General features: G+C 44.0%; 5 protein-coding genes and 1 long non-coding RNA gene across 11 annotated transcripts in view; 2 read left to right on the top strand and 4 right to left on the bottom strand.

Moving 5' to 3' along the window:
- Positions 1 to 52,353: 52,353 nt before the first annotated feature.
- Positions 52,354 to 79,581, bottom strand: LOC119164179 (uncharacterized). The gene is made up of 8 exons (XM_075871169.1): positions 79,438 to 79,581; positions 73,008 to 73,023; positions 61,763 to 62,080; positions 59,830 to 60,171; positions 56,538 to 56,563; positions 54,719 to 54,908; positions 52,909 to 53,032; positions 52,354 to 52,539 (listed from the first exon to the last, which is right to left on the bottom strand). The coding sequence occupies exons 1-8, from the start codon at positions 79,498 to 79,500 to the stop codon at positions 52,506 to 52,508; spliced, it is 1,113 nt and encodes a 370-aa protein (XP_075727284.1). The 5' UTR covers positions 79,501 to 79,581; the 3' UTR covers positions 52,354 to 52,505.
- Positions 79,582 to 85,098: 5,517 nt separating this feature from the next.
- On the bottom strand, positions 85,099 to 94,573 carry LOC119164178 (uncharacterized). The gene is made up of 5 exons (XM_075872502.1): positions 94,490 to 94,573; positions 94,386 to 94,393; positions 90,458 to 90,825; positions 89,567 to 89,851; positions 85,099 to 85,357 (listed from the first exon to the last, which is right to left on the bottom strand). Exons 1-5 carry the CDS (start codon positions 94,571 to 94,573, stop codon positions 85,272 to 85,274), a joined length of 831 nt encoding a protein of 276 aa, XP_075728617.1. The 3' UTR covers positions 85,099 to 85,271.
- An 11,458-nt stretch (positions 94,574 to 106,031) lies between these two features.
- On the bottom strand, positions 106,032 to 205,982 carry LOC119165217 (uncharacterized). Its single transcript, XM_075872501.1, has 29 exons — positions 204,101 to 205,982; positions 199,986 to 200,061; positions 199,610 to 199,888; positions 197,156 to 197,434; positions 195,711 to 195,989; positions 194,443 to 194,736; positions 192,532 to 192,778; positions 158,204 to 158,333; positions 158,047 to 158,098; positions 157,229 to 157,516; positions 155,834 to 156,115; positions 153,583 to 153,867; positions 151,701 to 152,000; positions 150,086 to 150,361; positions 146,923 to 147,225; positions 145,034 to 145,297; positions 143,890 to 144,174; positions 140,707 to 140,815; positions 138,568 to 138,692; positions 123,039 to 123,362; positions 121,367 to 121,651; positions 119,536 to 119,832; positions 116,805 to 117,089; positions 115,410 to 115,712; positions 114,341 to 114,628; positions 113,750 to 114,034; positions 110,086 to 110,224; positions 108,123 to 108,215; positions 106,032 to 106,136 (listed from the first exon to the last, which is right to left on the bottom strand). Exons 1-28 carry the CDS (start codon positions 204,218 to 204,220, stop codon positions 108,134 to 108,136), a joined length of 6,561 nt encoding a protein of 2,186 aa, XP_075728616.1. The 5' UTR covers positions 204,221 to 205,982; the 3' UTR covers positions 106,032 to 106,136; positions 108,123 to 108,133.
- Positions 162,216 to 169,568, top strand: LOC142768830 (uncharacterized). The gene is made up of 2 exons (XR_012885490.1): positions 162,216 to 162,545; positions 169,153 to 169,568. It is a non-coding gene; the product is annotated as an uncharacterized LOC142768830 (long non-coding RNA).
- Positions 205,983 to 206,191: 209 nt separating the features above from the next.
- Positions 206,192 to 241,951, bottom strand: LOC119164177 (fibronectin). Its single transcript, XM_037416301.2, has 13 exons — positions 241,791 to 241,951; positions 234,211 to 234,277; positions 231,011 to 231,280; positions 229,946 to 230,221; positions 223,917 to 224,204; positions 219,898 to 220,173; positions 217,745 to 218,044; positions 215,497 to 215,790; positions 213,908 to 214,210; positions 212,390 to 212,653; positions 210,276 to 210,560; positions 208,848 to 208,956; positions 206,192 to 206,352 (listed from the first exon to the last, which is right to left on the bottom strand). The coding sequence occupies exons 1-13, from the start codon at positions 241,878 to 241,880 to the stop codon at positions 206,316 to 206,318; spliced, it is 2,859 nt and encodes a 952-aa protein (XP_037272198.2). The 5' UTR covers positions 241,881 to 241,951; the 3' UTR covers positions 206,192 to 206,315.
- A 29,340-nt stretch (positions 241,952 to 271,291) lies between these two features.
- LOC119164175 (uncharacterized) overlaps positions 271,292 to 272,814 on the top strand; it is a 39,915-nt gene continuing 38,392 nt past the window's right edge. Inside the window, exon 1 of one of the 6 annotated variants that reach the window (XM_075871167.1) lies at positions 271,292 to 271,615. The gene's annotated coding sequence lies outside the window, so the exon portion shown is untranslated. The remainder of the gene's footprint in view (positions 271,616 to 272,814) is intronic. The other 5 variants (XM_075871168.1, XM_075871164.1, XM_075871166.1 and 2 more) reach the window with 5 other exon arrangements.

The raw sequence follows: 272,814 nt of genomic DNA, 5'->3' as shown, positions 1-272,814 counted from the left end.
TTCGTTGGGAGTTTTAGTGTTCGGTATTGGATACTTTTAGAATTGATTTAACGCGTATAAACACTTTTTACGCATGTTCGCGTAACTGTCTTCTACTTCTTCTTCTTCTTCTTCTTCTTCTTCTTCTTCTTCTTATTAATATTATTATTATTATTATTATTATTATTATTATTATTATTAATCTTGAGGTTTACCATCCCGGAATCACGATTGAATTATTTATGACATACGCCATAAGGAAGGACTCCGGACATTTCGACCACCTGGGGTTTTTCGATGGGCACCTCGATATATGTACACGGGCCACAGGCATTTTCACCTACATCGACAATGCGGCCATCGCGGGGGGTATTTAATTCCGCGACTCGCGGGTCTGCAGTCGAGTGCCGTAATCACTCCACCACCATGCCGGGTGCTGTCAACCTCAGTGTTTCTAGGTTGCAACGTTATGTCAACATGTAAGGCATCACAATGAATTCAGCTCCCCTACTTCTGCTCGTAGTAGGAAAAAAACAAACGCTTCAGGACAACAATTATTCTTGGCTGCGAGTCCAGGCAGACTCCTCAGAAAAGCAAAAAGCATGAAGTTTTGTGTAAGGCTTATGCGAAAAGGCCTATGTAAGTATGAATATATGGGTGGAACTGCCATACCAGCCACTGATCCACAATAAAGGAAGATTGTACAATTTTATTCTTTATTCATGAAATACCCCGCAGCACCCGGGGCGTTTTAGCGGGAGGAGGAGGGTTACATTTATGAATGACGTGCATCATCGTACGCATGCAAAATACATCAATAACTGAAATACCAGTTTGTTCACACACATAATACAGTTATTTTCACACATAAATACATCTCCGTTTATCTTACAGCACAGGATTACAGCATTGACTAAAATACATCCTCATTCGCACTGTACTTGCTTTTCAACTACTTTGCCAATGAAGAAAAGGGCCTTGAGGGCAATATTATTTTGAGCCGGAATGAGTTTTCTACTTTCATGAGTAAACACGACAAGTGAGCGGTCTCTCTGGAATCGGAGCACTTATTCAACACCTAACTCACTCTGGGGTGCGCAGGTGTTCAGCACTTGCCCCCTCTCGCAAGGGTCGTTCAAAATGTTTTCATGGTGGCGAACAAACAAGAAATGAACACTGAAAATGCGCACACGGTACAAACGTTGATCTTAATTTTTTATGGTTATGAATGAAAAGCGATCACATGTAAACATAGGAAAAAGTTTGAACCAAAGCCATCTAAACCGAAAGTGTGGTTCAGTATGGTTCGAACAATATCAGTAAAAAAAGAGATTAAGAAGTATCTCCCTATAAGTTCTTTTTAGGCATTATTAATAACAAATGTTACGTTGACTTCGCACGGTAATGAACACTGCATTTAGCGCTAATAACTGCGAGCTGCTTCATGAAACTACAAGCTGCTGAGCCGCAATATTTTGTACTTTTATTTCAGCTTAAAATTATCACTATGCGCCTAGTGTTTGTATAAAATCTAATTACTATACTATAAAACCCTATTTAGTGTTTCACAGCATGGACCTGGGAACTGAAATTCGAGACCTTCTTATCCCCTATTAACGTCAGTCATCAGGACTCAAGAAGAGTCGCTAAGCCAAGCATCAGTATGTCGTGCATCTACCTACGCCTGTGTTTATTAAACTGTCAAAGGAACGACAATGCTTTGAAACGAAGCGTTTCTAAACTTATTTCATTCAATACATATTCTTAGTGCTGCTACTGTGTTTGACTCGCATGAATGCTAAACTATGTATGTATATTGAAAAAAAAAAAGGCAGGTGGAACCAGTTTGCGTTCTGCTGTCTCAAGACTTAAAGCGCGAAAGGAAACAGGTTGACAGCACGTGGGGTGAGAACGGCCGCGTGCCTATTCGTTTCACATTTTCGCACGTCTAGGTCGTCGGAGGTTTCCTTGTTTCAGCTTGAAAGTACGGGAGTTGTTCACTGTCATCTCAGCCAAGAAAACTCCCAACGAAAGGGCTAAGCCTAATGCCAGTGCCAAGAACGCCCCCTGCATGTCTTCGAGACAATAGGCAGCGGCTTCCTGGGGCTCTTCAGCGTAGCATCTGGATGAGTTGAACAGGTATGGCTGTATCGGTCTTTCGCTGATGCCCATCTCAAGCGCTCTTCTAAGGCTGAAAATGAATATTTAGTCAGTTACACACAGTTGAAGCCGTTGAATAGCAAAGTTGTACACGCGAGTGTGTGTTATTGGCTAGCGAGACCTAGTGGTATCGTATAGACACTGTCAGATAAGAAACACGCGCGCTCACACTTGAATGTGGAAGGCTCATCATTCTACCCTTGAATCTCGAAGCCAAGATCCCGTCGCTGGTGGGCTTGAGCAATCGTGTTTAAGCGAACACGTCGTGTCATGTGGTTCACAGACAGATAATGTTGCCTGTGCGCTCAGGGAATGACGTTTAAGCCAATATCTAGCGTCACGGGATTTCACACCGACGCATCCGTAAAGCTAAAAAGTCTGTGCTCCTTGTTATAAAAACGATTTTATTACGCACCCAGCTAGGTGCCTTGACAAGGTTTATTATTGGGACTGTCTCTTATTACTGTACAAAATAACAGTGTGAATCACTTTCCAGGTATTTGTGTAACAATACTCCTCATTGTCCACATCATCATATCGAGCATGATCGTCATCATTGCAGTTGATCTGTTTCTTTATTCGATTTCCCATGTGGCCAATCGGATGGCATAATGTCTGCTACTACGACTATCACAGCCACTACTACCACTACTGCTACTATGACAAAGACGACGGCACCAGGCAGACTACACATAAAGGAGCTCCGTTATGAAAGAAAATGAGAATGAAATGCGTGATTTACCTCTATTCCATTCAAATTATTTTGCATTACAAATGGTTCAGCGCCAGAAAACTGCGCGAAGTTTCTTGGGCCTAATCAGTCGAATGTAACTGGCCCACTATGTTTACTGGCAGAATTTCAACGCTATCCAGCTAGGTATTCTCTTTCATGGTGCCAGTGCTCTAGATGCTGGCCTTGCCTGTGAGGCTACTCGATAAAGTAATGAATGCGTAATTCGACATACTCGCCTACGAGCGCACAATCACACAGGCAAGCGATTGAACCAGTCAGGGCTATGCGTACGTGTTAATTGAAGTCCTGAAGGCAAATACACTATTCTGTAAACAAGTTAGCTTGCACAAGAGCTTGCAAACCAGTGTATGAGTCAAACATGCCTACGTAACTATAGGACTGCGAACCTCCTCGGCACTAACGCGTGGAGAAATTTTAATACTTGCTCTGCTCTCTTCCTACCTTTTCTTTGTGAGGAGAGAGTGAGCAAGGCATACATGCAGACGATGCTAAGGAAGGCGTGTGCTGTCGCCAAATGAAAGAAGCTCTATGAAAGATGCAATAGTTGTTTGGAGACTGATTCATATGCATCTAAAATCATGGCGCCTTCAATATTCTTCGCGGTGGTTACTTACTTCGCGTGTATGGCGTGCTTAATTTCCGGCTTCTGGCTCTTTCTCATCAGCATGACCACGGGCTGGAGGAACAGAGATTCTCGGGCTCGCCTGAATCGGCAATGGCCACGCTTGGCGTAGCGGGCTGCCAGCACAGCGTCCTGGAAGAGGCGCTCGTGCAACACGAGGTGGCCTCCAGCTTCTACGCGGTCGAATACCTCATCCTGCACCGCACCCGGAGAGTAGGATCCCAGGACGTATACCACGTGACGTTGCACCTTTTTGTACAGAAGCGTCTTAGGTCTCTGCGTTGTAAGAGCAAGTACGGACAAGGACATCAGTATCGGCTTAGAACACGTTCAACGAAACGGCACAGTGATGGATCGGGTAGCGACAAACTTGCTATATGCACAAAGGGAGCCTAACAGCTAACTTCTCGAACATCGGATCTGGCATGACACAAAGTAGCATTCGCGTAAGCAAACATGGCCGCCACACTGAGTGACACGAGCTTTCTGCCATTTATTACTTCGACGCAAACCGAGCAGCATTGCACCGAACATGCCAAGGTATGAGCCATGTGCCGATCCATGTCACTATACGATCCATGTGATAGCGCTGGGTTGCGGGAAGTAGGCATTTTCTGCCGTGACTACGCAGCCAACTGTCAAGGATTACCCTGTGGGCCTTCCGACCGAAAAAAGATGGTCGCTACGTTATCTCTTTACGTAAAACGTAATCCTCGACCACTCCAGAACGCTGTCATTTGCACAAATAACATATTTCTGACAGAGTCAATATGGGTAATCTCTAGCTGGAGCGCAGAGTAACGATGCGAGGCAATGGAACACATAAGAACATAATGCTATCGACCAGTTCTGCTTCATGGCACACAATATCGTCATTTACACCATTCAAGAACAGTGTGCAAGAATAGTTTCCAAGGTACTGGTGCACCTAGGATTGCTTAACAGCTTCTCCAGTGATTGCGGCTTTTACGGAAACAATCTTTTTGCCAAAGGTATATAGTGTTCTAGGACGGCGACTACTTACAATTTCTTTCCTTCGTATAGAAAAATGGTGTAGTACAAGCTGTTACCAGTTGAAGTATGCTACCAGCTGTCAATATTGCTTTGACCTGATGTCTTCTGCCTTTCTACGTTATTACACAGCGTTGAAAGTCCAGCAATACTAGCGTATCTGATATCAAATAGTCGACCAAAATTTGGAGGAGAGGAGAAAAGGTAATATAAAGAATGGCTGAGGTTTAATTAAATTTTCTCACAATCATATGGTTGTCTTCGGACGTTAAATCTCGCATATCAATGTATCAAAACTGAGGTTTAAACCGTCTGAGCCAGTTTATTACAAGGGACAGATATGTCTGCTTGTTAAAAGCGAAGCATTTCTTTACATGCTGAAAGCACTTTTGGCATCTATCTATCTATCTATCTATCTATCTATCTATCTATCTATCTATCTATCTATCTATCTATCTATCTATCTATCTATCTATCTATCTATCTATCTATCTATCTATCTATCTATCTATCTATCTGCTTAGGTCTTGGTGCTCTCATGGTCAATTTTTTAAATTGGCGTAAATCAAAATTAGTATGAGAAGGTAAGATGGTTTGACGAGTATGACGCACTGGTAAAGACATGACTAATGTCACAATCTCGTCGCGTACGTGGTCAAAAATTTCCCGCCAGACAGTGGCGCATATCCGCGGGTGGGTATGTGCCACTGGCGTGCGGACATGTGCCACAGGTGATCCACCCTTAGTATCGACCAAGGAACGACGACAGTGCACTTGCTAAAGTTTAAAGTGTGAGCGTTAAGAAAAACATGACATTGGCAGCTTTACCCGATAAATCCATACGATGAATGCAGGGTCCCAGCAGGAACCAAACCCCAAAATTTTGCGTGGCAATCAACCATTCTACCACAGAGCCATGCCAAATAGACCCCAGTGTTCAAATAGACCCCAGTGTTCGTGAAACGTCAGTTGCGGTTGCAATTCTGGCTATCCAATTTTATAAACGTCACATTTGTACTCCTATGTACTCCTACAATACAGCAGTCACGTCGGGTTATCTTCAACTGTAGTTAGGTGCCATGCGCACACATTGATTTATGAAGCATTGTGCAGGGCTAGTGACCTCGCGAGCAGCAGCGCTATCTGACGTCAAATTGGCGTCATGGGCACTTCACTCTGACGTCATGATCACTTTATAATCATGATATCATCCCTTTGTTATAATTGTGAGCATGAGGTGGAGAACGCTTGCAGTGGGGGTCAGTTCAATCTACTAAGAAGGCAAAGAAACAAAAGAAGGCTTCCGCCTTCTGCTGATGTTAGGAGGACGCATGAGGACCCTTGAGTTTTCAAAAAACGGTGCATTCAAACAAACCAGTGGCAAAATCACCGTTAATGTCTGTATTCGCGTGCACCAGCATTCGCGCACATTCCCGGGTGGCGGGTTTTCCACGAACTATGTCGCCAAAAGCCGCTCAATACTGTGGAACGTACGAAACCTTCTGTTGAAAGAGAGTGGCGAATATTACAATTTAAAGCGCAGTCTACTCTTTTTTATTGATTGCGTTAATTTACAAAAGAGCATAATGGACAAATGATGATTCTGTTGTATTTCTGCTCACCATAATGACTTGCTCAAAACCTGAGCCCTTTTCCACGATGATCTTTAGCTTCGGGAACCTGAGTACGTCGGCGAGAGTGTCCACGTGATCTTCGATGTCCTGCACAAGCATGGTGCTCACGAGGCAACTGCTCAGCGCCGTCACAATGATGAATAAAAACAGGCTCCATGATCCCAGAAGAATCCTAGTCGACAGCTTTGTCACCTTCTCGTGCTTCGCTGCACAGTTCAGTGTTACCATTCAACCTTCAGAATTTGTGCAAATACACATATAAACGCACCAAAACACGCATATATTACGAATTTAAATACGCATTCAAACTGGAGATGAGCCACGGGGTAAACGAAGCATGCAGGTATGAGTCCACTAAAAATAAATCTGAGGATGGTCGAAGCCTGTGGTGTTTTGAGAGAGATCTTTTTTTGGGAGGCCCTAGTGGTGCCAAGATTGAAACCTGGCATAAAGTAAAGAATCTTTATTAGCCACAAACGTCGTCAAAAAAGCGCTTCGGAATGGAGAAAATCCTAACGTGTTTTTTATCACTCACCCAATAACTGTGGCACATTCCCACAGTGGAAGATTGGCCAAGAATTTGAGTGATCTTATGTTATATTATGAAATTTTATAATTGTAGAGGTTTTAAAATATAAGGATTACAAGCTATCTAGGAAGTTAGGGTGCTTGATCTAATGCATATATCTATTAAAAAACTCCCCTTTACTCTTTCTCTACAACTTCTTCCTTCCATAGGCGGTTTCAGTTCCCTACTGCAAGTAAAGGAGGGGGAGGGCGTTTCAACTCCACCGACATCGTCGGCTTCTCCGGGTAACTGTTGCTGTCATGGTTTTTAGCGAACGGGTAACGGGTAGTGGCATTTAACCATTGTGGCGGCTACCCATAGTGGGATTTGCCCACTGTGGCACGGGAGAGGCGGGGTCATAATTTTCTAGGCCACACTTCCGTAGGAGTATATGGGATAGAGACCTGAAAACTTTCCACCTTCGCTGTATCTGCTTTTATGATGTACCGTTACTACACGACAGAACATGACGACAGGAAGCGCCTATGAGCCTACCCCCCAAGGAGCTCCGCACCTAGAAGCTGTCGAAACAGCAAAGCCCTCTTGCTCGTACTCTTACTAGTGGCTTGCTCCTGTGGCTTATGGATAGTCTTGCCCACATATTTGAAAATGGCGCTGCGCACGTTAATACCCGGCACCACGTACATACATAGCAAGTCCCTTCGTCTACGCTGCTCTTCACTTACTTGCAGGTCCTCTCATTAGGTGCCGCCTTAGGTGCCGCATTAGGAAATCTATGGGCATGTTTGGCAACCGGAGCCTGGCTACCCTGGCCAAATATCTGTTATTCAGTCAATGCCGTGAATACCTTTGCTGTTAATGAAATAAATATTAGGACAACACTGAGTTACACATGAAATATAAACTTAAGGAAGAAAAGTCTTTACTGGCAAATTCGTATTGGAGAGTGCTTAGGGTCACCTTCAGTATATTTCCAGTTGCTGGAATTTTACCTGCAGTAAAGAAGTAGGTACAAGAAAGCCAGATACTGCTTCCCAGCTTTCCAGTCATGTTATTTGTGTTCTTCTCTCGAACGCACAGGTCCACGGAGAACATCGTAGAAATGACAACCATAGAAACTAGAAGGCCGAACCACACCTGGAACGAGATAGCACATTTTCTGATTATCATCAGCTCCACAGCCGATGTGCACCGACATTATCTCCGTAAATATAGCGCTTAGCTTTGCTCAGTCTCCTTGGGCAATAAACTGGTGTGTGTGTGTGTGTGTGTGTGTGTGTGTGTGTGTGTGTGTGTGTGTGTGTGTGTGTGTGTGTGTGTGTGTGTGTGTTTAGGGGAATGTGTGTCTGCATGAGTGAGTAAAGTGTTTGGTTGTGCTTCGTAGTTATTTCCGTGCAGGACATCTATCGTCATTAAATTTTCCAAGTAGAAGTACTTTCCCTCTTGGAATAATACACAATGTTGAGTAGCTAAAACGTTGGCTACTTACCTCCAGGGGAAAAGAGGAAACAAATCCAAAAGGATCGACGTATTTTCCAGGTTTAGGGGTCATGAGGTGGATTTCGGTGAACAGGTGAGGTGGTGTGTGATCTCCGATTTCCATTCGCTCCGCGGTCGGCATCATAGGCCCCACAAATATGTCCGTTTCCTGAGGAGAGTTTTGAATTTAGCTTATACCTCTTGATATATAATAGCAGTAATAATTATCACAATACTTCTTATTCTTTCACGTCCCGAAAGGACACGAATTTGACCGCCAAAGTTTCTTTAACACACATCTATATATATATGCACAAGTGTCTTCAGTACATCGCCTTTATAGAAATTCAGCCGTCCCGTCTGGCATTCGATACCGCTACGGGTCCACAGTCAAGTGCAACAACCATTAGAACACTGTGGCGAGTGTATATCTTGATATGTTTAAGACCCTCCTACAAGTGCGCATGGTTACTTCCAGTGTGATTGTCTCATGTAATACTATATGGCCTATTGTCACTGTTCTGAGGTAGAATTTTAAGGGGAGAGAGAACATGGGCGGCTGCTATTGTCGCCGGCTCCAGCGACACCTCTTGTTCTCGAACGTTTTGCCAGTTCTCTGTGCATGCTATGGCCCCGCCACGGTGGTCTAGTGGCTAAGGTAGTCGGCTGCTGACCCGCAGGTTGCGGGATCAAATCCCGGCTGTGGCGGCTGCATTTCCGATGGAGGCGGAAACGTTGTAGGCTCGTGTACTTAGATTTGGGTGTACGTTAAAGAACTCCAGTTGGTCGAAATTCCCGAAGCCCTTCACTATAGTGTCTCGCATAATCATATGGTGGTTTTGGGACGTAAAACCCCAAAAAACAAACAATCAAATCAATCATTTTGTGCATGCAACGAAAATTCAATAAGACAATACAAGTAATGTTGCAACACGCGTCCACAAACGCCAAATTCAGTTTCACCCTCTCGTCACTCCCACTGTCCGACGCCTTAACATTCATAATTACCAGCTGAATTTTTTCCACGCAAGTCGTACGGTGCTGCTATAAACCTTGAATAAATAAACCTTCAGCATATTGATTAAAATAATGATCATGATCAAATTGATGATCATAATCATGATGATGATCAAAATGATCTTGATCATGATCACTTGATCATGATCATGATCAAATTGATCATTGATCAAATAATGATCAATGTAATGCACTGTACGTCCGATCATTGCCATTGTATTGCTCTCGCGATCATTGGCTTGTAAACGATAAGCCATTTATATTAAAGCGTTCTGATGTTTTATGCCGTTTACTTGTTATTTCACGCAACGCCATCTTACCGTCGGCTGAGCATGAACACGTCACTTTGGTTGTTGCCTGTAGAAACAGAAGCGTTGGGCTTATGAGCACATGCATGAAATTCCATTTAAAGAATGGGAAGCAGAAAGAAGATTGTAGAGAGCATTGCGAAATGCGACAGAAAGAAATTTACTGAAATTCTACACCAACGCTTCACTCTCCCCTATTTCTTGTGTAGGGAAAGGGCTTTTCAAATCTGTCTCTTGCCTGAGTTGCCTGTACGAAACAGATTGCTTAAATTTAGGCGGCTGCTTGTAGGCGTGGCCAAGGCCGAAACGTCCATGTGTACAGGATTTTCAATGCGTTATTGTATTCATAGAAGCGCCTACTTACGCCTCGGGCAACGAGACCGAAGAAGCCGGTGTAACTTCCGTTGACCTTACCACCCCAGTGGCTTTCATTTTTGTTGACGATTAAGAGCCTGAAAATCGAAAGAAAGCTGAAAGATTGGACCAACGTTCTTTTGACATTCTTGTAAGACACTGTGGGAAATGTTCTGCTCGGGCTGCGCTTGACGTCGGTGGTAGTAAGGGTCTGTAAAACTTCAACTATTACTCTTGTGCAATGTTACGCCACTGCTACAGTGTAGAACTTCCAGTATCCTCACGCGTAAGATAAAATGTGTGAAAGAAGCATGTCAATTTCATTCCACATGTGCTGACTATGCAAAATGTAGACTCCGCTAAGTGAAAAACTAAGACTAATACACTAAGATAAAACAATTTTTTTTTCTAACTGGTGTGATATAAAGTTAGAAGCGTGAGTAATAGATACCAGAAACTGGGACCATTGTGTATCGCCATGAAAAAATTTAGTTCGTTCCCCTTATTAAAACCACTAAAAATAACAGGTGTCTATTTGTAGGCCGCGAAGAAGATTATACTGTGTGTTTTATTCAGCGGAACCTCTAAGTTATTATAGTGAGAGGCACATAACTATAAGAAATGCTGAGTGTTTCAAATCTGTCTTGAACAATATCGAAAAAACTTTAATATGAACGGTTTGTATTACAGGATTCGCGAAGATGCCACACTAACTTTTGAATGGAAAATAATGCCGACACACTAAACAAAAGCAATAGAAATTGGCGCTGGCTAACAACATTACTGTTTATTCCGTATGTGCACAAATGCATACCCTTTTGAGAAACAAAAAATAACAAAAAGTGTGTGCGTGTGGGGGAAGGGGGTGGAGCTTAATGCATGCGTCACATCTAGTCCGTGGCGATGGAATGATCACGTGTTTGTTGACTTCCTTGTCAGTTTATATGACCAAGGGTACGTTGACACACGATGGTCCAATATACTGAATTACAAATGCTTCAAAAATTTTGCGGGCGCGACTGTCACGATATCTGCACAACATGCGTGTCTGATAAAAAAAATTATGACTGTAGCCCCACTCGGCACTATATATTGTCATATTGCTTCTACTTTTGACCTTTAGGTTGTTCCTGCGCTCTCGCAGCTGGTCATTGATGCAGCGACCTGTCTGGCGAACATGAAGGCCCTCCGCGGGACGTTACTAAGGAACCTCGTAGATCACATAAGTCTTGCAGTGCACAAACGGCTGCGAGATGTACAATGATGAATCATCAAGGGAAGGCAAAAGCAGCAGTAGCAGCGAGAAGACTTTGAAACGACAGAAGCCCTACGTGAACGATGACGTGTCTATAGATCTACGGGAAGAGTGAACGCCCGCTTTTACGGCAAGTTTCTGCCTCTGAAGCTCTGGCGTCCGTGCTGTGTCCGGGAACATCTGTGGTTTATTTCGAACATGACGGCGTTGACAGGCGCAACGGCATAGTATAACGCAGCTAAGGGCTATCAACAATTTTCATCAACACAACTAAACTTCATAATTGTGTGAATCCATAGTTTCAAGCCTTGCATGAGTTAATGGAGGCTTCGCCATTTTCAAGAAGGCTTTGCTTTTTGAGAAATCTTTATAGACATGTGCGTTCAGCCTGAAAACGGCGGCTGGTCAAGAAATCCTTTCCAGTACTTCATCACTGACGTAAGCATCCTTTATTCAGGCTTCGTATTGTGTGTAAGGATTACTCGGTAGCGAGAAGAATATGGTGTGATCTCTACAGATACATATATGTACCCACTTACTTGGTTTTAGTCGCTCTTGAAATTATCTCCATCATGTTCGGAATAGGTCCGTCAAGCAGATACCCACCAGGAACAGGTATGCGTAAAGTGTAAGGCATTATCTGCAATGAAGTGGTTTGGCAATGACTATATTTCACCTTTTCAAGCCGTATAGTTCCTCTGCTGTGAAAATACGAATTTCCGCTTGTCATCAAAAACTTTTGCAGCCTGTTCTACCATGTGAGAGCTGTACAAACTGTGGCGCATTGATTAACTGTGTTTCCCTTGCGTTCGTCTTCTGCTTATCTGGTCTTCTCTGTTCTTTTCTTGTGACCATGAGGTATTTTCTATCATTTCTGTTTTTTCTTGTGACTATTTGATCCGTTTTTTAGTTTGTTCATTTTTCATTCATTGGTAATCTTTTTGCTTTCCACCGAAGCGTCGAACTTCAGGCCCTGACGTTTCGCCTCCACTCTTAGCTTGCGTAGATGGCCTACTGAATCCCGACGCTGGTGTTTTTTTTTTCACACTTGGCAGGCTAGGACAGATGAATTAGCCCTTCGGTGACGCTGGAATTCACGAGCAAGCAAGCGCTCGTGTTCCGAACGTGTGGCCTTCTCGGCTTATGTGCGTCAAACGTCGGAACTGCATGACACCAACGTGAAACATCGGACACCGACAGGGTGGTTCGGTAAAGCGCTACGAAGCTAATGAAATTAACTCACAAATTACCCATTGCCACTGGGAAACAATCTACAAACTTTGACAATGTTTTAGTTGCCTCCAGATACGATCACTTTTCCTGATGACAATCCAGAATGAATTGTTCATGACATAGGTCTGTGATCGAGGCGAGGTGAGGCGATTGTGATATATACCGTCTCTGGACGTTCTAACGAGGACCGTCGCAGAAGACGTTCTGAAAAGTATGCTCTCTAAAACAGTCGGCACAAACAGCGTTGCCTGTCATGTCGATATTAGAACAGAAAAAACGAACATTACAGATAAACTTAAGAAGCACGCACTGCTGGGCGAGTTCGTAATTCATCTTAACTGAGCGTCCAGGTGTCTTCATTTTGTACTTCAATTTTAGCGCACTCAGTTAAGATGAATTACTGATAAGTGTTTCATCTTTCTTTTTTATCCTAAGTAGACCAATCCTAACCTTTTATTTAAAAGATGTTTTACGAAGACTATCCAGTCTTTTGTCAAACCCCAGCGTGGGTGCACGCCACATATTCAAGAAACTTTACTTGTTTAAGCAAGGGTTTATGGGCGCAATGGTTGGTTCTACAGTCCCTGGCACCATGTCGTCCCCCCTCCCTTCTCATTTCTTTCTCATTTCGTATCTGAAGGGTGATATGGCAGTTTAACCTAAAGTGGAACTTGCACTTGTTACCAATGTTTGATTGACTCACCGTCAGATTCGTGCTGAAAGCAAACATGATTTCTAATCCAGTTTCGAAAACTACTGCCCACTTGGAGCAGCTCCTTCCCTCCTCTCCAACCGGCCATCCAGCCCCCAGATGTTTCTGATTCTTTCAACTTGTCCCTCCATCCAAACACTTGCCTGACGCCTCCTCTATAGTATTAGCGAGATTGTAGCGAAATTTTCAGTTATGCCTATGTGTGCCGAAATAACCTAAAACGTATTTCTCTCTGCATAGATGTAGTAAATGGCGCTATTGGTGAATCAGATCGAAGATGCGTGCTAGATGACTGCGTGCAAAAGCAGCAGCAGATAAAGTGGTTAGTCAAAATTTTATCGTTACCTGAAAATGTCAAATAAACACAAAGTCTGCCTAAGCATACAAAAAAAGTGATTCTTTTGTTCAACGAGTATTCTTTTCATTACTGGGAAATGTTTTGAACACGTAGTACATAACGAAAATTCACTTTTCTGCATACCGTGAGCTTTCAGGGTAAGCAGGCTGCTCTTAATGTTGAGATTTCTTTCGCTTCAGGACATTGTTATTCGAGTAGCACTCGTATGTGGATGCTCCGCGTCGTCAGGCGCTTCTGCCAAGCTACAGCATCAGTCCATAATACGTGTAACTGCACAAGAGATAAACGGAAACAAGAATAGGAGAGAAAAGCCCTCCTTTCTTGTTTCCGTCCGTTTTTTGCGCAGTTACATACATCATGGACCATCGCCAACTCGTCCACCTTACCATTCTTCTACAGCATTCGTTCCACTACTCAAAGCACCCAAAAAAAAGAGACTTTGCTTTCAGTAGTTAGGTGTTGCTTGCTTAATTCACGAAAATATTACTGCGATCGTATACACCATATATTATGTGCACTATATCAGCTTTCCCCTGCCGCGGTGGTCTAGTGGCTAAGGTACTTCGTTGATGACCCCCAGGTCGCGGGATCAAATCCCGGCTGCGGCGGCTGCATTTCCGATGGAGGCGGAAATGTTGTAGGCCCGTGTGCTCAGATTTGTGTGCACGTTAAAGAACCCCAGGTGGTTGAAATTTCCGGAGCCCTTCACTACGGCGTCTCTCCAATTCATAAGGTGGTTTTGGGACGTTAAACCCCACATATCAATCAATCAACTATATGTGCTTTGTGGCTTGCGGTGTCTCCCCAGAGTACATGCCATTTGTCACGCATGCCTGGGTCATCTTCTTTTATAGGTGCATTTGTACTATCGTGCAGCGAGGGCGCGTCTGCATTGGATAGCATTCAAGACGTCAAAATCGCAAGTGTAGTGTGAGACCATATTGTCACGGGGACGCGACATCAATAAAGGGAGCAGACAGTAGGTCGAAGATTAAACTGGTTACTCTGGCGAACTTATGGTCACGTAAAAAGAAAATCAGATTACAGCAAGGCACTGGCACTGATAGCCGCCAACTGAGCGTCAGCCATCGATCAAGGGACAAGCGGTGAAACGCGTCGATATTTATACACGTGCTATCGAATATTCTTGCGTTATCACCTGCGGCTGCGTGGGTTCCAGAATAATCTGTAATGTTCGCAAAGTGGGCGTAATCTTAACAAAATAATCTACTGTTCCCAAGCTTCTCGAATACCACAGGCACAGTTTGCGTTGAGAATTAGTACAATTTAACGCGGAGATAATAAAATTTGAAGAAAGAACCTGGCAATATTACATAAATGACGTCTTAAAATTTTTACTGAGAAAAAAGCTAAGCATCAAAACTGTGTGAAAAAAAAACTTGTGATCAAAATTTTCTATCGTGTTATGTTATACTAACATTATATCTTGCTTCTGATGTGAAAGCAGCGAACGATGTACTAAAGCTCAAGCAAATGATAATAACATCTTAGTTTCCGGTGTTTCTCATACCAAAACTACGACTTTATTACGAGGCATGCCATGGTGAATTTCGGAGATCTCGCGTTTCTTAACGCGCAATGAAAACACGCAGTACATGGTTCTCTCCCAATTCGCCTCCACGAAAACATGCTGCATTTCCGATGGAGGCGGAAATGTTGTAGGCCCGTGTGCTTAGATTTGGGTGCACGTGAAAGAACCCCAGATGGTCTAAATTTCCGGAGCCCTCCACTACGGCATCTCTCATAATCGTATAGCGGTTTTGGGACGTTAAACCCCACATATCAATCAGTCAATCAATCAATCCATGAAAACGTGACCGCCTCTGCCGAAATTGAGGCCGTGGCCGATGGCTGAGCAGCTGAGCTCCCCATATCCACTCTTACCCTGCTGCTGAAACTGAGGAAAACGATGATTCTCCACACGTCTGCCAATAGTCGTGTTGAAGCAACATACGAGTTAAACTACGCATCGGAAGTTTGGTGTGACGTTGTACGACCTACAAACCTACCTTTGGAACAGAGACTCTCAATGTGTCGTCGCTCGCATTCACAGATCCCAGTGCTCTAGGTATGAACATGGTTTCTGCAACGCAGATTAAACGAGACTTACACTATAGCTAGATTGTTACTGCCATCCCGGGCTGCGAAATCTCGACTAGCTTATATAGAGTCTGTTCCTTACTATCCCATGGCCACAAGGTTATAGGTAGCCGATGAAATTGACATAGGCATCAGAGAATGAGTGAAAGATAAACAGATAAACTGGAAGCTTGCATGCAGTTTTGCTATCTCTGAAGATTCTGCAACGAGTGAGAGCCTAATGACTTTGGCATCGGAACGACTAGAGGTGCATTTGCAAAAACAAAATGGTGGTGTTCAAAGCCCTTCTCGACTATTTTTCCTGCTCCCGTTCCCCCTCATTTGCTCTAGACTTCTCCCTCATGCACATCGTTAGAATGGCTTACGAGTACTAATTGGTGTAAAGGCTCTCAGAAAAACCTCGGGCTTTCAGTAGATGTTCTGCCTGTTGACGTCGAAAGTACCAAATGGTATTTTTATGCCTACTACTTAGTGCTTAAGTCATTGGTACGGTGCATATAGGTTCGACAAAGAGCCGTCCAAGATGCTTCGATAACCTACAAATGCCCGTGATACAAGTGTTTGTTATCTTTTTTCTGCTTGAATCGGGTGCATTCATAACCAATATTTGTCCAGTAAGATGACAAGCCAAAACAGTGTTTACGATGTGGACGAGAGCTGCCCGTCATAGATAGCGTCAGCACACACATAGCTGGTTATGTAAATCTACAACTTTCAGAGCCCTAATATGTTTACGGAATTTACCAACATGTTGGTCATTCAGATTTCGAATGCCATCTAGTACTGCATTGATTGAAATATGCTTTTCATCGTTTTGTCAGGTTATAAAACATGCTGACGCCAAGGCAAAAGCGATAATATTCTGTTTGTTCAAGACAAAGAAAACGTTAGAGAAATCAGGTTCAGTACGTAGCGTCATTAGAGTAACAGTATAAATTTTTGTTTTTTGTAACAGTCGAGGAAGAGACCCCATTCTTACAGTGAGGCTCACTTTTTTCTAATAAATATACCCCCAGTAAACTGAATCTCATCTTTTCAATTATCGATTGCCCTTGCACCCTTTCATTTTTTGAAGATCATTGTGCATACATGAGAATTTTTATTTTCAGAAATGCAATATATTATGAGCAAAGAACCTGTATGTGAGTCTACCTCGTTTCTTTGAGTGTTACGTGTAATGAACTAATATCCTGGATGGGCAAACATGTATTTCGTTTCTGATAAAGTGGACTATCATGTTGGGAGGTAAGTTCACAGACATTTAAAAAACAACGATACTGGAACCAGGTCGATAGAATGAACTTCGATAAATGCAAGAGTAAGCAGCTTGATTATAATAAAATACCGTTTGCCGTTAGCCCGATGTCGAGTCAACTAATGTCATTATGCTATGCTGCATGCGGAGTATTATTGAAGAATAAGACAACACGAGATTTCAGTCCACCGACGTTTGACAAACCTTGAAATCTTGAAAATCGAAAGGGTACGCACGATAGAATGACGACCAAATAACGTAAATGGGACAGGGATGACGTCCCAATTGCACCCATACGCCGTGAGCGGCGCTGCGCTTTCAAAGCAAAGGTCAGTCATCCTTCCCACACCACAGAAGTGAGCTTGCTGTTGTGTGCATCGATTTGAAGCGTAAAGACCGTTCCTGAAATGTCTGCGTAGGTAAGAGTATTGTCAAGACAAAAGGGTTTAAATGCCTTATCAAACAGGAAAAGTGGTTGTCAGCATTCGACACTAATGGTTGAAGCAAAATTCGGCAGAGTCCATGCCTTGTGTAAATCAGTTGGACGCGAATCAGTCGGCAAGTAGTTGTGCATGCGGCACATTTGGGTTTGACGCATTCTTTTACGATGTGAGCCGACGTGTTTTTTGGAAGTTTTGTAGTTGTGTGCTCATCGTGGGCTTACCAAGCGCCTCAACTGCACTAGTGTTTAAAGGGTAGTTTATGGTTCAAGTAACGTCATCACTTATGTTAGAGCACTTACGTCAGAATTATCGCAACGAAGTGCACTGTACGGCGCAGTGATGAGAATATCCAACGCAACCTTCATTAGCGTATCCTTCCGAGGTCGAGCAGGAATCGCATATATCTTGCTGAGTCAGTCAAAGAAATGAAATATAATGTACTATTTATTATAACCCGATAAAAGTAGAACTAACACATGAACCACACTTAACTTAAACCCAACTTGCGGTCTGTATCATAGAAGTATTTTATGTATCCTGCTTTGTTATAATATGAGTTAGCCCCTACTGCAACCACATTCATATTGCACCAAAGTTACGCCTGCATATACGTTTTTTCAAAGCCATTTAAACACTTTATGTGGTTCAGTGGTAGTGTGTCTGATTTTCACGCATAATGCTTGGGTTCAAGTCCTGCTAAAGTTTAAACATTTATTATTTATTAAAGCTGGGAAAAGCCATCCACGAAGCAGCTGCAACAACCTTGGGCGCAGACGCACGCAACGCGTTACAAATAAAGAGAAGCTGTATAAAGAGACATTGTCTCAATGTACCGGCTAATTATTTTCAAAGATTGTTGTAAAGCTGAAAATAAATGTGGTTAACCATAGCTACAGGAACTCCTGTGAGAGCAGAACAACGAAGCAAGCGCAAGTCGCCAATAAAGCACAGCATATCGACGCAGTGAATAATGATTAGTGGGGCGAAGCATCGGTCAGCCCGTACGTGCTTCCACCCGTCCGTTTGTTTTTGCTTCCGTCCGTCCACGCAACCATCAAAGCGTCCGTTCATAAGTCCATCCATGCGTCTGTCTGTTCGTTCGTGCGTCCATCCGTCCGTACGTCCGCGCGTCCATCTATCAGTCCGTTCGTCTGCTAGTCTGTCTGTCCATCCATCCGTCCATGCGTCTATCTAGTGAACACTCCAAGTGCTGCCATCTCCCATCCTTTGTGGCACATACCCACTCTAGAACGGGTATGTGCCACCGGTAGTTACCTACCACTACTGCATCATACATTGGAGGATGTACAGACCCACGCCTTAAGAAGCGTCGCCCCCAAAAAAATTGCCCGCAGCTTCTCTCGGGGGAACACTGAGGAGGATGCGGAGCATATAATTGGTTAACGGGGTGTTAAAGTGCGACTTACTTAGGTCGATGGCTAAATTGGTTAACGTGGTTGTGAAATGGGGTGTTAAATTGCGACTTACTTGGGTCGATGGCTAAATTGGTTAACGTGGTTGTAGGAGGGGGTGTTAAATGAGTGAACACGTACACACGTATGCGAAAGGGCGGCGCTGGTCGAAGGGACGTCGATCATTGTGTTTGTGAATTCGTTGGAATTCATTTCACCGCGACCTTGGACGTCGGCGCGCCGTACAAACCAACCGACGAGCGGCAACTGAGCGAGCGAGCGCCGACCTTGAGTATATATACAGCGCGACGGCGCATGCACTGTCAGCTGTTGAATGTTCTCGAAGCGCGACGGCGCATGCGCGTCCACTGGAGAAGCAGGAGAATTGTAGAATGTTCTCGAAGGGGAGAAGCGCGCGTGGCACAGATGGTGGGTGACGGTGCATGCGCGCGTCAGCTGTCGAATGTTCGAGAAGGGGGAGAAGCGCAACGGCGCATGCGCGCGCGTCAGCTGCCGATGTTCTCGAAGCGCGACGGCGCATGCGCGCGCGTCAGCTGCCGATGTTCTCGAAGCTCCCGGCTGTGCTCCCGGCTGTGCCCGTCACTCGGTGACCGTCCACTTCCCCACGGCGCATGCGCCAAATTTTTCCTTTCTCTTCACGTGAGTGCTAGAAGGCGGGGGAGGGGGGAGCAGGTGACAGAACGCTACATTCACTTCTTTTCCCCTCTCCTGTTTTCCTCTCCACCGCAGCGGTGCGCTTGTATATAATGCGCGCGCTCACTCCAGTGCACTCTTCTAGCAGTGCGGGGTGTTCACTTCGCAGCACACATACGGTAATGCACACAAATGAGAGGAGGGTAACATACACATGGCGCCACACACAAATGAAACATACACGGAAGTTTACCGATAGAAACAGAAATGGACACAAGTGCGGCTTCGCAGTCCCGCATGGTTCCATTCAGTGGGAGATGTTAAGTACTTGTGTCATTGGAGGCTGGCGCAAGGACTTATCAGGTTATCAATGTCTGTTATCAATCTCGGGGTGCGGGAGGGGGGGGGGCACGCCAGGTGTGCTATCCCGTGACGAGAAGGTATCTCGTCAATTTTTACTCTATACGAAACATGACGGTGACGACGATGCCAATGGCAAAAGCCAGTTTAAAGTTTCCTCATCAGTTCTAGTTAAACAGAAATTGATATTGATGCCAATAAACGAATAAAAAATGAAAGTTACAGTGAGACCATAAATTTGATTCTGGGACCACTCTTTCCATAGCACGATGCGTTCAGTCGCTCGGCCATCACGCATACATCCTTCACACTACTATTGGTGAGCTATTTAAAAACGCTAATGACTGTTGTTAGTGGGCAAACTTGGGAAGTGCTTCAGCGTTACAGAGGCTTGACTACAGCCCGCCAGAAGGCTAAAAAGATCCGCTGGCACACTAGGCACATGCAGTCATACTACGTGCATAAATATGAAAGCCGCAGCAGGCCCTATTTCTATTTCTTACATGTCTTTTTTTCTTATTCCTTATTTTGTGAATCTTACATCAGGCGCAGCGCGGGAGTGATTGCCCCACGTTCGTAGCACTTGCCTCCGCTCCTTCTCTCCCCTCGTTCAGCAATATTATAAGTTGGTTCACGCTCCGTTATCTCACTAGGTTGCCTTGTCAACTACAGGAAAGATAAAGACAAGTCGTGGTGGGCAGAGAACGAAAGCCGCAGTCAGATACGCCGAACAAGTCAACCATGCATTCGTCAAAGATGGCTTCATCGTGCAGCACATGTTTTCCGCGGCTCTGCGGTGTACTAACCCGAGAATTTCTAGTTCTGCGATGGTTTTTCAGCGGTTCCTAAAGGAAATGGGTGAGCAAAACAATTTGGGCCCGTTGTTTGAGCAGGTATTAATTTTGCATGAGTACGTATGAGTGAACCTAGTTCTCTGCAAGCCTGACTGGACTGACAAAAGTGCAGTGTCGCTTGAGTAATTGGGGAAGACGGCAGCCAAGCTCCTGTCGGTAAAATGCGTTTATTGAAAGGCTTGGATTCGAGTTGGCTCAGCTACATAGCTTTAGTTCTTTTACTTTTTTTGGCTTCTAATTCAAATGATGTAAAGGAATTAGAGGCTGCTTCCTACTCCTAAAAATCTTGTAGCCGCAGTTTGATAATTTTTGACTCTTTACTTCTAATAGTGTCACTCAAGTACATGTGATAGACTAAATGCTACTGAAAATTATTACAGAGAATTTTCCAGAGACGAACGTTTTGACAAGTGGACTTTTCTTCGTCAAGGCAAACCTGTTGCCCTGACGAAGACAAGTCAACTTGCCGAAACACTGTTTCCAGCGACGTTTTTTCTCGAGAAAATTCTGATCACTTCAAGCCTCTCCGTGCCTGTGAAGATTAGTTTCGTTTGATGCGCATGTTCTGTAAGAAAAAAACTATGTGCATCGTCATAACAAACGTTATTGAGTCAAAAACATGACGTGTCCTACTCGCAATTGTTGATAGTTTTTGCATTGGTTGGAATACTCTGGGTTCAACATTCACTGATTATGCCCGTATGTCAGTTGTTATTGAAAGATGCTTTTATAGATTGACACTTTCGCGCTGGATGTATGCCGGTTTTTTTTTAATACAAAACGTACAATTATAATATTCATTTAATTTGTGTTGGTGGAGTTTGGTCTTACTGAGAAATATTTCGCATCTCCAGAAAACACAAACAAAATTAAAAAGGTTAATCGAATTCTACGAACGGCCGCATCGCCCAAGTCGCCAGCGGATCTGAAAAACGACACGAGCGCATAGCGCTTGCATGCGAAATGCGAAAGGAGCGCTTCCGTGGAAAACCTCTTCCTCTTGATGTTTCGTCTTTTACCTCTATTTCAGGATGTCAACGGTTACGTTATAAAACATTTTTTTTCTGTTCGCGATTTATTTTTAGTAAGGTGCCCGGCAATCGCCAGGGGAAAATGCGGCGCTGTCACTGCGAGAGCAAATACGTGGGAGGCATAGAGAGTTTCCGCTTCCTGGCCCGAGGCCGTCAATACTTTGGATTTTTTTTTTCAGCATAAGTTGTGTGTCCGCCTTGACGCGAAGATAGGCTTGCGATTGCGAAGACGATAACAACACGCTCAGACAAGCCATCGCCTTCTACTAATAACAGCTAAGCTCCGGCGTCCTCCTCGTTTTTACCAGCACAATAGCGACATTCCTTACTTTTTAAATGATTAGTTAAAGTTCCTATCACACCTATAAATATATACTGTATTATTCACTGTTGTAATCTTTTATTACTTCCAAGTTTTCTAGTATTACTCTTATGTATATGCTATACCCAATATGCCACCTCGAAAAGTGTTGCTTCATATGTCTCACGGAAATTTTTTTATCGATCCAAAATGTGTCACGGGGCTATTCAGCTCTCTTAAAAACCTATCAAAGCTGTCTTAAAAACCGCATTTTCTCATAGGCCTTATTTATGTATGGTTGTAGAACCAAAAACAGCCACTTGGTTATTGGTTACCATCTATAAAAAAGCAATTCGCTATATAAACCCTTTTCATGGTAACGATGCACGAGAAATACGCAAATACAGAAGTCTGGTAGGCAGGTGAAATGCATTCAACGCTTTATTGGAATCGTAATATTGCTACCCATGCCAGCGTCGTAAACTCCCCACGTCTGCACCTGCTGGACCCCTACAGCCACTTCCGTGCCCTTCAATGCCTTTCGGGGTTGTAGGTGTTGACCTTTACGGGCCTCTCCCAGTCACATCTGCTGGTAAACGACGAATAGTGACCGCCGTTGACCACCTGACACGCTACGCTGAGACTTCCTCTGTTATTACAGGCTCAGCTGTGGAAGTTGCAGACTTTATTCTTCACGCCATAATCCTGCGTCATGGGGCTCCTCGTGTACTGCTTAGTGATCGCGGCAAAGTGTTCCTGTCACAAACGGTAAATGAAGTACTGCGCGCTTCTGGAACTACTCACAAGACAACTTCAAGCTACCACCCTCAGACAAATGGTCTCACAGAAAGATTTCATAGAACCCTTGAAGACATGATAGCCGTTTACGTCCAACCCAGCACCTCCACCACGTATGAAGTCTTGGTAGTCTTGGTTGCGACAGCGTTTAATTGAGGAAAGACCTCGCAAAACGAACGGGCAGAGCCAGTGCACAGACGATGACGATGATGATGACCCAGAGTGGCAATGAGGACAAAGAGACAAGCGGATGATGGTGATTGTGATTATGCAGGGATGAGGATGATGTAAGTAACAAATGCCCACAATATTTTTAATAGCTGAAAAAACAAAGGGTGACAGGCAACAGTACAAAAATATCTTATGACCCAATACTATGCATCTCATAACAAAACTTCGATAACAACGAAGAAGCCGTGTTTCCCCTTGCTCATTTGTATTGTCGTTTATATAAAGTGAACCACGCACAACTTTAAGCGTGCTTTGATTCGTCCATGGCGATAACAGCTGCGTCATATTTTATGTGCCCAGACGTTAGTTTTCGGCTTTATTCTGATGCAATCTATACTACATATTCGTACATAGATCTTACTGTTTCTTCAGTGCAGGTGCTAGAAGAAGTAATGAATCAGTCATTGGGTTTGCATTGTTTTGTAATGCCATCGACTATATTCCAAAAGTTTGAATAATATGAAAATAGGGCCACTTGTAAGGTATTGCTATTATCGATAACTTGCTGCTGTTACATTAATAGTGTCGAATCTCACTACCGGTGTGTTAAGCATGAACCCAGTGGTCTGTTAAAAACCAGAGAATGTGTAGCGTCTAAGGGAACTATGACATCTCGACAGGCAAGGGATACATTGCGCACTGACAGTCAGTGACATATACCAGGGATCGACTGGGGATCTGAGATATAACACATCTTTGTCAATTGAGTAGGCAGATTTTTTTTCAAGGGGGTGGGGAGGGCGGGGTCTGTCACACTGTATGTATGATAATGCATGCGTTTATATGTGTAGTGTATAAGGAAAAGTGCAGAACGATCAGCAAACATTCATTCACCCACCTCCCTGGCTTCTTTGAGCTAGTTACACCTAATTCATTTTCGTAAATGAGACTTGCTCGAACACTAACACAACATTTACTTGCTGGCTTCTACCTTGTCTTTGACGGACGAAACTTCACAAATGTGCAACAGACCATGAACGGGCAACATAAATGGGCAACAAACAACTTGGTAGCGAGAACCATTATAAAGGTGCAGCCCACCACATGCAGACATACTTTCGGGGAAAGTGGCTTTTGAACTACGCCTGCAAGTTTGTTTTCATGTGCGGGTGTATGTATACACATTCAAAATTACAGAATAAACTTGAGAGGTTGAGTGTTTAAAACCTCTTCTCCCCCAGATAAGACATGATTGGGCTAGTTGGTGATTGGGAATGAACATATTTGCACAGCGCAAAACTACGAGTAGTTACGACATAACTACTCGTAGTCTTGCGCTGTGCAAATATGGTGATTCCCCCCCAGGCTAGGTAAGTGTCTAGGGGACTTCGTTTAGTTAACGCCCACTGTCCGGTACCAGGCGGCGTCTAAGCTTTGGGCGTGGACTGTGGTTCACTGCGAACTCTATCGAAAAAATCGTCGAAGCCAGGGCAAACCCTAGGACCAGAGAAAAGAATGCTCCCTGCAAGTCTTCCAGTCGGTAGGCGGCAGCTTCCTCGCGCTCTTCAGCGTAGCATCTGGACGCGTTGAATATGAATGGTTCAATTGGCCTGTTCTGGAGACCCAATTCGAATGCTCTCCTAAGGCTGAAAGAAACAAAACACAAAAATAAAAATCCTATACTGATCTTAAGAGTGGCATGCAGGGCGAGTTTGTTTAGCGTCATCACAGATATTATCCCGAAAAAGAGACACAAACGAAGGACCATATTGTGGACCATAGATTGCACTCTTTGGTGTGGTTCCTTTTTTGTATCTTTTTGCACTGATTTCCACGATGACGTTACACATTTCATCTTTCACGCTTTTATGCGCAGCACGAAGCGAAAGTCATAGTATTTAGTGATATGATTCCAAATGGAAATGCTCCGTCATGAACAATCCAGACAGAAATCCTGTGAAAGCTTCAGTGCGATTCCTTCTTTATTCATTTCTAGGCCAGTAAAAACACGCGTTCTTCAACAAGATCCGTCGGTCTGTCTCAGTTCAGGGAGTCGTAGTGATGCGACACATGATGGGTTGGGCTGCTTGTGTCGCATGTGCGTCTGAGTGTTTTACCATGGTTATGCAATAGACGTGTTTCTTTCTCTAATATCATCCACCTGTCGGATACACTCCTTCATGTTCCTTCTTTGTTGCTCGAAGCAATGCCGGTGCCACCTCACAACGCTCGTGATGCAACAGCACCGCTATGACGCCTCCCTATAGGTTGCCCGCATAGCGTCATGAATGAAGATGGGATATCTCAAAACACCGTGTCTCTTACAGAAGTAGCGTGACCGCCAACATTGTGAACACGAGGTATGCAAGACGCTACCCCACGGATGTGTACACAACTGAACAAAACCCACTTGATATCTTTTCCTTCGTGAGGCACGAAATGATGGATTCTCTTCCCCATGTCCGTAAACACACGCGAGGGCTAAGCAATGGAGGAGAGCCGGTAAGGGCTAGAGAAGAACGTGGTGAACGACTGGATCAGCTGCATCTAGCTGCATTCTATTCTAATTTTATTTTATTTATTTTATTTTCACCAAAACAAATACAATGGCGAAAAATAGGAAGACGGCAAAAAAGCTGCAGTTGTGGCAGCTTGACTAAGCACCATCCACCCTACGTCAGCAATGGCAGGGTAAAAACGAAATACAATAAAATGAAAAAAAAAACAAATATTATAAAGCAAGTAACAATACAACCAGAAGGCAAAGTAAATGACAGGCCAATATACAAACAAAAAGGAATATTTCATAAACACATGAGCACAGTAATTCACAGAGTATGTATCATCGCTAAGAGGAGACAAATATAGAGGAGACAAAATAGATGAGGCGGTGGCCTGTCGATTACCCTGACAAGTGGGACATTTTGCTCATATACTTTTCCTCCGAAAAGCCATGGACTATCGACAGACCATGCGGAGGAGTACATCGTAACTTCATTTTTAGTTTTTCCTCCGCTGCGAAACTGATTTCATTTTGAAATTATCCAGTGAAGGCAGCCGGGGGGCTGTGATGAGACTTCACCCCCAACCAATCCCTGATAAGGAACCGTGCACATAATCCATGCTTTGTAGCCGTAACTCATGCTATTCCAGCCAAGACGGCAAGGATGCTTAAGTACATGGTTTTCCCCAAGCTGTGTTGTGTTTTACTGCGGCCTGCAACAGCTTTGTCGCAAGTCGAAGTTCTTCGAGCATTGAGCGATTTCATTTCACCAGCTTGACACCTTTAGGCTGACCAATTCAAGTCAGTACATGAGGTCCCAAACGAGTCGGTTTTATATGTGAAAGAAAGGCCAAAGCACGACGATAATCACATGCACAACTGCGTTCGAAGCCCCAAGCACAAAGACCAGACAAATCCTTGGGCTACCCTCACCGGGGAAAAGGGGCTTACATTGCACGAGGTTTTTGTGAACTGTTTGCATATCGCTGCGCGAGCATTTTACCAGCCCCGTTGAGTATTTCTTTTACCTGGATGACATCAGCACTGTTTAATATTGTGTTCTAGTGCCTAACACTTCTGGTTGTTGCTGTTTGGCATTTGCTAGTTCGCCAGTGTACTAACTCACGTTTTGCCGTTACTGATAGTTAATGCCTGTTTTTGTTGAACATGTCTGACTACGGCTTAGTTTTGTTGTTCGAGGTTTGCTAGATTAGCTTAAGGAGGAAATTGAAAATAATTTGATGCCATTAACGTAAATAATTTTATACCACTCCTAATTTCTTACGCTGCTGCACAGCAGCGATAAAAATCCGCATTTATGAACTTTTTTCAATTTTTTTTCTTTCACTCAGTTTATCTCTCTTGCTGCCTCTTTTTCTGTATAACACACACTCTAAACGCCTAAAATTGCAGAGTATATTCTTTGTCGTTAGAGAAATGCATCACTGATTACATTAATAAACATAATACAAAAACAAAGCTCAAGGTTGCTCCATCAAGTTTTATGCAGCAGCACTTCGTCGTCATTCAGTGAATCAGTTAATTATTGTTGAGGCATCACTTATTCGATCTGAAACCCCACTGAGAGTCACAGTACCGTGGCCCATATTGCGAATTGTGACCACCTTGTAACTCCCCAATCCACATTGTGACGGTGACACTTTTGCTGTGTGGACTCATACAGGCTTGCATATAGTAGTTTTTGTCACCTTCATGCAACCAACCTCAGGCTTGGGCTACCACCCAACCTTGATCGCACGCTTGACGCACAGCTCCATCCCTAATTGTTCGACTTCATTCGTAAAGCAAATTTCTATGTGGATTTTTTAAATTTTTTATTACACATTACTTTCATCACCGTATATGCGTTACGTACGAGGCACCAAAACCATCACTTGTGTATTGTGACGCCACCTAGTATAATACTACGCACAAGGGCAGGGTTTCTATAACAAACTTTTGAGGAAGTGAAACGAAAAATTAGGGAACCCTTAAGGTTCGCCTTTAAGATTTCAACACAATGGCGATATCCTGTCTCCAGTGCGTACTTCAAACATTTCTTGTATGAAATGTTTTCGAACTTTTTATGCACCCACTCCGTGAACTTAAGGGTACAGTAACGTGTGTACCTTTTGTAGACAGTGAGTGGCTTTAAACTGAAAAGTAATTATGATAATCTCGTGTTTTGACGCCTGATGGCAATGTACGCTTGCACCATGCATTATCAAGGGAATATTTCATGTTTTATTGTGAAGCGTGTACACAGGACGCATGTGTGTGGTAAGGCATGAAAGTTACTTTCACCACATTGTCAATCCGAGGAAGTCATTTTCCCTCTAGTCACAAGCAGATGCGTTGCTCTGTGTGAGAACATCCGCTTACTATGCAAATTACCGGGATCGGATCCCCACTAAGAGCCAGGATTTTGTATCACCTATTTTATTTGCACCATTCACGATTTTTTTGTCACGTACAGAATGACAATTTTTCGCTCACAACCAATGACGCTGACGCCGAGGCCAACGTAGGCATTTCTGCAAAATGAGCTCTTTAATGCTATCACGTTAATATAGTTTCGTGTTATATTTAATGTCCCTTGAACAAGAAGAAGGTTGGCATTTGCTAAATCGCTGCTTTTTCTTTGCTAGTCATTACGATGCTATAGCTGTAAGCGTTAAACTGAGCTGCGCTGCATGCTTTACCGAGTTGAGACAGAACAAGGGTGTGGTTGCGCTCTGATGGGTGTGACCGTGAACAGAGATTGAATATTCAACAAAAAAATAAAAAAGAACAACTGCTCAGAAGATCAATCTTCTACGTACGCACGTGCTTTCAGTTCGGGTAACCAGAAACTTTCCCACAGCAATATGACAACTTTCGAAAGCTCATTCTGTAATTGCGCGTATGTACCAGTCCGAGTCATTGCGCAATCTGCGAAGTTGTTCTAGCTCTTCGTCACGACATGAAACTTATCTGAACAGTGAATATAGAAGAATTGGTGTTCATTCATTGTTCTTGCTGCTGGCTATTAAACATACCAGGCTGTCATTCACTTGCACAAAAAAAATATCGCTGACCATACTTTACGAGCACCAAAACTCCATCTCAATTTTGGCAATGGAACAGCATGGCAAAGCTCGTTTTGCACGTTCCCTACACTTACCTGCAAGTTAACAAATACTGATGGCTAAGACGATGATGCACCATCACGAAAATATTATTGTGGATGAGTTTCCTTTATTATTATTTGTAACGTATCGGAAAATCAATGAGCACTTTTAGATATATGGCAAAGGTAGTGAGTACGAATTTGTCTACCGTAAATTTTCTGAGCAAGCGCCCCCCCTTCGTTCATCAGGAGATTTCAAAAATGGGGCCTGTGTTTCCCTTCTACCATTTTGACGGTTTAATTCACAGTTCTTCTTTGGCCGACGAGCACGAGTGAAAAAGTAAATTCATGCCTACTTAATGGAGTACATTTTGAGAAGCCCGGTTGTTCATTCTTCTATCTCAGCGGCACTTGCACCAACATTTCCAATATCCATTTTTGATAGAGCAAGGGCCCACTGTCCAAATAGGGCCGAATTATTCCTCACTGAAGGGCGGGAGAAGGAAGCCAATCACTCATAATTGTACGTATACAACTAGGTAGTTAATTACTGGTGGCAGTGCTGCACAGAAAAAAATAACTGGGTCCTTTTTTAAATTTTGGGCATATATGGGCCACATTACCCATATATGCCCAAACTTAGGGAAATTAACAAAACTAATTTATTTCCCAAAATGATTTCTTCTACGACCCCAGAAAACAGAATAAGACTTTTAATTAAAAAATCTCTTTCGAACAGTGAATTTGGAGCCGTCTTATGTGTAGGACAACAATGTTTGACACACCGCGAACAGAAAAGCATTATCGCCTATCACTGTAGTACGAAAAGCTACTGCACATGCAATAACTGATGCACAATCAAGCAAAATCTCAAGAGCTATGCGCTTAGCGCGTATTTTGGTTGACGAGAGAGAGAGAGAGAGAGAGAGAGAGAGGTCATTTTCCACCCCGCAAGTGCTTTGAAGACGCCGCTGCTACGTAGCCTCCACAGTCACCCCTGAGGAAGGAACCAAGTCGGTTCCGAAACGTTGTTTTTCTTTAAAACTTTTCGTTGGAGTCTAAATCATCGCCCAGACTCTATAATAATTATATTTTTTTGCGGTAGAGCGCTCAGCCACACGCACTCGGAATAGCCATTTTGTGACTGGATCACGTGACTATTCGTAGCCCAGCGATCACCTAGGCTTAGATGTAACGAGAACAGGGCATCATAAACACATCTTAGTGGGGCTATCCTTTTACAGAAAAAAAACATTCCAGTTACCCTGAAAAGTTTCAGCGTTTTGTAGCTTATTTGTCACCAGTTTCGTGAGCCTCTTCAACCCTTCAAGTGCACCGAGGACGGCGCCAACTAAGCTCAGGTGGCGCTTGGAGAGGTGATGGGGCCCCCTCTTTCACTTCGCGGGTTTGAGCCGCTTTTTTTCGGGAGGGCTTTTAGTGATTTTAGATTAATCATTGTGGTGACTTTTCAGTTATTTGTGTTAATATGCTAAATCAGATCTTCGCTTATGTTAGCCTTTTTTGTAATTGATAACCTTTGTTTCGCCTAGTATTTACTGCCTGATGGGGAACTTCATCACGCCACGCCAAATCACCTAGACCCGTGTGCTCATATTTGGGTGCACGTTAAAGAACCCCAGGCGGTCCGAATTTTGGAAGCCCTCCACTACGGCGTCTCTCATAGTCATATGGTTATTTTGGGACGTTAAACCCCGCATATCAATCAATCATATCTGAGGGTGGTCGAAAGTCTGGGCCCCTAACTTGTTTCGCGCGTAAAAAAAGTGGTGTGCCCAACTATAAGCCTCAATGGAAGAAGATTAGCACATGTGATCGTGGACTAAAGCCGCAAAATCACGATATACTGGGTTTTTCCCGAGCGCGCCGAGAGCGGAATTGTCACAGCACAGTCCATTCTCTGAAGCAGGGGTGGCCGGCGCACACGCGAAAAAGCAGCTAATCCTGCTTGTGGTTTATCTAAGAGCCCAAGTCCTTAAGAAACTTTTGCTCATCGCTTATCGGCAGATGTGGACATTTACACGATAGCCTCTTTTATGTTTTTTAACCCTTTTTTTTCGCTGAAGTTGGGAGCAGCTGTATCTTTATCGCCGTTGCCTAGAACAGCATAGCAAAAGCAGCTCGTTGGAGTGCCTTCATCCTACCACCCCTGCTTTGCAAAGTGAAATGTGCTTGGCGCTCTCGATATTGATGTGCTCGGAAAAAACGCAGCACCTGGTATTGTAATATTGATACTCTGTTAATAATCCGCAGATACAATCCTTTTGCGTTGTGCAGTCGTCAGCAAGCTTAACACGAACGGTCTGTGACCTGTCCTGAACTAATGCGAGGCTTGCGCCGCATAGCTTTCAGTTCTCTTGTCCAGATGCTACCTAACTATGAAGTCGTACTATGCTAGCCTACTGGGATATTATTTCTGAAAAAGCCCCAGTGCTTCGTGGCTGACAACAGTCAAACTAGTCAAGGTTACATGTCAGAGCCTGTTCCAAATCCTGCTTGTTCCTTTGGTTGATTGAATTCTAATGTTTTCTTTACTCTGTTAGCAATTACCTTTGTAAATAGCTTGTATACTACAGAGAGCAAGCTGATCGGCCTGTAATTCTTCAAGTCCTTGTCATCTCCTTTCTTATGTATTAAGATGATGTTAGCGTTCTTCCAAGACTCTGGTACTCTTCCCGTCAGGAGATACTTCGTAAACAAAGTGGCTAGTTTTTCTAACACAATCTGTCCTCCATCTTTCAGCAGATCTGATGTTACCTGATCCTCACTAGCAGCTTTGCCTCTTTGCATGCTCTCCAAAGCTTTTCTGACTTCTTCTATCATTACTGGTGGGGTGTCATCTGGGTTACTGCTAGTTCTTATAGTATTAGGGTCGTGGTTGTCTCGGCTACTGTACAGATCTCTGTAAAACTCCTCCGCTATTTTAACTATCCTATCCATATTGGTAGTTATTTTGCCTTCTTTGTCCTTTAGTGCATACATCCGATTTTTGCCTATCCCAAGTTTCCTCTTCACTGCTTTGACACTTCCTCCGTTTTTCAGAGTGTGTTCAATTCTCTCCATGTTATACCTTCTTACATCGGATACCTTACGCCTGTTAATCAACTTCGAAAGCTCTGCCCATTCTATTTTGTCTGTTGTACTTGAGACTTTCATGATTTGACGCTTCTTAATGAGATTCTTCGTTTCCTGGGAAAGCTTGCCAGTGTCCTGTCTAACTACCCTGCCTCCAACTTCCACTGCACACTCCGTAATGATACTCGTCAGATTATCATTCATTGTATCTATGCTAAGGTTGGTTTCCTCACTAAGAGCCGAGTACCTGTTCTGAAGCGAGACTCTGAATTCCTCTACTTTCCCTCTCAGTGATAGCTCATTGATTGGCTTCTTGCGTATCAGTCTCTGTCGTTCCTTCCTCAAATCTAGGCGAATTCGAGACCGTACCATTCTATGGTCACAGCATCGTACCTTGCCAACCACTTCCACATCCTTCACGATTCCTGGGTGTGCAGTCATTATAAAGTCTATTTCGTTCTTATTTTTTTCGCCATTAGGACTCCTCCATGTCCACTTTCGGTTTTCTCGTTTTCGGTAGAAGGTATTCAAAATCCGCAAATTATTGCGTTCTGCGATTTCTACTAGTAGCTCTCCTCTGGCGTTACTAGTGCCGATGCCATAATCTCCTACTGCCTGGTCTCCAGCCTGCTTCTTCCCTACCTTTGCATTAAAGTCGCCCATCACTATAGTATACTGTGTTTTTACCTTAGTCATTGCCGATTCCACGTCTTCATAGAAGCTTTCAACTGAAGCGTCATCATGGCTGGATGTAGGCGCGTAAGCCTGTACTACCTTCATCTTGTATCTTTTATTCAGTTTAATTACAGTACCTACCACCCTTTCATTAATGCTATAGTATTCCTCTATGTTGCCAGCTATGTTTCTGTGAATTAGGAACCCCACTCCCAGTTCTCTTCTGTCTGCCAAGCCCCGATAGCAAAGGACGTGCCCATTCTGTAGCACGGTATAGGCCTCATCTGTCCTCCTAACCTCACTGAGCCCTATTATATCCCATTTAACACCCTCTAGCTCCTCGAATAGTACAGCTAGACTTCCCTCACTAGATAAGGTTCTATTTAAGCAGAATTTCGAACAGGCTACTCAACAATCGACCACATTCATACTATCAATCAGGTAATAGAGAAATGCTCAGAGTATAACCAACCACTATACATAGCCTTCATAGATTACGAGAAGGCGTTTGATTCAGTAGAAATATCAGCCGTCATGCAGACATTGCGGAATCAGGGCGTCGATAAAGCATATATAAACTCCTGGAAGAAATCTACAGGGGATCAACTGCTACCATAGTGCTTCATAAAGAAAGCAACAGAATACCAATCAAGAAGGGTGTAAGGCAGGGGGACACAATCTCCCCAATGCTATTCACTGCGTGCTTACAGTACGTTTTCAGAAGCCTAGAATGGGAACAGTTAGGGATAAGAGTTAATGGAGAGTACCTTAGTAACCTGCGCTTCGCCGATGACATTGCATTGCTGAGTAACTCAGGCAGGGGACGAATTCCAACTCATAATTACGGAGTTAGACAAGGAGAGCAGAAAGGTGGGTCTTAAAGTGAATCTGCAGAAAACGAAAGTAATGTACAACAACCTCGGAAAAGAGCAGCGCTTCGAGATAGGTAATAGTGCACTTCACGTTGTAAAAGACTATGTCTACTTAGGGCAGGTAATAACTGCCGAGCCGAACCACGAGATTGAAGTGACTAGAAGAATAAGAATGGGGTGGAGCACATTTGGCAAGCACACTCAAATATTGACAGGTAGATTGCCACTATCCCTCAAGAGGAAGGTATATAACAGCTGTATCTTGCCGGTACTTAGCTACGAAGCAGAAACCTGGAGACTTACAAAGAAGGTGCAGCTTGAATTGAGGACGACGCAGCGAGCAATGAAAAGAAAAATGGTAGGTGTAACCTTAAGAGACAAGAAGGGAGCAGAGTGGATTAGGGAACAAACGGGGGTTAAGGATATCATAGCTGAAATCAAGAAGAAGAAATGGACATGGGCCGGGCATGTAGCGCGTAGACAGGATAACCGCTGGTCGTTAAGGGTAACTGACTGGATTCCCAGAGAAGGCAAGCGGGTTAGGGGGAGACAGAAGGTTAGGTGGGCAGATGAGATTAAGAAGTTTGCGGGTATAAATTTGCAGCAGCAGGCACAGGACCGGGTTAACTGGCGGAACATGGGAGAGGCCTTTGTCCTGCAGTGGACGTAGTCAGGCTGATGATGATGATGATGATGATGACATGTAAGAGCGTTCGTGTTTGATTAATTGATGATTGATATGTGGGGTTTAACGTCCCAAACCAACATATAGTTATGAGAGACGCCTTAGTGGAGGGCTGCGGAAATATCGACCATCTGGGGTTCTTTACCGTGCACCCGTTCGTGTTGGACGACTACACGTATTGTCCCAAAGGTTTATGCTCCGTTGACGTACTGAATGTTTATGGTGCGCTTCATGTCCTGGTTCAGGCTCTTCCTCAGCAACATGCCCACGGCCTGCAGATGCAGTCCTCGAGGTGCTCGCCTGAATCTGCAGTGGCCGCGCTTCGCGTAGCGCGCCGCCAACGTGGCGTCCTGGAAGTAGCGCTCGTGCAGGAGCAGGTGACCCCCGCCTTCGACACGATCGAATGTGTCGTCCTGAACTGCTCCCGGAAGAGTGGAGCCCTGGATGAGTTCCACCTGGCGTTGCAGTTTCTTGAAGAAAGGCGTTGTTGTTTTCTGCGTTATCAAGAAAAAGAGGTGTAGGAGCTGAAAGTGGAAGAGCAAAAGATCAAGCACACAACATTAGAAGGACTTAACGGGGCATTAAGGACTCACATCTCATAGGTCTTTTTTACACGTACCATGTACTAATTTACTCTCTTGTACATATTTTACAACCTAATACATGTATGATCATCTTATACATACCCGCCGTGGTGGTGCTGTGGTTAAAGTGCTTGACTGTGACCGCGGCCTTTATCAAATTGCAGTAGCCGGGGCGGCCACAATTTTGATGGAGCCGGAAAAGCTTGTGACGCATAATAAACAACACCTTATAGCCAAGTTTCTAAAGTCATCCACTCGGCGTTTTATTAATCAAATATTGGTTTCCGGACGAAAAATTACTCCCCTTTCCCAACAAAAGACCCTTTCCCTAATGCGCATGTGGGCTTCCCTGCGCTGCTTATTCTCCCAACTAATGACAGCCCCTGTCGTGCGTCAAGTGGAGACCAAGTCTTAGCTGCGCATGCTAGGGCTTCTCTGTTAAGCATGTTGGTGTTTAGAGGGTCAAGTCTACATTTTCTTCGTCAAATCGTCATCAAACTGAGTTTGAACGCGCTATTTCGAGTAAGTGGCCCGTTAGGCAAACTGCTTAGCAAGAAAGCTGGCATTACAATTCAAAAAGGGTGTATTGTTTTAATAATGTTCCTATACACATATCACTGCCTTAGAAAAACATACTCGCGAACATGCAAAGCCCACTTACTTAGTAGAGACTACGAAAAAAAAAGAGATTGGCAAATGATTTCGGGGCACCGCTCATTGTTTCCGGGTAGACTTAGTTGGATCAGGTTATTGCGTATCATTTTAAAGTAAATATTTAAAACAAAATTAGTTGCAGCCACTAAAGTATGATTCCAAAATCAATGTTTTTACTTTCCTGTAGTTAAAAAGAACAGTTGATATGTAGTGAAGAAAGCAAATATGAAAGTGTCGTATGAATGAACCAGACATGCCCTATACACACACTGACAAACCACCTTGCCCACTTACCTGTTACGCTTTAATACTTCACTGCCAGAATAATACACATTAATTTGGTTTTACAGTTTCAGAACCACGCTATCATTGTATACTTATCAAGGAGGCCGTAGTGAAGCTTTACTGAAATCGGGACCTTCTGGTGTTTTTAAGGTAATACAAACGACCAAAATAATTTCTCGCGTATTATTGAGCAAAGGACACTTTCACAATGCCAGAAACACCACTTTTACCACGATTGAGCTCTTAGTGAGCACCTATTGCTGGAAAACGCGCAACCAGAAAATGAGGGTTGCCTCACCCAACACCATGATGTTATAAATTTTAAAGACGTCGCCTGGGACGTTTTACGTAGCTTCCAATAACTAAATATGAACTTATTTGCAATGTGCGGGTGCCATGAACCTAGCATATCAAGTGTTCTTGAATTTCATCGAGCCCAAGCTACGGAAAAACCGAAAATACATTTTGAAAATGTCTACGTCATGCACGGAGGTGTTGGCGCGAAATTTTAAAGCGAGACGTGATACTTGATTCTCTCCGCTTATAAATTAGCTCGTGATAACGAGACATATGGCATGAGAGCTCCCAGAGTGCGGTTTGTTATTATAAACTAAGTCAATGTTCCTCTTTAGTGTCCCTTTGACAAGTGCATCAATCTATATGTGGCATCGGTGTCTAGCACTTTGACTCCACCTAAATGCTGCCATCGCGGTCAAAATTCGGCCACGCAACCTACGAACGTGCACTTTAGCCCCATAATCAGCAGAACACCCTGGTAGGTAGTCCACTGCAAACCTTCCCGTACACTGTGTTTATCCACCTATAAGAATCCCCTACCAGAAACAGTGCCCTATTGTTTTTGTGCTCACCATGATAAAGTGCTCAAAGCCGGTCCGTCTCTCCACGAGGATCTTGAGCTTCGGGAACCGGAGGATGTCTTCGAGGCTGTCCACGTGATCTTCGGTACCTTTCACAAGCATGGTGCTCACGAGGCAGCTGCTCAGTGCCGTCACAATGATGAACAAGAAGAGGCTCCAAGATCCGAGCAGAATCCTGGTCGACAATTTCGACCCTCTTTCGGGATTTGCTGCGACGTCATATAGCGTTGAAAGTTGGCCTTAATGAAGATTTTCGCGTACAGTCATGAGCAATATAAAAGGGAACACTTGGCTTGTATATTTAAGGTCACGGCAGCCAAACACCGTCAGCACGTGCTCAAGCATTCATGATACAAAAGGCTGGAGCAGAAAGACAATTTAATAATATCTAGGATTTAACTCCCAAAACCCACATTATGATTAAGCGAGATCCATGGTGGAGGGCTGCTGAAACTTCGATCCTCTAATATTCTTTACAGGGCACTGATACCACTCAGTACACGGGCTTCTACCATTTCGCCTCCATTGACATGTGACCACCCGGGCTGGGATCAAACCCGTGACCTTTGGACCGCTAGCCAAGTACCGTAGTGACTTATCCATGATGCTGAACGTAATGAAGGGTACGATACGTCAGAATATATTACCTTTACTGCACTGATTTTCTGTTACTTGTTATACGAACATTCGCAGGATATGTGAGAGGCTCAGCAACGGTTCGGCACGCGAGCCACTCCGGAAACTACAAGACGCATAGTCAAAATGCTTCGCTCATTCAGGAAGAACTGAAGTAGTTTCATTGATCTTGTACAGAGCTCACGTTGGCGCGCACTCACGAATTGAGCTCGAACGCAGCGAGGAAACCAAGCGGAAACGGGAAACACAAATTCTTGTCATTTTTAAAAATTTTGATGAAGATACATTCGCAACTATGGGATATTTGGTAATGGTCAGTGCTGAAAACTTCGGCGCTTTCTCATTGTGATGTACCCTGGTTAGGTCGCTTAACGAAATGTCCATTCTGTCGGATTGCAATTTCTCAAGACATTGTTGTCATTTCAAGTCATAGCAAACACTATTCCTACATGTTTTCAGTTACGAGAATTAAATATTCATATCTAGTATGTAAGGCAGTTTATGAAGCGAGGTTGGTTCATGTCATTACACTGTGCTCGCTACTGCTGCAATACCTTTAAAAAGAGACGCAGAGTCATTGAAACATCATTTGATATTCACACGGGCCATCGCTATACAATTAAAAAATACTTGGAGTCATGCTTAGATGTCAGAATTCTGGATGAGCATGATATATGACCCAGTTAATCTGTGTAACACACATATTTATTACTCGTCATGTACCATGTGTCAGGTTTCTAGTAAAAAATACCAGGCCTCCGTGGAAGGCGCTGCACAGTCACAGGGAAAGCGAGAAGGGCAGTCTTTCAGAGCCTTTTCTCAACACTCATCAGGTAGCTGCTTCAAGCATACTTTCCCGGTACCCACTACGGCATTAATACTAATAATGTATCGCTAGTAGGCCGGCACTTGCAATGTTATCCTTCGTCATTTTTCTGAGAAGGGTCGTATGCGCTAAATACTTGCAAAAAATTTTGGTCGAATTTCATGTTATCTTTCAAGCACTAGCAAATTTCTGAAAATTCTTTTCACATTGCTTTCAGTACACAACTTTAGAAAAAAATTCGATCTTAAAGGGGCCCTGAAACACTCTTTTTGAGTAATCATGGAAATATTTCACTGGAAAAGCGTATTATTTCACAAACTGAACGCCGCAAAAGTTTTAAGAATCCGTCCAGTACGAGCGGTGTTACAAAGATTTGTCACACGCTGCAATCACATTCTCTCTTCATTCGTCCCGACGAAAGAGCTGAAAGCTGAGCAGGGAGGGATGGGAGGTGCAAACAAAAAACGTCACTCAAGCCTCGTGACCTTGAGAATTTTCTTCTTTTTTTTTTTCTTTGAATACGCGGCTTTTTTAGTGCAATCGCGCGCCCACACGTGGACAAGTAACGGCCTCTCATGGCGACCTCTGTAACAACCGAGCGCGCCATGTTCAAATCAATCAATGGCTAATAGATGGGCTTACTGTGCTTAAATTGGTGATTTGTCGAGAAAGGAGAAAGCTATTTTAGCAGACTTTGATAATTTATTGTGAAGTCAAGGCCACGTGCTGCGCTATAATTTCGGATCGCGTGTTGTCGGGAGCCTCTACTTCTGATCAGCAGCGTTTTATGACCATGCTTAAAAAGTGTTGCAGAGCACCTTTAATAAAATAAGTTAGCATATTGACAGTTCAACATTTAATTGCAATATGGATCAAACAGCATTGTCTGCATTACATACATGTTCAATTTATTAAATAAAATTGGTGAGAAATTTTACTCACGTTGAGTACTGCCTTCTATCAAAAGCTCTTTCTTAAACATCAGTAACTTATATTAAATAGATTGCTTAGTATTTTAATACATAGTACCACGTTGAAGTTTTCCTGTATATTAAGTTAGGATTTATGTTTTGGTATTAGTTAAACAGTAATCGGAACAATCCGCATTGGTCTGGGGAAGGTAATGCTATGGTATATATCTGCTGTAGTTTCAGTGTCATAGGTACAGAATCCCTTCACGCAAAATACTTTCACATATGCTTTGAACACATACAGGACACAATTATGCATACAAGTTATAAAATGACATTAGGACTGCTTGGGCAAATTGGCATCGAACATTTCTCAGTATGACTATCTATAACACTGTAGTTGAAAACCAAATTACCTGTAGTGAAGAAATACGTGCAGCATAGCCAGAAACTGCTTCCAAGTGTTTTAATCCAGGCCTTCGTGTTGTTTTCTCGAGCAAACTTGTCAACCGTGAAAAATGTAGTCATAAGGAGCATGGAAAGGAAGAGGCCAATCCACACCTAGAACAACGTTGCACATTTGTATCAAAGTGATCAGTTTTCAAGCCAGCATTTTCATCAGGAATAGACCATACCAACACAAAATCGCTAAGAGTGGTTTTATGCTGAGACCTACCGTGTCACTAGAAAAATCTTCATGTGGAATCAATTTATAGGTATAAATTCACGTGCGTGCTTCTGGCACAGACATAACTTACGAAAATTCAAAATTTTGAAAAACATTTGTTTTGTACGACTTTAGCTTTTGCTTTGACAATGCTGCATTTGTACCCATGCAATAATTTAATGGGTTGTTGTTAGCTTTACCACATGGCGTAAGGTTGCTGTAAAGAAGCTGGGCGTAGAGTGGCGCACCTGAAATCAAATAATAAATTAACATTTAGGAGTATTCACAGAGGAAGGCAGCATAAGGAGAGGAAGTGGTATAACAACTTGAAAACGTAAAGCACGAACCTTTCCACAGAATAAGTAAAATTTATTCAGCGTCTATTCTTTGCATAAGCAGCACGAGATATTTGAAATTCTGCACACTTACCTAAATTTGAACGCTAAATAAATTCTTGTGGCTCGGAACAGTGAATGTGGCTCGAAATACAAGCATAATAGCAACTAAAGTAACAGTGCGAATGGAACAAAAACGACGAAAAAAGACATCATAGAACAAGCTTAAGGTTCTCTTGTACAAGACACGACCTAAAAACGCATAGCATAAGATTAAGGCTCGTATTCACAGACTCCTTACAGTAAACCTTTTTACTGGAGTATTTCAACCAATCACAGTGCACCATTAACGAAACCAGCTGACCAATGAGAAACCGCACTCACAAAAGAGAATTTCATTAGTATGTAAATAGGTTATTTAGGGTGACCGAGGATGCCATCTGTACTCTGAAAGCATTTTATTTAGTGTACCTCTTTCAAAACATCATCAGTTTCCTCTTACATTAGGGTCACTATAACATGTTAATAACCTCCGACGTACCTTTCAACAGAACAGACCACGCACAAACACGCAAGACTGCTACAAAAACAAAGATTTTTACACATATGTACATTACACCACTATCGTGGGCAGGGGAGAAGAGAGAAAAAAATTGCAGCGTGTGACAAAGCTTGGTAGCTCCACTCGTCCTGGACGGATTTTACGTGTTTTTTGCGGTGGTGTATTCGTGAGGCAATGAGCTCCTTCAGTGAGTTCATTTCATGCTATTTGAAAAAAAGTGTTGAGGGGCCCCTTAACTTTAACGTAATGTGCAAAATACCTCAGTGTTGAAGGAGGATACAAACGCAAAAGGATCGACATATTTTCCAGGCTTCGGTGTCATCAGGTGAATTTCGGTGAAGAGGTAAGGCGGAGTAATGTCGCCCATCTCCATTCGCTCCAAGGTTGGCATCAGCGGCCCCACAAAGATGTCACTCTCCTGCGGACTTTGAAGTGGTAATTAATTTTACCATTTACATGGCTATGAATATGACATGTAAGGAACTATGCATTGCATTAAGGGATGAAATTACTTTGCCTGTTGCACCTATATATGGCCGTCTTGCCACATGTACATAGACGCCAGTTTACTGACACAATGCCAATATTTCTGTATATCTGACGTTTATGTATTACTCCCATCAATTAGACGCGGTTATCCTTTCGGATAATATTAGTCATTATACAAATGAGCCAGGTACACTGACTATGAGGACGAGTATTGTAAATAAGGGATAAAAATTAATGTCGCTTCAAACTGGTAATGTACGCTTCCAGTTTTTTCTTTTAGTTTCACTTCCTTTTTTTCTTGTTTTCTACTTCTTTATTTCTCTTTCTCGTTTGCTTATTATTTTTTTCTAGTTTTGTACGTCGTTTTACCTTGCGTTACGTCAACCGATGACAGCACGCCAGAGCCCGCACCTCCAAAGTTCTGCGCAATTACAGTTTGACGACAAGACTAACAAAGAAGGTGTCGCTGGAAATTGGAAACATTGCGGCAAGTACTCTAGAGCGCGCACCAAAAATTAAAACTGATTGGGTGTTCATTGAAGTTTTCACTTACACCTCGGGCAACCAGACCAGCAAAACCGGTGTAACTTCCGTTGACTTTAACGCCCCAGTGGCTTTCGTTGCGGTTAACTACTAAAAGTCTGAAAAGAAAAGTAGTGTTATAGAACAGGCTCGCCATATTCCCACAGGGAAATAAAGCCTTTCCTCGTTCTAAGCTGTCTGTAATAATAGGAGGATCTCACCTCTTCAATAGTGGAATGTCTTGCCACTGCTACTGCATATCAGTGTTAATGAGATTTCCCTAATTAACTATAATGAACAACGCCAAATACACGTCGTATATGCTAGTTCCAAGTAGGCGTCGTGAGAGAAAGGTACTGTCAATTAGGACACTATATTGTAATAAAACTAAATACTGAGTGAGCTGTATAGAATTAAGGATGCCTTCTGTGACATCATCAGGTACGTTTCACTAATATCAGAAAAGAAAGATAGTGCAACAAACACAATGCACCATAGACAGAGACGATGACACTCTTGCCAACTTGCACCTATTTTATTCACGTCCAGACTATCAGATATGTAGAACACATTAGAGGCCAAAACAAGAAAGCAGGTACACCTTAAGCGTAGGGCGAACTGCGAAATGAAGATAAATATTAGCACATTGCGTGTAAAAGCACACGTCGTTTCCTTTAAATAACATAGCAGATAAATATTGAATGAAAAGTTGAAGGCGTTGCCTATTGGATACCGCTAACATGTGAGATTCATACTTCGGTCAAAGTGTCCGGTGTATAGATGGTCACCCTGCTGACCATAAACGTGCATTACAAAATGGCGCAGGCTCTCTGATACCCCATTACTGCAAGACCTGCAGAGTAATTATAAATAAAGAAATGCGAAGCAGCAGCAAGAGCAAGGCAGCCCGTAAGCTGGTTGAGGGTTTTCATATTGGCAGAAGTGGCAGTTGTTGTATTAGCATTCCCGGGATTGCCGTTTATAATTGTAAATGGGGTTTCCTGGATACATTGTGGTAAAATATGTGCTTTATTTACCCATTCTCTTTTTTTTCGTTTTGCTGTTTGCTTTCAGGGTACCTGCGTTCCAGTTTTTGTGCTCTCAGTGTAATATATATTCCCTCTACTAAAACAACAATGAAATGTCTGCTAGTTTGTGGAGGTGTTGTTTGCTCTGTGAACATTGTGCTGTGTTTGTAGGACAATCTTTCGTTTCTTAAAAAATACTTCAACTTGCCTCTAATATTTCAACCCCACATATTCATCAATCAAAACTCTAATCTTGTTCTACTAGGCGGCTCTTTACATGGCAGAAATTACTCAGATTGTGGCCTAACTTAATTGTCAGAGAAACACGAACATCTTATCGAGATACATTTTATAACACACCAGGCTAGATAAGTGCTTTGAATATACAGCTTTGTGTTATTATACATAGAAGGATGTGTTTGCTGTTATACTTTGGGCAGAATTCGAGAGAAAGAGGGATAAATAAATTAAAAGAAGAGGCTGGGAGGTGAACCTAGGAGAACTGGTTTGCTACCCTGTACAGGGGTGGGTAAATAAGGGTTGGAAAGGGGATAGGGAATAAATGATTTAAAATAAATTATAAAAAAAGTTACATGCGCACACACGCAAGGGGTTCCGATCACAGTCGTTTGGACAGACAGGTTGAACGCAAGAAGCGCAAGAGTGTCATCATAGCCTTCTTACGCGACATAAAGTATTTTAAATGTGCGTGTATAGCTACTTTATTACGATGTGACCTTCTGCAATCAATCTGTACATTACCATCTTAACGTAACGTGCTACAGCGCGCTGCATCTTTTTTTAGAGGGGGGGGGAGAAGGGCGGGGCTGATAATTGTTTATTTTGCGGGCAACTTTTTTTCTTTGTATTCTTTCTTTCTTTGCATATTTTATAAAAAAGAAGTCGCCGAGGGAGTATTAACGTCTCTAAAGCAGGAAGGTTACACCAAAAGAGATGTTTCACTAAGTCGAACTTTCTATTTCCACTCAAACTACAATTCTCTTTCTATTCGTTAGCGAGCCAGCACGCTCCAATTAGCGGTATCTCGAAAAATTCGGAACATTGCGGAATCAATATATATGAACGAGTGGAGCATATTTTGAAGAATGTTTATTACTTTTACAATATATGGTGCCAACTGATGTGAGAGGTGTGTTAACGAAGTACGCGCAACAGTACTAACTCTCATCATGTACAAGGGTGAGCCTCCAGTGCCATTGTGCATTTCTGTTCTTCGCACGCGCAGGCACCGTCAGAGGTCAGTATGCAATACTGAGCGTAAAAAAAAACTTGAGTGTTGAGAGCAGAGAACACTTGTGTGCGACAAAACGTGATGCTGTAAAGCTGTCTTGACATTCGAAAAAAAAAGAGATAGATGTAGTAATCATACTCTAGTAACCAACTCACTACAGCTGAGAAAAGGTTATGCTCAACAGTGTTAGTGCATGAACCAAATGATTCCATGTGTAAAGTGTGTGCAGGTGAGTGAGCATTCTTAAAAAAATACGCCTATCAACAGCGTTCTCAACTTGAATAATTTAGACTTCAATCATTGCATTATATGACCCAATCCTGACCACATCCTCAGTTGCATGTACTAGGTACTTGTAATGGAGAAGTACATGCACTGCATACATATGTGGGTTATCACGTACTTTTTCTTTGTGACTCTTGCAATAATCTCCAGCATGGTTGGTACAGGTCCCTCAAGCAGATACCCACCGGGCGCTGGTGTCCGTAGAGTGTAGGGAATAACCTGTGAATGGAGTGTTTTGGTAAGCGCTTACCAAAAAGCCAGTTACGGCCGTGGCAATAACCGGAGTTTTTGCAAGTGATGCCGGTAGAGTAAATCACAGGTCTACTCACGTAGTCAAATGAACTGACTGTCATTAATTATTGTTCATTGCCGGACAACACAATAAATAGCGTAGACATGGTAGTCTATGCTGTTCAGGTTATTCATCTTCAAAAAACAATGCGAAGTGGTAGATTCATCCAACGAAAATGGTGTATTTATTTTGTTTATGCTTTATTCGAGGTCTGTGACCATAGAGAGCGCGCGCACACACACACACACACAGACATAAAACACAGACACACAAACTAACACACAGCCAGCGCCAGCGCAAAAATGCCTTGTCTGACTGTCACAGGATTGCTGGTAGTTGCCTGCGGCTAGTCCTTTTTACGCCCACCTCATTTCCTTCCTATTTGTATCACATTACTACAATACACTTACGCTAATAAAATTACCGCGCATTTACATTCTTTTATTTTTATTTGATTATCTGCTAGTTTTTATTATACTTGTGCTAAATCAACCTGCCCACCGAAATTTCCTTTCTTCATGTACGACAAAGTATTTTGGGGGCACATTATTTCACGGTCAATTACGCGGCTTGTAATCGCAAAAAGTCTTTAGGATAATCGCGCTAACGAAATACATTCTGCCGGCCAATGCTGAATGTTATATTAGACGTATATAGTACAGGACCACATGTGTAATTAAGAGAATGACGAGGAAATATATAATATTTAATGAAAAATACATCAATGAGTATAGAAAAAGCACGTGGTTTTACGGTATGTGGTTTGGATTGTGTCGGGTCATATGTTGTAAATATTTAGATGTCAAGCAGTCACTTCATTCTCATTGTTATGGCCCATAAATGCGGACGTGCCAGATTCCCTACTTTCCTAATCGAGAATTGGGGTAATCTTTCATTTTTATTATCACTATTATTGTTGCGATAGCAATCTTATCAACAGTATTGATGGGATTTTACCATTGCCGTCACCGTCATGTCCCGTATACAGTCCCAACTTGCAAGGTCCCACGGCCCGTCATAGTTCTACATGGGTAAAAAATAGCACGCAAGCGGGAATAACGAATGCGGCTGAAGCAGAGATCACAGGAGCCGACCCATCTCCGTCGCTCGGAGAGTTCTTGCGATAAGATGCCACAGCTTGTTAGACCATCCGTCAAATGATCATGCACTGAAGACTCGCCCCGCTAGTCTTTAACACGCATGGAAAGAGGCAAGGGGTGGGGGAGGTGGGCAAGTTGGAAGTTATGACTTCTTGAAAACTGTTCAGTGCCTGTTCGTGTCCTCTCCTTCGTGCTCCGTCTCTTTCACGCTGCAAAAGTCTCAAGAATGATTTTACTGGTGTGGTCGCTATCGCTGTCACGCATGCTATCTCGCTATCTCAGGAGCCATCAGCGGGCGACTCGTATACCCTTCTAAATGTTGTGCTCACGCGAAGAGGCTGCGCGAAAAGTGCCCCTGGAGCATCGGTATCTCTTACACTTTACTGTTGTAGAGTTGCATGAGACTGCACTCAAAAGAGTTAGCCTCACTTCATATGACATAAGAATTCGTTGCTGTCGCATTCATTACTTCATCCCTGCGGTGAAACTGAGTTTTAGAGCCCTCTCGGGAATCTGCATATCATTATTATGCTTATTTAGTAGGAAGTGGTGCACTTCCGTTTCATGAGAATTATTGGTTCCCTTCTCATAACCTTGTATTAGGCGCAAAGTACGCAGGCGTGGTACTTTTTGGGGTATGCAGGTGGGGTACTTCGACCGTGAAGTACCAGGCGGGGTGAATGCAAAAGTCAGGATTGTGTGTCTTCTCTTTACCAGCGATGTTGAAGATTGAATTTTTTTGATGGTCCTCATTACCTCAATTGATAAACTCTAATGTAACCAACATCAAAACCATTTCAAAGTGACTTGATCATACGACGAATATAACAATAAACTTTTTGTTCCTCAATTCTATTCTCTACACTAGAGGCTTCAAGCTCACCCCAGCCGGCTTGCCACACTGCATGAAGTCTCGCGAAGGCCAAAGCATTGCGAAAAGGTACGGGGCAAAGAGGGTTGAGGTGCACTTCATCGAGATAAAACGTTACGTCTTCATTGGAAGACATTTTTACCCATATAATATATACATGTAGCTTCTTTCTAAAGGCAATGGGGAGTCGGAATTCTAAAAACATATCGATACCAGCCTGCAGAATGAGTGAACTCAACGCCGATTGTGTAACGTGGAGTTTTCGTTTCACTATTAAGTTTGTACATGGGACGGCCTAATCGATTGCGTCACTACAAGCATGTTTGCGACTGGTTTGTTTCTGTGTAGCTCACGAGCATACTTCATCAACATCATCACCCTGACTACGCCCACTGTAGGACAAACTTCTCTCGCATGTTCCGCCAGTCAACTTAGTCCTGTGCTTGCTACTGCCTGTTTATTCCCGCACGCTTCCTAATTCCATCTGTCCACCTCACATTCTGTCTCCCTTTCACCCACTTGCCTTCCCTTGGAATCCAGTCTGTGATTCTAATGACCAACGGTTATCTTGTATTCATGCTATGCATGCGCCTTGCCCATGACCATTTATTCTTATGATTCGAATATGGTGTCCTTAAAAACCGTTTGTTTCCTGACCCACTCTGCTCTTTTTTGTTCCTTGGGGTTACACCTATAATTTTGTTTTTCCTTGCTCGCTGCGTCATCCTCAACTTATATGTAACCTTCTTTATAATCCTCCAAGTTTGTGCTCCGTAGGAAAGTACTTATAGGCAGCAGCAGCATACTTAATAAGCAACTAACAAAGAAATGTGGAACGAAGACAGCCGTGGGCGGTCCACGGGCCGCAAGCAAAAGGTTCGTGGGCGGCGTGTTTGATACCCCCGTTTTATACAGAGTATCATGCAGGTGCCTTTATGTACGTCGGCAGCATTCTGCGTTTATCATTAAAGAGCTTTTTCTCTCTTTCACTCAACTTAAAATAGTCAATCGGGGAAAGTGTGTTTCCTAATACTCCAGCGGTATTTCACTGTTTGAGCCGTTGATACAGTTCCACAGTGCGCCACACCTCCCTACAGGTGCGTATATTCAAAACTGATTGATAAGAAACTTGCTGCTTGAGCAGACAGCTTTGTTTGCATACGGAATGCTCACTTCAGGGTCATCTTTCTTGAAGCGTTGCCGAGGTGGTTGCCATAGCTGCTACCCGTGTTCATCTTATCCCTACCACACTGTTGCTAAGACATGAAGTAGAAGTTACAAACCAAGTCATTATGTAGTCAATCGGCCTAGTTTAGGGGTGAGAAACTTTAGATTTCTGGCTTTTTTGCATGTCAAGTTACTGTCACGGTTTGTCGTAAAAAGGTATGCGCCAAAAACACTGCATTTATCGCCCTTGAAAACGCTCTATACTATACGTATTAGGATTTCGCTACTCCCTGAAACATTGTACGGCTTAGCAGGGGTGTCAGAATCCTCAACGAAATTTACCAAGGCGCCTGCGTGTTATATCTACACCAAGAGAAATCAACATACATCTCCGCGGTAGTCCTACATTTGATAAACCACTTCTCAACGTGCAATCTTCAATGTGAGCGTGCGTTTGAGAAACGGTGGAGAATGAAGCATTAGATATTGAAGATATATTCGTGGGAAACACCAGCGCTAACTTCATGCTTCGCCCATCCCTAGATTTCGCGCTGGTAGAGCTGAGGCACCCTTCTCCCATCAATGCGTTCTGCTTACTCCGAATGTGTTTTTGTTTATCACATTTTACTTGTGATCGCTGACTCCTTAAACATTTCATGACACGGCCCTATATATACAGGCCCGAAGCCATCTCGAACTACGAACAGTTTGACTAGGTGCTTCGAGACGCAAAAGCAGGGATTTGTATGTACAAGGCCCCAGCCCCTGTCAGCATTACAGTGGACTTGTGTTCTAGACTCAAACTTCTGCTTGTCGCGGTGAGAATTTCGCTGGTACACCCAGAGAACTTCTAAAGAGTCATTTTTTTAACATTCGGCCATGGCGGTGAACTGTGCAAGTATGACTACAGCACTGTCTTACGCACGCAACCTGCCAACTGCCTGGTCGATGTTTACTTGAAGTCCTACGAGCATACTCGGCAATTTCCTTTTACCTAAACTATAGTTTGTCTCAATGTCCATGAATATACAGTCAGCTGGTGATTTCCGATGCTCATATGTTTCCCTTGCTTTCATCTCTTCCTGTTTACCAGCCAGCAGCCCAATCATAAGCTTGCAAAATAATTACTTTGCCTTCTTTCCTGAGAAAATACTCACGCCCTCATTGTGTAGCGGCTTTCAAAACATCACTAAGATTCTCAAAACTAAAAAAGTACCCTTATGAGGCTCCTTAGCCTAATCGCAAGCTTTATTTCACTCATTATTAGCTTTTTTTTTCTCGCCGGCCAAGTCATCTCGTTGTCTTTTACCACGTTCCCAGAGTGCCTTCGAATCTGTCACAGGGCCGCAAGAGGTGCAGCACCATATGCATTGGAGGGACAGGGAAAATTGTATGAACAGGCCTTCGCGATGCAGTGGGTTTAGCCAAAATGGTGGCGAAAATCACGATGATGATAATGATGAGGACGAGGTAACTATCCTGAATATTTTAGCACACGTGTGATGTTGACGTCTGCTTATTCCGCGTTCACCTACCTTTGGCACTGTGACTCTCAATGTATCTTCGCGCGCATTCACAGCTCCGAGTGCTTTGGGCACGAACATGTTTCCAACTGCGCCGAGTAAACTAAGGAACTTCACATGTAACGCCCCTCGTGTTTATGTATGTATCCCCGGGCCCATTTGTATAGGGTTTGTTGTTTTATGTCCCATTGGCACTGGGTTATTGCAGCAGCCGATAAACTTGACGCGGCGAGCGCGCGAAAGATGCACAACATCGATTGATGCTTCTGCAGATTCTGCACCATACAAGAACTTGATGACTCGGTCGTCACTAATGACCCGAGAGTATTTGCAGACCATAACTCAGCCCGGAATCCACAGACCCCCTATTTCCCTTTCTCTTTTTTCTGGTCCTCCTTCTCACGCATGTCGTTAGCAAGACTCGGTCGTGCCAACAGAGAGAGAGAGAGAGTGAGGTCTTTGGGAGTATTATGCGGTGATGCTCAGCATTTTTGTTTTGATTTTGTTCCTGAAGTACAATTTATGTCACTGCATACTTCCCTCCGCTCAATGTCATTAGTTTCCGACCAGAGGTTCATCAGCAGCGAGTCGTGGATGTTTCGATAAAACGAAAAATCTCCGCAACTAAGTCCTTTTTTCATCGCACACTTTCCTCGCCAATGTTTGCACTGCGAAATGAGAACAAACAAGAAGAAATACTCAATAACTCCCAGGAATATTGATGTGTGTCGTTGGGTATCTTACGAGCCTGGTGTCAGCGAACACCCGAACTTCTGGCGTATTTGCTCAGTCATTACTGCTAACATATGATGGACGCCATCATTAAATTGTTTTTATGTGATCCGCTCGATTATTAGTGATATGCTTTTATTGTTTCAAGGGGCTATTGTACTCTGGAGGCTAAAGAACAACGAAACTTTTTGCGAGTCACTTTAGTTCAAAGAATTCTCTGCTAAAGTCTTGGTGTATATTTTTTTTCTCGGTGTAGCCTTGAGAGAAATAATGACGTCCTTGATGGCTCCACAGGTTTCTTATCATCGACAAACAATACAACAGAAGATTATGAATTCAAAAAACTTGTTTCTGCAATTCTAAAACGCTATACGCTTTGTTCTTCATCTTATTCATTTGCTTGGACATCATCATGATGCGACACAACATACTGTGCTGAAATTGTAGTCCTTTTTTTTGAAATATAGTGTATTTATCAGTGAAACTCGTTACACATTAGAGGGCTCAGAATTAACAAATGTTTTTGTAAATAAACAAAAAACGCTTAAGTATTCCATAGAGATGGTTAACCAGCATAGCTGAAACGTGAGGCCGCAGATGGTTTCAGACGTTGCAGCCAAATTGAAAGTGCCAATGATGAACCCCCCATCGAAAGTAGCCATTTGCCCCAGTGAACGTATTCCCGCCAATGGTAAAGTGAGCAAGAGGAGGTTTTCTAGCTCACTTCAGCCGCGTTGACACTGATAGCCACGTTGACTTTGTTTTGCTTTGAACACCGCCTCTTTGGGCTCGCCGTGGTCACTTGCATGTGGCTCGGAAGGCTGTGGATTCTCGATGCGCAGTTGCTGCCTACGTTTCGCCACTGATGTTAGTTCGCTCGCGAACACGACATTCTTTCACGAATCAGCTGCTTGCGCTGTTCTTTGAAAGTTGTCGGCTGTTTGGCTGTTCTCGCGATCCGTGCTTTCCCCTGGTAGCGGTTGAAAGCTCAGGCCAATTTTCTTTATTCCTCCTACGTTGAAACTGCTGCGCGTGGACTCGGTAGCATGGCCGCGAAGGGATGAACGACAGCGCTGCGATTAGCACGTGCGCTTGGGTTCGATGTAGGGAACGATGTAACTGATAGCGCAGCCATCGGAGACCATTATCATTTCTCGTGGCGAATGAATTTTCGTTCCGCCTAGCCATATATACTTGATTTATATGTAAGGTTCAACGTCCCACAACCACCATATGATTATGAGTGACGCCGTAATAAAGGGCTCCGGAACTTTAGATCACCTGCGGTTCTCTAACGTGCACCCAAATCTGAGCACACGGCCCTACAACATTTCCGCCTCCATCAGAAATGCAGCCGCCGCCGCCGGGATTCGATCCCATGACCTGCGGGTCAGCAGCCGAGTACCTTAGCTACTATATCACCGCGGCGGAGCTAGCCGTATATACCTTTCGCTGTAAAAACAGTTCTACTTTGTTCCTCTCGTAAGCGATGGCATGTTTTTTAGACGACTGAACGAACATATTAAGAGTGGCATTTAAAAAACTACCTTAACTACTGCAGGTTGTTTTAAACAGCAGTTGTTTCAAACTGCGACAATCTTAATGTAGTGCAGCACCAAAAGTGGACAAACAAACGAGTGAAGGGACAAGTACACAGCGTGTTCTTCCAAATAAATTTTATTAGAGTGGGACGCACGTATATGTACACAGGCAAATCGAGAAAAGAAAAGATAAAACTAGGAAGTAAAACCAAGAGGTGAAATCTAGAGAAGCTCCGATAAGTCACACATGTGGGACTGTTTTTCCTAACTCCTTTTTGCTATGACTCGCTAAAAACAAAAGCTCTTTGTACGGAAGGTGCAATGAAGGCGTGCTTTCACATACGTCCCCAGACCGTTTGATTTCCTCAGCCTCGATGATTTCCCTCAGCCTTTGGTCCCAGTTGCGTACAAGGACCGCGGTGTTTTCAAAAATAGGGCTACAGTTGCAGTCCCACACATGGATGTCCAGGTGTCCCGATAATGTTGTATAAACGCTGTAATGGTGCTCACGGACTCTATCGTTCAGACAGCGTCCCGTCTGACCCACGTACATTCTACCACACGTAAGAGGGATGACGTGCAAGATGCCTTAAAGCATGGCATGAAATTCGCTTATGGTCTGTGGGTAGCTTCTTTTCCCTCTCACCCAAGAGGTCGAACGACCCATGCAAGAAAGCTTCTGAAGGGCTGAGAAAACCGAACGAATCCCATCGCTTTCTCCAATTTTCTTAAGCCCATGCGAGACGTCATGCATATAGGGCACCACAGCTATCTGCTTCTTGTCTTGCACCCTCCATCTCACTCAGCGCTCTTCCTTTCTCCTGAAATCCCTGACGTCCCTAAATATGTCCTCAGTCACAGACAACACCACGTCCGGCGTGAAAACTGTGACCGCAAGCCGGTTCACCTGCCCCAAAAAGGCATCATTCACCATGTAGTGACACGACTTGCACTAGGCCTTCTGCAAGGCCGAGTGCGCAATTGCCCTTTTCGCTAGCTTCGAGTGCCCCGACGAGAAGGGCAGCAATGGCTTCTGCGCATGAAGCTCATACCGCGAGCAGGTGTTTTGTCTCGAGAAAAAAAGAGCCTCAAGTCCAGAAACTTCATGGTGTCAAATTCAGGGAGCTCATACGAGGCCTCAAGTGGTTGTAACTCGTCCTGGAAGACCTTTAACATTGACATGGCATCCTTCTCGCGACCTGCCAAATCTGCCGAGTAAAATACCGAAACGCCGTCCACATACCGCGAAACATGCAACTTGTAACCCTTCTAACTGGTGGTGATCTAGTATTCTATCAAGTCCATAGTTTTACTGTTCACCGTGGTCTGTGTGGCATCGCAAGGATATCAGAATACCTAACAAAATTTACTACGATGTTCGAGAAACCAAAATCAGACTATAGCGACACCATTGTGGGGGAGTATTATGACGAGGGCAGACATGTGTAGGCACAGGCGGGGCTATAAACGGTTAGATGTCAATATATGCTTTAATAGTTTGTGGTACATCACTTAGCCGATGCGTAGAACACAATTATCAAGCTTTGATGATCTATCCTTTAAGCTCATCCGTGCGGCCTACAGGCGTGGAACACTTCCTGCACCTCGCTTTCGCGAACTGCTTCAAGGGCTGTCACTGGTACTCAGGAGGCCTTCCCTATATATGAAAACAGAACATGAGATTGTACGCTAAATGAGCATGCCATTGAGAAACAATCTTGATGGGTGAAGAAAGAAAAAGAATGTGGCATACTGTTAAGCTCATTGGCTTAAAGTAATAGTTTTAGCAAGAATAAACTTGAAAGAGAGAGGCAGAGAGAAAAGAGAAGGCCGGGAAGTTAACCAGATATTGGCATCTGGTTTGCTACCGAGCACTGAAGTTGGGAAAATAGGGGCAAGAAAGAGGAGGTAGATAGAGAGAGAGAGACAAAAAAACGCACGTGCACTCATGAGAATGGTGCGCGTATGCTTAGTATCGAAGAGGTGAAATAACGTCGCGCTGTAGTTTCCAGTGAAAATTCCTCACCCTCCAGACTGCTTGTACTTTTTGTAGCCGAAGGCGAGGAGACCAGCAATTACAATGATCGCCAGTGGAATGAGTACGGCGCAAAGGATCGTTGAGGTGGAAACGCCTGTTGAAATGGGCTCCGCTATAAATGGAAAAAGAACATGTATATATATATATATATATATATATATATATATATATATATATATATATATATATATATATATATATATATATTAGAAAACTCGAAAAACATTCTTGGACAACTTAATCATTGCCTCCTGATCGAAAAATTTTGAATCTCTAGATAGGTGACGAGAAACCGGAAATTACCATCCGAAGGGGTTCGAGTAATAACTATACGCTTTGCTTCTCACTGGTAAATTCTCAACATATCTCACACCGCACATCATGTCGCGCTACTCGTGAATAAAGATAACATAATAGAAATGATAGATGAAAAGTTAGAAAAAAAAGACATATTACCAGCTTTTACGTGAACGGTAAAAAAATGAGTAGGTGTGAACAAAAAAGAGGTTAACAAAGAAAGACGTTACTAGGCAACGTTGAATATCGTCCGTCACGTCCCGGCTATGTAGAGGTTAGAATATTATTAGGTTGTACTAACTGTAACAGTAATTTGGTCAAAGTCGAGACAGCTTTGAGTGAAGCAATAATAGTACGGCTTCAGTCTCACATGTCTAATTCTCAAGCTGGTATTTCTACTTAAAAACTGCAAACGCCGCCTGAAAGAGCAAATTGTTCAAGGCGACTGCTGTAGCCCAGTTGGGTGGCATATTCTCTCCAATAAAATTAAATCATAGTGGAATTCATCTTCAAGATGGCTACGCTAGTCGAGATAATAATTACAAAGCACAGAACGAGCAATAGCACTTTGTAATTTCGTCGATAAAAGGGTGAATTTCATTTTATGGTATTGATTCTACGATGTAAGCAATCCGCAGACAACAAAATAGTCAGACCTTAGTTCTTTTGCGTATACTGCTTGCTAACACGTTTCATGTTACTACACAGAAATATACTTGCTGCATATTTGTCGCCAAAAGACTCTTAATCACTGCTGTTTTGATTAGTTTCTGACCATTATTGGCTTAATAAACCAACAAATAACGCAGCGTGCGCAGTTTACAACAATGTCCTATAGAATGAAAGTTGAAAGGGCTATAAATTAGTGTAGTTACTGGCCAGTCTTTTCAGTTTGCATCATGATACAGGTTTAATACAGCAAGCAATCGATTGAATTGGTTGATTGCAAGTCTTGCAAATAAGAACTTCTATTATGAAACGTAGCTCTAAAGGCACAGAAAAAGAGAACAATGTTTTATTTTTCTGTGTTTTCGCGCTGTGTTCAATGATGAAATATTACCAACAAACCCAGCAACAGACCCTTTTACAGTACTTCCTTGAGAAATCAGCCAAAAAAGTCTTTGTCTGCATATTATCTCAACATATCATGCAGGTCAAACTTGTAACTATCTTCGATGCATATCATCTTGATAACAATCTTATAAGTAATATGTCATTTCAGCGGCTTTTCTTGTTCAGTGTACTGCACAACTATGTATAGTTAAACTTGTCAAAAACTTTCAGAGACATTCAAAACAGTCGACCGATACAAATCTCCATTTAAATATGCCTCGCAAGAAAAGCGGCTTAGCCTTATTACTTAGCCAAGCTGAAGAACATTAAAGAGTATAACGTTGATAGTTCTTACATAGTATACGTGAACACAAATGTCTTCAGTACCGCATCTTTCATAAACCTTGCATAAAGTCTCATATCCATTCACGAAATGAGTCTATCTTACCGTCATTTGAAATGGTGCTGCTGTAGTGAGGTTCTTTTGTCGCTCCGCTGTGTTCAGTGCTGGAGACCATCGCTGTTGAGATGTGCTCTGTGGTGAGGATCACTTTTGCGGTTCTTTGTTCTGTCGTGGTTGAAGACGGCTGGTCAGTGACGGTCGACTTGTCTTCCGTTACGCTTGAAAGAGTGGTGTTCTGAAGCGACAAGTGCAGCAGCATGAGTGTCACTTCTACGAAAGATATCTAAAGAGGTTCGCTATACTGAAAAACAACATTAAAGATCGCGACCTTTTCTCTTCCAAAGGGTATGCATGCCAGCATGCACTAAGAAGGCCTCGTCACCGACCGTCCGGCTCATGACGTCAGCCCTGACTGCTGACGTCAGCTCTCCAGGCTGACGGGATGAGTCCAATGGTCGGTGACAGCACCTTCGGGTATCATTCACGAGTGGACAAGCGGAATATTTGCTTTCGTTGTAATGGAGATTTTCGGACAACTTAAGTTGTATACTCTAGAATACGTGTGGACCTTGTCTCGGTGTTACGTAGTCTATTCTTTAGGAACACATTGTTGCTTCTACTCTACTCTTTGCATGATTTACCAGCAGCTCGCCTTATTGTTATGTTGTTTGTTATACTCTTACTTACGTTTTTTTTTATTTTGTAGTCAGAATAGCGTAGTAACTAACTGCATGCATTCTCTGACGTGAAGTTATCTTACGAGGCTTTAGGTGTACCCTTGCTAAAGCACTGCCTCCTTATATGCTATTCCTCTCTGCTTTAGAAAAATTAGAACCAATTTCCATGAAGGTAATATATTGTGAAGCAGGGTGTAGGGTCTTTTTTGTAAACAGGTAATAGGAGCGCTTCGCGACCTTTCCAATTGGCAAGACTAAGGAACGACTAATTAAGCAGGACCCTTTACATGAAGCGATTTGGAAAAACAAGTAAGATTGGTTTCAGTTTACGCCCGCGATAGTCTTTCTGTATAAAGTTTGACCGGATATTGTAGACAAGCAACTTACGGTAGCAAAACGAGACTCCGCCCTGAACATATCTTAAATGAGTGCATTGTTACGCTTTTGGTAAAGCACGGCTGGTATCAGGATGTTGTTAACGCGACAAGAAACGTTAATTCTTCTTGATTTACTCCCAATCACAAGTGCAATTAGGTTCAGCGTAGTAATTGAAGATACATGAACGGCCGTGAATAGTGCTGTAATTTATGCTCATAATAAATATATATTCTTACTGATGTAAAAAAGTAAGGTTAGATTAACTATTGGAACAAAAAATATACCTTATACAACTGAGTATTGCTAAGCATCTCTACGGAATACCCTAAGACAGCGGAAGGTCTATAAGATGGGAAATTGACAACAACCCGTTTGAAGCGCAAAGACATATGAGAATCCACATATCCCTCTCAAAAGGAAGAAAACGTTGTTGCTCTTGAAAAATTTCTCCTATTTCTTCTGGTATGAGTAATGAACCACAGAGTCAACCTTCCCGGTGTTTTCGCTGACAATTTGTCCTCGTTCGGCCAATAGCAACATCTTGTGTATCTAATTTAGAAAAGCAACATCCCCGAAATGCATTGTTTCCGTATTCGGTCCTCGAACTGGGACAAATTTTTGGTCAGCTAGGAAGCGACACTACTAAGAAATTGGTGTTTATTTGGTCGTGGCTCTGTGCTTGAAAAACGTGGTTGTGGGCTTTCATAACCAGGTACAGGTCTCCTTACACGCACATATATCTAATTTGAATGTTAAAGTTTTTTCCAAAGAATATGAAATATATCAAGGTTATGATTATGTGAACTTACCGTTTCCTTTGCAGGAACAATGTATGCTGAAAACGAAAGGAGAAACATTATGACCGCAAAATTTCTAACATCAGCACCTGCAATCAATAAGAAATTATAGATACGGACAATGCTCACACTATAGTTACGAGGGTTTTCACATATTCGCATTTCATTTCAGCTGCCAACCATAGTTTGTGGAAATAAAATAAATTAAGGAGTTATCATCACTGCTTGACAACGGCTACCCTTTCTAATTGGTTGTTAAATAATTAAAAAATAGGAAAATAAAGAATTATGCTTTTGCAAGTTCGCATTTGAACAATCGTAGTCCACACTTTCAATATAGTATACAGGTTCAATATTTATCACACACGTTAGTGTCTTCAAAGAAATGTGGCCGCATGTTCATTGATTTGCATTTCATTCTAGATGACCTTGGGTCTAGTGTTAGTGAGAACGTTAACCTCGGCTCTAGCGTGCCGAGTTTATCTTCTAGCCACTCCCCATGTGTGTCGTGTTTAGGATATTCCTTCAACCCATGATACACCTATACATCCTTGTGGCCGCACGAGCATGTTGGAGATAAAGCACGCTGTATTATACGAACTCCTTTGAGTAAGCAGTTCCACGTTTTAGGTGATGCATGAGTGGGCTGATACGTCTTGGTAGTTGAGGATCTAGTTGGCACTCAAAAACAGGATGAACCGCGTACAAAGTGATTCCTGTTTGTTTTTGATGCTTAATGGCCAGACTTACCATCGGGACATTAATTATGCTATCTTAGTTATCATCATCGTTCTAATTATCATAATCGTTTTAACCTATTAACTTGAGCCGAAGCATCTGCTACTTTAGAAAATCCCGCTCTTTTTGTTTGTAGTGCTAAAGGATCTGAAACATCACTTCCGTCATGGTTGTTAATGCGAACACGTGGGCACGCGGCGAATAGTTTTGCACGACACATGTGGCTTCACGCAGTGGCAAAACGTGAAATTAAAAACCAAGAGGGTGGCGTTTGCCTATTTTATGCACTCATTCATTCAGTATTATTTCTTTTATGATATGTTTGTATTACTTCGTAGATGCCGCAGGCTTTTGCCGATAGCAGAAGTCATGCCTGTGAATCTTATCTACGTCATGTTTATTTATGTGAAGTTAGCTTCACGCAAGACAAAGAAGGCTGTTTTTTTTCATCACTAGTGACTGTATCTACGCACGTAATGTCGTGAAGGCAAGTATGATCTGTACGAATATTCCTTATGCTTTCCGCTTTCTCCCGAATGCTTTCGAAACTGCGAAAGCAACAATCCTTCTCAAACGCAATCACTTTTTACGCAAATGTGCTAACAGAAAACAGATACCGATAAACATGCTTAAAAATAAAGGCACATTTCAGACGGGAGTGTAAGCAGTAGAATGAACCAAAGAGTTTCCTATAAGTTCACTGGAGGTAAATGTGACGCTAGAATCGAGAAAACCTGCAACGCACGACACTCCAACTATCATGGGAATAATGTTGGGTACACGAATTTGTCTAAACTTCGATCTTTCGGCTCCATAGAGTTCCGTGTACCCTGCATCCCCCTTCGCAAGACGAAGTTTGGCTAATTGACAGCAGCTCCAATTCATCTCTGAACATTTTATGCTCACCAATTCTAATTGTCTCACGATGTTCGAACATTTCATTCTTTTATCCAAAACGAATGCCAAAGCAGAAGAATAAACAAGGCCAGACGTGCGTTCAAAGCCGTTTGCACGAATATTAGACAAAGCCATGTACTACCAATCATTCTCATGGTGACATAATGAACGCAGCACCAGCGTGCCCTCTAAGTAAATATAGGAAACTGTGCGGAAGGAACGGCACCACTTTCTCTTTTTTTTTATCTTAACTTGGCACGGTGCCCCAACTCGTATGCGGTACGAGGCCTTTTTGCACGCAGTTTTGTGCTCCCTTTTATAAAAAATGAAGGCTATACGTGCAGTAGAGGATAGCATCATACGCGGTGCCCGCTATTCAACCTCGTTTAAATAAAAAAAAATACGTGGCAAGCATAGGTGCGGCCTAAAACTAACAAACGAGCTATCAAGAAGAAGGCTTAATTAGTGTCATGGTGCCCACATGTGCGGTAAAAGACTTACCTACTTATTAGATGTGCGTTTACTAAACGTTCGAACCGACAACACTACCGGGATAGACGTGGAAGAACTGCGGCGTTATATACTCTATACTTCTGTGCTTGCAGTAATTAGTTTGACTACGGTCGTCCTTCGGTGCTGCAACGTCGCCATGGTGAAATGTTATCGGTCATAAAAGTTGAAATGAATAGTTGTCGAATTCATCTACACGCTAACTGTGTTTTACGGATGGGTGGCCGGGGCTATGCGGTTCAGTAGGCGGAGTCGACATTTCGTTTTAGGGGCGAAGCTCCTTTAGCCGCACCCGTTCGTCTCTCGTAGTCGTAGTAGTAGTCGTAGTGTGTAACCAGTCTTACATTTTGACCTCCAAGGTGGTGCTGGTGAGAGATCTTTTCTGTGCGTTGTTGAACAATAAAAAATTCGCAGTGTGCTCGTTAACTAGAAGAATTCTCCTGTCGCTCATTCCCTCTTAGCAGCCATTGGCATGTACATGGAGCATGTACATGTAACGTAGCAACCTTTTCTGACAAGAAAGGGTTGCTACGTTATACTCGCTGGGCATAACCTCCTTGGTTTTAGAAAGGTTTAGCGAGCGTTGCGCCGCAGTGACATGAATACAGCGAACAAGTATATACCATGAACTCGAGGTGGTTAAAGGTGGGAAGTAGACACGAAGCACAAGCCGTAAGAAAGTGTGCGTGTGGCACCTCTCGTTTAGTTCTTGGAATGTCCACTGAATGGAGGTGCATATGTGGAATTTATGATGAAAAGATGAGAGATGGTGGTACTTGGTATGTTGAATAGATGGACGAACGGACACACAGACAGATGCATGGACGGACTCACGGATGGCTGCACCGACGGATGGACGTATGAACGGACGCAGGAGCGGATGCATGGACGAACGCAGGGACAGACGCACAGATGGACGTGCGGACGCACAAACAGACGCACGCACGGACGGGCGAATGGACGCACGGGCGGTCACACAGACGGACGCATGGACGGACGGAAGCAAGAACGAATGGACGGGCGGATGCTTCACTCCACTCTCCATCATTCACTCCTTGGATATGCTGCCATTTTTTTAATCTGCAACTTAGTGTGGAAAATCTGAAATGTACACTACTACAAAGGGGAGGACCCTATGTGAAGTATAAGGCAGACTCACGCCCCGTGTCGGCAGAGGTAGCCACGTAGGCAGCAGGTAAGCTGACTTCACCCGTCTCGTAGTCTAACAATCCCAGGCTCACGCGGGTCCTGGCAGAGACGCCGAAGACCGTGGGGCCGTCGCAGTTGACTGGGACGTGCTTGAGAGCCCTGGAGTCGTTGGCCACGCGCACGAAGCTCACCATGCCATTGCTACTGTAGATGGTCACCGTGTAGCCCGACACAGTGAATTTTCCCAGCCGCGCAGGCTTCCAGCTCAGGTTGACGAAAGCATACCTGCCGCCATTCTCACAACTCGTGCGGTCTTCGACAGCGATCAAGTCACGGGGCAAGAAGTCATGCCCTACGTGTGTTGGAGGGAGACAGAGTCATGTTAGTACTGCTAAACAAGCACTAGACATGCACTCTTGCACATAATCTATGCAAAAATTCAGACATCAAACATTGGCGCGCTTTGCTCAGATTTTGCCGGCTTAGAAAACACGCTCTAGAGCGGTCTCACGTTACGCGGTGCCGAGCACGCTACGCCAGGGAAGTGGGAGGCTGCCCTGCACAGCCCGGATTTTGAGGCAGAACTATGGACAGTCCAACAGGACCATGACGTGTAGAAGAAGCTATGCTTATCTGTCGAGAAATGGCTGTTATTCGCTACTTGCTTATTTACGCCTAGGAAGACCCTAAATAACGTGATTCCAGTCTATTGTGTAATATCCCGAAAATCGCATGCATCGAAAATATTGCGTGCGAAAACCACGATATAGTGAAACCAAGTGACAAGGAAGAACAACCTTCGGATACCACGATGTCGTTGTTAGGCACGCTGTAAGGAACTATTCGAAAACTTTTGACCATCTGAATTTCTTTAACGTGCACTAACATCACGCATTACACGAACCTTCAGCACTTCGCAACGCGATTCTCCTCTTCTGGTTGAATTACACTTTGAATGACTCCACGCAGTCGAAGTTAAGGCGGAGTACCCTATAAACATATTTCACATACATATTGTCGTTTTAGCACGTAAAACCACATTATGTAATAATAGGGGTACCCCCGGCGTTTGTTACTTCAGTTGTTCTGATTGTTGTACTTACATTCATCCTGCGTTTTAATATTTTGACAATGAACATTGATTGATTGATTGATTGATTGATTGATTGATTGATTGATTCATTGGTTGAGTGAATTTTCGAAAGAATATAGGGCTAGGTCGTGGACGGACAAATCATCATCTCTAAGCCCTTTCATCTTGTCATAAACAGCGTTTATAAACGTAGCGATACAAGATGTTGATGTGGAAAAATAGTAAAAATATATACATACATATAATAAGGATAGTTGACCACAGGTACAATTTGCTTTTTAATACATACGGACGAAGAGCTTGCGACGCCATCGCACTTTTTTTTTGGGGGGGGGAGCAGGAGCACCACGTGGCACTTTTATTTCACTTTCAAGCATTTTCGTAGGAACACCTACTTTTGGTTCTAAGAATATTCATAAGAACTCTCAAAATATGTGTATCTATGGTTATGGTTGCAGTACACCGTTGCCCTGGAAGCATATCACACCACAGCATAACGTTACTGAACAGAAGCGCCAAATATCTCTCCTTAAAGTGAATAGAAATCCTTGATTGAGTTAAATGCAAGAATATGAGCAGATAAAATCATCAGGGTGCCTGGTGGTGCGAATTCCCAAAGACAGATGCCACACGCTTCATTTTACGTTGACTCTGACATACATTTCTGCAATGCACGAAACAGAAATTAATTGTTGAATTAGGCAAGGGAAACAGAATGCCGACACGCGTAGTCACTATATACTGAACACCTATGACAAGGCTTAGGGTTCCCTGTGGAATCGTTAGCTAAACGCGCCTCCCTACTACCATCTCTATTGCTTCATAGCGCTGAAGAACGGCGAATTCTTACCTTGGTTTCCCGTCGAGTAGAGCACCGCGCGAGAGAATGCCGACACTCCGTTCTCATACACGGCCTCGACTCGGAGAGTGTACACCGTCCAGCACTCGACGGAGTCCACGACTCGGTGCGTCACGTTGGGAGGGACGCGAATCTGGATGTCGATGCCTTGCGCCGTGACGAAGTGAATGACGTATGCCTTGATCGGGCTGACGAAGGTTCGCGGGGGATCCCAGTTGACGAAGGCCTTGACGGGTGTGTCTGAGATTCCGCTCTGGCACATGGTTTCATTTACGGTAGCCATAACATTGTGAGGAGCGTGTTCTTCAGCTGCGTGAAGGAAGGTATGTTTGCATAGGTGAAAAAGAATAAGTACACGTTATGCTGTGCGCACAACGATTACTTAAATGGGCGGTAACGAAAACAATTAGGGCACATTTAAGCTTCGCCTTTAGACGTTGAACGCAGCAGCCACGTCCTGTCCCTAACTTCAAACACTTAGTGATAGAAATCTTTTCGACCTCGCTTTGCGCCCACTACGTGGCTTCAGGGCATGGGCGCAGTAACGTGTTTGCGTTTTGTAGTGGGCGCCTGGCTTTAAACAATAGATTCATTCTGATAATCGCATGTTCTTTCGCACGATGGGGATGTACGCTTGTACCACAGATTATTGCTGCAATAGTTCACGTCACACTGCGGAGCGTGTGTACAGGACGCGCGTGTTATAAGGCATGAAAGCTACTTTCACTGCATTTCAAAGATAAGGAAGTTATTTGCGCTGTATTGACAAGCTGACGCACGGCTTTGTAGTAGAACAAAGCCGTGCGTCAGCTTGTGCATCGCCGTGCATCGACCCAGGTTCGATGCCAGTCGGACAGGAAATTTTCTATGATTTATTAAGATTTGCATAATTTTCAATTTTAGGTCACGTTCAAGACGACTTCTCACTCACAACCAACGACGCCGTCGCCGATGCCAGAATTTCTGAAAAACGGGCTCTTTTTCAGTATCCCGTTAATATTAGCGCAGCACGTGGCCTGGTATTCACAATTAGTTCTCAATGTGAACTAAGAACTTTCACATAAAAAACAGCGCCAATAACGAAAGACAAGAAAAAGAAGGAGACAGACAGCGGCACAGTCAGTGCCGCTGTCTGTCTCCTTCTTTTTCTTGTCTCTCGTTATTGGCGCTGTTTTTTATGTGAATCATGTCGTACCAACTCGCCCAAGCAACCACGTTAACTAAGAACTTATTCTGTTCTCTCGATAAATGGCGCTACAAGCTCAACAAACTATGCAACATCTCCCCGAAGGTAACCCTGATAGGATGCGAAGCAGCAGCGGTGCACACGGCGTTGACCTTGTTGAAACGGGCGTTGACGTGCGTGCCGGAAGAACAGTTGGAAGCGAAACTCGGTGTAGTGTCGGTGTTACCTGCGCGCCGTGTCTATTGTCGAACGTTCTTGACTGGCACCTCGTCATTGTCATTAGTCTTTTACTGCCAACGCTTGCACTCGGTAGTAGTAGTAGTAGTAGTACAAAACTTTATTATATACATAATCCAGACAGGCTTGAACTCCATTGCCCCGAAGAATATACGGGGTGGAGAGCGAAAGTCTGTCCGGCAGGGTGGTGCCCCTATTCCAGGGCCCCACTGGCGCGAGCCATCCGTTCAGCTCTTTGGATCAGTCGCAGCTGATCCACTAGGGCTGGGCTAGACAGCAGCGCCTCCCATTCCTCCCACGTGCCAGTGGTGTCGTGCTCTTCGTCGTGCTCTGCACACTCCCACGTGATGTGAAAGAGTGTTGGGGTGGCTCCGCACCACGGGCACATATCTCTGTACGCCGTGGGGTAGATCAGGTGAAGAGTGTGCAGATTGATGTAAGTGTTCGTCTGTATTTTTCTTAGCGCTGTTGCCTCCGCAGCGCTGAGCTTGCTGTGAGGACGTGGATACAGCTGCCTATTTTCTCTGTAATACTTTAAGATTGTTGCGAAGCTAGGGTCCAGGGGTGTAGGGTCATCACTTGCATTGGCTTGAGTGGCTCGGTGATTTGTGAAGCCTCGAGCCGCCTCGTCCGCGCGCAGGTTCCCTGTCACGCCCTCGTGCCCCGGTGCCCAAGTCACAGCCTGTACGTATTTCACTGTGGGGTCCCATCCTGTTCCAACCAATATACGGAGCGCTTGTGCTCCAATTTTGCCCTTTAGATAGTTTCTGCAAGCTTTTTGCGAATCTGAAATGATTGTTAATGGAGCGTTTCGCGTCCATCCCTCTTTTATTGCGAGTGCTATGGCAACTTCTTCTGCTTGTGCTGTCGACGCCTGATCTATTGAAGCGCAGGCTGTAATTTTCCCTCTATGGTCGGTGGCTACACACACATATCTCTTTGCATTGGTCTGATAAGGCGCGGCGTCAGTGAATCTGGCCGTGTTCAAAAATCTTGTCTTTTTGTCTATGTAGTCAGCCCTTGCCTTTCTTCTTCCAGCATGCAGAGTAGGATCCATGTTGCTTGGTATTGGCAATACGGTGTACCATTTTCTGAATTCGCTTGGTACTTCTTTAGTTTCTTGGTGTTTTTGTAATAAAGTATCGCGCCCTAGTTTTGTTAGGACTGCTCTGCCCGTTGGGGTCTGGAGAAGGCGATTTTCTTGCGCTAGTAACTGGGCCTCGGATAATTCTTCAATTGTGTTATGAAGACCAAGCGCCAGCAGCTTGTCGTTTGAAGTATTCCGCGGTAATCTCAGGGCTGTCTTATAGGCCATTCTAATTATTTGGTTTGCTTTTTCCTTCTCTTCCCTGTTCATAATTTGATATGGAAGCGAGTATGTAATGCGACTGATGACGAGGCTTTTGACCAATTTTAGGGTATCTTGTTCTCTCATGCCTTTATGGTTGTTTGTTATTCGCGAGATCATGCGTGAGATCTGCTGTACTGATGTTTTGAGTTGATTTAGTGTGTGCAGACATCTCTGATTAGCTTGAAGCCACATTCCTAGTATGCGTACAGTATCTTTCTCCGGAATGACATTTCCGTCGAGCTTGACTTCCAGCTTTAGATTCGGGTCGATCCTCCGTGCTTTTCTCTTCGTGAAGCGAATGAGCTCTGACTTTTCAGCTGAGCACTGAAGACCCCGTATCCTTGCGTACTCTTCTATGGTGTTAGCTGCCTGTTGTAACCTATCTTCTTTCTCTGCTAGGCTGCCTGTGGTTGTCCATACCGTAATATCGTCTGCATATATCGCATGTTGTAGACCGGCAATATCTTTGAGTTTTCCTGCAAGGCCTGTCATGGCGACATTGAAAAGTGTCGGTGAAATGACCGCTCCTTGGGGTGTTCCTTTATTTGGAGGTTTAATGATGTCGGATTCGTAATCTCCCAGCTTGATTGTTGCAGTCCTGTTACTAAGAAAACTTTTGACGTAGTCGAACATTCGTTCTCCACAGTTAGCTTCCTCCAGACCTTCTAGTATTGCTTTGTGACTGATGTTATCAAAGGCTCCCTTCATATCAACTGCAATAACGACGTTTTCCCCAACCTTAGAGATGTCCATTAATACTTGTTCTTTTAAAAGTAGTAGAACATCTTGCGTAGAAAGGTGTGAGCGAAAGCCAAACATAGTTTCGGGCATGAGGTTGTTCTTCTCGAGATGGTTGAGGAGCCTGGTGTTCACCAGTTTTTCAAAGATTTTTCCTAAGCAGGACGTGAGCGAGATAGGTCTCATGTTCTCAATGGCAAGTTTTTTTCCTGGTTTAGGCACCATGACCACAATCGCATGTTTCCATTCTGGTGGGACAGTTCCAGCCAGCCAATGTTTGTTTATGTATTTAGTGAGAGCTTCAATAGCTTCGTCATTTAGGTTCCTGATCATACCATTGGTGATTTTATCTGCACCCGCGGCTGTGTTCTTCTTGTTACTAAATATGGCTGCCCTTATCTCAGAGTCCGTAAAAGGCTTGTCTAAATCAGGTTGCGGTGATCCTTTATACCTTCCTTGATATGAAGGCGTCACTCCGTCTTCCCCAAAGCATTTTTTATGCATGGCTTGAATGAGGTCCTCTTTTGTACCTGGGTATAAGTGCAGCAATCGTTCAACGGCTTTACTGTTTTCATTTTTTGTCTTCGTGGGGTCTATCATGGCTTTCAGTATGTTCCATGTTTTGGCCGTACTCAGCGTTCCATTGAGTGAATCACAGAAATTGGCCCAATTAGTTGCAGCTAGTTGATTGGCGTAATCCTCTGCGCGCTGGGTGATATCTTTGATTTTTTCTTTCAATTCACGGTTACGTTTCTGTCTTTTCCATCTTTTCGTAAGGCTTCTTCTTGCTTCCCAAAGATGTAGTAGGTGTGAGTCGACCTCAGGGGCATTGCTTGATCGCATTATTTCTTTACTGTACCTTTCTTTTTGACGCCTTATTTCGTCACACCAATCACTCAAGTTTGTTATATCTGAGGCAGTCAACCTTTGTTCCAGTGATTTTCTGAACGCATGCCAATTAGTTATTTTGGCAACACCAATCTTTTTACGTATCTGATCTGTGTGTATAGTGGTGCATAATATGTAATGATCACTGCCTAGATTTTCTAGAGTGTTGTGCCATTCCACCTCTTGACAATTTTTGCACATAGTTAGATCCGGTGTCGTGTCTCTGGAGTTACTGTTTCCTAGTCTTGTTGGCATTGCTGGATCCGTCAGGAGTGTCATACCTGTAATTTCAATTTGCTGGGCTATGTTTCTGCCCTTGGCATCCTGAGTGAGGTATCCCCAGCTTGGGTCTTTTGCATTGAAGTCCCCCACCACTATGAGCGTGTTCTGCTTCGCTAGTTTTGCTGAATCTTCAAATAGTTTGTCGAAAGTTGCCTTTCTTTGTCGAGGTGGGCTATAAATGTTCAGGATGAAAATGCTTTTCTTTTTCTTCTCTTTATATAGGATTTCCGTAATGACATGTGGGATTTCGATTCCTTCTATTGGTTTATGCTGCATTGCGGTTATGAATTTGTGCACTAATGTCGCCACTCTCCATTCGTTGTTATTATTCACAGCTTCACCATGAGTGTCATAACTCTGCATGCTTGGCCTTATTCCCACCTCTTGGAGAGCTATCACAGCAGGTGGCCTCGGCTGCATGGCCACCAGATGTGAAAGCTGTTCCTTTTTTCGTCGGAATCCCCGGTAGTTCCACTGCCATATGTCACACTCTTCCGTAGTTTTTCTTAGTCGCTTATGCATTGTCAGTCTCTTCTTGTGTCATATTAAGTAGGCCCGGCCTGTTGTATGCCTTATCTGCCTTTTCCCTTATGTGGCTGCCATTGGTATGCTTTCTCAACGCCTTCGTGACTTCTATCTGTTGCGCTTGAATTTTTCTTTCCAACACGTCGAGTTTTCTGTCTACCTGCCCCATGACTTGTTCAACGATGGAGGGAACTATTTCTTTTACGGTTTCTTTCAGAATAGCTATCGTCACCACAGTGTCGCCGTTCAATATTGATACGCTTTGTTGCTGTTGCTGCCCTGCCAAGGAAGATTGAGTGGGTTTCTCTTGTGGTTGTTGCTGCTGCTGTTTTTGTTGGCTTCTAAGTTGCCTATTTTCTCTTTCTAAATCCCCCATTCTTACACGCATTAACTCTAGCTCTCGCTCGAGTCGCGCGAGCTGTGTGTGTGTTGATTGCGCTTGGTTTGGAGGAGGTTGGGAGGCTGCCGCTGCCCAGCTTACCCTTAAATTCTGGTGGTGGTGGTGGTGCTGCTGTTGTTGTTGTTGTTGTTGCTGCTGCTGCTGCTGCTGCTGCTGCTGCTGCTGCTGCTGCTGCTGCTGTTGTTGTTGTTGTTGTTGTTGCTGCTGCTGCTGCTGCTGCTGTGGCTGCTGCTGTTGGTGGTGGTGCTGCTGCTGTTGCTGCGATGTCTTCTTGAGCTTCTTGTTCTTGTTCGTCTTGTTTTCTTCTTGCCGATTGCCTTTGGGGCTGAAGTGGTCTCGGGAATTTGACCTGGACCTTGATCTCGAGCGGGAACTGGATCGAGATCCGGAGCGTGATCCCGCGTCGGACCCCTCCGTTAAATCCATATCCTGCCTTTCGGTGCTGAACCACCGACGCTTCAGTATTCCTGGAGATCGTTGTCCATTTTCGTGTCTAAGCTGTTGTACCTGTTCTTTTCCCCGTTGGGGGACTTTCTTAAGCCTTTTAGTGCATTCTTTTGCCGCCGTTGGATGATCCCCGCCACATAGTGCACACTTGGGAACGCACTCGTGGTCGTTTGGAGGGTCTTTAAGCCTGCAGCCGCCACACACATTCACAGTGGGTGTTGGACAGACGTCCGTCCTGTGGCCTTGGCTTTTACGCAGTTTACAGTATTGTCTTGTGGGTTGGTATGGTAGACATGGCATCTCACCACCAAAGTAATACACAAAACGCGGCACTATGGGTCCATCAAAGGTTATCATTGCCGTCTCAGATTTTCCCAACATGCGTGCTTGCACGATTGTGACGCCCTGTGTGCGTACTCTAAGGTTGTTGAGAAGTTCTTCTTCCGGTGTTTCACGTTCCAGTCCGTGCACAACTCCCTTGAGAAACCCCTCGGGTGTAGAAATGTAGGTATTCACGAGATGTCTGGTGTTCTTGAGGTCGAGCGCCTTGATTTTCAAAATTTGCTCGGCGACGTGCTCGTGCGGAGTACTTGCAATGATAATGTTGGATCCATTCCGGAGGCGCAGCAGGAATTTGTCACCTCTGCCTATTTCCGCGTCTCCACATGCACGTGCAATCGCTCGTGCCACTTCATATGTTTTTAAGTCTCTCACCACGAGCCCTGGTTTGGGTCGTATAATAATTTTCATGTCATTCTTGGGTAGAGGCGTCGCACGTGAGCGTCGGCGGCCTCTCATGGCACCCGACGCGTCGCGTCTACTCCCGTGCGCCCGCTCAGGCGTTCCGTAACTGCCACCCGCGTTCCTCTCGGTGTCTCTGAAGCTGCTGTCTGCCAGAGACGCTAAGTTATTAGTTGTTCTTTTCGTAAGATTTAGTGAAGTTTGCTGAAAATCACCAACTTGCATGGGATCTTCCATGGCCCGCGCTTGCTTCCTTAGTCTCTTGCGTTCGCGTAATGAAAGAGCAAGCTGCCACTGACCGTCTTTCGCCTCGTCGTCAGCTTCCTTTGATGCTTCATGGTGTTCGCTCGCGTCGCCGCTGGCTGACTCCACTTGTATCGCCTCGTCAGACGATGGGGAGTATTTGACGAAATCTTCTGCAGAGCCCAGTTCTGTGCTCAAATCTTGATCGTCCGTGTCCATGGCTTCCTTTGCCGTTACCTGGTCGTCGTCCGTTGTGTTATTGGCTGCTGCATTGGCACGCCCAGGAGAGTTGCTGGTAGTCGATGCACTGCTCCCCGGTCCGCCGCTAGTCCTAGCCTGGCGGCCGGGCATGCCAGGCCCTTGGTCACTTCAGAAGGGAAGATATCGGTGTCGTTGTCCCGATAACTTGGTGTCAAAATGATCACGTCATACTTCCAGACACACTCTGCGTTTGCTTTAAAGAAGCCACGAAGTTTAACGCAAAAACAGGCAAAATTTTGAGGAGCCGAGACGAACGCGTCCGATCCGCTCGACGCCACCTAGCGTCATCCTTGCACTCGGCTTCACTGGCAAGCGCCTCGTCGTTGTTCCAGGCGCGACATCACCATTCGCGAACGCGATTGGCTTCGCTAATCGCAGCGCCGGCGACGACTGGGAAAGCTACGCGCACACTAGCGGGAACCATGCCCCGGCGGCGTCCCGCCTGTCGGCGTGATAGCGCGGCAAGCAGTAGCGCGCTGTCCAAAATAGAGAAGGCGCTGCGCATGACTATGGCCGAGCTAGAGGGTGTGTTCCAATACTAGACGGCTAAATAGATCGCGGCCATCTGAATTCTCATTCCAATTCTCACGCAGCCGGCAAAATAGACATCTTTAAGAAGACGGCATCGTAGACATATACGATGCTGGCTACTTTGCTCCCCAAACAAGATGACGGCTTAGCGCACTGCTCGGAAAGCTCAATCGTCGCCCAAATTGTGTCTGCGTTAAAGCAGATGCTTCTCCAGACACTCAATGGGAGTAACGTTCAATTTTTCTAGGATTTAACGCAAAATAGGTTAAAGAAATACCAGTTATGTTTGTTTATTCAAGCTTTCTCTTCTCGACCTGAGGTAGCGCCTTATCGCGTAGAAGCCGTCTTAGACGTGTTTAATTTCTCGGACAGCATGGGCTCGGTGCTGTCTTCTTAACTGTGTGTGTAGACTGTTTACGTGCTGTCTTAGAATCGGAACACAGCCAGAGATGGCGTGCGAGCGTGCGCAGCGCGCCTACCCGCGGCATCTTCTCGCCGACAGATGGAGGAGGTGGCGCAGGTGAGGATATGATGCCGACGTGAGGAGTGGGCTCGAGCGTTGCAAGCGGTGGAGAGGGTGAAGCGAGTCAGATGACACGCGGCGCACGGCGACACGCTAGAAAGAGAGTGACGTCAAGCGCGCGCACTGTGAAGGAAGGCGTGACCTAATTGGCACCACACCGGTGCGCAGGGACAACGTTATACAGGCTAGTCTAAGGGCTACTTCGCATCTAAAGTCACTAATCACGGTCATTCTATTCAGCCACTGGCTGATTTGAGCATGGCGTGCGCGTTTGTTCTTGGGGCTGCCGCAAGGTCGCGACTTGTCCACACATGACACGTGATCGCACAAAAAGGCCGAGTAGTTGAAGAAAGAAAAGGAAAAAAAAAAGATTGCCCGCAGCTTCCCTCGGGGGAACACTGAGGAGGATGCGGAGCATATAATTGGTTAATGGGGTGTTAAAGTGCGACTTACTTGGGTCGATGGCTAAATTGGTTAACGTGGTTGTGAAATGGGGTGTTAAATTGCGACTTACTTGGGTCGATGGCTAAATTGGTTAACGTGGTTGTAGGAGGGGGTGTTAAATGAGTGAACACGTACACACGTATGCGAAAGGACGGCGCTGGTCGAAGGGATGTCGATTATTGTGTTTGTGGATTCGTTGGAATTCATTTCACCGCAAACTTGGACGTCGACGCGCCGTACAAACCAACCGACGAGCGGCAACTGAGCGAGCGAGCGCCGACCTTGAGTATATATACAGCGCGACAGCGCATGCACTGTCAGCTGTTGAATGTTCTCGAAGCGCGACGGTGCGTCCACTGCGCGTCCACTGGAGAATCATGCGCGTCCACTGGAGAATCACGCGCGTCCACTGGAGAATCAGGAGAATTGTAGAATGTTCTCGAAGGGGAGAAGCGCGCGCGGCACAGATGGTGGGTGACGGTGCATGCGCGCGTCAGCTGTCGAATGTTCGAGAAGGGGAAGAAGCGCAACGGCGCATGCGCGCACGTCAGCTGCCGATGTTCTCGAAGCGCGACGGCGCATGCGCGCGCGTCAGCTGCCGATGTTCTCGAAGCGTGACGGCGCATGCGCGCTACATTATACAGCTAGCGAATGTTCGTGAAGAGGAGAAGCGCACGCGGTGTGTAGAGGAGGAAGGGTGCACAGATGGTGGAGGAGTGAAGCGCGCGCGGTGTGTAGAGGAGGAAGGGATGCACAGATGGTGGAAGAAGGAGGAGGAAGCTTGCGGACGGCGCCGCACTACAAGCCTCGAGTATTAGATGCTCCGCATCTAAAAAGTGTCTAAGGTCACGAGGTGCGCGTGACGTATCTTCTTTCCCCGTGCCATTTTTCACTGTTTAGCTTCCGGCGCTTTCGCCGGGCGAGAGAAGAGAGAATGCAAATACCGCGTGTGACAAATCTTTCCAACTGCGCTCGTACTGGCGCGACTCTAGAAATATTTGTGATGGCGAATTCGTAAGGCCATAGCTTCAATAATGAACCCATTCTATGGCTACCAGAAACTGTTGCAGCGCCCTTTTATATGTCACACACTCCCCTCAGCGCTCTCGGGTGGCTCAGTGGTTAACGCCTCGCTTTCGCACTCCCTTCGCATTGGATTAAGTAAACTTTTCGACGAAAGCTATCTGTTCTTTTTCCTCTCTTCCACTTTTAGAGTGCGATTTGGTTTGTTGTAATTGAAATAATGGTCATGATTATGGGCAGTGTGGCACGTAAGCTATGCGTTGCATTCATTTGTATATTTCGGGAACGCGTAGATGAACGAACCGTATAGATATGTGACTGGATGATGGCGTTAACTGCCCAACATTAGTTAGAGAAGCCGCGTTGTGGCGTACTAATGCGCCATGCTGTTTAGACTAACGAACCTAGATACAGAAGGACAAACCTACAAATGCAGATTAAAATAATCTAGCCAAGATACTGGGGCATTAATAAGAATAAAGTTATGTTACGTGGTTTGCGTACCTCTCGTAGTGATGCTGTCAGAGTGGTCGTTTGCTGCAGTCCCCCTGTATGCACGTTTATTTATTTATTTATTTATTAGAATACCCTCAGGGCCCGTAGGGCATTACAGAGGGGGTGGGTACAACATTTATAACACACAAGAAAAAAAAGACAAAATAAAGAAACAAGTGTCAGATGCGCAAATCAGGAAGGCAACATAAGTCAACTAAAAATGTATAAGTAAGAATTCAAGCACATACAAGACAAAGATAAATAATGGAAACTGCGTATAGTTACAAGCATTGCTGAGAAATTGCAGTCTTGAATAACAAAGGGTCTGGTATTGTTACAACGGAAGAGGGAAGGTGGTTCCAATCGGCGGCTGTTTTCGGTAAGAAAACAGCCGCCGATTTCGTTCTATTCAGTTGCAGTATGTTCCCTGACGTAAAGGCGGCTTGAATCATATGATACCTTTGTCAAGTTTCAGTTTAGTGTCGGGACACGTACACAGGAAGCACAACTCGTATCTCTTACTGGAATGTCAAAGATACAGCGCAATTGGACAATGTGCTGTTAATACCCTTTATTCTGAAGTGTAAGTCCACGACGATTGCAGGTCCCACCTTCGCTGCTAGGATAACCAATAAATGCGTAAAAGTTCCGCTAATTTATCCAAGAATGATGATACAGGCGTGTGCTCTCCCATCACAGTGATAGTAAAATTGATTGTCGACTTCTCAAAAGAATTCCAGTTCGTTTTTTTTTGTATCTAAATTCATATGTGTATTGTCTATGCTTTATGTACACGCTATTTTTAAGTGCGCACACATATTCTTGCTGGCAGCTTGACCTTATGGGCAGTATACCGGCACATGACATGAGTCACGTTAGTGGCTGATTTTACCACAGAAAGAAAAAATGATGTGATCTTACCACTGCTCGCACCACACTGCAGAGGAGAGTTGTCCGAGAGGAATGATTTCATGAAAAGCAAAGTAGTGAAACAAAGCGCAAATGTGTCAGTAAACAGCCACCTTTTTGCACTTGAAAGAGCAATTATTAAGCAATTAACAGAGAACAAAAGAACAGACTGCATCAATTACAAGAGTTGGCTACAATTCAGCACAAACAATAATCCTGAGCTGACAGCATGACACGATAAACTTGACGTCACGTGGTACCACGTGACTTTTGGTCCTGCCGTCGTCAATGTGACGTCAACCTTAACGCGCGTCGAGGGATATATTGTTTTCACCTTGGTAGCGTATACCGTCGCTTGCAACCGAACGATGCATACATGCTGCACACACAACTATCGCTTTACAGCCTATGGATAGAGAATATGATAAGTGTGTTTCTAACTAACAGCAAATGACGTACAGTACTGGGTATGCCACTACAGAATAGGTCTGAGCCATCCCTACAGTGCTCTAAGCAATCACGTATGCTCGTTTCAGTAACGTCAATAACTTCTCCCGTGTTTCAGATAGCTGGTGTGCCCTGTTAGACACATGTTGAAGTTACCGGTTTCCATTCGAAGACTTGAACGTCCTGCCTTATTTCGTCATAGATTTTGAAATCACTTTTTTGTCCATCAGAATGTGTGGGGTTTTGAATATACAAAACCACTATACAGGGTGTTTGAAGAAATGTGTCCAATGTTCTTTATTATATGACAGAAAGGTGATACCTGCGTGCAACTCGTGGCGTTACCTTTCCTCTGGCAGAGGTCATATCTTCAGATGCGTACAAAAAATAATTACAGCAGTGTTTGTAGAGATTAACACAATTAAATTTTTAACCTGTGGTGATAGCCAGTCAAGCCAAATGGGCGAGTTTAAGCTCTTCCTAAAAAATAGTCCATAACAAGTCCAAAATATTGGAAAAGCGGCCACTGGTAATCACCGCGGAGCGTCGCAATGAACCTACTTTAGCTGTAGAAAGCAAAACCGATGCACCAAACAGCGCATCTACCATTCACTTCGACAACGCCCTCAGTGACGACACGTGAGACAAAGCACTGAAACTTATAATCTAGCTCTAAGGTCGGTGCACTCACGTGTAGTCTACAAAGCTAACAGACACAACACGACGTCAAAAACAAGACGCCTTCGCTCATTTCTCATTGTTGGTGCCTGATTTCTGCAACTATTCGGTTTGATAAGAAAGATAACAAACTCCATATCGAACGTTGAACCGATCGGACGTATTCTATTGTGCACTATCCCTCTCGGCCGGCGCTATTGTCGGTGTTACCCCTTCATTCCAACATCGCCTGTTCTCTTCAGTCCCCAAAACAAGATTAGAAAGAATTCGCACACTTCGCGGCTGATGTTTGTATTTTGGCGCCGTTCGTAGGAAAGAAGTCATCGCACTATATTACAATTTTAAGTAGCATACACGGCAGAGGATATATATATATATATATATATATATATATATATATATATATATATATATATATGCGTACTTTGTTTAGTTATTGCTAATTCTGCCCTCTTCCTAAGTATATAGAAAGAATATTCCATTCGACCATTGTCGAATGGAATATGTTATCAACTGATTTATTTGGCCGCAAGACTGCGGATTCATTGTGTGAGGCACTGTGGCCCCCGCAATATTGCCTAAGATGGCGCTGTGGGTAATGTTTAAAATGAAAAAAAGTAAACAAAATATCTAGACTGCTTAACATGACCGCGGGCATCAGCACACGTTAAAAATAAACAATGAACATGGTTCAACTTCGCCCTATATATACGTAAGTATTACTCATGCTAATACTATACAGTATTGTCAGAATGACGTTAATACTAGTGGCCTCTTGCTTGAGGGAACCAAAACGAGTGCATTATATTAACCACGGTAACTAAGATTCTGCAGCTTAAGATCATTCAGCACGCAACTGAATCCCATCGATAAAGAAGGGTCCACTTCTTTGATATAAGTCCCAATATGAAGCGTGCCAGCTGTTTTGTTGGCTTATTACGGAGCACTGCCACCACAGGCATGAACGTTGAAAGCACTCCTACAACACGGCAGAGTAAAGTAGTCTTTATTCAAGAGCAAATTACGTATAACCATTGAAGAATTTGCAGTTTACGGCGAAAGATATAAGTGGGGAACTTTTTTGTCTACACCTATTCCACAAATGAACTATGAAGTATAATTCAAATAAAATAAGTTCTACAAGTTCTGGCTATAACCGCCACTCACCGGTTCAAGTGCCATTTTGCCATGCATTGCGAGTGTGACGTCAGGTGTCGTATGATGTAGAGACGTCGTCTTTTACCGATGTTTGAAAGCCATGGCGAATCATTCAGTTTCGATTCTGAGCTGATCAAACTTATAGTAGATGACATGCACGCGCGCGCAGCTGAGCACGTGACGAAGTGGTTCCCCGAAGTTATGTCGCCCACACAGCAAGCCGCTTCTTATATCACGACTCGCGAGTACGGCAGCTTTACCCGACTCTCAAGGTGCTCGAATTTTCGTACGAATATTCGATTATAAAGTAGGTGTTGAACCAACTGCGCTAGAATTTCGCCAGATTGTTTGTGAATGCACAACGATTAATCTACATAACAATGATTAGGATTGAAAATTGTGTGGCATGGGAACTTCAAGGGAGAAGAAAGTGGAGAATGTGTTGAGGAAATAAATTGTGTTGAATGTTTAATGAGGCATTGCTATTCACAAGAGCTTGAAAGTGCGAGTGAAAGTGAGAAAGGCCATTCAAGCTTATCAGTTTAAGGGGGCTAAAAAAATGCTTGTTTCTTAACTACAAAAGATTTATTTTAGCAAAATGCTGGAGCGTAACTTAAGCCGTAGAGAATAATTGCACAAATAAAAAAGACTATCATCTTTAAGAATTTCACAGCATAACCATAGAGTAACTGATGATGAGTGAGTCGAAGCATCCATGTGTCCATTCGTGAGTCTGTCCGTGCGTCTGTTCTTCCATCCGTTGATCCGTGCGTCCGTACTTCCATCTGTCTGTCTGTTTGTCTGTCCGTCTGCCAACTGTACAAAATCAACTATACGAAAGCCACTAACGCCCCTTCTAGTGATATAATATCCAAGGATTGGATTGGATTGATATGTCTGTACCCTTTAGATGGGGCGGCGGCTAACGCCACCAAGCTGTAATATATAGTAAACCAAAAACTAGATTTATTTTTCCTTCATATAGTGAGGTTGAGGACTCGTTTTTTGCAGTGAAAGGTTTATTTTCACTCGTGCCTTGACTTTAGCCACCATTCAGACAACCTCCTTCTAGCTTATTCTACTCTCTTAAAGTCTATTTTGCCCTCCCTGTCCCTAAACCCCGGTGCTTTGATAAACTTTGCTCCATCATCCTGAACTATAGGGTGAAGCCCTTTACAGAACATTATCAAGTGTTCGGCAGTTTCTTCCTCCTCTCCACACGCACTGCATACCGTGTCTACCCTTTCGTATTTGGCCCGATATGTCTTGGTTCGTAATACCCCCGTCCTGGCTTCAAACAGTAGAGAACTACCCCGAGTATTATCATAGATCCTTTCCTTGGCAATTTCCTGCTTAAAAGTTCGATAGATCTCTAGTGCGGACTTCTTAATCATGCCGATTTTTCACATATCGGTATCAGCTTTCTTAATCTTCCTCTTAAGCAATAATTCTTTTTGGTGTGGCCCCTTGCTGTTTTCTAAGTATTTATCTGTCAATTTTCTGGTTCGCTTCCTCCGTTTCATATCGACATTCTTTATGTACAAGTAGCTGAATACCTTCCTAGCCCAGCGCTCTTCCCCCATTTCTCTCAATCGCATCTCAAATTCTACCTTGCTGCTAGCTTCCCAGCCCTCAAACGATGTCCATCCCATATCACCTTGTGCTCCTTGATTTGGTGTATTCCCGTGAGATCCTAAAGCAGGTCTACCTATTCCCCGTTGCTTAATTTCTAATCTTGCTTGAACCTCTGATCTCATGCACAAGACCGCATTGCCGAACGTCTGACCAGGAACCATGACCCCTTTCCATATTTCTCTCACAATACCATACCTATTGTAATTCCACAGTGCCCTATTTTTCATCACCGCTGCATTCTTGTCACCAAAGATATGCTCACAACGCCATCTATTGTATGATAGGGAAGGTGCTACTGGGTGCTCCGGAGGAACGATGCATAGTCCTAGTCTATAAGGAGCTTCACCCTTAAAAAGAAAAAAAAGTTATTGCATATCCATGGAGTGCATGATGACGAGTGGGGCGGAGCATTCGTCAGTCCTTCCACGCTTCCGTCCGTCCGTTTGTTCTTGCCTACGTCCATCCATTCATCCGTTTGTGAGACTGTCCGTGCGTCCATTAATCCATACGTCTGTCCCTCTATGCATCTGTCTGTTTCCCCGTTCATGCGTCTGTCCATTCATCCGTCCATCTAGTGAACACTTCAAGTACCACCATCTCGTATCTTTTCATCATATATTCGTTATATTGAAGTACCGCCATCCAGCGGACGATCCAAGGACTAAACGAGAGAGGGCATTATCGGACTAGGAAGTGGCACGCTCGCACTTTCTTACGGCCTGCACTTCGTGTCTCATTCCCACCTTTCACCGTTTCTAATACATGGCACTGCGGCCCGACCCTCGCTAAACCTTGCTGAAGCCAAGGAAGTTAAGCCCGGTGAGTTTAACATGGCAACCTTCTCTGGTCAGAGACTGCTCAAAGTACGTCCTTCTGATACTGTTTTTTTGTGAGCATCAAATTCAAGGCAAATTTTATTAGAGATTAAGTCACCGATACTCGTCTTTGTAAGTTGCTTCATCAGAAACAACTAATTATTTATTTATGATTACTTTGCACGAGTTCCCTCCTTTATTCGAATGAATGCACGAGCGCCACTCCTCGAGTCCGGCCATGGAGGTGGCTACCTACTACTACGACGACGCTCAACTACCACATACATCGTAGACGCGCGACCAACGGCTTAAGGAACTTCGTTCCTAAAACGCTCACAGTGTCTTCTCCGCAAAAGTCAAGTGATTGTTTGCCCACCATTCGTTTTGCAAACTGCGCTTTATTGGTGGTGCTTCTTAAGTGGTCTAGTTGTTTTTCTCCGTTAACGTAAGAGCTAGCTTAGTTTTCAAATAACAGATCCTTGATCCCGACGAAAGCGATTGGTTAAAAAGAACATGGCTGACTTCGCCTCCAGTAAGGTTCGCCGCGAGCTTTCTTGCAGGAACTAACAACATTATGGTACACGTTCAGCGATATCATTACTCAACTTTTTTTTTGAACAATTAGTGTAGTGTAACATCTGGAAGGCTCACTGGTCTCCCATAATACGAAGTACTCGAAATCGTTCAACTTTTTCTAAACACACAGATTTTTCTCCACATGGCTTCACAATCTGAAAGGCCCACGAAATGGCTTTTTGAGCTCTCCCATATATAGTAGAGTGCCAAGTGCCCTAAACTGTTGAACACTTTTTAAACACGCTGCATACTTCTTCATCGGTTCTTCAAACTAAAGCAGCTTATTCCTTTCTTGCAGTAGAGACAAATAAAAACAAATATGGGAGAAGACAGCCTAAGGCATCAGACTTTCACAGGTTTCTTTTTTCACACATCATTCTTATTTGTTTTCCTTGTAGCGCACCCATGTACACACCCTCACACACACCCACACACATCCACGCATAAATAAATATATATATATAGGTAATGTGCGGGAAATAAACTATAGCTGAAAGTCTGGTGCAATTTCGTGTCGTCTCTCCTATTATTTAACTTTCTCAGTTTCGCCACAAGTATGTCGCGTCAAGTTTGCCGTATAATATTCTTAGGGCGTGGGAGGTAATCTACCCCTCCACTCAGTTTTCTTTGCCGAGTGTAATTCGCCCCTACTAAGATGGTGATGCCAGGGCTGCCATATCATAATGTGTGCTGATTTACTCGCGCGGTATAATTTCTGCTCCAGCAATTCTTTATAAACCTTGTAGATTGGGTTCTAAGACATGCATAGTTGGTGCTTAAGCACTGTTAAATGCGAGCGTTACAAGCCAACCACTCTCCATGCTGCACTTTTGAGTACCTCAGCACAAATCACAGTTCTTTCACTCAGTAAACGATAGACTACACAGGTTCATTGGGGAGAATTACAGAAAACAAAGGTACGATGTACTGTGCAGTGCTGGCCCATTGCACTGTGGTCCTCACAGAGTTCTTCCAGTTAACTACGAGCCATGTTAGCAAAGTCGAAGAATTTGTTGTTTTCCTTTAGGACCAGTTGTCAAATAACAGAGCTTTCTTTCAAAAACATTTTATAAAAGCCGTCCGAGAAAATTTTTTTTGGGAAAAAGTTATACTATGGCTACTGGAATACTAACCTGAAAGGTAGCTGAAGAGATAAGGATGGTCAAAAGAACCGATGCCGTGGTGCCGCCTTTCATGGTGATCCTTCTGCGTTTCACTTTTCTATACAAACGACGTTGTGCCAGTACACAAGGCGAACTTTCTAGGGTACTGATAGCAAGCCCACCGAGACCCTTTTATTATGGAGTCGCCATTATTTAGAGGACGCCCACTAATGCCCGATAAGGAGAAGACGCGAGTGATTTGGAGGCGTTACCTGCTTCGATAGACGAGATTTATTTTCTTTTGTGTTTTTCTGAGCAGTCTGCTATCTTTGTAGCTAGGAAAACAATACCTCTCGAAGCTCGCTCTCAGACTCATTGCAAAAGGCTGTAGACGTGGGATATTTTAGATAGGAAGGGCTGAACTTGGTAAACAATGCACTGTTTAGTCACCACTGTAATTTCATTTTGCAGAGAACTTTATGTTGACACTTTTCACGCACGAGAACGACAAATGCATTAAAGTAGCTAAATTGTGCGCTCACAAAGCTACGTACTTCGAAAGCATTGAGGTTAACTTGTTATTTCCACTCAAAATAACCAGTTGCTCAACCATATTACAATTTGAGGACCCTTAGAGTTCAACACGACAGTGATAGTCTGTTCCAAGTGCGTACTTCAGACATTCAGTGTATAAAGTCTACGTGGTTTTGAGGGTGCAGTAGCCCCGCCACGGTGGTGTTGTGGCTAAGGTACTCGGCTGCTGTCCCACAGGTCATGGGATCGAATCCCGATTGTGGCGGCTGCGTTTCTGAGGGAGGCGGAAATGTTGTAGGCCTGTGTAAGATTTGGGTGCACGTTAAAGAACCCCAGAAGGTCGAAATTTCCGGAGTCCTCCACTACGGCGTCTCTCATAATCGTATGGTGGTTTTGGGACGTTAAACCCCACAGATCGTTTAAGGGTGCAGTAGCGTGTGTGATTTTTTTTTGTAGTACCTGAGTGATTTTCAACTATGAAGTCAATATGGTAAACTCATGTTCTGACGCCCGACGGCAATATATGCTAGTACTACACATATATACGGCTATATTTTATGTTGTATTGGAAGCATGTACACAGGACGCGTGTGTGTTTAAAGCATGAAAGTTACTTCCACTGCATTTGTAAGCAGAAAAATTTAATTTCACCGTATTCGCAAGCAGAGGCGTGCCTGCGGGGTACAACACCCACTTGGCACGCAAACGACCTGAGCTGAAGCCCCACTCAGAACTGCAAGCAGAGGCGTGCCTGCGGGGTACAACACCCGCTTGGCACGCAAACGACCTGAGCTGAAGCCCCACTCAGACCTGAATTTTTTTGTTTATCTTTCTCTATTTCTCAACGCAAAGATGATGAGTTTTCGCTCACAACCAACGATGCCGACACCGACACCAGAATTTCTGCGGAGTCGGCTCATTAATGTTATAGCCTCAAAAGGCCTATTGCACTTACAATGTATTTATTTGTACAAGCAAAATTTGTGTGCTTAAAAAAGTTTCCAACAATTTTGCAGTAATAAGTACTCTACCATGGCCGAGCTTGCAGCTGTCCCGAGCCCAGTGCGTTTAGCACAAATAGTGAATGCTTTAAAGCACAATGCACACTCTACTGTTGGAGAGCCATAAGCTGTCTTGATGTACACTCCAGGACGAAATTGACAAACACCAGAATAAGCATTTGTTTAGAAAAAAATTTATAAAAATTTGGAGCTGGTGAGTGCACTGAAATACCGCCTTCGAAGGAGCCCCAGTCATTGGCGTATTCGTTTGCACTGTTTTCAATTATTGATTTTATTTCGAGTGCGCTTGTTGCTAATCAGCAACTTCTTGTATCCGGAGGCCGAATCTTTCATTGAGGTCGCTTGCCATTTCATGCTGCCGCAATTTATTGCTGCCTGGATAATGTCGCGTGGTGGCGGTGGTTGCTTGTAGCAACTAAATTGTACAGCTGTTAAGCCAATGTGCAATCGTCCAATGAAAGTTCAATCCGGGATATTGCATTTGTCCGGGATATTGCATGACTTAGTCCAGCTTCACTGCACTGGACTAAGTCAACTTTTACTTAATTGGATTAAAGCCTACCTAAATGACAGGAAGCAATTCGTGAAAATGGCTAACTCTATGTCTAGCTCACTAGAAGTGTTTTCTGGGGTTCCACAAGGCTCGGTTCTTGGGCCCTTATTGTTTCTAATATATGTCAATGATATCGCACATATCGCAAAACCCCATGTTAAGCTAAAACTGTTTGCTGATGATTGATTAATTTACACGCGAGTGACTGGTAGGAAGGACCAATTGAACATTGCCCAATGTCTAAAGGAATTACACTCATGGTGTGAAGCTTCGGGAATGGAAATCAATTATTCGAAATCTATATACCGTCACTCACGTTTCCAGGAAAAAAACGTTAATTCCATTTGGATACTGTATCGGGAATCACACCTTGTTGACAGTTAATGCGTTTAAGTACCTAGGTCTCACAATAACGGATAACCTAAGGTGGCACACACATATTGATTATGTTTGTTCTAGTGCCTCACAAAAATTGTACATATTAGGAAAAAAACTGCAGGGTGCTAGTATGGACGTAAAACTTCTTGCTTTTAAAATTTTCATACGGCCGATACTGGAATATGCCAGTATTTTCTGGAGTCCCCACCAAAAAGTGTTTGTACATAAACTTGAACGCATACAACGGCTTGCAGCTCGCTTTATTTGCTCGAGATATAAGCAGAACGACTCAGTCACAGAAATGCTACAACTATGTGATCTGGAGACGCTCCACAAGCGCAGACGCAAAAATAGAATAAAGTTTCTTTTTCAATTATTAGACGGTGGGTTTAAAATTAACAGAAATGACTACATAGAACAACCTGGGAAACAAAGCGAGAGGGCAAACCATACACGAGTACTGCACCCTTATTTTGCACGAACGAAGGCATACCGTCATACTTTTTCCCCGATGTCAATGGAGATTGGAATGGGTTACCGAGTAACATAGTCAATGCGGGTGATGTTAATGAATTTATGCATTTACCTAATTTACATTTATGTGATTTATTGTAAATATTATTGCGATTGTTATTTGTTGCATTGCGAATCAGGGTGTGTGTTTTTCGTTTGAAATGAAGAGCTCTTACGGAATTGTATATATGTATACCTGGTTTATCATTGGGAGATGTATAGTTATATCCTCGATTTGTTTGTACAGTGTGTCGTACCTTTCCTGTAATGACCCTCAATAGAGGGTTGACAGTATTTTTAAGTAATAATAATAATATTAAGAAAGGAAAGGAAGTTATAAAAAAGCACGACCTAGTTGAAGATAAACGAACCAAAGACTCAAATAAATAAATGAAGACTGAAATAGAGAAAGAGTGTAAAAAAAGAAAGAAATACAGCTTAACAGAAAGAATGAGAGAAACAACTTTATTGGGTCCACAACAGACGCGTGTAAACTCAACGTCACCTGGCTAGGCCCATTCAGGGGCGGTCAGGTTAGACTTGACCGCCCTCACGAAGGCTAGCAGGACAGCCAGTATTTGATCGAAAAGTCAGTTCCTGGGCCAAAGTAAGCGTCTTCATTTCTTCCTGCTGGAAATAGGGCGTCACAGAGGCGCAGCCTCAAAGGACATGCTTGAAGTCCGCAGAACCACCTCACTGAAGGCACTGCTTACTTGTGAACTGTTTGGGGTGTAATGTGGGTAGTGCCGAAGGAAACAAAGAAACGTGATAGGCTAGGCACACACTCGCCACTTTTCCCTTTCCATCACTGTGCCAGTAAGAGAAAGAATTCTCAATTTTTAACTGTTGAGTGCTTTTGGATCAAACTTTTCCAGTTGGCAGACTCGCATTTTGAATACTTCAACATGCTCGTTTTATTTTGCCGGGTCAAGTATATGTGATGTGATCTCGTCACAGAATGAGCTCATTATATTTCCTCTTTAGTTCACGTGTCAAAAAAATTGTACTCAGGTTGTTCACTGATTTTCTTACTGTATTACTATTAGCCGTTTGTACAGATATGCGACGTGTATGACTTGCTACATACTCTTCTCACTATTTCAACTCTATCTTTGAAGACGTAAAGACGTATTTCATTATGTGTACCATACATTGTATTCATTGATGTGACACCGCATGCAAGATGCTGTATCCGTTTGCGTATAATTTTTATGGATTTTCTTTAACATCCCCGCCTTTAGTCCGCTGCGGTGGAGCAGTGATTAAAGTGCTTGGCTGCTCACCCGCAGGTCGCGGGTTCGATGCAGGCCACCTTAGTCACAGTTCGATGTAGGTCTATTTGCTGTGCGTGTTCAGCGGACAGTAAAGAACACGAGATGGTCGAAATCTCCGGTGCTCTCCAATACGGGGTCTCACAGTCATATCAAGGATTTCTGACGCTGTACTCAATTCATACGCTGTACTCAAGCTCTTAAGCAAGCTGAAAACGGTTCTGCCTATAGGCTGGTTAACTCCCTGCCGTTTTTTTTCTCCTATTTTCCTCATACATGCTCATGAAGTATACCGACTGAGTACAAGCAAGCAAATGTAAATTATTTATTCCTTTAAGCGTTCGTTAGAGGAACTGTGCCATGTAAATGAACGGGTTTTGGAGCTTAATTAGTGTCACATATTTCGTCATTAAGGCTCACTGCTTGTGTACATGCATGTGGGTGGTCGCTTCCGGCGTAACTATTTGTAGCGTAATGATCAGGGTTCCTACATATGCCCCAACAATGGCGCACGTTTTGTGTTATTTCTGTCCAAATTGGTATGGTCATACAATTTTGTATACAACACGGGGTGATACAAGTACATGCCCTATCCGAATTTATGCGGTGATAAACTTGTTTTATGCCCCGCAAAAAGACCGCAGTATTTGTTTCGAAACACAAGACACGAGAATTACATGCCATATAAGGTGCCAAAAATCATAAACCTGAAGGCTCAGGAAGGTTAAATTGAGGATGACGCTGTGAAAGGAAAATGTCAGGTGTGTCTTGTGGGGACAAGAAGAAAGCAGAAGTGTTCGGGACGCAAACGGGTGCTAATGACATTATTAGTCGAAATCGAGAAGATGAAACTGGCTGGGCATGAATCGTGTAGGGAAGATAACTACTAGTCTTTAGGAGTAATGATGAGATGAAACACGGTCACTTACCAAGACTGATGATGATATTACGTTCCGGAAACGCATACGAATTCCTTCTTCACTGAGCTGACTAGAAGTTGTTTTAAATTAACAACAGCTTCTACAGTATGCGGTTCCACTGTATATGGTTCCGAGACGTCACATCGTCATCAGAGTTGGTGAGCGACCGTGTTTTATCTCATTTGATGCCCGACCCGAAAAAACATTCATGGAGCACTTGACTATAAGAATAATAGGCTGGATTTCTAGTGAAGGCGGACGCATGGTGGAGAGGCAGAGAATTAGGTGTGCCGACGGGATGAAAGAGTTTGTGGTGACATGGCCGAAGCAAGGACGGAATCGGGTTGATTGGCAAAACATCAGAGTCATTTCCTCGTGGCAGGCGCAGACAGGTTGACGGTTCATTGTGTGACAATTTTCAGCTGAGTATTAACGATTTAAAGTACTGTATATTATTTTGTTCTTAGTAAAACGTAGTAATTTGAAGGTGCCATTTAAAATATATTTTGTGAAAATTTATTTGGCGGGTAACAAATATTACTACGCAAAATATACAGAAAACTTTATATCTCCACTTATGTCTTCACACCGAGGCTGAAGTGCGCTCTCTCAGGTAAGCTTTCTTAGTGGCGATAACGATGACAAAGCGTCGATGAGAAGCCAGCATTCATCCTCAACATGTCTTCATTAACGGAAGCAGCAGTATCGCCAACGTCAAAAGGGCGCTAATGCCGTTTGAAGAACCCGAGTTGCACCTACCTGTGAACCGAAAAAAAAAGGAATTGAAGGTTTTAATAGAACGGGCACTTCATCATGCAACAACAGTACCACTCTTGCTTACTACCTACTGTCCAAGAGTTCCAATTTGAGGCACATATTTTCTACTTGGAACCTGAACTTGGCAACGTTTAACGCTAGAACCTTATCTAGTGAGGGAAGTCTAGCTGTACTATTCGAGGAGCTAGAGGGTGTTAAATGGGATATAATAGGGCTCAGTGAGGTTAGGAGGACAGATGAGGCCTATACGATGCTACAGAATGGGCACGTCCTTTGCTACAGGGGCTTGGCAGACAGAAAAGAACTGGGAGTGGGGTTCCTAATTCACAGAAACATAGCTGGCAACATAGAGGAATACTATAGCATTAATGAAAGGGTGGTAGGTATCGTAATTAAACTGAATAAAAGATACAAGATGAAGGTAGTACAGGCTTACGCGCCTACATCCAGCCATGATGACGCTTCAGTTGAAAGCTTCTATGAAGACGTGGAATCGGCAATGAGTAAGGTAAAAACACAGTATACTATAGTGATGGGCGACTTTAATGCAAAGGTAGGGAAGAAGCAGGCTGGAGACCAGGCGGTAGGAGATTATGGCATCGGTACTAGAAATGCCAGAGGAGAGCTACTAGTAGAATTCGCAGAACGCAATAATTTACGGATTTTGAATACCTTCTACCGAAAACGAGAAAACCGCAAGTGGACATGGAGGAGCCCTAATGGCAAAAATAAGAACGAAATAGACTTTATAATGAGTGCACACCCTGGAATCGTGCAGGATGTGGAAGTGATTGGCAAGGTACGATGCAGTGACCATAGAATGGTACGGTCTCGAATTCGCCTAGACTTGAAGAAGGAACGACAGAAACTGATACGCAAGAAGCCAATCAATCAGCTAGCACTGAGAGGGAAAGTACAGGAATTCAGAGTGTCGCTGCAGAACAGGTACTCGGCTCTTAGTGAGGAAACGAACTTTAGCGTAGATACAATGAATGATAATCTGACGAGTATAATTACGGAGTGTGCAGTGGAAGTTGGAGGCAGGGTAGTTAGACAGGACACTGGCAAGCTTTCCCAGGAAACGAAGAACCTAATTAAGAAGCGTCAAATCATGAAAGTGTCAAGTGCAACAGACAAAATAGAACTGGCAGAGCTTTCGAAGTTGATCAATAGACGTAAGGTATGCGATGTAAGAAGGTATAACATGGAGAGAATTGAACACGCTCTGAAAAATGGAGGAAGTGTCAAAGCATTGAAGAGGAAACTTGGGATAGGGAAAAGTCGGATGTATGCACTAAGGGACAAAGAAGGCAAAATAACTACCAATATGGATAGGATAGTTAAAATAGCAGAGGAGTTTTACAGAGATCTGTACAGTAGTCGAGACAACCACGACCTTAATACTATAAGAACTTGCAGTAACCCAGATTACACCCCACCAGTAATGATAGAAGAAGTCAGAAAAGCTTTGGAGAGCATGCAAAGGGGCAAAGCTGCTGGTGATGATCAGGTAACATCAGATCTGCTGAAAGATGGAGGACAGATTGTGTTAGAAAAACTAGCCACCCTGTTTACGAGGTGTCTCTTGACGGGAAGAGTACCAGAGTCTTGGAAGAACGCTAACATCATCTTAATACATAAGAAAGGAGATGACAAGGACTTGAAGAATTACAGGCCGATCAGCTTGCTCTCTGTAGTATACAAGCTATTTACAAAGGTAATTGCTAACAGAGTAAAGAAAACATTAGAATTCAATCAACCAAAGGAACAAGCAGGATTTCGAACAGGCTACTCAACAATTGACCACATTCATACTATCAATCAGGTAATAGAGAAATGCTCAGAGTATAACCAACCACTATACATAGCCTTCATAGATTACGAGAAGGCGTTTGATTCAGTAGAAATATCAGCCGTCATGCAAACACTGCGGAATCAGGGCGTAGATGAAGTATATATAAACATTCTGGAAGAAATCTACAGGGGATCAACTGCTACCATAGTGCTTCATAAAGAAAGCAACAGAATACCAATCAAGAAGGGTGTAAGGCAGGGGGACACAATTTCCCCAATGCTATTTACCGCGTGCTTACAGGAGGTTTTCAGAAGCCTAGAATGGGAACAGTTAGGGATAAGAGTCAATGGAGAATACCTTAGTAACCTGCGCTTCGCCGATGACATTGCATTGCTGAGTAACTCGGGGGACGAATTGCAACTCATGATTACGGAGTTAGACAAGGAGAGCAGAAAGGTGGGTCTTAAAATTAATCTGCAGAAAACGAAAGTAATGTACAACAACCTCGGCAAGGAGCAGCGCTTCGAGATAGGTAACAGTGCACTTGAAGTTGTAAAAGACTATGTCTACTTAGGGCAGGTAATAACCGCAGAACCGAACCACGAGATTGAAGTAACTAGAAGAATAAGAATGGGGTGGAGCACATTCGGCAAGCACTCTCAAATTATGACAGGTAGATTGCCACTATCCCTCAAGAGGAAGGTATATAACAGCTGTATCTTGCCGGTACTTAGCTACGGAGCAGAAACCTGGAGACTTACAAAGAGAGTTCAGCTTAAATTGAGGACGACGCAGCGAGCAATGGAAAGAAAAATGGTAGGTGTAACCTTAAGAGACAAGAAGAGAGCAGAGTGGATTAGGGAACAAACGGGGGTTAAGGATATCATAGCTGAAATCAAGAAGAAGAAATGGACATGGGCAGGGCATGTAGCGCGTAGACAGGATAACCGCTGGTCATTAAGGGTAACTGACTGGATTCCCAGAGAAGGGAAGCGGGTTAGGGGGAGACAGAAGGTTAGGTGGGCAGATGAGATTAAGAAGTTTGCGGGTATAAATTGGCAGCACCAAGCACAGGACCGGGTTAACTGGCGGAACATGGGAGAGGCCTTTGTCCTGCAGTGGACGTAGTCAGGCTGATGATGATGATGATGATTTTCTACTTTCGTGACTTCAAATGCATCACACATGTAATTACGAATATGGTCCGCCTCGGCGGTACACTCATTAGCTGTGATACCGACACAAAGATCAAAGGTTCGATCCCGGCACGTTGGTGGAGGTCAAACGCTAGCGGTCCTCGTACTTCGCATAGCCACTTCTTTTTAAAGAAAATGGCAAGGGCCAAATTTCTACATCTTTTTACTACTGAAGGCTTCACAATCATATCGTAGTTTCGGCACGCTGAAATTCCGAAATGAAGTTACAATGAAACATACGACAATAAATTTTGAAGGCGTGTGATTTTCAGGCTTTGCTTGAATTATGATGTCGGTACCACTTGCGTAGCGAGTAGGTGTGACTTCAAGGCGGATCGGACATATTTAGGTTAAATGTTGTTGGGCTATATACGCCCCGCCCCTTCTTTCCCTGTATTTGAGGAGCTTTTTTCAAAATGGGCTAAATTCAGAGCTTTCACTATAGATATAATATAGTTTTATTAGCCATAATGGCTCTCAGCTTTTCTCTAAAACAATAATAATAAATTAATATTGTTATTATTTAGAATTAGTTATTATTCTTAGTGAGGATATATAGGAGTATATATGTGACAAAAAAGCTTAATTTGAACAAGTTTTGGTTTTGTAATTCTCTTATTTCGGAAAAAGAAAAAGGATCCACATATATCTCTCCTCTTACTTGAATGACCATCGCGAATGATGCGGCCTCTTCGCACGCTTTTCTTCTTGTCGCATTTGTAAATTTTTGTAACTAAATGTCCGTGATAATGTACACGAAATAAGTGTGTGGCTACACCCCTCTATAGCGCTTCCATTTTCTGTAACTAATACTATCACATATTATTTAATAAGTACCGTCAAAAAATAATAATTTTGCCAACAGCAAATATAGCAATATATACTACAAAACTGAAGTAATATTTCAGTATTTCTAGGATGAGTGTGGGCTACTTCGCTTTTGTGTGTAGGCAAGTACCCGGAGCGTAATATAGGGTTCACCTGTTTCACATGGAACGAAGATGCATATAGCGTACTTAAGTTTAAAACTAAAGCATGAACTAATAATGACGCCGTTCTTATATTATTATTATTATTATTATTATTATTATTATTATTATTATTATTATTATTATTATTATTATTGATAAAAAGAAGAACAAGAACTTTAATATTATTATTACCAATAGTAATCATAATATAAAATATAGATAATCAAACCTGTGGCAGGTCTTTTCACAGTAACCGAAGACTCTTCGGAGTAGCAAGAAAGGCACTCGAGTGGCGCGCTTAACCTCGCACGCACTTCGTACGCGGCATCGTCATCGGCAACATCGATTTTGCACTTCATCGAGTCACCGTTGGCCGCGTAAAGTGCGCAGTTCTTCTTAGACGCAGAGATCACGCAGACAATGATGTGAATCGTTCCGTGGTGCGCCGTACTCCACGTCACAATAAGCGACGTGTCGCTGATGAAAGTCGCTCGGAGGTCATCAACCGTAGGATCTGTTAAAAATAGAGACCCATACCTAAATCACCAAAAGCACTTCGCATAGAGCTCACGTGTCTATCTTTCGTTATCAGCAGTTTTCATTGCCTTGTTTGATACCATGGGAATTTCACATTATCTTTCAATACTATTGAAAGTTGGGCTAGTTGAAACAGCAGCATTTTTGGGTACAGTGCGAGACCGACAAAGACAGGAGAGTACAGAAGAGAGACAGACGAGCACGGTGTTTTCAGCCCATGTGCCGTTAGGTGATACGCCGTGTAACTTGTTTTATTCAATTTGACCATTTTTTGCGCAGTGTTCATATGATTACTTTTTTGTCGTTTTTATTGCTTTCACGTTATTGTGTTCTTCAAATGAAACTTTTCGCTTGTGAGCCAGCGACCTTCTGTGTCCTTTCTGTACTCCTCTGTTTTCGTTGGTCTCACACTGTAACCAAAAATACATTATTTTTGACCATAGGGTTCATATGAGCGCTGGCCTTCGGATTCTCTTCGCAGAAATTCCAGTCCGAAGCCACCGAGTGGTTTTCAATGTACTCGTCTCAGATTCCTAAACGGCTCACTGTACCAGGTAGTATAGCAATAATTTTCAAGACTTACGAATGTCACAGGTCGTCACATTCACGTCGGCGTATCTTGCGTACGCTGCTTCACCGTTCAATTCGGCCACCCTTATATTGTACTCCTTTCCGGGCACGAGGTTTCTGAGAGTCACCGAGGTGTTATGCGTGAAGATGATCACTGGTGGTGCGTGTGTGGCTAGAGCGGTCACTTTGTATTTTGCTATGCTGTCGGCCGAAGCGGTCCACTTCACTTCTACGGAGGAATTGTCCAGAACTCTCGCAGTCAAACTTTCGATCACTGGAACTGAGCGAAGATGAAAACAGAAATGCAGTAAAACTGTGTTTTTTAAGCAGTATTCGAGAAGTGTCCAAATATTACAATCACTTGTATGTTTGGGCAAGCCGCTTCATCTTGCGAGCAACTTAAACCGCATGAAAAAAAAAACAAATAATGACAATAAAAAGAACACACTCCAGACTATTCCGATGGGTGCGGTATGTCAGAGGGCCGTGCATTCGATTTAGGTGCACTTAAAAAAAGCCTACATGGTCAAAACCCACTATTTTCTGGTGCTTTGGTCGATGCCATTCTTCACAATCATGTTATAGTTTTGCAACGCAAAACCCTCAATAGTTAGCAATTTCGATAACATTGCATGCAACACACTAGTAGTATTTTTTTTTCCAAATCTTGCTCGAGCATCGGCGATAACGCTCAACTGATCCACCATTCTTGTACAAAAACGCGTACGCTTTCCGTTGACAATCCCGCAGCGCTACGTACAACCAAGCATCGCAAAGAATACGTAGAACGCACCAACAGCGTTTTCTATCGCGTTCTGAGTTCATGCATGGGATGCTATGTGTACCAAGCAGGAACTTGTCGGCACGACCACCCTTTGAACACGACAAAAATAGGCGCAATATTAGAGAAGTTCCTTTTTTGGGGGAGGGAGCATTCGTTGCCGTTCTTGCGGATGCACCCCCCTGTTTGAAGAAACTATAATTATCGGCAGACATCAAAACTAGCACACTCGCGAAATTATCGAAGCCACCCATACTGCCCAAGGAGGTTCCTTATACGTCAGCATGGTATATGTGTTCATCATCGGAGGCAGTTTCTTTCTTGGAACAGTGCATGTAAATATTCCTCGAAATAAATCTTGTCGTGGTTTATACTTTCTTCCCATGTTTTTCAATATATGCTTTTCTTTCGTGCTAAACAAACATTCAGTTGCTACCCATCGTTTCTCTGTTTCATCTTTTGTGTCCCTGTGTAGAACATCACACTGTTCGTGCCTAATTACCAAACGAAGGGCTGACTGAGACAATACAATGACTGCGCTTCATCGTCATCCTAAATTTGCCAGACCACTGCTGCTACACCCCGCATTTTACCCAAAGAGAATGCTTGTTAGTTTTTTCAGAGCCCGTATATTCTGAGTTCCTACACATGAACGCAAGGCTATAAAGCAGCTAGGCGACGCCATTCTACCTGACAAAACCACTTTCCTTTATATGAAATGTATACTTTCCTATTAAAAAATTGCTTTGTACATAGTAGTTTGCAATTCGCATTCTAACTGAGGACTTCAAATTACAGTCAATTGAGCCATAACTAATGCAAATACTGTGAACTAGATTCAGGTATTTAAAAAACAGTCGCTTGCTCCCACTTGACTTATTCTACTTGAAATTGGCTCCAATTTACTCGGGATGTCTCTCAGTTACATTCAGTTTATTTTTAATTATTTAAGTTGCTTTAAATATTGTTGGCTGTCTCGTAATATTTTATCGACTTTTTGGGGTCACTCATGTTCTACACGTCGATGAGAGCTTTTTATATTTGCTGAGGCAGTGAAGGCTTCTACTTCGAAGAAAATGACAATAGACTCACCATTTTCCTGAAGGTGTGCCGCAGTAAAGTTTTCCCGATGTAGTAGCAACATGAAAAACAAAAGAGTTGCTGTAGAAACAAGCTTGGTGGTCTTGTACTATTTTTCTGGTTTATGGGTTACGAGCAAATTCAAGGGAAAGCTTGTCGCAGGGCTAGGCAGTCACATTAGCAAGAATAATGTAAACACCGCTGATATTAACAATCCAAAAGTTGAGATTACACTGCCCACTTTTTTTAACTTTGCGGGCGACATAATGGTGAAACACCTCATATATATCAGGTAAAGTTAGGAGTTCAGTGCAAGTTACATATACCGAACTGCCATGTAATGAATCATTCTTCATATCGATCATTTGTACAATACCCTTAATTGTGTTATTTATATCCATATAAAAGGTTTTATATGCCGAAGTACCCTTATATAACTCTTCTTGTAATTCGGTTTCAACTTCGTAAGTATGAGTTGCACGGTGTACTTTCATCAGCCCTAGTTGGGAATGGGTTTATTGGGTGGGCATGGGGGCAGGTAACAATCAAGATGCTGAACTACTGGGCTACTTATTCTGATCCTCTTATTCTGCTGGGTAAAGTTTGTTAGTGAACAATATATATTAAAATGGGCACACTAGAACCCCATATGCCACGTTAAGGGCGAATATACATGAACATCGAGGTAACAAACATAAGACAAAAGCCTGTTTCTTTTTATGGTGATAAGTTTATTACTTTACCGATGTTCTTCTGCAAGGTTTAGAGAATTTGGTTCACCGATAGGATTTTACTTGTGCTACACAAACACCCTTCACGTATACGTGAGAATTCACAGCCTCTTCTGATAGAGTATCTACATTTCAGAATGTTCAGTAACAAATGTTTGCTACAGTAGAGTAATATCAATATTAGCGAAACATACTACAGACGCTTCCGAACGAAGAAATTATATAAACTCTGCCCACACTATCGCACCACACCTGCCCTTCGACTGCGACAGACCATCTGCGACTCTATGCGCAGACGCTCTTAGACCACCATCCCAATCGTTCGTCAGCCCACGAGGGTGCATTTTTTTGAAGGCGATGCTCTTGCGAGAAGCGTGCCACTTGTGTTGCAGTTTTGCACAAGACACTTAGTTCACTACTTCTCGACTTTTCTTTGAACAGTGAAATTAATAAATAAGAATAAATGGGAAGCCTCACTATCGAGTGAAGAATAAATGAAATTTCTTCATCGCCCTCAATTTAGGCTGAATCCTCTTTGTAAGCCTCCAGATTTTTTCTCCGTTGTGAGTACTGGCAAGATGCAGCTGTTGTATACTTTCCTCTTTAGTGTTATTGACTGATTACCGTACATTATTTGAGAATGTTTGCCGAATATGATGCACCCTATCCTGGTTATTCTAGTTACGTCACTCTAGTTATTCGGCTTAGCGTTTACTACCTCTCCTAAGTAGACATAATCTTTTACAGCTTCCAACGTCTTTCCGCCTATCGCAAAGTGCTGTTCATGGTCGAGACGGTTGCACATTACTTTATTTTTTAACTTATTTATTTTTGGACCTACTTTTCAGCTTTAGGTGTCCAATGCTGTTTCGGGGTCATGTCCAGTGAGAAGTAGGGAAGAAGAAAACTAAACACAAAATATAGAAAATAAGAAAAAGGATACAAATAAAGAATTGCATCAAGAAACAGGCAAAAAAAAAGAAATTCAAACCACTCATAGCACGAGAGAAAAACCTTGAAGCAACTATAATATAGTTTTCAAGATCGTCCAGTTTCGCTGTTTTAAGGCATTCTTGCAAGCTTGACTATTTTTTTTTCATCTTTCTTTATCACTCTCTCATTGCTGTCTATTTATTCCCTTTCCCTAATCCCAGTCTGAAATAGCTAACCGGATGCTCTTTTGGTTAACATGCGTGTCTGCTCCTCTTCTGATCTCTTCCTATCACCCAAGGCACTTGTCTTTGCGCACACGCAAAACGAGAACCACGTGCCCTCTACGACACGTAGTGCGCTTTTAGCGAACCGAACCTTTTATAAACTACGGTTAAGGTTTCCCCTGACATACTAACCTGAGAGTCTACATGACACAAAAGGCAGGCCAGCAGAAGGACCACGATGGCGCGAAGCATTGTGCTGGTTCAAGGGGCTGCAACACGACTTCGAAGAGGCTAACCCGACCCGACACCTCGGAAGCTGAAGTCCTCAAGAGCAGCGACGGAAGTTGCAGCTGCTTTTTACGGACCCTCTGCGCAGACATTTCTTTCGCATGACGACGGTGATGCGAGCGATATTAAGCTTTTCGTGTTTAAAACAATGGTGGGTGGAATTTTCTGTTTGGTGGAAGCAGGGACGTGTATTGTTTCTTAAACGAGATAATTAGGTGCTGCGCTCATGTGCGCAGTCTATCGTTCACTGTACTTGATACATACGAATGTGCTCATTGGTAGGGTCATCACTGGCATGAAGAATAGTTCCGCTTGCTTGAGCCAGCAAAACTTCTACGTGGCGATTGACACCCGTGCATGCTGTACTTTACAAAAGGCTAGAAAAGCAAAGCAAAAAAAAAAGCTTTCAGGATGCCTGAGTTTCGTCTTCGAAAGTTGAACGCGATAGCGTAATCAGACAGAATGCGCATTGCCTTCAACCGTGCTGTGAGAAAAGGGCAGTTTGTCCCGCGTGATATTGGAAGTATCCTGACTGTCTTATGGATTTGCAGATTCCAACTGCCTCTTACGTCAAAATTCTTCCTTTTTCTTTCAAATCGGCCATTGACCCACCCACTAGGCGTCCGTAAGGTGTCATGCGCACCTGCGAAGCTGCACAACTTTGAATGGGTGGTGAACTTTAATCAGCGTGCTCGTAATACGATTCATGTGTTTCGGCGCCAGTTGCAATAATGAGATTCTGCCGTGCAATGTTACATGCGTTAAGGAAGCTATTTTCAGCACATAGGTCTTCAAGCTTTTTTGTTTGTTTGTGAGGCAGTTTCAAGCACTATAGTGCAGCTCACTAGTGAAACACCTGTGTGCCACGAAGAATTTCCGTGTTTGATGCTTTCTAGCAACCAACACTTATTTTGTTAATAATTTGGATATACGTCGTATTTTTACTCCCCTAGCACGCTGATTTTTCTCTCGAAAGCAAAAATGGCGACCCGACACCAACAAAAGAGTTTTTGTGAAGCGAGGTCTCTAACGCTCTCGCATTAAAAAAAAAGTTTGCCAACCTAGGGGAGAAGAAGAAGAAGCCGAAGTGTGCGAACGCTTCCACTACGGCTCCTGCTTTTTTCAACGTTTTTGCGAAGCCACTTTGTGATTTCAACGTCATATTAGTTCAACGACTTACAGAAGACACAGGGACTCTGCCGACACAATTTGGGCACAGTGAGTGCTTTCTTCTTGCATTTTATTTTGCCTCCGTCATCGTCGCTCGCCCACCGACAGCTAGCCCTGACGAGTGTCTTCTTTGCTCTATCGTGGCGCGTGCTTGTTCGCGCGCCCCGTAGCCGCACTGTTTCGCTGAGCGATGGAGTACCAAGTGACAGGGGAAGACATTGACCCTGAGGAAATCACGCCAGACCAAGGCTGGCAGACCGCCTCGTATCGCCGAGCAAAAAATGAAGGCTCCAAACGTGTGCCGTCATATAGCGCTTTGAAACGCAACGAGCACAAGCCCCGCAACAGAGAAAATGTGAAGAACAAGATTATTCGAGCAAGCCGAATGCCTCACCTACCAAAGAACGACATCCGCATTATCATTAGGCCCAGAGGGGGTCTTAACATCGCTAGGGTTGGCCCAACGACAATCACTGAAGCCATTTCGACTTCGGCAGGTATCAACCCATCGGAACAGCAAGCAGACACGCTCTGCCCCAACATTAAACAGAATATCTTAGTAGCAAGCACGCCGATGAGAGAAAATGCTAATCGCTACGTGCGCGTTAAAGAAATCCGCATCGCTGACAAGACCTATGAAGTTATTGCCTACGAAGCGGCACCACATTTTACACGCAAAGGTGTCATTCGAGGGATTCCCGTGCAAGACGGTTCGGCGGACATTGATGCGAAGATTGTCAACGACCGCAGTCCACTAGCTTTGGCTGCCAAGCGCATCGGAAGTACCACTGCAGTGATCGTGGCCTTCGCTGGACATCGTGTGCCCAATTTTGTGCGATACGGATCGGCGCTACTTCAATGTACACTATACCGTAGACAGATAGATATTTGCTACACCTGTGGTCAGCTCGGCCATCGAGCGGACGTGTGCCCGAAGCCTGGAGACGTTATCTGCAGAGGCTGCAGCGTGCCGAACCCCGAAAAAGAACACCGCTGCACACCAACATGCAAGCTTTGCGGAGGAACCCACCTCACTGCCGACAAGGAATGTAAAGAACCCTACCACATTCCATACGTGGTGCGCTGACGACGATGGGAGCGAGCACACTCGACGCGACACAACAGTTACGATGCAATGAATGAGTTCAACGCAACCGCTGACGACGACCAGGCCTCGAAGCTTTCTACAGATGGTCGATCCGATGGCAGCCGATCCCGGTCCCGATCCCGGAGCCGTCCCAGGAACCGCACCATGCGTGTATCGAGGTCCCGGAGCCACCCTCGGACCCACTCCCGCAGCGCGCGAAGTGGGACCCCAACCGGATCTATATCGCGAGGCTACTCCAGGTCTCGGTCTGGTTCACGTCGATTCCCGTTCAGGTTCCCGGCCCGGGTCACGCTCCGGCTCCCACTCTGGTTCCGGGCGTCATGCCGGTTTCAGGCCTCACTCCAGTCTCACCGGGGTCTCGCGTCAACGATCGCCTAGCCCATCGGCACCACCATCGCCAGGCACCGCCAGCAAGAATAAGTGGGGACCTCTCACTTGGGCGGACGCCGTCCGGAGAAAAGGAAACACTACATCACAGGTAGGGTCGGGTTCACTCCCAGAGCATGATACACACAACACCTCTGAGATAGCGATCTTAAAGCACGAAAATGCGATGATGAAAGAAACAATACGCAAACACACAGTTGCAATTGCCAACTAAAAACTGACAGAAACGCACGCGCTGCTATGCCCACAACCGACAACGACGACAATGCAGTCACTCCGTTGCAGCCGCAACCCGTAGGCGCTGGTAACGACGACGGCGAGAGCCCACCCAAGAAACGCGCGGTCGCCCACGACCAGCCAGCTTTAAAGGCAGAGTTAGACGACATTAAGAGCACGCTATCGGCGATTAAGGAAAGCCTTCGCTTTCTTGGCGAAAGCATGGCTCTCGTGCAGTCTACTCTCGCGGTACACGGTAATCGTTTGGGCCAAGTGGAGCAATATCTTGATCACGTCGTCGCCCCTGCCATTGCCGTGGATCAGCCGTTGTTGCAACGTACAGCCGTGCCCAGTCCACCGCATCACGCGGCCCTTATGCACCCGCCGGGTGCTCAGGCCAACTCCTAAATGCTTCAAGATGGCCAGGCCATTTGACGAGTTGCGAATCTGGCAATGGAACTGCAGGAGCTTCACCCACAAGAAAGCTTTCCTGCAGCAATACCTCCGTAGCCACGAAGCCAAACTTCACATCATGCTATTACAAGAGACTGTAGTACCAACCTCCACGTTTTCCGGATACCAGTGGTTGCCCGGCCCCTCGGGAGGACACGGTATCACCACCCTGGTCGCTAACAAGATTACCTGCGCAGCGCACAGTCTCAATGTGCCCGAAATTGAGCACGTTATGATCGAAATTCTCCCTGGCAACATATCACAACAAAGCGTATACATGCTCAATGTATACAGTAGTCCAAGCCACCATAGACAAAGATTCACATGCTTCTTCCAGAAAGTTGCCCGTCTCGCGGGGCCTAGCCCGCTAGTGATTGCAGGCGATTTTAGCGCTGCGCGTGGCGCCTGGGGCTACACGTACGACACACCCAAAGGTAACGAGCTTTGGAAAAGTGCGAATGACATGGGCCTTATTCTCATTACGGACAAGGCCTTCCCCACTCGCACTGGTACGTCTACGCAAAGAGATACTACGCCAGATCTATGCTTCGTCAAGAATATCTCCGACGCCCGCTGGTCCAACCTCGCGGTAGATCTCGGTAGCGACCACTTCGTATTGGCTGTACACCTCCCCACAGTAAGCAGGAAGACCAAGTCGTACACGTGGGTCGACAAGGACCTCCTTCGTAAGACCCGCGCAGAACGACCTCCTCCCGATACCCCACCGAGCCTCGAGACGTGGACGGCCCAGCTCAAAGCTGATATAAACAAGGCAACAAAAACTATGAGCACAGACCTTCCAACCGAAAAGATGGACAGTCGTCTCGCCCACCTACTAGAGGCCAAACAGTCTCTATTGGCCCGGTGGAAGGGCCAGCGCCTTAATCGGAGGTTACGAAAATGCATATTTCAGCTGAACAAGACCATGATGGATCACTGCCGCATCCTTTCAAAACAGCAGTGGGACGAAATTTGTAATTCGATTGGTGGTCAGGTTCGAAATGGCAAAACGTGGAACTTACTAAACACCTCCTCAATGAAACCAACACCCACACAAATCAGCGTCATTTGATCCTGAAGATACTTCATCAGGCTAAACGAACAGTGTCACCGGAAGATGTTGTCAAGAGCCTCGTGGAAAAATATCTCCCGCTCCCCACGGGCCCTGTTACCCCTCACCCTGATTACTCTGGCAGCGACAACACTAACTTAGACGCCGACTTCTCTATTGAAGATGTGCGCCGAGCTCTCCATGAGCTCAATGGCCGCTCAGCCCCTGGCCCCGATGGCATCACCAACAAGCTCCTACGCAATCTGGACAATTCTTCCGTCACTTACCTCACTGACACTATCAACGAGCTATGGAAAAAGGGTGAGATACCCGATGCTTGAAAACTAGCTCACACGGTTCTCATACCCAAACCGGGAAAGGCGCCGAGCCTAGATTACCTACGCCCCATATCTCTCACGTCGGGCGTGGGCAAAGTGGCTGAGCACGTCGTCCTCAACAGGGTTGGTCGATACCTCGAAGATAACGACTACATCCCGCACCACATGATTGGCTTCCGACCAGGGTTATCCACTCAAGACGCCATGTTACTCCTAAAGCATCAAATTCTAGATGGCGGAAACACTCGGGACACTCGTGCAATATTCGGTCTCTATTTAGAAAAGGCCTTCGATACAATAACGCACTCGTCAATCTTGAAAGCGATTGCAGCCCTCGGCCTAGGTCATCGATTTTACTACTTTATCCGCTCTTTTCTCACTCGACGCAGAGCCGTCCTCCGCGTAGGAGACCTAGTGTCGGAAGAAGTGGAGCTCGGACAGCAGGGCACTCCTCAGGGATCCGTCCTCTCATTCACGCTCTTCAACCTCGTGATGATCGGGCTTTCCGAACGACCTTCAAAAATAGGCGGGCTAAATCACACTACCTATAAGGATGATGTAACCGTATGGTGCTCCACAGGGTCGGATGGCTTCATTGAGTCCGCCCTGCAAGAGGCTATCGACACCGCCGAGTCTTACCTCGACCACACCGGTCTCAGGTGCTCACCTGCGAAGTCGGAGCTGTTGATATATTTTCCCAAACGCCGGGGTGCCAAGCTCCGAAGGGTGGAAACCTCCGGCGGAACGCAATATCACCCTCCACACCAGAGATGGTCGTACTATACCCAGGGTAGACACCATCAAGGTTCTCGGCATGATCATCGAGTCCAGCGGAACCAACACCCAAACAGTACACAAGCTCAGGACTAAGACTGAGAATGCCATACGACTCGTACGTAGAGTAGCCAACAGGCACCATGGCCTCAAAGAAGACAACCTGCTGCGTCTCGTACACGCGTTTGTTTTGTGCCATTTTACCTACGTTGCCGCTATACACAAGTGGCTACGTGCTGAGCGCGATCAACTCAATGCGCTTATTCGCAAGGTGGTCAAACGAGCCCTTGGCCTCCCTATCACCACTCCAACGTACAAAATCGTCGAGCTTGGCGTACATAACACGCTAGAAGAGATCGCCGAAGCTCAGGAACGTGTGCAATTGACCCGACTCACTACCACCAAGGCGGGCCGCCATATTCTGCGCGAGCTCGGCTTCTTCTCCTCGAGGGCCAGGGACCCCCCAGAGTTGACTCTAATTCCCCGTGAAATCCGCGACCTTATCACGATCGCTCCCATACCACGAAATGTACACCCCGAATACAACAGAGGCAGGCGCCTTGCGCGGGCGACCGCCATTCTCAAGCGCATAGACATGGAAGCGGACAACGTCTCGTTCGTGGACGCCGCTGCCTATCGCAACAACCAAGCCTTCGCCACGGTCGCGGTATCATCCGCGCAGCAGACTCTTAACTCAGCCACAATCCTCACCCGAAACCCCGAAGTAGCGGAGCAAGTAGCTATAGCTATAGCTATGCTCGACAGCAAACGGGAATTCATCTACAGCGACTCCAGGCTGGTCATCAAAGCCTTCGAACGTGGAGTCATCTCCGACCAGGCGTTACGTATCCTGCGCAATGCGGACCCGAGTGCCTTGAAGCACCACACTGTCATCTGGTTCCCCGCCCATCTCGGCCAGGTGCCGGGTGCCCTATCCAACCTCAACGAGATCGCCCATGATGCAGCGCGCGCACTTACCGACCGCACTGCCACAGGGCAACCTTATCTTGCTGGGTTGGATACCAATCAGAATGCACCAATTACGTACAATGAAATTACAAAGCACTTTTACTTGGAACGCCGCATTTTTCCACCCCCACATCCGAAACTTAACCGACCGCAGACATTAACCCTACGCCTATTACAGACACACACATACCCAAACCTTGCCACGCTTCACGTTTATTATCCCGATGCATACCCCAGCGACACATGCCCATCATGTGGACACACAGCGACACTCGAACACATGCTCTGGGAGTGTAGAACAACTCCTCCCGACTCTACCTCAAGCAAGTGGGAGAGGTCCCTCAGGAGCTCACTTCTCGCCGACCAGCAATGGGCCGTCCAGTAGGCCCACGAAGCGGCCGCCAGGTACTCGCTGTCGGTCCCTACGTGGGAGACGCCCGCTACGCGCTAAGCGCGTCCTGCAGGACCGAAATAAAGTTTTTTCATTCCATTGCCAACCTAGCAAGCTTCTTTTTTTTTCCACGAACTCAATTAGCCTTTACAAAGCAGCAGGAGGGTAGAACTGCAAGGAGACCATGCGGATTTCATAGAGCGGATAGCCTACGTCGACTGATCTTAACTTCTACTAATAGTCGTTTAAACCTTCTTAGACACAATTAAACAGTTGCAACGATTTTTAGGCAACAGTAACCAAATTAAGTAATCCGTTAGCCAGCATTTCCTTTTGGGTGCACATTAAAGAACCCAAGGTGGTCGAAATTTCTGGAGCCCTCTAGTACGCCATCTCTCATAATCATATGGTGGTTTTGGGACGTTGAACCACGCATATCAATCAACCAGCATTTTCTGGATCACTATTGTGGTCTTACCGTTACGAAGAAAATGGCGAGTCGGGGAGGATACCAAAATTAGGGGTTAAACCATAACCCTGCGCACATACTACCATCACGGCTGCTACTACAGATAATAATAATAATAATAATAATAATAATAATAATAATAATAATAATAATAATAATAATAATAATAATGGTTGTTCTGGAATGTGCACGTAACAGTGTTGCGTACCATCCAGATGAGAGAATATACAGACAAAAGAGTTTGCTGTCTACGTCTACATGGTATATACAACGTAAATAGCGGATAAATGCAGAAAATGAAGGAACTGGTAGAAAACCCCTTGGTGCGTCAATGAAAATCCCATAGACGGGAGTCATTTATTATTCGAAGGTAATAAGTACAGAGACCTTTGCGAGTGATATAAATATTTAACAAAGTAACACATATGAAAACTGACATTGAACACGCACAACAAAAGTTGAAAGCAAAAAGTAGCCAGGGACAAGATGCACTCTAACCTTCAGCTCTTAAAGGTGAAGTTTAAAGATTCCCAGTTTGTGTTTACTTTTTTTGCATCATTCTGGATTTTTCTGTCATGAACAAGATGATCTTACCGTCGCAAGCAACAACGCCGACACTGGAATTTCTGCGAAACGAGTTCTTCTATGCTGTCGCGTTAAAATGTTATTTTTGGCAGTGAGCGTAGAAGACAAGATGCCAGCTATCCTTTCATACGTTAAAGTTGTGGCGCTGTAGCTGCATGTTTGAAGACAAAGCATTGCTTTGCAAGTCACAACCACTGTATTGGCACTGTTTCACTGTTCGCGTTTTGAGGGTAAGCCGCTTTGGTTTCTGTAACAATAGAATAACGGCTGAAATACAAAGATGGCCGAAATATCTTTCGGTTAATGTCGGGTGTGTAACGTGCTTTTTGATCAGTTTTATATCTGTTTACCATCTCTGTTAGGTATCTGACCTTTGAATGTCGTTAAATGTGAACTAAGCAAAGCTGTCTTACTTAAAACAAATTATTGTCAACTTGCACAAAACCTTCCATTGTATTCATATCAGCCATCCCGAGCCATGAGTCATTACCCAGCAGACCTTCAAATATGGCAGAAGTGTGTCTCGCAGAGCGAGTTTGTGTGTGATAATGACGGGAACAGCTCAAAAACAGGAAGGAGAAAGTATCGTCACACAACACAAGCGCTGACGAAACACTGTGTGTAAATTTATTGCACCTGGAAAGACATAGCTGAAAAAGGAAACAAGTATAAAACATCACGTGCACATAAAGGTGAAATTCCAGAAAAATCTACCACAGGTCGAAATTTCCCAAGGTAACCGCTAAAAAACATGATCTCTTTATCCATGAGGGTGACTGAAGGCTCACTGACGCTAATGTTTTTTTTTTGTCTTCTTGACACAAACAGCCTCGTTGATTTCGTGCTCTGTCCTGTTGTGATATCTTGAGAACATCTTCCAATTATAAAAAAAGCTCCAACCCTTTTTTGCGGTGTTCCCCCGAGTTTCAATTATGGCTTTAAAATTTTATTATGACCAATTATGATAAATAATATTTAAAGCTAAGGAGCTCAAAATCTATGTCGTTTACAAAACAGTGAATTGCGGCATAGTTCTTTGGGATTGCAGCAGAAACGTAATCAAGCAGCCTAGAATACAGGGCAGAATGCTGGTGACGCAAAGTGTCTCTGCACATATGCCACACCTAACGAGAAATCGAGAAGACAAAATATGGAGTCCTAACTTATTTGTTGTCTTGGTGTTTTGTTGCCTTTGTGATTTTATGCGTACGAACATCACCGAAATGCCTTGAAGCTATTGGTATTACAGATTACTACAAACATTTTTTGCTAAACCTTTTAATTGCATCCGAAGACATTGCACATTCCCTCTGGAAATGAAGAAGGTTTCGTTTACGTTTGTGCATTTTACGTATGTGTACAGCGGGAACTATTGACGGCACGCTCCTTTGCTGTGAAAGATTAGTGGGAAAGTCGGAGCAGTGAAGCTATCGTTATATAGGCTTCATTCTACCATCAGCACCTTAGCCGCATGAATTGTACAACAATGTTTAATCTATGATTGGTATAACAACACTCGCTCATTCTAGACGTCTGAGTAAAGTAAGACAGTCACGCTATTTCCAGTTATTCGTTTTCGTTTTGCCGGCAAACTGGCAGGATTTCATTATTGGCCAGGGGCTGCTTTTTCGAAAAGTTTGACAGTGGCAGCAGGTTCTTGGCATGAAGGGCTGCCATTTTCTCATTATGCCCAACCACTACTTTCCCCCGATTGTACGTTAGCTTGATTTCTTTATTACGGCTGTAATTGATGCCTCTATTCATCTTGATTTGTGCAGTAAGGTACGCTAGTGGGAGCATTTTAGGCTGTATGAAAAAGTACTTGTGAATATTGTAATGCAAAGTTTAGAAGTAATAGTGCTACGCTATTGATAATGACAACCGAACTTGTCACCATGACAACAGATGCTGCTAGCAGAAAAAAAAGTATGTCCCGGTAGTTTCCTCAAATTTTTTTTTTATGCACCGACCGACTTATCTGTTGTGCTACAGCCATCATAATGTCGGGGTAGCAGAAGTGCACTCTGTGTGTTGTTACTACAGAGCATGGTATGCTATAGAAAGACTTCACTTAGGCCTACCGGGGCGGGAACTAGCACGTAGTGCGTCGCTTCCGACTACGAAAAAATGTATGCCTCTTTGACAATACTCCTCTGCATATCCCTTATCATCTTCGAAAGCAGCACCCCGATCAGCGTATCACAAGAGGATTGTTCCCTCCTCGTATTTGCGGTCGTGCACTGTCTCATCGTGACTGAGCCCTGTTAAACAAGCTAAGAGTTGGTTCTGTATCAGCACCCGAACAATTAAATCGCCAAAGACGCGGAGATGGTCCAATCGTGTGGCTCCTGTGAGACACCAAAAACGCAGCCTTTTGTAGTGTCCCACTAGGCAGCCACCCTTGCTCACGAAGAAATATGAAGTTATTGAACTTATGCACACGACCATTGACGATTGCCTGTCCCGAAGAGAATGGGCTACTCTAAGTGACCACGCCTGTCTAGCCCTGCTGAGCCGATTTGGCCTCGCGGTTATAGACATGTTTCATTCGACTACTTCTCTGTGTGAATATCTGTTATTTGTTTTTCTTTCTTTTTCTTTGTTCTTCTCTATCTTCTCTCGCTTCTTATTCTCCTTTCCTCGATGTTTTCCTTTGCCTAAGGAGCAGGCAGCCGACTTTGTGACCTTCTAAGTGGAAGTTGCCAGCAGTTCCCTCCCGATCCTATGTTTTCGTGTTTTCTGTGAATACAAATGAACAGAATAACTAAATACACCATTTGAAACCTTTGTTGCAGGGCAAGAATATGTATGTGTTGTCAAAATATCAGGGCCCGTGTCTCGAATGAGTTTCTTTGCGTGACTTCCGAAGACGACATAGCCTCGACAAAACCTTACGACAGACCATCGGGCTGCGATAGCATACCACGTTCCGAAATGCAGCAACACATCAAGATCTTCTTCGGCCGAACTATTTGTGCCCGTGATGTGTCACGGAGCCTAAACTGGAGTTACACGTGAAGAATGAAATCTCTATTGACGCATTGAACCATGCAAGATAAAGTGATACGTCTTACCTTGAAAAAGAGAAAGATAGCCGACTTGGTTGGGTAGCAAACGGTTCTTAAGCACATTTTAGTCAAAATGAAAAAACGCAAGTAACCATGGCCAGAGAATGTAGCCCGTAGGCAAGATAACCACTAGTCATGGGTAACAGATTGTATTCTAAGAAAAAGCAGACGTGCGAGGGAAAGCAGTATGTTAGGTGGCCCGATGAGATGAGGAAGTTTGCGGGTATAACGTGGCACAGGTAATGTGGCACAAATCCTGGCTTGTTGGTGAAACAGAAGAGGTGTTTGCCCTTCAGCAAACGCAGCCAAGGTGTTGAGGTAATATGTTGCAATTTTTCAATGGTGAATCCTTGGCTTACGATTGTGAGTAGCATTTGGCTTTTCAATAAAAGAAACTGCTGTAACTCGACGGCGAAAGTCATAGAAATTCTTTGTGAAATTTTATATTGCGAGCAGCAAAACTTATTGCTCAATATATTCAAAAATGCTTAATAATTGATATCTTTTCACATAAAGACTGAAGTGCGCTCTCCTCAGTGAGCTTCCTTGGAAGTGATAAAGATGCGTTGATGAAAGCACAGGATTCGTCCTCAGCTAGATTATATTGAGGTAAAGAGGAGTGACGCCAGCGTCAGAAGTCCATAGATATCATTGAATGAGCCAGTGTTTCGACCACCTGCACAAAGAGCAAAAGAATACATGGTTATAAATTGAGCACCTGAATAAGCAGGCAATATTGTTCTTGCTGCAACAAAAAAAAAATTTCAGTAGATTTTTGTCCGTAGAAACGGGCTTGGCGTATCTTTACATCCAAGAAAAAAATTTTCCGGTCACGGTCCACTGATGTGGCTTACAGGCTTAGTATTTTTAATAGGTATGGAAATGGCTAAGTCCTTGGCAATTAACACAGAAACCATTAAGTCGATCTTTACCGTGGCGGGCGCATCTTATGCAGGCAAATTACCAGTGGTTATTTAGCATGAAATAAATCGGTGCTGTTGCACTGACTGAAGGAGTAGGAATCTGAACATCTGACCACATGATCTACAGCGCGCTGTTTTGGCTTACTCAGCCACGCAATATACGCCCTCAAACTGATAACGCGAGCTATTTTTATACACTATATATCACTGGCGGCATACACTACTTGGAGGTGCTTGAGCGTGTTTCCTGTTACCCGTGAGGAGGCGCGCGGAGCGCATTAGGTGCAAGGGCTTCGATCATGCTTCGCGGAGTTCAATGTGCATGTGCCTTCAACCTGTACGCTGACCTACACGGCACCATCATCTGTGCTCGGGCTTATCCCGTGAAGGATTGTACGTTTAGTCCTTTCACCGTAAAGTTTGAATTGAAGCTACAGACCACTAAAGAAAAATTGATTCGCTGCGGCGGTCGCGTTTGCGAAAAGAGCGTGCTGCATACTGAAAAAAGCCAAAGTAGGGACTAGTTTGTTGTGCATAGCCGACACTTGAAGCATGCTACTTGAACATAAAGATATAAAAGTTTTGTCTGATGTAGTTCACCCTCACCAGGTATATACATGCGCGTTCTTGTCAGGTATCCTTCTTAACGTTTGAGCAGCTTCCTACAAGCGTAGAGATTTGGCAGTTGTTATTTCACTTTCATCTTGTCTGTGCTCTTTTTGTGCATTCTTTGTGCTTGAGTCCCAAGCTGCAAATTTCTATTTGCTGCGGCTGTTCTTTTTTTCGACATTCCAATTTGTTGCTACCGAGTTCTTTACATCACTCTTGCGGCGACACTGTGATATTTGTTTCTGGTTAGAATCAAACGTAGGTGCATGAACAAATTTTTCAATAGATTTTGCACTGAAGTGGCTGCCGTTATTTTTAGTTTTCATCTAAATTATGCCATCGAGCACCACTATTGTAGAGAGAGGGCTAGGGGCAAGCTCCGCCATTTTGTATACCGTAAATGCATGCTATTTCAACACACGTTCATTCAGAAAATCGGATAATTCGGACGTTGTCTCTTGTCTCAGGAAGAATACGAATTGTTCAAAAGCCTCAAAGTCTAGTTATTTGCTGATAGGTTGCAACGCGATCAATTCTGACCATTCACAATGCACACCGCGTGCGCAATATTGCGATACATTGATATGTGGAGTTTAACTTCCCAAAAACACCATGCGAGACGCCGGAGTGGAGGGCTCCGAAAATTTCGAGGACCCCGTGGGGTTTTTTAACGTGCAACCAAATATGAGCGCACGGGCGTACAACATTTCCGCTTCCATCGGAAATGCAGCCGCCACAGCCGGGATTCGATCCTGCGACCTGCGGGTGAGCAGCTGAGTACCTTACCCACTAGACCACCACAGCGGGGACGAAGAATTGCGAATGCGCGATGTCGAGGAGCAAAAACGGCGTTCGCCGGCCACCGAATCATATCATCACAGTTCGTACTGTCACGCGCATTTCTCATTCTTCCCTTCGTTTCATTGGGCTTTCGACCACACAGCCTTTCAGAAATTCTCAACCCGCTATTCCCCAACCCCAGTGTAGGGTAGCATACCAGATACTAGCATCTGGTTAACCTCCCTGCCTTCCTTTTTTCTCGTTTCTCTCTCTCTCTCTCAATGCGAACTGTACCTCATTGCTCGAGAAGGTTCGCGATTGTACGCAATTTATACTTGACGCAATTTTACCTTGACGCCATTTATACTTTGGATGACCAGCAGTTCAATGTGTGCTTCCTAGGAGGCGGTGCCATTTCTTCTGAGACCAGGGGATGACAGTCGCTGAAAAAGAAGACAAGTCATGCAGATTTAGCACAATTGTAGTATCGTTGGTTTCAACGTAACAAAAAATACTAGCGATGCCCTCATAACTGCGGTAAACCTATCAGTCATCCGGGCACTAATTTCGCTCTCGGTGTTTTTTTCTTTTCTACTCGTTAGCATTTTTTAGCAGCAAAGTTGTTTGGAAGGTCGGTAACTTGTTCCCCGTCCATCGGGGAACAAGGCCATCGTCGTCATGAACCTGCACGTTCTGTCTTCCTTCGCCTTACAGTAAAGCTACTTAACCAACTACAAGCTTTGTGGTGGTAAACTCTTCAGGTTTGTGTGCACCACAGGCATCGGGCAAGCATACCTGCCTTCTCAAGCAGGTTAGAGTGGCAAAAGGACATAAGCGCATCAAAAAAAGAGATATAGAAAGAGGTAAAAACTATAAAAAAAGAAGGTGAAAAAGTGGTAGCTAGAAAGAGGAGATAAATATACGAAGAGAATAAAGAGATTACAAGGTAAAATTAGAGAAAAAGATATAAAAAGAAGTATAAAGAAGCAGTAAGAAACATGCACATAATAAGATAGTAAAGAAGAAAGAGCATGTCAGAAAAACGAAGGGATGAGAGAAATAAAACTAAGCGAAAAGGACAAAAAAAGCAGATAAAGAGAGAGAAAAAAGATAAAGAAAAGAAAAGGACAGATGAGACTTAGAAAGATAGAGAAAGAAAGACGTGAAGAGGAATCAAGAAATTGGGACAACTAAACAGCAAGCGAAAGGAAGAAACGAAAGAAATATAGAGTTAGAAAGAGAAATAAATACATGGACAGATAAGATAATAAATGAAAAGGAAAAGATAAAATACGAGAAATTAAGAGAGCGAGAGAGAGAAGGAAATAGATGTGAGAAAGAAAGAAAAAATGAAAGGAAACAAGTTTGGTCACTCAGTTGCGCTTTCAGTTCAGACTTGCCACTAAAAGTGTCTAGTTTGTCATACCTACTGGCAACATTACACTTCGCTGAGAACTGATGTCCAGTTCTTTGCTCAAATTTGTCAGGTATTGCTAATTTTGACCCAGAAGCAGCACCCCAAGCCTTTGTGTGTGTATAGGAAACTCGCCTACCTGAATCGCCAGAAAAATGCGTAACATCACAAGAATGGAAAAATGTGTCTTTTGTTCAAATTGAAATGCTAAATACGACTGCTTGGCGAATATATTGATATTCGCTAGCCTTTTTTGCCGAAACATAATTAGATCCAAAGCACACATCTAATGAAATGTCTGTTGCATTAGTCAACAGAGCAATGTCACCAATATTGCATCCCGCCTCATAAAACACAAATTAGGTCCATCTTAAAGTATCATCTCCCTAGCCCAATGAGCAGCACATAAGGTTCTATAAGTAGCATAGCCGGTCTGAAGATATGCAAAGGCACCCGAACCAATATTCACAGGGTCTCGTACGTGTGCCTTCACCTAGGATGAATATATGACAAAAGGTACCTGCTGTCTAACTCACGACTGTAATGATACCCGATAGCTTTCTTCACCCAGCGTGGTTTTGTACTGCCTTCGAGATCAGAGGCAACAAATGCATGCTTCCCCTCACGTAGCGCTCGTGTATTTCGTGTCCTTCTTATCTCTGTGTCGTCGTTTTGTTCTCGCGCTATAACTATCGTCATGCCATACCAACTAGCCCAAGCTGCCACACTTCTAAGTCATCACGGGATCATGATCTATGTTATCAGTGGTGTTGACTCCGCAGGTAACTAACTTATTTAGCGTTTGAGGAGACATTTGAGGCTTTCGTTTTATTAACAAAGTGGGCCATCAGCAATGAACAGACGAAAACTACGAGAGTCACGGACTGTTGCACACTCACAATTCGTCCACAAGGAGTGCCCGCTTTCTTCGTATTATAATTTTAACGGTCGCGTAAGCAGATCCGATAAGTATCACCATGAGCAAGGCCATGAAAGAAACTGCTATTGCGAAGGTGGATGTTGTTCTCGAAGGTGTTTCTGCAAAGGACATGTAATTATTATTATTATTATTATTATTATTATTATTATTATTATTATTATTATTATTATTATTATTATTATTATTATTATTATTATTATTAATGTTGTTGTTGCGGTTGTTGTTGTTGTTGAATGCACAAAAACCCTGACGACACAGAGGATATAGGAGTGCCAACAAGCTCACCACTGCCACCTAAAAGAGCACGAAACTGCCTGTTCCTTCGAGAGACAAAGAAACAGAGTAAAGGAAGTTGGGACGAAAGAAACAGACAACAAACAAAAAAATAAGTAACACAAATGGGAAAACAAATAAGCAGTCATATGTCGATAAATGCGAGGCCCAATTGTATTTGCCTATGAAATTCAGCAGGGCTCGAGGGACCTGTGTGACGACGGGCAGCGTATTCTCCGGCAACAGGCGATAGTCATAGGTCGTGCATTTGGGCTTGGTAAGTCCCTATTTGTTAATGAGCACTGTCCATAGCATAACCAATACGAAACATCGCCGCATTAAAATAAAGAGGTGCAACTTACTTTTGTACGCTATAAGAAACTGTTGTTTTTTTTTGTAATTTTAGCAGCACTTGATCCTAGCAATAAAAAAAAATCTGCTCACATGGCTAACTCAAAATTATTTCCGTACGTTTTTTTTTTGTTCTAGTTCAAGTTCGAAGTTTTTTAAGCCATAAGAAAAGTACACTGTGAGAAAACGCTACATTACTAACTGAATTAGGCAATAAGATCATTTATTTTATTAGCAATTATGCATTTATTTTTAGATATATTTCAATAGTACGGCTTAGCACCAAAAAACCCAAATTCAGTTTTTCAAAAAAAAAACGAAGATAATTGCCCTTCTTTGCAGGGTATAAGGAAAGTCTTCCTCAGTGAATTGGAGAAATAGCATGAGTATCTCTGTAAATCCATCGTTCGCAAGGGGTTTTCATTAATCGAGCCTAGAAGGTTAGAAGCAAAAGTATTCATATTATCATTAATAATAATGAGTTTCTTTCCACCATACGCAGTTGGTGGAGGGGGTAATGATGAAAGCGACTATACGCTTGACTAAGTTCTCACTCCCATTATACCAGGGAAAAATTGTGAGGGCTGTGGATAAAGAGTTTTTTCTTGTGTGTGTGTGCCAATTGGATTCCAAGAGGACGCACAAATTGAATGATTCTAATGGGAATCAATGGGCATGAAAGGGTCTAAGTTTTCTAGCTGATTTCAATCTCCCTGCTGCATTTTGTAACTGCTTATAAAGGACTAGAGAAGCTTCTAGGTGCGAAATCGAAATATTACTCAAAACGATAACGAGAGGAGAACATGCGGCCTACCGTACCAGCATTAGAGGTAAGGCACTGCAACTGTAACGGCTAATCCTTGATTGGCTAGTATGTCCGACGAGATTGTCACATTTACCGTGGGGGCGTAATCTAAAGGAACTGTGTACTTAGGGCTTGGTGCATGTTAACGAACATCAGGTAATCTAATTTATTCCGCAGCCGCTAGCTGCGGTGTACCTCGTATTACATTGCTGTTTCGGCACGTGATAACGCTGAATTGATTTTTTCCAAGTGCATGAACTTCACTTCTGCGTTTCTTTCGTTGTCAATGTCCTCCCCCCCCCCCCAGGGGTTTTGTTGCTGTGGTGCTTCACTGCTGACATTAAGATCGTAGGATCGAATTCCAGCTGCGGCGGCCGCATTTTGATGGAAATAAAATACAGGATGTTCATGTGCTTGGATTAAGTGCTCTTTCAAGATATAATATTATATTGTTTGTTATGTTCCATAAGCACAATATTATTATAAGCGATGCCTAGTGAAGGGCTCTGGACATTTCGACCAAGTTCAAGTTCAAGTTTCAAGGATTATTCAACAACAATGCCAGTTTACAGAAAAGTGCGTACAGGATTGGTAATACACACAAGAAGCCTCAAAGTTAAAAACTGTCAGGGGGGCTCCCATACATGACGTTAATGGGAGAAGAAACAAAATATGCAACATTCAGCTGTTGCAGTATTGTCAGTAAGAAACAAAAAGCACAGTGTGAAAAACGAAAGTAAAAAATACATATATGTTTAGCAAGGCAAAAAGGAAAACTCTGAAGAACAAACAAGCGCAAGTTATATTACAAAACGTAAGGACAATATAAAATGTAGCAAAATGTTACCGCTACATTAAAAAGCAGTTGCTAATATGAAGACAACTGTTGCAAAAATATTTCTTTATTTGGTTTTTGAATGCATGTTTTGGGGTTAATAATTTTAATACGTAAGGAAGGGAATTCCACAGCTTGATTCCCGTAAATGTGGTAGTGAACTCGCCGTAGTTTGTGCGAACTTTAAACGGAAGGCGGTTATCAAGCTCAGAAAATCTAGTAATAATAATCTTTACAAGGCTTTCAACGACAATGCCAACTATATGCACATTACCGCGAAAAAGCCTCTACATCACAACTGATAACTTCAGCTGGAAGAGGGCATTTAAATTCTGATAAAGTGACGTTGCATTAGTTAAGAAATGACTGAAGTTCATGAGTCGAAGTGGTTGATTCTGTAGGCGAGTGTTGAAGATTGGGCGAGTTGTGTCGGTCTGCTCGGCCGTTTCTTCTTCCCCGTAATGCGCTATACCAGTTCAAGTATAATTCTGTAGGCGTTGTAGTTGGTTGAGGTGGGTCAAATATGTGTTACCCAAGGCTGATATGCAATAAGATAAAAATGGCTGTGAATATGCGCGTTAAAGAACACCTGGTGCTCTTTAACGTGGAATGACGTCACACCGTACAAGGACCTCTACCATTTCGCCTATATTCGAAATGCGATCGCCACAGCCAGAACCGAATCCGTTATCTTCGGGCGAGCGGCCGATCCCCCTAGACACTGATCCACCGAGGCGGGCTCTTCTAAGAACCTCAGGGGCTAGAAATGTACCGAGACTTTCCTATGGCATCTTGCTTAATAATGATGGGGCTTGTGAACGTAAATTCAAGTATGGTAAAATTTGCGTGGTTTTTAATGTAGCTCAAGTGGTCAAAACTTCACCGTCGTCACTCAATCGGGCACACGCATAATTTTACTGACATATACACATAAGTGGCATGATGCATAAATTAAACTTTTTCAAACATTTAGGTGTCTTTACTTCTTGGCCTCACCCCGCCGCGGTGGTCTAGTGGCTAAGGTACTCGGCTGCTGACCCGCAGGTCGCGGGATTGAATCCCGGCTGCGGTGGCTGCATTTTCTATGGGGGCGGAAATGTTGTAGGCCCGTGTGCTCAGATTTGGGTGCACGGTAAAGAACCCCAGGTGGTCGAAATTTCCGGAGCCCTCCACTACGGCGTCTCTCATAATCATATGGTGGTTTTGGGACGTTAAACCCTACACATCCATCCATACTTCTTGACCTCTTTCTATGGCTTTGTGGCGATATTGTGTCTGAAATCGTTTTCTACTGTTACTATAAGCAACAATATTGAAGTCACTAGAGAACATTCATTTTTGTCTGGGCTGTAAACTTACCTTGTTGGTCCGTAGATACATTTATAACTGATGACGGACCAGGTTTCCTTCGCCGACGGCCATCGTTGAAAGCATGTACAGATATCCTGTAGAGGCTGCCTGGTTTCAGTAGAGTGATGTTGAACGCAGTTTCGTTTGTTGTGGTCGTAATGGCGTGATTGCCGTCACTCCATGTAATGTTGTACCCACTTACGGGACCATTAGGTGCTTTAGGACGTTGCCACTTCACATCAATCCAAGTTGTGCCCAACGAATGGACGGTTAAACTTCTCGGAAGTGACGGAACTGTAGAAAGCAGTCAAATGCATCACTGACCAGCAGGAGCACTATGCTTCACACATTACATTAGAACCTCGCTAAAACGAAGTGGCGTGGGGAGGATAAGTTAGTTCGTTATATCCGGCATCTCATATAAGAGTAAAGGTAACATCGTTGTCCGAGTAAAATAGAAACTGAAATGCAACCGTAAAATAATGAATAGTGCACTTTCAAAGCGTACTAATTTCAACGTTCTGATATGCCATCAGAGTATTTCTTGCCTTTGTTGTATTGCGCGACTTTGTACTAGCCTATGATGACAAGCACACTTACTCCCAACGTCCGTGAAAAAATGTGCAGAACGCTTCTCTCCGCACATCGTGCTGGTGCATGACGATACATAGACGGCGTACACCTGATATGGTAGCAGTTTGACTGCAGTGTAGCTATTGGCCGAAGTGAAGGAAGACATGCTTCCATTCAAGGAAACGCAAAAGTGAGTGATATTGTATCTCGGGTCAATGGGGAATTTCCAGAACAACGTCGCTTGACGTTCTCCAATGGTTTCAACTTCAGGAAATGGCGGAAAAGGACCTGCGTGGAAACAAATGAAAGCAATTTAAGGGCGATTGTTGAACTGCGAGATGAAATTGCGAACCAAAATGTCAAAACAACACGTCCTTTCTTCTGATGGTCAGAAGTGAGACAGCTCAATAACCAATGTGCCAGTTAAAGCTACATGATACTGCATACTCATCCAAATGTTTTGCACCCATAATCAATGCGTCGGCAACTCACTATATTTTATTTATTTATGTAAAGACTTTCACTCTGTTTTAACCCCCTTTTCACCTGCTCATGCCTAGGTTAGCAAACTGGATATAGTCTAGTCAAAGTCCCAGCTTTTCCTGCACTCTGTCTCTCATTCCTCTCTCTATACAAACAATAAAAACCGGGATTAAAATTGATTGATGATGCTTACAGTTATTTTTGTATTATAAAGTACAATCTAAAACTGTGAAAAGAGCCGCGAATAGATATAAAACTCAGCTCTTTAACTGCTTATTTTTCTTACAAGGGCTATGACAGTATATTTCTCTCAATACCCCCCCCCCCCATCCATTCTCACTGCTTTAGATAACAAGAGTTAAGTTTCACTCAACTCCACCCGTATTCTAGAGGAGCAGGTGTTTAATGGAGTCTGTGAATTTTATTGGATTATTGCTAACGAATGTAATTGTAGCAGCTACATGGTTGCACACTAGTCAAATTTTTTTCCAGTTATGGTTTCGCCGTCAGATAAGTTCAATTTCTACTAATAACAACTCATATAGTGTCATTCGCCAAAAAAAAATTTAATCTCTTGTCACTACAGGTTTCGTATTAGAACAATTTAGTTTACCGTCTCCAAGAGTAACAAAGACTATTTCTTCTTCAACGCCAAACAACGTCAAATTATCAGCATGGTCAATGTTGTAAGCGGATATGTGTGCCTTGAAGTAAGTGAAATGGTCGCGCAGTTGAAGACTGAGTCTCTCCGTTTTGCCGTCAACGGTATGAACATCAGTTTTGTTATTCTCTTCATTGAATAGTTTCACAATGTATCCATCTATTGGTCCATTGGGCATCTGTGGCCGTGTCCACGTCAGGGTAACATCAGAGAAGCCTCTTAGATTTGATTGAATCTCCCTCACAGGTGAAGGTGCTGCAAGAAAAAATAAATTTCATTCAGTAAACATTCCTTCACGTTCCCGAAATGTTATGTTTCCGCTCAGTAGAGTCACTTGCACGTTTATTTCCAAGCAGAGCTGATGAAATAATGATAAGCTAAGTACACTTCTTTGTTTGAACTTGCTGTTGTGAATGTTATTCATTACTATAGCTGGCTTGTCTTGAAGCATCATAGCCCGCCTTTTAAATAACTTGGCCGGACACCATCACTCATCTTTTCTGCCATTTGCCCATCATGAGAACATTTTATTATCTTGATGTCTAACCAATTTTAGCATTGAAGTTCGTACGTTCTTACTTTTGGTTTCTGTTTTTACCTTCATCTATCAACGAGATTCTTTCCGCACTGAAATGTAGGCAAGGCCAGTGCTCTTGTCGCTGTGTACGTTTAGAAATGAAATAAATATGTTTTGAACAACAAATCATAGGTGGAAAGGGGCACTGTACTCAAATGTTCTGAAAAATTGTGTTTCGAATAAGGATTGCTATTTTGCTATTGCCTTTTATCTATAGAAATGCGGGAACGCCCGCGCTTATCACTACTTAACGTGTCATTACAAACTGTAGTACACACTCAACACTCAAGTGTGCGTTGATCTGTTATAGGCTTCGTGCTGAACATCGTCATAATATCTCAGTTTCAGTGAGCTTTTCAACAAGAACAGTAAAGGTGACATGGCCATTTGTGCATTTGCATAGGATGACGTAAAGTTGATTGTATTGATCCCCCCCTCCCACGTCCGGCAATCTTTTCTTCAAGGAAATTGAATTTGCACAGCCTCGGGGAACAGAGGCTTTGAAGGTGTTTCGAACCTCAAGTGGTTTTGCAGTGCTTTCTGGATTGGTGTACACTTTACCATTCAACTACGTCATGTGATGACGTCACCATGAAATGGCAATGTGGTGTCGTGCCGGCGTCATTCGGGGACGTCATGACGTGGTGAATTTTTCGCAGCACTGGTATTGACAGCGACGGTCATTCGCCGCGTTCGATGAGACACCCAAGGCATCAATAATGACACATTCGTGGTGTATGAAAGAACATACAATAACAACAAAAACTCACCGCCTACGTCGGTTGTGTTCCGGACAACTGTGGACAAACCGCAGTAGTCGGCGCAGTTCTGAATGAAGACATCGTACAGCGTTCCTGGATTTAGGTGTAGAATTGTGTGTTCAACAAATACGGCCTCTACTTTCATGTCGAGCAACTCGGTGATATCCCGTGCACTGCACACGTTGCACACAGCTCTCACATGAATCCGAAATTTGGTTGCGCCAGGATCGGCCAGCCACGAATATGTAAGGCTTGTCTTCGTAGAATTCGTTAGGATGACTTCACGTGGTGCAGCTGTGGACAAAGTTTAAAAAAAAGAACGAGAAAGAAAATAAAAATTTGTACAGTGGCTTGTATATAGGCTTAACTTCAAATTCATTTTTGAAATTGTCTTATGCCTTGAACAAACAATCTTTGTCGACAATATTCTATGGGATCACTGCAATGTAATGCATGAAGCGTAATCTGGAAAATATACTTGAGGTAAACGTTGAAAAACATTGTTGCTTGCGCCTTTGTTATTGCTCACAAAGTCTATATACTTCCTGTTAAAATTGCGATACCACCTACAGGATTTATTTAGCCCGAAGCAAAAAAAAGTTACCTAAAGGCGTTCAAATTTTCTAATTGACTAATTCTACTAGCTGACCGGCAGCACTGATCTTTGCATTTCCGATCATATCAGCCAACTGACCGACTAACAGACTCACCTACTAGAATCACTCACTCCCTCACTCCCTCACTCACTCAGCTGATCTTTGCAAAGTATCAAGAACGACACAAGAAAAGAAAAAAAACTGCGCGAAAAGAAAAAGATTCAGAAAAAGAAAAACACAAAAAGTGCAAATAGCATCTTCCTTTTTCTGGTACTCCGTCTATTTGCACTGTTTTATTTACGCTATGTCGTACCGCCATGCCAAATCATCCAGTGTAGAATCAAAACATTTCGGACAGGGTGCGCCGACAAGAAGGTTTCAGAGAAAAGAAGGCGTGTTTCAGTGTCCAGGCACCTGGGCGTGGGTGGCCACCTCACCCCGACATGAGAGTGGGGACGTAGCACAGTGATCAATGAAAGCCAAATAGTAAGATCCCACTTTCGGTACGTTTAAAAATTTCGATAGCAGCAGCACTTGCGCACTCAAGAAACCTCAGGTCACTTTAGTGATCGCTCTTTGACACCACAGCCGCTATCACGTTCCAATTGTGTCAGAGTAAGCAAAGACTCTTTTTCTACATTCATGTGAGAAGAAGGCACTTAAGGATAAGAATTCATTCTTTGAAAGGGATATTTAGTTGTAAAAAATAGTTATTTGAAATGTTTGACCATGCATAGGCAGAGAAGTGGTGAAGTTGTGGCCTTGTTCACTAAGGCTTCTGTTCCCCGCCAATACTACAAGGCTACTCTAGCACACAAAATTGGAAACCGTTCAAACACTCTGTTCTTATATGGCGAAATTGTCGTATCGCACTCCACGTACTAGCTGCAAGTGCAGAATGAGAACTGCGTTTCGTGTAATATTATTTTGTTTCTTAGGGGGGGGGGACAAAGTCTAACGTAGATGACTTTCACATTTTATCCATCAAATGAAAACTATTGCTTGCTCTCAGCGGAGGTGATAACAGGAGGGTGCGGGCGAGTGCCTCGATCGAGCCGATGCAACATAGCCATTATTCATGTGGTGTCACCATCACTAATCAACGGAAAAGAACTGCACGTTCTCTATAAAGAGTTGGTTCATGATGCAAGTACGAAGACAGCGCTATCATTGATAGCGTGCCATCGTATATTCAGGTATTCATTTTCTCTTCAAGCTCCACCTGTCGGCGATGCCAAAGTGAACGAACACTGCCATTAGGTATTGGTTTTTGGAACTTCATTACCGAAAATTGAAGCTTATATAACCCCATAGAAAGCTGGGTTCACATGATAGGGCTGATAATTGGGATCTCCATAGTGAGCCTAACATTGTTTGCTGCTGCTGATTGTCACGAGCAGGGACGCCATACAAAGAAGCTGCCACATCAGCGAATGGTGGTTACCCTTTTCCACGATCAATGGCGGCATGTGAATCTAGATCACTGGGTGACAATATACAGAGCATCGAGACATTTACTGCTTATTTACTAGATACCCTAAAGAATATGTATTTGTCATGACAAGACTTGCCTCACACATTTATTACTGTTAAGAAGTGCAATCCACTGAAGGTGTACGCAGGTCAAAATTTCCGGAGCTCTCCTCGACAGCGCCTCTCGTATTTGCATCTTGGTATTGGCACCTAAAACCTCAAAATTTACTTCTATTCCTAACCAACGCAGGCATCCTGGTGTAAATATACGTTGAAAATTATAACTAATCATCCACAGCCAGCTGAACAAATAAGCAGATCTAACGCATCAATTCTGAAGAACAGGTACACTAAGCAAACAAGTATTACGTGAAACACATTTCACATGACATTCTTGTTTCTACTTCGAACTACTTGGTGCGTAGTGTGTCTCTCCATACGCAAAAAAACACGTTTACTTGTAACTGAATATTGTACATTTTAGTACTGTCATGGACTATGTGTATAGTTTTACAGCGTGTATGATGTTCGTGTGATTGCACCTTATAAGTGCCATATGTGCCTGGACTGCATTCTGTGTTTCTGTTTCGTGGGAGTAGCCAGCGCCATAGAAGGCGCTAAAATCTCCTGACGAACATGTAGCTAGAAAATGGGTGAATAAAAGTACATACCAATGCCACCAGTGGCTTCTTCGAATACTGTAGCCAGTCCTTCCTGGCGTCCACTGTCCCAAGTTGCAAATGCATTGACCGAGCAGTTCAAGTGGGCGAGCTGTTCCTTCACGTCCAGAAGGACACTCATGTTTTCAGAGCGATGGTATTCAGCAGTCCTAGATTGGCCGTTTGCTTCGTTCTTGCAGGTCATCGTGTAGCCGTCAATCCGCTCAGCAATGGCAGGCTCGTCCCAGGTGGCTGAGATTACCGTTACGTTGACCAACGTGTGGTTGAGGTTTCGCACAGGACCTATGTCTGTAAACGATTGAACGGGTGGATTTTTAGTAGCCGTGCTGCCAACTGCAGTTTGTGTAGACGACGCGCCCAGCTTATAAGTTCCTTTATTTAAAGTGGGGGCCCTTTCTGCTTGATGAAACACTAAAATTGACTGTCGGCGTATGTGGCGTCAACATGAGTGATACTAAAAGAATGACTCCACGATGTTGTGATATGATGTCATCTTGACGTCTTGGTCGCCAAAATGTATGGCGTAGTTGTGACGTCGTTATAACATTGTCGCGGGTGTGGAAAGGTTTAGTCATTACAATAGACAATTGAACGCGTCTGCTTAAGCAGTACTCCACGTATGCACGGCTATCCATGTCGATGACTGGAGAGTGCGCAGCGTACCACTGAATTTTCGCCGCTGTTGGCGCTTTCTTTCACGCTCATAGTACTGGTGCTCCAAAAGCGAAACTGAGCACGCGAGGTGTGGCCAAAATGGACGAAGCTACATGCGAGCGCTCTTTATCGCAAGACGTGCTGCATACAGCGCGAGTGCGTCGGCATATCGGGCCGACTCTTCGCGATTTGAGGATGCCCGCATTGACGCCTTGAGCGAAACCATGCCGCTTCCATCGCTGTTCGTCGGGGAACACTTCGAAAGCTTTATGCATTTCATAAGCCCGAAAACTTTGTGATGAAATCTTCGGAGGCATCCGCCTCTTGCATGGTCAACGATGCCACCGATTTCACCCCAGACGAGCAGTAATGGTAGTAGTGCCGCTTCGTGTGAACCCACCGGCAATAAGATAAGCGTAAGATGGGTCTGCCAGATATGCCGAGGTGCTCTCGTTCTCTGCAGCACGTCTCCTGGAAAGGCAGCAGTGGCATGCAAGTTTTGTCTAATGTTCTGCCACGTTTTGCCATAGCTTGCGTGCATCATTTCACTTTCGGTACGACTGAGAAATGGTATCCGACAAACTTGTCTTCTTGAATAATTAGGAAGGATGGGCAGCATGTACCTCCCTCTGTTTTTTCCCTTCTCCTGTGAGGTGGCCCATGCTTTTGCATCAGACTCTTTATGAAAGGTTGCAGGGGCATCGTCGAAAGATTTCTTTTTTTTTCGGTGTGTAGAAGGGGCACCACCTTGATATAGTCATTTTTCGCTCTGTATGCCATTGCAAAAAAAAACAAATAGCAGGAGGAGGGGTGCGGGCCCAGTTTACAACAGTAACGTCAAGCGAACGTAACATTTGCTTCAAGCCACCACGGTGGACTCCTGGTTGTGATGTTTTACTTCTGACACGATAGGTAATCAATTCTAATACCTGCCGTTATAGCCACTTCTTGATCGAGGCGACATTTTGGATGTCCATTTGTTCAGATTTAAGCGTACGCCATTAGAGCACCGGGTGGTCAAAATTCCTATCGTGATCAAAAATCACATCGCGTTCTTGGCATGTAAAACTCAACCAATGCATAGATTTCTGTGGAGATCGGTAAAGGTATCAAAAAGAAAAAAAAGTCTTAACTTCCTAACCCCACCAATAGTGCGCGATGTACTCACCCATGGAAAACGTAGTCACGTCCTGTTCGAACACTGGACCCACACAGGTCATTCCGTAACGAGTCGCCTGCGCAGTTGTGTCAACCTCGTACAGCGTTCTCGCATTGAGTCCAGTGATTGTGAACACATACTTGTCGCCATCCACAATGTAGTCGTTGCAGCGTCTCTTCGGACCTTCCAACGGGCACACGGCGATACGTATTTGGTATTTCCACTCTGTTGTCCATGTAATTTGCAGCGCACTAGATGTCAGCGCTCTCACAACCGCAGAGTCCACCAGGGGAACTGAAATGAGAAAGTAAACGAGGTTAATTAGTACGCTCTCGGAGACCACGTTTATGTTACAGCGGCGACTGAGCGCAAATATGTACTTTCTGCATGATCTCGGACGTGGTTCTTAATTAGGTTCCCCTGTATGATTGCAAAAAGGTAATTACCTGCCCTTTCATTTACGGGTCATTCGGGCAAATGAACCACATCAAAGGCAGTTGGTTCCGAGATTGTGTGCAGTGTACTACAACGTGGAAAGTAAGCTAATTTTGCATTTAAAAATGTCTGGTATTATATATATATATATATATATATATATATATATATATATATATATATATATATATATATATATATATATATATATATATATATATATATACTTAATGGGCGTTTGTGTGTGTGTGCATTAGTCATTAGAACATCGTATAGCATTGCTGCTACTATAATATTCTGCAGCTGAGATTAGCGGAGGTGCCTGCATATCATGGGCTCCTGCTACAATTACATGTATCAAGTTGTTAGTTGTGTTTTATAATGCGTTTCGGTTACTTTTAACGCGATGATTACAGTGCATGTATAAAGTGTGACGAACAGGCCGCATTGTACGCGATGTACGCGAAAGGGTAGAGGCACGCGTGGTTAGTATGAGATGCACGCTAAGGAACCCCAGATTCGCAAAATTTTCGAAGTTGTACACTATTTTTTTTGATAAGCTTATACCGAGGTTTCGTGACGTAAAACGCTATCAATTAATATTAGTAAAGAAGCGGTGAGGAAGACCGGAGAGAAACTGCGTCAAGAAAAGCTCTACTCGCCGCATATCCCCTCACATATAAGTATATATTTCATTTCATTTCATTTATTTTCTCTCAAGGCACTGGGCATTACCGAGAGGAGTGGGACAACGAATATCAATAAGTAGTAAAACAAAACAGCCGAATTAATAAATTATAATGCACTTTCAGAAATGATTGATTTGAAAGCGTTGGCGTCTGTGATTGAAGCGATCGATGCGGGAAGGTGGTTCCAGTCAGTACATGTTCTAGAGATGAAAGAGTTGAAGTGCTGATTCATATGGCAGAAGGGAACGCCTACCTTGTATTGATGGTCATTGCATGCTGATATGTAGTATGACAGTATAGGTAGAACGGAGTACATAAAATTGGAGATATAGCAGTGGGCAGGTCATAAAGATGATAACAACGAGAGGAAGCTAACCATATGGTATAGCGCGGTATGCTACCCCGAGCTGGAGTGCAAAAAACGAGATTGGAAAGAGAGAGCGACGAAAAAATTAATAAGTAAGAGATGTTCCGTCATTCTAGAGACGTGTGTTGACCACGGCACCAGCTAGGTCCAACAGAAGTTTTATTCGAGTGTTCACAAAGCTGAGACGTACCGTAAGGAAAAGTTGTGACGTTGGCTGCTACTGTCGTGCTGTTGACAGAGCGAGTGGCATCTTTTCGTGACGCCCACATTGACAGTTGGTATGTATTTTCCGTCGGTCCCACGTGGAAAGTGTACGCTCTGTTGTCCCTGGCCACGCTTGCCTTCTGACAGGTCGTGATTCCGGCCATGCACATCTGAAGCGAGAACGACGTCGCAGATTCATCCGAGTATGACCACGTGACGATCACCGTACTGTCGCAGCTCGCCGATGCGCTGAAGTTCGTCGGCGCCTCTGGTGGAGTTTCAGGTAATGGTAGGCCAGGATTTTCATCCCCTGAAATCAGTACAAAAATATTGAGGTGGCAACGTATTTGTGGTGCAAAGACGGTGAAAATAGTGAAACGTACTGGCTTTGTTCTCCTTATTTCCCTCTTCTCAATGTCACACCCCGCCGCGGTGGTCTAGTGGCTATGGTACTCAGCTGCTGACCCGCAGGTCACGGGATCGAATCCCGGCTGCGACCGGCTGCATTTCTGACGGACGCGGAAATGCTGTAGGCCCGTGTGCTCAGGTTTGGGTCATGTCAAAGAACCCCAGGTGGTCAAAATTTCCGGAGTCCTCCAATACGGCGTCTCTTATAATAGTACGGTGGTTTTAGGACGTTAAACCTCATATGTCAATCAATCAATCAATCAGTCAATCAATCAATCAATCAATCAATTCTCACTGTCAAATTCCTTTCCTTTTCATTCATTATATTGTAGTATACATGGCTCAGCTAGGTTTGCCCTTTCTTCTCATTTCTTTCCTTCTTACCCTCATGTTTTGCCTCCCTTTGCTACACTATGCTGTGCATGGCAATGCTATGCTTTCATACTCACTCACTTCTCCTTTTCTTTGTTAGACTTGGTATATTTAGGCCTAAACAAGCACGATTAGGTTTACCTAAGTTAGCATTTCTTATGTTTATTTATTTAGGCCTACTGAGGTATATCATAACTACAAAATACCTAATTGAGTGTAATTATTTTTACTTAGGCCTGACTTGATAAAAGTTAGCGTAATAACATGATTACGCTCAACTTGCGTCAACGAGGCTTCACTTGGATGTTAAAGAGCAGAAAATGGTCGAAATTTACGGAGCCCTCCACTACAGCGTCTCTCATAATCACATCGTGCTTTTGGGATGTAAAACCCTAGATATTATAATCAGGTTAAGCACTTGCACAGTTCAAAAGACAGTGGCACATCGCTGTTTTGCATCACGTAGGAGTAACGACACCTATATTTCTTCTAATACAACCCATGCGACTCCGTGGAAGTTGTCCAAGAAGCTAGCTCAGCAACATTTGTTTGATTAATGTACGCCCTGCATTTTCGTTAGAGCATTTGACTAAAACAAAAGCAGTTATCTCAATACCGGAGTGGTGAGGTATTTTAATGCGGATATTTCCTTGTTCAGCTGTCCACATTTGCTGATAGGTGCTAGTTCTCTGCGAATATGCCTCGCTGAACTGTACACAACTATGTCAAAAGTGTTACGTCTACGAGAGGGGTTTATCCAGAGCCAACGTAACGGTCGACTCGACGGTATACAGCAGTGAACGCGCACCAGCGAGCTCTTGCCACCAACCGAACGTCCTCTTCTTCTGCCACCACCATGTTCCCCGCTACACAGGTGCACATACCCAAATTACACATGTGGTAACAAAAAGGAACAAAAGAGCAGCTGGCGTGAAGCTATCATAGATATCATCTGTTACGTTACAATAAGTCGTCCGAGTCAGTACCGTACACGTATGTAGGCCCCTACTTTCACTACCAATCGATACTTCCTATTCATTGTTTCACTACTGGAATGCACTTCCAGTAATTTAAATCACTCTCCATTCCCACGTCACAAGGCACTTGCGGGTTAGCGTTCCAATAACAATAATTTGTGACGTTTTACTCATAAAAACTGCGACATAATGGAGGTGCGCCATGGTCGAAGACTCCACAAATTTGGTCATTTTGAATTTACTAATGAATTGACTTCGCACATTCAACGGACATCTAGATTTGCGCCTCCATCAAGTAGCAGCCACTGCGACCGGGACAAAACCTGTGACTTTTGGGTCGGTAGCTGAACACCACAACCTAAACCCACAATGTAATACCACATTACGGACAGCCTAACTTCTCTATGTGCTCTGTTACTATTTGTTGTTCTGGAATGACTGTTCCGCGCCGTGTACGTGATGAACTGTTATGGAAAGTTGATCTAATTTGATTTTTTTTCATTTATTTTGGCCATACACAAATACAAGGTTTGCCCGCGAGGTAAGACAAAAGGAGGACCTAAAACTCATGACAAGGTCTCGCGGCACTGGGGCAGCAGAAGCAACAGATCTAGAAATAGTAAATCATCTTTGTAACATAATAAATAAACAGGAACATAATCATTATTTTAGCAAGCATGTATACATCGATTACAGTAACAAATAATGACATTATGGACATATTGTAATAATGCAATCACAGTAATAATTTAGTACAAAGGCAAGAAAACAATAAATCACACTATAAGTAATTAGCTATACCAGTAGCAATAATATTATACGATAACGTGACGCAGTCAAGTCATATTCACCGCGCTACGGTAAACAAATTTGTACAGCATACCTGCGTTCGGAGCAAGAAAAGTATTTAGTAATGATTGTTTAAATTCTCGAATATTTTGGCAGTTTTTGATTATTTTCACAACGGTAAGATACGTCGTCAATAAATACGTCGTTTCATACTCGATGGTTTGCACGCCGTAGCTTGCCCTGGGTGTCTTTGTTACTATTGATGTGTGGCTTAAACTGTATCCTGTGTCTCGACTGAGGTGCTGGTTTGAAAATACCTTGCAGTTACCAGATACTTCTTTAAGTAGCCGAATGCAGATATTTGCTCTGGTATAGTTTCTAACGTTAAGAATTATACAGCACGCCATTGGCATAATCACCCCGCATCATCACCCGCCGCTATCCTAGAGGTTTGGGCGCTTGAAAGTTGACCTTCATGTTGCAGGATCAAATCCCGGTCACGGCGGCTGTATTTCCAATGCCGTTGAAAGGGAAAATGCTTGAGGCTCGTGTACTGAGATTTGGTTCATGTAAAATATATTCAGGAGGTCCAAATGTTTTAGCCCTACCGTACAGCGTCTCTCGTAACGATATTGTGGTTTTGTATCGTTCACCCTATATAATTATGAATCTTTACACTGTAATATTTCATTAGACGTGCAAGTGCAAAGGCAGACTGCTGAATGCCAAACCGATTAAAAATAGTTGTATCTTCTGCAGCAGTCCTTAGTTTATACGACCAATATACATTATTATCACCAGCTTGATTACGCCCCCTGCAGGATGAAGGCCTCTCCCGTATTCCGCCAGTCAACTTGGTCCTGTGCTTGCTACTGCCACTTTATATCCGCAAAATTACTACTCTCATCTGCCCACCATACTTTCTATCTCCCCCTCACCCGCTTACCTTCTCTGTAAATTCAGTCAGTTACCTTTAATGGGCAGCGGTTGTCCTGCCTACGCGCTACGTGCCCGGTCCATGTCCAATTCTTCTTAATTTCAACGATGATATCCTTAACCCTGGTTTGTTCGCTTAACCGCTCTGCTCTCTTCTTGTCTCATCAATTCTTGTCTATCGATTTCATTTCTATCGATCGCTGCTTCGTGCTCAATTTAAGCTGAGCCCTCTATGTAAGCCTCCCGTTTTTCGCTCCATAGGTATGTACCGGCAAGATACAGCTGTTATATACCTTCGTCTTGAAGGATAATGGCAATATACCAGTCATCATCTTACAATGCTTGCCGAGTGTGCACCACCCCATTCTTAATCTTCTAGTTACTTCAATGTCGTGCTTCAGCTCCGCGGTTACTGCCTGTCCTGAGTAGACATAATATTTTGCAACCAATACACATAATTGATCTCGGTTGAAACTCAAGATGTCTGTAGCATGAGTGATCATGTCACAGTGCACACCAAGCCAGCAGCGGTAATACAGTGCTTACGTGCATGACACCTCACTTGAATGTTTCATGTTTATTTTGGGCCACAGCAGTCTTATTTTGATGGAGGTGAAGAGCAAGAGGGCCGTATACATTGCGGTATCATAGCACGATGAATTAATTTGAAATGAATTCAGACAATTTTGCAACAAGGTTGCAAGGAGGCCCGGATAAAAAGCTTCGTTGAGCAGCTTGAGAGGAACCTGGCCATCTCATACACTGAGCTGTTTCAGTAGTTGAAACAGAAACATCTCATATACATGACGCAATAACGAAACAGTAAAAGAAGCAACCATGGTAAGAAAAATTGAACTAGGGTATTATGTAAACATTCGTAAAATTAGGAAAAAATAACAAAAAGTGGTTGAACCTATGGCAGCGCAAGCAATCACTTATATGTTACGTAGCCTTCCTAGAGACAGAGTTGACACATCGAGGGCGTTTTCTTTGTGTGATTCATTTAAAATAGTCTGCAAACAGATCTGTAGCATTCAGTCACCATATAGAGTTCAGTTTTCATTAACAATCAAAGGTTCTAAATGACGACATTTATAAAAACAAAAATGTTGATGTAAGGGTCCTGTTGTGCTAAAGCGTTATCATTCCTAATATGTCCCGATACTGCAGAAATTTCCGTGTGCCTTCTCTAGGGCTTATTTGGTAACCATATTGCCGATTTCTAAAAAATAATTCAAGCGCGAACACATGACCCGATCACTAACACACGCACACACTCAGGCATCAAACACACACAGCGCCCACTTCCAACTGATTTATTCATAACTCGAAGGCTTGAGTATATACACAACACATGACGTCGTCTACTCCATACCCTTATCCTGCGGAAGAGTAAACACTGGCCAAACCGAACGATGTATTAATGACTGGTTAAGGAAACATGCCCAAAATTTAACAAAAGGAGACGACATGTATATTTGCGCACCTGGTTGCACATGTCATCTCGTGTGGTTGTGACGCATGATTCTCTGAGACAAAAAATTCTGGGCATAAGCGCAAGTAAAACTGCACGTGAAGTGTTAGAGGCCTTTTTATTAAAAATAAAGATCATTACGTAATCGCCCCTTCGCTATTATTGTTACCAAGTGAATTCCAATTTATCGCTTTGAGGCAATGACATTGATTAACTGTACGTAGTGATAATGTATGCTGTTGGCGTTCTATGGTGTAAGTGTGCACAAGTGTCATGTATATATTCAAGCCTTCGAGCTATGATTAAATAAGTTGGAAGTGAGTGCTTTGTGTGTTTGATGCCTGGGTGTGTGCGTGTGTGAGTGATTGTTTCGTGTGTTCGCGCTCAAATTAACTTTTATACCGGTGTCACACTGGCACATTTAATCGCGATCAGGGCGATCTGAATGAGTTCTCTTGATCGCGATCAACTTTATGAACGCTGCTACACGGCCCAAGCTAATCCGGTTCGAGCTTGGGTCAGATGAAATGCCCCAGGTGGCATTTGCGTGCCGTAAAACGTGCCACTGACAAAACTCGACGTACGGTATATCTATAGCCCCCTTTATCAGCAATGTTATTCGTGCAAGAACACCTCGAACCTCAAAAAGTTTACAGACCACTAATATAGTCATTTCATAATTCCAACACGCGATAAAATTTTCCTAGCGCTTACCTGTATGGCTGTGTGATATTCTTAAACTTAGCTTTTTTTTCTGATGACCCCACTCGTAGCCGTGTAGTCGCAGCGAAGCGTCAACCTCGTTGTACGCGCCAGTGTTTCATTTCTGGCGTCTCATGTGTGTTCCAGTCACTCCTGCCAGCGGTCCATTACTGTAAAAATCTCTTTATTCGACTCCGAAGTGCGCGTACGTTGTGACGCAGTCGAAAGACTTGCGACACTCAGAGTCAGATTGCTTCTAGGTGCTTCAACAGCTCCGACGGAGCGTGAGTTGAACTAAGCGCTGAAAGCAATGGTTGTCTGCTTGTCGTCTGCTTGCCGTCTGCTTCTCCCATAACTACATGCGGTCGATGCGAATCCTAAAACATGCAATACTTTAGATATTGTTTAAATTTAAACAGTTTAGAATTTGCTTTTTTATAAACATCTAGCTGTTTTAAAGCGTTTTAAAGCTCAATTTTCTCTATTGTGCTTTCAACAAGCTGAACTAGGGGGTGCAGACCATAGATTTTTCCAAAATTCGCTAGAAGGCACTCTGGCGCTGCGATCGTTCAGCGACCATGGGAATGATGGGTAGTACACACATTTGATTGATATATATGTGGGGTTTAACGTCCCAAAACCACTATATGATTATGAGAGACGCCGTAGTGGAGGGCTCCGGAAATTTAGACTACCTGGGGTTCTTTAACGTGCACCCAAATCTGAGCACACGGGCCTACAACGTTTCCGCCTCCATCGGAAATAGTACACACATTTGCCTAGTCTTTGTACTACGGATGGTGAATCGTACTTGCGGCTTCGTTTATTGCTGGTTACGGTTTTGTTTTTAAAGAAAGAACGAACCCTTTTGGACTTAATGACTTGATTCGATATGGTAAGCCTAAAAGAATAACATTGTGAAGTGCAAATGGTGAACATTTGCTAATTTATGTTTTTGTGAAAAAACAACTTCAAGCCACACGAACACACACGGAGCCAGAAGCAGGCCACAAGTATGAATATTAGATGAATGTGTGTACTGCCCATCATTCCCATGCTCGCTGAAGCGCCGTGTGTTGCAGCTCCCATAGACACTAGCGCCAGAGTTCCCTCTACTGTATATTAAGAAGCTCTATGGTGCAGACGGCAGCAAAATCACTATCTCTGAGGCAGATCGCGATGCGCGGATCGCGATAGTCTTGATCCCGATTACGCCTAATCTTGAATAAAAGGGACCATGTAGCAGTACCTAATCTGAATCGTGGTTAATCCGGATCAACACTGATCGCGATTAAATGTGCCTGTGTTACGCCGGTATTAGAAATGTTGTACCAACTAGCCCAACAACAAGTTATTTTGCAGATCTAAAATTCTGCGCGTGAAACCGAAGAATTATAATCATATCACTGCACACAAAACGTTAAAGCATGTGTGAATTGTCAAGTCGAGGAGCGGCTCTCCTAACGCATGACTAATGACTGCTTTCAGCTTTGTCTCCGTCAGGTCGACTTTCTTTTTCGTAACGAGTGAATCGAGAAGACATGTATTTTCGTACTGGTGTCTCTGCGAAACGTTTCCTCGCCTTCATCTTTCATTTAACACGGCGTTTCTCACAACTTCGCGTACGAAACAGGTCAGCCAGGCCTTTTAAGCAAGGAAATGAGATTGCAAATACGTTTTCGTTCAGTCGTGCACAGCCAGCGCTAACCTAATAAGTCTTGTTACACATAAAAGTAGTCTGCCAGCTGTCGCAATATAGTTAACGAGATACTACTTCGAACAAAAGCAGGTTAGTACAGGGTAACTGCGCGACAGTCCGGTCGTGTCTTGCGTAAATAAATCTCTTGGGCCGTAATAATTAACAAATTAAATAGGCAAATAAGAACTAATCTTAAGAGAGTATACACCAGCTCCTCATCCTATCCAAAAGCTCCGACTCGAGTTAACAAAGTCATTCGTATCATCGACACGATTCCTCGTCAAACAAGTCTGTTTTAACAGAGAGACGTTGAGGGCCAACACCAGGGAGTGTCGTTAGTATGTTACCTAAGTTTGTGCTTTGTTGCTGTTTCGAAGTGTTCCTGAATAAATGACAAATACTAGCGGTGGAATTTTAATGATATCAAAACTGTAGGAAAGCTTGACGATGTGATCACTGGGTTTAGAGCAGCCGCCTGATTGATTTTTTTATTACTGTTGCTGAAAAATATCCTCCTGATGATTTTTGTCGTTCTGATCGTGATATATAAACTAACAACAAGCTTATCTATATTTTCACGATCCAAAATATGAGTATGAAAGGCACCGTAGTGGAGGACTGCAAAAATTTTGGTCATCTGATGCTCTTCAACGTGAGCTGACATCACAAAGAACACTGGCTTCTAGCGCTTCGCATCCGTTAAAATACCACCGCTAAGGCAGAATTGAATCAGTTACTACGACGCAAAGGCCAAGCACTGCAGCTAGTGTACCACTAAGGTTAGCGTGACAGAGTGAATTTTTGCTTCGGTTTTGCATGACTTGAGTGTGGCATGTTTTCTAGTCACGACCACCACTCAGTTTTCTTGCACAGCAAAAACGAAACTTTGTAACCAGTTTGATCTCTCTGTGTGTGATGGTATTTGTTATGTGTTAATCAGTGAATATATTATAATCATCACCCAGCAACTTGTCAGGCGAATGGCTAGGTCAGGCAAATAGCTAGGTCAACATCACATTATTTTATTGTAAAATTATTCTCTCAGGCTCCCTCTTTCTCTGCATGGTCTATATAAAAATAATCAATGGTGTTTAGCGTTCCTAAACTAGATATGAATCTTGAAAGACGTAGTGAAAGACACCGCAAAACTTCGTCCACCTGAAGTTATTCAACGCGCAAATTAATCTGAGACGATGGGTTTTTAGCATTTAGCTCGCATCAAAATGTGACAGGGATTCGATCAAGGGACCTTCGGGTCAACCACTGCGACATTCAGAGCACTCACCTCCTGCGATCAAGCCAGGATGAGAATAACGAGGGCCAGAAGCAGCATCACTACTCTGTCGGTAGTAGTAAAACCATACGATTAGACATCGATGCAACTTCTACATTACAATAAAAGCAAAAAAAAAATCACGTATTGCTGCTCACCTTAATGTATGACTCGTTGCACAGACCTTGCTGTTCTTTGGCGATCAACGTCAGTATAGCGAGTAGCTGGATCCTCCTGTGCGTGCTCATGTTGAAGTTGCGTCTCGCTGTTCGCAACAAAATGACGTGTAATGCGAGAACCTCGGACATTTTTGTAGGTTTTGGAACAAGTGCAACGGGGTTATCACTTTCACTGTGCGTTTTAGTGTATAAATAGCTATGTATACATGCGGTGCCATTTTTAAACAGCTGGTATAAACGTCAGGGTGATAGGCGCACCTGTTTAACATAACGTCCCGTTGTTGTGCCAATTTACAAAAAAAACATGGCGTATCTATCTCGATGTATGATGTACGGCCTCGACTTCGGGCTATCAGAGATGATGAGGGTTGATAAGTGGGCTATTACTGATCAGCTCCTGTTTGCTTGGAACGCTGCATTGTTGACTCAAACGTGTCATTTGCACGTACTCGCGATATATGGTCATCACATCCTAGGGCGTGTGTCGATCGCTGTGCAGAGCCATCGCAAACAAATGTTATCGTTTTTTGTCGTCTGAGCAATCACAGCCCGGAAATACCAGCTTACACGCAATGCCTAAATAGCGCCTTAATAAGATTTAAGTCAGCGAGAACAGTTAAGGTGTCGTCAAGGATAGCAAGGAGTAATCAGAGAACGGGGTTACCCTTGAAAATGTCTGAAAGTACAACTTCAACGTAATTTTTTATTAGTATAAAACACCCAGCTTGAGACAGGTGTATATTATGCAATCGGTATACAAAAGTCTTGGCTTGTAAATACAAGCGGACTCTAATTAGCGGAAGTGCCTGTGGTACGCTGCTTCATTTGACTCAAACATGACATTAGTGCACATTCGCCATATTTCATAGGGAGTACTTCGATTGCAGCGTAAGGACTTTGTGAACGAATGCGGCCATTTATTGTTGCCTCAACAACTGCAAAAAAAAAAATACCGGCTTATATGAAAAGTCTAAACACAGCAATATTAGGGTGATTGATTTTTGTAGAAAGTATACAGGTGTGTTGATTTTTGTGAATTGTTGCTAGTACCTTTGTCAAGCTGCTTCATAGCACCTTTTTTGTTTTTGCCCTCGTGTTCGTTATCTTGCTGCAACGAATGCCAAATAAACTGATTGAGTGATTTGTTGATTTAATGACGCAAAAACTAGGTTTGCGTAATAGGTCTTTTTCTTTTTCTTTACGCCCCACCACGGTGGTTTAGTGTCTAAGGTACTCGGCTGCTGACCCGCAGGTCGCGGGATCGAATCCCGGCTGCGGCGGCTTCATTTTCCGATGGAGGCGGAAATGTTGTAGGCCCGTGTGCTCAGGTTTGGGTGCACGGTAAAGAACCCCAGGTGGTCGAAATTTCAGAAGCCCTCTACTACGGCGTGTCTCATAATCATAGCGTGGTTTTGGGACGTTAAACCCCACAAATCAATCAATCATCAATCATTGATCAATGGCTGATGGGTGCCTTTTGTGATAACGTGGTGCTCGGCGTGACAAGTGATTCAGAATGCTATATTAAACATGGCTGTATAGTGACTTGAACACGCGCACTTGAATGAAGCGTAAATAAGTAGTAGAGCATAAAATTAGCATAAAGTTATCACAGTAACAAGTGGTGGGGTGTAGAAAGATTGGCTTTACGGCAAGTAAAAGTTGTCAAGGATAGTAAAGAGTTATCATATTACCAAGCTAATTCTTGTAAATGTTTTAGGTCTAACTCCAACAAAGTCTTAGAGAGCCCAAACTGAGTACTATTTCAAAGAGGTCGTGTATTGACTAGCCTTTGGGCGAAGCTCTCGTTCGAAAATACAAGTGGACGCATTGCGTGACGTTTGCAGGGCAGCAATTTTTAGTAAGCACTAAAGAACAAGAAAATTCCCGTGTACTCTACACGGTTCATCTACCATAAAAAAATGCCAGATGGTCGAAATTTTTTGAGCTCTCCACCACAGCGTCCCTTGTCGTGGTTTCAGCTCATAAAATCTCGGTTATTATTAGGAGCGGAGCTATTTTTGCAGGCGTAAAAGCATCTGCCTCCACAGAAAACCACAAGACGGTAAGCGGGACATGAATTGGGCAAGTTCCATCACGAAGTAAAGCAGGCCCAGCTCTAAATGCGAACTCTTTACCCGTGCGTACGCGTTCCGCATAGGTATGGCCGACACTGCCGACTGTGCACACTGCGGAGATAAAGAAACAATTCGACATATCCTGTGTGACTGCCCGAAATAGAACCTGGAAAGACAACACCTTTCTAATAAACTAAACAGGTTAGATGACCAGCCGCTGTCAGAAGAAAGTATACTGCGCCATCGTCATGACTCATCGTCACAGAAGAAAGCCGTGCAAGCGCTACTGGGCTTCTTACGAACTACTGGCCTGTCGGAACGCCTCTGAGTGGACTGATTTTGTGCGTGCGTGTGTGTCGGTGTTTTTATTATTTATTTTTTACTCTCCCTTTCTCTTTCAACCCCCTATTCTCCAACCCCAGTGTAGGGTAGCATACCGGATACTAGCATCTGGTTAACCTCCCTGCCTTCCTTATTTCTCGTTTCTCTCTGCTCGGTAAAGTGGAGCACGTGGAACACCCGAGAAAGAGAGAGAGAGTGCTGGGAAGAGAAACAGGAAATAAAAGAACTCGGAGAAATTCTTAGAGAGGAAAAAATTTGGAGATAATTATACACTTTTGAAAAGCATAAAAAGACAAAAACATAAAAGACACAGAAAGAGGGACAAAAGCTAAATACAGATGAGAAAGATATAAAAGAAGAAGAAACCAAAAAGAAAGAGAAATCGAAGTAAAGCTAATCAAAGACTGAGATATAAACACACAGAGAGAGAGAGAGAAAGAAAGGTACAAAGGCAAATAGACGGACAGCTAGAGACGCAGAAAGAAATAGAAAGAAGTAGAAAGAAAGGAATGGCACTGACAAGCATAGCGAGTAAAATAAATTATTAAATTACAAGAAAAAACTTAGTAAAAGTAAAGAATAAGGTAACGCGAGAGTGACGGCCACCCAGGTCAGCTCTTCCTTCAAGATATAGGCCTACTGCTAGTGCGAAGCTTCGAATTAATAATATTACTCTTACTAATAATACTACTAATAATAATCATGATAATATTTTTATTACTATTGGTGGTCGTAGTAGCAGTAGTATGCTTATTGTGCCAGTAATATTAGGCGGTTCATTTTGATAATTTCAAGCCACAACTTTTTTTTTTCACTTGCTTAAGCTGCACAACGCCACCATTTACGTAAGTATATTGGATGATACATCAAGGAATCGTGTCAGTATGATAGCAGTATTCTTCAAAAACACTCACAATAGAGAACAGCAACTTCGCTTGCGAATGGCCTGCATGCGCACATGGTCATTTTCAGAATTACAAACCACAATTTTTTTTTCGCTTGCTTAAGCTGCACAACGCGAGCATTTACGCAAGTATACTGGATGATACATCGAGTAATTGTGTCAGTATGATAGCAGTATTCTTCAAAAACACTCACAATAGAGAACAGCAACTTCGCTTGCGAATGGCCTGCATGCGCACATGGTCTATATTGTGAACAGCGAAGCTGTGCCTTGGTTAACTAATCTGTACACGCGACATAAGCACTGATTGCGAATCGGGATGCACAAATCGCGCTATCTCTGAGTGAGCTTTGAACTAGCTAGCAAGCAGTGCTACGTAGATTTCACTTGTTTTGATTGTTTGTTTGTTGGTAAAGACGAAAAACATTCGAACGTTTCTCTTGATCTGACGCAATGAAATAGCTTGTGGTATTAGTGTTGCGCTGTTCGCCCCGCCGCGGTGGTCTAGTGGATAAGGCACTCGGCTGCTGACCCGCAGGGCGCGGGTTCGATTCCCGGCTGCGGCGGCTGCATTTCCGATGGAGGTGGAAATGTTGTAGGCCCGTGTGCTCAGATTTGGGTGCACGTTAAAGAACCCCAGGTGGTCTAAATTTCCGGAGCCCTCCACTACGGCGTCTCTCATAATCATAGAGTGGTTTTGGGAGGTTAAACCCCACATATCAATTAGTGTTGCGCTGTTTGTCAAAGTTGATTCGGAACCCCTTTCCCATCCCAAGTATGACATGTGTCATAACAATAACCTAGTTTTGACACATTGAAATTTCAGACGTGTAAACGCCAGCTGGTAACACCCGGCTATACCGTGGTACTTGCAAATGGTGCAACGTAAACGGAGTACTTACACCGTGTGTCACGCCAATGCACATGTACTCTAACCTCTTTCGAAAGGATACTAACCAGGGTGCATGTATTATAGGGACACATAGTATCTGCTATATTGCTACGTTTCGTCTACATCATTCCAAAGAGCGCGAGTATCACGACCGTAAGCCGTCAAGTGTAGGCATGCGCTGAGTTTCTGAATAGGGGTGCATAACTTCACCGCATGGCAACCCGTCATCCCCACTGGCCGAGTTCAAACGACAGCACTTTCTCTAATAGAAAGAAGAGAGAGAGAGAATAAAATGAAGGAAAGACAGGGAGGTTAACCAGAAAATGGAGCATCCGGTTTGCTACCCTGCACTAGGGGAAGGGGAATGGGGAAGAAAGATGGGAAAGAAAGCGAAGAGGGAAATAGACGCGCGCAAAAAAATTGGAAAGAAAAACAAAAGAAGTCAATGGTGTGCTCTTCACGGTGTTCAATAAATCAGCGCAGAGCACACAAGGGACAGAAAAATGAACGAAGGCAAGCACTGCCAGTCTGTGGTCTCTTTCTTGCCTTTTGTCCGTTCCTCTGAAGATTGTTGAGTATGGGCTGCCAAGTTTCCCAGTCTCAAACGTAGCGAGTAACAACGGCTTGTCATCAGTACCTGGCTTCGTGGGAATAAAGATAGGAAATAAAAAAACACACAAGGCAGAGTGAAGCATGCAGAGAAGGGTGAGTCAGTTCCACTAAGCTGAAACATGGGGAGGGGTGAGGCATGTAATCGTTTCAGAGAAACTTAATGCCAAGTCTTTTCCGCGTCAAGCCACGTCCTCCCCACTTCAATATCTCTTCATCCCCCTTTCTTCAACCCACTTCATTCAACCCCACTGTACGACACCAGCTTCGCCACGAGTTTGATCCGTGTCCGCGAAGCGCAGCATGCTGAACTTTATTTGTTAACCATGTGGGCACCTGCAGTAAGCATAACAATCATTAGAAATCAGCACGTGCCTAATTGGACGTTTTTCAAACTGCTATGCCGATTCCTATCTAGAACTGTTCACTTAGTTTCCCTGCTTCACAGCTGAAATAATTAGTGCTGTCTAATTGAACTAACAAGCAGAACGCAAAAAAATAGTGAGACTTACTACACTCAGCAGAGAGTAACATAAACTCGGTCAAGCAACATACTCATAAAGTGCATCGGCTCTTTTTTAAACTCTGCCTAGAGTTAGCTGGAGTTAGCCTTCCCACTTTTTCATGTTTCTTGGTTCACGCCTGTTACAGAATGTTCAGCAAACTAGAGATAGCTTAGGAAGCCTGCATACCCGCACATTTTCCTGCAAAGCTTCAAAGGGAAAACTTTTCAAAATAAACCAGCATTTATATGCCTTTTTGGTATACGTAGTTTATGGTATACGAAACCTTCTGAAGCACAAAATCATATCACTTAGTTTCATGGTCCCTGGAATCGAAGGCCCCGCGTGAAAAATAGTGTCTCCCTCTACTAACATCGCATGAAGGATGCATGTGCAGACTTCTCGATTTATACGAGCCGCGGTGCGTTTCCGAAGCTTCTATTGAATTTGCGAATGTCCAAAGAATTACGCTCATATCACTTCTAGACCGGGTATTCCAAAATGGATTTTTGCGAGTTGATGTTTATTTACGATGTGCGCACTTGTTTAGGAAAGCTATAGTGTTGCCAGTGTTTAAAGGGGCTTTATTCGACAATGGCAGAATAGAGTTAATAAAGTTAATGAATGTTTCGTAAAAAGAGCCTGTTGTCAATAAAAAGTCATGCGAGTGCCTAAAAACTCAATTGGACATGTCTGGCAGTCTTAAGCAGGCAAGAGCGCTTAGAGACGGGTGGTTCCCTCGGCGTGCCCGATGGCCCATAGTTGATCGGTGGTGCTAAAAATAGCAATATTTGGGGCCTTACGGACTAAAACGATGATATGATCATGAGAGACGCCCTAGTGAAGAGCTCTAGGCATTTGAACCAACTGGCGTTCTTTAACTTGCACTGAAATTGCTTAATGCACAGGTATCCAGATACACACGTCTCCAGGTACACTTGTCTTCAGGTACACATGTATCCAGGTACACATGTCTCCAGGTACACATGTCTTCAGGTACACATGTGTTTAGGTACACATGTCTCCAGGTACACATGTCTCCAGGTACACATGTCTCCGGGTACACATGTATCCAGGTACACATGTCTCCAGGTACACATATCTTCTGGTACACATGTCTCCAGGCACACATGTCCCCAGTTCACAGGTTTCCAGTGCACAGGTCTCCAGGCTTACTACGCAGGCATTCATGTAAATGTGGCTACCACAGTAGGGGTCGAACTCGCAATGTTCTAGTCGGCAGCCGACCACTGTAACCGTCATAACGCTGTGGCTTACAGTTGAGAGGGCAGGTAGTGACTGAGTAGGGCCGACTGCCATTGCGATTGAAAAACAAATAAAAACCAACGCACTTATAACAATATACTTTTGTATTTTTAGTCAACAAGATTTTCCTCGTTGTCTTCGCCGAACACACCACTGGGGCAAAGCTTTCTGCGTATCCTCAGCCATGGTTTTATGGTGTGCAGCTCCGTCTCACCTTGCTCGGTAGGTGGTTTTTTGCTATGGAACAAAGAATAAACATTACGGCAATTCGAAAAGCATTATTCGACAGTAAAACACCGGAAATATACACAAAAACTGCACCTTCTCAAAATTTAACGATTTCTTGTCTTGGTTCCTTTTTATTTTACAGTTATCCTGTTTGATGAACTTCTTTTCGCGCTTGTGATTGCCCAATAAAATTTATTCATTTATAATACTGACATTCTAACCACTCATATATGCCAACTGACCAATTGCTTGTTTCATTTCTTATAGATTTTTACTTCATTTTGCACCTATGTTCATGATCACGTGTGAAATAGGATAACCTGGCTAAATCAAATTGTGACCCAAGCCTAAAAATACAATCAAACTATAATGTTTATTTTAAAAGACTGGGCGTACAAACACGTTCAACGAAAAAGTCTAGATGTCAGAAAAGTCGGGCAACAACTTGTCTTCACTGGTATCTAAAATTTATTTTGTGAGGCACAACCTTGTGACATACCGTGAGTTGAAGTCCAATTGTGGATCACAATCTCTCTATTTCATAGTCCGCGAAAAATTATAAAAGGGTAGTTGTTAGTCGCATTTCTTGTGTCTAACATAAACGTAAATCGATATCTAACTCGCACTCATAGTATTTTTGGATGAACATTCACCGACCAACCCATATCTTGGTTATGTTTTCGAAGTACAGTATATTGACAAAATAATTCGCGGAATAATCGGTTGAAAAATTATAAAAGACGAGATAAAAAATTGCAGATACCTGGTTACTTGTGAAAGAACACGCTTTGGCGGTTTTGCCACAGAATTCAGGATAACTTCATTATTTCGTAATTATTACTAGAGGCCGCTTTTCCAAAATCTCAGAGCAGCTAGTGGTTTTTCACATCAAGGACTTCAATTCTCTGATTTAACTCAACTACCTAGCTCCACTAAATCAAAACTTAGTTAATTTATCTTTCCTATTTACTGTGGCAAATAATGTATTCAATCCTCTTAACATGACTACCACTACAGAAAAAGTAACTGTGAAGAAAGCGAGCGAATAGCGTCTATTGCTGATTTTTAAACAATATTGGACACATTTCTTGAAACACTCTGTAGAAGGCGCATTCGTAAGAAGCACAGCAATGGCGTTAGTCGGCAAAGTAGCTAGCGGGTGCTTTTCATCCTTCCCAATGAGTCAGAAGTTCGTCGCTTGGCGGAGGATCACTTTCACTGAAATGTTTTTTTTGCATTTTGTAGCCTTAATTTGACAACGTCATATCCGTGACGAAAATACGTCACTGAAGTCTTAGTGGATTCCTGCATAAAAAATTGTCGTGTTAAAATCCAACATGCCATGACATAGCTGGGCTCAGTAACTTTCTATTCTACGGTAAAGATGTGTCATTCAAGCATACACAACCTGGAAGAATAGTTCTCGAAATATATTGAGAGAGACTATTCACGGTGAAACTTTTCATACGAAATTACTTCTGCCAATCCCGATGCGGGGCATGTCATTTACAAAACCTGTGAACAATGGGAAAACGTGATTTGGAAAAATAAGTTTTGTGAGTTCAGCCCCTACTCGCCACGGTGTTCTAGTGACTTAGGCACTAGGCTGCTGACCCGCAGGTCGAAGGATCGAATCTGGGCCACAGCGTTCGCATTTTCGATCAAGGCGCAACTGCTTGATGCTCGTGTGCTTAGATTTGGGTACACGCTAAAGAACTCCAGGTGGTCCAAATTCCTTAAGCCCTCCACTACGGCGTCTCTCATACTCATATGGTTGTTTTGGGATGTCAAACCCGAATAATTATTGTTATAGTTAAGCCCCTTAAGTTTCCATACCAGCAACAATCTACAATAGAAAGAGCCCCTGTAGACAAAACGTCATTTTATGTCAAGACTTTTCAGATGTCAGGCAATTTTGTTTCGCTGTAACTTTTTGCAGACCTCATCCATTTGCTGCAACTACCTATTTTTTAAGCGGATAGTATTTGCTGTAGATATTTTACCAATAGAAACGTATACTTACCCAATCCCTGAAGCAACCTGCGGCCAAAGACAGAATGCAGCGACAGCAGTGGTTGTCATGGCGAACATAGCGACACCCATTACAAGGAATAGAACATGTGTACCTTTTTCTGAAAATGAAATTGAACAAATAGTCAAGAACACAACTGATAAAGAAGTAACACAATCACAGTTATTGATGAAACACATAGAAATCAAAAGCTATCGCAAAGCTGATTAAAAGTTCAGTGCTGATCTAGTCTATTCACAAGCCCTCGATGACAGAGAAAAAATCGGCTACACTTTAGCTGACCTTGTCAATGTTGCCTTTTTTTGCCATCTCAACACGAAAGAAGCTGTCATGACGTGATTAAGTGCTCCCCATTTACTGAAATCAAGCATATGCGGCATTATTTCACAATATTTCGATACTTCCACAATAAACTTCAGATTCCCTCACAGATGAAGGATTTCGCCATCGACTCATTTCGGGGAAAGTAGGCTGACTACACATACGATTTGCAGCTCATCGCACGTGGTTTTAAGACGCAGCGCCCTCTCTCTATGGTGAGTGCGAGCGCGCGGCTACACGAAGCTGCACGCCCTCTATCTCCATAGGCAGAGGGCGCAACGTTGCGTCAGTAAGCCACGCCCTGACATGCTTCAACGCGTGCGCGTGGTAAGGCTTTTGGGGTGCATTCACCTGAGATGACTCGAGGCAAAAATATTGCCTTCTCTTTCCTTTTAGTAACCTCGCCTGCCACCCCACGGAACACTTGAGCACGTAAGGTGGTTTGTGGTGCCTCTTTGATCGGGGCATCGCGAGCTTTAGGCACATCCCTCTCATCCGGGATAGGCCCGCCAATGACAAAGCGATGTCATGTGATGACGTCACGACGCGATGGCACGTTATGTGGCGCCACCGTGACATCACTAGTAAGTCTTGCAGACGTCACGCATTTTCGAATTCGGGACGCTATGGTGACGTCACACGGTTGCTTTACACAACAATATATTGCACCACAACAAAGCAACAATGTCTTCTTTTGACGTCATTTCACAATGGCTGACTGTTACGTGGCACCCAAGTGAGATTTCTATTATGTCCAAATGACGTTATTCCTTTTGATATTTGCCATCTGCTCGAGTGTTACTATTCCCAGGGACGAACCACTTCAGGGCAGGTGCCTTGAGGGACGCCCGTGGGCATCCGCGGCTTATATGCACCCGGTTAGAGAGGCATCTGGCCATCCGGCGTGACATGGCCTCAAGTGCGCGCAAAAATACAAAAGCCGGCAACAATTGCATTGGCATACCTTAGCCAGCAATGTTTGACTATCACCACAAAAAAAGTGCGCAACAGTTTACACACAAACCGATGTCCTTATACCCTGTGTGCATCGATGACCAATTAGTTGATTAAGGGACATTCGACGGCAAACGCCCTAGCAATTTCGGCAACCATCTTGAATGCATTCGAAAAAAACGTGCTGATTTATTGTGTTGAAAACAGTGAATTTCTACAGTATTTCAGAGACAAAAATTTCGGTCACGAGAGTGCCTTCTGAATTTCCCAGAAAGTCATCTGGGCGTTGTTTGTGAAAAAGTTATTTGAGAAGTAGCGCTCTTTTTTTTCAGTACAAAACTTGATCTACATGTCAAGAAATGGTGCTTGTGTAAGGCGTTTGAAGCTCAGTAATATTACTGCAATGTTTGCTACCATATATGTGATATATTTAGCACCAGCCTTACAAACATTATAGTTTGCTTTACCACATGGATTACACAGACAGTCAGTGTGTGAGATAAGACACGAATACCACCAAGCGCTCTGGGAAGGACGTGATATTATTATCAGTCGTTACCAAGTCATTGCAAAATTATCGGCAATGACCGCGCCGATAAAGCTGCTCGATCATCTCATGACCAACACTTGATTTATATGTGGGGTTAAACGTCCCAAAACCACCATATGATTATGAGAGACGCCGTAGTGGATGACTCCGGTGATTTCGACCACCTAGGGTTCTTTAACGTGCGCCCAAACTTGAGCACACGGGCCTACATCATTATGACCTCTATCGAGAATGCAGCCACTGCAGCCGGGATTTGATACCGCGGCGTGAGGGTCAGCAGCAGCCGAGTACCTTAGCTACTATAGACCACCGCGGCGGGGCCTCATGACTAACACTTGCGGACGCCCATACCATTCTTGAGAACTAACGCTGCGCGACGACTGCAATCACTTGCTGGTGATATCGTGCGCCCACAATGGAATACGCGGGGTTTCTTAAACGCGTGCCTCAATTTGATCGACCCAAGTTTGCATATTCGTTTGCCACCCGGGCTCTCACGGCGTGCTGAAACTTTGCTGTGGAGCATGTGGTTGGACGTGGCCTTTCTGAATGCGTATTCATGTCTCATTGGAATCGCGAACAGTGTGGTATGCAACATGTGCGCCTGCAAGGAGACCCTTGCGCACATTCAATGCCACTACCCATCATACCGGACTCAATACCTCGGTATGAAAGCCAAGCTTCGTCGCCTGGATTGGAGACCACTCACGAAAAGGAAGATCTTGGGACTTTGGCCGGCAATCTCGCATACGCGGAAGGCCACGAAAGCTCTCTTGCGCTCCTTGAGGACCACCAGACTTCAGGATTGCTTGTAAATGAACATCGCGAGACCATGGAATATATAGTCTCGAGCCGACCATTTATTCAATCTTTCTTACTGTTCTTTTCCTCTTTCTCCTTCCTTTCTATTATTTCCCTTTTTCCGCACCCCAAGTGTAGTGTAGCCAACTAAGCCAAAGCTTGGCGAACCTCCCTGTCTCTCCTCTTCATTTGTCTCTCTTGATATTTGTCTCGTTGTGATGGCATTATGGGGTAATTTGTATACGATAATTTGTTTCATTACTCGTGTTGACACCAAAGTTAACCCCTCATGTTTGATGAGGTGTTTAAGGCATTCGCATCAATAATGCAGCCACAGGCGAGGTAGGATTCCTTTCTGCATTTGACCTTGCAGACCTTAACAGAATACAAAGATAACTGAAGATTTTAAACAGTTTCTTTCACTCCACTCTTCTGGCTCGTTACATACAGGCCAGGCATCGGGACGTTAAACCTGACATATCAATACAGACCGCGCAAATGCTAAACACAAATCAAACCGGTGAAATAAGTACGGCATCCGTGCTCACCAACACTTGAAGTAGATGCTGCGAGCATCGCCCCAGGGCCTCGTTTCACATCGTTGAATCCGTAGTTGAACGCATACACAGATACGCTGTACAGCGTTCCAGGTCTCAGTTGAGATACATTGTATGATAAAGCGGTAGTCACCGCTTCAAATGAAACATTCTTTCCAGTAAGGCTGACGTTGTAGCCGTCAATTGGACCGTTAGGCACATCCGGACGCTCCCACTCCAAGTAAATCCATTCGAAACTCACAGATGGGGCCGTAAGCCACAACGGTTTTGATGGTGCTGTGGAGAGTGCATCGAGAGGCACGATGCGTTAGTGGTTAACAATGACAATAAGAAAAGGGGGTAGTATGCATGAATTTCTTTAGGCTTGCTTTCAAAAGACAAGTAAGTAACATGAGCTGAGGAGCTCATCTTGTCTCAGTATAGCATTTCGTCTTTTTTACGCCACTTCCTTTCGATGCTTTAGTATGCTCTCTTGTAGTAAGCAACGACCGAGTCTTTAGGAGATTTTATACATTAATATAAATTCTGATTTCAAAAAAGTTAAATTGTTCAAGGCTAGTTTGGCTCGTGTATATCTGACTTGACTTTTCAAATTTTTATACCACAGGATTCCATACATTTACCATCAAGCGATTCGACGAATACGTTGAAGACAGTAAATAAGCGCCGTAACGTAAGCTGAAATTGAAGTTCAGTGCTTACATTTTTGTCTTTTTTAATGTGATCGTTTGATATCGCATGTGATAGACAGCCCCGAGCTGTGCTTCAAGGTCCGAGCTGCGTAAAGCTGTGAACTGTCCATCGGGTTCGCGACGCGGCGGAGGGTCAAGGTCTCTCTGTGCAGACGTGGGAGCGGCCCAGGTCGCGCTAAATGCACCCTGTGAATGCCCATCATAAAGTGAATAATCCACCCATTTGACAAGTGTTGCGCGTTGCCATTAGCTGTCATAAACAAACTATTCCACCAATACGTCTGTAGCATAAAACGTTCTGCAGGACTCATACCGCAACTGTATAACGTCTTTCTTCCTATTTCTGGCTAAAATGTACACTACTTAAAATAGGTATTACTTGATGTAATACCATAGGTTTACCTGCAACGTAGGCTACTTGCAACGTAGTTACGTAGGTTTACCTGCAACATCCGTTCGGAAGGAAATAGACCTTCCTTCGCCGCAACCAGTCTCCTGTGCACACGATGATACGTTGACCACGTATCTAGTCCATGGATTGAGGTGGCTTACGTTGATCTTAGTGTGCGTTGTGGCAAAGCTGCCTTTCGTTTGGACGTAAACTTTGTAAGATGTAATGTTATATCGTGGGTCCTCCGCTTTCTCCCAGTACACTACCGCGTCAGTTTCTTGAATGCCACGTACGGTCGGATGGGGTGGAAACGGCCCTGCAGAAGTGAAAATGTTGTTTTAGTTCATAAGATTGGTTTTAAGTTATAGTGCAATTACTAAGATAGACTTAAAAAACTTCACTGCTCCGAAAATGCCAATAGTCGCGTGGCAGATATTTTATGCCTCAAAAGCCCGTCTTAAAAGCCATTGCTATAAACTACTGTAAGGCAATGTGATTAAAAATTATGGCTGGCAGCGTAACACTGTTGGTGCTAAGCACATACACAATTATAATATATATATATATATATATATATATATATATATATATATATATATATATATATATATATATATATATATATATATATATTCACGCTGAGTGACATTCCCACGTTTCAAAATTCACTTATAAACCCAATAAAGTTACTGGGGGAATAGCCGCTGTGATAGCTCAGTGGTAGAGCATCGAACGCGTTATTCGGAGGTCAGAGGTTTGATTCCTGCTCATGCGAAGTTATTTTTTCACCCACTTTTCTTTCTCCGTATTTATATTACATTGGTTCTAATAACTTCCACTATACATTATTTCGCATTATTGTCTGTTAGATCTCATTATATTGAGTCAAAACACAGAAAAACGAGCCCTTAGGTATACACTTTTTCTTCATATATATATATATATATATATATATATATATATATATATATATATATATATATATTATCTGTTTAAAAAATGAAATGTCTCGTTTGTTGTTCTTTTTTTATATATTTCACGTCTAGTTTTTTTTATTTCTTGTGCTCTTTGTTTTCTCTTCTGATGTTGCTCGTTTGTGTTTCACTGTCACTGAAGAACACAATTAACAAATACATGTTTGTAAAAGGCCCCAATACTAGACATCACACAGTGTTTGCAATCGATTTGTATTTATTAATGCCTAATAAGTTCGATCATTCAAGCAATCTATGCTTGAAGGAAGAGCGCGCCTGGATGGCGTTGTTAGTTTTTGTTTTCGCTTCATTCTCTCTCTTCCTTTGCTTGTCTTTTTTTCTGTTTTGGCTATTTATTTTTTCTAACTCTTTTTCGCGTCTGATTTGCAATATCTTTATCTCCGTTTGTATATGTTTCTTATGTTAACACAGTGCTGATCCAGATGGTGCGTATTCTTTATAAAAAACAAGACGCGCAAACGCGCATGCAAGAAAGACTGACGCTCTCAAGTTTACTGCACATATGTACCACACAAAGGCGACGAGGGTATAGCCACCAAAGTAGATCAGTGGGTAGAGCTACGGCGGATAAAAATGCATAATTGTAAAATCCGAGGCAGCCCTGCAGTTGCTTGCCGGCTTGTTTTTTTTTTCATTGCCTATGGTTACTGTTTACAAACGTTTCATTGAGAAACGAATATTCTACATCCTTAGGTGAAGCTTGTTTGAAGGATGATTGTCACCTCAACCTTAAATTGTAGAATGAATCCCTTGACCATTAGCCAAAATTCATTACGCAAATATTGTTATTAGGAAATAAATTTAATGTGAATAAAGGATTGTGCATTTACAATCTGCAAGGACAATACTGACTGAGAATGGATTTATTCCTCATGTACAAAAGGTATCATGAAGTTGCTCACACGTTCATTCAGATTTACTTAAAAATAAAGTGACAGAATCTCACCGCTCCCAAGAGATTCGAAGGACGTGGATGTTTCAGGGCCGAAAAGTTTTTCACCTTCTGGCTTTCTTACATTGTAAGCAGTGATCGAGCCGCGAAAATAAGTAAACTCTGATCCCACCAAGAAGGTAGCGTCTGTACTAAATCCATCTGCGAGAATTTCCGTTGTGACGTTGTTGTCTTCGTTCACGATGCGGATAAGGTACCCATCAATAGGACCATTTGGTACCGCTGGCTTTTCCCACGTTAAAGTCACATTGACGAATCCTGTGACTGAGGCGGTGAAGTTCGTCACAACTGATGGCGCTAAAAGTGAAAAAAAAATAGAGAGCATCAAGAAGGAGACCATTACCTTCAGTATCTTTAGGTTCCTCAATGCACGCGGAACAAATTTGCATGAAATGTTCCCTATAATATGATCATACCACGTCTAGTCAGTGTCTTTTGAGTGTGAGATGGTACTTCGAAGGAGTGTGTCATTGGTGTCACTGCATCTCAAGACTATCTTGCAGTTCTTTTATAATTAACCGTTATCACATTAGATTTACGTATAAGTTGCACATACACATCGAACCAATTTTGAAAATTTTTATGTTTAATAATGCAACTTCTGGGCATCTAGGAAGAATGAGCCACCCAAGTGTAAATGCCAGGGCCCTGAGATGTAACCCATTTGAGTGTTCGTACACACATTAGTCTGTGTCTCACATCTCACATCTCATTGCACCGTTGTAGGAAGTGTCCATGCGACGTCAATGGATTTATGTACAAATGTTATCGTGCATCAGAGCTGCACAAGCATAGGTTTAGAAAATAGCAATATAGGCGCTGAAAGATGAGGCAAGAATCATGCAAACGCAAAGGTGGAATTAACCAGAAACAAAACATACGCTAGCTTTCATATGTGTTGCGTGATGCATGTAAATAACCACTTCTAAACATGCCAACACAATGTTAATATGAACATGTTATGTCGTATGCTGGTACAAAACTAGCACAACTAGCACTGAGTAATTCACGACTGGGTAGAGTAGACGGAGTTGGCTAGGGTTACCTTCCTCTTTCCCACGCGTAGCTGTACTATAAAATGCCTTGCAGTTGCTTGCCGGCTTGTTTTTTTTTTCATTGCCTATGGTTACTGTTTACAAACGTTTCATTGAGAAACGTTTGTAAACGTTTCTCAATGAAACCTTCCTCTTTCCCACGCGTAGCTGTACTATAAAATGCATGGCTATACTATACTTGCTGTCTTTTCTATTCTTGGCTATACTATATTAGCTCTCTATTGGATACTTGCTGTCTTGTTTTGTTGCTCTTTTATCCCTTATTTCTTTATTGATTTTTTTCTGTGGCTTTCCAACCTTTTCGTGGTTGCTTTGTCTTCTATTTTCCATGTTCTCTTAATTTGTATGTGTTTCCTTTCTTTTATTTCTGTCTTTTTCCGTTCTTTCGCTTTCCGGGTAGTCGCTCTCTGAGTGTCTATTGTTTATCTATTATTTTTTCTTCTTTTGTTCATATTTCTCTGCCTCTTTTTTTTTCAATCTCTTTCCTTAATTCCATGCTATGCATTGTTGAGCATGCCTTGAAAGTTTATCACTGCACGGAATATGTACATCCCGTATGTGTTTGTTTCCAACCAACACATTATCAGTTTTGTAGAGTAAATATAACGTGAGATCACACTGTAGCTTTTTTTTTACTGTGGAACATCTTTCTGCGCACTTTTTTAAATGCGAAGCATTTCTTAGCGAGCTTCGGAGACTTTAAGCGTATCTATCTATCTAGGCGCTTACATTTGGGTGCTCTCGTGGTCACCCCTTAATGTGGCATCAACCAAAATTAGCATGGGAGGGTAAGAAGGTTCTACGAACATGACGCGCTGGTCAAGACGTGCATAATGTGAAAATCCCGTCGCGTACGTCGACAAACACTTCCCGTCAGACAGTGGCACATACCAACGGGCGGGTATGTGTCGCTATTATGCGGGTATGTGCCACAGGTAAATGACACTTAGTACCTACTCAGAAACGCGAGAACACACATGGGCGATTTTAACGCGTGAGTGGTAAGCAATACCCAACGTCGGTAGCGTCGACCCAACGAAGGCATTGAATAAAGGTCAGTGTTGAAAAGACCTGACGTAGGCACCGTTCATCCCTCGACGAATGCAAATAATAAATTTCAGGGACCCAGCAGGAATAGAACCCAAGCAATCTGCGTGGCAGTGAAGCATTCTACCACGAAGCTATGCCAGGTTTCGGAACTACTTTTTAAATGAACGCTATTCTTCGTGAAACGTCCATAGTGGTTGCAGTGATGCCCACCCTATCTTTTAGATGCGGAAGCATCTTATACTCGCGCCTTGTAGTGCGCCGTCCGCGCCGTCCGCACCGCTTCTCGAACATTCGACAGCTGACGCGCGCGCATGCGCCGTCGCGCCGTCGCCCACCATCTGTGCCGCGCGCGCTTCTCCTTCGAGAACATTCGACAGCTGACAGCGCATGCGCCGTCGCGCCGTTGCCATCTGTGCCGCGCGCGCGCTTCTCCTTCGAGAACATTCAACAGTGTTAAAGTGCGACTTACTTGGGTCGATGGCTAAATTGGTTAACGTGGTTGTGAAATGGGGTGTTAAATTGCGACTTACTTGGGTCGATGGCTAAATTGGTTAACGTGGTTGCAGGAGGGGGTGGTAAATGAGTGAACACGTACACACGTATGCGAAAGGATGGCGCTGGTCGAAGGGACGTCGATCATTGTGTTTGTGGATTCGTTGGAATTCATTTCACCGCGACCTTGGACGTCGACGCGCCGTACAAACCAACCGACGAGCGGCAACTGAGCGAGCGAGCGCCGACCTTGAGTATATATACAGCGCGACGGCGCATGCGCTGTCAGCTGTCGAATGTTCTCGAAGGAGAAGCGCGCGCGCGGCACAGATGGCGACGGCGCGACGGTGCATGCGCTGTCAGCTGTCGAATGTTCTCGAAGGAGAAGCGCGCGCGGCACAGATGGTGGGCGACGGCGCGACGGCGCATGCGCGCGCGTCAGCTGTCGAATGTTCGAGAAGCGGTGCGGACGGCGTGGACGGCGCGGACGGCGCACTACAAGGCGCGAGTATAAGATGCTTCCGCATCTAAAAATTACTCAACGAAACTTGTGAACTCACCGGCAACGTTCGTGTGATCGTCGATCACTGTCGCTATTCCGCAGTATTCGCCACAGTTCTGTATTGAAACGTTGTATCCTCGTCCCGGGGTCAAACCAGTGACGTTATAGCGAACGAGGTCCTCGTCACCCATGCTGCTGCAGTCGTCTTGAATTACGTCACTCGCACCCATAGCCACCACCACGACTCGGCATTTCGGTGCATTTCGATCCTTTGCCCATGAATAAGCCAAGCTCATTGCTGTTCTTTCAATAAGTGTAACATGTTTTGGAGGACCTGCACATAAATAATAAAGACGATAGTCATTCTTGGGGGACCTTCGACGCAAACATTTTGGTGTGTCTGTGTACATTTGTCTTTTCGTCTACTCTTAACAGCATCGGGTATTTGAAACGGCCGACCCCATCCGCAGCACCCACCTATGTTGCTCAAGTTCAGCGTTCATACTTGTGCAATTGTCGATTGAAAAGCAATTATCGCGCTTGTCTGGGGCACCATAACAACACGTATATATTCTTCATCTGCGCCTTTTACTAGAAAAGACATACATAAGTGATTTTAAGGACCGTAGCGCTTATCACGCTGCGCTAACCATCCAACGCTTGCACGGCGAGGCGAGTGTTTCCAACACTTTGCTAAGACGAGACGGTAGTGGCACCTACCCGTCGCCTTGCGTTCTACACCTTATCACCTCTGAGGCGGGCGCACACACCCGTCTCAGAGCCACACGCTTTGTTTTGGAAAAAACTGCGAGATGGCGCTCATGTCGCACGTGTGACGTGACTTGATGCGCTCGTTCGCCTCCGCTGCACGCTCGAGGCACTGTAATGCAGCCTTTCCAGAATACCATTCACCGATTTTCTTGAGCAGAACATCAAATAAATGTTTCGTTCACTCCCTCCACACGCAAGACTATTGTCTTTCGACGACATTTGCAGATTAAACGCCGATACAGGGCCAATTTTTATCACCAGATGTAAACAAGAACTATTTCAATAAAACAGACAAGCAGCAGAAAAATAGTGCATAAGTATAGCGTTTTAACGAAAAAAAATGTCATATAAAATTAGCAGGAGTTTATTCTGCGTAATCACAGCGGCAGCTGGGATTATGTAGTTATTGGTGGTGGACTGCTTGCGCCATGTTTTCGAGATTTAGTCCCGCCCACGGCGGCCGCATTTTGATAGACGCAATCTGCTAGAGACCAGTGTGCTGACATTTTTGTGAGAGGCCGAGGAGTCAAAATTTGCGGAAGCCTTCATAATGATGTCTCTCGTTATCATATCAAGTACTTGAGGCATAAAGTTTAAACAGTGACCAGTATATTTTATTGCAATATTATACCACACAAATAGTCGTAGTGACGATAAGAGTTTCCAGCATTTTTAATAGCTCAGTAATCAAGCTTCGAAGGCTTTGTTAACTATAGACAACTAGAAGAAATTTCGCACCATGGCCTTCCAATTGATACATCGAAAAAAATAGGGTGTAATTTAAAAACAAGGAGAACTTCCAAACATAGAACGATATCAAAACAGGACCTTTACGATTTTATGATTTCTATTAATAGGCTCCGTAAACACTAGGTTATTGTAGTGTGTTCTTTTGCACCTACCTATGCCATTTGTCTTGACAGAAAAGGTGTTGGTCGTTCCATTGTTCCGTGCAGTTCCATTGTAGGCGAAAGCCCATACTTCACAAAAAAACTCTGCTAGCTGTTCTTCAAGATCCAACGTGATGTTAGCGTGCTTTTCCGCCTGCAAAATCTCCGTACTTTTCACAGCGCCGAACTTCTTCTCTACGCATTGCAAGGCGTAACCATCGTAAGGGACGCTTGCGACAGGCCCATCCCAGCTTGCCGCGAGCCTCGTAACGTTGTCAATTTCGTATTCCAAATTACAAACTGGACCAGGGTCTAAAAGGAAATTAGGCAGCTTAGATATAAACATTAGAATATGGCATAAATAGTTATAATTGGGTTATTTTGGAAAAAACACTGCTAACAATTTGTAGACTCCAATCAAAAGCTGTAAAACAAAAGCAGGAACCAAAAAAATAACGCTTGATATCACGATGGCGTCAATTTCACTGCTCCCTCTGGCGTCGTACAAACATGTTCGCCTTAAACATTAGTGAACTTGCAAGGCACAATTCAAAACAAACAAAAGACATAAAAACTGATGTTTATCAGACAACAATGGTATCTTGAAAATCAATAATTATGGCATTCATGCAAGAAAACGGGCACATATTTTTTTTTTTTCTTTGTAAGCACTGAGCTTGCGATTGATACAAGAATTGTTTGAGCCCTACACAACCCAAAACATTACACAAAAGTGCTATTACGCAACAGTAGCAACAGTAAATCATCATAAAATCTTTGAGAGGTAAATAGGCCTTCAAAGGTGCCTACATCGCCAGCAACCCTGATCATGCGTCATTTAAGACTGCTAATTCTGACTTTTAACACCGCTCATCTCTGTAACGCCGCAAATGGCATTGAGAGTATTTATAATGATAAACACACAAATAAATAAATAAATAAATAAATAAATAAATAAATTAATTAAATAATTTATGATTAATTAATTAGCAAGAACTATCAACAATGCAGTTTCAAGGGCTCATTAGAAGCGTACACGTGTGCTGGCGAAGGCAATTATCGCTTGTAGCACACGGTATGAATTTTATACACCATAAAGTGTACACAGTGCTGCAAGCTAGCATCAGCCTTTTTTGAAGACCCGTTTAATGCATTCCCTCAGTGCAGAAATGAATACTATTAATCATCCGTATACAATTTATCTTACATCATAGCTCAAAGACGACGTTCTTTTACTGGTTCACTGAAAGATGCATAAGCGCGCGCAGGGTTGACCTTCAGGGGGGGGGGGGGGGCGAAGGTTTGTCTCAGCGTCGTCCCTCCCTATTATTTGAGTGAACGGTCCCACTTTGCGCCCCCGCCCCCCTGCCCACGCCTATGGCAAGTTGTCTTTAGCTATGTAGTCGCTGCCACGTTCGATTACACTACACGAGAACACACGAGCTAGAGTTACTATATATGCTACCTTTAGCCTAAAGGTAGCATATACAGTAACTCTAACGCGAGCAGGCAGCTAGCGCCACCCTCCGGGAGGATGAGAACACTGTGAAGTGTCTGCGAGTATTTCTCCCAGATGGCAATGCCGCTCCGCTTGAATGGTTGAGTCCAAAAGATATGAAAGATGTATTGTTCGTTGTGCCTAGTTGTATTACAGCTTATGGGTCACCAAGCACCGCAAAAGAAGATTGCTAAACGAAACTCCGTAAATGTTGAACGCACCGAACTCTTGTAACTGTTTTTGAACATTGTAGAGATCGACATCTAGCCTCACACACTATGTTTACATATCTGTTGAAATAAAAGAATATACCCGGTAACAACAAATATTATTAATAAGGGGACGTTTGTTTTTTATTACGGGATGTACTAGTCAGTAGGAATGGCAAATACTTACGCAACGAATACGTGGAAGCTGTTTGTTCTGTTTCTGGGCCGACACATGTCCGATTTCCATAGGTGGCTTGACCATTGCTTTTAACATCGTACGTTGTTTGCGGCAGAAGGCCTGTGAAGTTAACTTGATGAAGCGCGCCGGAAACGTTGTAGTTTTGACAGTATTGGCCTGTATCGTTCAATGAACAAATGGAAAAGTGTATCTCGTGGGTCCAATTTGTTTGCCACGTTGCCGTCAGCGCTTCGGGACTGGCACCTACGACTACCACGTCAGCGAGCAAGGGAACTGTAAAGAAAGTAATGAAACATGAGGTGCTGCCGTTTCTTAAGTATGTTAACAATCCCAAGAGGTGTGGGTATGTATACTATCGCATTAGAATGCATAAGTGATGCTCTAATATTGCAAGGCCGATATTGTGACATTGTGAACTGAAATTCTATATTGACAGTGAACTGAAGAAGAAAGGGGAATTCTCGTCTCGGAGGTCCCATTTCTTTCTGAGACACAAAAAATAAATGCAAGTAATATTTAGCTGGATCAAGTCACATGTGACACGAATTGCGACCTTCCCCGTAGCATTCTAATTATGACATAAATTCACGCATGATTGGGAGGAACTATATTCGGATCTCGCCGACAAAACAACGTGGTGTTTGATCATTTTGAATATTTCAAAGCCACATTTTTCAGAAAAAAAAGCAGAGAAAGACAACTATTGACGTCTCTTAGGCGTCCATAGGCATGTTTATATAACTTTCAACTTCTGGTCGTTCTTCTTGTTCTGCCCTATACCACAGCAAATTGGGAGCTGTCATGTATTAAAAATAAAAATAAAAACTGTGATAGCTACCTTGACGTAAAAACATCATTGGAGTGTCAATGTCCAGGAAGTTCAGACAATAATGTGCAGGGGAGATAAAAAGACCTGATACTGTCACCCCCACTACCCAGTATAAAGTAGGAATCTGTTCTCAGCTAGAAATATTGTTTTGTCAACACTTTTCAAAAAATATGAACACCAACGCAGCATTGCAATCCCCTGTGGTCCTAAGGGAGGTGCAGTTCTCTGTGAATTGCTATTAAACAATGTCTAATTTTTTTGCATTCTCAAGGTCAGTCTAGCGATGAATTGAAGTTCCTGATAACTTGCAGTAAATTGTGAGGACAAGCAATCACGTGAAGTAACCGGAATGAAAACACGCAATTTTTCGTAGAGAGCTGTCCAATTACAGCAATTATCCAAGTAAAAAACTGAGAATAAAGAAAACTACCTGAGTAGAGTAGCCTTTGAAGTTGCAGGTTATAGAACTGAGCTGCCTAAACGTCTTAATTAAAACGGATATTTTTTTTAAGTCCAAGGTTAAAAGTAATGCAAAAAGAGAACTAAGCACTATTTGTTTGAAATCCGTTCACATTATTCATTGAAACCAAACTATCGAATTACACGAATGCGGAGTGAATTTCCACACCTATGCATATGCAACAAAAGCTTTGTTGCAATCCTGAGAGAAAAAGCTTCACATTTATTATTACCCACTGCTACCAACACAAAACATACTCCTATATGTTCGAGTGGCACAACATGATATAAAGAGTGCCTATGCTGGGAGACTCGTTGTCTGCTAAATGTTCTAATGGTAGGATTTTTTTTTGTTTTGTAATTTACTGATTCTATAAATTTTTTATCTATGACAAAATGTATTCCGAATTCAGTTTCGAAAGTGACATACTAGGCTTTTTTGTAATCTAGAATGCTTTCGAAGCGGCTATCACTGGAGCGAACGGTTTCATTATTGGTCTTGCGTTCAAGCTTGCTGCTTTGAAGACAGGAATAACACTTGGCAAAACATTGCTTGCAGTGATACTCATTATTCAATGATGCCTTATTTCGTCTAGACCCTACCTTATTTCGAACATATGCTATCTTTGCTGTTTGTGTGTTCTGTAGATAGACTGCATTCATGCATTCACATTATGTACCAACCATCAGTATTACTCCCTTGAAAGTGCACGCTAACTCTCTTTTTGGTTACACTACTCCGAGAAGAGAGTACAATGACGCCGAAGGAGAGTTTACGAGCCTATTTACAGCGAGTGACGCGCGCAAAGCCAAAACTTGAAATATTCCATGAAATCTTTTTGATTATTTGAGCGTAGATACACCTTTTTAGTGGCGTAACCTTGAACTTTATATGACGTGTGCTTTGATTAGGAAATTATAAAAGGAGATTGCGAACAACATTGAGCTCACCTCGCGGAAAAGATGTGGCGTTCGCCATTACATCTTGGCTACGGACATTCACTCCCGAAACCTTGCCGATCGCGCTCACACTTAGCTGATACTGAACGTCCAATTCTTCTGCCGAGAACTTGCAATGCCGGACGTTCTTTCGCACCAGAGTCGTATTACATTTCTCTCCTGGTTGCCGGCAGATTGTGAGATTGAAGCCAGTCTCATTCTTGTTCGTGTATGACCACGTTGCTTGTAAACTGCCGTCACATCCACCAACAAAGCGTAGGTTCGTCACAGGATCTGTTCCCGACAAGTGCAAACGGTAACGAGGCTCAGGCATACATACTCATAAGAAATGTGACATGCGTGAGTTTTCATTTAAATATCCATGTTTATACATGACATTCACCGCCAATGTTTTAGTAAGAGTAACAGGATAAAAAAAATTGCGGAATCACGTAATATTCAACAAGTTTGTTCCACTGAAGCTAAGTGAATGAGTGAGAAAACATCACCGACAAGTTCGTCACACATTTTCGGATCTGCCTATGCAGTTCAACAAGTTATAATTCAACATGTTGGGCATAGATACTAAACAATAGCTCAAATCGTGAAGGTTCCAATCGTGAAGGTTCTCCGAAATCTTTCAATTTCTTTGAGTATATTATACGCATGAACATCGCCTCACCCCCCAAAAAGATAATAAATCTGACAAGACTTCTGAAACTGAGTGAGACAAGCAAAACGCTCTGCTTGTCTCACTCTGTCTGTCCCGTTATTGCGCTGTCATCCAACTTTAATATGCTCCGACTAGGCTGCATAACGACTTATCACAATGGGAAGTATTGCTTTAAAGAAGTTATCTATAGTGGTTGAGGAGTGATTATCCAAGCAATTACACTTTCGACGGCACTTCTCACATTGCTGAGTCGAAAACAATTACGTGGCAACCTCGTTCACTTTTTATCACTCATGATATCAGCGTTGAAAGTGCACCAAGTTTATTTCAAAAGACACGAATATAGTGCACAAGCGGTATAGATATTTTGACAATCGCACCCACGGGCTCAACATTGTTTTTCTTGAACTGAGTGGCAAAACAGCTAAACTCTTTATTACTAGTCACTGTGCTTTAAGGCATTCCTTGAGGTGGTCTATAGTGACTACAAAGCTCGACGGTCACGGGATCAAGTCTCGACTAAGCCGGCAATATTTCGATGTTGGCGAAATGCTAGGAGTTCGTGTACTTGGATTGAAGTACACGGTAAACAACACCCGTTGGTTGAAAGTTCCGGAGCTCTCACAGTATGGCATCCCTCATAATCGTATCATGGTCTTGCGACGTTCAACCACCGTTAGTATTGTTATTATGATGTCCTTTTAAAACAATAATTAAGTGTGTCGTATACTCACGCAGTCCAAGTGTCGTAACGTTGAACAGAACAGCGGTTCCATTATGATGTTCAGAGAATGCCCACACACTGCATTCGAAGGCTGCAACTTGGTCTTCCAAATCCAAGCTCGCTTCAACGATCTCTAATTCTGGAAGTATTTTTACCTTCTTGGTGCTTTGGTGCTGTTGCTCGGTGCATTCTAGGGCGTATCCTGCGATGTTTTCTATGGTTTGGGGTTGCCGCCACGTTGCCGCAAGAATGGTGACGTTCGTAATATGGTAGGAGAGCTCCTGTACAGGGCCGATATCTGAAAAAAAAAACACAGATTTTCATTAATACGAAAACAGGTTACCAACAACAAAAAATGAACACATTCTCACCATACAGTTTCACGACAATTCTTGTAAAAAAGAATGACTTCTGAGCAGTTGAAATAATATATTATCATAAAAACGTTACAACAAACACTTTTATTGTGCGTCTTAGTGAGACGTAAGTGCTTCAGCAAATACGCGCTACAGTAGCTTATCTTTATGCTAAATGAATTTCAAGGGATTCTTATATGTCAAAGTACGCTATATCACTTTATAGATGAAAATGGGAAACGATAACACAACTTTGCCTGTTTTTCATCGATAGTGTCATCCACAAGTACAGTTCAATGTGAATGGTTTATCTACGATTCAGATATAATATTTACCTACCCTTCCAGTATAGTTTTGCGGCCTGTGCCTTCATCTGCTTTTGCAAATACTACGCCATATTTTTTTTTCTGGTCCTAAGTAGCTCACTACAGCTCTGAAGCTGCACACCCAATGCGACATAAACATTACTCACCAGTGCAATTGAAGTATTCATTGCGTACGCTTCTGTCTTCGTGGCCCTGAGCCTAAAAGGAAGTGCGAATGTCCTGTCAGTGGCCATACTTCGCACATGCTCTAAGAGCCGGGCATGAGAAATCCAAGGCAGCCTGACTGTGCGAAGTAGATCTCACCGTTAACGTCGATCTGTCAATATATGCGCAGAGTGCAACAAGCCACAGAAAGATGCGGAATTTGATGGCTTCAGCAGTCACATCAACATCCATCTCTAACTTCAAAATGAAACGCCAGCGTACTCGGAAGCTCGTTTATCAGCGCAAAGCTTATCGGCTCACTTCGACAACAGTGATAAGCATTATTGTTGTGCCAGTGCCAAGAGCAGATAGCAACAAGAAACACAATGTGCTTGTTTCGTTTCTGCTGATTAGACGTTGAGGTAGAGCACGTACTCGAAGCCATTGCGTTGGAGCTCTGAATTGTACAACGTTGACTGTACGCAAAGGGACCTCCACTTCTACCTGAATAGGCATGAATGAATGAATAAATAAATTTTCTTTATTTCGCACATTTATTTACCAGAATACGCATGACCTGTATGGTCCCATAACCAAAAGCTAGCACGGGTCCTATTGGAAGTGTATATAACTGAAACCGTAATAGTTTTATATATTAAAAATAAAAGGAAACAATTCACAATTGATATTGTCATGCAAGAAATAATCTTTATCTGCAAACAACACTCTCTTGAATTGAAAATGGCGAAAGCAAAGAGGAAAAAAAGGAAGTACATACCTTTTAGTTTACACAAAAAATTGATCTATATAACTCCAGAATGCATCTTGTAGTTTCAATTTTAGTAGTAATAATAGTTACCTTATATGCCTTACTAAAGAGAATAAGGGCATTGACACACCTAGCAAAGAAAACACAAAGGAAAAACACATGTCCAAAGCATTGGTAGGATTGTGTCTTGGGGGTGTACAAACACTTTTTTCATCGCGCCTTGGGGATACGGAAGTGCTTGTGCGGCCTGGATTCGGGCAAGTGTCGGCGTGGGTTGGCACTAGGGACAGGCAGAATAAATATGCGCCTCTTTTCAAACCCTCCCCTCCCCTATGGCTGACAGGCATTATCAAACTGAAGAATATAGCAAGATAGGCGGTGAACTGATCGCCAGCAAACTATTCACATTGACAGTCGTTCAGGCGTAAAACAATACGTGAACAAAGGGCATACTCAATCAACAAGCGCTGATTTCGAAGTTGTTCATTCACAGCGCTTTGCGATAGATAGTAAGACATTAGTAGTTGTAGAGAAATTCGTCTACTTAGTACAAAGGGCAGACGTAGTTCCATAAATATTACTAAAGTAACAAGAAAAAAAAGAAGAGGTGCAGCGCACTTGCGTGATGATTCTGAAATCTCTAATGGTATTTTATCCTTATCCCTCGAGGGGAAGGTACCAACTGTATCTTACCGGTACTTCGCTCCAGAGCAGTAGCAGCAATCTAGTGGCTTACAAACAGGGTTCAACTTAAACCTCAGGACAACGTAAGAAGAACTGAAAAGGGAAATCATAGTGTTAACCTGAAGATAGAAGGAAAGAACAGAGTGGGTCAGCCAGCAGGTAGGTGTTAGGGATATCATAGTAACAAAGCAGAAAGAAGCTTATGAGCAGGACTCATAGCTTCTGATCACTGAGGACAAGTGACTTGATTCCAAGGGAAGGCAAACGCGCGAGAGAAGGACGAAAAAATTGGGAGATCCCACGTACAGTTGGAACAAAGATAGGAGAATCCCGAATAAGAAAGGTTGATATGTCACTTTAAAATCAGCACAACGGTACGAGGTAGAAGTAAATGATGCCGTACGTTACTTCCGTGTCATGATTATTATGTTTTAATGTGTAGTTTGCCTTTGTCATCTATTCACGTCACGTGATGTTTAATTTATTATATGTGGAGATAGCAAACCGGTCGTGAGCACGCTGTGAGCTTGGTATGTTATTCTGTTCTTACATGTCACGCGTGTCAGGATTGTCATATTTGCACCAGTCATATGCTTTCGTCATCCATTGACGTCACGTAACACCGAATTTAGTCTATGTGGAGCTAGCAAAACGGCCACGAGCGCACCATGAAGGGCCCAATACATTCCAGTGTAGCGTTGACGCGCGTGCACGCTGGGCAGAGCGACGCAACGTTAGCAAAACGAGAGCACTCTATAGTCTGACGCCAGGTACGACCAGCGTTTGTCGGCGCGGCCCGACGGCAACCGGCGCAAAATGCGATATGCAGCATTTCGCGCTGATGCGCTCCTTCTTCAGTTTAGGTCTCAACTGAGTTATGCATTAAATACCAAGCGTCTTGAAAACCAGTGCGCGTCAACATTTTTTTCAAGCTTTTGAAGTTTTAAACCCACCTGTTGTCCCACCATGGTGGTCAAGTGGCTAAGGTACTCATCTGCTGAACCACAGGTAGCGGGATCAAATCCTGGCTGTGGCGGCTGCATCTTCGATGGAGACGAAAATTCCTTAGGCTCGTTTGGTGAGACTTGGGTGCACGTTAAAGAATCACAGGAGGTCCAAATTTCCGGAGCCCTCCAACATGGCGTCTCTCATAATTATATGGTAGTTTTGGGACGTTAAATCCCACATATCAATCATCAGTGACGCCTTCAAAAACATAACCAGAAACGCGATGATGAAGTGGTCACTAGTGGCCCTGATAACTGCGTCCGAAATATCTGCTCCCCAAAAAAGAAAAAGACATAACAACGCCTAAAAAATTGCCCGCAGCTTCCCTCGGGGGAACACTGAGGAGGATGCGGACCATATAATTGGTTAACGGGGTGTTAAAGTGCGACTTACTTGGGTCGATGGCTAAATTGGTTAACGTGGTTGTGAAATGGGGTGTTAAATTGCGACTTACTTGGGTCGATGGCTAAATTGGTTAACGTGGTTGTGAAATGGGGTGTTAAATTGCGACTTACTTGGGTCGATGGCTAAATTGGTTAACGTGGTTGTAGGAGGGGGTGTTAAATGAGTGAACACGTACACACGTATGCGAAAGGGCGGCGCTGGTCGAAGGGACGTCGATCATTGTGTTTGTGGATTCGTTGGAATTCATTTCACCGCGACCTTGGACGTCGACGCGCCGTACAAACCAACCGACGAGCGGCAACTGAGCGAGCGAGCGCCGACCTTGAGTATATATACAGCACGACGGCGCATGCACTGGCAGGTGTTGAATGTTCTCGAAGCGCGACGCCACATGCGCGTCCACTGGAGAATCAGGAGAATTGTAGATGTCGAACGCGGTGTGTAGAGGAGGAAGGGTGCACAGATGGTGGAGGAGTGAAGCGCGCGCGGTGTGTAGAGGTGGAAGGGATGCACAGATGGTGGAAGAGTGGGCGACGGCGCGACGGCACATGCGCGCGCGTCAGCTGTCGAATGTTCGAGAAGCGGTGTGGACGGCGCGGACGACGCGGACGGCGCACTACAAGGCACGAGTATAAGATGCTCCGCATCTAATAACGCTTTTAATACGAAAGTACTCCATTTCTGAATCCATTAAGAATTGTCGGACGTCATTTTTGTGATGGAACTCTCGTAAGTGATTGGGTGTACGAAAATAATAAAGAAACAATGGTGTATAATCAAAGCAATTGTCGGAGGGATGGCCGACTTACAGCATTAAGAATGTGCAATATCACTCAAATTGACAATCAGTGGATATAGAGAATAGCGTGTGAATAAGCGGGAAAAAAAATAGAATCAAAACAAAAATAACGTTAATCTAAGTTAAATAAATAATAAACAGAGAAAGCCAAAGTAACTCGAGTGTTTCATGGAAAATGAGGATGAAAACTCCTCAAACGCGTGGTGTAGCTGGGGTCAATGTTTCGACATTAAATTTTGTCGTGAAATTATCTGCTTAGAATGAAAACTGAACAATTTTCAGGGGCTGAAACCGTCGTAGAAGATGACGGCACAACTTCTTGCGCACGTGACGTCACAGGTGCCATTACAAAAGGGCGTTCGCCGGCGGTGGGCGGGATGTACAGCCCGGCGCAGCAACTGTGTGCCGTAAGCATGGCGAAGCACCGAGACAGAAGCGGTATACTAAGTTATCGTAATCAGACCGTCGAGGCAAAGCTAATTGGACGACAGGTGATCACGTGTCCAACTCAGCGCTGCTTACTAGGCCTCTTAAGCACGTCGCCTTTTCATCATTCGCCTTCTTTCGTGGCATGGATTCCAGCAGAGCTCCGCTTGCTCTGGCTATTGCATTTAGCCCTTAGTCGTCTCGGAATTTTCGTCGGCCCTTTGATAGCTATCACCTGCCATCGTCGAACTGAAACGTATGTGCCGTTGCTGCGCTTTGTCTGGTCGACCTTCTTCGTGCCTGCAAGCTGAGATGTGTCGCCATATGAACAGCGTGTGCCTTACGCTGGCTTCGACATGGACAGCGGCGCATTCCGCCTACCCCACTCGTGGGACCTTCGCTTCTAACAAGTGAGTTTCCTCGCAAGTTATATGCTCAGCGGCATGTGAAAGTAATTATGTTCTAATACTAAGGACACTATCGACGAGAGGATAGTTTCCGCTCACCACTTCCACCCGCAGTTTCCGCCCTCCACCAAAAGAATGGCCCTGCGCGTTGATTTAGGGGCATTGCAGTTGGGTTCAAACTTATGCGAGGTTCCCAATTTGGCGTGCATCATGACCTTAACGCTGTTACCACTCGTAAAATCCTAAGTTACTACTACCGGGTAGAAGAGAATATAATGAAATGACACTGAAGCACAAATAGTGACGCCCCTCTTAACTACTGGCGCGAAAATACCATGCCATCAGTTCCTGCTTAGTTCAATCTGACGTGGTTATGCATCTGCTGACAGTCGAAATTCGTTCCTCAGGTCAGCCTTATTTATCAATTCTTTCAGTTTGAGTGACAACATACCCCAATTTCTTGTATGCGCTTCAAATATGACAGCATTATGGTTTTAGTGACATTGGTTCCCGTGAACTGACCAATTCTCTAACGCGAAACGGTGCCCTATTGCTTACTGTGCGGCACTGTCAGTGGTCTCTCAACCCACTGGCATGTGTGAAGCTCCGCGTTCGAAAGAAAGGTATTCGTGCGGCGTGACGCTCTGAAAGCTTTGGAGTTCGCGGTCACATATCATATGAGAAGTGTCAAAAGTGGTTGATGCGGTGCTTTCGGCAGGGGCGTAGTCAGGGGGTGGCACACCAGGCCCTCCCCTCCCCTAATTTTTTTTGCCATAACAGAGCAAAGTATCTTCATTTCAAGAGTTCGCGGCCAAAATCATGGTGCCGCCTCCCCTGAAAAAAAATTCTGGCTACGCCCCTGGCTTTTAGCACTTCCCATTATAAACACTTGTCTGAATATTTGGACTGCTTCTAGCGGGCAAAACAAGTTCTCGCACCCTTTGGGACTACAATGCATTTTTTTACTTCAGGGAATGGTTTGTTTGTTTTTCAATTGCGTTTTTTGTGCTTTCGCAGCTACTACCGCCCATACAGTAAACCAAAAGTTTGCAGACTGCGTGAGCCAGTCTACCGTTGAGCACATGGCTATGCCGGAAACTGCTCTTGTTATTCACTGGCCTTTAATCCTGCGACGTAGCCCATTTTTCCTTGATCGCATGGTCCGTTTACCTGCTTTCACTTTTACAACAGGATACACGATATCGCGGCGTGCCTCGAACGGCGTTCCGTTGGCTTGGTATCCCTAGCCAACGGAACTGACCCCGAGGCTGCAGCACATAGACGCAGATACTAAATGTGAGTTGTGTTAAAAAGGAAGACGTCAAAATTTGTTGACAAGTCGGCGAACACAAAACGTAATACTAATCCACGCTGATTTAGCGAAAGGGTTCCGAAGAGGTTCCATCGTCACGTGGTCCGTAAACTTTTGCGGTTGCCAGTACCGTGTAAATGTATATGAAAGAGAACGTGGTTGCCTGCACGCTCCGACGGCTGCTGGCAGCCCGTTCAAGAGGAAGTGTGAGCAACCATAGCCTCTTTTCGCGTCATCTCGCGGTGAGCAAAGCTGCCATTCATTGCTGATATGGAACAAGCTGCAAAATAGCAGCCCCTTTCCTTTCAAGGTGATTACCGGCCTCTTGAGTTATTCACCTAGACAGGGGGGTGGGGGGAGTAGTGCGTGGTATCTTGCCGCTGGTTCTCTATCGGCAATGAACGGTTGCTTTGCTCGCCGTGAGTTGACGCGAAAAGAGGCTATGGTTGCTCTCGCGTCCACTTCAACGCGCTGCCAGCAGCCGCCGGAGCTCGCAGGCCACGCGTTCGTGTTCCCTTTCATAAAAATTGACTTTGCACATGTGATGGTGCTGAGCGCGCGGTGTGGGTGTCGTGGCGATAACGGCATGTGTTTGTTGCTCACAAGCTGTCATTATCTTGCTCGACTCTTTCCTGACGGCTGATTTCTCGCTCGTTCATTGTCCTCCGATGTGGACAAAATTAAAACTTTTTATAGTTAAATATTCGGCGTGAGCGTAGGTGTGCGGGCAACGGGATCACTTGGCTAAATCATCGATGTGCTATCTAGCGACGAGACTCCTGCTGCTGTGTGCATGCGCGTTCCCTCGTATAATTTCCTCTCGTGTAGCTCTCTTCGACGCGCTCGAAGCCAGAACAAAAGCTCGCTGCGTAATTTATGCCAGCTTATTAGAATACAAAAGCATGGCCAGCTTCCCAAACCCTCATGAGCCAAGCACACACAATTGAGTTTACTCAGCTCAGCTTGCCTTTGTTGCGTTAGGCAAAATTAAATGTAAGTCTAATTATCAATTTACCCTAATGAAACTGGACTCGTTGATTGATAATTATTATTTTCCTCCGATTGGATTCTCCGAGCTCATAAGAATTCAACATCAGTTACTTTTATTGTGCTTTTTTATAGCTTGTTAACTTACACCGAATTTATAATCGGGCTTAATTTTTGTTTGACGATCCATGATCAACCTCATTTAGACAGATTTAACTTTGGTTACTTTGGTACTGTCTCATTCCTTACGTTAGGCACAATTAGCTTAATTATGCATCGTGGAACTACGGTATGTTCTGTCTGTAATTAGATATCATAACAATTATTCGTCCATAACAAATACGCGTCTTAAATAACACTAATTAGAAAAATTCACTTGATTGCTAGTGTCAGTATGGAGTATCTTCCAAGGTTTAGTGCCCCCACGCTCATGGGGAAGTCAACTTGGAATAATTGGCCGCGATAAGGTTTGCCTTATTTCGGGTAACTTTGTTCGGTTAAATTAAATGATAGCATGAATTGTATTTGGCTGCACATGTACTTTTCTCGACCAATATGGGCGCATCGAAGCTTTACTGCGCTTAATATAAAAAAAGGAAACCTGGACTGGGCTTGAGCTTACTTACGCCCGAATTTATCAGGTGATGTCACGCTCAACTAGGTTTGATTAGATTCGGCTACACTTATTCACTTAACTAGACTCACCTATGTTCAATTTGGTGCAATGCGACAAAGGCTATAGCTGAGGTGAGAACATTCATTTTGTGTACTTCTCTACATCAGGTTTTGCGAGCTGGGATACGCTTAGTTATGAATCGATCGGCATAAATCATGACACGAGTTTGGCGCTGGAACTAGCCACGTTGCAGCCGCTACGTAAAACAAAGGAAAAAAAAAACGGCATAAACTTGATGTCGCTAAAGCGGTGACACCCAGATGTCGTTTTGACTACTAGCTCGTCGGAGAGTCACATGACCGGCCAACTGATACGGCGGAACGCGCATACACACCACAGCCGGCATGTCGTGGCTAAATAACGCATCGATGCATTCGGCCACGCGATCTCTTGGTCAGCACACTCATGCCCACGCCTGTACATAAAAGGCAATGCTCATGTTTACATGCCAGCATGATTAATTTTCGTTGTTTGGAGAGCTGTAGCACTGGAAAGCTGAGGCACGAAGCGCACTTGGGCTCGAAGCTAGAATTAGTTTGAGAAATGTTTTTCTGTAATAACTTCTTCTGCCAGTTGTATTTCAAAATTCTGGCATTCATTCGGAAGCTAAGTGTCCATATTCAGTTATAGAACACTATAAAGCTTTGTTGTGGTTTTCGTTTTGATTTTACAAAAGAACTTTGTCGTCTATCATTGCGTGAGTTAAAGCACATGGTTCTTAACCAAAAAAGTCAACACATTCTAAACGGGTTTGAAGACGAAGGAATAAAACTGGAGTCTTCTTGCGAGGTGCCATGCGGAGATAATTTGTTGTTTTTGTTATAAAAACTTCGTTACTGAGGAGCATGTTTGCTGGCTGTATATTTTGCATTCATCGAAGTCGGTATCGCAGTCAGATCGTGTCAGCGCATTTTAATATTGTTCAACGAGAAATTTCATGCTTTCACTCGGTGATAAAAAAAGAAACAATAAAACAGAGCGTGAATCACCCGGGCGATATTTTGCAGCTGCCAATTCATCAGCTCAAAGAGGCGCGGTGTTTCGCGTGTGCTCTTGCTTCGGTTTGCAAACAGCTCATTTGCATTGCCCAAAAAAATGAATATAGACTATCATCACCCATGAAGAAAGTAAGAATACTGCAGTTATTTGAACTATACTTGAGTTGCAGTTTGAGAGAACGTTATGAAGCAATACGGGGGGGGGGGGGGGTAGATGTAGTTTACTCCCCTTAGTTACATTTGTTTCTCAGTGTACAAAAGGTCGCACCGGTCTGCAGTAGGCAGAGAAAAATACTGGATCAGAGCAAGGAGGATTAAAAAAAATTCCAGTAGTTGTGAAGGGGTTCCTAACCGAATTACCCTTTCTACTGTTCACATATATCCATCGGCAAGACTGGTTGGTTTGTCAACATACGCTTCAGACAGCATTGTAATTCATTGAGTATAGAAGTCTCATTGCACCTTGAATTGTCAGTTGTGCAAATGTAATTTTATCTTCGAAGGCACAGTAACTCTGCCGAGTCACCCCAACCAGACTACGAGAGTAGTCTCGCAGGGCGGAGGTGTATTGTCAAGAACACCACACTTTGCGCAAGTTAACCTTCTTTCGTAAGACCACCAACAGTTAGCTTCATTAATCGACCATAAACACTCGTCTTCGTTGTCTTCCTTTCGAAACCTGTGACATCCGCGATGCGCCCCATTTTCGTAAATACGTTTTTAAACACGCGCAATATTAACCTTCTAGTTCGTGTGCACATTGTGCAAGCAACACGCACCCATTCTAAGTGAAAGTATTTTATTTCACAAAATCCCGGTTATTTCTAGGACACTTTAATCACCAGAACATTACAATTCACTCAAGCGTGCCTAGTGCCACTGATAGTTAATGCATACATAAACTTGGCACCTTTTCAGGAACGGAATCGTTTGTGTTTTAATTATGCCGAAGGCGTATTGGTGCTAAAGGATAGCAATAAAGCCTCTCAGCCACGCAGCGGGTTTAATCGCGGGCAGGCAAAAATGGTAGATGGGCCCTCACAGCTAAATACCAAAGTTATTGAGTGAATCACGCAGTAATATATCGCTCCTTCCCATGTTCATACTATCTCAGTAGCGCTGGCGTGGCGAAAAAGGAAAGCTAGAGCCTGAGGTCCGCGCGCTCATCGTGGATGCTGCTGCATCCCAACTTTTTCCACGCACGCTTCCGTGCCCGTTGGCAGCACTCGTGTGCTTCATAAAGGCTGTTTACTACGTATAGCATAGTTTCCTAAAATTAACTAGAGGGAACTCTGGCGCTGCGATCGTTCAGCGACCATGGCAATGATGGGCAGTACACTGATTGGCCTAGTCTTCGTAGTTGAGAGTGGCGAATCGCACTTGTGGCTTCGTTTTTGCTGTGTTTCGGTTTTGTTTTGAAAAAAAAAACCCTTTCGAACTATTAGGGTGGTGAATATTAAGGTCGTGAAGCATACTGCTGAACATACCTATTAGTGTTCGAAAAGTATGTCGATTTACTACGACATACGATGCATTCATTTTTGTTTCTGTTATACTTGGATTGTAAAATTTGTGTGCAAGATTTGCGTATCGGTATTATGTCAAGTTTAATCTCTGTTACTTGCTTTTTATTATTGCGTTCCCTTTGTTAGCGCGAATGTGGTAGCATTTCTTGCTGACAGTGCAAGAAATGTTGCTGACAGTGCAAGAAAAATAACATTTCATCTACCACATGCGCGCTAACAAAACAAATGCAATAGTAAAAAGAACGTAACACAGAATAAACTTGACATAATACCGATACGCAAATCTTGCACACAAATTTTACAATCCAAGTATAACAGGAACAAAAATGAATGCATCGTATGTCATAGTGAAACGATGTCAGGACTGCTTGCACTATCAGCAACATGGAGTTACTTCGTCAATGGAACACGATCTGTAACTTCGCATAAAGCAACGGTTGTGTCACAGCCATGACCAGACTCTAACCACGAACAATTCACTGCGCTCCAATGATCAAGTTCCATGATCGTGATCGAAACAAGCCAATATCAAATACCCATGTATGGTTTTAGAAACGTCAAAATTGCGAAAATGTATTGAACTCCATTTGGGAAGTACTGGTTAAGTGCATAGGCTTGCAGAGAGACGTCAATTGTGGCAGTATTTGTGCGTTTTATTGTTCTAACCATTACCCTTCACTGGTCGATCTCGAGGGTATTGGCAGCATGTGGCGAAGCGTAATATCTACAATATTTCGGCTACAAGCAATGCACAAAAACTGCTTTTATTTCGACCTCGCGGAAGGATGTCGTGCATTACTAGCAGGAAAAACTTTAACGCAAGAGGGCACGTGAACTTAAACTCGCTCCTTTGCAACTGACTGGTCACTTGGTGTCGCAAATTGCAAGGTGTTTAAACAGTGATCTAGTGCTGTTTAATACACGAGAATTTTTTTTTCATCGCTGTATCACTTGGAGCAGATAGCCTATACTTGAGTAAACTATTCCATTTTTTTTTGCCCACTGCGGTCATCTTTACTCCACTTCTTTAGTTCTGTGTATGTTCAATGCTTACAAAAGAGTGCTATGCAAAACTTGAGCGTCACCCTGAAAATTCGTTTGATGATTTCAGTACGCCCAAGACATCCTCGAGCCAGCACTGGGTGAAAGGAAGAGACAAAGCCACTCTGAAATAAGAATCTGAGCTCTCGCCAAGACCGCCACCGATTCCTATTTAGTCCTCACTCCCCAGCATTGTTGTGTTAAATGTTTTTCCTGTCCGGTGGGCAGCAGTCCCTGGATGAATTTCGTGCATCATTGATCCATGAGCGTGAGCTTCTGTCTGATGCTCACTGCAGGTCCCAATTTTGCTGTCCGGTATTACAGGGCACACCTATTGCTGTTTCCGGTAATGTGCCCAAGTTAATCGGTACGCTATTAATCTGCGTTCGTCCTCATCATGGTGGCTAATGGCAGGGGGCTCTCGACACATCGGCTCTGATTGAGTGGCTTCCTCTGTTCAGGTTTTCGACGGAGGCGGAAATGTTGTAGGCCCGTGTGCTCAGATTTGGGTGCACGTTAAAAACCCCAGGTGGTCGAAATTTCCGGAGCCCTCCACTACGGCGTCTCTTATCGTATGGTGGTTTTGTGACGTTGAACCACTCAAATCAATCAATTCCCTGTTCGGGTGGGTGTGGCATGCAGCCGCCACCTGCGCACTTGTGGCTGGGGAAGGAGAGGGACGCACAGACACTGTCGGTGTTTGTAAATAAAGGGTCGTCTCGCAGGCGGATGCACTAGGGTGTAAGGGGAAGGACTGGGATTCGGAAGACCTAGGCGCTGGCGTTCTGGGATGTGGAAGTGTACCTCGATTAGTGTGGGTGGAGATTCTTGGAACGTCGCAGCCACGTGCTACCATCAGCGACGTTCCTGGTGCTAGGCCTCTTCAGGGCGAGTCACCGATGGCGGCCCCCGTGGGCCATGCAATCTCTAGGCACCGGGTACCGTATGCACCGCTGCTCTGAAGCGGACGGTGAATCCGCGGTGGCACGGATAGCGTCGTTTGCCGGTTACGCTAAGGATGCGGAGTGGCGCGGCGTCGTGGGTCCCGGATATTTGCGTGCACCTTCAAGTGGGGCTAACCATGTGCTTCGGAGGCTACAGAGCCGGGGTTGTGGTTTTTGTGGCGAGCACAGAGATCGACTATAGGCAATGATCTGGTGAGACCTTTTTATATTGGGCACGTTGGAGTTTCATATTAGTTTTTCTCCGGCTTAATTCTGCTCCTGCTGCCACTAAATGTCATAAGTTTCCCGCAATGAAATATTTTGTAGCTTTCTACGTGTATTGTTTCGGTCCTTGATTCACAGCCACCCGAATCCATGAAAATTGGCGAGCCTGCCTAAATGCAATCCGGCCCATTCACTGATTTCCGTGTGTTGCGGGTTAAGGACTCCGACAATCCACGGTCGATTACACAACACATTCATTAGGAACGCGCATGGCCCTCCAGGGCATGGCAGTAGGTAGAAGTAAGTTGGAAGTAATAAACCCGGAAATAATAGACCCCTACTTCAGTGGGTTGAAAGATCTCACTGGGCCTTTGCTTTTAATTGGTCTCTCAGCTTGGGACAGTGGCCCTGACCCTGTAGACTTAAAGACGTGTTGTCGGTATCGCTTTGGGAAGCTTCTAGATGTCAGTGATCCGTCACGGTGCGCAGCTCTGTGTACTTGTCGTGCTTGATGGGTGTCACAGTCTGAGCAATCGCCGAGTAGTCAAGTGTCGTCTTTGCGTGACGTGGTCGTTAACATGCTGAACGCGTTGTAAATTCTGCGTGGCACCGCTTGACGCTGGTCATGGCTAGGAAATCGCGTTCCAGAAGTGGGAGGCACGTGGACCATGCTATGGGGGGAAGGGGAGAGACGCGCAGGCGTTCTCGGTGTGTGCCTGCAAATGAAGGGTCTTTTTTCTGGCATACGCACCAGGGCGTGAGCGGAAGGACTCGGACACTAAAGACCATTGCACCGGCGTCCTGGGAGTTGGAATGGGACCTCGATTAGTGAAGGTGGAGCTCCTATGGATGCCGCAGCCGTGCGCTACTATCGGTGAAGTTCCTGGCGCCAGGCTCCTTCAGGGCGGGTCACCGATGGCGGCACCAATGGACTTCACCGTCTCTAGGCACTGGGTGTTGTATGCACCGCTGAGCCTGATCTGCCGGCCCTTTGGCACGTTCACTGCTCTACCATGTGATGGCGTCAGCATACGATGAACCGGTGGTGGCATGAATAGCGTCTTTCGTCGGTTACGTTGAGGATGTGGAGTGGCGCAGCGCTGTGACGTGGTTTCGGAGGCTATAGGGCCGGAATCGTTGACGAGCATGGAGATTGACTATAGGCAACGATTCAGTGAGACCTTTTACATTGGGCATGTAGGAACTTTATTAGTGATTCTGATCCCGCTGCCTCTAAATGTCATGCATTTCCCTCTGCGAACTATGTTGATCCTTTATGCGTGTATTGTCTCGGTCTTTGATCCACAGCCACCCGAATCCGTGGAAATTGGCGAGCCTGCCAAAATCTAATCCGGCCCATTCACTGATTTTCGTGTGTTGCGGGTTAACGACTTCGACAATACACGCTGGATCTAATACATTTACTAGGAACACGCACGGTCTTCAGGGGCATGCCAGTAGGTAGAAGTAGGTTTGAAGGAATAAACCCGGGTGTACTGGAACCCTACTTCAGTGGTTCGAAAGATCTCACTGGGCCTTTGCTTGTAAATGGTCTCTCATCTTGGTGCAGTGGCCCTGGCCCTATGGACTCCGAGACGTGTTGTCAGTATTGCTTAGGGAAGCTGGTAAATTTTGCCCCGCCGCGGTGGTCTAGTGGCTAAGGTACTAGGCGGCTGACCCACAGGTCACGGGATCGAATCTCGGCATCGGGGGCTGCATTTTAGATGGAGGCGGAAAAACTGTAGGCCCGTGTGCTCAGATTCGGGTGCACGTTAAAGAACCTAAGGTGGTCGAAATTTCTGGAGCCCTTCGCTACGGCATCTCATAATCATATGAAAGAACATTAATTTACGCAACGTATTCAGGGACCTTCGTTCCCGGACATGACTAAAACCTTGCACTACGTAATGCTAGATGGGAAGAAGCTTGTCCAGGAGAAAAAGCAATGGGACGATGCCATAGGATGTCTACTCGCTACTGCTTCATATTCACATTTGTTCAGTGAATATGTCCTTCAAACTGCTGCTTTTCGCCAGACAATGGCCAAAGAAGACTCATCAACAGAACTGTTTCAACAGTTTTGTAGCCTACCACGACGCTGAAGAACGAAAGATGGCAAAAATATTATGGGAGAGCTGTCATTGGATGCGCCAGGAGGCACGCTAGTAAGTTGGTCCTTCTTTTCCAGTGTCGAGTTTCCTGAAACCGACGGACCTGTTTGCGTGTGACTTGCTGTACGGTATGGTTAATGCGGAGATGACACGCATACTACTTTCTTTCCGTGTGGATTTTACAGTATTCAGCAGTGATTGCAAGTAATGAGTATGAAGAACGCTCATGCATATTTTCTAGTGTGGCGGAGACACGTTTTCCTGTTTTCGTTGAGTTGAGTTCCCACACTTCGTAATTGCTGAGCATTCATGAGTAGTTAACAGTAGGTTTAGATTTGGCGTGAAATCAAGCAAAAAGGGGCACAGTTCTTCGCAGCATGGGCTTGATGGCTTATTTATACTCTTATAGGTTATTATTATAGCTTATAGCTTATTATCATAGCTTACCATATCTTTTAGAGCTTATTTTTAGTTATAACCGCCAGCAAGCTCGAACTGTTCAGCTCGAAGTGTTCGTTGATTTAGTCACGTTGCATTCTAACTCGGTTACTCTTGTTTCCAGATCAGTGACAACTGTTTTGTACAACAGCGCAAGTTCCCGACGATATGTGCACGAAAAGCATTCCCACTGGCACTGTAGTTGTGGCAAGTGTGAAGCTAGTGAGCTGGTAAGTTTCAGAATTTCATCCAAAGCCAGCATTGTGATGCAGCAATGCCTTGTAGTGGGAAAATGTTTGCATTGGAACATTTAGCAGTGTATATGACGGTTAAGAATTGTATTCTCAAAGTGGTTAACGTGCTAAAATTAGTTGGCCATGAAAGCATGTCAGAACTTTGGAATACATGTGTGTATGCCTTGCATACATACCTCGTTCAGAACTACACACATCAGAAATGAATGCTGCATTGGCGGCCTCTGATTGCCCATATGAAAGCATTTTCATGCATTCTTACCAGTAAGAAGCGATATTGTCGGCTTAATACAAATACTCCACACGCATGAGCCATCAGAGCTCCCAACGAGTAATGGTAATTGAATAACAGTAGCCATGTAAGATATTACAACTCAACTTTCAATGAACGCTGTACGCAGGTCATGGGCCAAGAATGTCTTCAGCTCAGGAGATTACTGTGTGAGGTCATTGTTTAGTTCAAAGTAGTGACGAGCCTGTGAACTTTTTGATGATTGCTTGATAAGAGGCATGTATTTTACCTTGCAGTACCCACTTCTTGGTAGATCAGAGCAGCCCTCCACATCAAGAGCAGGTGACATATTCCGTACTACTGGAGCTTCCATCCACGTTCTTGAGTGAAGGAACTTGCAAAACTAAATGTTCGTGGTGACATTGTATGTCGTAGTGCTCTGCGGTTGAGCAGCATGCTTTACTCTCGGCCACTCGGTCAAGTAGCATGCCCATATTGCTTGCTTTTTTTTTTGTAGAGAACCGAATGAACAGTTCTGCCTCACTTTTGTTTGCTTCAAGATATGTCCCTGCAGGAGTCACAATGGCTTTTCACGTTTTTCGAAATCGCTTCAACTCATGCTATTTTTCATTCTCCGCATATTATTCTAATGTATACAAAAACAATACATAATCCTATCGCGTTACTTGCTTTCAGGTATCCATTAATTTGTTTTGGTTTCCTGAACGAAAGCGACTTTCGCTCTCAAGCATCGGTATGTGTCGAAGCAAGAATGTTTCGGGCAGTGCCAAAAGAGTATGTACTAAAATCCATAACTTCCCCTTTACACCCACTTGTACATCAAAGCGGTGAAAAGAGGGTGCATGTGAGATTTCTGGCAACAATGCTAAAACAAAGCCTATTGTAGACTTCTTTGATTTACGCTACCAGCCAGCATTAGGCAGCAACATGAAAATATAAGCATTAAGAATTCGATAACTCCATTACTCACAATAAGATGCTTTAATGGTACTTATGGAGACAAAATTTCGTCTTTAAAATTTATCAAATGTCGCTCTTTAAAACAAGCAGAATTAGCCGTGATGGCTGCAAGTCTTCATTGCGCACGTCGAGGACAACAGTGACCATAACTGCTGAGCACAGTTCGACCACAGGGTCACTTGGTTCACACAGGCTTCCTATGACATTGTCACTCATATTATGCTCAATAGAGCCATTCGGTTCAGTTCAATCTCTACCGAGGTGAATTTTGTTCGATGATCATTTCCTCTATTTTGCTGCAATAAACAATGTATTCGTTCGTTAATTTATTCATTCAAGGTACTCTGACCCTTGGAATCGCAAGGCCTTCATCACTGATCTTCTTTGTTTTGAAAAGGCCAATGTGACTCACCAGGACGTTGCATGACCTACCTGACGTATAGACCAATAGATGTTACAGCCATCAAGAATATTCACTTCGTGCAGATGATTCTGTAGAGGTGAGAGCTTTTGAATGCTTTTTGGTCTGAAGTTTCAATAATGCAGTAAAGCAGCTTGCTGCTGCTTTATTGTCGCCACATGTTAGGACGAGGCCTGAAACGAAGCAAGTGGGACTGATAGAGTAATTCCTTCCATGTCGCTGATGGTTAAATTGTAGGGAAGACGATAGACCTCTCGCAAAAATGAAACTGGTATGTCATTCACGGACAAATACCACTTTAGCCTGCGTTAGATGCACAGTGACAGTTGCAGATAAAGTGAAGATGTCGCACCTATCGCGCACACATTCCCGACGATGCTTTCTTTCAGACCCACCACTGACCCATAAGCCAATGCTATTAGCCGATGCCATTGCAGAACCATTAGCAATGTACACCCATTAGCCAATGCAGAACTTGTGCACCTAACGTAACAGTCGACCTAAATTGGAGCATTGATGTCAGTCTTGTCTCATCGAATCAACATAGTGGTACGATTATTGGTGTTTTGAACATAAATGTTTGAACATAAATCTTCTACAATCTTTCAACATGAGTGTCCGAAAAATTTTTAGGCTCTTTCAAAAATTCCTAGGTGCTAGTCTATGGCCTAAATTAGTTTATTTAGGTAGAGAACCTGATATTGAAGTAAAGAACCTAATATAATTTTATTTGCAGGTTTCATAAGACATGACTGCATGCTGCACATGAAGAAGCATTTCATCGCCATCATCACGATTATTGCCCCCAAACAGTAGCTTCATCGCAGTATGTACATTTCTCATTATTCAACGTAGTATTATGAGCTATTGTTAGCATCTCCCTGTATCCTTTTAGCGCTGTCCGCAGCAGTTTACACAGCAGGCTATACTAACGGCCGTGTAACACGTCAATATTTGTGATTACTTTTTTTCATATACAAAACACACGAAGAGGATTTTGCATCATGGTTGCCTGCTCGAAGATATCGCCCTGAAAAAAGGAAGTCACAATATTTGTTTCATACTTTTACAAATCATTTAACTTTATTGTCCTTTTGAACATTTTAACGTGGTTAAATTTCAGGCACCCAGTAATATTCACGGAGTGAATGATGTGTGGGGCGAAGCGGCGTTTGTGTGCGCTGGGCGAAGCGGCGTTTGTGTGCGCTGGGCGAAGCGGCGTTTGTGTGCGCTGGGCGAAGCGGCGTTTGTGTGCGCTGGGCGAAGCGGCGTTTGTGTGCGCTGGGCGAAGCGGCGTTTGTGTGCGCTGGGCGAAGCGGCGTTTGTGTGCGCTGGGCGAAGCGGCGTTTGTGTGCGCTGGGCGAAGCGGCGTTTGTGTGCGCTGGGCGAAGCGGCGTTTGTGTGCGCTGGGCGAAGCGGCGTTTGTGTGCGCTGGGCGAAGCGGCGTTTGTGTGCGCTGGGCGAAGCGGCGTTTGTGTGCGCCGGGCGAAGCGGCGTTTGTGTGCGCCGGGCGAAGCGGCGTTTGTGTGCGCCGGGCGAAGCGGCGTTTGTGTGCGCCGGGCGAAGCGGCGTTTGTGTGCGCCGGGCGAAGCGGCGTTTGTGTGCGCCGGGCGAAGCGGCGTTTGTGTGCGCCGGGCGAAGCGGCGTTTGTGTGCGCCGGGCGAAGCGGCGTTTGTGTGCGCCGGGCGAAGCGGCGTTTGTGTGCGCCGGGCGAAGCGGCGTTTGTGTGCGCCGGGCGAAGCGGCGTTTGTGTGCGCCGGGCGAAGCGGCGTTTGTGTGCGCCGGGCGAAGCGGCGTTTGTGTGCGCCGGGCGAAGCGGCGTTTGTGTGCGTGTGTGCGCGTGTCACGCACGCGCACGCACACGCACAACAATATGGCCAAATAACAATCTGGTCTTTTTGCTCGGGTTCTACTGCAGGTTCTCAGCAGCTTCAACACATCATTTTACCCATGAGTAATTATCCTGTGATTTGTAAAGCATAATTCTATTCAGCTGTATTTACAGCTGAATAGAAATTTCCTGCCACAAATAAGTGTACCACTTCTCGCCCGCTAAAGAACGTCACGTCTAAAACGGGTATATTGTGTTGCATCAAAATCGTCTTATTAGTCAATCAAGTCTCTAAAAACGCCGAAAAAACGCTCATCTCTTGCGTTTATGGCGAAACTTAACCTTTGAAGCATTTGTTCCGAGATAGTTTGACGACTCTTCCGAATTGAGTAGATGTCCGCCTAACTTCCACTGGTCAGTCATGTCTGGTAAAACAGGGCGAATGTAAGCATCGGCAGACGCATGTACTTACTCAAGTTTCCCTGTTTTCCAGTTGCTTGTTGAGTGCCTCAGTGCAGCCAAATGCCGGAGCACTCCTGCCGCTCAACGTACAATCCAGCGCAACTTCCCCTGTGGCTGACAACAGCACCTACCTGGATACAAGCAAGCTCACCATGCTCTGCAGCTTATCTCATCGAGGCTGGCCGTTCGAGCAAAAAAGGATTTTGCACGTGTCGCAGCAAGACCGACATCGACCGCGACATCGGTGACTCCTTTCAAACAATGTCGCACGCATACCTTTGGCACCGGGCCTGGAAACATCAGCAGAGGCACATACTCATCCATGCTTCCCTGTGTTTTGCACGTAAGTTACTTTACGACTACCATATGTAGGCGTTTTCGATCTGACAACCTTTGTATCGTGGTGTTTCCATGGTGTTTCCATGGTCTTTTACAGCCAAAGCTGTTACGAGATTAGTATAGGGTCATGCGCAGCGCCACCAGTGTCCGTAAACACATCTTGTGAAAGTAAAAAAAAACCTACTACCAATGACACTGGGGCTCGAACCCGGTTCCGCTGAGTGCAAGGCAGTATTTTACCCCAGAGCCACACCGGTGCTTCGGGCTTGTTGGCAAACTTGACTTAGGCAGACTTCATGTCGGTAAAGCAATCGCGTTAATACGAATTATAAAGCGTGCTAAACATCCAAAGAACAAGCAGCCATCGCACGATGCGAATAGCGTCATAAGTGGCTCGTCCAATGCTCGAGCCCATTACAAAAAAACCTTGTTTTTGTTCACTGTGGCGCATACCAACTTCAGGCGTAGTTCCTCATCGTCGTCAGACACTGCATGAACAATATGCACACAATTCATTGCGAGTGTTTAGCGAATACCATGCTTCTCAGAATGAAGAAAAATTGCATGGCGAATGCCGGCCTACCACCTGAAATGTTTTAATAATGCCGTAGTGAGTAGCAAGCAGGTGTGCTTGCATCAGTAACCTGTAACAAGCCCCTCCCATCTGTAACGTGAAAACCCTGATGATAAAATATGTGATGTACGAATGCAGCATTTGATATAACATTCAGCACGGATAACATTTACCCAGCACACATAAAATCGTGCTGGGTAAACACCGGCTACAGCTATAAATTGTCTTTTATTTGTGTGCACTGTACTCGCATGTACACCTGTTACATTTATTTGTACTTGCACGCTTCTGATCCATATTCTAGTTGTGCATGGCTGGTCATGGAGGAGCATACCATCAATGTTTGCACGATGAATTGCCTCACCAGGTGTGAATTGATTCCAGTACGTACCTTTCTGCTACTCAACACAACGTTGTGAATGACTGCTAGCCGATCATTATATGCATTTAGCAGCGCTTCATTTTTTTACATTTTTACAGCAACGCCGGTCTACCAGAAGCTCAAATCAGTGTTTCTCAATGCTCGTCTCCTGAAAGAAACTGTTCAATTATCTTCCTAGATCAAAACGTCATCTTTTGGGTGACTCGATCTCCTGATACACCTTGCACAGGTCTGTCGCCAATGCGCTACGTGTCATATCGGCCAGGTTCAAATCTTTAGTGTTGTTTTTCAAAGTATCTGACGCTGTTTCACACAATATGGTCCTCTTGCAGAATACAAAGTGCAGTACATAAAACAACCCAAATGGACAACAAGTAGCCAATGGTGAGAGAAACCCCCTCTTCTGGCTGAAGCTCCTCAAGTCTAGGTCACTTCTAGGTCATGAAGTGTACACCGACAAACTGCTAACTTGAAAACCTAATCAAGCCTGTTAAGTCATCTGAAGAACTTTTTTTTGCACTGACACACTACTGATAATGTCAACATTTTCTAATTTCCTCGTAACATAAGACAACGTGTTCTTTTCGCTTGTGCTTTAATGCGTTTTCAGCACCTCTGAAGCATACATTTCACACAAGACTCATCGTCCCATGAAGAATAAATTGCCACGATTCGCACGAACGTAATTAACTTTAATCTTCCTTTTCTTCTCAGAAATAAGCTTCATTTGTAAATTTTTAGTATATATTTTTTCATTTGAATGCTCCCTTCATCTCAGAAGTAAAAATGTGTTCATCCACATGAGTACCATGTTTATTCAAAATAATTTTCTGAAGGCAACAAAGCCACCGTTTTTTTATTAGTCCATTAAACAGTTCCTGCATTAAACGATTTCCCCGCATCGCTATAGGCGACAGAAGTCTTGCGATAGCTCAATCATATACTGGGGTTAACTCCCTTTGCTTTGTGAATAAAAAAAACCTGAGAATGATGAGCAATACAATACTTCGGTCTGCTTTCATGCATGCCAACGGCATCCTAAAATGTTTTTGTTGATTTCAGGCTACACCCAGTATTTCCGCAAGAAAGCATTTGATGACTCTACGAAACAAAACCCCTCCGAAGCCAGCTATGAGCTGTAACCAATGCCGTCAACGATGTCATGATGGGAATTTCTCTGCAGCACCATTATGTGCATTGTGTTGCTCATCTCCGATGGGTGAACGTCTCTGGGTGCATTGCATGCATCGGTGTTTCAGCACGTCACCACTTGCTTTCTCCTCAGATACTTGTGTGCGATGGGTTACCGCTTCTTTTTCCGATAATGTCCCATAATGTCTGCATAACCCTTCAGTATAAGTCCGTCCTGCTTGGGCTGGTGTTGGCACGAGGCTCATTGCACCTCCTAAAGTACCTTGCCTCCACAGTCCAGGTAGGCGTAAAGTTCTACCACTAAATTATTACCTTAACCAAGCTCGACTCAAGGTGTCGCCGCTGTGCATTACAAAAGCTAGGAATAGCCCCATTACAAAAGCTAAGAATACAAGTAAATCTACCAGTACTTTTATTACTTGGCGGCACTTCATTTGGTTACTGCCACAGGGATATATGCTCCACTGTGTTTGATTACATCAATGCAACTAAAAGATTACTGTGCTAGTGAAGCCTAACCTTTGCAGATATTTAGTTTGTAATTCTTAGCGATGTCTGTCAGGATCGAGAGATAGGTTAGAGATAATAGTGCCAATAAACAAAAAATTTTTGCTGAGCAAGCGGTCAAACCAAGTTTGCAGATTGGCCTTAATTTCATATGTTTCATTTAAGTGTCCTGTCGCCCGGTTCTTGGCCCATCCCCTTCTGTGAGTGAGTGTCCTTCATCGGAGTTCATCAGCGAAGGTCGTGTTGATAGCACAAGCACTAGTGACGGAAGCGGACAAATGGGACCCAGAAGACTGCCACGAGGGTGATCTAACGAAGACCTGAAGACCTAGAACGATTCCAGTTAGGCTGTTGGGGAAGCAGCAGCCACGCACAATTGGCAGCGACGTTCCTGGGGCAAGCCCACCTCGAAGCAAGCTGCTAGACAGTCCATGGTGTGCGACGTTGTCAATTAGCATCGGGTATCGTCGAATGCCACAAAACCTGATCTCCAATACCGATGCGACGTCAGTGACCACATCGTGCGAAGATGATTAGACTGCGCAAGGGACGCCGACGTTCTTCAAACCCGTCTAGAACACGCAGTGTGATGCAGCGGGACGGATCCCACCGACTTCTCCTTGCTTCAAATAAGCCTCATCATTCCTATGGGGACTACAAGGACAGGGTTATTGTACCAAGCAAGTCTGTAGGAACCAAGGTACGAGTTTATTATGGACATGTAGATACTCGTTTTTTTTTTCATGATTAATTCTAATTTCTTGTTCGTTTATGGTTGCCGTGTTTTTCGCTAAATATGTTGTGTCATGTTTCAGTTTTGTTTCAGTCTTGTTTCAGTTCTCATCTTGAACACACGATAATCAGTGAATGGGCTGAATGTAATCATGGCAGGCTCGCCAGTTTTCACGGATACGGGTGGCTAAGGGTGAAGGACTGGCACTAGACACGCTCAGCGGCTCAACATATTAGTGGAACACACGGGACTCTCAAGAAAAAAAAAACGGGAATTATAAATCTTGAACCTACAACTGAACGTCTACATGCCTAAATAAACATGCCTACATGCCCATTCAATATTTGCTCATTACTAATATCTATACTAAGTACAATATCTCTGGTCTTGTAGCCTGCCAAAATATACGGTTAGTCTTATTCGAGGGAGCGAAAAGTGCGGAATTCGTCCTGCTGCGTCACATTATGTGTTCTAGATGTGCTTGAAAAACGTCGGCGTCACTGCCGCAGTGGAATCATCTTCTCACGATGTGGTCTTCGACAGCTTGTGGTCTCAGGCTGTCTTCGACAGCTTACGTCGAGGTGGGCTTGCCCCAGTAACGTTGCTGCCGGTTGAGTGGCTGCTGCGTCCCGAACAGCCTACCTCGAATCAGTCGAGGTCTCCAGGTCCTTGTAGAAACATCCTCGTGACAAGATTCAGGGTTCGATTGCGCCGCTTCCACCACCGGTATGTGTACTGTCGACACGACCTTCGCTTTGCAAGCCCCCGCTGACAATGATTGCGCGTCTTCTCCTTCATCTAATTCCATGGCTACATTCACGTGCCTCGCACTTCTGGAATCTTTCGGCATGAGCGCATGCTCGACTTAGTTTTCTTCGTCATTTTGGGGGCGAAGTTCCTTATGCCGTGGGTATGTCCCGTGTCGTCGTAGTAGCCAGTGGCGTTACATTGAATGTCAGCATATCCACGAGGTGATTGATGAGTGGGCGAAGCGTCCGTCCGTCCGCGCGTGAGTCCATCAGGTCGCCCGTCCGTCAGCCCCTCTGTGCGGCTCTTTGTGCATGCGTGCGCCCGTAATTCCGTCCGTGAGTGCGTGCATGTGCCCGTAATTCTCACTCAGTGCGTCCGTCCGTCCGTCCGTCCGTCCGTGCGTGCGTGCGTGCGTGCGCCCGTAATTCTCTCTTCGCGCATTCGTAAGTCCGCGCATTCGCCCGTCCGTCCGCGCATGCGTCCATCAGTCAGTCCGTCCGTCCGTTCGCTTTGCCCCACTCATCATTACTTCGTGGATATGCCGCAACTATCCTCCGGCTTTCTCATCCAGTTTTTGGTTTTTCTTGAATATAAGGCGCTGGCCACTTTCGCGCATGTCGCTGAGACCCGAAAGTGCCTGGCGTGCGTTGATAAGCCAGGAATGAAAAAAAAAAACATCACATGGTTGTAGTGTTAAGAGAAACGTCCTTTTCATCATATTGACAAACAGGGGAAGTGGCACCCTCGGGCACACGAGAGGAGAGATCAAGTGGTGACCTGCAGAAAACTGCGTGTTGAAGCTAACGTGCACCGAACATTGATGCACGCACAGCATCAAGAGACTTTCACCCAACGTACATGGACAACACCTTGTATCGCATGATGCTGGAGTGCAAGAACAACTCGGTCATAACACCGCAATTACCTCCAAGCGAAAACCCGCGAAAAAAGTGGAATAATATATAGCCGGGTCATTAATAAATTTGATTTATTTTTCATCCAAGTATTAGAGATGTTTTTGAATAAATCAACGAAGTTTGTCTGTGATCTAACTTGATTCTTAGGCTTGTTCCTAGGTGTGGTTTTGTAATTATCCTTAGTGTTCAAGAAACTGAGCGTTGTGGCACGTGAAACCAATGTTCAATAAAAATCGCACATTCTAGCCACATTGGGTTTCATTGTTCGTTAATTCAATCGGTTTATTGCGTGCAAAATACATAAAATTGTCAATTGTTTGGATGTGAGGGTGGTTTCAAAATGTGGGCGGTTTCAAATAGCAGGTAGTTTACAAAAGAATGTAAGCGCTGGTAATCTGCTGAAGTTTTTAAGTGCCGATGATCAATACGCTCTCTGGACGCACTTTGGGAGTTCGTATGTGCATACATGTTCGAAACAGCAGAAGCGGTAAGCAGATATAAGGCGCTGGTTCTCGCGAGTATGGTAGCCCTGGACCGTGGCCTCCGAGATGGAGAGTACAGGCCATGTTTCTCTCCGGCCGTCCTAATCACTGCGCTTTCCAGCAGAACAAACTAGCATTGCCTCGATTCCGGCAATGGCAGGCACCGCAGCACAGAGCAGAGGACACTTTATTCCAGAGTTTGTATTGATTTTTCCACGTACGAGAAAGAATCGTCACCACAATACTCTGGATGCCCTAAAAGAATTTTTTCTGTTGCTGCATTTATTGCCGAGTTTTCCTCATATATCTGGGTAAGAAGCTATGAATTCATTTATTGCAGTATTACATTTTTTCCCATTACGGTTTGTATTTCTTTCCAAAATACATCCAATCGAGAAATATAGGCATTTTAGCATTATTCTTTTCCGGACATGTGCATTGCATAAAACTGGGATAATCGTTGTTGAATCGTAAAGTCCTCCTATTGGGACGCATTGTTTCAGCATTTTATTGCGCACGAATATTTGAGGTGGTAAACCGAAGCACAGTTATGCTCTAAATAAATGAGGACTCTCGTCATATTACTGAAGTAAGGTAATACGTAATTTTTTGTCGTCTGTATTGATAGTTTTCGCAGCACGTGGCACTATTAGTATCGCGCTAATTTACTGTACTCTCATCTGCATCCGAATGAAATGGTCACACGTACGGTAGAACAGCGTCTTTATTACCTACGTATTTATAAAATTGAACTAACGAAGAAAGTAGCGACAATATACTTTTTTCGTGTACTGCGCAGTGATTCATACCAGATAAACTAAACACTGAGGGCGTGCTCTTTTGTTTTTGAACAAGCGAAAGATCTCAATATTCGTTCTTACATTGTCCAACATATCCACTGAGCACCGCAGAGCTCCCACCATGAATGAGCAACCATTTGTACTGTGGCCGCCGCACCATTGCCATGGCATTAGCACATCTGCAAGAATTCTTGGTATGGCGTTACAATGAAAATCAGTGCTAATTTATTGAAAAGGAAGAGAAAGAATCAGGCTGTAGATCAAGCAGTCTTCGTTTTTTTCGCCAGTGTCCCTATACTCTACAGCCCACAAACATCGTAGCAAGTTCACAGCACATGCGGATGTCATGTAAAGTCATCGCACCTTCAAGGGTGGCGCAAATGTGCGGCAAAAAAAGCGCATCTCAGAATACATGCGCCCAAGCCCACGTCTGTGCCTCTCATACACCGTGGCCAGACGTTCCCAAATGAGCGTGAAGTTATATAATCAAAAGCGAAACACTATTTTTTTTTCTCACCACGTGCAAGGTTCGCCAACAGCGGGGCGGCCTTTTCGACCATAAGAATTAGCGCAGTGGTGCGGAGAAAAAAGTGGGCCACGCCCACCTCTGGAAACTCGCTCCCTACGTGGTATTAGGACGGCCCAAGAGAAACCTGCCGCTCGCTTACCATCTCGGAGGCCATGCCTGGGCACTGCTACATAAACAAATGTCAACAAATGACACTCGGCTACAATTGACGTTAAAACGACGTGACGGCTGTATCATGCGAGGACATATGTAATGTTTCCAAGATTGATTAGACAGCTTTTTAACCACAAATGACGTTTCTAAATATGAAGTCTTCCGTGGCTTTGTCTTCCGGGGCAATTCCTTACGGGGCATTCAGATTTATTCTTGCATTCGTTAAGTCATCCTTGCTGGTGTCGGCTACTCTAACGATTTAGCGCTAAAGTAAGAATGGCTGTTCTCAGCATGTCTGGGTAGATATAAATTGTTGATCTCTTGTGGCACATATCAGCTCATAGGTATATGACAAACGTCTAGTGAAAAGAGTTTAAAAATTCTATCGAGAAAGTCTCCACAATATTCATGTCATTACCAGTGAGTCATACTCGTTAAATCATCAAAACATCTGATACAAATTAGGTTTATCCCAAGACAAGCGGGTGATCATGGGACACACACGCTCGAATTGTCTGCACTAAGCAAAAAAAAAACCCCTCATTTAAAACCGACGTTCGTGCGGCATTCACTTCGTTTTATTGTCAGCGTGAAACCAAGGTGATAGCGAACAAGATAAAAGATTAAATTCCCACGCGTGACAGACATTGCGGACACCTTTCGCGGCGCATGAACTGAACAAGGCGGTCTACTTCGCCCGGAGATATATCCCCCATTTCGTGGCAATTTATGCAGAGCCCATGAGCTATTTGGCAATAGCAGCAAACGAGCGCTTATCCTAATTCGCTGCTATATCACCTAATCTACCCTGATATCTATAGCACCAACATCTCTAAAGTCTGTCGGACAAACGTAGCTACACTAACACATATCACTGGAAATGCACGGCTAGAGTGGATTGTATTAGTCCCACTGTTATTCCGGCAAGATGGGAAGCCCCTCTTTGAAGCTGTAAGCTCGCCCATCAACTCTGGGTAGTCCATCAGGCCCGTGAAGCAGCGCAGAGACAAGGCCTCGATGAAAAATTGAATTGCTGCACAAACTTCGAGGAAAACAAGGGAGACACAAAAGAGCGCAGTTTCGCTCTTCGTGTCTCCCTTGTCTCCCCGAAATGCTGTTTCTCTTCAGAGAACTTCCGTTACTCGCGATAGTTAAATGCGTGTAGAATACGCGCTAAATATTGTCCGTGGAAATGGTGTCTCTTCTCTCTGCTTGACGGCACGAAAAAATGTCAACTACAAGCTAAATATTATTTATTTTCCAAATACTGTTAGCCTTTCGGTTGTTACAAGGGTGGGACATACTAAGAATGTCAAACATCAATACATTCAAATCATACAGCAATTCAAACAGCAACACTTGAACTTGGAATTGTTACTTGACATACATAGGAAACACCGGCTTTGAGGCTGAAGGAAAAACAGTGCAGTCGTAGTAAGCATACAAATAAATTGTAATAAGTTAACATAGCAGACCATGCTTACAGAAAAATATCTTTGAGCCCTTCCTCAAATTCTTCTAATGAATCCCAATGAACCAGTGGTAATGACAAAGCATTCCACTGACGAATTGTTTTTGGAAAAAATGAATTCGCATATACATTGACACGCTGTTGTGGCACTTCGTATGTGTAATCATTTACATTTCTCAGGTTTTTTCCGCGGCGTGGCGTTAAGTATTTTGTTGTGTTTATGTTTAATTTATTTTTTGACAATAAAAACAAGAACTTCATCCTTGCCAATTGCCGTCGTTCAGCTAAAGTGGGCAGTTGAAGAGAGCGTAGCATTTCTGTTACTGACTCAGTCGAGGAGTACTTTGAAAGAATAAACCTGGCAGGTCGCCTTTGTACTCTTTCTAGCATATTAGTGAGGCCGATTTCTGAGGGATCCCAAACAATGCTGGCATATTCCAATGTTGGCCGAATATACGTAATATATGCTGCTAGCTTAACGGGAGTCGTAGCAAGTCTTAATTTTCTTCGCAAGTACCATAGTTTTCTCTCCGCCACCGCACAAATGTTTTCGAAATGGGTCCTCCAATTTAGATTACTGGCTATTGTTACATCTAAATATTTTATTTCATTGACGGTAGACAGGCGGGTAGAACATAGAGTGTAATTGGAATAGAAGACACGCTTACTTTTGTTTGTGACGCGCAAAGCAACTGTTTTAGTTTGATTTATTTCCATTTTAGATTCAATACACCAATTACTGACAGCATCAAGAATATCATTAAACGTTTTTTGGTCAGCTTCACTGTGTATTTCTTCATAAATTAGGCAGTCGTCTGCAAAAAGTCGCACTGTAGTACTTCTTTCTATGCCGCATGAAATGTCATTTATGTAAGTTAAGAATAATATCGGTCCTAAAACTGAACCTTGCGGTACCCCTGAGGTAACGCTTAATAACTCAGATTTGAAGCTGTTTATTTCTACATATTGTGTTCTGCCTGTCAGGTACGCACTTATCCACTGTATTATGTTATAATTTATGCCTAGGTGTGCTAACTTATTGACTCCCTGTGAGGAACCTTGTCAAAGGCTTTGGAGAAGTCGAGACATATTGCGTCAATCTGAACACTATTATTTGAGGCACGCGTGAAATCATCGACTCTTTCTATTAATTGGGTTACAGTGGATGAATTCTGCCGAAAACCATGCTGATTAGGAAAAAATGTTTTTGTGCCCTCAAGATACGTGTACATAGCTTTGGATATAATATGCTCTAAAAGCTTGCAGCATGCACAGGTGAGGGAAATTGGACGGTAATTTTCCACCTTTTGTTGGTCTCCACCCTTATGCGTTGGCACGACCTTCGCCACAAGCCAGTCGTCTGGGACACGCTTTTGCTCTATTGAGGCATTATATATTATGTATAAATAGTGCGCAACCCATTCCGCATACCTTCGCAGTAAATCATTTGGTAAGCCATCTGGTCCGATTGACTTTTTCACGTTCATTTTCAGTAATAATGATACGATGCCTTCATAAGTGATCTGAACGTCAGGCATAACTGACAACTGAGAAGGAGGTGGCGTGGATGCATCACCATTATCATGACAAGCAGTAAACACTGACCGGAAAAATCTCTTGTGTAGGTAAGCGATGGAAGAGCAGTCTGTCACCAATTCATCATTGACAACAAGAGAATGCACGCAGCTTGAGTGGTGTTCCTTCTGAGACAAGTGACGCCAAAAACGATGGGGGAAGATTTCATAAATGTCGGCAATATTTCTTTGTAATACTTTGTTTTTGATTCTTTCAGTTCAGCACGCAGAAGCCTTGATAAATTGTGTATCTTGGATTGATCTTTGTTTACTTTTTGCCTCTGGCGGTTAATGGCGCGCTTCAAATGTATTATCTTCCTATTCATCCAAGGATTCTGTTTATTTTGTTTCTTTTTTGCAAGGGCACAAATTTGTTGATTCATAGCGTGACAATTTCTTTAAACCTTATCCACATCTCAATGACGTCACTTTCATCACTGAACGTATCCAAAGAAAACGACAAGTAATCAATTATGCTTGTATCATCAGCCTTGTTTAAGTTGCGCACATGCCTGAAGCTTTTTTTTTTTTTTTGCATGGCAAGGCACCATCAATGCTTTTCTCAACTGAAACAAGTTTGTGGTCCGACAATCCATGTTCAATTGCAACGTTGTATGTGTCGATTCGCCCGTCAATAAAAACTAGATCCAGTATGGAATGCGGATACCCTGTTTCACGTGTACTGTCATTGACAACCTGCGTGAGGCCATGGCTGAAAGCCATGTCTAAAAGCCGTTGGCAGTCTATTGCTTCCTTCGATTTAGTTGAGAATGTGGTTCAATTATTACCAGGAAGATTGAAATCTCCCGCAATAACGATTCTACGATTCCGGGTAGCAATACCATCAAGGTATTGCTGCAAACTTTCTAGGTATGAACTAGGGGCGCCTGGAGGCCTGTAAACGGCACCCAAAACAAGGGAAGTTTTGCGTAATTTTATTTCTACCCATACACTTTCATGACAATTTCTTCAACATCTTCTGCAAGTAGGATCGCCACACCACCACCTCGTGTATCGCGGTCTTTTCTAAATATTTTGTAGCCGGGTGGTACAATTTCGCTATCCGCTATTTCCGGTCGCAGCCACGTTTCTGTGACGGTGATTACGTGTGGGTTATAGCTTGCTAATATGTATTCTGGGTCACTAACTTTATTCTTAAGGCTCTGAGCATTTAGATTAATTAAGCGAAGGCTGCATGTACTTGACTGCGAATGGCATCAGTCATCATCGTCAGAGTGATGTGGTTTTTTCTTTGTATGCTTAAGCTTAACTCGGCAGTTTTTGTCGTAGTTCCAGGAATACACGTCTTTGTCTATGACCAACTTATCGCAATTCAAACGCATGCGTTTTCCTGCATCTCTTTCTTTTTTTCCTGATTCCCATAGTAGCTTACGCTTGGCTAGAGTTTCCTTGCAAAAGTCGTCCCCAACTGATATACTGCTGCCTTTTAGCTTTTTGCAATTTTTGTAAACTGTTAACTTCTCTCGGGAGTCGTATAGCTTTATAATGACCGGACGCAGTGAACGGCCCCCTTTTCGGCCTATTCTGTGGATCCGCTCAACTGTTTTAGTACGACGCCAAGCGTGCGAACAAAAATGTCCTGCAGTACCGCTTGTTCCAGGTCTTCTGTGGTTTCTGCCTCGCCCTCTTCAACCCCAAAGACCAATAGATTATTCGACTCCTATCCTCTAAGCTTATTAGCCTTTCTTCTTGTCTTGATAGTGTCACGTTAAGGTTCGTGACGGTTTTCGTTAGCTGGCCTATTTTTTTACCCTGATCTTTGATTTTTTGAATGGCGTCTTCCATTTTAGTCATTCTTTCTCCTAGAGCGCTCAGATCTGCCTTAATGGACTTCTGACCTTCAGACAGTTCCTTTAGGAGGACTTTCACATCAGGACCTGGGTTGAGTTCAACATCGCCAGACAATAGCAGGCACAAAAAGGAAAATGCAGAGAACAGTACACTTGGGCACGGCAGCACAACAACAAATCTGTTGTCAGATTTGTAACAGTATTATGAGTAGAAACTGACCTGTTCGAGCAACAGAAGCGGCATATTAGGCGACATTGCTTTCTCAGTGCTGCCGTGCCCACTGAGTTGCATAGCAACTCAGTGGGCACGGCAGCACTGCGAAAATATTAGTTGCATAGCAATACTGAAGGAATCAAAAACAAAGCAGTGTTTTGATACCTTTCGTAATCGCCCCCACAGAAATCGCACCAATACAGTAGTATTTTTTTTTCGGGGCCTCAATTGTCTTCCTCGCAAATAGGAAGCGTTTGATGATGATCACAATGTAACGGTACGAAGATCAACGCAAAAGGAATTTCTGGGCAGTCGTAAACATGTCAGCCACGTCCATCTCTCAACGCACTGTGATGCACTGTGATCAGCGCGTGCGATGTTAATGCTTATATCTGCCAGCCCCACTCACCGAAGCACTAACTCTCATTAATGAGCGGTCGCCACGATATGTGTGCAGGTGCCGCATCGAACATCTGTTGCGCCAGTGGGACAGCCCTATCGCGGAGGCTTGCTTGCTTGGTCCTTTCTTGTGGCTCCTACTCACCAAGAGGGACTGGCCAACAAGCCGGCGGTGAAGGCTGCTCTTAAGAGAGAACAGGTAAGTGACATCACACCTCAGCGAGAAGCATCGACGCGAGAAATTAGATATCAAACCAAATGGAGATAGCAATGATTTTCCCCGACGGCGGGCAAATAATCCATAAAGTGCGCAATAAGCAAATACGCAGATGTAAAAAAAAACGGAATTATCAATTGGTGCCCTCGTAAATATGCGCCAATTTTCTTCGCTTTCCCAAAACAGTGTGGTGTCAATTATCTTGGGATGTCATTGTTTTTAGTCTTTTTTTTATCAGACGTGGGGTTGAACTACTGGATTGTAAGCGTCAGTGCTGTGTCTTTTTTTTTCGCAATATATTGTTGCTTCACGGGAATGTAAAGATCGCATAACATCAGGGCATTGTGTTGTTCACACCTTGCTGCTCTCGATTTTCATTCATGGTGCCGTTAAATAACATTAACATAAATTTACTAGTTTAGGACGTTGATGAAGCAAACGAGAAAAAAGGTATGTCTAGAACCCTTAGGCCATTGTCAGTGTGGTATCTGTTTCGCTGTAGAAAAGTTGTTAAAAACATTCTTAAGAAAATCAGTGTGGTTTCGACCTCAGTTTCCTAAATTAGTTAAATTTCTTCTATTCAATTTTTGATGCATATGATATATAAAAAATTGTGATACGTTCTATCTAATTATTCATTACTTGGTTAATCTCCCAGAGTGAATGCGAGTCGTTTATATGGGCCATCATTATCATCATCAATGTGCCATTCATATAACAAATTTTGGCATTCCTTCTGAGTAGGTATGGGCCATGGTTGAGCGATCATCACTACTCTTCAACATGAGTTTTCGCTCACATCCTCCTGGGTACAATAAGGGTGCTGGAGGAGCGCTCTGAAAGCTTTCGGTTCCTAAGTGCGAAACACCACAGGCCAACTCAATATTCGTGTTTTCCAGTCGAATATTGAGTATCAAGATGGGCTAAAAATTGCGATGAATATAACACGCACTTGTGATTGCGGGGATTAATACTTCTTTTCAGGCTATGGTGCTTTTCTTGCTTTTTTTTTCGCTGTTTATTATTCGGCAAAAATATCCAGATGCATGCAAACTTCATCCAATTACTTTAAAGCTCATCGGCTTCATTGAAGCCGAAGACACTGCTTTTAATGATAATACTAATATTAATAATAATCATCATCTAAAGTGGCGTCAGTCAGTATACGAAGAGTATACGGAAAACACTAATGCCATCTAGTGATATTTTTTACAAGGACCTATACACAAAAAGGCATCTAGAAGTGGCTACTGGAACAACACATCACCATATATCACTACAAAGAAAGAACGGCCCACGCCCTAAGAAGCTTCGCCCCTAAAAACTTCGCCGGCAGGGTAAATTAAAGTTGCAGGGCTCCGTCGTGAAGCCTTCGCATTAGCATGCAATTCTCGTCTAATAAGTAGTACACGCCTGCACAACCGGGGAAGTGCTAAATACCATGTCAGCCCCAAAGTTTTTCCTGATCTAAAGAATAATGGCAATACTACAAGTTTTGCAATTAGTCTTTGGTTAAATATTTTACCTCACTCACATGGCTTTAATATATTATCTGTTTTATCCGCCTTAAGGCGAGCAATTTTAGGCCCCTATACAGACCTGTAGCATCATCTTAGTTGATATACTTTACACGTCATTGTTAAATCACAAATCATTGCCACTCTTCCATCTTTTCCATGGCGCTCTTTGGCCAAGACATGGCCCTTGTGCCATTAAAGTCTACATATCATCATCATCATCGTCGTCGCCGTCGTCGTCATCATCATCATCATCATCATCATCATCATCGCAACCGGGGCAACATGTTAGGTCAATGGAGCTTCGGGAATACAGGGTAAGATGAATACTTCAAAAGACATTGCTGTATTAAAGACGATGGTCTTTCTTGGGGACCTTCGACGCTAAAAAAACTTGGTCTGTCTGTCTGTACGTTTGTCTGTTTGTCAGCAGTAACGAGCTACACCCGAACATTATTTCAAACGGCCAACCGTAGCGCCCACGAATATTGCTCAGGGTCCAGCGTTCATACTTGTGCGTTTGTCAATTAAAAAACAATTATTGCGCATACTTGAGGCACCATAATTACACATCGATGTTTTGTATGTGTGCATTTATACTAGAGAAGGCACGCACAAGTAATTCTACGGACCGTAGCTTTTATCACGCTGCACTGACAGCGCAACGCTATGCTCAAAAAGATGTTTCCAACAATTTGCTAAGACAACACGATGATGGCACCTGCCCGTCGCTTTGCGTTCAACTCCTTATCGCCTCAGAGACAGGTACCCATGCCTTCCTTCGTTCTCAAAGATAACTGCCAGATGGAACTCGTGTAAAACGTGCCTCAATGCACTCGTTCGCCTCCTCTGCACGGATCGAGACTCTCTAACGCAGTGCTTTTAGAATACAATTCACCAAATTTCTCGCACAGAATATCAAATAAAAGTTTTGATCACTCTCTTCACACGCATGACTATCGTCTTTTGACGGCATTTGGAGTGAAACATGCAGATACGGGGCCATTTTTTAAAGTACAGATGCGATTTTATTCTGAGCTCAGGTCGTGTGTTTTTCTTTTGTAAGTCTCTATCAGATTGTCGATGTCATCGAAGCAGTCATTCACATCCTTCTCCGTCAGTGTCCTTAGTTTGGCCTCTATCAGTTCGCACTTTGCACTGATGTTATCATCTCTACTGTTGGCGTTGAGTTGTCCTCGTCGCCGGGTCAGCGCCTTCACGTTCTCCGAGATCTGCTTGATCATTTGCGTCAGCTTATCGTCATATATGCAGACAGCTGGAACGAAAAAAATTAAAAGAGCAGTAATAAAACATATCTGAGAAACTCTAAAAACAGATGACCTAACGTGAAACTTGGAGAGAAATCACTATCCGCCAGTGGTTCCAGAAGCAAAACCTTTACTGTTTACACTTTTTTATGGACACCAGTCCACTAACGCACCACAACTTTGAACGTATGTTTTACGAAGTGGTGTTTCAAATATACGGCTTTACCACCAAGGTCATAGAATCTGCCCATGGATATCTAATTGAATAAATTTCAGTTCTAAACATGACACACCGAGGAAGTTGTTAACGATTCAGAGTACGAGGTTCTGAGAGCATTCGAAATCCACTTTGCTGTAGAGAAGCACTGCTGAGATGCACCTAATTGTAGACATGAGTTTATTATAAAGGTGCACGTTTGTGTCTCTAGTTTTATATAATCGTCTTGAGTGTCTCGAAAAATTTCGTCAGGGTTTCTGAAACTACTACTAAGTCAAACGTTATGCTTAAGGCAGTAACAGTTAACTCCCAACTTTTTGTGTTGGAAATAAACCCAAACCCAAGCCTTCTACTCGTAATGTAGCAGTGGCGTTGTCAGGGGTGGAAAACCAATAAAAACTTCGGTGAATAGTGGAAATAACCTAGCTTTTGTGGCGCCTACTCATTTAGGATGAACCGTGAATATGACATCAGACGCTGAGAAGCCAAGACCATAAAATTGATGGCTCTATATGCCCCAGTTTCGACGCAAGCTCGAAGCAGATTGTGAAAGCAATGAATTGAAGTATTAAGGCAAGAAAGGCTTGCAGTTCACTTGTTAGGCAACCAGTGTAGAGGACAAAGCAGCATTCAACTTTCCATGGCCTTAACGTACACTGTCATGACGAGAGTATACGGCAAGTACTAAAGAATGATCCCAATGTGAAAATATTTAGACAGCGTCCGTGAGTCTACTATGTTCCCTCGCCGTTGGTTGAATTTTCGCACTACCACTTTCAAGAAACCCTGTCGTTGCACAACTTGCCCAAATCAAAGTACTGCCATTTACAATGCGCCTTCTGCCCTCTACGTCATCTTGTCGGTGATAGTGGGCAATGTCACGCTGGACCAACCTCCCAGAAGGTCCTGTGTGAAGGCGTTGTCGCAGGTCCTAGGACACTGTCCGAGACCATCTTCAGCAGCGAAGTCTGTGAGAGCATTATCGCACTTCTTGCAGACAACTGGTCTTAGACACACACATTAGAATGTGCCGTTTGTCGTATCGTCCCTTCTGGTAAATATTGCAGGAAAGTCTGAATATACAGGCACCGGAAAGTTCCATCAACTGAAGCTCATGTCATTCACTCAAGCTATAAGGGTCTTCCTGCATGTTGCGTAAATACGGTACGCAAATTCGGTACGGTATTACCACACCGCTCTTCCTTTTCCGGTAATTGGCCTCTTATCAGTAGACGCACACGAACAACACAAGAAGCTTTTATCAAACATTACTGTGTGGTTATAACGCTTCGGTGCGGCCTCTGAGCCTACGCATTGATAGCGAGAGACGCCGACAAAGTGACTTGTCGTCCAGCGGGTGCACAGTTATTGTAAAGGAGATGCGCTACCATACGGCCTCACCGAATTCGCATACCGTATTTTCGTATCATGCTGAAACACTATATGGCCACGTACCTTCTGTGAGCGTGGTAACTTCTCTTGTGGCAGCAAGGCCGAGACACGAGTAAGGGCTGTGGTCCCCCAGTGTAACGGCTGGAGTCGCTTCAATGCTGTACTTGGTCCCGGAGGACAAACCACTGAGTGTGTAGCCCTTCTGCGCACCGTGGGCTACGTAGGTGGCGCAGTTCGCGTCTGTCGACTGCGATGGGCATACTTGTATACGGACATCAGCGTTGAAGTCGTTGTACCAGCTGGCCCGGACTTGGCTGGACGAAACTGGCTTGACATCAAAGCGATCTAACCTGGGAACTGAAATGCAACGATCATTCTGTAAACAACGCACGGAAGATTGTCAGAGGCGTCAAGAGACTTTTTTTGTTGCTTGAGTGGGGGGGGGGGGGCTGCAGTAAGCTGAACCATACTTCTGTGTTAGTGTGTGCGTTTGTATGCAGGCATACACAGGCGAAAAAAAAATTGAACGACACTAGAGCTTTACTTTCGAGAGTTGAAATCAGAGGCGTAATCGGGTCCATGAGTGCGCACCCATTCTTGACCTATGGTCCGGCTTCTGTTCTTCGTGCATGACTAAGCCCTGCCGTAAGAAAGTGAATGACTGTGCAGGTAACATTGCCCATTTACAACTATCCTCAAATTCATGCTGCAAGTACAGTTCTTAAGTGTCACTACGCCATAATCCTTGCATTTGCGAGACAGCTGAGGGTTCATGACGCGTCTGTAAAGCACCACGCAAACCTAGGCCGCTCTTCATTGCGTTTGAAGTTTTCCAGCTGATTATGACTAAATATGTCAGTGTCATTCTTAATGGGTGGGCCTTGAAAATGCCCACATGTTGCATAATTACCACGTTTTGACCCCCGGCTTGATTCTACGCTTCTGCCACACAATATTACATGCGTCAAGGAGATTCCATGCACTACGTGCACTAGGCTCGACTCCAGTCGCAGTGATTACATTTTTGATGAAAACGAAAGGTAAAAGCCCCATGAAATAATCCACGTCAGAGCACGTGAAAGTAAGTCTGATTGTCGACATTTCTCCAGCTCTCGACTACCGCGTCACTAATAATATTACTGCATTTGTGATGCGTTAGGCACCAGATATCAGCAAAATCTTAAGCTACAATTGTTTGTTTTTTTCACCCGGAAATGGAGCAGTGGAGTATCCGAGGTGGAGTACACCCCACCACCTCTAGAGCAGGCAAGTTATGGCAGAACTTGACTAGGAATGAATATTCTTTGCAGCATATGCTCAATACGACTTGCCTTCAGGAAATGATGTAACGGATACATTAATGACAGGGCTTGAGTGTTTGGCGTTCCCTTTCCACAGGTACGCCTCCATAGAAAGCGTGTATGATCGTCGCATGGGGTCCACCTTAAATTTGTGCTCTCGGTCGTCTTTGTCAACCGACCGGGTCACGCAGGCCTCTCCTTCGGTGCACAGGTTCAGGAGGAAGCCAGTGACGCTTTCAAAGGTATAGTTCCAGGATGCGATGATGAAATGGTCGCAAGTGGCCCTAATAACAGCGTCGGAAATTCCCGCTGCAAAAAAAAGAAAAATAATTACGAAGGTTGAAATGACTTATCAATGCCTAAGCATGGCTTTTTACACAAAATTACCTAATAATTGAATCCACCAAGATTTGGCAGAAGCTATTTGCGTCACGGAAATAACGTCAGTAAATGGGCGCACGGGAACAGTAGGTACACAATGGTGTAGAATTAAAACGATAGGTGGAGCGATGGTAGACTGACAGCGGCAAGAATACGTGAAGTCACGAAAATAACAATCAGTGCATATAGTAAATAGAATGAGAATTGGCGTGAAAAAAATTGAGTCAAACAAAAAATATGGGAATTAAAGTTAAATATCAATAAAGTTAGAAAGCCGAAATAACCTAATGAGTTTCTTATAGAAAAGGAAGATAAAAACTCCCCAGACTAGTGGTGTAACTGGAGTAAATGTTTACACATGTAATTTTGTCTTCTTCATTGTCGAAATTGAAAGAAGATAACTTGCAAAACATTGACTTCAGGAATACCCCCTTTGAAAAATTTTCCATCTCTTGAAGCTTTGATCTGGCTTTGAGCTTACTAACGGCAACATAGGCTTTCACTCTCCTAGTGTGAGACAATCAAAAGATCCCCCACAATCACTTACTTCTCCTTTTTAGCAGTTCTGAGATATGCGCCCAGGTTTCAACACATCCTCGCTCTCCCTTCTCGTCATATTTTAAAACCTAACTTCATGTACAGCACTCTGCAGTAGCGGTTTCTTAGAACACAAAATCTGAGTCTTCAGATATGAGGATAATGTCTTAATTCTTTTACCGTGTGGTGCTTTGGGGTCGCAATTCGAATTGTCACAAACTGTCCGAACATGTCAATGCATTTTCGCCCTTGTAATAACAGCTGAAATTTTACAGAAGGATTCCTTCAGTTCAGTCAGAAGAGTAAATTCACATGCATTTATAGATGCATTTTGTTGAAAGCACAGCTGTTGATTCTTGAGGAGATCGCGGCTCTTCCGTCACTATTTTGTATATGGGCCCGCAAATGAGCAACGGGCCCCTCCTCTAAACCTTACTCTATTATCTTTCACCGTAAGAGAAAGAGGACGGGACGCTTGCTTGGTGTTTCATGTAAGCCTGTCAATGCTACGCTTAGCTTTACGCTGTCGACGTTTCGTCGACTGGTTTCCAACTCACGTAGCAGGGTTGTGGTAGCCTCCACCGTAGTCCTAGGACCAAACGAAAGTTCTTTATCTTCTTCGATCGCGCTACGAACGTGTATCTTGTAGGTTGTCTCAGGATTCAGACCTCCGAGGATGTGGCCAGTGTTGGACGTGAAGGCGTGAACGCAGGCACCTCCCTCCGCCGGACAGGCGTCAATGTCGAAGTGCGTCACGTTATCCTCGATGGGTGCCCACCTGAGCTCGACTGACGTAGAACCAAGTGGTGTGACTTCGAGGTTCTCTACGGATGGGACTGTCATTGGAAGACAAAACAAAAGAATTATGAGAGAGTGGAAGTCATTAGTTGTAGTGAATATTAGTTTCAGGAACAGCTGTAAGGTCCCCTCAAAATACCAATCTGAGAACTGAAATCGGAAAAAAAACGCCAAAGTGATCTAGTGGCTATGGCGATCAGCTGCTGGCAAGCAGGTCACGAGATCGAATCAGGGCCGCGGCGGCCGCATCTTAGGTGGAGGCAGAAAGCTTGAGGCTCTCGTGCTTAAATTGAGGAGCACGTTAAAGAACACCAGCTGGTCAAAATTTTTGGAGCCCTCCACCATGGCGTCTCTCATCATCATATGGGGGTTTCGAGATGTCAAACTCCAGCAATTATAGAAAAAAATTAAAAAATTTAGATGCCATCGTCATATGAGTAAAATGGGCTAAGCTTGGCGTGCGTTTGAATCTACTAATTTTTTTCTTTTCTGTCATTCTTTTTTTCTCGTTTATTCTTTTTTTATTCTTTCGTTCCGGTCTTCGTACTTGTTTTATTTCGCTAGACATAATGTGGCATTCTGCTTATTTACAGCACAATGGAAATTGGCCCATCATTCAAGTGTTTACCAGGGCAACACTTCATTTGTTACAGGCAACAAATGATGGCCCTGTGTCAATACTTAGGTAAGACTCAAATGCGGGAACGTAAAATTGCCTGTCAGCACGATAAGCTCTTTAGATCGTGATGTCCACCCATTTTCGAGTGCGTCTCTGACCGGCCTCTTACAACCTTGCACACCAATTTTCAAAATCCTAAGCTAGAGTCATTCGATTAGATATTTTCTTTATAGATAACTACATATTTATTGCCAGCAAAACGACACCATCAAAAAACGACACCGTAGTAGATAATCAAATGGATCAGTTTTCTTTTTATACAAGTGTCATGCTGGCATTTGGAAGGCCATTGTACAAATAGTCTCTTGGCTCAATGGTCACGTAGGAGCAGCAACGCAGGCGATTTTGAAGGTCACCGAGTCAATCGTTCGCCAATTCAACAAAACACTTAACACCTGCGTTGAAACGTCCATGGCTACTGGGCGACGGAAGCGGAAACAGCGCAAACGTAGCACGCTGACAAGCAGTGACAACGCGGTCACAGTGTCACTGCTCAAAAACCTAAAAACCAAACATGCATTTATACTTACGGACAAACCTTTTAGCAAAGTTTTCAAGCAATAACAAACGCATGTGTGCTTGTCGGTGAATTTCTCTTATTTCACCCACACTAACATGAAAAAAATTAAAAATCGTGGCACCACAAAATTATTAGAATCACCTGAACTACTCAACGGCTGTTAAAAACTGCCGTGTAGCAGTGAGACAACTCTATCGAGTAGATAGAGCTGCGGCGTTTTGATGGCCGTCGGCTCAACGGCCTTTGAAACGTGCCCGTGTGAAGTAGGTATCATACACACGCTTACCATAAAACCCTTCATGGGTGCGCGAGAAATCTTTGAGTGTCCCATGACCAACACTAGCACGCTCTATGGTCATGCTTCAAGAAAAACGTTGGGGATTATTTCTAGTTGAGACATAATTGTCGTCTACCCCTCGCACACATTTCTTGCGTCATCACAGCAGTTTCGGCATTTCCCAGTCTTAACGACGTGGGCCTAGAGTTGATATACAGACACGTGTAATAACCTATGGGCGTGCACACATCAGCATGGCGTAACAGTTTTGATGTGAAGGTATAGCGAGGTCCGAGTTTTCTCAAGAAAGAAAACGCCAGAAAGACTGATAACCACTATGGCTGTGTGGCATAAATACTTCCCGAATACTCTATTTTTCCTTGGTTGTACCATATTTTTGTTTAGGTATGAAAAAATGCAATTTTCTGATGCGCCAGCTTTATATTGCAGCAATAAATTACCATGGCTGCCACAAAGCACGCGTTACATTCAATGAATAAGATAAATATTGTTAATTAGTTTTGCCATATTGTCGTATAATGTTTTGTGTTTACACAGGGAGGTATGAATCACTGCAAAGCTTTTATCAATTGATGTCTCATCAAACAGGTATTCAGAGCCCGCTGTCAAGTATATTATTGTTTTGACATGCGCTAACTTAAAGGTGTTATCTTTAGGACAGCACATTCCTAGGAATGTGATAATGTCTAAAGGTTTCACAGTCTATTTCTGCTCACGTTTTGTTGTCGTGAAGAATATCCTCTCATTTCTTCCATTCGTAGTGTCACCACCGTCATTGAAGTAAGCGTAGACGTCGACTTGGTACCGTGTTCCAGACTCAAGATGATGAAGGTTGTAGCTCGTCTTATGGCCCGTGGCTGATTCACACCTAGGTTGATCACTGACAGAGCACACTGTCATGTTGTAGCCTGTCACCGGGCCCGTGGCATTCTCCCACTTGACAGTGGCTCGGTTACCGCCGTGAACTGTGGCCTCAAGGTCAGAGATTCGTAACGCTGTGGTACAGGCCAAAAAATACAAGATACTTAAAAAAAACCGAGGTGACTTGGGCCTCTAACGGAGGGGGAAGAGATTGATGGCTAAATGTGTTACCGGGGCTGGCACTGTTGAAGACTTCCCTTCTGTACAGCCTTGAGAGTGCTCCGATTTTCGAGTGCACGAATGAACCCTGTAAACACAACGACGTCAATGAAATATATGAAAAAGAAAACGTGAAGCAGTGGGTCCTAATAAGAACAAAACTTACGAGCAGTTTCATAACTGTGAAACCTCAGTGAACAGCGGAGCTGGAAAGCAACCACCACCACCTAGCCAATCAGCCAACAAGTATTAAGCGGTTTCTTCATCAAATATTTTTATTCCAGTCGTCTTCCACACTGTATCTCTTTTTACACCTCCTTTTTTTTTTCGATGGTTCCTTTATCTTGATCTCTTTGTATACTGCACACTTTCCCCCGTTTACTCCATGTTACCCTCACGCCTCTTTTCCGTCCTGTGTAATTATTCAAATTGGTAGCCTAGCCAGAAAGTCTTTTGGGAAGGCGACCGGTTAAATGATTTTTGTATAAATTCCTGCGAGCATTTGTGTGTGTGCTTGTACCTATACACACGCAAAATTGAAAAAAAAAGTCGGAACGCTGGAATCCTGCAACTTCACAGGCTACGTCGTTGATACAGTCAATGGTTATGCTACGGTTTACCTTTTCACTTCCTTCTTTTCTTCCTCCGTAACCTAACATGAGTCCTCCTCACCTTCACTTCCTTTTACCATACAGAACTACAGCCCTCTGTCTCTCTCTCTCCTGCTCTTTTACTTCTCTTCAAATTGTAGTTGGGATGGGAGACAGAAGCGAGTGAAAGCGGATAGAAGAAGACGAAGACGAAAATCTTGAAGATTTAGCGACGCACACAAATGAGGGGATACCGCAAGGCTCAATGCTTTGCCCAGTGCTATTTAATTTACCAATGAGCAACATTTCACGTAAACAGGACATAACTTATGTTTGCGCAGACGATACCGCTTTTTTTTTCTGCATTGGCAGATGACGTTCAGGCCCTGTATGAACGGCTTCAGACTTACCTTAATATATTAGAGAGCTGGCTTGACGGCAATTGCTTTCTACTTATTCCGAGTAAATGTGCCCTCCTTGTTTTCCACTGCAATACCCTGTGGAATTCTTTCTGTCTTAACATCATGAGGATATACCACAAATGAAATTTGTTGAATACCTTAGAGTAATTTATCATACATCGCTTAACTGGCGACCTCACTTCGAATACATCGCCGGAAAAGGTGCGCGGGCCATTGGCATATTACGTAGGCTAAGCAACTACCGTATATGTATGAGAAGAGACACACTGGTAATGATATATCACATGTACGTTGGTCCTATTTTTGAATTAGGTTGTGTACTCTTCTCCGAAGTTCCAGCTTACAACTTACGGACTCTAGTTCTTCTGAAAAGAGAAGCTTTGCGCTTACGCCTTGGCCTGCCTTTAACAGTTGCTAACAATGCGTTGTATATCAAATCAAGGGTCCCTCAACTTCCCTGCAGAGTTTGCCTTCTGACTGTTCAGACATTCTTAAGAATTTGTGAATAACCATTACGACAATCTGAAACAGCATTTATTTCCACCCCGGATTCATTTTTCGGTGCTAGATGGCCGCGATTGCACACTCCACAAGTTATATTTCTACAAAATTTACTAGAGCCTCTCAACGTAAGTATATGCGATATCATACCGAGTCATGATAATTCATACCCTGTGGAAATTTCTTTTGACGACATTTTCTGATAACGCCAAATTACTTCCCCATAATATTTTGGATGGTTTACTACAAGATCACTTGCGCAGTAATACAATAAACGTTGTTATTGCTACAGAAGCATTTCAAGGTGAAGAAAAGTCAGGGGTTGGTATTTTCTTTTCAGCCTGATTTTACATCGGCCTTATTCCCTTCGACTACCCGATTTCACACCCGTTTTTGTGGCTGAGTCTCTGGCAGTAGTGCTCGCCTGACGCAAGTTGGATACGGCAAAGACATCAGCTGTTATAATAACAGATTCTCTATCTCTCTGTGTGGCACTTTTTGTTGGTGCGAATAATTATGTAACAAAAGCGTTCCGTACACTGGTGCCTGCACATTTGAGAAAAGTCCGATCAGTTTGGGTGCCTGGACATAAAGCCTTATTTCTAAATGAAATAGCCGATTTCTTCGCTAAGTCGTCAATGAGCGGACGGATTATACCGTAGTTTCCATCATCCGCTTATATGACTGCTGCTCGATTGCGCAGACGTACGCTTATGGAAGTCTTTCGTAGTACAGCATTGACAAACTCTACCAAATATCACCATTTATTATATTATTGGCGAAGAGACTTTTGCCACACTCGTAAACAAGAAGTAGCTATCACAAGACTGTGTCTGTTTCGTCAGATGCGATTTTTTCCCATATGATCCCCATTCGTTTACGGCAGGCCACCGTGGCCCCCATCGAGAAACCGTGGCTCATGTACATTTACCCTAACTGTGTAAAAATGAAAATAATACAACGCTTATTTTTTTCGTAACTTGTTAATTATGGTGGCCACTCACAAAAATTCAACTGTAGCGCTGCTTTTTGTACAAAATTACAATAGGTATTCGAACGAGTTGAAATGGATTTCTGTAATACTGTCTTTTTGGGAATAAATGTACCTCTTTTACTTTGCAAATGAATAATGAAAGGCTGTTTTAAACTAGGAAACAAACTCTCAATGTTTCCGGATTTCTGTTAGTAACACAGGGGGTACTGTACAATCCTAAGCAGAAGAAGGTCACTTCATACGATCTTCATTGTACTGTTAGAAATTACCGCTATTATGCACCACGACACAACATGAGCTGAGAGACCCAGGAATGCATTGTCTTTCAAATTTATCAAAATGAAAAAACTGTATGAAACGCAAACAAGTGATGACTTCATTCTGCCGGGGAGCTGGCTAGAAGGACTCTTGTGCACTCTTACCCGGCAGGCACCTGGTGTCAGCGATTCTCTACCTTTGACAGCAACCACCGACGCTTCCCTGTTTTACGAACTTTTCATCTTAGGGATACGTTTTGAGACTCCTCCCCTTACTCCCCCTAACACCAAGTAAACGTGCTTCGCTAGTCAAGCAAAACTGCTCAAAAAAAACTGGTTGGTTTTCTGATGGCCTTGAGAAGTGAACCCGCCACCTCAATGACATTTTGAAGTGGAAGATTTATACCATTTTAATACCGCTTCTTAACACAGATGAATTCGTTATACACTAGACATGTTTTGGAGAAATTCATGCTGCTATGCTAACTGCGTAGCTAGGGTAGCGTTCTCCATCAAATGTACCCTTTGGCGACACAGTGTGTAATTTTATATACGCTACGTATTTCTTTTTTTCTTTTTTCCCTAATGTGACTCAAAAGAAAATAACGCTCATATAAAGGTAAATTAAACAATCTTGTTACCCAATGTCTCTATAAATTATTTGAATGTGAAATAATTTTCTATGTACAATCAACTTCTTGAAGACAGCATGTGTGTAACGAGGCTCTCGATGGGAAACAACTAAAGGCAAATATTTCTATTATGATCTTTATTATTTCGGGGGATTCTCGCTGGCAGCAGATAATATATGTAATTTAGGTGTGTAATTGGATCGATTTTATGAAGAAATATGTCGTTACAAACTTTACAATCATTGGTTAACAAATTGCGTTGCAAATGCGTTTTACTGTTTTAAGATAGGCTATAATTTAGTGAACCATTTTCATTTGCTTTGAGTACGGTGTTGCGAGCCCTGGCATAAACTTGTGGAAATGTCATTCATTTTTTTCAACGGTTTATTAGGCCCCGCCACGTTGGTCTAGTGGCTAAGGTACTTGGATGCTGACCCGCATGTCGCATGATCAAATCCCGGCTTCGGTGGCTGAATTTTTGATGGAGGCGAAAATGCTGTAGGCCTGTGTGCTTCGATTTGGGTGCCTGTTAAAGAACCCCATGTCGTCTAAATTTCCGGAGCGATCCACTACGGCGTCTCTCTTATTCGTATGGTTGTTTTGGTAAGTTAAACGTCACATACCATGAACGGTTGATTCAAAATGGGATAACGCCATTCAAAATGGGGTAATACAGAGCAACAGTACGACCTCCTCCGTTCAATAACACTGCACTTCATGGAGTTCCTTACCGTGATTCTGTAGTTGGCCCCTAAATTGATCCAGAGGAGGAATATCAGCGTCACCACACCCTTCATCGTCGCGGCAGGGCCAGGAGTGAAACGAGATGAAAGTCTTTCGTGTCCGAGCATTCTCCTTCTCGCTCCTATCTGTCACGGCCGCTGCTTTCTGAGATTCGGCTCATCAGCCACTAACTGCCAACATCGTGGAGTAATGATATCTCGTCCTTGGCCTGCGTCATTTCGAGCACTATCACCCGTCTCCCGTGTCACCCTAGTGCGTTTTAAGGAGAGTTTCAAAACTTCGCTACGTGTCTGTCGCAGTGGGTAGTTTTTGTGAAAGTCCGTGGCATTCCCGTGGTTACTAGAGTACTTCGTTACCTCGAGATCATTCACAGTGAAAACTCATTCTCTTACGTGGCGTAGAAGCTCGGACCTGTTGGTGAAACACGGGAAGCAACCTATCGCTATAAAATACGGGGGTAAAAATGGCGACACACACGCGCAACACTGTGTCTGTCGTCTTTCTGTGTCCACATATTTATTTCAATGTGGTCCTCCCAGCGTTGTACTTATTAGTGGGTGCCTGAGTGTAACCGTTCGAAGCCACCAATTATGACTTCAGAATTTGTAGCGAAAAATTATGTTTAGCTGGTACACCACGCACTTTATGGACACTATATGAGCGAAAAACATGAAGCTACGCAACAAAAGCACAGGGCCACTCACTGTTAACGGAAACTCTTGCGTGTGCGACACCTCAAGATTTCACTGTTTGTAATGTACAGCAACTTAGACTTGCATAAAACTAACGGTGGTTTACATTTCTGACTCCTTTCGAAAGGTGAGGGCATAGCATGACTGATGTCTCTGCATCCACTTGCAGTCAGAGGTGTTAGCAAGTACAAAATTGCGCATTTGAGTGTATCTTTTAGCAGTGTACCGTACTGTGTGTGTAAGATGGCTCATCAGCTGAACCAGCCACGATCCCTTCAAGGTCTTGTGAGAAAGTTGACACTGATCAAAGTCTCCACCATTTGTTAAAGCATGCTAAAATGAATTTTCACAAACTTGGCTCTAAATTATTAATCATTTCTAATTTATAAGCCATCATAGTTAATTGCAATTTGTTTATCGATACTTTCCCAAAGCTGTTTGAGAAACAGTACTGCGAGACACTGGTGATGGGCCACCTGCTTGGCAATAGCTAAACCATAAAGACGGATTATTTGGGTGAATATCGCCCATAACAAAAAGTTTGGCTCGAGATGTTGCTGTAATTTAAACTGTTGCATAAAGACATAGTCTTGCGTCTGTTCCACAGAGTATCAACTACTTCAGTGATGTTTTTTTTTTAATACGAAGCATTTCTTTGTAGTACGCGAGCACTTTTGACATCTATCTATCTATCTATCTATCTATCTATCTATCTATCTATCTATCTATCTATCATACCGCCTACGTCTGGGTGCTTTCGTGAACACCTCCTTAACTTGGGGTACACCAAAATTAGTGCAGCAGGGTAAGATGGTTTCACTAATATGATGCACTGGTCATGATCATGATTCTCACATTCCTGTAACGTACGTCGTCAAACACTGCGAAAAACAGTGGCAGATACCCGGTGGTATAAGGTGTGCAAGTATGTACTACACGTGATGGAAATTTATCTACCCTGAAATGGCGAGAAATAACATAGGTATCGATAACGCTGTAGAAACGCAGTACAAGTGCAGCGTTTGTGCCCTATTAACCAGACAAGGAGGAGGAATTTGAACTTTAAGACATAGAGGTCAACATGGTAGTAGAAACTGGTTTTCTTCCCTGCAAAAGGGGAAGAATTGAGGTCGGAAAAAGGATTCAAAATTCATACGGGTTGTTCCCAGACACAGACAAGACCATACTACAAAGTATGAACAGATAACTTCACCTGAACAAGCCATCGAGTGCTCGATTGCATACTTGAAGAAGCACTTTCCATTAGTAAAGTGCATGGCAGCGGCAGGCAACCTTGTAATCGAACTTGGCCGTCGTTTTCAATAGTCATCTTTATTTTCTCATAAACTTTACTGGACTCCTACTTACACTGCTTCACAACAGGTGTAACAGTTTGGCACACATTTTATTTACATAACAACACATCGTTCAAACACAACCATGCAAAAAACAATGCACTCAGTAGGAACGCTCACTCTTGAGTACCTTGAATTGAAATCACAAGTTTTTTCTACATTCCTTCAGCAGATCTCAGAGGCGTACGCTCCCTACAAAAGATAAAAGAAAAAACCCTAAATAAAAATATGGGCTGAGAAAATCATTGTTCTTTTTTAATAAGCTTAAGGCATCCGTTCTTTTCAAAACGAACGTGCAAAATCCACACAAAAACCTACATTGTGTGATTTCATCTACCGAATTTACGAAATCTACGATGTGATCATGAGGCAAACCACATTAAGTACCTCCAAATAAGTCTGGAAACTAAAAAAAAAACTACATGTATTTTAAGTTGTGTTCGGTTTATTTTAATTTTTTTATGTGACATCTGTCAAAATGCGCCCTTTGAAGGCTGGATTCGAACGCGCCCTTTCGAACTTAGCAGCGCAGCAGTTTAGCTGCTCATTATTGGTGAAAAGTACCATTTGAAAAATAACAAAACGACTCGTGGACGTTTAATACGATATGTGTGTCCGTGTTTGAAAGGACCGTGCAATGGACTTTGAGTATGGCGAGAAAACACTGTCAATGGGCAGACAAGGCAACTGATAAAATACGAGCCAAACGTGGTTGCGCAACACGTGCGCAACCTGGCATTTGTAAACGATTCTCCAAACCAGCAAGCGACCGCTACTTCTCTTCTCTTGACAAGTGATGTCATAAGCCCAAATGACAGTGTCATAAACCAAAGTCCACGGCTGCTCACTGAGAATATCATCGTAGGGGGCACGGTTAACATGCTCACCGTGTGATGGCGCCACACGCCCGCACGCGCTCTGTCGATCACGCTGAGAGTAAATTGCGTGGTCGAAGAAGAAAAGGAAGTGCTCGTGTGTATGACGCACGCTGACAAAAGAATTAGCCTTCATGACCCTTCGCCGTCACCTTCTCTGCGAAGCTTTGAGCGTGTTCCTTAGTACTAAAGATGAGAGAAAGCGTTTGAAGCAGCCGACAAATCCCTGTTATTCCGTAGTGTCTGACAGTCGATGCGTGAGGCAATCAAGGTTTTCTTAATGAAGTCATTTCATGATAATTCCGAAATGTGTTGCAGGGCTCCTTTAAGGTGAAGTTTTAGTTCTAGGATATGAATTCGCAAACACTTAGCTTCTTATTTTACTGGAATCATTTGGAAGTAAAAAGAAAATTGGCCTCGTATCTCCACGCTTCACTGAACATTTTGTCGAAAGACAATAGTCTTGCGTCTAGAAAGAGTGAACAAAACGTTTATGTGGTCTCTTACGTGAGAAAATCTGTGAGTTTTATTCTGGAAGCACTCCGTTAGAGAGTCTCGATCCATGCAGTGAAGGCGAACGAGCGCATCGAGGAACGTTAGACACAGGTGCCATCTGGCAGTTATCTTCGAAAACGAAGGAACGCGTGCGCACCCATCGTGGAGGTAATAAAGTGTAGAACGCAAAGCAATGGGCAGGTGCCACCACCCTGTCGTTTTGTCAAAGCGTTGGAAACACGTCTTTTTGGGGATCGCGTTGCATCCTCAGCGCGAAGCATGATAAAAGCTATGGTCCTCAGAATTACTAATGTATGCCTGCTCTAGTGTAAAGACACACATAAAAAATATTTATGCGTTGTTATGGTGTGTCACATATGCACAGCGATTGCTTTTTAATTGACAATCGCAGAAGTATGAACGCTGAAACTTGAGCAATTTTGGTGGGCGCCGCAGATGGGGTTGGCCGTTTTGGGATATAGTTTGGGGCCGTTTGGGGTATTGTTACTACGGAAAACCAGAGAAATGTTCAGAGAGCCCCACCAAAACTTTTGCGTCGAAGTACCCCAAAGAAGACTAATGTCTATAAAATTTTTAAGCCACCTCTAATGGTGAACCTATGTGTGTAGCAAACGCCGTTACAGAACCTTACAGGGGAAACGCGGTTTTGAAAAATGAGACGAGGGTACAGGCTTACAAACATCTTTTTTCTTTCACATTTTCGTCTTCTTCAACAGTTGTTACTTTTTGAAGTTGATAAATGTGTGAGCCAAGTGAATTCAATACCTCAGGGAAAGTGATTCACTTTCACTTTGCAAGGAGTACTTCTGAAACGAAAGCTTTGCCAATTCAGCCGAAATATTTTCTCTATTTATATGTATCCATGAGCATTTTACATTTATTTTTGTTGTACAATATCAATACAATACATTTAGTGCATGTAATGTTATGTTGTATGATAGTGCAATTGTCTTGTCATAACTTTGTTTCTTTTCTTACAGCCTCTCTATTCCTTTATTGCCTTGTTTTCATTCAAACATCGTTATGAAATACCTGCTCCGCTAACACAATCTGTATATATTATTTCGCCCTTGTTTTCGCCGCTTACTATTCTTTGGCTATGGGTATACCAAGTGTTAAGCACTTTCATGCGCTAACTTAACTTGTAATAAATATAAATGAATAAACGAGTATATGAGTGAATGATAAGTTAAGCATAAAATAGCACTGACAGCATCCCAAGAGGTTTCAATTATAAATGTGGAAAATCAATACTCATAGGTCAATGATAAGTTTTTTTATTAAATTAGCACATACCCTGTCCTCTTCTGGAACTTCTTGTATACAAAGTAGGCAGCGATGAGAATAATAAAGATGAGTGGTACCACAACCGCCACGACTACCACGGCAACTGAAGCTTTTTGAGCTGAAAGTAAATTGATGAACACAAAGTTATACGTTGCTAAAAAAATCTCTCGAAACTTTGCCTTTTCTGTTAAAAATTTACAAACATTCAGGGTCAATGAAATCATTCATAAAAGATTATTCAATTCATATAAAATGCAAGCATGCATCACTCGTGTTTGATTGTGGCTATGTAACTTACACTGTCTCTACAGCAAAGGGCAACGTGGAAAAGCAGATCGTAATCTGAGGTTATTGTAAATTCAAGCATACACTCTAAAGTAATGTAAACGCTTGCAAAAATTTGAAAGTAATTCACCTGCGCCCAATGTAATAATAACGGATCATGTGTTTGTCAATACAACAAAATTTTCTTCCACAATTTCGCGTGCCAGCAAAATTAAGCGGTTGCTCAACGAATCGAAAGATTATTGAGAGTCCGATGCATTGACTATTCAATGAAGTTCTGTTGTTCTTAAATTTATTCTGAAGCCAAGAGTATATGAAGTTCGTTGAGTTAGGCAGGAAGCATCATTGTTGCAGCTCTTGTAACACGAAAGTGTTTAATGCCGGAGTCTTCCGAGGCCTTAGTAATGATATCTGTCACAGAAATAACGTCGAAAAAATACGCGCTATTAGAAGACACAAAATAATGCCTCATCTCACCAAAAAAAAAAAATCGTGAGTAAATGCGAATGCATTGCGCAGCGTCCATAACGGCGTTTCACGCATGAGAACCCAACATTACAAGAATAACATTTTTTTCTTTTTTTCTTTTTTTTCTTTCACCGTGCAGCCAATAATGCCGTTAGTCGAACGTGGTGTTTTTCTGTCACGAGAAACGTGGTATGCGTTTTCAGCTCTAGTAGCTAGCGTGCACCATTAAAACGCAAGGTTGAAAGATATTATCAAGTGAACAAAACAAACAGCGTTCACGGCCTAGTGCTGGCGTTTCACAGCGCCATCTTGCGCACACATTTCTGGATGTTCTTGAGAGGCGACCAGCCATCAAATGGCCGAGAGAGAGGTGCGACTGGACGGTGCGATTAATGCCAACTAAATTTATTCGGCGTCGATGGGACACAGAAAGGATGGAGAGCGGACACTGGGAGCGAAGCACGGCTCAACGCCGACTAAATTTTAGTCGACGTTGCACTGCTCTTACCCTCTCCTACACTCTTTCGCACCACATGCGAGGAAAGCGCGAGCGCCCGCAGCTGTTGCTATGGGAAAGGGAGTTAGAGGGGAGATGTGACACCTGCCGGCGTGCAGACAATGCCGGATGCCTGACATAGCCCAATTAATAAATGAATTCGCATTGAAAACAGAGATAGTACTTACCCTGAGCTTGCGTGGTGGCCTGCAGTGAGGCGGGAGGTCCACGCTTAGTGACAGATTTCCCCTCATTGAATGCATAAACTGATACATCGTACAGTGTGCCAGGAACCAGATCCGTGAAGTTGTACGTCACATTTGTGGTGACAGCAAACGGAGAGCTGCTTCCGTGGCTGAAAGTGACATTGTATCCACTCAGCGGGCCATTGAAGACCTTGGGCTTTTCCCACTGCACCAGCATCCAGTCGGTACCGGCTTCAGGAGCCTTGAGATCAAGCGGTGCCGATGGCGCTGGAACACGTACCGTGTATTCTTTTTAGAAGAGGTAGGGCAAACACTGACGCACGAGAGATCAAGAAACCAGAAACACGTGTATTCTTTGCACGGAAGAAATAACAATCAACGAGGCCAGAAAAGCGTGTGTGTACTGACTAGAAGAACGCTTAAAAAGGCTCAGAGTACATTTGATAATGCTTAAAAGAAGACAGAGCTCAGCTGTTGTAAAACGCATTCGTGGTAAAACACCGAACCGGCAAACGCAGGCACAAAAGAGAAATCAAGACACCTCAAACGCCACGATTGTGGTGTTTTGATTTCTCTCTTGTGCTTATTTGCACACCTTGTGTTTATAGTGAACACGTACAAACTAGCTCAGCTGTGTTCTATCATAAGCATACCACACATATTTCGCTTCTCTTGTAAGCTGTAACTTGCCGCCCTTTAAAGAGACACTAATGATAAATACCAAATCATTCAATGGATATATTCTACTCCGAAACCATGAACACTCTTGACTTCTTCATGTTAGGCTCATAAATACAGGATAAAACACAGATCGAAGTTTCATTCTTCAAAATCTCACCGGCATCTCTGTGCGTGACGTCACCAATTTACCTGCGCATTTTTTTGTATTTTTGGCAACATTCGCTCCATCAAACACCTAAAATTGGTGTGTTAAATATATATCATGATCAAAGGTCAAGTACTTTATTTTTATCGATTCTTAGCTACAATGCATCTACATTATATGCCCTTAAAGTTTATGACGTCACAGCATCTTGTGCCCAAAATTTAAAATGATGTAAGAACTTGCTTTTTTTTTGCGCATTTTCTCCCTAGCCAGGCATTTTGTTGTGTCTAGCAAGGTGGTTTTGGCAATCTGACACAGCTAACATGCGAAAACTTTTTTGTTCGGGGAACCTTTTGTGAATTTCTTCTGCATGCACTTAAGATTTCTCATTTGAGATTGCATACCATAAGCTTATCCTCAGTCACTTCTGGTATTCAGGACGTATTGCTGATTTCATTCTTTTCGACAATTTCTAAGGTGGCTTAAAAACTTTTGCGTATTGTTGTATGAAATAAAACCTGGTTTAAACTTGTTTTATGGCGCTACAATTAATGCTTCTACACTACTGCATAGCAGCCTTTCTAAGACGAAGATCAATATATAATGTGTCGATTGATGAAATAGTTATTTATCTCTCGAATAACTTTTCTCACAAAGCAAGAAAAACTTTCTGCAAATACTGACTACTATTTCAGTAGTTCTTGACTTTTGGTACAAGTGCGCAGCTTTTACTTTTAAATGATTCAGTCTCTTGAAAGTTACATGCTATAGGGAAGTCCATATTGCTCAGTATTACTAATAAATGTCTTCATTTAATAGAAGGAAGCTTTTGCTACAACACCGCAAATAAATGCAGACAATAAAGTGACTAAGTAATGCGACCTTGAATATATTGTGACATTAAAAAAGAAATAACAACACTCCAGATTCTACTAGCAGCAACAAAACATGAGGTGTTCTTATCCAAGCCGCAATGAGGTGGGGCAACGTTAAATAAGCAATGACCTCAATGAAAGATGATAATGTCACATGAGAAACAGCTGATCAGCGACAATCGCAACGAGTGCAAATACGCATGTGCCCATTTCACCTTCAAGGGTTGCATTTTATTATGATAGCGACTCATTATTCGTGCCTGGTTTGGTACCTGGCTATTCATGCACGGTAACGTCATTGAAATCTGTCAGCTACAAGAGTTGAACAGAGATACTTTCATTCCGTTCCCCTAAAAACAAGCGAACTCTTTAGGCACGAAGAATGTTTTACGCACCTGCAAAGTCTGTCTTCACCTCCAGGTGCCGACATTGTCCGCAGCTCGTCCTTTTCGTGCAAGAAGCAACGCTGACGTTGTACTCAGTCCACGGCGTCAGATGATCAATTGTATAGCTCGACTGGTTTATTTCCACCGGTGGCTGATTGTTGACTCTGATGCTGAAGCCGGTGATGTTGTACCTCGGATCATGAGGTTCTTCCCACGAGAGATGGACACTGTCCTCTTTCACTTCCTTCGGTTTTGGGCGAGGTGGTAGCGGTCCTGACAAAAAAAAACATCAGCAATGCCGGATTGTGTGTGCTCCCTACTTGTCGAATGATAATACGGATGTGAGGCGCTCGCCTAATCTAATTGAACTCAACCTAACTCAACCAAACCTAACCTAGTCAATTCTAACCTAGCCTAAGCAAGTAGGTAGTTACATAGGTGGTGTAGTTGCATAGCTGCATAGGCAGTGAAAATCTCATCATTAGTCGTGAAAAAAAGGACACATTGAATGAAATCAGTTTCCTTCAATGCACGTGTATCACATATACTATTCATTGTTCAAGTCAATTTTCTTCATAACTACTTGGTTCTTGTACACTGATATAAGCACTCGGCAGTATTTGTAAATAAATTATAAAAAATCTGAAGAAACTGTCACACTTTATTATTCGCACGTACCTGTATTTAACTGTTATTTTAGCCTATATACCAAGAAAAACTACACGAATTAGTTACGGTCCTGTTTTCTGGTATACCTATATGCTATTTTTTTCATTCATTTATTGGGTTTAACGTCTCGATGCAACGCTCGACTTTGTAGGCAGATTGAAGTGTTCTGGAGCATCTGAAGTACAGGAATGAAAGAAATAGGTTATTAGTGCATAAAGTGTTATTGTGGCCATCAAGTGGTGAAAAAGTAAAGCCTCAATTAGAAGTCGACATTCTGAAGGCTTTTTTTGTTGAACATAAAATATAGCTGTTGACCATACCCTTAAGATTTGTTTTTCTACTAGTACCTACGAGAACAGCATTAACGTTCATTTCGTCATAATTGTATCTATTCAAAACATTCACACGCGGCACTCCTCTTGACACAGCTAACATGAATGGTTATTGAACCCTCGACCTTTTGCTTAGGCTTAAAACATCATAGCGACTAAATCAATGTACCAATGATAGTTTTTTAGTATTTCTTCCTACATTGATTTACGAGGCAAAAAGTGATACGTTATGTGGCAACGTTGCTATAGAGTTTGTTTATTCTAGGTGCTGATAATTCATACTGTTTCGTCTTGCTCAATTTTTGGCGTAGGAGCACCATTGATGGCAATTAGCGAAAGCATGAAATGTAATTGCCATCACCTATTGCTATCCTTATTAGTCATGGGCAATAAGTGAGCACTAGTTAGTATCATGCTTAATAATTAGATGTCCGCAGTATGAATGGGTACCCATGGTACCCACTGGAACCCACTAATACCCATTGGTATTAATTGTACCCATAAGTGCAAACTTCATACAACTCACCTTTGCCAAGAGTTTCGAACTGTATCTGAGACTCAGGGCCATAGATGGTTTGGTTGCTCGTTTCGGCCTTGTTGAATGCCGATATGGACACGTTGAAAAGATTGAACTGATCCTTTAAGTTAATTTCTTTTTCAGTGTGATCCCCTTCTACGTAGGTGACATTTGTTTCATTTCGATCTTCATTGTACATTTGGATGACGTAGCCTGTGAGAGGTCCGTTATGCTGTTCCGGCTCTTCCCATGTTAGGAGAGCATTGACGTCCTTGTAAATGGAATAACTGAAATTCCGCACTTTCGAAGGAGCTGGAATATAGACATAGCAGCAAATGACTGTACGAGAAAATCTCCGTGCCCTCTAACTTTCTGTTGTTACTTACACAATGTTTTACCAGCTCACGAGTGGATCTCACTCAAGAAATATATTTTTATCTCAGTGCTCACCTTGTGCTCATCAAACTTTTCTTCAAGCAGACCCATTCAGACTTAGATTCACTAGGATGTTCTTGAACCTGACTCACACTGACTCAAACTCGTCGAAAATTACTCACCCATGCTCCTTCGGACTCACTCACTGCTTGATCTCAGACTGAGTGAGTCATTCGTGGGTGAGTTCACCGACCTATGCATAACCATTAGATGAATTTTAAGTGAAATCTCTGATGCGTACCTCAAATATTCGAAGTGTCTCGTCACCGCACTGAAAATGTCATCCTGCCTCTGATGTACAAGATTACTCACTTAAATATATTTTGACAAATATGCAAATTCGTACTTACCGGCAAGCCCTTGTGACTAATTGTATTGTATTACACATTTCTAGAGGCGCAAGGTGGGAGTGATACTCTTGATTCTCCTCCGCACACTTGTGGTCAAATTCTTCCTTCCGGTTTACTGAGTGTTTGGAGAATGCATTCTCAAAAATAAAACTGGTACGCCGCGCATAATTCCTGTTCAAGTTAAAAGTGATACTGAGTGGCCGATAAACTGTCTGGATATTTATTGAAAAAAGCTACTTGAATTAGTCGATTGGAAGAGGAAATGGTGCTTTTACAAGCGGCTCAGATCATAGTGACCCCTAGTAGAGCAGGAAAAAGTCGCACGCTTCTTTCTATGTGGCCTATGAGAAGAACATCAGCAGTTGGATGTTCTTGAACCTGACTCACACTGACTCAATCTCGTCGAATATTACTCACCCATGCTCCTTCAGACTCACTCACTGCTTTATCTCAGACTGAGTGAGTCATTCGTGAGTGAGTTCACCGACCTTTGCATAACCATTAGATGAATTGTAAGTGAAATCTCTGATGCGGCCACTTGACACAATATTGACACAAGTAATAGATCAGGACATAAGAATGCCGAGACACCATATTCAAGTATTAGCGGGACCAAGACTTCCTCTGCAAGAATATATGTACAAAATACCAAACATAAAAGCCTAAGTTGAGCCCATTGGCTTCTAACGTTTTCCAATTTAATGATTCTTTGGCATTTGCAACAGTGTCATTCGCCACTATTACTCTACAAAGAAAGATGTAACCTAGTAGGACTGAACCTAACTATCAAAGCGTAATCTAGTTTATCCTTACCAGCAACTTCGGTGATATTGATCAGGAACGCTGGCAGACCACAAAAAGCTTCTCGGCAGTTCTTCACAGTTACGTTGTAGCGTGTCCACGGCTGAAGTCCAGTCACTGTGTGCATCACCGTACCATTTAGCGGCTTGTCGTGTTCGCAAGCATTTTCCAGCTTTGTAAGTTCTTCGTCGAAGCCTTTTTCGGGTGTCACTGTAATTTCGCACTTTGTTGCGTTAGGGTCGACAGACCAACTGAGCGTGAAGCTCGTTGCATTGCGTTCCACAAGTTTCAAGTTTTCAGGACATGCTGTAGAAGAAAGAAAAAAAAACGAAAATGATTTTGAAAGAATACATTCCAAAAAACAGTGTGAGAAGTCTTTGTAAAGGAATCGTTCTTGACACAAGACAATGTCACATGATACATTAGTCGGTTTGTTCGGCTGCATTACGTTTAGACTGCCATTAGGATTTGCGGTACTTAGAATGGCTACTTCTAATCAAATGTCTCTAGAAGGAACGCCATTAAAAATTATTGAGACTGAATAACTATTCAAAGAGCTGATTTTCCCGTGTGACTTCAATGCGCAACTTCACTGCAATTAGCTTTTAGGTGCACTCCAACAATACCTGTCACTTAATAATAATAATAATAATAAGTGACAGGTATTGTTGTATTATTATTATTATTATTATTTCTTGGCATACGTACTCATAGTACCACTGGTAATGGCATGCACCTCGCCTCCTTGTCTCATAAATTTATCTAATGAAATACTTTTGACAAAAAGCAATTCAATATGGCCAATTCATTGTGACATACTTCTTGAAGAGAAATAATTTTTGTGATAATCAAATACTGCGAGATTGTTAGCACAGACAGCTGAGCACCTTGCAAGACATGATCGAAGTTGCCATAGCTCACTCTTAAAAGAGTCGTACCATTATTTTTTATAGGTATATTACACTATCTTACATACAGGTAGCTCTATTCAGACCTCCTTATGATGGTAGTATACAAAAAACAATGAGTCAGATAGCTCTTTTTTCACGCAATATTGTAGTCAAGAAGGTATGAGACCTTGGTTGGAGTTAACCATCTAGAAGTGTATTCACGCATGCTTTATTCCCACAGCGTACTTCTATACCTAGAACCAAATGCACTTGATTGTCTGCACTGCTAAGGTACCATGTTCATGGTGGTTGAGTCGGCAAAGGCTGCAGAACTTCACCTCCTTGTAATTAGGCCTGCTTCAGGGTACACGCCATGAAATAACTGGAAACCTAATAATATCTCCGAGCTCCGAGAAAAAACAATTGCGATTAAAGTCCAAGCATGGTTTAGGAGATTTCTCGGGTATGGACAAGTAGCTGCGACATCTCGCGAAGTTAATCAGTACCACGTAAGGTGACATAGAAGAAATATTCACCTTCGAGGCTAATGCTGAAGAAACAGATTTATTCTATATAGGTCTTCTTTTTTTTAGGCATTGGTGACGAGTAACAACATAAATAATAACAAAAGAAAAATAGTTGCGTGAGTAGCTCATTGCTTTGTTAAACACAAACAAATTAATCTAAGAAACAATCAAAACAGTAAAAGTACATGGAGCAATGTTTTCAGTATTTTTAACTGTTGTATAATAATAATGACACAGTGACATCAGTGGTGAATAACAGTACACAAACTGATGATGTTGGAAATAAAGATATGATTTATTGACTCATTCATTCATTCATTCATTCATTCATAGAATGGAGGTTGAGTCTTTCCGTCAGTGGTGAGAGAACTCGCTGCTTTAAAACCCATAAACCGCAAGGTTGGTGGTCCAGGCTTCACGAATGGAAGTGTGTTTTGTCGTCCACCTCGAATTATTTCAATTTGTGGCACAGTAAGAACACTAGAAAACAATGCAAATATTATACCCCCGCTTCTTTGCCAAATTGTCTGTTTGTTATATTAGGTTCCCTATACTAGAAAATGCACCCTCATGAAATTAGCCTCATTTGGTAGTTCAGCACTAGCCTTCTGTGTCACTGTTATTGTAAATCTTAGTCATTTGTGCTTGTTCACTTTAAAAGACCCTGCATTCAGTCATACTACCCTGTAACATCATAATGGCGAACAGTGGATGAATGGGCAGAGCCTGTAACATCACCAGTTGGTGTTCATGTCGTGTTGGCCACAGTGTTACATAGCTATACTGAGAGTCAACTGGGCCATCGGTCTACGTTTGGCTATGTAACGTCCTACTCGCACTTACCTATACCGTCAGTGGCGACGCTGAAGTCGTACTTCGGTCCATCAAGGCGGCCGCCGGTAGCGTTAATGTTGAATGCGAAAAGGGAGCAGTTGAAATTGGCAACCGACTCTTGAAGAGCCACAGAGACACGATACGGGGGCTTTTGGTCGAAGACGTCTCGAGATTCGGTGTACTTCGTTTGCGGGTCTTCACACTTGACGGTGAAACCGGACGCGCTGGCTTTCTCGGGTAACTCCCAACTGGCTTGTAGGATGGTGCCATTCTCGACAGAATGCTGGACATTGCGGACTTCGCCGGGACCTAAATTGTATAGACAAGAATAGGTGCATATTTCAACTGCGCTACGTTTTATAACAAATCGACTGTAGTAATAAGGCTGAAAATACACGTGCAGAATCGAGTTATTCAGAAAAAAAAACCTTTTTCCCACTCTCAATTTTAGAGTAGGATCCCCAAACCAGTGATGCTGCCACCATGAACTCTAATGCTGCCTTCTACTTGACTTTATGACGTTTTGTATCTTTGTTGTCATCAACAATATATATATTTGGTGTCCAATACTTTTTGTTTATTTCCATTTATATAGTCTCCTTTGTTACTGTACCTGATACGCGTTAATTTGTCATTACATATCATGCACTTTGCTTTCACAGTGATACAGTGTTCAAGGTACTTGGCTACTGACACGAAAATCACGGTTTTGTTCTTTGCCACGGCGCTCGCATTTCAACGTACGCGAAATGCAAGATGCCATGTGCTTCTATGTAGGTATACTTTAAAGATTCCTTGGCGGTAGAAATTTAAGAAGCCCTGCACTACCGCATGGCTCATTATTGTATCGCGGTTTTGTCACGTGAAAAACCAATATTACGATACTACTTTTAAGTTTTGCGTTGCGAGCGTCATAGTTTTTTTCCCTTTGTGAACACCACTTTGTAGTAAATAATCTCCAGTGCAGCATGAGCGAAAATTTATAGGAATGTCAATGTGCGGGATTCACTTGGAACATTATTTCAAATGGTTGCGCTTGACTTTCATCTAATTATAACTTGTGTGTAGCCAACTCGTTTTACAAGCGGTCACTTCTCCGATGCTCTGGATGCCGGAGTACCACAGTTACTTGATTGTAATGCGACCACAATTGTAACTTGATGCGTGACGTCACAATGCGTCCACGAAGAACAAAGTGGTTATTTCGGTGTTCGATTCCAACGCAAAGGTTCACTTTATGCAGTGAAAAACTTGAAAAATAAACTACTCGTGTAACATTCGAATAAATACGTTACTTCGAGAAATTCGCAACGTCTACCACGAAAAAAGTTCACGTCATTTCAGATCATGCTCTAGGTTAGGAAAATTATCATGGCAATAACGTAGAACGATATCAGACTGCCCGGTGAGGGCTTGTACTCCAGACCGATGTAATGGCAGCTATACAATTTATCTTATCAGTGACTCCGTTGATTTTAAAGTGAAGAAAGGCACTGAATATAAATAATGTACTATCCCAGTACTCTAGTAGGCTCACTCGTTGATTGATTGATTTGTGGGGTTTAACGTCCCAAACCACCATTTGATTATGAGAGACGCCGTAGTGGAGGGCTCCGGAAATTTTGACCACCTGGGTTTCTTTAACCTGCACCCAAATCTGAGCACACGGGCCTACAACATTTCCGCCTCCATCAGAAATGCAGCCGCCGCAGCCGGGATTTGAACCCGGGACTTGCGGGTCAGCAGCCGAGTACACTAGCCACTAGACCACCGCGGCGGGGCAAGTAGGCTCACTCGTATATTTCCAAGATGACACTCACAAAATTGCTTCATTACGAAGTCTCCCGTCGAAATAATTCATGCGTAGCCTGTGCTAAGAAATCATATATTTCACTTCTCCTTTGATTGATTGATTGATTGATTGATTGATTGATTGATTGATTGATATGTGGGGTTTAACGTCCCAGAATCACGTTATGATTATGAGAGACGCCGTAGTGGAGGGCTCCAAAAACTTCGACCACCTAGGGTTCTTTAACGTCCACCCAAATTTGAGCACACAGGCCTACAACATTTCCGATGGAGGCGGAAATGTTTGTGTGGAAAACAAACGAACTTGCACATTTAACATTAGAGCCAGGTGTCAATGGGTTCGCACTTACGTTCTGTAAACGTGGAGGCGGAACGTTCTTGCAGGTGGCCTCGGCATTTTTTCTTCTGAAGTGTCATTTGCGACTGAGCACGGACCCTGTAGGTGGTGTTCGAGGCCAGTTGATCGAACGTGTGTTTGCGAGGAGTTCCGAGTATTGTGTGGTTCTGGCATTCCTCCGGCATCGAACAAATGTTGAACGTAATTTCGCCGTCCCACTCGGTGGTCCAGGTGGCCACCAAGGCCGTCTCGCTTACTCCGGTGACAACAATGTCGTCCAACTCAGGCACTGAAAAAAATGTTCAAAAGAAACTCGTGAGTCTTTGTACTTGGCATGATCGTGCTACATTCCTTTTTATCGAATTGGCTAATGCTGCCTGTCAGCTGTTTCTTCCCTAAAAAACTGGAGTTGGACTTTCATTCACATGCTTAGCGGTGGAACACTTAAGTTGCTACGTGCAAAAAGTGGTTATAAGTTCGCATCTAGACAACACTGAAAAGTGACAATATGAAACGACAAGTAATCTCTATAAAAAATCAGTTTGCCGTAAAAGAAACAGAGCACACCCGACATGCGCGTGATCTAGAGAGCATCAATTACTGGGAAATGCCGCACACTAACATGCATGTGACCAGCGAACTTTTGAGGGCCGCGCCTTTTCTTCATTTTCCAGCACCCATTTTTTTGCGTGTGGTGTAGCGATTAACATGTGCCTGCTGTGTACTCAGTCCTGGAGACGTCTTTCAGCTCTCCTATAGTAGAGTACCGAGTATTCTGAATCGTTAACTACTTTTTCCAAACGCAATGTTTACAAAACCGTTCTAGAAAAACTGTTTCTGTGGAACATCGCACTCTTTTCCACTGGGCGTCTCCGGTCAGTGCACAATTTCAGAGGCCATGCTTCCTGCCACGTGTTGCGACAGGACACCGTAACCGCTTAGTCACGTGACTTAACCTTGGCGAGCTACTCGAACGCAAGAGCTGCACGTGTTTACAAGGGGTGACCGTCAGAGGCGCTCACGTACATACCGGAGTGGAAGGGTGAAATTCAAGGCTAGGGTTCGCGTTCACGGCTCGGGTTCTAGACAGCATATCAGGAGGCGTTTGCTTAGCAAAAAATATTCACAGTTCTTCTGCTATTACGAAGGTAGAAGTCATTCACTGCGGCTGCTTGTTCTGTGAAAGCTGCTCTCGTCGATGTAGCGCCGTGTCCTTGTTTCATTTATATCGACAGTCCCGTTCCAGCAGACTTGACATCTTCAAGTAATATGAGTGTGCTTATTAGCTTGTAATAACATCACGTGATTTGTGGCACCAATAGGCAGCAAAAGAGTGTTCAGCACTCGCCGTCATGGCTGCTAGCAGTGCCGAGTAAGTATTCTGGGTTTAAATGTGCATATATACCCCATACAATGTGCGGGAGGGTGATTGCCACTTGATCTCAGTTGGTAGAGCATGGGACGCGTCAATCGAAAGTCGCAAGTTTGGTCTCTGCCAGCGGCAAGTTATCTTGTCATCCAATTTTCTTTCTTCCCATTTGCACAACAGTGTCTACTATTGTAGTGAATAGAGTTAACATGTCCCTATAAAAATTCCCGGTAGCATCCCCTATAACAAGCATAGGGCATTAGCATCCACTATATTTTACTTGGCGTTATTGTAGGCTAGTTTGTAATAATAATGTGCCTAACAGAGAAAAACAAGCCGATAAGTTTTACTTCTTTCCTTAACATCAGTTATGTCGTTTCAAATCTTTCCAGGTACAAGCCACTAGCACTAAGTGCACCTACAATCTGCAGTTTTCTTGCCGTTACCCTTTTTGGTTTTTAATCTTCGCTTCCTGTTTGCAGTACACTTCTGGTTTGAATTTTTATCATAGCCTGTCAGAAAAAGTAGGTTGCAATCGCCTTGTACACGTCCATTTATATATTCCTGGCTTTCAGCATTTGAATTGAGTCAAACGTATTTGACTCATCGTTTTCATCAGTAGCCTGACTACGTTCACTGTAGGGCAGAAACGTCTCCTATATTCCGCCAATCAACCCGGTCTTGTGCTTCCTGCTGCCACGTTGTACCTGCAAACTTTAAATTCTCACCGGCCCCCCTTACTTTCTTATTTGACAATTTAGGTCAGTTTGGTTGAGAGAAGGCTGTGCGTCATTATGCCACATTTCTGCATTTCTGAGGAAAGGTCGTCCTGCGATTCTCTCACACATTTACGCGGCAGAAGTTGCGTTTCTTTTTTCCCTTTCTTCAAGCTCTTCTCCTCCTCCATTTACGCAGTCGACGAGTTTGGACTGCTGATCTGCGTAAAAAAATAACAAAATCTTTCTGCCCACATTTGCACACAAAAGTATAGTGAGGAAACCAAATTAAAAAAAAAGTAGGTTGCGAACGATGCTTTTATGAACCTATTATCTTGTTGCGAGACATTGGTGATGATAAGACAATTATTTCATCCAATTTTTTTATCATGACCTAGGCTTTTCTGCAGATCTTGGGAGGGGGGGGGGGGGGAGAAATTGGGTGGCTCTGACGTCCCTCAATGTGGCTGATTGGCACATTCACGGCATAATTTTTGTCAATATCATTGTAGCGGGACGGCTCAGTGCTCTCCCATAGTTGAGTATGAAGTACTCGAAATCGTTAAACAATTTTATATAAACACATCAGTACTCTAAATTCTTACCAGTTTTTCTCAACACAGACTGTAGGTGCCTGGGAGACTTATTTGTGTGAGGTCCACAGGGCCACTTTCAGCTCTCTCATAGTGGAGTACGAAGTACTCTAAATTGTAAACCTCATTTTCTAAACACACTCAACCATCTGAGTCTCTACACAGCGAATTTGGGCCATCATATTTAGTAATGGGTTACTGAGCTCCTGAATTCGAGTACTTAAGGAGCTCTTAATCGTCAGCCATATTTCAAATACACAGACTCATCAAGTGTGAGGCTTATGGGACGGCTTTATCCTCTCCCATAGTAGAGTACAAAGTACTCTAAGTTGTTCACCGCTTTTTAAAAAACACACATGTTTGAGTAGCGTATACCTATTGAATATTCGCTCCGTCTTTCCATAAATGTCTATAGCTATAAAGCATGGCCTCTGTGATGAAAGAGTCACCCCTGGCACCCTTTATCAAATGGAGAGACAGACCAATGTATTTGAAAAAAACGATTGAGAAATACTGAAGCGAATAATCGAAGCAAAAGAAGTTTTCTTGGAGGCGTGCCTCGGTTTAAACATGGGTTCCTATGCTTTAAAATCTCGTTTCGTTAATGCTGAGCTACACATCAGGGTAGGGGTGCTAAATATTCGCTAAAGATAAAACAAAAATAACGGGAATAGCTGCTACCTGTCGCTAGTACGAGTAACTGAGCACGGCTACACCTTAGTTGCGCCTTTGCAGGGCTCCAAACGCGTTTAGACGGGCACGATTTCAAGGATATCAGAAAGCGGCAACTGTTCACGCGTGTCCAGCGCTCTTTTCACGTGCTTGCGCCATCTGCGCTTGTTCATCCTACTAAAGTGTCCCTAAAACACATTCGATCATTTTAACCTTTTTCTAGTAACGCGCGTAACAACTTCGAAATGCCATCACGGTGAACCATACGAAACGCAGTGTTGCTGCTATTGCTAAGCGCGGGAGTTCAATATATTCTAAAAGAACAATCGCTTGCTTTCTCCAGGCCTTTCGGTAATCTCGAGTGTTGGCCGTGACGCCATCAATAAAAATAGTGTCAACTCTCAGCTACACGCGCATGGCGCCAAGGTACGCAGCTAAACGAAGGAAAAACCAAAACGATTGAGGGCCTGTCTGGATTATCAAACTCGTGCAACTCCGCTCTTATCGCACACTTTTAAAAACTTTTCGGAATTACGTGTTCGTTGTCGACTCACGAAAGACAGTAACATCAAAACTCAATTTCGACCTGTGGGTGGTTCAAAGTCGTCTTAAGCACTCGCTGACACGCGTCCGGATTAAACGAACATGTGGCGCCACCTTGGAGAAGTGGGGCTATACTCACGTTCCGGGAGTGAGACGACGGTCTCGTGGACTGGTTTACTGTACGTCTTCTTCGTGAAATGAGTTTGCCTGTAGGAGCGGACACTAACGTTATACGTTGCGTTGTAGTCTGGCAGCCGGAACGAGCATTCCGTCTGGTCGTTGCGAAGCGTCTTGTTCTCGCACTGGGCCTCTCTTCCCTGGCAAAGCGTGACGAGAAAGCCGCTGATGGATTCCGCGTCGTCATACGTCCACTTTATGTGCGCATCGTTGCCGCACGAAACGTCGACCGTCAGGTTCTTCGGAGGCTCTGCAGAGAAAGATTGCGCATTGCTTCGGCGACACGCAGTGGAGACGTCAATTTCTTGACGAAGGAAGGAAAATAGGAGGAAAGGAACGGCAGGGAGGTTAACCAGCCTATAGGCAGCCAGTTTGCTACCCTGCGCATGGGAGGGGGACGGGGGAGATGAAAGACAGAGAGCAGAGAGGGAAGAGAGATAAACACATCACATTCGGCAGCACACGCGCGCACGCAAAGTCATAGTCCAGTCTTGTCTTTCGCGTTGTGTGACCGCGAAAGACAACACTGGACTATGACTGAGTGTCGAGATAATCAAGCTGGAAGTATAGTATCGAACACATCTTGATAGTCACTTGCAACCTAAGAATAAGTTTAGCGCGAGGCTCACGGAATCCACAAGTTGTCGAAGCATTTTTAGTGATCGTAAGCTGGTTATTCCAATTACACCGTGTTTGTTTGCAATAATGGTATTATTTTACACCTCGTTCGTTTATTTCACCCGGTTTTGAGCATGACTAGCCTAGTATCATTTCAGTTTCATTTTACTCTGCGTAATAGGGTAGGGGTTTATATATAGGAAGAGGTATACAGAGTTTCCTTAGTGAGAACACTGCAATGGAACTTCGTTATGAAATTCACAAAGAAAATAAAAACAGGAGCAGAATCACGCAAAAAGCATGAATATATGTACAAAATGTGTTCGCCCGCAGCTAGAGTATGCATCATCCACATGGTCACCATATCAAGATTACTTGGTACGTATGTTGGAAGCCGTCCAGAATAGGGCAGCGACATTCATCTCCGGAAACTACTACTATCATTTAAGTATTACCCTAATAAAACAAGACCTTGCATTTCAGTCACTAGAAATACGCCGCAACATTGCTCTTTTATGTCTGTTTCTTAGGTACATTTATAGTAACAAAATTCACTGTTTGCCACCTTATTCTCCTGCGCGCACTTCCCAGCGCATTCACAATGCCCATAGTTTTATGCGCATTCATGGTCACACGCAGGCATTTAACTTATCCCTACCGCGAGCCATTGCATATTGGAACGATCTTCCGGATCATGTTGTATTCATTTGTAACCGTGAAATTTTTCGTGACAACCTGATTTCGTTGCACTCTAGTATTGCATAACGCTGTTGCACCTTGATATTTGTCATCTTTTATATATGTATATATTTTGTCGTCTGCTTTTCTCCTTTATTGTTATTTCGTTTGTATTTACTCAATACCCTTCAGTGGGCCTGTAAGTTATTTTGAATAAAAAATAAAAAAGGCATTATGGTATGCAATAACAAAGAGAATATTTGACATTGAAATACTCATACAAGTGAATTAAAAAGTGCAGCTAATAAAGTGCAAACACAGCACTCGCTAGGAGTGTACACTAACAAATATATCAGAATAAAAAAAATAATAGAAATGGAAAGAACACATGAGAATGTATGACAATGAATAGCAATGACAGTATAACTACACATAAGTCAGAAGTTTAAAGAACGATTCAGGAAAACGTGAACTGGATGTTGAGAGGCATTTATTGAAAGAGATGTTTTAGTTTGTAAAGGCCGAGTGTTCCATACCTTGATGGCGGAGAAGCTCATGGTTTTCAGTCCGTAATTTGTGCGTGCCTCGGACAGCAAGATATTCCTGACAACACAAAAAGTCCTAAGGATGCCCCTTACAAACACCTAAGTCTCACATCCAATAAAAGAAGACGTATGAATGTCTCGTAGACTTCAGTAAACGGATGTTTATTAAATATCCCGAAAGAAGACGTGAATGGGTGGATGCGTGCGTGAGATCTGCATGCATCCACCCATTCATGTCTTCTATAGAATGTTTAATGGACATGGTATATATCATCCCATGTGGTTTTAATTATTCTACTTACTGATATTCTCACACATATATGCACGTTGCTTCATCAATTATTGTACATTTTCAGCGATCATTTTTAATGTGCCTGTACATATATATAGAACTTGTGGAACCCTTCATAAATATACACATATTAAATAAGCAGGTCAGAACACATAATGGAGCAGTAATTTCAACATTTGGAAAGTAACAAGCAAAAACAAAGGCAACAGAACCACTGAACATGTTATAGGCCTACAGTCACGTGGAAAAACAGGAGTGCATTGCATCGCTGTAAGAGTACATTGAGGGGTATTTAAAACATGTAAAGAAATGCTAGCCTTTCAAAAAGACAGTTCTTTCTGCTAACTAGCATGCGTCCTTCAAATGCTGCATGTACTGGTAATTTCTGGATACAGTGGAATGTGCAACATCCAAATATAATCCCATTATGATTCCAAGATGTCTTAAGGACAGGATGTCTTTAGGATCTCGCTTTTTGTCTCATTTGGGAGCCTTCATGGAGGTTTCCGGGAAATATCTGGGACATCCTTGGAAATTCCCACACATCCTAAGAAGCGCATTCTAGGGGAATCCAAAGGATGGCTCTGTGTTGTCTGGGATTTCTTCGGAAAGAGAAACGGGTATTATTAGAAAAAGTTGTATTTTATTGCCTACAATACAAAAAAGATTTGGATTATGTACCAGGCCGTAGGCAATCACAGCTAGGTCATATTTGCAATAAAAAGAATATTTAGGGAAGAAAATAGTGGAGCTGAATGAGCATAAAAAGCACTGTATGTTATTATGCGAAAAGCCTGTTCTTGAATATGCACTAATGGGCTAACGTAAGTTTTATATGCGAGTTCCCAAGATTCAATACAGTAGTTGAAATGACTACGAAGGAAGGCAAAATAGAGAGCAGATAGTGTAAGGAGCGTAAAAAAATTTGGCAGGCTTTCAGCTCAACACGAATACCATGAGTTGTTCTCATAATATGCGTCTCTCATAATCATATGGTGGTTTTGGAACGTTAAACCTCACATATCAATCAATTTTCTTCTTATTAAATCATTATGATGACTTAAGTTCCAAAAACAATCAAGTTTTACACTGAAAACTGTGCATTTGTCAGGTAAAAATATTTTACAGTTGTTAACATACACCGGGAGTGCGTTATCTTGCTTTTTCGACCGAGAACGGAAAATAACAAACTTTGCCTCATAAGAAATAAAAGCAAGATTGTTGTTAAGGCACCAGTTAATTACGCTCTGATGATCGCTGTTCAGCTGGGAGGTTAGGACAGGAATGGAGTCTGTGAGCTATAAAATGGTGGTGTTGTCTGCGTAAAGCAAGGATTGTGTGTTAGGTGATAAACGGTCATTCAGGTCATTTATGTAAATGAGAAATAGAAGAAGACCTAATGTTGATCCTTGTGGAACCCTTATATTGGTAGTTTTGGTGCCCGACAGCGCGCCTGAAATGGATACAACTTGTGTACGATTCAGTAAACAACTAGAAATGAAATCTTGTGGCCGACCAATTATACCATAGGAAGAGGGCTTCTTCAAAAGAATAACATGACCGATAGAATCAAAGGCTTGACTAAAGTCATTGAAGACTGATCCAAGGAATTTTCCGTCATCAATGGCGTTTCTGAAATTTTCAGTAAGATCAACTAGTGCAATAGATCGGTGGAAAGCCCTTGACGAAACCCAAATTGATGGGGCGACAAGAGTTGAAATTTGTCAAGGTATTTTGCAAGGGGACGGCAAATAATTTCTCAAAAACCTCACTGAAAAAATGGAATAATAGCGATGACCCTATCAGTGTTTATGAGTGACTTATCACCTTTCTTGTGAACAGGCACTATCTCGCTTTTTTTAGTTTGGAAGGAAAGATAGACTGCTTAAAGATTAAGTAAACGATATGGGCAAAAATAAAGGCGATGACATCAACAATGTCCTTCATGAATCTGGTAGATATGTTAAGTCCAGCGCTAGTTTTTTTTTAAACTTAAGATAGTGCTACAAACTTCAGCTTAGCAGATTGAAAAAAAATAAAGAGATTGCAATGGACGCTGGTCGTCGTTAGGACATGATTGCCCGGATTCCGCGCTGATACTGGAAAAATACTGGTTGAAAGCATTAGCAATGGCATCGTAAGTGTGAAAGGTTTTTCCGTCGTGATATATTTCCGTGATACAAGCTGCAGCTTTATCTTTATTCAGAAAGGAGTCAAGTATATACCATTGTTCTCCCGTATTCTTACAGACTTGTATTATTGAATTTCCATAGTGATTTCATTTCGCTTTCTTTATTATAAGGTTCAGTGTATTGCTATATTTTTTGCAACGTTCCTTAAAGCCATATTATAGGTTTTTTTCTAGATTTTCTGTATAGATTGTTTTTTTTTCGTAAACAGGCAAGAAGTGCCGGTGTTAACCAAGTGTTCTGGGTGGTTGTATTTAGCGAATAATTATCACCAGGACCATGTCACATGAGATCTGTGGGCAGACAACAAGCCGAAAAACTCACTTAAAATAACGCAAAGGTGCGAAATCTTCCTCATTCTTATAGCTTACCTAACTACCCACAATACACAGCGGTGCCTCCTGTCTCTTGCAACCCATTCTGAGGTTCCTGATGCTCTAACGAAGAATTTTATACGTGAAACGTCTTTCTTAATACGCCATGCAAAGGTCATACCTGCTCGTGAAAGCAATGAGCGGCTGAGAAAAGGAGTAAATTGATGTCAACGCTTTCGTCACAAGCGATGCGCTGAAGTAGGGAGAGTTGCCGGGAACTTCACCGGGCTTCAGCTGCTTGACTGAATGCCAGATTACTTTGGAGTGTTCTGATCTGATCACAGAGCTCTGAAATCATCGGCCAAGTGAGTTCCGAGCTTCGAATGTTGATCGGCGTGACGTAACAAGCCTGGCCAAAATGATCTGTAGTGCTACGAAGCCACCACCCGAATGTACACTGCCCAGTGACTAACATTAGCACAAGGCGACGGTTGCGGCCAGTTCTTTCTTGTACTAAGCTTTTCCTCCGGCGACCATGTTTCCAGCACTTATTTGCAAGCAAGAGAACATAACGATTCCGGCAGCAACTCTCTAGAGCACCAGCACATTCTGCTGAATACACCTAAATCACAAACGATTGTGCAATGAGAGCCCCAGATCCCTTACGAGAACGCGGTGCACTCCACCAGCGTGTTCTGGAGTACTCCAGAACAACTACACTCGATTACAAAGTTACAACACATGAAAACTGACAGTTCGGCCTACAGCCACCACTGCTCCTCCCACAGATAAATTGCAAGGATGGTCTATTCAGTGGGGTTCTCTCAATTTAGTCGCATCAAGCATTTCTCGTGTTTTTCAGGTGAATGATATTTTCATACAGGTACGCATTTTTGTCTGCTTCCAGGTCGGAAACATTAAAGTCCACAGATTTCTCAGAGATTCTTACATCGCTGCTTAGTCAGCCATATTGTTTTAGATAACAACTGCAATAATATGCGTAAAATAGGATGCAATACCAATAATATGCGTACTATTTACGTTAGCCGAAAAAAATCTCAGCTGGTTTGAATAGAAACGATCTAGTATGAAAGCTTTACACAGGTGAAAAACACACGCTGCTCTGTTGAATGGTCTGAGAGAGAGATAAATAAACGTTCATTAAGAAACAGTGTTCAAAGTGAGGTCCGGTGTCATCCTAAGGTGGGAGGACTCTTTAGTCCAGGAACCCTTCGGCTTCGACTGCCCTCTTGACCCTGGCGACGAGTTGTATGGGCTGAGTATAAACTTTTTCTTAGGTTGTAAGTGGATATATGCAGATGGGCTATATAATGAACAACGGAAACAATTCTCACCCAGTTGCAGTGTCGTGCCACTTTTCTTCGCAGGTTCACCTTCGCAGGTCCGATTGTTCACAGTGACCACCGTCTGAGCGGACACTTCGTACGTGGTGCCGGGTTCGAGACCCTTCAACAAGTGCGTCTGGTTCCGGGCCGGCACCGTGGTGTTAACGCATGGCGCCGTTTTTGAGCAGGCGCTGAGCCTCATGTTTTGTCCCCACTCACTCAACCAAAACACCTGGAGCTCTGTGGGACTTGTCGAATTCACGGTAAGCCCTTGAACGTGTGGGACTGAAAAGAGAGGTGCACATTAGCACGGTGAGCTCCGAACGAGAAACGCGGGCAATGAACGCAAAGTGTTTATTGTCCCCCAAAATAAGAGCTCAGGGAAATCAACTTAGGGTTCTAGTTCACACATGTATGTGGTGGCGTGGCAAACTCGAGACTAAACGAACGCTGTGCTGTCATGCAACATACAGGGTGTTTAAGCGAACCGAGCCAAGTATGACGAAGATAAAAAGTCGCAGCTTGACCATAAGGGCGAATAAATGACTGCGATAGCAACAGCAAGCAAATACTATTCGCATACCTGAGGCGCATCATCAGCTGTAGATATTATGAGGTGCGCTCCTTTACTTGCAAAATACATAGACACGTAATTCTGAAAACGCCCGTATTCCTTAAGCTGCGCTGAAAATGTGACGCTATGCATTATAAAATGCTTGGCCAAATATACGGCGACCCCGAGTTCTGTACAAGATTCTGTTTCCAGACACTACTACCAGATGTTTTTCCATGTTCTGACATATTCGCCCTAATGCTCCCACAACGTTATTATGTTACCTGTTTGTGGCTCATAGTTTTTAATTGTATTTTTGTGTGTCTTCATATACCCACTTCTGCCATGGCGCCAATAGCGATGCAGTATGTGTAAGCAAATAAATAAACAAATAAATAAATAGCGCTCATATCTCACGCAGCATCTCCAGACAGAAGGCTATCGTCTTTCTACGACATATGCAGCGATACATGCAGATACGCGTCTTTTTTTTTTTTGCGGACTTTGCGTTCAGTACTCACGTTTCGGGAATGATGTAAACTCTGCTACATCTGAGTCGCTCCGCCGGCCCTGGCTGTCGATTGCGTACAAGGTAAATGTATAACTACTGTTGTGCGATGGCAGCCGCCGCGTGAACTCTCTATCCTTGTAGTCGATGTGGGTCGTGGCGCACTCATCCTTGTGGCAGAGGGTCCCCATAAAACCGTCGAAGTTCGCTTCGAAGTCATAATCCCAAGTTGCGTTGTAAATGTTGTCACAAGACACTTCGACCTTCAAATTCGTGGGTGCAGCTGAAAAAAAAGCAAAATATCCAAATCCAACCGTTAAATGGGCGAAAAATGGAAGCTGTCACTTCGTTTGGACTTATAAATTGCACAGTGAAAACTCTGGCGTCAATATTGATCCTATGCTACATTCAGTATTAGAAGAGAAAGGTTATGGAAGAAGTTTCACTTTTAGATGACCAGCCAAAGTATTTCATGCTGACGCCAGATATTTCAAAGTGTTTTATAGAGTTTGGCAATATTGGCTCCACAAAAGTTTTTGAAACTTGAAATATTAAGCCTCTGACTTCATTTGCACTTAATCTACACCGAGTACGAATTACGTATGTCCCAGCAGACGCGCTGAATATACATGACGTCACGCCAACTGGTGGGAGAACTTTAATATGGTGTATCCAGCCGCATTTTCTTGTGTCTTCTTGCTTACCAAGCGTTGTGGTTCGCAATTGGGAAAGACATTTGCTAGAGAAAGCAATATCGTTTTTTTTATTAGTGTCTTTTTAAACAGTACGCAAATCATTCAAGCTGTGTCACTCGGTCACAAGTGGCGGATATTGATGAAACGGGCGCGGTCGCCAGAAAGACCACCAGACAGCTCACACCTATACGGCCGTGTTGTAGTGTCGCCGCTTATTTCGTGTTGCATCCTAAAAACAGCACAAGAACTGCTTCTCTCACTAGAGTATATTCTCTTACGTCACTAGTTATTGGATCAGATCCCATAAGTCAGCAAACATTTAGGTCACACACAGACTCACTAATAAAGCATACCTCACCCTCAGAGCCTACACAGACTCACGCTCACAGATGTTTTCCTCAACCGGACCCACTCGGACAAAGACTCGCTGAAATTTTTCTCAACCCGATTCACTTGTACGCAGACTCGCCAAAATATTACTCAAACGGAGCCCCGCCGTGGTGTTCTGGTGGCTAATGTACTCGGCTGCTGACCCGCAGATCGCGGGATCGAATCCTGGTTCCGGTGACTGCGTTTTCGATGGAGGCGAAAGTGCTGTAGGCCCCTCTGATCAGGTTTGGGTGCACGTCAAAGAACCCCAGGTGGTCGAAATTGCCTGGGCCCTCCACTACGGCGTCTCTCATAAACATATGGTGGTTTTGGGACGTTAAACCCTACATATCAATTACTTGACCGGACATGCAAACTCAGACTCACAGCTAGATCTAAGTCTGCGTCAGTCCTAACGAGTCGACTGATGGGTCAGTTCCCTGACCTATGCCAGATCCTAATGAGGTTAGCTGTTATCGTTACTTTGTAATAATTCTAGTTCGTTGTTATCCTATACCGCCCATGCAGCGAGTGTGATTTTGTTTACGTGCTCCTAAATAAACTACACTCCACGACATATTGGGCGCTATCAGACAGGGACGTGAGAGAGAGACGACAACAAAATGCGCTGTCCCTCTCACGTTTTTTATTGATGTGTGGGGCTTAACGTCCCAAAGCCACCACATGATCATGGGAGACGCCGTAGTGGAGAGCTCCGGAAATTTTGTCCACCTGGGGTTCTTTAACGTGCACCGAAATCTGATCACACGGGCCTACAACATTTCCACCTCCATCGGAAATGCAGCCGCCGCAGCCGGGATTCGATCCCGCGACCTACCTGCGGGTCAGCAACCGAGTACCTTAGCCACTAGACCAGCGCGGCGAGGCTCCCTCCCACGTCGCACATGGTTAGCGCTCAAGAGAGAGTTTGAGATTCGGGGGCACAAGACCCCAACAAGCAGCGCTGCGTAGGTTGCCCTGGCCTTCCGGTGATTACCAGAGTTGAAGAGTTGGGTCAAACGCACATAGCGCCACAAGTGGCGAAATTAAATATTATGCGAGACGCAGGCCATACGGCACAGCGGCTCGCACTGCCCCTTCTTAATTTCGCTGGCGACCCAAGACGCCTTGGGGGCCCACGCTAGTTTTCAATTTTCGGGCCTTGTGTCAACACAAACGCAAGAACCCAAGATCAGCTTAGGTTCTGCGCATGCGCCCTGGCGGGCCGCAAAGTTCTTGTGTCCCAAAGCTCCTTGGAGCCCCAACTCTCAAACTCTCTTATGTCGTGTAGTTCCGTTTAGCAACATGCCCAAAAATGGCATTGCTAAAACTATAATCAGCTACAACCGGAAAATCAGTACGACCTTCTCCTCCAAAAAATGCTGCGAGCGGCCCATATATGTGTGTAATAATGTCGTACTAGTGGTCTTCATTGTAACTTTAAGTACTATTTGACTACTAATGTAAATACCACGCAGAATATTTATTAAAAAATTGTTTATCAAAAAAAATTGTTTCCACGATATTTAATATAAACATTTATTTGGATTTTCGCCAGAAAGTTTTATTTTGTTCAAAAACCAGACACAAAGATTGTGAAAATTGGCTACGTTGAGGAGGTGTCAGAGACATATACTGTACATTTCGAAAATAGGCTAGTACAATTGGAAATTTGTCTGAGTGAAAAAGTGACGGATGTGGGAGGAGCCCACATTTATTGCTAGGTTGCAACTAACTATGAATTATCTGGAAGCCCTACTTCACATTTGGTTTGTAAATAGTCAATCTCGGTTAAGTAAATGAAGATTAGATATGTATCACGTTTGACGACTTTTTCAAACCCAGAAGCCCTAAGATACACGTTCCATCGAACTAACTATTGATTTGTCAAAATGGTTGATTGGGTGAGTTAGTTATTCATTGTTTGAAATTAGAGTGCATTACGTAGACGCGGACGTAGAAGCGCTTGTCTCTGTTTATCCTGTCCACATCTATTAGTGCTCTCTTATTTCAAACAATGCTGACCATTGATATGCCAAAATGTTGAGTTGAGAAAAAACCGGCACTGTCCTTTCCCACAGCCAATGAAAATGTTGCAAGCAGCGCCACGCATGCCGATATGTTTCGGCACAGACTAGCTTCCACTTACGAAGGTGGCGTTCGCCGATGGCTTCAGTCGGCTTGTCAGCTTGACCCCTCTCTTTTCTTGTTTGGCGCTGAAACGATAGAGGAGAATAACAAAAACCCCACCCCGCCTTGAATAATATTGTCGTGAAAATTAAGCAAGTAGCATTATTCTTTAGTATCAGCCTCTACCCATTAATATGGGTTGTGGGCGCTTTTATGATGTGTGTGCCTTTTAACGTAAACATGCTAAATGCAGCAAATCAGCAATTGTATAAACTATTGGGGAGATAATTAGTTTTTTAAGTGATAGGTTGGACGTAGCGCGCCTCCATGATACAATGTTCACTTGGCTGTGGTTCCGAGGGTCGTAGGGTCGATAGCGATCGCGACGGTTGCAACTCAACGCATAAAAATGTATGGGGGTCAACGTCCCAAAACCACCATATCATTGTGGCTAATCCTGTAGTGGAGGGCTCTGTAAATGTTTTGCCATTTGTTGTTTTTTAACCTGTACTGACATCACCGATTCCACAGGCCGCAACCATTTTGCCTGCACTAAACTGCGACCGCCGTAACCGGAATCGAACCCATGACCTTTGAATCATCGGCTGAGCACTGTAGCATTGGCATATTTTCTCAAAATACAGCAGCTCAAACGGCTGTTTGGCCGCTCTAAGCGCGATTCATATTACGCGTGAAACAAAACACGGCGGTACAGTACGTGTCGGGTTCATTCGACACACATGGCGCAATACACTGAGCCAACATTCCCTGACAATTTTCGTTTGCGAGCAACGCCCCGGTGCAATATGACCAAGTAGTTATTCGAGGCTGTTTATGTGGTTCCTCCAGAAGTCTTATCACTGCCCTTTGGAAAGGGCCCAACGCGTGGACTTTGTGGCATGTAGCTATTCGCATGCACGCTCGCAGCAGTGTCCCACGCCATAAGGCTTCTTGAATAAACTATGCCGATAACAGCCTCCTCAGACAGCTCACTTCGAGCCTCGTTATCGGAGTCTATTTCTATCACGAAGATAACACAAGCGTCACTGAGCAAAGCGGCTGTGCTCTAAACAGCAGACTAGTTCAAGGAAACCAGTTGTTGTCCCCACATGCTATACTGTGAAGAGATGTTGAAATGTGGGCCTTTGTCAAGCTGCCTCTTCTGGAGGGCAGCTTTTACCTGCAGCTGTCCTTCATCAAACTATTGATGAAAAATAAAGATTATTATTATTATTATTATTATTATTATTATTATTATTATTATTATTATTATTAATATTATTATTATTATTATTATTATTATTATTATTATTATTATTATTATTATTATTATTAATAAATGACAGTGACCAGATGCGTTTTTGATAATTTCAAATCAAGGGACCTCGGCCATGACTCTTACGTTGCTCCAGGCTGAATTTTCTGTCGCAGTATGGTTTTCATGCAATGCTCACTTGCAAGTGACCAACTCACAGTGCCCAGAGTACTGACAGTTGGGCGAGTTGCCACTGATTCATGGCCTAAACATGCGCAACAAAAACACGAATGAGAACAGACAGACACCACGGGCGCAAACTCACCAATGAGTTGTTGAAAACAGTATCCTTTCTCCGGTGGAACACGCAAAATAGAGCACATGCTCTGGCGGTGTCCCTAATTACGTGGGGACAGGGACCTCACAGAACGAACACTGACTTGGCCCTCAAGTGCTCAGAGTATCGTCTTCAACACGGGGCAGCCTGCAGAGCCTGCCATGTGCCGGTTCTTCCGTTGCTAGTGTAAGGTAGCGAACCAAGCCAGAGCTTCGTTAACCTCCCTGCCTCTCCTCTCCCTTTCTCTCTCTCCCGAATTGGGAGCTCCTCACGTTGCTGCTCTAAAGGGTGGCACTTCACGTGCTTTGCAATAAGCGTCTACCATACTATCCCAGCATTCAACGCCGTCGAGGCTAGCGAGACTTCTTGTTGTAAGCATGTTCGCACCAAGAGACGGCTCATCCAGTTCATCCTTGTTTTGCGCCCACAATGTGACTTTCTCTAACTTCTACGCAGCACGGGTGATAGTCGATTTATTATCACACTCGACGGCTTACCGAAAGGTCGCAGGATCTAATCCTTGTCGCGGTGACTGCATTTCGTTAGGGAGAGAAAATGCTTGAGAAATTTAGATATGAGGGCACGTTCAAGAAAACCAGATACTAGAAATTCGGAGGGGGGGGGGGGGAAGGCCTCCACTTCGACAAGTGCTTATACTGGGCGTCACTGTTCTTTCTCAGGTCTTGCGATGAATGCGCACATCCCAGTATCTAGGAAAAAGAAATAAATAAGAGTAGCCTATGACTAGGAGTGCCAAGACTGCAGCAAGAGCGGTGCCTACCTTGTTTCGTCATTCTCTCTCTCTCTCTCTCTATATATATATATATATATAGGCAGGCATGGTGGTTGAGTGGCCGTAGCGTTGCATATAGTCCAGTAGATCCTCCGTGAGTGGTCACAACGTAGTTTATTTCGACGTTTCGGCCTAGAGTCTGGCCTTCATCAGGATCCTGATGAAGGCCAGACTCTAAGCCGAAACGTCGATATAAACCACGTTGTGACCACTCACGGAGGATCTACTGGACTATATATATATATATATATATATATATATATATATTTGTGTGTGTGTGTGTGTAGACTCCTCTTGCATTTCATCTTTGTCTCCGTATTTTATTTTTCTGTATTGCTCTCTACTGTTTTTCAGGTTGTCTGTCATGTCCGTTTCTTTCTAATTACTCTCACTTTACGTCTGTTATCTTCAGCCTTTCTGTTGTTATTCCCTTTACTTCACTCCGTACTTCTTTCTCACTTCTATCGCGTTACTTTTCTCTTTTTTCTTTTTCTCTATCTTTAATTTATCGCCATCTTTCGCGTGTTTCCCTCGTTCCACTTCATCGAGTATATTTTTCATTTAACGGCCGCTCCTGCTGCGTTCCGTCGTAGAGTTTTACCCAGGTACTCTGCCACACACACCCACCCAAATACTTTATTTAGCACTATGGAGCACAAGTTACCGACAAGTTATTTTGCCGTTAATACCGAAACCCTCCTTTGTAGCGTCTATTCTCCCCCGTCCCGCAAGTGTGGACTGAGACGCGATCCGAGTCACGTCCCATGCCATGTGATTGATTCGTCCGCGATCACGTCCGTCTAGTAAGCACAGCTTCGCAGTCTTTTCCACGGATCGCGCTTGAGCGGCGATGCGTAAGAAAAAAAAATGCAATGATAGACCCGGCAGAGAGGAGGCTTAACGAGGAGATGAGAAACCGGTAGGAGGAAAGGAGAGTTGCCCCTCAGCGCGGCAAGCGCACGGCAATCTCACCCGGTTTGTGCCAAGCTGCATACGGAAGCTGAATCGCGGGGAAAACTTCAAGGGCGCGCGATGGCTGTAAACAGAGTCAGCCGGACCGGCGTTTCGCACGCGACTCGTCCCGCCGCCGCTGTTGCCGAGACCGGTATGCCGCCGTCTGTGTCTGGGGCCCGTAAGGCGGGACTTTGACCCTTCGAGACGGCCTTGTGCAGTAGGTGTCAAATAAAACTCGAGCAGAGGCAAGTATTTGCCACGTGCAAATAACGGTGCACAAGAAACTTAGTATCATATTCTGTATATTTCTTAACGAGAGACCTATTGTAGCTGCTGCTACAGACAATATTATTGGCTGATGATGCATTTTTGAAAGGAGATTCACACTCTCCACACAAGCGTAATCGCCATCAACGTAATTGTTTTGTATTCCCTAAAGTATTTTTCGCTTTGAAGTATTGAAACCCTTCGTATATAAAGGTTATTTTTATGTTAATTACATTCATGTTTGGTCACGTTATTCAAGCATTATTTTATTTGTTAGTCACACAAATTACTTATTTATGTTGTTGCTTGGGCCAATGCTGTCATCTATTTGGGTTTTTATACATATGTCACTTGCTTGTAGCAACTGTCACATGGGCTTATTTTCTTACTCAATGTTATTGTTACACTGAGCATTGTTTCGTTTTAGTGGGATTAACGCTTGACAGGACTCAGGTGTTTTTTTTTTGAAGGCTTTATGTCTTTTCGCCGTTCACCGAGGCAAATTGTACCTTTTCTCAAGTTAATCGTCTGAAGTAAACTTCAACTTCAGTGGTACAGTTTGCGCCCTTCAGTTATTCACATTGACAGGCGGCCGCTTTCGGTTTGCCAGCACTGCGCAACTACGCACCTTTTCGTGGTGATAACGAGAGAGCGGGAAACTATACCTTGGCAAACGCTTGCCGCTGTTATGTTTTCAGTTGACGGAAGGTGTGGGAGTCTATAGTTAACAAGGCAAATGAAGCACACGTTTTACGAAGGGTGGGCTTAGGCGCCAACTAGCAACTGGTGTTTCATTGCGGATGAATCGCGGTAAATACAAAACTGGTATCAGCAACGACAACAAAAAATCATTAAAAATGAGCAAAAGAGAGAGAAATAGAGAGGAAATGCAGGGAGGTTAACCAAGCTTGGCTCGGTTGGCTACCCTACACTTGGGGTGGGGCAAAAGGAGAATAATAGAACAGAAAGAGACAGAAAAGAAGAGGAGTATGAAAGAGAAGCATAAATAGATCCTGGGACCTTGGCCGACGGCTTCCCATACGCGCAAAGCCACGAAAGCCCCCTTGTACTTTTTAAGGACCACCAAACTTCACGACCGCTTGTGAAAAAAAAATGAGCAAGGCATGATAGATAGATATTCTATGCAGTGAACAAGCGGAAGTCACGATCATGCGACCCCGGTAGGAAAACGGATGTCGGTGTCAGACGAGATGTTTTGATCGTGATTTGATCACGTGTAATCTGGATCCCATTTCCTAGTTGTAGCTGGCTTCTCTATACGCAAGGTGCACAATTGAATCAAGTACAGTTAATGAATTTTTTTTTCGATTGGTATTAGTTGGCATCGGCAGTGCAACGTATGACACCAGCACAGTTCTTTGTCCATACGGCCAAAGAAAATGGCAATGTCGCAGCTCTTTCACGTTCATAATTTACCACACGTATGTGTATATATATATATATATATATATATATATATATATATATATATATATATATATATATATATATATATATATATATATATTAATTTATTCATCGTGGCGTACGCATTAAACCCAGCTGTTTGTGAAATAATGTGCATCCTGTTCCTTCCGTACACCATCTTAAATTATGCACTGTTACCTCATGCTTAATTAACAACCAATTAGCTCGTGATACGTTATTCCACACTTGTGTATCAAAACTCTTTTCACTACTTAGGTCGACTACTGGCTAAGAAGGAGCAATATCCATTAATGTAGTACGCATAGAAGTGACAGGTAAATTTATTAGTGAAGGATATAGAAAACAGGCTTGGAATAAAACACGGTGATTTGTACGAGAAGATACAATCATATTTGTGTGAGAACTAACTCTGTCATGCTATCGTAATAAGAAAGAGATTAGAATTCGTAAAAGGTTGTCTGCCGTGACTTATGGTTGAGTGGCGCCATGGATGCGTTATATTTCTTTAACGGCTTGATCAGCGCTTGTGACTGCGCTAAGAAAAACTACCTTTTCGTAAAATAAAATAGGCTAAGAAATAGCGTTCATATACTGTCCCTTTTTTTTTTCTGTGCCCGAATATTTTCCAGCCCTGTTTCGCTAAGCTCTTGCTATTGCGTCAAAGTGCCGATACCGGAACCACTCGGGCGCCCCTCCCCTTTCTCGAGTTCCAGCCCTTATCGGGATTTCTGTAGCACTTCTGCAGATAATCTGCGTCCTGACAGCTGCAAGAGGCTGACAACAAAGCAGGAGGTCTTGCACTTGTCGTCAGGCTATTATTGCTTCTTTTTTTTACATCTGTAGGGGTGGGAGAGAGAAAATTGTTTTAATGGGAAGCTGGAGAGGTTTGCCGGGTTTTTCACCTGACAGGCTATTCCAGTTGCCGGGTGATGACAACGATATATGCAATGATACACACACCACATACAGTTACATACACGCATAACAGTCACATAACGCAGTCTCTCACACGCACTGCACAACTTACAACATTTCCTTCAAGCCTGTGGCCCGTCGCTTTTGTGCACAATGTAACGTCGTTGAAGACATCAATCATATCCTCTCTGAGGGGTGGGGGTGAGCGTTACACTTAAGTCGGTATCAATTATAAACGGTTTACGATGCTTCGCCTTTCCACATAAGATGTTTAGAAGTAATCCAAATTTTAAGCGTTGTCGCTGCAGATTGCAAATATTTGACTGTCAGATCTAAGAGCTGTTGCCTGTGGCGCTTGTATCCACACGTGCTAGCACCCAATAAATTCAGTGCTCTTGCAGCCGGTATGCTATCGACCTGGCAGTCACCAACGTGATCAACTGGCAAAATCTTCTGGACGAAATCAAACGACGAGCCGGTTAAATCTTTTCCGGCATGTTGCGACTATCGGAAGAAACTTGATCCTAATGAATGGGCTTGTTAATCAACAAACAAATAATGGTGTAAAAAGCAGATAGTCTACTCCCCTCCTATTTTCTTCGTTCAGCGAAATGGGAGCGCAGAGAAAAACACAAAGGACGAAGCGAGGAACCACACAACACGAGCGTTTGAGCGCTCGTGTTGTGTGGTTCCTCGCTTCGTCCTTTGTGTTTTTCTCTGCGCTCCCAGTTCGCTGAACGAAGAAAATGAATTACCAACTGGCCCACATTTTGATCCTCCCCTCCTATTGTCACTTTCGTGTCGTAAATGTTCTTAGACCTTATCACCACGACGGTTGATATCACAAAAAATTTATTTGCTTTTGTGTGAACATGCTTTGCCAATGGCCGGTCACTTCCGCTGAAGTATCCTCTATCCAGTTACACCCTATCGACAAAATGCCTTTTTCGAAATTGTGAAGTTAACTTTCTTGCTACGCAATGAGAACAACTAATGGCTACTATTATCACTGCAAACTGGCTGTTCAAGCGCGGTTTGCTTGAACAGCCTGAAAAATGTAGAGTTGGCTCTTTTGATATAAAAACTAATATTAAATAGACAAGCCCTCGCACATTCAACTGAGCCTGCATCTCTGCTTGAAGCACGACAAGTGCCGCCGATACTTAGGTAAATGTGCAGAGCAAAGAAGCGCACTTGCCAATTATGAAAAGCGTCCATTACGAGCGTTACGCACTGACGTGACACAATCCATCCAATCACGAATACTCAATCGTGTGATGTCATCAACTTTCTGCTTGTTCAATACAGTTGAGGTACCCGCCCACATGCACACATGTTCAATTGGCTGGTTTTATGTCTAAAACTTGAATTTCCTGGCCAATTTCGTTACCGATTCTGACGTTATTGCTCTCTCAAAGCTCATACTTTAGGTAGGAATGACAACCTTCTACTTTCTATACGCCTGTCACATGCACTAGCACATAACCATAGCTTACGGTTTAAAAAGATACGAATTTTCCTGGCTCCCCGACGTGGGTGGTTGACAAGCGCGGCGCGATGTCGAGGGCGGAGCTTGTACGCAGTCTGAAGTTATAACCGGCTTCAGTGAATACGACACACGGCACTTACCTTGGCACTGACGCCGGCGCATTCATTTCCAAGCACGAGCAGGACGAGTGAGACCGCCGATAGACGAAATGCGATGCCGCGCGACGCCATGACGCTGACTAGTGCACCGGATGAGCCCGTCGGCGCTTGTGCTGGCGTTGGCCGATCAACGCCCACTCTTTCGCTTGCAGGAGACTTATCGCGTTACCCACCTCTTACTCTCCCGTCTCTCTTGCTCTCTCTTCTTTTCCCTCTCTCTCTCTGTGTGTATGCTTTCCAGCGCGGAAGAGAGAGACGTGCTCGTTGTAATAGAGCAGAGAAACCGCTGCTCCAGCAACACTGCCTTGCAATCGCGTGCGTATTGCGGGGGGGCGGGGAGGGTTCACCTGTCCAGCCCGTATAAATATAGCACGCCGTTCAGGAACAAGCGGGTTACGTAATGCGTACGCAACACCCCTTACATTGTTAGTCGCATCTTATTGAAAATTATTTTTCGCTTAGCTTGCGGTTCAGTGCAGAATGGAAAGTTGGGCTACTTGGAATGTTCGCATGATTGAATAAGCGTTAGAGACCAAGACAAAGCACCACACAACGCACAGGATGGGCGCTGTCTCGCGATTGAAGTACTTATTTCGAAAACCGTAACGGGAAAACAAGGTAGCGCATGGCAGCCATGCACAAAGGTGATACAGTAAGACGAACGATTTCACAACAACGCGTGCATGCAATATCGGGTGACAAGTTTCAATTTCCCTCAAGTATGCGCACGTGTTGTTGCAAAATGATTTGCCTCACACTTTCATATTTGAGCATGTCTGCTACAACAAAGTGCCCATCCAGTACACTTTGATATTTAGACCCCGTCTCTAGCGCTGCGTCAAACATGATTTAGTTTGCTTTGTGACCATAACCGTTAAACCACAAGTTTCAGGGCGGAATGCGCACTTAAGCAGCTTCGCCCTTAAATATATCGATAAAAACGACCAGGTGTGCATAAAATACGTTGGCATCAAAGCTTAAAATATTTTGTTATCTCTTTTCAGAGTTTTGTCATAAGGAATAAATAGCACACAGCTCCACATACAGTAACTTAGCCCCGTGTGCTCAGATTTGGGTGCACGCTAAAAACCCCAGGTGGTCTAAACTTCCGGAGTCCTCCACTACGACGTCTCTCATAATGATATGGTGGTTTTGAGGCGTTAAAGCCCGCGTATCAATCAATCAATCAATGAATCACATAAAATCACTGAAGCTGCGGAGAAATGATCACCCATCTGCTGACTGAGCGTCTCCGTTTCAAAGTTCCAAGATGAGCTTTTCCCGGTGCGTTAAATAGATTTGATAATTGCCCTTTATCGGAAAAAAAAGGCCCTCGTGAAAGCCCATGAGTGCGAGAAACGAATGAATAATCTAGAGTAAACTGGCTCAGCCGTCCAGTGCGAGATTGCAAGGAGCCGTCATGTGCTTCGATGCAAGCGCAAAAAACTCTTGCCTCCATTGGAGCTGAAACAGAATATGCGTTCCACGGTTGCTGACTCAGAAGCAACGTGACCGCGCTGATCGTGCTATACCTACGCGCAGATATGGTTGGCAAGTGCGTTAAAAAGCCAAACCAACAGCTCTCTAACCACTCTGGGCTCTTCCGCTGTCAGCGACGCGAAGAACACTACGTGCTTCAGTAAAACGTTCCACTCTGTCGTGCTTGCTTTCGATGCAGGGGTTACCTCAACAAGCAAGACAACTTCAATGGATGAATACTACCAGGCCAGTTGATGGGTATTGACAAAGCTGGTTAGCTGCATTCGTACCGCCGACGAAATCACGATTATATAGTGCTCAATGTACATGTCAATGGCTGCTAATTGGGAATGAGAGACGGGAGAATTCGGCTTTCAGTTAACGCGCACGCTGCGAATTTCTTATTGTTCAACAACGCACAGGAGAAATCTCCCACCGGCACCACCTTGCAGGTCAAAGCGTAAGACTAGTTATGCCCCACGACTACGACGAGGGACGAGCGGTTAAGGAGCTTCGCCCGTAAAAATGACAGCCTATCCACGGGGTGAATGATGAGGAGCGGAGCGAAGCTGGGTCCACACGTAGGCCACTGCCGCGCCCTTTCGGCCTCCCGTTGTCGAACGCTGGGATCCTGTGAGCGCCGCCGCACAGCTTCGCGGCACGCTTCTGCCTCGCGCGCTCGCACATCGGGATTCCGTCTTCGAGCGCGAGCCGCCGCCGCCTTGCGCACGCACCACTCTGCAGCCTTGTTTATCCGCCAACCTAGTGAGCGCGCGCGCGCTCACTAGGTGGCTGCATACGATTACGACGGGTTGCGCAGCCCACGCCTCAAGTAGCTTCGCTCCCAAAAATCAATAAAGAAAGCAATAAAAAGGCGACTTTGATAACAGTTTATATTGCCATACCGGATATGGCCGTTTGCTTACCAGTGCACGATTCTTGAGACGTCAACTATGAGTAAACGGCGCACACAAAAACGCGTGGAACCGGCGTGTCTCCGAGGGCCGCATTCATATACACATGCCAACGCCAGCTTCTTCCCGTACAGCGGCGTTACCGCCAATATCCGTATCATAAATGCGGTAGGATGTCCTCCCCTCTTCTGTTCCTACTTCCTAGTGTTGCATTAAGGCCCACGGGACGGCTCTAGGGTTTCCCATAGTAAAGGACCAAGTACTCTAAATCGTTACCCACTTTTTCTCACCCCCATACATGCCGCCATAACAGAAAGGCATGAGGCCCACGGGACGGCTCTAAGCCCTCCCATAGTAGAGTACCAAGTACTCTTAATCGTTACCCACTTTTTCTAACCCCCATACATGCCGCTATAACAGAAAGGCATGAGGCTCACGGGACTTTAAGCTCTCCCATAGTAGAATACCCTGTACTCTAAATCGTTACCCACTTTTTCTAACCCCCCCCCCCTCCCTTCAATGTTCAGGAGGCAGCGCATAAGACCTACGGGATGGCTTTATGCTCTCCCACAGTACAGTACCTAGTACTCTCTAAACACACAATGCAGCGCAAATCGTGTTAACGTGGCCTCATCAAATGCGAAGCCCAAGGGACAGTTATATGCTCCGTCATAGTAGAGTACCTAGTGCTCTAAATTGTTAGCCACTTTTTCTAAACACACATTGACATGATGGCCGTGGTCGCTGACGGATCAGGCGCGTGACATGTAACGTGAATCGGATTCCTTCACAGCCCGCATTCACACGACAGTGCGAATGCACATTCTGTTGATGACGCCTATATATGAATCAAGGATCCTTGATAGGAACGCAGGATGTTCACTTTTGTTGTACTAATAGAACTGTTGCGCCTGTAAACTCAAGTAAAGAGATGGCATGAAGAAAGTAAAAAGTGAAAGTATTGCGCAACAAAAAACATTAAAAGAAAGAAAGAAAGTAGTAAGGAAAGCAAGGGAAAGAAGGAAAATGAATGGGAAAAAAAGAATTGTGTACTTAAATCACTTGTAAATCACCGAGCTTAGCTTACTCCATTTTCTCGGTATTCGCAAAGCTTACGCGCTATATAGGTGGCGCGCCGTGCAATCCAAGATTGCTGCAAGAATCAAGAGGGTCAACTGGAGAACTCACATAGGAACAGATAGGACGCCCGGACGTACGCCCCATGCGGCTTTCATCGAATAAACTCTTGATGACAAATAAATATATATTGAACGGAAGTGCCCTCCTACACGATAGGAACTGCCAAACGTTCGCTACCTCACTTTTTTTCCCGCATTGCGAAGGGTGGTTGTGTCAGCTGATCGACCGTGCATTTTGGTGCTTATATAGATATTTGGTGCCTAGCCTGCCCGATGAATAGGCGGATAGCGAGTTGCGCGCCATCGTGGCTATACTGAACCGAATGTTTAACGTGGCGATAGACCGCCAGGTGGCGCCGTTTTGTTTGGCTGGCCGCATACAGTGCTCCACTTTCACGTGTTCTTGGCCCGTTACCGGGCCCCGCCCGTGTCTGGACAAGCTCACTATTCCTTCTGGAAGACTTCCGGGACACGCCGACAACATCCGGGCCCCGGTCCGACCCCAGGCTGGCCCCCCAGGCCCCTTCAAAAGTACGAAGCGGCGCGGCGCCGCGCTAACCCTAACGCGCCGCGCCTGCACCTCCACGATGCAGAGTCCCGCCCAGCACTCGACACCAACGACAACTTACGCCCTGTCGGTAAGCCCAGCCTCCTCCGGTCGTACGCCTGATACAGCCGTGCCTCCGCTGTCACCATCTGGCAATATCACCAGCCCCGCGCCGACAACAATACAGCAACAGGCAGCGTTCCTCAACAGCGCGCACGGTCCAGCAACGTGCAACGCTGGTGGCGTCTCTGCTACTCTCAGCTTGATAGCCACGCAAACGCCGGAGCCCGAGAGCCGCAATGCAGCATTGGCATTGCAATCAACCACGCCTGCTGCTCTCCCCACCTTATCTGCGTCTGGCCTACCCATTGGAAATTCCGAGTCTGTCGACAAGCGCGTTTCGACGAGCGTCGTTCCTTCCATCGCCGAAGTTTTGCCTTCCATCACTTCAGCTGACGACTTATCGACGGAAATGGACTTCGCGGCATCGCAAGTCAACGAAGACAATACGCCATCCCCTGAAGGCAGCTGGAACACCGTTAGTGCCAATCGAAAACCTGCCTCGACCGCCCGCCCCCGCTCCGAGCTCATCACCGTCGGAATCCAACTTCCACCCGGAACACTCACGCCGAAACTGCCTCTCTATGACCTGCTTTCTACCATCACAGCCGCCGCAAATCTCTCTCCCAAGACCAGTGCGGAGGTCACCCTTCAAGCCAAACCTGCTCAGAGCCTTGTGTTTCTGAAAACGCACTCACCTCTCACTGCCCACCTCCTACTCTCCCTCACAAGTCTGGAACTTAATGGTAAGCCGATCACCATTAAGCCCTATGCCCTCAGTCCTCCAATATCATGTCTCGGCGTCATACACAACGTCGGTGGTCACTTCACAACATCTCAGCTCTTGCATGACCTCGAATCCTTTACTTCAGATATACTCGCTGCACGTATGATGGGCTCCACTGAATCCGTCCTCATAACATTTGCTGGAACCATCATCCCTCGCTTTGTGTACTTCAAACGCGTCTCTTTCCGATGCCGTCCACATAAACCCAAGCCCCCTACTTGCACTCGGTGCCTTGCTATAGGGCACCGTGCTCATCAATGCCCCCAACACAGCGTTCCGGCCAAGTGCCGCCGCTGTGCGTCTCCTCTACCGGCAGATCCCGATGCTCACGTTTGCGCCCAACCCTGGTGCATCCATTGCGAAGTCAACACCCACTCATCTCTCGATTCCACCTGCCCCTACCTTCTAGCTAAGCAACGCGACTGCGCCAAAGCAGCTTTTCTCCGTCGCACAGCCATGCGCCGAGCCACTCAGACTTCGCCGCCCTCCTCTTCAACGCATGAGCTCCTATCACCTCCCGCAACATCCCCCCCGGGTTCATACGCCGCTAAGGTTAAGGGAACACCTCCCATGTGCACTTCTTCATCAAACACACCTTCACCATCTTCAAGTAACGAGAGCCGCTCCTTCGATCTGCGACTGGCTATGTTGGAGCGCAACCAGCGCGAGCAACAACGCGTCTCAGATGAGCTACAACAGAAAATACTTGCACTGACACAGACACTCGCAACTACCACCTCCTCTCTTACCTCTCAACTCACGGAGCTAAATAAGCAACTCACCACACTCACCACCCCGAGCTCCAGCTCCCATGTAACCAAATTGGCCGACATGGTCGAAACCACCACCACTGCGCATCACACTCGTTTGGTCCAGCTGGAAAATTCAATTGTCCGGATTCTTACGACCCTCGAAACCCAATCTAAGCAACTGGAATCTTTCACCTATATGCTTAACTCCCTGCAGGAGTCACTTCCCCCGGCAAAAAAGAAGGAACGCGCACGCGTAGGCGCTTCCTCTACTCCAAAGACCTAGATGGCGCGTGAAAAGGACCTCGATATTTTGCAGTGGAACTGCCGCAACTTTCGTCATAATAGGACCCCTCTCCACCAATATCTTCTCACCCGCCAAACATTACCCCATTTTCTCCTTATACAGGAGACTCGGGCGGCCCTTGCCGTCCCAGGCTACCGTGCATATCACGCTACGACGGGAAAGCCACTTGCGTCCATTTATGTACGCAATGACGTTCTCGTTGAACCACTAGACGTACCCTCCCCCCTCCTGAAACATTTAGTTGGTGTGGTCTATTACCAACCATCTACCCGTATTTCTCTCGCTGTGATGTCATTTTATAACCCCCCTGTCACGTCCTCTTTGTTTAGTGCTCTTGGCAAATTCCTGCACTCCCTTCCATCGACCACCCATATCCTCCTTGGGGGTGACTTTAATGCTCCTCATAGGCTCTGGGGTTACCCCCAAACACTCAAACCAGGTCGCCTTCTACACCGCCTCGCCCAGGAACGCCATCTCACCCTTCTTAATACTCCTGACACCCGTACTCGAGCGGGCACTGTTTCACAGCGTTCCACTACACCCGATCTCACGTTCTCTCGGAGTTCCCTTCCTTTTCAATGGCAGGTCTCTGCTGAAAATTTTTTCAGTGATCACTTTCTCATACACATCACCACCCCTTTTTCCCACAATAGGCGGAAACAACGAGTCGCTCACACTGACTGGGAAGCATTCCGTAATAACCTTTTTGTCTCACTCATTTAAAACTTACGACGACTGGACGTCGCGGATCTCCGCAGCAATGACATCCTGTAGTCGCCGCGCTCGTTTTCAACTCCCCATTCCTGACCCTGATCCTCACTTCCTCCGATTATGGCGACGTCATAAACGTTTGAAACGCGCTCTCCGCTCGCAGCCACACAACTTCCAACTTTCCTTCCGAATTGATGCTCTGCGGGCTGAAATTATCGCTTACGGCACTTCTCTCGAGCACTCTCGTTGGAACACGCTGTGTGACGGCCTTGACTCCGCACTGCACTCGCGCTCTACATGGTCTCTGTTTAGGTCTCTCTTAGGTACCAAGCCTGCCGTTGCTCCCACCCTAGCTAAAGCTCTCACTCAAGGGACTCCATCTGATGTGTTTGAAAATTTAAAATCTCTGTATCTCCCACCCCCCCTCACACCTTCCTACCCAGATTACTGTGGCGAAGCTAACCCAGACCTGGACCGCCCATTCACGCTCAGGGAGCTGGAGGCTGCCTTAGCCACTCAATCTACCCGCTCGGCACCCGGTGAGGATGAGATAACATATACTACATTACGTAATCTCCCGGACAACGCGAAGGAATTTCTCTTACACACATTCAACGAAGCATGGAACAGCGGCTGTCTTCGAAGCTCTTGGACATCATCTCTAATTTGCATGATTCCGAAGCCCGGCAAACCTCCATCTCTCTCTAACCTTCGCCCTATCTCTTTGACGTCATGCGTTGGCAAGACTCTTGAACGAATGGCCTTGACTCGACTGTCTGATTTTATTGAGGCGAAAGAGTTTTTCCCTCCTTCTCTTATTGGCTTCCGACGCCACGTTTGTGCGCAGGACATGTTCCTTGTTCTTCAGCATACTTTTCTTTCCCCTTCTCGTAGTCAGATCCATGCACTTGTAACCGTCGATGTACGGAAGGCATTCGATGGCGTGAGTCATGACCACATACTCGCTCAGCTCTCCTCCCTGTCATGTGGCTCCCGCATGTATTCTTACATCCGATCATTTCTTTCTAATCGAGTTGCTCGCTTCAGAGTCGATACTCATTTGTCTAACCCACACTCCCTCACCCGCGGCACTCCTCAAGGTGCCGTACTATCTCCTACTCTATTTAATATGGCTATGGCCCCCCTTGCCTCCCAACTGTCCCAAATACCTGACCTCCACCATATTTTTTATGCAGACGACATCACTCTCTGGTGTACTTCTGGATGTCCCGGCCACGTGCAGGATACTTTGCAACGTGGCCTGGACCTTATCGCTTCCTTTCTCGCTACTGCTGGCCTGTCCCCTGCACCGGAGAAATGTGAACTACTTCTGCTAAACCGGTCTGCGTACCAGCGCTCCCACAATACCCTCATCTCCCTACATCTTTCTAGCTCTCTCATCCCCACTGTTCAGCAATGCAAAGTTCTTGGCTTCCCTTTGCACGCGACAAAGAACGCGCAGGCCCTACATCACGCTGTGAGAACTTGCCATTCGGTGACCCACCTCCTGCGACGCGTTGTCACTCGGCAGTCGGGGCTCCACGAGGCTCATGCGTGCCGGGTTGCACATGCGCTTGCCCTTAACAAGTTCTTGTACTTTGTACCCTACGTTCATTTCACCGAAACGCAACTCAGCACACTCGAAAGAGCTCTATTAGGCCTCTACAAGGCAGCTCTAAACCTCCCTCTCACTACCTCTACCACTAAGCTCTTTGCCACAGGCCTCTTCCATCCATTACGTTCTCTTATTTCTCTGCACCACGACTCTCAGATTGCCCGTCTTTCTCTCACTCGTCAAGGCCAATGGCTATTAGCCCAAGCTGGTATCCCTCACATTCCCGTTTCCATTCCCACCTTGCCTTCTGCCGCTAGCACCGCTGCTTCTAACCTTCGCATCCTTCCCCTCCCATCCAATATGTCTCCCGTTCTTCACGCCGGCCGGCGTCATGCGGCAGCACAGCATCATTCTCCTCCTCTCTCTACACAGGGAGTTGCCTACACAGATGCCTCATACATGGCTCCTCGGGGCTCGTGTGGCTACGTTATCTACCATCCACACCTTTCGGCACCTGACACGCACACCAGCGGGCCATACTTACACCCGCCAAATGTACTTTCGCTCGAGGTCCTTTCCATGGTCCACGCCATGCAGTCATTTTCCTCCCTCCCTTCTCTCCCCGAGTACACGATTTACTGCGACTCTCACGCCGCCATCCGTCACATACAGAACAACACGTTGCCCCCTGCTCTTCAACAGGAGGTCGAGCGAGCGGCCTCTGCTCTTCAACCCTCCACTGTCTTCCTCCGCTGGGTTCCTGGGCATTCGGGTGTTAACGGCAATGAGCTAGCTCATCAGCTTGCCCGCGATATATTGCACCGGGCACCGTTCATTCCCTGGCCCACACCTTCGGAAGACAGTGAGAGCTCCGCGAATAACGATGGGCAGATCTCCTTGCGTCACACTATCAAGGAGGTATATCTCCAGCTCCGGCTCGACAAGCGTCTTTATCCTCCCCCTCATCCATCACTCAAGGCGCTCGAGGCTTGAACTCTACGGCACATCCAAATGAACTGCTTGATAACCCCCTCTCGCCTTTTCCTTTATAAATATAGGTCTAACCCCTGCTGTCCTAATTGTCCCTCCCCATACGCTGACCTGTCACACTGCCTGTTTTACTGCCCAACTGCTCAGCAATCCAGCTATTACCCTCCCCCATCCCTTTCCATCACCTCCTGGCTCGACTGGATCGGCGCCGAAGGGGAAGAAGAACAGCGTCGACTGATCGCACAGGCGGTCGAAATGCTCGGCCTGTAAATTTGGCTGAATAAAAGTCTATTACTACTACTACTACTTTAACGTGGCGATTGTCTTGACACGTGTTACGCCGTCGTCATTACTTGCGAAGTCTAGAACACGGAGTTGCTTCTCAAACGATATACAAGCATTTAACTTCCTATTAGTAGCGCTTGTGTCAAAAAGATTCTCAGACTTTATTCGTGCGCAGTTCGAGCACTCGGATGTTGCAAGTTTCATCAGCGCGATCAAAATAAGGATATTAAAAAAAAACACATGTATGCTTTTCGCAACGTGGAAAGCTAACTATTTCGCTTCAATGGTCGAGCCCAAGAGCGTTGACGGCATGCGACGCTCAATAGTATCCACTCTAGTAATACTACATGCAAAAAAAATGATATGCCTTTATTTTTACCTTGCTGAAGGATATTATACACTGAATTCAATGAGAGCGACCTATGAGCGTGAAAATGGGATAACGCCTGAGGGGGCACATGAGATGCAACTCTCTCCTCGTAAAAGTTAGCAGCTGATCGTTCTTCGCCGGTGTCACTCTCGGTGCGTTGAGAACCTTCTACGTGTAGTGAAAAATTCTCGTCGTTACGATGATTCCTGTCAACATCACAGCTGAAAGCAATATGTGGAATTCTCTCCGCAGAACGACTTTGACGATGCGTCACTCACCGCATTCATATTCACTCTGAAGCCCGTTCACAATCGAATTGCCAGCAGTGTGCTGCCATCTATTAACAGTGGCACAAAAACTAGCGGCGTCGTGTTGGGCATGTTTTCGAGAGCAAATGGCCAGCCCGCGCAACTTTCGTCGTACAATGAATGTTATGGGATTCATGCACTACAAACGCCTTGACGAATGCTACTCGCACGTGAGACAAGTCGAGTTTCAACTGGAAAGGCCAGATGATAGCATTCAACATTCAACTATGTGGCTACAGAACATCTCGCGAAGCTGATATATGTGAGCTCTGCAGGCTATAATCGAAAGCGTGATTAGCCAGATTTTTCTCTTCACAGAACCTTCACGTCTTGCACTAACCAATCACATTTATCGTCTCACGGATGGTCCGGTCTATTCACTGATGCACGAAACATGCAAAGTGATCACTGTTCATGTCTTGCTAACAAGTTAGCACTGAGGCTTAGCACAGCCCAAAATAAAGAGCGTCTGCCTACTGACCATGCTCGAGTGGACGCCTGCGAAAGGAGGGCGGGGAAGTGATTATAAATGAGAAGAAGAGAAAAGTGAGCCCCGTAATTGTCTCTGAGGGAGGGGGGGGGGACACCTCAACAGTAGCTCACGAGGGATGAGAGTATAGAAGGGAATAAAAGGATCGGATTAAAAGGTAGAGATAGAGAGAGAGAGAGACGAAGGAGAGAGCGAGGCGCAGGGACAGGGAGCGGCGGAAGTAAGGACAAGACAGGAAAGATGGAGACGGTTACACGAGTGCGAGGACGGGGTACCACTGGCGAGAGCTCTTGTCGGTGTCGGGAAATTGCGCAGGGCAAGTTCAGAGTTACGCGGTCGTCAAAGATCAGCGTCAGGAGACGGCGCAGGGCCAGCCCAGTCGGCTAGATCTACGCTGACGTCGGAGATCGCGAGGGCACAACCGGTCGGCACGGAATGTAGCGAGCGAGTTAAATAATCCGCTTGACGGTACGACAGTCTACGGGCACTACGAATATAGGGAGAGATGATAAACACAGACACGAAGACGGACAACTGCTTCTCTGAGTCTGTTGATCCAACACCCGCCTTACGAGTATAACAAACGTATGCGCTGTGAGATTGTGTGTTGGTATCTGTCTTTAAAGAGACACTGAATAAAAAAAATACAATTCATTGTGAATCAGTTGAACCAAATTCAAAATACCAAGAACACCAGTTTCACCGCGAGAAGAGGCTTGATAAACGAGAAAACATCCGAGAAGAAAATGCGGGGGGGGGGGGGAGGGGGGTGATGCCACCTTGAAGTTTGCGCACCAAATGCCATGATTTCAATACTTTGGTGGAGTCTACTAGGTCATACTTCGGGGCTAATTAGTAAAAATGAAACACCTTGTTTTGCAAAGGGGGCCACAGAAAGGAAGAGAAAGGGAGGTTAACCTAGACGAACTGGTTTGCTACCCTGTACGGGGGTGTGGAAAAGGGTCGGAAAGAGGATAGATATGATATACAAAGTTTCAGGAAATATTACTGAGCCAACGTAGCCCAAGCACGCAAAATACCGAGTGATATAAGGCGCGAAAATTTGGGCACCACTTTTAAACAGTAAATTTTCACCTTAATTTCCTCATTTGTAATGAAGAGATCCCGGTAAAATTACTGGCATTAGGTTCCCAAAAGGCACTTTATCAATCTAAACAAAGAATTGTATCGGGCCAGTTGGTATGAATTTATCTTGGTATAGGAAGCGCAGCAACTATTACACAGAACACACAACACAAGCGCTTAACTTCAACTAAACATTTGCAATAAATGTTTATTTGAAGTTAAGCGCTTGTGTTGTGTGTTGTGTGTTCTGTGTAATAATTGCTGCACTTCCTAGCAAGATTTTATCAATCTAAGCACATGTATTGTGAAAAAGGCGCGCTGCAGCATAGGACGTCTTAATAATAATTTATGCTGGTTTTACGCCCTAACACCACGATGTGTTTCTGAAAGACGCTGAGTGGAGGCCATCCAGAATGTCGACCACCTGATGTTCCTGAGCTCGCACCTAAATATTGTCGCGTAAGAGTTAGGGTAGCCAAAAGACAGGAGACCGGGAGGCTCGTAGAAATAGAAGGAGATCCGTTTATTTGGCGGACTTGCGCCCACTAAAGGAAAGCAGACACATCGGCTTAGCGGGTGGCGAATAGCGTGTTCGACGGCCGTCGGGGAACAGAATGTCCCACTGGATTGCAAGGCGCGTTCACCATCCGAGATACAGTCACCGTAGCGTCTGGCGCTATCTCGTTATCAACGAATGGTCGACGGGCGGGCCACGATCTTCGCAGATGAATCGCGGTGCATCCTGGACCACGATAAGGCCGCGTGCCGGCGGTATCGGCATGTGCAACACTATCCGCAATACGCTTCGCGGCAGTATAAATACATGGGTAGCAAGCAACTGAGATCGATCGAAATGCCATCGGCACAGCCACGATTGATTGATTGATTTGTGGGGTTTAACGTCCCAAAACCACCATATGATTATGAGAGACGCCGTAGTGGAGGGCTCCGGAAATTTTGACCACCTGGGGTTCTTTAACGTGCACAGCCACGATTCCAACGCGTGAACTTCAGTTCAGCAGTAGAGCACCAAAACCATACGAGCACCATGGCAGAGAGATTGAACTGCTATCTGATATCAATCAATCAATCAATTAGTTTTATTAAAACAAAAAGAATGAATACAAAGTCTATAGAATATACAGACGAGGGTCCGAAAGTACGTGACTGCAACTGGACCCTTGGTTATGGTTACAATTGAATAAAACAATTCTCGAGGAGAGTGTCGTAAAAAATAATATTTTATTTGGTTGGTTTTCTTGTTCGTCTCTTGCTCACATGTGAACGTTGTCGCGCGCATCCTAGGGACAAATCAACAGGGCGTAAAGGCCTAGTGTAAGCCTTAGTGACGCCTTAGTGAAGCCTTAGTGAGCCTAGTGACGTAAGCTTACGAGGAGAATTCTCCACAGATGAACCCCGCTCACACGGACATGGCAAACGGAGGGGCAGATCGGTGCTTCTGTACTACTCTGGTAGTATGTTCCTCCCGTTTCACCACCTGCTGACGACCAAACTGCCAGCGCCCTGCCACTCTCCGCCGGAGCGAATGCAACAATGTGGCCGAACATTTTTCCTGAATTCCGCTACATCCCCTACCACACTGGCAAAGTTTGTCATGCCCATCAAAAGGTGCCCGTCTCCTCATAGTAGACACGAATAGAATACGCCTGTTCGTAATACATGACGTCTTTGTCACGTGATCCACAATATTCGTTTTTTTTTTCGAAGATTTATTCCTGTGTGAATACCTCATTAGTCGACACAACAAAATACGTCTGTTGCCTTATTGTTCAAAGAAAAAATAGACCGACAGTTGCAGTGTTCTGGTTTTGCAAACTCATGCCTTTTCTGCACTGCTTCATCCGTATCGCGACTTGATTATTGATTTCTCCACTAAGGAGTGCACTCCAAAGCTACAACAATGTTCAGCCATTCGCAAGTTCCGCAGACTGTCATGCCGCCCCACGGCCACCAGCATAAATTTTTTCAAAGAGTATCGGAGTAGTGGCGGGGCAGCGGCGCTCATAGCATGTGCATGTACATACGTCTTGGCTGGCATTGCGCCTTCACTAGAACGTTTCTGTTATCACCGGGTGAACAAAGGTCATTGCAATCGTTGCACAGTCTCCGTTTGCGAAAAGGGTACGCTTTTCAGACCCAGTGAAATAACAACTAAGACGCTATTCGCGTTCGTATGTAACTGTGAGTACGTTTCGTGCGTCCTTTGTGTGTGAGAAACGCGGGGCACGTTCAGATTTGCTTTCCATTCGGTGCGTCACTTTCCGATTTGTTGCTATCGCGTTCACTGCTTCACCTTTACGGTAAAGCTGTGATTTTTTTTTTCAAAAGTGCATCAAAAATGTAGGCACTGCGATAACTTAGCGAAATCTTACATTGGTAAATATCCGCTCAAAACTGGGGACGTGAAAAAAATATATAGATTTTTGTACCACCATTTGGAGTTTTGCGCGGCAAACCACGTAATGATCGAGAGGCATGCCTTTAGTGGAGGGTGACGTGCATGGACGTCGCACGCCAGAACAAATGATGTGTTTGGCATTCAGAACTACTTCGCCTTCAACGAGGCATCGTGTCTCAGTTTCTAAAGCGTCCTGGTGGCGCATACTATGCGACTTCGAACAGAGTAGAACCATCGCGAAGCAAAAAAAAAAAGAAAGAAAGAAACACTGCAGTGCAGGCCGCACATGTGCTCAGCGACTCCGATACTCTCCGTGGGCGCCATATCCAACCACCCTGTGCGCCCCCTATAGGCGACGATACTTGCGAATATAATAATGAAGCCATTCGAAAAAAATTGCCCGCAGCTTCCCTCGGGGGAACACTGAGGAGGATGCGGAGCATATAATTGGTTAACGGGGTGTTAAAGTGCGACTTACTTGGGTCGATGGCTAAATTGGTTAACGTGGTTGTGAAATGGGGTGTTAAATTGCGACTTACTTGGGTCGATGGCTAAATTGGTTAACGTGGTTGTAGGAGGGGGTGTTAAATGAGTGAACACGTACACACGTATGCGAAAGGGCGGCGCTGGTCGAAGGGACGTCGATCATTGTGTTTGTGGATTCGTTGGAATTCATTTCACCGCGACCTTGGACGTCGACGCGCCGTACAAACCAACCGACGAGCGGCAACTGAGCGAGCGAGCGCCGACCTTGAGTATATATACAGCGCGACGGCGCATGCACTGTCAGCTGTCGAATGTTCGAGAAGGGGGAGAAGCGCAACGGCGCATGCGCGCGCGTCAGCTGCCGATGTTCTCGAAGCGCGACGGCGCATGCGCGCGCGTCAGCTGCCGATGTTCTCGAAGCGTGGCGGCGCATGCGCGCTACATTATACAGCTAGCGAATGTTCGTGAAGAGGAGAAGCGCACGCGGTGTGTAGAGGAGGAAGGGTGCACAGATGGTGGAGGAGTGAAGCACGCGCGGTGTGTAGAGGAGGAAGGTATGCACAGATGGTGGAAGAAGGAGGAGGAAGCTTGCGGACGGCGCCGCACTACAAGCCTCGAGTATTAGATGCTCCGCATCTAAAAAATGTTGATGTGGAGCTCTGACAGGTAAATGCATGCGCCTGTTTTTTTCTTCATATCCTCTTCCGGGTCTGCAAGCCTCATCAAAAGCATAAAGAAGACTGTGTGTATAGAAAAAGTATTTAACGATTCAGATCACTTGGTACTCTACTATATGTGAGAGCAGAAAGCCGGCCCTTTAAGCTCGACACTTGCTTACTTGTGAAACGCCAGCATGATAGACATGACAGAGCGTGTTTTTCTCCGTCAGCGATCCCACATTTCTCCACTCGTCATGACGCAGACCCCCAATTGTGTCACTGCTTTCATTTCGAAAACTAGGACGCCCCGGTAAATTTCATTCATTACTGAAACGTTGCTGCTAAGCCAAACTTAAGTTGTCTACATTAACGACGAACCTTTATTAATGTACTCAGTACTTATATTGACCAGCAAACGGTACTAGTGACTTCAGCGGAAGCCAGATAGCACAGCTGCCCTTCACAGGAGAAGGGCAAGTGCACCGGCAAGCGATTCCACGGCAAGCAGTTCGGAGAAGTGGCCCAAGAATTTGGATTCCGCCGATGCCAAAATGCTACACCGAACGTTATGCATGCACAGAAAAACAAAAACAAATGGCAGACGCAGTCGAATGGCCACAAGCTTTCGCCGAACGCACTTCGGAATCCGCAAAGTGTCCTTCATTTTTTGTTATTTATTTTTTCTCCGCAGAGCCCTAACTCCGGCGTGCGAATGAAAATAACTCCTCCTTGCTTTCGTAAATCAACTATCTGTTTTCTCAGAACCCTTCAGCATTCGGTGCACTTCTAAACCTTCATATTTTGTTGTTTTCATCTTTAGTAATTAATTTACTCTCTAAAGCCCATTACAAAGCTTTGCAACCGACAGTTCGGTCAAAACAAAATGGTGCCACATTGTTACTAGTGAAGCTTGGGATGTGCATGCCTGACGTGCCACTTTCTTTTCTTTCTCTTTTTTCCTTTTTTTCTCTCTTTATCTCCTTCTTTCTTTCCTTCTATCACATTCTGTAATGCTCGATCCTAACTCTTTCCTTCCCCCATACCGACCGTTGGATCTTCATTTATTTGTATATCAGCGCAACACTTTAGTTTCCCCAGGCAACAACGAGACATCAGTATACTTCGCCCGTACATATTGGAAGCCAATTGTAGCTGGTATTCCGGAAATGGTCTTTCAACAAGCTGAAGCTCTCCAAGTGCATGTAACATTCGTACTTCGAAAGTTAACTTCCTTGAATGACAAGTGAGTCGTACGATTACAACAGAATTCTTTGCAGCTCAAGAACTTGTTCATGTCATGTGGAAGAACCATCACGAACGATAATTGATCTACATTTACCTATCGGCTCATCTGGCCGATGTACACCTCTCTCCAGCTCAACAGAATTCCGTATGTCGCCTCAACCCGCTGCAAGAGAACTGGTGCAATCTGCAGTCCAGTGGTGCAAATCTGTTAAGCAAGTCAGATTACAGAATGGTCAGAGGGATAGCTTAAGCTGCGAAGATTGTGCGACTTCAACCAGGCAGATCAGTGTTTCCTCCACAGTCCTCGCAGATAAAAACAGCCTTTCGAAGTATTTTTTTAACTGGCTTTCACTAATCGCTTCTGATAACTAATTTGTACTGTGAGTCATTTAGATCCTGTCTGGTAACAGTTTACTGAACGCGTTGCTGCAGGAGCACGAACTGAGCGCTCTGGTGAAAAAGTTTCTAATAAACCAATAAACTATCAATATGAGGGCTGCGGGAAACGTGGCCTTTTATAGCTTAACGCATCCCGGTCAAAGTTGACGGAAGGCATGGCAGGTTGCTACACCGGATGCGGCTTGCCTTTGCCTTAACTCTACGCTATGCGCACCTCATCAGCCCTGCGCTTATCCCACCCTCTGAGTGCTGCCGAGTGCACGAGACTGTTACACAACTGTTGTGCGACTGGCTTTTCTGTACGTGTGCCGATAAAAGACCAGGCCTGCAACGTTATCCGGTATCATTGGGAAAGCTCTCTGCAAAACTAGCCTATTGTTCGCAACGTCCGACCAGACAGCAATAGGAACTGCTTCAACGGCATTTTTAGACTTTTTGTAAGAGTGTTGAACAAGACATTGAACTTTAAGAAATCCCACTCGAGGTTAGACGCATTGCGTAGATGTAGAAATAGGTAATAAAATTTTTGCTCAAATTAACCCGAGGGGGGGGGGGTGATCGGCCAAGGACAACTAGCCTACCGCTACGGTCATTTGACGGGAAAAAAAAAACGATAGAGGAGACGGTCAAAAAGTGAAGAAAAATTGGCCGCGAATCTGCATGTTACACTGAAAATGTTGTCGAAAGACGATAGTCTTGCTTCTCGAGAGTGTCCAAAACGTTTATTAGATGTTCTGCTCGAGAAAATTAGTGAATGGTATTCTGGAGGCACTGCGTCAGAGTGTCGCGAGCGTGCAGCAGAGGCAAACGAGTGCATCAAGGCACGTTAGACACGAGTGCCATCTGGCAGTTATCTTTGAAAACGAAGGCGTGCGCGCCCGTGGAGAAAGATGCGCGCCTGTCTCGGAGGTGATAAGGTGTAGAACGCGAAGCGGTCGGCAGGTGCCACTACCGTGTCGTCGTTGCAAAGAGTTGAAAACACTTATCTTTTTGAGCATCGCGCTGCACTGTCACCGCAGCGTGATAAACGCTACAGCCCTTAGAGTTGTTTGTGTGTGCTTCTTCTAGTATAAAGGCAGACATACAAAACATCGACGTGCTGTTATGATTCCTCAGATATGCGCAATAATTGCTTTTTTTATTGACAATCGCACAACTATGAACGCTAAACGTTGAGCAGTATTCTTGGGCGCTGCGGATGGTGTCGGCCGTTTGGCACCGTTTGAGGTATCGTTAAGGGCGGCAAACACACAGCTGTACAGACAGATTGACATTTTTTTGTTGTTGTTGGAGGTCCCCAAGAAAGACTATCGTCTTTAAAATAGCAAAAATCAAGGCAAAGACGGTCACCTCACTCCACTCTTTCCTCAGGATTGGCAGCACTAGTGTAAGCGTACCTATGTCCCACCCCACCCCCTTTTTTTTTCTTGTTCACTGTGCAGATATGAAGCGGGGGCGCATCAACTCACCCCTACTTCTCGTGTCCTTCTGGTAGGGTAGGTATAAACTTTATTTTTCCTTTGTAAAGGAAAGGTGCAATGGAAGAGAGATGAGGAGAGATTGCTACGCTCGATAGTCCTCCGCAACCCTCTCTGCCCAACCCAGGATGGCCTCCTGGACGTCGGGTTTCAAGCTGCGCATGGCAGCCTCCCACTGCTCCTCATTACTAATTAGTTTTCGAAGGGACGGTGGAGGGGGGTGCTTAGGGCACCCCCACATGATATGATTAAGATTTGCTTTCTGTGCGGAGCAATATTTACAGGAGGAGGACGGGTAAAGAGAAGGGTACATGAGGTGAAGAATGTAAGGAGAAGGAAAGGTGTGAGTCTGCAGCTGTCGCCACAGTACTTCGCGCCTTCGTATGGATTTCGACGTTAGCGGCGGTAAGGATAAACGACCAAGGCGGTAGTGACTACAGATGTCGTGAAATGTTAAAAGGCGATCCCGCGCAGCAAACGGTGCCGTTGTCGAAACGGGGCCTGGCTCTTCCAGCGCCTGCGCCCGGAACGTAAATCCTCGGGCGCTGGCGTGAGCCGCCTCGTTACCGGCAAGGCCCGCGTGCGCGGGAGTCCATATTAAAGCCGTGTCTTGTTGCGGGGGATGGGCCAAAAGGAGGGAGAGGGCTGTTTTGGACACCCTACCCGCTCCAAAATTGTAGATGGCAGTTTTTGAATCACTAATAATAAGTGAATAATTTGGAACTGTAAGGGCCAGAGCTATGGCTGCTTCTTCCGCCTCCTCAGAAGAGGAAGCAGAAATAGAAGCAGCAGCAGATATCTGACCTAGCGAATTCACAACTGAGAGGGCGAAAAAAGGACGAGTACTGTATTCGGCAGCGTCAACGTAGAGCACTTCTTTAGAAGTAGAAAATCGTTTTTCGAGAGTTTTTGCACGCTGTCGTCGACGTTGCTCGTGGTGCACAGGGTGCATGTTTTTAGGGAGCGGCGGAATGAGTAGATTCTTGTGTATTTCACGCGGAATAGTGTGTTTGGCGTTAGTGGTTGGAGTTGGCCTGATACTGAGGGTATCGAGTATGTATCTTCCGGTCTGTGTGTTGGAAAGACGAGCATATTGTGAAGTTAAGTGTGCTTCAATAAGTTCAGTTAAGGTGTTCAATGTGCCTGTCTCCATGAGCCGTGCGGTGGACGTTCGAATGGGGACTCCGAGAGCGAATTTGTAGATTTTACGTAACAAAGTGTCTACGTTATTTTGTTCTCTTCTCAGAAGGAACAGATAAGGGAGAGAATAAGTCACTTTATTGAGGACGAAGGCTTGGATGAGGCGGAGGAGCTCTGCCTCTCGTAGCCCGCCATGCTTATTAGATATCCTGCCTATAAGGCGTAGAGTGTGGTCCACAGTTGTTTGAAGTGCTTTAATGGTGTGTGTGTTTAGTCGATTTCGTTGTATGTGTAGTCCAAGCACCCTGAGTCTGTCAACTTTAGGCACGGGTGTATTGTTCAGTGTTATTTGTATATCAGAGATGTGCTTTTCAGAGCCCCGATGGGCAGGAAGGAGGAGCAGTTCAGATTTAGTGGGTGAACAGGTCAGATTCATGTTACCCGCACAAACCACCACCCTGTCAGCAGCAGTTTGCAGAGTTTCCTGAATGTGACCATCGGAGCCACCTGTCATCCAGAGGGTAATATCATCTGCATAAAGTGAAAATTTGAGATCTGATATGGATCTCAGCGTTCGAGCCAGCGGCATCATCGCGATGTTAAAAAGGAAAGGTGATAACACTGATCCTTGAGGTGTGCCGAAACTCCCCAAGGAGTAAGAACAAGAGTGTTCAGACCCAATGTAAATAGTTGCCGTACGGTTCGAAAGGAACGCAGATATGTAATCATGAATCTTTTTACCAACGCCTATAGCGCTCAGTTCACTCAATATGGCAGTGTGGCTGACGTTGTTAAAAGCCCCATGGAGATCGAGACTGAGAATTGCTTGAGTATCGAGGCTAGAGTTAGGGATAATGATGTCATGCTTCAGTCGAAGCATGACATCTTGACTGGAAAGGGATTTACGGAAGCCTATCATTTCGTGAGGGTATAAGTTGTGTTCTTCTATAAATTTGCTAAGGCGGTTGAGGATTACATGTTCAAGTGTTTTTCCGATGCATGAAGTGAGGGAAATCGGACGTAGGTTGGCTGTGTTTATGGGCTTACCAGGTTTTGGTATGAAAATAACTCTGGCGTCCTTCCACGCAGCCGGCAAGGTAGAAGTGTCGAAGCAGTGGTTAAAAAATTTAGTGAGGGCTATAATTGAGTTTTCATCTAAGTTGCGGAGAAGTTTATTATTGACGAGGTCAGGGCCTGGTGCAGATGAGGTGCGAAGGTTCGCAAGCGCGTGTCTAACCTCAGCCTCCGTTATGGGGCTACTGAGATCATCATTTGGTTGTCCGATATAGTCAGGTGCATCGTATCGATACGCGCTGGGTAGGTGTTTGTCGCGAAGATCATTAAAAAGAGTGTTTAAGTTACCTTTGTGCGAGTGAAGTAGTTTGTTAATGTGATGATTATTTGCGGTACGTGATATGGTAGGGTCTAATAAATGCCGCAGGAGCTGCCATGTCATCTTGCTGTCTAGGTGGCCATGCATGCTTTCGCATTTCTGGGTCCATTGTTGACAAGCAAGCTGTATGGCATAGTCCTGAATTTGCAAATCGAGTCTCGCAATTCTCAGTCTCAGTCGGCGATTGTGTCGCCTCTTCTTCCAGCGTTTGAGGAGAGATTGCTTAGCTTCCCACATGTGAAGAAGTCGGGTGTCAACTATTGTAAAAGGCGTATCAGGTGGTAACATGGTGGTATGCGTTTTTGTGTCAGTGTGCAATTGCTGTACCCATTCCGAGATATCATCTATCTCAGTAGGCGCCGAGCAGTGACGGGCCTCGCGAAACTTGTTCCAGTTAATAAGGCTCAGGCGCTTGGGAGCTAAAGGTTTGTGTCGGAAGTGTATGGTAGTTTGAATAATGTAGTGGTCACTACCGAAGTTAATGTTCAGGTTGGTCCATGTGACAAAGTGAACGCGATGGCTGAGTGTAAGATCGGGAGATGTATCTTTAGCTACACTATTACCTAATCTAGTGGGCATGTCTATATTGTTGTGGAGGGTGAGGCGGTGATCCTGTATGTGAACCCACAAAGCCCTACCCTTGGGTGTAGAAACAGAGTGGCCCCATACTTGATTTGGTGCATTAAAATCACCAAGTATTAGGAGAGGGTGATGTTTCGCGGCCGCAATGGCTCGGGCAAAGAGAGTATTGAAGCGATGGTGTTTCGCCTGTGGCCTACTATAGACGTTTAATACGTATAAAGGCGATTCTTGAGTTTTACAAGGAAGGACCTCCAAAAAGTTGTGCTCCACATCGACGCCGTCGAAATTAGAGTGAGTTACCGTCAAATGTTTTTGCGTTAATATTGCAGTATCGGGAGAATTTAGAGATTTAGTTTGGTGTACACTGTAACCGGGAAAAGTTATGTTTCCGTGGGTCTCTTGTAGGGCAATGACTGCAGGGGGTTTGGGGCAGGAGGCCAAATATTGTTGAAGAGTCGCTTTCTTTTTGCGGAACCCCCTGCAGTTCCATTGCCATACTACAAAGTTCGAGCGATTAGGGTTTGCAGCCATTGTCGGGAGGGGGTGTAGGAGAGAAGGCGGGTACGGCTATATTTGGATTATTGGCCGTGACGGCCGCAATCCATGCAGTGGTCTGCTGCATTTGAGTTTGTACAAAATCTAGAAACTTGTCAAGTTTGTCATTTATGGCAGCTTGGCCCGTCTCCTGAGCTGTGAATCTGCTCTCTATGTGAGAAATCTTACTTTCAATGACGGCGAATTTCTTCTGTGTTTTATTTTCGAGGGCGTTTATCCTATCGTTAAGAGTTAGAACTGTGTCGCTGAGAGATTCTTCTTCGCGTGGTGTGGCAGGGGTTTTGCGCTTATTTGAGGGTGGCAGCTGGGAGGTGTCTCGAGGCATTGTAGTGTCCATGTCAGTAGGAGGAAGAGGTATCGTGGGTTCAACAGCAGGGAGCGATTGAGCAGGAATGAAAGATCGTGGTTCGGAATGCTGCGAAAGATTGCTAAGGGGCATTCGGGATTGTAGCTCGAGCTTTAACTTTTGAATTTCTGCCTTGAGGCTAGCGTTTTCAGCTAGAACTTTTTCTAGGCTAATGTTTTGAGATAAGGAGCAGTTAGAGGAAGCTGCCTGTGCCCAGCTTACCTTTAATGGGTTTGGCAGATGACTGGTGGAATGGGGGTTCGTTGACTGGGTCGGGAAGTCAAGTTCTTTGGGAGTCGAGTTTGGGCCCCGCCTCTTGCTCTTGCTGCGACCTCGCTGTGGGCCACGCTCTTGCGAGCGATTAAGGCTCGGTGTCCGGGATGATGGAACTTCTGAGGGCTTAGGTGTCTGGTATTTAGGTGTCTTAGTCTTGTAACGCTGTTTGCACAATGGGGAACCGGTGATGTGAGCTCCACCACACACGACACAGACGGGTTCACATTCATGGTCCATTGAGGAATCCTTCAGTCCGCACTTGTGACAGATTGCATCGGGAGTAGAGGGGCAGACATCCTGGCGATGTCCAATTTTTCGGCAACGGGTGCAGGCTTCCACCTTCAGTCGGAATGGGCGGCAGCGAAGCGTGCAGCCTTCGTAGTTGATGTAAAAAGGGACGTGCGTGCCACGGAAAACAACCAAGATGGTTTCGGTGGTGCTCAGTCGGCGAGCGGCCCCAATGGTCATGGCTGGATTACATCTTTGGAGGGTTGGAAGGATTTCCTCGTCAGCGTAATCCAGAGGGAGATGAAACCTTCCACGACAAGAATCTACAGGGTCGGCAACGTGGGTGACGACTTCGTAGGGGACTCCGTTGAATTTTAAGGTCCGGATGTTGTGGTATAAATCTGCTCGGTCCATGCTTGACGTACTCACGAGCACTGTATGACTGGTGGGATTGACCCTGATTTGATCAGGGCTGCTGATGGGAAGTCCAACTGCTTTGAGAACGAGTTGTCGTAAGACACAGGGGTGCAACTTGGTACAGTCGAGACCCCCGCGTATCCGAAGAATCACCTTGTAGTCCGCATCGGGCAGTGGTGGAGGTTTAGGCTCCCATGAGGATGGTTTCTTCAGATCCGCTGCGCAGGTGTCAGCCGATGAACCAGTGGGACGAAGGTCAGCATGTAGAGCACGCCATGAGCGAGCGGCGTCGCCTCCAGCAGCGACGCCCGCTGCGACGCTGGCCGCGTCGCGCTGGGCGCCTCCACTCATACTAGGCCGGCGGTTAGGCCTAGCGCGGAAGCGGTCGAGCTGAACAATAAACAGTCAGCACTGTTCTCAAGGAGCATTATCACATCCCAACAAGATGTCGAGTGGGTGCCAGGTCCACTTACAGTTGGTGTGATGTGTGATCCAGGGTCCAAGGACCTGAAGAGGTGGTCATAACACGGTAAGTAGCCGGAGCCAAACGTACACACGTCAGCGTTTGATCGGGATCAAGACGCGTCTCCGTGTCCTTCTGAAATCTAGCTCTCTCCTTATCTTTTTCTCCTAAAAAAGAGTTCGTAATGCAGCGTCGGTCCTGTAAAATTCTCTGCTTTCCTGCTGCTTTCCCACTCATACATTTACAATACGTTGCACCAACTGACCAAGTATATCGCGGTCTTGAATTGAATGGGAATTGATAGAGATTGGATTGGATAAACTTTTATTGACTTGATAGAGAGGTTTGCTTCTATTTATGTTTGCAGAAATAGCATCTCTTTCAGTCTTCTTCAACCAAATTAACGTATTTTGCAATAATAATAATAATAATAATAATAATAATAATAATAATAATAATAATAATAATAATAATAATAATAATAATAATAATAATAATAATAATAATAATAATAATAATAATAATAATAATAATAATAATAATAATAATAATAAATAATAATAATAATAATAATAATAATAATAATAATAATAATAATAATAATAATAATAATAATATCTAGCGTTGAACTTCCCATACCCACTATAAAATTATGAGATGCCGTAGTGGAGGGTTCCGGAAATTTAGACCACCAGAGTTCCTTAACGTCCTTAACATGCACCTAAATCTAAATGTCGGTGTGAAAGAAAGAGAATAGGTCCTTTTTTATTGGGCCGTACTATACTTCTTTCTGCGATGGCTGCCACAAAACAAAAAAAAAATATAACCTGAGCGAGGGCGTAGAGAACAGGACTTAAAAAATTACTTCACGAAGGATATCTGAGGCACAAGACAATATGGGTTATTCCTAAATACAATAGATAAATAAAGTGATGTTGTGCTTGAAATGAATGTTGTTCTTCGCGTTTATGTGGAGGCATGCCCCCTTTTCACAACCAATGTGACACCTAACGAACCTCAGTACGGCAAACACGAATGGAGGAAATTTTTTCATCGAGAGACATCTTTCTTTGTAACACGCAATCAAATGAAGGCAACATGCACTTAGACCGAAGAAAAAATAAATGACCCTAGCTGTTGTATTTAGCCATAGTTACGTAATTATGCAGTATATTTAAATAAACTAGAGTGTACGAAAATCCAATTTTCTGTCGCTGGGAATCCAACCCACAACTTTAGGCTAATGCGTCTCATACACCGGCCATAGAGCTACAACGGAAGGAGGTCACTCGCCCACTGCGAGGGTCATTTCTGTACCTGTATAGAATTGAACTCAGGCCGCACAAACGGCCTGGGTTCAATCTCCACTATGAGCAAGAACCTGTACCTGCAATTTATGAGAGTGTAAGGCAACGCCCCTCAGCGCAGATGGCGAGGGTGAAACACTTTTCTTGCCAGTGGGCGTCACGGGCACCGTGAATTTTGCACCAGGTAGCACTCAACCGATAAGCCCTTTTGTGCTACCTGAGTACATCAAGCCTTCCGGGACGAGGCCCTTGATAGTGCTAACGCTGGCCATGACTACAATTTCAGAAATACCCAACGGAGTCGACGCAGAAGTGCCTTACGTCGTAGCCCAATTCGTAGAGCGTCTAATGCGGGATTCGAAGGTTGTGCATTCCAATCGTACCACCAGAACGGATGCTTTTAAAGACGATAGCATTTTGGGGGGCCTTCAACGCAAAAAAATTTGGTCTGTCTGTCTGTCTGTTTGTTTGTCCGCCCTTAACGGTACCCTAAATGGCACCAAAGTGGCCAAACGATACTTCGAACGGCCGACCCCATCCGCAGCGCCCACCAATATTGCTCAAGGTTTAGCGTTCATATTTGGGCGATTGTCAATCAAAAAGCAATCATTGCGAATATCTGAGACACCATAACAACACGTCAATATTCTGTATGTGTGTCTCTTACTAGAAAAGGCACACATAAGTAATTATAAGGACCGTAGTGTTTATCACGTTGCACTGACTAGGCAACTCTTGCACGAAAAGGCAAGTGTTTCCAACGCTTTGCTAAGATGACACGGTGGTGGCACCTACCCGTCACCTTGCGTTCTACGCCTTATTACCTCCGAGACAGGCGCGCAGGGTGCAGGCGCTTCGTTTTCCAAGATAACTGCCAGATAGCGCTCATGTCTCCCGTGTGGCGTGACTTGATGCGCTCGTTTGCCTCCACTGCACGCTCGAGGCACTCTAACACAGCGCCTCCAGTATACCATTCACTGATTTTCTTGCGCAGAACATCAAATAAACGTTTTCTTCACTCTCTCTCTCTCCAGATGCAAGACTGTCATCTTTCGACGTCATTTGCAGTGTAAGAAGCAGATACGGAGCCATTTTTTTTTTGTCCACTTCAATAGATTTCAGTTCATGACTTGGTTACTACAACTCAGTTAAAAGCGTCAAATGTCCAGTGCAACAGGGATTTAGTACCTATTAGATTCACGTCGTTCGGAGTATTTCAAGCGTAATGCAAGCCATCGCACGCACACCAATGCGGAAATGCGAAGCAGTGGGATCATATGTTTCTCGGCGTGTGTGCGCGGTAAATTGGAAAGGCTGAAAAATTGGGACAGGGTACGTGGCTGTTTATTTCAATCGTAAGATTTTCATACAATTTACTAGAAGAAACTATGTAGCTGTGATTGTACAACCACTATGGTATGATGTGTATACAAAGAATCGTCGACCTTTCGAACGTGCCTAAGGTCTTAGTTACTGTCGTTTTGCCTATCATTTCTATTGAAAGATTGTGTCGTTGCGTATCTTGGGAGCTAATTTGAATCGGTCAGCGTAAGATGGTGAAAGTTGTGAAGTGCGACTGCTGATGTTTTGCTGAACTTTCCCTTGCAACAATGGGGCTGCATGATAAACAATTTAAAGCAATCTAAAGACGATCTAGTTGATAAATCATATCGATCAGTGAGCTGAGAGCGACAGAACACACTACAGACAAAAAAAAAGAACCACGTGATCAGAAAGTTGTGCGTTTGACTCCTGCAGACGGAAATAATGCATTTTGCCCACAATAGTTTTTTAGTGTATGTCCTAATGACTGCACTATAGCGAAAAATATCAACTTTCGCCGATGCTTTCATAGGCCTAAGTGCTTGTTGTGTGGTTCTCCCTTCGTCTGTTGTCTGTTCCGGCGTTCACCGTTATCTGAACGATCATGTTTCTTTAAAATCATGTACCTTTAAAAAACATGTACCTTTAATAAAATCATGTACCTTTGATCATGTACCTTTAAAAATTCCCTGACAACCATTACTGAACTGTAATAGCTAACTGAACTGTGATCTGCCATGCTATTTCTTGTATAATGGTTTCTAGTGTCATCTTCGTAGTATGGCATGTATGTATATTTTGTGTACTTAGCAATGTTTCGAAACCTTTTAAGTGGTACCTTTTGTCACTGAAAAATGTTTTCATCCAGAGTCCTCAAACAAATGTACCTGTTACCGCCCCCCCCCCCCTCTTCTTGTATGCCCACCCCTCATGTAATGTCCCTTCTATTAGGGACCCTTGAGGAAAAATAAAATAAATAAATAAATAAATAAATAAATGTTAGACAAAGCCTAAAGAACGAAGCTCAGTTGAGCCCATGTGCTGCCCATTATTCCCAAACTGGCTGATGGACAATTCGTTGCAGCTTTCATAGACATTATAACCAAATTTCTCTGTAGTGTCTTACCAAAAACCCATTATTTTTAGTACGTGATTGTCGGCCAAAAGGCGAGCACTTATTGTGGGCATCTGCCATGTTTCGAAGATGAACATCATCAATCCCTCGCAACTGGTTCCAGACCTGCTCATGCGATGAGACCAAAGGATGCGCAGTGGTTTTTGGAAAACCTCGGACGTCGCGCTGACGAAGCACGTCCGGAACGCACCGACAGCACCGAATGGGAAGGCGATCGGCCCCGTTGCACCATGGCAACGCTGATGGCCGTCACCGTGCTTGCATTTTTGAGCATTGGTTCAATCGCCATCGGCAAGGTGATGCTGGAGCACGCAGTCAGCAAGCGCCTGCTCGCGGTGGACCCAGGTCAACGTGGTGCGATGCTGGTCACCGCAAACATGACGTCACCACTTTTTGTCGTCAACGTCAGCGCACTGAACTACTCCGACTTTTCCATCGTGGGTGTCTTCTAGTGAGGAACATATAACAACGTTTGCCTTGTGCATAAGGCCGTGAAGTGATCGGTAAGACCGTGAAGTTCGACCATCAAATGATCAGCACATGGTTGCTTTCAAAGTGATGAATGATTTTGTAATGCTTTTTGCCATTGTGGGGGCATTCCAAGAAAGAATAGAGGAACAGTTGCCTTCAAAAGAGATTGTCGTTTCGGACCCAAGAATGAATCGCACTGAAAAACAAAAACGAAAACAAAGAAAACGTGGGATCTTGCATGGAGATGCCTTAGTGTCCTTTAAACTGCCGATAGATTGTTTTCAGGCTCCCAGCAATATATTGTGTTGCAATACTGTAACATTCGCAGCGCGTCAGCTATAGGCACTCATTTGACACCGCTCAATACACTGAAGTGGTGTGCAGCTTTCGCCGCATGTGTAAAATATGCAATATGTATCGCGAGCGATGTAATCAACTGGATAGATTAGGTCACATTGCTTCAGATATGAAGAGATTCTTTACGGGCTGCAAAGTTGGTTGTTGCTTGACAATACACTTAGGTGCCTTCCGAAAATAGTGGAATCTCGTGTATCAGGCTCGAATTTGATACTGCAGATTATACTGCTGTAGTGCGGAGTACTTGCGGCATGTATGAATTCTCTAAGATATATGAACAGTCATTCATTCAGTGGGTAAAGTAGATTGCGTTGATATTGGCGTACAAAAAATGTTTCAGTTTGCGAAAATGGCTCATCCTTGACAAGGTACTTGAGTGAATTTTCTAAACAATAGAAGCTCGTGAGTTGGGCTAAAATTTCATGCAACAGATTTTACTGCTATAGTGTATAGCTTTTTCTTGGTGTACAAAGAGCCATTACTGAATCGTACGAAGTAGATTACATTGTCTCTGGCGTTGAACTTTTTGCATATGCCGATATGGCACTGACCTCTCTTTACTATTACACTGTTCATCATTGTATTGCGTTTCGTAATAATGGTTGGAGTTTAACGTCCCGAAACCACCACATATGAGAGAGGCCGTAGGGGAGGGCTCCGAAAATTTCGAGCAGCTGGAGTCATCAATAATCATCATCGATCTTGGCCTGTTATATCTTCCGTTCCTCTGCTCGCGATACACGCGCGCCTGGCACTTTGATGTCACGAACGACTATCATGTTATCAGCGTACCACAGCAATCTTTACAGGGAAGTGGCCAGCGCCAAATTTTCAAGAAAAAAATCGCAAGCAAGCCGTATGACGACTATTGTCGTGGGACGAAAATGCGCCCTTTTTACTCGATCACTTTTCAAGTGTACGCAGAGAACACTCTTTCTGCACTCGCGGTGGCGCTTCCTTTCTCGTCCGTGTTTGCGTAGCGCAGCCAACTACGCCGCACTGCAACACCTTTCGCGACGCAAAACCGAATGGTGTACGATCTGTCCAACCCAACCGAACCGCAGCGCGCTCAGCGACAGCGCAGCGCCAAGCAGACGGATTCCGCCGTTTATCGCCAAAGGGAATGAGTACAGGCGCCATCACCATAGCAACAATCTCGGCTCTGATATCGCGCTTCGTCGCAGAAGCGCTCCCCGGCCTCCATGCGACACCGCCTCGGCGCAATATGGCTGTCTTTTCAACAAGGAAGAAATGTTAGGCTCGCCTGAATCGTCTTGCGCTGTGTTCACGTGAATTGTCGCTACTGACAATCCCTTCAGAGTGGGACATTGCCTTACGGACATCGGAACAGGTCAGTGCGGTTGTTATATTACTGTTGGTATTCAACGAAACATGTTTTAAAGGGAGGTGTGACGTACAGGCACCTAATAAATATCTCAAGTGCAGTGTCTAATGCGTGGGTAGACGGGAAATCTTTATTAAAGAGAGTAAATCGCAGGCTTCCCCAGCGCACCCGCTGCACAGATCCTCCGTTTCGCAACTGGCGTACACAAAATTCCGTGCCTAGCTGCCCTGGATTCCGTTCTTACTCGGGAAGCTATACAACTGCTGAACCGAAAGTTGTGGGATGAAACCCCTGCCTCATTTCAGTGGAGGCCAAATACTAGTCGTGCATACTTAGATTTATGTGCTGTTAAGAACACTAAGTAGTCGAAATTTCGAATTCCTTCCACTACGGCGTCTTTCATATTCATATCCTGGTTTTGGCACGGATAACTCCAACAATTATCGTTATCACTCAGTCCACAACACATCAGTGGTGAGGGCAGCTGCTTCACATTGCGAATTGTAATTAATAGCTCCATTGATACACTATAGCGTACACTTATTTCGTTTGATTGAGAACGCCAATCCGGGACTATTGCTGACTGATAGGATTGAGTTTGAGTGCTATTGCGATTTGGTCTTGCCTATTGTTGTTATCGAAGAGCTCGAAAAGTGTCATCACAGTGCAAGCGTTTCGGGTTGCTTAAGATTTGTCATTCATTACAATTGAATCACGCATGACGCATCAAGGGGGCGGTGAAGGCAAACAGCCTACAAAGCTTCTTATATTGACCCATTAGCCACGTTGTACTTGGTGCAAATGCGGACACCACAAGACTGCACTTAAAACTCGCAGACCAAGGTTCTAAGTGTTCGTTCTTTTCTCAAACAATCGAAGACTGCTATGGACTCCCGAGTGACTTGGTATCTGCACAAATCTTTTACAGCGAGAGTTGTTATGAAAGCAATTTTCGAGTCGCGCGCAGTCGTTGTTGTCCGCCGCCGCCGGTGTCCGTAACCACATTGCATGAAAAAAACCTTGCACCAATGACACAGAGGGGCTTGAACCCGGGTCCGCTGAGTGCCAGCCTAATATTCTACCACTGAGCTACACCGGTGCTTGTGACTTGTTGTCAAACTTGCCTTGTGCTTGTGACTTGTCAAACTTGCCTTAGGCAGGCTTGATGTCGCTAAATCAATCGCGTTACTACAACTTAAAAGCGT

The sequence above is a fragment of the Rhipicephalus microplus genome, chromosome 8 (genome assembly GCF_043290135.1).
Source record: "Rhipicephalus microplus isolate Deutch F79 chromosome 8, USDA_Rmic, whole genome shotgun sequence".
NCBI classification, from domain to species: Eukaryota; Metazoa; Arthropoda; class Arachnida; order Ixodida; family Ixodidae; genus Rhipicephalus; species Rhipicephalus microplus.
Note: the sequence above shows the minus strand (reverse complement) of the source record. Positions and strands in the feature narration are given on the sequence as shown.

Bases quoted from the DNA above. Each gene is read 5' to 3' on its own strand.
- LOC119164178 (XM_075872502.1), bottom strand. From the start codon at position 94,573: ATGTCTGCGCAGAGGGTCCGTAAAAAGCAGCTGCAACTTCCGTCGCTG. The intron at 89,852-90,457 runs GTAAGTCTTGAA...TATTTTTAACAG, and splicing joins TGTGACGACCTGTGACATTC to ATCCTACGGTTGATGACCTC. The intron at 85,358-89,566 runs GTTTGATTATCT...TTCGGTTCACAG, and splicing joins TGTGAAAAGACCTGCCACAG to GTAGGTGCAACTCGGGTTCT.
- LOC119164177 (XM_037416301.2), bottom strand. From the start codon at position 241,880: ATGGCGTCGCGCGGCATCGCATTTCGTCTATCGGCGGTCTCACTCGTC. The intron at 220,174-223,916 runs GTGAGTATAGCC...CATTTTTTTCAG, and splicing joins CGTCGTCTCACTCCCGGAAC to TGCCTGAGTTGGACGACATT. The intron at 212,654-213,907 runs GTGAGTTGTATG...TTTTTTTGTCAG, and splicing joins GTTCGAAACTCTTGGCAAAG to GACCGCTACCACCTCGCCCA.
- LOC119164179 (XM_075871169.1), bottom strand. From the start codon at position 79,500: ATGAAAGGCGGCACCACGGCATCGGTTCTTTTGACCATCCTTATCTCT. The intron at 56,564-59,829 runs GTGAGTCTGCCT...TTTCGTTTTCAG, and splicing joins TACCTCTGCCGACACGGGGC to CATACATTGTTCCTGCAAAG. The intron at 54,909-56,537 runs GTAAGTTCACAT...TTGTCGCTTCAG, and splicing joins TTGTTCCTGCAAAGGAAACG to AACACCACTCTTTCAAGCGT.
- LOC119165217 (XM_075872501.1), bottom strand. From the start codon at position 204,220: ATGCTCGGACACGAAAGACTTTCATCTCGTTTCACTCCTGGCCCTGCC. The intron at 195,990-197,155 runs GTGAGTTGGAAA...TTTTTTTTGCAG, and splicing joins GGCTACCACAACCCTGCTAC to CGGGAATTTCCGACGCTGTT. The intron at 153,868-155,833 runs GTGAGCTCAATG...CTTTCTTTACAG, and splicing joins CGCCACATCTTTTCCGCGAG to TTCCCTTGCTCGCTGACGTG.